Here is a 217,950-nt window from a genome sequence, read left to right as displayed (position 1 = left end):
TTGTCCAAATGAAGACTTTGAAAATGAGAGTATGAAAAAAACGTTGAAAAGAAGGAAGAACTGAAGAAAGCACAAGTGATTTATTCCTTAGACAGCTGCTACCAAAATCCATTCCTCTGTCATTAATACATTGCAATACTTCGCTTCTTTCCCTCCTGTGCTAATAGTTTCTATCCATCAAAGTTTTTCTATAGTATCCTGGAGAAATCTTCCAACCTGATAACATTTGTAGCAAAAATAAGAAAACCCAGAGGAGATCTCTGTTCTCTTCTTCTTTTCTATGGCCTGTGTATATGGCACTGATTTGGCCCTACATTACCAGAACTTATGTTGTATAGAACGTGCATGACAGATTTCAAAACTATTGATTCTTGGAGAGTTATATTAGATAAAACACTTTACTTGTAATTAAGTTCCTTCTCCCTGATCTCCCTCTCAAAATAATGAAGTTAGGCCTGAATGTGATCTAAATTTACCCTGCATTGAGGGAGGTTTGCCCAGGTGACCTCTAGAGGTCCCTCCCGACTTACCTTATTCTGTTACAGTCTTACTATTTCAAAAGACTATCAAAAGCAGTCTCAATGACTCCTAGATTATATCCAAGAAAAGTTCCATGTCCTAATTGCATTTTTCTCCCAGAATTCCACCTTACCTCATTTGTTTCACAGCTCATGAAGACAGGTCTTCTAGCACATAAGTTGTCTGTGAATCTAAAGAGATGCTGCTGCTAATGCAACAGTATTAATATTGCTAATGCTGCATTAGCATTGACCTTCAGGCTCTTACTTATTTTCAACCTGGTCATCATTACTTAGTCAGTTTTAAATACATTAAATTAAAACCGACTGAAAAACTAGTATGAGAAGCACCAAGACTAGTCTGTAACATATATAAAATTAAGTACTGCTACAGATGAATTAATACAGTCTGCTGGATATTAAATTATAACCTTGTGAGGGTGGCAGTTTTTTAAGTCGCTGTGGTAATCTGTAACAAACCTCTATCAGCCACCTTCTGGTATATTCAGACACACTTGCTTGATAAAAAATTCTATTTACAGTGAACCAACATTTTCATTTATATAGGGTTTTTTTCTCCCCCTGTATTTCAATTTAAAGACAAGTATTTGCATCACTCCATGTGTAGCTTTTGAGGCTTGGCACACCCCTGGCAACATACTTACCTCAGAGAAACATGTAAATAGGCTTTTCTTCCCGTTTGGGTCATTTGGGACAAGCTGCTGTGTGAGCATCAGCAAGTATCTCTCTCAGGGAAGGACCTGGCCCGGGGTTTCATATGGACATCTAATTAGCTGGGCCTGGATGTTTCAAAGGCAAAAAAGTTATACTGAAGCTTTCTCTTTTCAGGAAAAAAACCCCTATGCTCTGCAGAGTACATTAATTGGATTCAGCATGTCTACATTCTGCCTCTATTTATATACCCATCAGCCTAGATAAAAGCCTTGGCCGTGGCAGTTCAGACACTTTATTTCCTACGGTGGTCTACTAATCTTGTATATGTTTTCAGGAACTGGACTTGCAATGATCCTAGGTGTGTGTGACTTGTTATTTTCAGCCCTGGGCCAAAGGCAAAAGAGCTCTTGCAGGCTGAAAAAAACAGTTCAATCTTGACATTTTTAAGGTCAGACAGCTCAAGACCCATGAGAGACAGAACTGAATGCTTTTTACAATCTGAAACCTTGGGATTACAGCTTTCTTATGTCAAAAAGCATTAATCTCAGACTCTAGTGGTGTGTGGATTACCTGTTGCTAGAAGAGAGGCTGTTTCAGATGTTCTTGTTAGTGCTGAATTAGGTGGGTTTCAGAAATAGAAATGTTTTCAAATTCTGATACTGGATCACTGAACTAATGGAAGGCAGTTTTATGAATTAAATCTTCCAGACTCAACCATCTTATCAAATTAGAGGACTGGGCAATCACCAACCACAGGAAGTTCAACAAGAGAAAGTGTTGATTCTGCACCTGAGATGGGGCAACCCCAGATGTACCTACAGGTGGGGAATGAGATGCTGGAAAGCAGTGCTGGGAAAGAGATCTGGGGGTCCTGCTCAGCGGCAAGTTGAATATGAGTCAGCAGTGCCCTGGCAGCGAGGAGGACCAACCTATCCTGGTGGACATCAGGCAAAGCTTTGGCTGAGGGAGATGATTGTCCCACTCCGCTCTTCACTGGGGCAGCCTCATCTTGAATATTGTGTGCAGTTTTGGGTGCCACAGTATAAGAAAGATTCTAAGTTCTTAGAGAATGTCCAAAGGAGAGCAATGAAGATGGTGAAGGGCCTTGAGGGGAAGCCTTATGAGGAGTGGCTGAGGTCACTTGGTGTGTTCATCCTGGAGGAGACTGAGGGGAGATCTCATTGCAGTCCACAAGTTCCTTGTGAGGGGAAGAGGAGGGGCAGGACCTGATCTCCTTTCTGTGGTGACCAGAACCTGAGGGAATGGCCTGAAGCTGTGTCAGGGGAGGTCTAGGTTGGACTTTTAAGGTTTTTCACCCAGAGGATGGTTGGGCAGTGGAACAGGTTTCCCAGAGAAGTGACCACAGCACCAAGACTGACAGAGTTCAAGAATCATTTGGACAATACCCTCAGGCACATGGTGTGACTCTTGGGAATGGTCCTGTGCAGGGCTGGGAGTTGGACTCGATGACCCTTGTGGGTTCCTTTCAATTTGTCATATTCTGTGATCCTGTGATTCTTCTTTACTAGCTTGGTCTGAAACAGCTAAGTCAGAAGCATGGAGTCAGATCTATGTTTTTCAAGTGCAAAAGTCACCACTTTTGTCAACCATTCTGACTTCCCATATAATAAACATATAAAATTTCACTGTGCCTGCATCCAATCTTATGACACACAAGCAAGATAGTCTGTAATGAATTGAAATCCAACACCAATTAAAGTCTTCTTGTACTATTTCAAACATCAGTCATTGCTCCCAGAAAGTTTAATGGAGAGTTCTGCAAATCTTTTTTGATGATTCCCATCACTTCATTGCCAAATTTTGGAGCAGGTATCCCTTAGAATAGAAATCTTCACTTCTGTTGGGTTGCAATTATTGCATCCTGACCACCTACAGCCTGTAAAAACAGATTGTCCCTTTTCTAATCTGAGGGGACAGTGTATCATTAGTTCTGCCTTGAAGTATTTATTTGTTGGAAGGACCGTGTACCAAATATTCAACAAATCCTGATTCATCTTCATAGGGGGAACACCTTAAAAGAGACATACTGGACTGTGTGATTTTGCTTCATCTGCAGTTCATCTTTCCATTATAGAGCAGTTTCAGAGCTGTCTCAGACAGAACGATGTAAGCAAGTTTAAAGCCTGATTTGGAGATGGCAACAGTGGCATGTGGTTTGGAAGACTGAAAGAAGCATAGGACTTGGCAAGGTTAGTGCCTGTTCCATCTGTTGGTGAGGTAGGTAATGCCCCTTGTCAAAGATGCTTGCGGGGAGCAGGGACACTAGGGACTGTAGCTTGCTCTACAGAACGTGAAAAAAACCAAGTAACTCTGTAATTAATGAAGTGACTAGATTTTTTTTCAGAAGGGGATTTTTTGTCATTTCAGCAACAAGCCAAATGGTGCCCTCACTGGTGAGCTTGTTCCTGGAGTCAGGTACTTCTGGAACTGCATGCAGTGCCATAGAAATCAGTCATGGCATCAGACCAACTGCTTGGCAAAACCAAGCTAGAATTAGGCTCAGGTCCAGTTTTTTAATCTATAGTGTTGTGGTTTAGGAATGGTATTCCCCAATTTAGTGTTCCCACTGAAACACTCCAAACTATGCACAGGTCGCTCACTCCATCTCCCCCTCTCCCTGCAGGTGGCTGGAGTGGAGAACTGGAGGCACAAAAAATCACAGGTTGAAATACAATTTACTGGAAACAGCAATGAAACAAATAATAACAGCAACACTATTAATAACAGACTGTGCAAGAGAGGTGAGCGATTCACAAGTGAGTGCTCCCCAGGCCAAACACAACATAGACCCCGGCCCCTCACTTCCTGCCACCCAACTGGAAGGGACCCTTTCCTCCTGCCCCCTGCTTATAGCATGAGGTAGTATAGGATAACCCCTGGGTCCTGGTCATGCCCCTCCTGGCTACTGCAAAAATCAACTCTGTCATGGCCAGAACCAGGACACAGAGCCTCCTGCCTGTAATTTCAGGTTTTAAATTAATGACTTGGAACTACAGTCCATCATGGTTTTGGATTTCAGCAAGTGGAAAGAACCTCAGCTGGGGCACTTCCACTGTTAACCCCAAAGAGTCCATGACAGAGCAAAAGGAGATATTTCCAGTGAAGGATCCTCACAACTACACGCTCCCTCCTGCTAGCAATCTACTGAATCCAGCAGATCACTTGTACATGGGGATTTTCAGAATGTGCTGCAATTTTTTTTTCCAGGCCAAGCTTGTGACAGATATCAAAGTGTGGTCTTTTACTATTTGTTCTTTGAAGCACTTAGATGTCACATGGGTAGCTATCCCATGCAAAAAATGTATCATATTATATCACACCTGCTGTTTGAGCACATTCCAACTCTTTAGACCTTGAGCCTCACCACAGTGCCTGGTAAGACTGGAAGTGCTCCTTTAAACACTGGTTAAAAGAGAAGTACCAGTCCGTGCAGAGGAGACAGTGTCTGCATGATGCACCTTTGGAGAGGTTATACTTGCAACCAGTTCTGCTCTAGAATTGCCCGAATTAGTCTATAAACAGATCATCACAACAAGTGATCGCATTGATTCTTCTCAGAGGAACAGTGGCATTAATGCCCTGGGCATGCTCTCCCACTGAAAATGTAAAGTAAAATCTGCTAGTGCCTTCTCTGCGGACTTCAAAAGAACATATGAAACAGTTGTGGAAAAAGAATCAAAGTGTCCCATCAGGAAATCTCAACATCTCGATCCTGCAGTTGCTGAGCTTCAACAGATCTGGTAAATTAGTGACTGGAGGCTGTGTTTGATTTGCTTGATTTGTGCCAAAACCAAACTTGATAATACAGGGGTGTTTTTCTTATTGCTCAGCAGTGTCTGCACAGCACCAAGGCCTTTTCTGCTTCCTGTACTGCCACACTGGTGAGGGGGCTGAGGGAATGTCCTGGTTTCAGCTGGGATACAGTTTATTTCTTCTCAGTAGCTCGTGCAGTGCTGTGCTCTGGATTCAGAATGAGAATACTGTTGATAGCATTTTTTTGTGCCTCATGCTCTGTCACTGAGAAGGTACAGAAAAAAAAATGGGAAGAGCATAGCCAGGACAGTTGATCCAAACTGGCCACTAGGATATTCCACACCACAGAACGTCATGCCCACTATATAAACTGGAGAAGTTACCTGGAAGGGGGGCTGATCTGGGTTCAGGAAAGGGAGTCTGGCATCAGTCAACAGGTGGTGAGCAGTTGAACTGAGTATCACTTATTTGGGATTTTTTCCTTTCCATTGTTATCATCACTTATTATTTACCACTATTGTTTTAACTTGTTTTCAACTATTAAACTTCATTAATTATTATCAAACATCTATTATTGAACTTGTCAATTAAACTTATTATTAAACCCATTATTAAACTTATTATTAAAATAAAATATCAAATCCTATGTATGAAATATCAATATTGAAATCCCATTCATTCTAATATGAAGTAAAGAGACTGTGCATTCCCTGAGGACAGAGATGCCAGCCACAGCAAGGTTGATCAGTGTTGATTATCAAAACACTAACTATTGAATGATGGCACTCTGAAGATTAACAGCTAGAAGGCCAAAGAGCTGTTTCCTTTCCCTTTCACATTACCTTTGGTCATTAATCATCTGCTTTAGTAAAATTAACAAGCCCTTTCACAACACATGCCATGACTTGAACTCTTCAAAATGAAAGTCACAGAAGTCAGGTGTTAAATACAAAAGCACAGATAAAATCCCGTCCTTCTGCAGATTCATTAAAATGAAAAAACAATCACTCCTGTTTTGTGCCACAGCATACTGCTTAGCATATTAACTGTATGTTAATGTTAATTTATGTATCATTTGCAAGCATAGTTGTCTTCTTGGCCTGAATGGGGATATATCCTTATTCTTCCTATCAAATCTTTGGCACTAAAGAAAACAAACAAACAAACAAATCATCACATTCACTGATTCAGAAAATAAAAAAATGGAGATAAAAAGAAGTATGATAATATCTTGCAAACCAGGTACCATACAGGGAGACGTAGGAAGAGACAACTTTACTGACGTAGCCGGACTCCCAAAAGCATAAAGCAGCTTTTAGCCCTTACAAAAGGGACATATCAGGCTTGATAAAGGCTGACAAGCAGGCCCATCTGCCCGTTCCATGCAGTGGTGAAGCAGGTCTCCTGTGCCGTGTGATTACTCTCCTTTGGGGTGGTGAGTCAATCTTACTTTCTGTGTACATTCAGTAGGCTTCTCTTCACCCCCTCCTCTGCCCTCCAGATTTAAAGAAAAATATGCTTTATATGTCTGCTTCTCTTATGGAAACCTCTAATCAGAGAGAGATGGAGATACACACCTTATCCTCTTTCCTTAATGTCCAGAGCCATCAAACAGGTTATTACAGTGCTACTTCCTACAGACAATCTGATAGTTTAACCCCCAAGCTGTGAAGTTTGCAGTGGTTAGTTCTGCTAGCAGGGACAGCAAAGAACTGACATTTTCCCAGGTCATTTTCATGTTCCTAAATATGACTCAGTGCAGTCAGCTTTGAGCTGCTGTGTATCAATACGCACTTAAGTCTGCATCCCTATTTTTAACCCAGTGGCACTCACTTCATTAATATGTTCATTAGTATGTTCTCTTCCTCAGTTGCAGACCTATTGCCGATGGAGAAAACCCGAAACCTTTCAAGACAGGAAGGGAATTTATCTATTTATATTTCATGTTGTTCGCTTTCCATTCTCATTCTAGTCCACAAGAAACTACTTCTAACCTCTGCCACCCACTCGCCTCTCTGATTCCTCAATTCAAGCAGTAGTTTCAGTTTTCCCTTTGTTTTTGCAGTTGCCCTATCTTACAGGGAAAACTGCAACTACTGTTCAAATCTCACGAGCAGCTGGAATCGAGTTTTAATTTCTGTATTAATTCAAGTCAAGCACTACCAAACTGAATAGGCTGTGTTTCATGGGACTGTAGGAACCAATAAATCTATTAATTTTAAGACTTTTTGAAAGCTTTTACATTTCCAGTGAAAGTTAAAAGGCTTCAGAAGTGAAAGAATAAAGCTGACATGGGATAAAAAAAACTACAGTGAAGCAAGGTTTTCAGCCTTCCTGAAAGCAGGCAAACCAGTTTGTGCAAGGGTATGTAACAGGAGAGAGTCTCTGCTCTCTTACGGGTATCTGGTATTCCAATACCAAGAGGTGTAACAAGTAAAGGGGAAGGCACAAACAAGAGCACACTTAGACATAAACCCAACAGATGAACTAACAGAGGCAAAGGCAAAAACTAGAACTCATCAGCCACACTAATGAATGGGTTATTAAGAAACCACAGGCAAACTGGAAAGTTGCAACTGATGAGGATGCAAACCTGAGGGTCCAGGATGTACAAGGGGGCCAGTGCAGCTGTGCAGACTGGTGAAGGATGTGCAGGAGTGGGGATGGGGAGGTAGTGATAGACAGTGGTAAGACAGCAGGGGGTACAAAAGGGGCCAGTCCCTCACAAAACACAGACAGTACCTTGTAAAGATACCAGTTATGCATGGAGTGGAAGATTCCCATTTCTCTTTTTGTCAGAAAAAGCCGTATTGTCCTTCAGTAGTGAAGCGACTACTTCAGTAGTGAAGACACGTTGGGTACTAAATTTTCATGGTTCCACTGACGTTTGCAGTGCTGCTAAATCTCCCTGGGTAAAAACAGTTGTCTCCCATACAGCTAAACATGCATACACAGACATGCTAACCTGAAGTGACACTATAGAACTGGGATACCTTATAATTTGACTTTGCTTCACGCCTGCATGTGTTTGAATCTGTAAGCTTTTAGCTAAAAGTCTTTGTTATCCCCTTTATCTTTTCAGCATTAAGACACCAGGAAGGGGTGCTTTGGCAAAAAAACCAAACCAAACAAACAAAAAAACCAAAAAAACCCACTACCAAACAAAAAAAACCCCACCCACCAAAAAACCCCAAACCCCTGATACTACAAGGTATGTCAGCTGAGAATATATTAAAGATAAAAAACCCCAAACTGTCTCACATTAAACAGAAAACTTCCCACTTCTGAACACTCCACTTCAAAATTCGAAAAACGCTTGCTCTCCAAAGACTGCCATCTTCCCCTAGAAACTGCTTTCCTAGTTTGTCAACATGTCCGCATGTCAGACATAGCTCATGCAGCTGGAAGTAGGAAGACTCAGCCAAACAAACTGCTTCTGTTGTGCTTTTTTTTCCATGAACTTACCTCTCCGTACCGATATTTCTTGACATAACATTTCAAATTTTCTTATTTTACATCTTTACCAGATACTGCAGAAAAGAAGTTCTCAAAGGCGCTTCAAGCATTGTTACAAAAGAAGTAGTGAGTTCATAGCTAGCTTTTCAGACGCACAGCAACCTCAAGCAGACTGCAGAGTTAACAACCAGATACTCCAGGCTTCTGGAAAACCAGACAATACCACCAATGCCTTCTGGCAGCCAGCAAAGAAGTTCTAGATGTTCATTTGCTTATTAGTAGCTGGGGAAGATTTAGATTTATTGGAACTAGAGAACTTGTAGGACTATATCAGACAGCAAATAATTATTACATAGTGCAAGTAGAAGATAATGACCACGCAGAGATATTTTTCACTTCTTTGCATGTATATCTGAACAAGATACCAAGATGACAAGACAAGAAACACTTTAAGTGAACTTGAGAACTATGGGACCTACAACTCTAGTCACATTCTGTAAAAGATATAAAATAGAAAACTCTCTAACTTAACTTAAAGAGTTTTTACATATGATGTTATGCTAAAATATCCCAATATACCAAAATATCCCACTGCTTAAATAATAAAAATCCAACCCCAATCACACACTCTGATAGTTCAATATTCTATTAATATTTATTAACTTAATACATTATTTAAATGAATCTCAGAATTATTTGGATAACAGCCTGGAATGAAAGCTCTTTATAGAGCTACTGATTGCCCTGATATACAAGGACTGGAAGCAAATTTACTGCAGCATTAACTCAAGTCCATAAAAGAGATCTTAATGTGTAAGTCAGTTTTGACAAAAAATTAACAACTTTTCATAAAATCATAGAACTATACATAAAGTAGTATACTACTTCAGAAGCTTAACTGCAGATCTAAAATATCAATGCTATGGATCCAGTTGTTAATGCATAAGTATTTGCATAATTAGGAAGCTTACAAAAATAATGAGCATACCTCAAGTATCTTTTCATCCAGTTCTGATTTTGGTTTACCTGAGGATTCTTCTTCAGGTAGTCTCACAAAATTTATACAGCAAAATTTATGTTCTAAAGGCAGTCAACTGGAATCAAAGTACTGTGCTTCCATACTACATCTATCTTTAATATGATCAAACAAAATACATTTTTTTAACAAAAGAGGGCAATTACCAGCTTTTAAGATCTGTGAAATGTCTTCCCTTCAATTATGTATGCACGAAACTTGTATGGAATTTGGAAAAACTGGAATAAGCTACTCCACTTGATTCCAGATTTTAAAAAAGGCAAAACACAGAATTTCATGCTGAACCTTAAAAAAGTTACAGAAACATAAGCATCAACCATCTGTCCAAGTTCTGTGACTCTGTCCAGTGCCAACCAGAAACTTCTTATCCAGAAGAGCTGCTGTTCACCTCAATCCTTTTAGAAGCTAAGCTTGAACAAAGAGCTAAAAAAACATTTTAAAAAGGCTTAACTGTTGATGTTCAAAAGAACCATAGTAAGTCTGTTGTCATCATCTAATTCACAAAAGAAGGTGCAGTTCAAGCTAAAGGCAGCTTATCACTGAAAAGTGATTAACAATAATTACGAAGGATATCAGTTGGAAAACAAAGAAACTGGAGTCAAATATGTTGTCAGAAAACAAGGTTTTTAGGAGATGACAAGTTTATTTATAAACTGCCAACATTTAACAAAAACAATCTTACACTATTTTCCATTTTCTACAGAAATACAATAACTTACAGCGGTGCTTAGTCCATTTTGTCACTAATACATATAAAAACAAGTCTGCCAATAAATAAGTGAAAAAATCTATTTACTAACCACCACCACTAAAATTGTACCTGTAAATTCTGGAAGACATCTGCATAGAATAGCTAGAACTGTAAGGGTGCCTCTTATTATTTTGTAATTAATTTTGTACTACTAGGATATGAAAAAACTTAATTAACATGCAATACAAAATATTTGAGATAAACAATGTAAAACTCAGTGTGCACAACAGGAAAGTAGTGCTAGGATGCCCTTCTATGTTTCTTAATAAACATCAGGAAAATGCATGTTTTATATGGTGGAATTTCAACTTCCCTTCACAGCAAAACTAGATTTATAACCATTTATACTTGGCTAGGTTCCACTGAAGATGGACTAAAGGTGTGGTGAGAATTATCTAGTACTAGATAACAACGAATAATTGTAGAACATCTCAAATCAACATTATGTAGATATATTTTAAAAGGTAAATTTGCTGTTACCTAGTTATAAGCATTTGTGAGATGAAAGGGTGACAAATGTGCAGTTTACTGTTGATTATAAATGTAGACAGCATGCCTGGAGAACAGCAATGCTTAGGCCATCACTATTTATTAAGACTTTCCCCCTTCAATATTGCATCAATTATCACATGCCACTTAAAAGATTACCAGTCATCCCTAAATATCTTGCATAAACCTCGGGCATCTATCTGTATGCTATTGATATGCAATATTTCCAAAACTAAAGTGTTACCTTGGTTTGCACACAGGCATATTGTATGAAACCTTCTATCACTAGAAAAGATTTAAAAAAGCACAAGGGGCAGGGGAGAGAAGAGGGGGAATGGCTGGGGGGGGCAGAGGTGGGAGAGAAGGGAGATAAAAATAGAGGGGGGAAAAAAAAAAGAGAGAGGACAAGGAAGCTTTCTCAGCTACTGATACCCTGTAGTACCCTTCATTTTTCTCTAGCTGCCCTTTTAAAACTAAAACATTCCACAGCCTTAACAGCTTCTTTTTCACAGTGCTGATGAGCATACACTACCCTAACTGTTCTTTTCTTCACCGAAGCCATTAATATGACAATTCTTTAAAGACAAAGAAGTCGCTTAAAATTGATCACATTAAATATGTCCTGGCTATCAGACAGTGGCTAATACCCCCTCCGTAGCATGGCCTGATCCTATGTCAATGAAGTCAGTGAGAGTTTCATCACTCACACTAACAGACATAAAAATAAAGCATCCAGATTAAAAACAAATTTATAACCAGATCCTGTAAAATAAACTGGAGGGTTTATTACTTCCTTTAAGCTTTCTGATTTAATGAACATCCAAATTAAGTAAAAGATTGTCCTTATCGATTCAGGGCTTCCTTACATACTCCCTCTACCTAGCAGCTAGTAAGAGGAAAAAAAAAGTGTATAAGTAAAACATGTCCTTGCATTTTTACACTTTGCATTTAGGATGACAAGCAATACCTTCAGTAGTGCTCTATGATTTTAGGTGCTCATTTTAGAATGAATCACATTGTCTAGGAGGAGAAGGAAAGGTGCTAGCATTTTCCAATAAAATCGATCCCTTTAAGGAAAGCTCTCAAATCCAGTAATTCGAAATCAGAAGGCATTCAAAATGAAGAGTAATTCCAAAAATATTTTTGATGTGATTTATTTTTATAAAAAGAACATGCAAAAATATTGAAAATTAAGTACCAAAAAGACTAGTTGTTGTTTGTATTCAAATACCAATTCAAGTTGCTAGTTTGTGTCTGACATACTTTTCTCAGCCTCCTGTGATGCTAAAGCACTTCATCCAAAACATGCCTATTCATTTCCTTTCTGGAGGACTCCTGGAAGGTATCCCCCCAGGCAGGTCATTGGCTGAGCGCTGCCCAGTCGTCCTAGCTTGCAAGACCTTACAAACTCTTTCACAGTCTCAAACACTTCCTACACCACCAATAATGATTTGTTTGGTGTGTGCACACATTTGCCCAAGTATCATGAAAATTAGGTGGAGTAAGACAGAGAGGGGAAGCAAGAGATCTCATTGCTTTCAGCAAACAGCCTGGCACTGGCACTGATCCTGCTAGATTCAGACTTAGATCCTTCATGGAAGAGTCTGGTTGCAGATCACCAGTGCTATATAAAAATAGCCAAATGTGGGAGATTTTTGCAGTTTTCACAGGACATAAATACAGTTCCGCCATCCATTCATTCACACATACATGCACACTTACTGTGGGAGACTAAATATAGATAATTTATTCACAAATAAGCTCTTTACTGATTACAAAAGAAAGAAAACAATCCCCATCTGATAGGAATTCATCCTATGACAAAGTAAGACCAGTGAAAAACAAACTTAATGCTTTACATTCACTATCCTGTAGAACACCGGTCATTTAGCAGATTACTTTCCAGTGTCTGACAGTCCTGTCATAATTTTATTCTTTCTGCTACAAAATTTACCAATTCTCTAATTTATCTTGGAAACCTACATAAGATTTACAATGGTCACAACTGTGCATCTGAGAATTTTTCATAGAAAATATATTGCAAAATATTATGTTTAAAACTAGCTGTATATCCCCTTAATAAGAAAGCTGTGAGAGTTAAATATTTTTTGCACATATCTTGATAAAATAAGCACTTCCCTAAATAGAATAGTAATTCAATGAACGTGACAGTATTACAAAATTAGTGTTTAATGGCTCACTTGAACACTGTAGTGCTGTCACTACCTTGGATCTTAATACTACTTACAACTACTTAAGACATCTATTATTTCGATTATATGAAAGTAAAGAGGACATTCCCAAGAGCACTTTTCAAGATGACTACCCAGTTTTAAATGCATCCATTTCAAAAAAGAAAAACTGCTACAAAAGGGAATAAACACAGTAGGTATAAATATATTTTGCCTTCTAAAACCAAAATCTGGTACCTTGTATCGTTTACATTACTTTTTTAAATAACAGGTAATAAATACCCTGTTAAGAAAAAAGCCCAGTCCCTTTATCTACCCATTATACGCAGCATTCAGAAAATCTTAATGTATTAATGATGTACCAATTTCATAACTTTATTCACAATGAACATAAAGGTGTACCTCATCCAAGAAAAGCTTTTTGTTTCATCATAATTATATTCTGTTCAGAAAATGTCCTGTGAACAAAACAGGCACCTCACTGTGGGGTCTTCCCACCTCTGTTTATACAATAGGATTTACAGCATGTTCCAGATGGTGCAGATAAAGATGTTTAATAAACTGGACTTCAGTTAAGAGTTCTGCTTGTCAGAATAACTCTGCTGTACATAAGAGTCTGGCAGCTATTAAAAAAGCTTTTGCAGTTCTAGCATTCATAGTCCTAACAAAAGATTTAAAAATATTAAATCTAAGATGTATGGTGAATCAACACAGATACTGTTAAACACTTCTCCACCATTACAACATACCCCTTTGAGATACTGACTATTCTACTGAATAGTACTAGGGAACTCAGAGAGGACATTCTGCAGCTGACAGGAGCTTCCTGCAAGCCTGCAACAGCAATTTAAGATAGAGAATAACAAAATGGTAAGCTCTACTGCAAATCACTGGGTAGATATAAAATACTATGCTAGACAAAAAAAAAATAAAAATAAAAGGCAGTTATTACATGTTTAGCTGTCTTTTTTTTTTTAAATCAATAATTATAAATAGTAAAAATGTACTCTAATTCACTACAGTAGACTATGCCCTGAGAAGTAACATTACACACTAAGTAAAAGCCACTAGGAAGTGTCAGGTCTGTAATTTGAAAGAGTAATACAATGAATTCCCTGGAAGCACATATTTCCTCCATTTTTTAGCAATATTTTGCTTCTTCAGAGGAAAAGACTAATGAAAAGTTATGCTAATTCTAGGTTTTCCAACTTTAAGTATATGATCTTTTTATCTTTTCTCCTTCAAACTCACCCTGGGAAACTAGATGGCTTCAAAAAGCTCTTGCTTTTCACATCTGAAAGAGAATATAGGCCTAGCATGAGGTTCTGAAAAACATGAGCCTGATGAACTCCACTTAAGGACATCAGTCAAAGTACTTCTTGGGAGGTAGTCAGAGTTATATAAACACAAAATTAGGCCACCTCACCAACGCTTTGCTACATTCTTCTTTGCTGCTTGGAAGAACAGAGAAGAAGGTGAGAAGAAAACATACCTCTGAGCATATGGGGAAAAATAGAAGGAAAATTATCTTAGACAGGGACACTGAACTTCCTTTGAAACTACTTTGAATGCTAAGTGCATTTGAGAATAGGTGAGTTACACCCTTTCCTCTGTATCTGACACTGATAAAACAGTAAGATCTAATTGTAAATACGCCACCAAATGAGTATAAGAGAAAGATGCATTTAGAAGTCACATCTATGTTTCACTTCACTGCTTTTCCCAAAACTGCCCTACAAGATACAATTCAGCAGTTGTGGGCGTTTTCCCCCACACTGTAAGTGCAATGGTTCATGTCCTACTAGATTGAAAAAAAAAAAAAACAAAACAGCATTCTTTCCTCACAGAAGGTAAAATACAGCTAAGCAAAAAACCTTGTCCAAAAATTAAATCATTAAATCTCTGAAGACTCACAACTTAAATTATTCTCTGGTAGTCACATTTTGTTCATTGTATTATATGTTATTCTGAAAGAGTATGCTTGTTGAGTCTGGCTATGCAGACAAACCCTTCCAAAACTCTTTGTTTCTATCCATCAATATTATACAGTACTGTTTTAAAAATTCATTAATTATCTATTTAGGAAAAAAACCTCACTCCCATCCATAAAGTCTAGCTATACATTCTAATTAAGCAGCACTAACACAAAATTGGAAATGCCAGAAATTTTGATTGTAAGACAAAAATCTAAGTTTTCTATCTATATTACACTTTGCTAATTTGTCCTAAAGCAAAGTACATATAAGGTAATTAATCAAATAGTATAAACTGACAATTTAGCTTATCCCCTATTTGAATGACACATGAACTTTGTTGTATAAATATATAAGAAGTCAATAAAACACAAATATGCAGACATGAATAGATTAACAAATATTAATCAGTGCAGCTATAGCAATGCGTTCCAATAAAGTCATACAGGTTTGTTATTGTAGCTATCTTTAATGCTGCACGTTTCTCCAGTGACTGTAACACACAAGACAAACCAAATGTCATTGAAATAACAGTCAATGTATTTAGCAGCTCAGAATTCAATCCCTTAAGAATGCAACTCCTTCTATTCCAATCTCTGTAGTTTTAAATTACATTTGTTCCTCAAACCCCTTTGTTTCTAGTACAAATTTCTACAAAGACTAATCCAGTGAGCAAAAACAGCCCACATCAATTCAAATGACACATACTACAGCATATGACAAAATCAGGAAAGATGCTGAACATTACATGAAGATGTTTACAGATGTGCAAAGTTTGGTTTTATATTTGAGAGAACTTCAGAGAGTAAAAGTCTTGTATTCTGCAGCTTCTGTTGGACATTTTCTCCCCAAGAATGTTCACTGACTACATTTTTAGTTTCTGATCTCCAAAACACAAAACAGCTGATACACCTCACTTAAAGAAAGCGTATTCAGTAACCTTTATATGTGTTAACTACCAATGGACTGAAGCTACTTCTCTTTTTTTTCAAGCAGCGCCCAATGGGACTCTGCAATACTGCCAAATGGCCAGATAGGTATGTGGCAAAGATCAGTTCTGAGCTTAATGCAACTTGTTACAAGTACCTCTTCAATCATTTAATGTATGAGGCTTCAGGACATTGACAGCTTGAAGAATTTAGATATTATTTTCTTCTTTCATATAATTTATATTGCTACCATAAAAAAATTAAAGCTTGAATTTAACAGCTTATTGTTTGCATTTCTTTCAAAGCAAAAAAACATGATTTGTTTCAATTTCACTGTTACTGTTCAGTTTTCTGTGTGGCAGAGCCTGGTCTGCAAACATTTCTAAACGTAACTATTCTTACTGGATTTAAAAAAAAGAAAGTGTGGGGGAGTATTTCCATCAGGTGTAGACTTTGAAAATCCACTCTTAAGAGCTATACTACAGCCATCAGTGTTTTGCAAAAGTAATAAAAATATCAGCACCATCTCTAATCAGAGTATTCAGAACATTTTCCAAGTGTTAAAATTCAATGCAACTCTGTTCAGTTACATAGGACCAAGTCTTGTCTTCCTATGAGTATGCACCACTTACACATGTATTACGAGAGCATCTGTTTAAATGTTTATGGTGGAAAGATTGTCAAATTCAGTAGCATAGAACTTCCACAGTACAGCTCTAATAAAGCTAACTAAGACTGCAGATTACAGTATGGAAGAAGTATATAATAGGTTTCAAGTCAGATTCTAATATTATTTTCCTCTAAAAGCCTCAATCTCAATCATTCCAGTGCAAGAAGAGAGCATCTCTTCCTTTCCATAGTTCAAGAAATATTTCTTATCATGTTCCCACTTCTGAGGCTGCTCCTATCACTAATATTTTTCTCACAAATTTTTGCCAAGGCAAACAACACACAACTACATTACTAAGTAGCCCAGGACCAAGAATGTGATCCTTAATACTTGATTTCACACTTTCCGGGTTCGCACTAGTCATTAATGGGATACTGTTAATTAATGGGATATTGTTAATCAAGCTGACATATGCTACCATACATAATATATCATCCATACTCAAGGAATATCAGGTCCTCTGAGATAGGTAAAAGTTGTTGCTCAAGTTAAGTTCTTTAAGTTCAGACTCCATTTGTACCTGAACCTACCCATTTATTAGTGATCACAGAGGCAACATCTTATGACAATATTATCCTCTCAAGCCATTCCCACACCTCCTTCAGAGAACAACTATGTTCTTCTGCAACTACAACCATCAACCAAGACAGCATCCCAGAGCACTTCAAAACAAATGACCAAACATCCCTAGCTACAGAGAGGCAGCTGTGGATGCCCTCTGAGACAAAACTTCAACATGGAGATGCTCAAGCCTAGATCAATCTTATCTAGGTACTGTAAACAGAACAGTAACAGTGTATACATATAGAAATGTCTTTGTTAGCTATTCTGCACCTGAAATGCGTCACAAACATACTCTCCAAGACTACAGATGGTCTGTTTTCATTCTGAAATGCAAGAGTAAACCCCATTCATCAAACTATTTAGAAGTGCTGAAATTCCATATTTCAAGTGCCTTTTTTTTCATTTGAAATGATACCTTTTGAGCAGGCTACCTGTGTTTTTCCTCCCTCATTGTTTCTCTCTCTGTGCAACAGAAACAGCATCTTGAAACTTCATCATGGTCAAGAGGCATTTTGGCCAGGAGATATATACAACAATTCTGATGAGGACACTAACTTGAAAATTGAATCCCCTCAGTGAATAGACTGATTTTAAAAGAGGCCATGCTGTCATCGAACAGACTTCTACACCTGGTCTCTAGATCAGTACAATTCTACTAGTGTAAAAAATCCCTTATGCATACAAGTTCTAAGGAAATGACAGAATACACAACTATATTTAATTTCAAATTCCCTTCAAATTTACAGTTATGTTAACAGAGACGTATGGTTGGAGAAGAGCTCTTAAGGAAGAGTAAAGAAGATAAAAAAAACCCCAAAGACTGAAGCTCAAAGAACAAAAGGGAAGAGATGGCTCCCTCCTGCCGTCACTTTCTTTTTTTTTAACTGTATAGTCTCAACAACCAGTCAGAAGATTTAGTTTTTACTCCATCAAATATTGGCCTTGTAGAGTCTTGGTTAAGTACAATCAGCAAAGTGTGACTGAGGTGGCTGAGATTCTGTAGTGAACATAATACATTCAGAAATGTTATCGAGTTTGATTAATTCTGGATTGTTGAGATAAAATAAATAAACACCAAGTAAGGAAAGAAGGTAGTCTATTTTAAGAAAAGTATTTCCAAATATAGCTCTAAGTGTGTGAAGATGTGTTTGAACTATTTTCTGTCACGTTTTCTTGTGTCAGGATTTCAACTTCATAGACTTCCCTATCAAGCTAACATGACAACTAACAAGCAAACAAAACCCCAGTTAAAACAGTAAAAGGCATGATGGCTCCAATATTGTTACTGGAGCCTTGAGAAAGAAACACTTCAGTCTGGTGTTCTACCAAAGGTTGCTAATACAAAAATAATAGCACTCACCGAATACCGTTTGGATCCAATAAGGTGTTAGCATGACACCACATAGTAAAGACGAACACCCTGGAAACAGGTTTAGCTGTTACTGACAGATTCTCCCATCCTTTTTTCAAACACTGTTTCACAAGCATTTCAGACTTTTCTTCTTTTACCTCTATTGTTTTTTTAAAAAAGTCTAATGATTCAGAGCTAACACAGAAAAAAAAGTAAAAAAATGTCGTGGTAGGAAGCTGACATAGTGATTTCTTAAAAAGATTAAGGAACAAACTGCATTTGGTAAATAAAAAGGTATGCCAGTTTCTAATAAAGTGACAGACTTCTACTCTGAATTTGAACTTTAGGACTGACCATCAAAAGAGAGAGAAACACAGGGTTGGCTAACACTTGCAACCAAGACATGCATTTGTGTCTGAAAAGAGAATATTGCACTAAGAAAAGAACCCTGAAAGCTTTAAACACTTCCTTCACTGACTTAAAAATTTAACTAACCATTTCCTATAAGCAGTAGCAAACCTGGCTTGGTCCACATCCCTACAAGTTGATAATACTTTATCAATGAACTGGTATTCCATTTCTGGACCAAGAGAGTCCTGCATAGGAGCACGCTTCAGGCGTTTTGTTTCTTGTGTATAACCTTGTTTGCTGCTGGATTCATTCAAACCATCAACATCCATAGCTTGAGCCATGTGACTTGTTGCAGGACTGTGGTGGGAATTATTCAGAGTCTCATCACTGCTGTCCGCAGATGATACCACTGCACTCAGAAGAGGAAATTTGTTGCTTAGGTGCTGTTGAAGGTAGAACACACACCTTCTTCAAAGGAAAAGGAAAGAAGAAAGAAGAAAGGAAAAAAGTTATGCACTGAAAATAACCTGCTGTTTCTGCTGAATTGATTCAATTCATTTGCCATCCCACCAGATTCCCCCACAGACAAAATCTGCTGTCACTGCTCATGAAAAGGGTTCAATGTCACTTAGGCAAATCTGCTCTTACCTAGTCAGGAACCTGCACCCACCTAGTAAAGCATAGGTTTTCTGCAGCCACTCTATCTTCTGTCTACCTTTTGCTCATCTTTTGTCCTTTAAACATTTAAAGTGTGAGGATGCTCCTAACAATATCTTGTGTCTCTTGCACAAAATACAGGGACAAGCAGAACTTAAATCAGCAAGATACTTAAGCCTAATCAATTTTTCCATGCAATAGTTCTGATTATGCTCTTGAATATTTTCCAAAGGCTTAAGACATGGTAGCTTAAAAATTTTTGTTGAGTGGTACTTTTAAAAATCAGAACAACAATTTGTTTGGAAATATCAAGCAAAGAACAATCCACAAATCAGAAGGAAACTCTTTTGACCAAGTCCTCTTACCTATGACACCACAAGGTTTCATGCCCTGGGTAATTATCAATCAGTTCAGTGCAGAGCTCCATCTCTTCCTCTAAACGGCGGGGGAGATCCACGCTTTGCTCCTCTGCACAAGCAGCTTCTGTCCCTGCACTCTCCTCCTCCTTCTGAAGGTTAGGGTTTTGTTCATTTACCAGTACGTTACTGTCAGTCACAGTTCTGCCTATCAAGGAATTGAGTAAGAACTGGCGATAATGAAATCCACTATGGTCCGAGACATGCATGGATACCCAATATTTAGTGGATGAAAGTTCATCAAGGAGAACCTGAAACAAAAAGCAAGGACATTTACAACCAGTATAAAGAAGGAACTTGCCACCAATGCTTCTGCATCCCTGCAGAAAAGAAATCGATACTTCTTTCAAACTCCGAAAAGATAGGTTTCTCAGAAACCTAACCACAGGCTGATGTGGAAAAAACCTCAAACTACTTAAAATAAGAAATAAGCAGTGGTTTAACAATTTCAGAATGGTTAGGAATAAATAGAGAAGGCAGAGGTGGTACACCAAACTACTGATACTAGTAATAAATAACTGATATTAGTTAAAAAAATTTTACTTTTTGCCTAGGGCATTGTGGATGTCAGAGGATGGGTGAGTTACTTAAAAAGAAAAAAAAAAAAACTTAAATTAATTTACGCCTTCATTTTCCAGGAAAGAATGTCAATCAATAACATTATGTTTCAAGTCCTAGAGGCTGTGGAATACAAAACTATTTGTCCATAATCAGGTTGCTTGACTTGGTAATTGATGAACCCCTAAAAAGGGTTTCACAATAACTCTGGTAAACAATACTGCTGATTGTAGCTCTGTTTGTAACACTCCTGGAATAAAGAATTTTCCCTTAAGTCTGAATGCTTTTAAACCTTCAAAATTAATTTCTGGAGAGACAGGCAAGTTGGCTACCAGACAAAGCTTCTTTTACTTTATTTTCTCTATTAGAGCTGGTGGTTTCATTTCGTTACAGGGCTTAACTTCTTTCCTCACATTGCTCCTCCTACGAAGTTTAAACTCTCCAAAGACATCAAAATTACCCTTTTCATTTACTTTTAAAGACTCTGAATAGAATCTACTGGTATACTCTTGCTTTTCATCTTTTCTCCTAAGCTACCTATATCACTTAACAGGACCAGCTGATGCAAAGCAACTTTCATAGGGAGAAGTCTTTCTTTTTTCTCCTGCAGCACAAAAGACAGAGCCTCCCACAAAGAAAACCACGGAAACACACAAGGTTAGTTATACACCTTTTTGTGGTGCATGTTCTAAAAGAAATCAGAGCAAATACAAACAGTGTAAACAGTGCCTTCTACCTGAGATACTCAAGGTGTTTTCTTATATCTTGACAAGAGATATCAGCATCGCCTTCCTTTGACAGATCAGCAAACTAAAGTGCAGTATTAAATAACAGCCCACACATGCAATTCTTAAGGGGACTAAACCTCTCCATCTCCAGTTCTGCACTTTAAACCATAAGATTTTGTTCTCCATTTTCAGCAGAATTAAGCTTACTGTTTTAAACTTCTGAACTTTGAAATCGTCGAAGAATAACATGAGGCTCAGAAAAATCAGACCAGCCTTTATTCAGCAGGAATTGATACTATGCACATCATGTCCAACCTAGATCTTGGAATAATCCAATTCAATTATCTGACATATATATAAGCTGCAAAGTTACAGGGGAACATCTTAATTACTAAATTGCATTTTAACTCCCTGAACAAAGGGAACAAAATGATTCAAGGATCACTCCTTACCTGAACTAGAAAACCTCTTTAAAAAAAGCAACACAGAAGATTGCCATTAAAACCTCTTTAGATCTACAGAAAACCAAAGCCTCTCATGTAGGAACCTCACAGTAACAGTGGAAGATGCTTCAAACACTGGAAGTAAACAAAAAAGCAAGCTAATGTCTGAATTCCAACAGAGGTTCTTTCGTACCCAGCCAGTTTTCTCCATTTCCACACTGAATAGCACAAGCCATTTGTCACTGTTCTGAGAAGCAAACTGTATGAAAACACCTCCCTCTCCACTCTTGATAGCCTCTCACAAAGGGCTGTCTTCTACCTTCTGAGGTGAGCTGAGTACCATGGAACTGGCATCCTCCTCCAGAATAGGACATATGTGCTCAGTGACCTCTGTCGTAACCTCTGGGTCTGCACTCCCTCCTACACCCTCCCTGACCCTATGCTTGCTTGTTTTAAAGTGCTTATCCAACCATAAACTGCAGCTCCAAACTTCCTCCCTGGTCTGGGGCACTGGGGAAATGAAAAGGAACTGCATCTGGGGAAGAAAGATTTTAAGGATAACCAGATAAATATGGCAGTGTCCACTTGCACAAAAGACAAGTACCTTTGGAGGCCCAGTCATCTAAAAAACAGCCAAGGCCTTACTGGGGATGTCTACAAGAAAAATTACTTTGTGTCTTATTAACATATTTCTATCTTCTGCTTAGCAAAACTGTTGGGGTTTTTTTTGACAAGAAAATTCAAGACTTTATTCACTATTGTGTTATACCTTGACAGTCAGCTTTGCCAAATGCTGTAGAACCCAGATGCGATGGGACCAGGCATTGTAGTTGCTTGGATATCTCCCAGCAGCTTCAGAGCAGACATTCATTTCCTCCTGCACCAGTCGGTGAATTCTCTCCACAGGTGCTGCTCCCAGGTTTCCTTTAGTCGCGAGACTTGGCAAGGAGTTTTCCTGAATTAGTTGTTGCAGCACCCATCGTCTGGTTAAATGATGTAAAGTGTTAAAGGTGAGAGAGCAATTTTAAGAGGAAAAAAAAGGTTTTTCATTTATATAAATCAAATCTTCCAATACCTCAATTATCTGAACTACACTCTAGCCAGATAAGAATAAGCAGTAAACACAACCATCTGAATGCTTCCCATACTGAAACCTATGACATTATGATCACACCCCAACATAATTTAACTCCAGCTGTATCAGTTTGTTCACTCTTAAGTTGTCATGGCTACTTACAGCATACAGAAAAAAAACAGAAGGAAACGGCAAATTTACAAAAAAATGCACACTGTGCACATGGGATTTCTCACGAGCTCCTCTTTCAAAGTCTTGCATAGCACTAACATGAAGTATCCATCAAGAGATAGAAAAAAGTCACTCAACAAAAAATTAACTCTGCTTTGTCAATATTTTTTACATCTGACAGTACTGCACGCAGCAAGTCAAATTAGTTTCTGTACACCACCAGAAGTAACAAAATGCAAAATGCTTACAGTTTGAAGGGCTATAGGTATAAGCAAAACAAATTTTTTTATTGATGAATTACACATATTTGATTTCATGTGACTAAGCACAGAAGTCTAGATTTATTTTTTTTAATTTACTCTAGACTGACTTTTAGTAGTATTTTAGTAGTATTTTTACAGGCAACCTCAATGCTGCATAAGCCATGCCTCTGCAGCCCCTACACAAAAGGGTCCTACAAAACCAGATCACAGACGTGTAAATTTCCACAGAACAGCACATGCCAACAGAATTCCAATGGCCCCAAGTGGAATGCTCTGGAAAGCCAGACATCCTGTTGTCTGCTACACAGAGGTATTTCTGTTTTGTACTGGCTAACAGCAGTTCCAAGATCAATTAATAGCAACTTACAGAAAATTGTCACTCCTGGTTAAAAAAAATCAATAACTAGAATAAAATTAATAAATTCATTTTTTTAAACAGAGAATTCTATTTTGCCAGTCATACACAAAATTGTGTTTGTATATATATATATATATATATATATATATATATATATATAAAGTAGACAAGTCAATTTTTTATTTAAAAAAATAAAACTGGTAATCCATATGCTTTCTTTCTCATTTGAAGACATTTATAAAATACTTGTTAGCTGTTTTTTTTTTTATTTACACTGTATCTTTTTCTCCTGATTATTAAAAAAAAAAGACTTAAAATACTGGAAGACAATATTAAACATAATTTATAAGAATACATTTTTAAACTGTTTGTCAGCAGAAATCAAAAGCAGTGTATGAACACTTTTTTCCTATATAACATTTGTTTTAACTAAAGATGTACAGCCAAACAAACCCATCCCCTTTGACTGTTGTATAAGTGTATTTTATGAAATGTAGTAACTTTGAAGACTTAACTTTTGATTTTTAAAAGCATCTTTGATCCAAACATCACCTTTAGGATTTTTTCACTTCAATCCACAGATTTGCAAGAAATGGAAACTGGAATATTGACTAGGCATAAAAACTAAATGAACAGAGAGTCATTCCTTGGCATAAAAACTAAATGAGCGGAATCATTCCTTTAACAAAAAATGTGTATCATTTCATTAACATTGACTTCTGAGTAAAACAATAAAAAGACAAATTATTTCAAGCCTATGATTATTTCAGTTTCTTAAAATGAGGATGCTTTATAAGATAAGGAATTCTGATAAATTATATATACAGGAGAGAGTGAAAAAATACAGACTTTATGGTCTCTGTGGCTGCAACCTTAAAAAAATATATAATGAAATTTGAGCTACTTGCTAGACAAGGCAATCACAACTTCAGAAGATTTAAAATGCATTTTTGCAAACTGCTGAATATCATGGTATTATTTTTAAAGTTTTTAAGAGAAATTGCCACTAATTAATTTGGAGTCACTGTCACTTTTGCATGTTCCTATTACTATTATGGTTCCTGGAATTATCACAAATGAATGAAGGATTGTTAAGTGACTGATGCACAATCAATAGATATACTGACTGTATATGTACAAGATCTATCTGAACACCTGAAAATATATAGCAGAAGGTCATCTGGCAAAATGAACAAATGGTATTTTTATGTGTTTAGTGAGTGTACTTGCAGTGTATAAGAAAAAACAATTTCAATATGTGTTACTGAACTTTATTAATAGCCCCATTCTATTTTTTTGCACTTCTGTCTTGAGATTTGGTACCATGGGGGAACAGAAAACCCAAGAATAATCATTATGCTGATGCAGAAAAAAAAATTTTTGCACATCTTATTTTCCAACATGTATCAATCATGGCCAGTATATCCAAATTCAAGCTAAGTATTTGTACAATCATACTCGAATATACTTTTCTGATGTAGGTACATAAAAGAAAGAGCAACAAATTATGACAATATTAAAATATTCATAATTCAAGATTGCATGGAAGTTATAGACAGAATTTTTTACTATTTCTAAGAGGTAAATAAATATAAAGAACCTAACATTCTGACTAATTTCATAAAAACTTATTGTTCTTCATAAAGTTATGAATGACACCAGGTTCAGAACTATTTAAATGCAAAAAATGCATATTTTTCCAGTGTTAGCTACCATGTATAAAAGGTTAAACTATGACAAACTGCAAGTTTTTTTCCCATAATAACTACATATTTTTGCTTCACAGCCATCAAGCAGCATGAGTCAGTAGCATGAAGATGATGAAGAGTAGTTGAATGACAAAATTAAAAATCAGTGCCACAGAAATTGATTGTTGTTGCTGCTATATCAATATTACTAAGAAAGAAACACCCAGGAACATTCCATGTGTTACATTCTAATTAACTTCAAGAATTTTAAGCTCATGCACTCACAAAGAAGAGCTAACCAACAAATTCCCCTTCCAAAAATTCTCATGTAGTCAGTAAGATGGAAGTTTTATTTAGGGTTTTTATACAGTATGAATCCCCTAATGTGGTATCAACTTCACAGTTGTCCTAATACTGGACATGTTAAACACCCACATTGCAAACTGCTTCCTAACATGCTACCTTCAGTTCTCTTTAAGATGTCTATAAAAGGATGAGTTATCCTTTTATTGGCAGAATGAATAAAGATCACACATATATGAAGATTTATTTTGTTTTTAAACAAAGTTGAGCGGTGGATCTGTGCTTCACTTGGCTATGCTACAGGCATTTTATGAATGCTAAGTCATGAACTGAGATAATTAGCTTTGTGCATTTGTGTAATTCTGGTGCTATGTTTTCCAAACGTGTGATCTATTATTATAATATTTAGTAGTGGTGACTTAATGACCTTGCTTACATTAGAAATGATACAAATAAATTCAACAAACCAAAAAGACCGGTACTGAAATGGGAAAGAAGTCAGCTTTGGTTATAAAGATTAGCTTTTACAGATTCTTCTCTTTCTGGAATGCCTGTAGACCATGATATAGTAGTAAGGTGGAGGGAAAGAGGGAGAAACCTACAGTGCTCAAATACTTACTATTGATGGCATCGGAATTTTCAGGCTGAGAATTTTAGGTGCTGCAAGACATGACAAACCTTTAGGAAAACCTATCCCACCCCTCAAGTTTATTAAAAAAGTATGCAGCAAAAAGGTGTATATGATTCCTGTTCTAAGAGTAAAATATAGGCAGGCAGCTTCAAAAGCCAAAGCATAGTATTCCACAATGACTGTATCAAAGATTCTGCTATATTGTTAATTGTCTTCCTTCACCTATGGCTCTTCTTAACCCAAGAACAGGAAATGAAAAAACCCTAGGAAAAATGGTTTTAAGGAGTCAATAAAAGGCAGGGGAAACAAACCTATGAATCCATGTTTCTGGACTCTTTGGAAACTTGGTTAACGCCAGTTTTCCAAGATGCAAATCTTTAAGTGGATTTAAAGTGCCAGACAGTATTAATTCTTTCCTACAAAAGATAAAATAAATCTGTATGAATAAAAGTAGTAACCTGGAAACATAACACAAATTCCAGTAACAAATTGCAAGGCATTCCCTTTGTATCAGAACTGAACTTCACTGTCAAACTACAAGAGTTTAAAAACCCTTTGGTGGATTCACCCATTCCACTGTGCTATACATACATGCACACTATTCATCAGGCCCAATAAAATAAATCCAGATCAAAGAACCTTATCTTAATCTGAATATACACAACGCATTGGTTCTCAAATCTACTCAGAAATCACTGAGTCAACAGCCAATAGGGTTACATATATGAATAAACATTCCCTCTTGAAATTAAGCCCTAAGATCATTATGTACATCTAAAAATACCATTACACACAGCACTCTCCAATACTTACTTTCAGTTTATAAATACTGCCCAAGATGCAGTATCAAGGTTCCCTAAATTTAAAAAGAAGGGGAAACTATTCTTTGTGTGCAGAATGTTTTTCAAACTTATAAAAAAGGCTGAAATTACTACGTTTACTTCAGCGTAAAACAACTTTTGGTTTAAGGAAAAAAAAAAAAGAAAATAATTTGCCCTGACAAAACTTAATGTTGATCCAACACAACCCTTCCCAGAGCACCTCCATCACAGACAGAGCAAAATGAAAGCCCATACTTGGCCTTCTCACAGAATCCTTCTTCTTTGCACAGAATTCCCTGCCCCTCACCCTCTTCCTTCTAGCTTTACAACTCTTACTGCCTGTCCTGACCATGTTTGTAGGCATCACCCCATCACTGGTTCCTCCAAGGACAATAGTCTTCATATCCTATTCTCCAACCTAGTGGGCAGCAGCTTTGAAGTAAAGATACAATAAGTTACAAAGTTATCATCTGCAGAAAGAAAGCATACATTTCCCCAAACCTACAGAAGTCAGAATTATAACTCTGAGAGTGAAAGAAGCAGAAGTAATTTTGGCATGGGCTTGCGTTGCGGTTTGGTTTTATTTTAAAATTTATGATTCATCATAACATTAAGCACAACACCAGGTTCAGCAAGAGGAGCATTAGTAAGTAAGGAGCAGATGATAACTCTCTGACCAAAAAAACCCAGGGGAACAGAAAATATCTGCTAACAAGTAAGAAGGTAAAACTTCTCTGCAGTCTGACACAGAATATATAATGTGGTCCTAAAGTTATGGCCTGAGTCTCACAAACAAGTTGACATATTTCTTTCCTGTGAGTACTTATGTCCTTTTCTGCCTGTTTTGGTAGTTTTCAGTAAGAAACTGACTCCATCTGGTACTTTGGCTTTGTGTTGCTTTAATTGAACCGTATACCCAGGGTCAGAAGCTAATGGTTGCAACTCTAGCAGTGAGCAAATATTATTTACAATTGAAGAAAAGTGGTGAAATGTATAAATCCTTAACTAAGTTTTGCTTCTGATGGCTAGTGAAGTCAGTAGAGAACTGCCTGCAGAGATCAGAAATATAGCTAATGGGACAGTCATTTTTATCTAAACCAAGTTCCAGCATGTTTTAGATTGGATGCTCTTAGCTGGCTTTCCAGGTATACCAGCCAGAAGTGGCAGACTGACCACACTGTTCCATGCCAGTGCCACTGACTTTTGGAAAGCAGGCAAGAGAAAGATTCATGGAATGTCAACACTGGAGCAGGTGGAACGATTGCCCCACTATTGCATTGCAAAAGGTGACATTTTGGTAAAAATCACCACACAGACAATGAAAATGCAGCTTAGATTGGTCTGACACTTAAATGCATGTGCATATTTAACACAGATTTAGATTACCAGGCCACCTACCTTCCCAAACCGAAACTCTCAGTGAAGAAATTGCTCTTCCTATTTTAAAGCATTAACTGTAAATAAATAAGCTCACACTTACGTACTTTTAAGGTAAATTTTCTCTTTTGCAAAGTTGAGGAACAGTACAGACAAGATTCACTTTCACTGCTGTGGTAGAAAAGCTGGTTTTAGCTTCAAAGATTTTCATATGAGAGATTCTCCCATTCACAAGGACTGCAATCACAAGCATCATACACTCCTACATATCCCCTCTTCAGGGCTTTTTCAGCTAACATCCAACTTGGGGTATGTAATTTCGAGCTCATTTTCTTGCCACATGCATCACAGATAATTTTTCAGTGTTACGGACTGTAGCTTCCATAAAAGATATTCTGAAATTTTAAATTGCCTTATGCTACACCTTTGAAGCTATTGATATCTAATAGTAAAACACTGACTTCTCAGAGCATCTTGTTACCTAATATCTTTTGACTTTGAACAATTGTACATGCCAGGAAGTATAACAGCAAGAACAAAAGCACTTATGACAATTCCTTTACAATCACTCACATAAAAATTTTGGTCATTTTAACTTGCAAGATTTTTCAACTTCTAAAAACACAAAATAACTGAAACTATGATTAAAAACTGGAGATATCTTGTAGCCCATCCAGTATAAAAGGGGTTTTCCTCTCAGCTCTAAGAAGTGACACGCTCCTATTCTTTATCATGTTTTCCTACACCATACAACTAGCCTTGCTCAGTTCTCATAGTTTAGGTTAAGTCTCTACTTGCCTTTCTGCAGCTTCCCACTTACTTCTAATTAAAATAAATAAATAAAACACAAGCCTATGTTGTACATAGTAGACACAATTGTTTAGAATAGCTTTAAAGTTAAAGTAGACAATCTATTCCTTCCTAGCAGGTAGCATGTTTAAAGTTCTACGTTCTCCTGTGCTTCATTAACCAGATACAACTTTCTGTGATTGCCAGCTGAGCTGCAATGCTCATTTGCCCTCTACAATGCCACTTCAGTCTTCTGACTTGGCTGAATGAATTTGATAGGACAAACATCCCCTGAGCAAGATGAAACCAATCATCCCACAACAGATCCATCACGTTCTGCAAGCAGAGTGCAAATTTGACACAATCAGTTCTCAGCTCATACTAGATCAGGATAAGGATTTATCTCCAGCATCCGTGCAGAACAGAGTCTGTCCACTCTGTGATTGCATATGTTACACATCTGGCTAGCTTGACTTGTAATTTGCTGAAGCAGGAATTTCACAGAGAAGCTGAAATGGTATGTCCACATAACAAAAGTGCCTACCCTTCAAAAGAGCAAACTCCCAGCACCAGTCTGAAACAATGCAGGGTCAGATTCAGCAAAGCAGTTCCTTGGCTAGAGCAGGCTCACTGATAACTCCACAGATACTGCCTGGCTTATATAACAGCCTCTCCCTGGATGCTAAACAGACCTTGAAGCACAGAGTGTCAGCTAGGTCAGTGGTCCAGAGTTTGGGGAGCAATGTCACCTTCTGTAGTAATTTATTTTAGTAAACTGTAAACATCATAAAGGAGAAAACAACCCATTAACATTTTTAATTCCATTTACTACTTTTAATTACATACACAACTTTGAACTACTCCTCTCATGCACCTAAAAGCTAATTCTTTCAGCTGTCAGGCAGAACAAAAGCCAGACTGATAAGGATGAATGCACATGCAATTAAAAAAAATTTCCACAAAACCTAAACCAAAAACTTGAACTCAGTTATAAGTACCATAAGATTACATTACTGTAGTAGCTCTAGTACTTATACATGCTCCTAATACCATTTTATCACTTGAAAGCTACTCAAGCTATACATCATCATGACAGAAAGCCCTTTGCTATCACATTCACCCCTCTTTCTTAGACCTGAGAGGCTAGAAAGATACAGATCACAGCAGAATCCTTCAGAACTACATCAACAGTGAAAGAAGAAAGAAGAAAGGAAAAAGAAAAAGTTCAATTCACCATAGCTGGGGCTGACAGCTAAATGCAGCCATTATCTTTCTAGGTCATTTTGTTAATGCACCTACTACAGTAATGCACCTTAAGTACAGAAGTCCTATATTTCTGAGAGCCCTCCTAGAGACTATCATATCTGTCAGTCCTTCTATAGTTCTGAAACTATACCTTTAAGACTGTCTCCAGTCTTACCTAGGTAGCAGAAAGAGAAAATTCCTCCAACTCTGAGATTTACAGAAAAATCATAAAATTACAGGGTTGTAAAGAACTGCTGTTTCTGCACATCCTGAAGAGCAAGGAGGTAAATTCCTGCTTCTTCTCTATAATGACTCCTGGATAAGTTCTGCAGCATGACCTAGGGTGAAGCTATACTAAACCCAGCAGGTACAAGAAAGGAGCGGGAAGCAGGGGAAATGTGTCTGAAATAGAGGGCAGATACCTGCTCCCCTTCTCTTGCAGCGTATCTACTGAGCTCTATTCAGCTCTGACAGACTGCACTGGTAATGGCACCAAACTGAACCAGAATCTCAAAAGGACTCAGGACAGGAGTAAAATAAAAACAATGACGACACACAACAGACATCAGTTGGGCACTGTGTGATTCAGCAAAAAGGATATGCCCATCTAAAGGTTAGAAATGTCTCTCATTAACTGATAGAACGAAAGAAGAGTGGAAGTTCAAGGGGACTTACACACCCTGAAAATGTGGGGCAAACATGTGACATGTGTCTTCACACGTAGCAGTGTAATCTCTGGTCTGCACTACCAAAAAAAAAAAAAAAAAAAGCAGTCCCAAACTATCTGCAACATACAGGACAGAAGAAACTCTTAACATTCCTTCAGAACACTTTAGCAGACAAGCTCTTGCTGTGTCACTAATTACCACTTAAAACAAAGCTTACAGATGACTCACTCAGGTAAGGCCCAGGTCTTTCTGATGTCAGTCCCTGAGCGCAACATACCTCACATTCCAGGCAGTGGTGAAGTCGGGGTTCAGCAGCAGCAAGGTACACGTGATATCTATCAGCTCTAAAAAGATAGAACAAGAGGCACCACGATTAGCAATGATTCACACACAGCAGTGTTCCCTCTGCACTTCCTTTAATCCCTGTCATTCCTCTAAGACTCTCTGCCACGGGCTGCTGTACCTACGTATGACCATCTCTGTAAAATATTGCTGGCTCATTCCAGAAGAAATGATTGCTTAATTTAAGAGGGAGCAAAACCTGCCATATCCTCCCTTTTTATTATTTAAAATAATGAACTGAGTATGCCCTCAGCAAGGGAAAAAAACATTATACAGAATCCTTGTGTATTCAGCAATTTAAATTGCACACAAACTGTATATATCAGAAAAAGAGAATTCTTCACAGAAAATCCAAAGAATTTAAATATGATAGTACAACTAAAAATATACCTTACTATTTCAGTACAGGTCTGAGCTGCAGATGACTGCCATATACCACACTGTTACAAAAAATATACACACTATAAAAAATCTGCAGCTAGAAAAATTAAACACCATAACCATGAATCAGGATTACAAAATTACTCTACTATTAAACTGCACAGAAAAAGTTTGAAACTTCAAAGAAAAACTTTAAATACATTATGAAGTGCTTCAGACTGAGGTTTTAAGACTAATCCACTAAAAAAATCCAAACAAAAAATAAACCATGTTTTCCGTCCTGCATTTAAGCACTGGCTACTGTAGATTTATATATTACACTTATTTTTAACAATGTCATAAAAAAAAGACTGAGGTATACAGTTGTTTAGGACGAAAAAATAATTTCATTGTAACCTAGTCCTTCCTTTCCCTTTGCACTCCACTGCACCATTCCAGCAGTTTTGAGTCCCATCAGGGAATCAGTGGGGATTCATGAGGCATCTCCACTTAAGCTTGAGATACCAAGGACTGTCATTAACCTCTACTCTCTGAAGGCACAGCATCACATCAGTCAACCTGTCCTGAAATCACAAGTCTTACATTTACACAGTAATTCTGCAACTGACCAAGAAGTTCTAAACTGAATGTGACTATCCAAGCTTTTACTGTCCATAACGTTTGGCTACATTCTCTCCTAATCAATCTGCATTTAACATACTAAATTCACTGTACTTCAGGTGACTTCCAGCAAATAAGAGGCACTTCATTACTTGAAGGAAAAAAAAAATGGTATCTCATGGAACCAGGTCTCTGGTTAACGCAGTTAATGTGACTGTAAAATGAAATGTGAAAAAGTCAGTGATGAAATGCAACAGTAATGGAACATACATTAATGCAAAACAAAGAGGGACATGGCTTCATGTATCTTTGAAACAAAAGTTAATACTGAAGAGAGTCAAAAAGTGGAATAACTTTGTATATAACTGTATGACTGATTGATCATTTATGTCTGACAAAGTAATTTTGTGTTTCCCATGGTGTTCTTCCTTACAAGGAACATGCTAAACCATCATATAATGAAGGGGGTTGATGTGGGGTGTGGTGTAGATTTCTTTAGCATATTGTTGATTTTGCACTAAGCTGTGGTATTTTGAAAATTGTCTCAAGGAACTAACTTAACTTTTATCTTCATGGGTTTTAGTTAAGATTATTTTTTTCCTTTAATGAAAGATTTCCTTTTATACCCCTCTTTGTTGGTAAGGAGTGAATTTCTTATACGCACAAAGCTTCTTCCTCATTTGCTGCCTGAAGTACAAATATTTTCCTTTGATTTACCCAATCCCTGAACCAGCAAAGTATTTCAACACTTATTTAATTTCATGCAGCTGAATATCCCAAGTCAAATAGCCAGGATTCCTCACATATGTAAAATTAAACATCTACCATGTGTTTTGCTGACTGCTATTTCAGTTTTACCTTCAACTTAAACAGAAGCTGTCTACTATTTTATCCATTGTTCCATTACAGAGGTTCGCTGAACATTATCAAAGAAAAGATGCAGACAAAAGGAAAATCTCAAAGTAATACTCAGTACTTTCATGCCAATGTTCTTTGATGCTTTCTGTAAACAGTAACAAATAAAGATTTATGAAGTGTGAATTCTGAGCCAGAGATGTCAAATGACACAATTTAGTAACTTCTGAGCCACTTTTCATTGAAAAGTCTTATGACAAACCTGGCACATAATGTCAGTAGTTGCCAGCTATTTCCCCCTGTGTTGGTAAAAAAAACCATCATCTTTTATTTACAATTTTAAAGTACTTTCCACTGGATATATTTTAGGCAAAGTACAGCATTGCAGGTGCTCACAATGAACATGTCCTTTTGTATATTAAAGTCTCCCCAGCTGAAAAAGGAGAAATAAAAAAATACGGCTTTTTAAAATATGTCTGTATCCAGGTTTTTAGATATTCTGGAAGTAGTTTGCAGTAATTTCAGAAGACTATCTTGAGATAATACAAATACTATGCCTGCATAAATTTTAAAAATATCAGAGAAAGGATAAAAACATATTGTAAAATTAGGTTCTCTACACTGAAACAGTAGTAAGAGAGCAGTCATGGTTGTGGATTCCAAGCATCCAAAAGAAACTGTAACTAAATTACACATCTCTGACAGTAACCTATCAGTGAATTACTATGAAGCACTTCCTTTTTCCAGGATCCGGCCAGAGAAAATATCAGACACCACATCTGAAAGCAGACACTCGAATCAGCACCCTGTTTTTATCCTCTGTTCTATTTTAAATGGCTTACAGTGATTTGAACAAAACAGAAGAGGTAACAAGAGACTACATTCACAATCACTGTTTATTACAAGCATCAACAGAATACACAACTGAGTTTTAAAGCAGTAACAAATAAATCTATCCCTTCACTAGATTCAAAAGAAAACAACTACCTGCCAAATTCCAAGCATGCACTTTTGTCTAAAAAAGGAAACTGGAGCAAAATTCCTGATACTTCAAACAGAGAAAAAAGTAACATCTCTTGATAGAGTATACCTGCTTATGACACTTCAGAGGTAATTCTCCAAGGCCACCTGGGAAAGAATTCCACCTTTTTCCCTTCACCACTGCAGTTCAGTTTCTGCTAAAACTTCCTACCAAACGTGAAACTCAATTATGGTAAAACATATTAAACTTCTTTACAAACATGTTATTAACATGAGGGCCTTGATCATGTTTTACATTGGTGACACAAAACCTCAGCAGACATGAAAATGCTGTGGATCACCTCACACATTTGAAACTGACTTTGGTAACAGAAGAGACAAAGGAGAATGGTGTTTCATTTTCAAAACAAACCCAAAAGTTGCAAAATACAGGCAGTAATCTAAAATTCATGCTACTGCAGTATTCATCCACACAGTTTTATGATCTGCATTTTGAGAGGAAGGGTTCTGCAAGGTTTCATCAGGGAGGGAAGCAGAGACACTCCTCAAGCAGTCGGTGCACCCACCATCCTGGCAGAACCAGCAGGTGCAACAGTGTCACGATAACACAGTGTCTGCACTGGTGTGACTGCAGCAGGGTGGCAACACACCAGCATCCAGCTGCCCTTTAGATAACAGCTATCAGGGGTCATCGGACACCCAAAAATGTGACAAATCTCAGCATGTGTAGTTTGGCTTGAAACAACAAGTTTCTGTCTGTGTGAAAACTTCAAAGGGTAGACTTTACCATAACAATTAATTGAGACCAAAAATGAAGTATCCCCGCAGGAGATCTGCAGCATGATCACAATACACATCACAAACTCCTGTCTCAGACCTGTAAAAAACACTGCAATGACAACATCCGGTGTTGCTAAAACTGGCTGTGCTAGTAGGTTCAACTCTTTAAATGCTCAAGCTGGCTATGTCCCAGACTCAACATTAATTATATTCCCTATATTAAAGCCCTTTTTATTAAATTTACAATACTTACATTATTAACCTTCTCTGCCATTTAATGTTACTCTTCAAAATGCTTGCATTATATATCCAGTTTGTAAGAAGGAACTAAAGTGTTTCATAAATCTAGACCCCCACCTTCAGGTAAAAAAAAGTAGGCAATATTCACTGCCTTTCATTCATTCATTCATTCATTCAAAGGTTCACTAAAGACCTCAATCTTCTCTCTCTGTATCATCCCCAAATGCAAAAGAAACTCAGGTGCACATTTATGTAAACTCAACTACACCATTTGACTGCCCCTTACACTACAGTTTAATGAGGATAAGTGCACAGCTGGCTTCATCCACTTAAAGTGAAACAGAGTACAGTAACAAAATACTAGAGAAAAGCAAATGCCAGTTATATCAAGAGAGGGATGTTACTGACCACACATTTTTTCTGATCTACACAGGCCTACTCTCAAAGCCTATCTGTTTGAGACAGTACAACGCATTACCTACATGATGACTAAATGCCAGTTTGCATCAAATATCTGCTACTATCCCACTACTTAAACATAAATTCTTTAACTCACTACTTCATAAAGCAACCTGGGAGATTGCCTTTGCTATAGCTGCAATCAATACAAGCCGGTGAATAGGGGCTGCTTCGTATGCTTCAACAGGGGAAGACAATCCCACGCATTTTAGCACACAGTGGACACAGCCAGTGCCTTATGGATAGATTAATTACATGCAAACAGAAAAAAAATAAAATACGATAACAGCCCCAAACTGAAACCCAGCTGCATGTTAAAGATCTGAACTTTTTAAGAGGTCACAGGGTGCCCTTCAACAGAACAGATACCCCTCTGAGAAACAAAAATGTGAAAAATACCATAGCAGGTAGAAGATATCAGAAAGAAGTCTTAAAAAGAATAAACATCAGAAATAAGACACTGAAATAAGTCTAGCATAAGAACATTCTTTATTCCAATTGCTATTTAAAAGAGACTGCAACAACAAACAAAAATTTCATTTCATAAACTAGTTACTCTTTTTCATTCTTACTCTAAACTGGACACTTACTAAGCAGTCAAATATTTCCTGTGTCACAGCTATTTATAAATCTTTATTTTGAATTTTTTAAACAACATATACTAAAGAATCTTTCATGCAAGTCATAATAAACTAAAAACCAAAACAAAACAAAGAGATGAGAAAGGAAATAAAACTTTACAATTATCAAGACATATGGACTAATGATTTCTGGTACCCCAATATCCGAAACACACTGCACTTGTTTCTTATTTCAGATACATGTATCGCCAGTCTTCCTTCTAAGCCAGGAAAGCAGGAGAAAATTCCTTCTGTATCAATTAACATCACTTCCATAAATAACTTACTGAAGTAAGTTGTCTCTCTCTTAACCTTTCCAGCTTGGGTAAGAGAGAAAGGATTTATATTTTCAACTCAACTTGTTCAAGTTGGCAAAATGCACTACCCAAAGCCTGCTCTTCTCCTCAGAAATAATCATTTCTTCCGTAACAGGTTGAACTGGAATTATGAAGGGTAAGTGACCTGGAAAAGGGAATTGAGTGCACTCTCAGTCTGTCCGCAGATTACACCAAGTTGAGTGGGACTGTTGATCTGCCGGAGGGTAAGGAGGCTCTGCAGAGGGATCTGGACAGGCTGGACATGGGCTGAGGGAAACTGTATGAGGTTGTAAGGGGTCCTGTCCCAGGGTCACTGTAACCCCATGCAATGCTATAGGCTTGGGAACAGTGGCTGGAAAGCTGCTTGGTGGAAAAGGACATGGGGGTGTTGGCTCGGAACTGGCTGAACACGAGCCAGCAGCATGACTGAGTGGCCAAGACGAACAATGGCATCCTGGCTTGGATCACAACAGTGTGTCCAACAGGACTACAGCAGTGACCGTCTCCTTGTACTCACTGACACACTGAGGTGCTGGAGCGAGTCCAGAGAAGGCAACTGGAGCTGGTGAAGGGTCTGTAGCCCAAGTCTTATAAAGAAGAGCTGAGGGAGCTGGAGGTGTTTAGCCTGAAGAAAAGGAGGCTCAGGGGAACCTTATCACTTCTATAAGACTACATAAAAGGATGTTGTAGCCAGGTAGGGGTCAGCCTCTTCTCCCAGGCAACTAGAGACAAGACAAGAGAAAATGGTCTCAGGCTGCACCAGGAGAGGTTTAGGTTGGATATGAGGAAAAATTTCTTCACTGAAAGTGTTGTCAAACACTGGAACAGGCTGGCTAAGGAAGTGGTAGAGTCATCATCCCAGGAGGTATTTTAGAAGATATGTAAACACTCACGAACATGGTTTAGTGGTGCACTTAGCAGTGTTAGGTTTATGGCCGGACTTGATAACCGTAAGGGTCTTTTCCAAATTACATGATTCTATGATACATAAAAAACACGCACTAAGAACCACATAATATACTATTCTCCAACTGGGTAACTTACCATCTTTGTTCAGCCACTGTTTTCTTTGTTTGTAGAGGAGAAGTTTATTGTGGACATATGGCAAAAGAAACTTGACACACCAGCTCTCCACACCAAGCTTGTTTTCTACCAGGACAATAGGGCTCCGGTTATACCTGGCTTCAGGGCAGGGTATCAATCCAATTTCATCTCTTAAAAAACAGAAAGAAACATAATTAAACTTATTTCCAGTAGATAACAATTCTTTTTCTCAATGGAGCATGCTGGCAATGCTTCCCACCCAATCAGTCCGTCATCTTTTCTTCACACAGAAGAAAATCACATAGACAGTCACATGCTCGCTTCCTCACGTCCCATTTTTCATTGTCCTATGCGAGGCAGCATGATCAACAGGGGGAAGATTTGAGACACAGAGGCTAGTCTGAGTAAAACAGCAACTCTGTATGAGGGACCTCAGCCTTTAAAAAAACAGTGACAAACACAGAACTTGTGCCAGCAAACAGAGCAGAAGAGACTCAGCTGTTTAGTTTCAATGCGCCATACCATACTTTACTTTTTCCTCAGGTTTCTCTAGCACGTAACAATATTGGAATAGCAGTTTTAACAGTTTCTTAAAAAAACCCACAGGTTGTCAAGCATTCACACTTGTTTGGACAGAAAGCAACATTATTTTATATTTTGCATTATGCATAATTTCTCCACCAACTGCTGTTCAGTGGAAAAATTTGTTGCTAGAGAGGGAAATCCTCAGATCTCAGGCAGGACAAAGAAGATTTCTTGTGATCTCAGATAAAAAGTGAATTCCCCACCTCAAGTCTTCTCAATAAAAGATCTATAGATACACTTCGAGTGTCAATCCCTCAACCTCAACTCAATTATCTTAAATGAATTTTGTCACTGGGCACTTTGAGTGTACAGATTTAGTTCTGTGTCCTTACTGGATTACTAATAAAGTAATCACAGTGACACAATGTGCTCATTTAAGAATGTATTTGCTTATTCGGAAAACAGATTTAATCTTCCATACATCACAACATCAGAAGCCATAAAGAACACAAGTAAGGTGAACTTGAGGTAAGACACTTGCAAATCATGTGGTTCTGTTTCCAAACACACACTCAGGTCCCTTAGCCTTCCCTGGCCATCTGAGGACAGAGGGAAGAAAAAAAAAAATCATTCTCCTACCCCATCACCAACAAGCAGTGGGTATCAAACCAATATCCTAATCTGTGCTACTCCATTTAACACAAGTTAAGCTCTTCATGAAGCTAGTCAGATTAAACCTAAAATGACATTCCAATCTACTTATTTCAACACAGTATCTCAATAACCTGAAATTTGTACTTACTACTGGGTTTTTTCTTTTATGAATGTTAAACCCAGCCAGCCAAACTACCTGGCCTTGCATATAAGGACCCAAAAGTACCCAAATAAAATGAAGATACAGTCACCCACAGCTTTGTTCATTAACTCTGTGAATTACCTTAAGAATTTACCAGCTGTAACTTACAAACAGAACACCAAAGCAGGAGAGAAAAACAGTAAACAGTAAGGAGAGAAAAAATGCCAAAGAATACATTCACACCTTCACTCTCTGCCAAATACAAAAAGTCTGACTCAGGTGAGCTGTTTCACAACACTGCTTTGAACATGCCAAAATGTCTGACAGGTACAGTCTGCACAAAGCTGACAAGTCAGCCGGGAACACCCCAACTCCAGAGTGCACTCAGGCAGTCAAAACCACAAGAGGACTTGTCCACTGCATAGCGAAATTCACTAAGACACAGTGCAATACAAACAACGGTTTATCTGGTAACTACTCAGTTTTTGCTAGGATGCAAACCAGGATCTCTCATTTGGTAGGAATCTTATCTCCAACACTGTGTTATTGTTTCTGATGATCATGTGGTTCAGAATCACAGAATATGCCAAATTGGAAGGAACCCACAAGGATCATTGAGTCCAACCCTTAGCCCTGCACAGGACCATTCCCAAGAGTCACACCATGTGCCTGAGAGTGTTGTCCAAACACCTCTTGAGCTCTGTCAGGTTTGGTGCTGTGACCACTTCTCCAGGGAGTCTGTTCCACTGCCCAACCATCCTCTGGGTGAAGAACCTTTTCCTAATATCCAACCTAAACCCTCCCTGACACAACTCCAGGCCATTCCCTCAGGTCCTGTCACTGGTCATCATACAGAAGAGATCAGGGCCTGCCCCTCCTCTTCCCCTCACGAGGAAGTTGTAGACTGCAATGAGGTCTCCCCTCAGTCTCCTCTTCTCCAGGCTGAACACACCAAGTGACCTCAGGCGCTCCTTGTAAGGCTTCCCCTCAAGGCCTTTCACCACCTTCGCTGGCCTGCTCTGGATGCTCATTAATAGCTTAATATCTTTCCTCACATTGCATTTAGTTCCTGAGAAGCAAAAGAATTCACAAGGCAAAATAGGAGTAAAATGTATTTATATAAGGTGGAGTGCCTATCTCACACACAAAACAATTCATTCAAGCCACCATCTATTTATGCTCCTGAAGGTCCCTCAGGTGTGTGGAAGGACTAAGTCACAGGGCAGGTCTGCCAGGAAACCCTATTCAAAAATACCTGCAGCCTCTGCTCCAATCATGTACCCGAGGAAAGATTCTGCAATAGGACTCACATGCAGACATTGCTGAATTAGTGCTTGCAAAATGAAGCCACTGACCACGTAAGCTGCCCCTGGCCACATGACAGAAGTTGTGCCTGTTCCTATGACAGGACCACCCAAACTCTTTGCAGGATAGAGGATGCATGCATTTAGATGAAGTGACAGGTGCAATCTGTTCACAATACTGAAGATGACACCAGCTGAGGGCTGCTGTTCATTGGTATTTGTACTGTCAGACATCATCTAAAATAAGGTTCAATTTCTCTCCCTAGATTTCCCAGTTTTCTGATATTATTTCTTGAAGTTTAGGAGTTACTCGGTGCTTTCACATTTATTTTCCTCAAAGCAAGGACCACAGTCTCGTTCCAAAAATTTCATGCATTATCTCAAGATACACATAAGAGCACATTCCTAAAATACACTGTGGAAGCAGTCAGAACTTAGTGGAAGATTTTAGGTGAGCTGCCATGAAGTCTGCAGCCACTACAGTGCTTCTTAAACCTTAGCTAAGATCAGAGATGTGCAAAATGACATCTGTAGTGGCACAATCCAGACCTTAGACATGGCACAACAGTACTGACAAACCATTGCAGGACCTGTTTCAATAGTCCCTGTCTGTTGACTCAGTCATTCAGTGGCCCTCCCCAAAAGAAACCCTAGCCAACCTACTTTCAACTTTTAAAGCCATGATGATACAAAAAGCTTCCCCCTTTCACAAAACTATAATACCACAGTACCACTAGGGAAGGAGGTATTTCGTGTGATGATACCATGATGGGTGTTCAGCTTTAGAGACCCCATGTGAAGCGACTTTCTCTAATTTCTTTTCTGGAAGATCATCTTTAAAATAACACAACCTCTCACCACAGAGTTAGACAAAGGGTGTTAAATAATGGCTGGGAGATCTAAATGAGGTACAATCAGTGGACATGATGCAACTGCAGTTCTACTGGCAATAAAGACCAGACTCAAGTAGTTGAATATTTCTGCAATTATAAGAACTTTAATACTGGAAGACAATCCAGAGTATGGGCACAGATGTATATTTTCACATTAAAATAAGACTCATGAAATTTCTATGTGGATAATGAGTTTACAGCATCACAGAGGTAGGGAAGAGGGGACCTAAATCTAAGAGTTGAAACTTCTTCTCTTTATTGTGCAGTGTATCATATACACTTGATTCTCTTTTACAATTTCAAATAATAGACTAACTTGCATGTTATGATTAGTGATTATTTTCATGGCACTATCAAAATCTTTCATAAAGAAAAGAACAGTAATACATTACTGAAATCCAAACTACTTCTAGCCCATATTTACTTCTAAAGAAGCTATAAATATGACACTTTTACTGTTTAGGAATTTCCTTTTGTTTGCTCTCACATTAATCTCCACTTGATTGGAAACTTCTGCGGCAGTAACAAAGTTCTGCACTGATAACCCCTCTCACCAAGTACTATAAGCAAATTATTTTTACTTATTATGGTATATTTGGAAGTATCAGTGCTGCACAAAAGTATCAAATAATGAAAATTACATTGGCGAGACAAATGTCATACTCCACCACATACAGACTTCACAGAGTATGTTATTTTCTGAATCCCCTGCAGAGAAATTTGTAATCCCATCAAGAGGATTCTTGACTCAGAGCCTTCAAACTTAACAGAATGAAGTGTGGTATTTTTAGAACATTTATAATGACAAGAATTGAGACAGAAAAAAATATTTGATCTACAGTGACATAAACAATTCTTGGTAAAGCATAAATAGTATCCTCAGATTTTGTACACAAATGCTGGGCTACCATCTAACAGTTCAGCTTTCCAGTTATGTCCAACAAATCCATGAACTTTTTTGACAAGCACATCTATTTCTGCTTCACTTTACATGTAAAAGAACAGCAAAGTTCAAAGAAAAAGTATGTATTGATCTGTTCACTGCTAGTGATCTGTTCAGTTCCAGTGGAATAGCTCACATACAAGACTTTGCCAAGACCTGTGGTTGGAAGACTGGGTAAAAATACCTCACAGTAAATTCGAAAGACGCCTTAGAATATTGAAAACTAGCATGCTGACACAGTTATCTAACTAAGGAAAATGGAGTTATCAGAAAGAAAAGGCAAAAAGAATTTTGCGCTGTATATTTACTTAGAAGTAAGCTCATCTTAAAAAGATATACAGTCTTGCTGCAAATTTCATTTAAAGCAAAAAAAAAAAAAAAAAAAGAGAGAAACATAAATCCTAAATTCTACTTAGTCTAAAACTGTATTTTCAGAACTCTTCAGTGCTGATCCTATTTTAAAGCTTACAAAACTACGAACCTGCCAAAACAACACACCCATTCTGAGAGACGTGAAGTGGGAAGGTGCACAAACAGTCAAAAACAAGGGTAAATAAATACAGGAAAAGAGGTGAGTAGGGGACAAAAGTATGACAAGTGAATAGGAACATTATGCCTGTGGCAGATTCCTTATTTTCAGTGAAGCCAGGCAGATCCCACAAAAACGAATTCAAGTCTGGATCTGTGACATGCTGAATTCAAGAGGATACCTTCTTTTAGGGTCTGCAGCTGATTACAACTGCATTGGCCACCAGCAGGAGGACAAGGTGCAGATACATGAAAACATCCAGATAGCAGAGCTGCACCTTAGATTAGCTCAGCTGGTTAGAGCATGGTGCTAATAACACCAAGGTTGTGCGTTTGATCCCTGTATGGGCCATTCACTTCAGAGCTGGACTCGATGATCCCTCTGAGTCCCTTTCAACTCTGACTATTCTGTGAACTATGTGAACCTTGGTGCTCCAGAGGCAGAGAGGCAGCATAGCAAAGGGCCCACAGCCTACACTGGCCTGCATGGTCCCACTTCAAGTAGTGTCAACCAGTCAAGAAATCTAGCAGACAGAATTGCCACTTTTTCTGCTTTGGGGGATAAACTTGCAGTAGCTTGTGCTTTCTCACCTGAAGCATGACACAGTGCATCATTCTCACTGCACACAACTCCTGCAGTGTGCTTTCATCTCTGAGATTATATTTATGACAGAAAACTGCAACAGCAGCATATCCTTCAAAAACTCAGTTTGCTACCAATAAACAATTCTGGTGAAGGAGTGGGAACTTAGAAGAATCAGAACATTCATTCATAAATATCGACTGTTTACAGCACATTATGCCTCACATGCTAAAAATGAAGCTGAAGGCAAAACACAGTCTTTTTTTAAACAGCATCCATATGCTGCATTTTAAAACCTGAACACCCACCCAAGTTGCTTACTACATTTACAGAAACATGAGGGTATTTATTCTAATTCTCTCTTTTAAGCAAAGGGATAAATTAAGTGCCATAAAATTTCCTACATAATTGCTTAGCCTACCATTTTCTGGAACAGATTAATAGGCCACCACCTCAGAGACTGCAGTGTTCCCAACCGACACAAATACACCTCACTTAAGTTATGAAGGTGTTATTCATTATGTGGTACTTCATTTGCCATAACCAACATGAAGCTTGCATAAATAGATAGAAAGATCCTTCCCTAAACCACTGGTATCTTAAAACAATGGCTGTGAAGGAAAAAGAAATAAGGGAGGTATTTCAAACAGGGTGTCTAAGCTGGTCAGCAGTGAAACCGAAAATATAACACAGACCATCTGCCCCACAGATTGTTGGATAAATCTGATTCTCACAAGAAGAGAATCAGAGGCAGCCATAACTGCAGTTTGTATTTTCACGGTCATTCTGTCTCCTTCAAAACAACACACTGGCATCTCTATCAACAGACACAGATTTGAGGGTGGTATTCACACACTGCGCTGTTTGTGTAAGGGTGCAATTCAGTGGGCTTCAACCCCGAGCTTTGTTCCACCGGCGCCGATGCTCTACCACGCACACACAGACCTCGGTGCGTCCTGCGGGGCTTGGCAGGGCTGACCCACCCGCCCGCAAAGCTCCGCCCCACCCCGGCGCTGCGATGAATTTAACACCAACAAAAGTCAAGCGCGAGGAAAGTTCACTTCAGAACTTTTCTTCGAAAATATACTCATCGCTTCCAGATTCCGGAGGCCCCGCTGGTGTCCGTGACTCGACATCGGTTCTCGCCGCCAGGCTGTGGATCCCCAGCGGCCGCGGCGCTCAGGGGCCCGGGCTCCCGGGGCAGGTCCGCGGCGCTACCGGGGGAAGCTGAGGCGGCTGCAGCGCACCGGACACGCGGGGGCACCGCGCCCTGCCCCGACAGGCACAGGTGCCACGGCAGCTCGGAGAAAACCCAGCTGGTCCCCGCGGCCACTCACGGTGTGACCTTGGGCCCGGCAACCGGCCCTGGCCCCAGCACCCGGCCCCGGCGGGACCCGCACCCCGCCCGCCCGCCTGCCCGCCTGCCCGCGGTCGCGGGGCGAGCGCGGGGCGGAGGGCGGGCAGCGCTCCCTCCCTTCCTCCCGCCCGGCCCGGCCCCGGCCGCACTCACATGTGCGGGTTGCGCTGGAATGCGTTGCGAATGTCCTTCACGACCCGCTGCACCAGCACCGCCACCTCCTCCGGCGACTCGGCCATGTTCCCGCAGGCCCCGGCGGCCGGCGAACGCTTCCGGGGCAGCGCGAACTGCGGGGAGCGCCGGGCGGGACGCGGGCAGGGGCGGGGGCCGGCGATGTGCGCGTCACTTTGCCGGCTTGGGCTGCTCTTATTTTAACAGTCGCGCTAGGCGCTAAACTGCGTATCTTTAAACGATGAGCAGGTGTGTATAGCCTTCCTTGACTCCGAAGAGAGATGGGAGCGCTTATCTTCAAGGCTGAATGCGGAGAGGCGATTGTAGTTCTGCATCCTAACTCTTGCGTTTGATTGTCGTTTAGAAATTAATACATTATTCCGAAACAAGTTGTTTCACAAGGCATTAACTGTGCATGACTGAATTGTCTCTTATTTGAAGGCTTGCAGTGTCATCATCATCATCATCATCATCATCATCATCATCATCATCATCATCATCATCATCATCATCATCATCATCATCATCATCATCATCATCATCTGCTTCCTTGTTACCTCCAACCCCCCTCCCCCGAGAAGGCCTGGTGGACCCTTCTGTATGTTTTCCTTCAGGAAAAAAAAAAAAAAAGAAAGACTGGAGAAAAGCGTTCAGTCATATGTCATCATAAGTATAAAAAACCAGAAAGGTGGATGTCCCTTAGAGAAACACTGAATGTGTTCTTACCTGCTGAAGTTTGCAGGTTTTTGCTGGATTTGTAAGTAAACCAGCCTTAAAGCTGAGATGTGTTTCATGTTGCCTCTTGCATTTCTGTTAGTTACATTTTGTTATATTTCAGTGACTGTTGAAAGGTTATAGTGCTTTCTTAGGTTGTTTTCTGCATGCATGTTCCCTGAGAAAATAATTTTAGGTGTTTATGAATGCCCTTTTAACCTGTAAATTGCTATATTTTTCTACATACATGCCTTATTCTTGTTTTCACAAAGTGCTTTGTTTTTGTTCTGTTTAGGCTCATATTCCTCTGGTTGAAAGTTATGTAGAGCACATACCCTGGAATTAGGAGCCAGGATTTCCTGCTTTCCCAATTCCCGTGATTTTCTTTTTTTTTTTTCATTATTCTGGACTGGAGATTTTGTTACAACACTAATTTCTGTAGATAATCTGAGGATCTCTTGGTGCTCCCACATGTCAAACCATGTAATTGCAGAATTCTGAACTATGCTGGCTAAGCAAAGCTCTTTACTCATAGAATATAGTATGGAGAGAAAGAAAATGCAGTTATGGCAAAGAAGAGTATTCACATAGGAATCTTTCTCCAAGAAACTGTAGTTGACTGGGCTGCAGATTTGAAGACAATAGCATCCTGAGACTCTCTCTGGTTTTTTTTCTTCTGAGTTACCTTGTGGATCTCCTAAGATGAGTAAATTAAGGGTCAAACGCTGGTACAGTTCTATTAGACACCTTTTTAATAATGAAACTGTAGCTGCGGGAAATGCTTGGACGTGAAGACAGGGACGATTACAGGATCGCCACTGGTACGGATTCCAGAGCCTGCCCCAGGACAGTAGGGGGCGAAGTAGCACCTTATCCCTCGTGCTTTTAGGGACGTGACCCACCTTGGATTGCAACTCCGGCTGCAGATGGATAGATGGATTCCCTCTCTGTGGCTGTGCCAAGAAAATGCCATGGCTGACTCCTCTTGATGAGAATGCTGTCTAGAATACTGCCTGTGAATTTACAGTACGGATTGATGTTTGAATTCTACTCCTAAAAAAACCACGGAGACATAAAAGCATACTGCTCAGGGCCTTTCCTAATATTAAAATCACTTATTGCATATTTTTTTGCACCAACTAGCTTTGATTGTAGGCTTGTTTACTAATGGATTGTTATAGTTTCATACTACTATTTTTTTTTGGTGAATTTTCCACACCAACAGTCTTTGCTAGGATAAGATAAGCGTCAGGTTTGATTGTTTGTCTAGCTCGGGCCTTGATGACTGTCCTATTGAAACACACACCCGCTGGAATGATTAAGGGAAACCCCATCTCCCTGTAGCCACGATGGAGAGGTCGGCCCACGTGGGGGGTGGGGTGGGGAGCATGAGGCAATGAGCCTTTTAGACTGGAGCGGTGGGGGGGGCGTGGAATTTATTCCACTTCTGCCCTGCTTCTTTTGTGGGGTGAAGGGAGACCACAGTTTTCCACCGTTTCCATCCTCTGCTGGTTCCATTGCCTTCGGCACTCAGTGATTGCTTTGTTGAGACTCCCAGAAGCTTGGGAGGGGTCCTGGCTCACCCCCCAACCACACGTGCCCTGTGGACTGCCACTGATGTGAACTGTATGTTTGTTTGGGAATAATTAGTTAGCGGTGATGGATCCCATACTGAGTGGGCCTGAGTCCACCCCTGTTCCCTGGTGGTCTTTACTTGAGGTAACAATTGAATTTGGTGCATATTATTGAGCTGAGTCGTTAGGAAGGAAAAGGACCCTGTGTAAAAAAGCCACACGTGGTTGTGGAGGGTTGACCCAGAAACAGTGAGCTCACAGCAGCCACACTAATGTGAGACGGTGAGAAAGGTGCAAGGAATGACAAAGGGATGGGCTGTGGTATGCATTTTAGGGCTGTTGTGGTACTGCTGCACATTGTAGAACCATCCAGTGGGGAAAAAAATCCCTGCAAGTGCTCATTCACCCTCATAGTGAAAACGTGTCACCTGATGTTTCTGGGGAATTGCCTGTGTTTCAGTTTGTGCCCATCGCCTCTGGCCTTGTCACTGGGCACATCTGTAAAGAGTCTGGCTCCATCTGCTGTGTGCCTTCCCTTCAGGTGTTTGTACACATTAATAAGATCTGAGGCTTTGCTTCTCCGGGGTGAACAGTCATAGCTCTCTCAGACTCTCCTCAGAGGAGAAATGCACTGGTTCCCTCATCATCTCTGCATCCCTTTCGTGGGCTCTCTCTGGTATGTCCATGTTTCCTGTGTACTGGGGAGCCCAGAACTGGACTCAGCACTCCAGTGTGGCCTCAGCCGTGCAGAGCAGGAGCAGGATCACATCCCTCCACCTGCTGGCAACTTTCCTCCTAATGCAGCCCAGGATGTGCTGGCACCTTTTGTTTTGCCACAAGGGCACACTAGTAGCATAATGAGCATTTATCTCTATGTGTGTCACAGAACTCTGAACTGGACCTCTGAAATGATAATTTCTTGCAGAAATTATGAATGCATGATGAACTGAAAGAGCTGCTTCAATAAAATGTCTGAAGGACTTCATATTTAGAATTTTCCCATGATCAACCCAGGCCTTTAACCAATGACATAAAGACATACTTATGGAGGGGACCTGATGTGGATGAGAATGGTATACGGCCTGAAAATATGTATGACACTTTATGATACAAATACAATTAAAATTTAATCTATTTTAAGCTAAAAGTTTTCTGTATATATCAGTTGGGAAGAGGGATTGCTGAAAAACAAATAAATATTTAAATTGTAAGTGAGATAATGCATGCTGAATATGGCACTTCTTAATTTATTTTGCTGATTTTTGTACCCTTTTTGGCTGTGGAAGGCAGGAGAAGCAATATTTTGTGACAGATACATATTATTAAGACTTCAGCAACAACCTTCCCTGAATGTAGGAAATAATGTCAACCTCTAACAAATTCCTGTAAAACGGTTTAATTCATATCAGTTTTCGGTCATTAATTGTGTACTATTTAAACATTTGTTCATACCAGATGGAATGCAGTAAATCTAGAATCTCAGACTAATAGTGATTGATTTTCAGGAAACTGACAGAATGTGTTTTAGACTCCGAGCCATTTTCTCAGGCTGTCATCCAGATCACTTTAAAATATTCATTATTTTAATTTTTATTATGTCAGTTAAAGAACACTACACATCTGTATGGTGTAAGATATCCATAGCAGAAGAAAAAGTTTGGGAAGATTGTAACAAACTTCAGCCAATGTAGGTCAGAACTGCTTTTTATTCTGTGCTTGGTTGTTAGTAGGTTAAGTTTCCCTTCCAGGACTGGGAAAAAAGCAGTAAAAAGATGTTGACTTCCAAACTTAGATACTTATGCTCGAAAAGCACAGATAAAATGAAGAAAGGCTGTTTAAATGAAAAGTCATATGCTAGAGGACGTAATGTAGCTTGCAGAGGGAGAGCCTTTGTATGTATTTTACTCCTTTTTTCTGTCCTTCTTTGATCTTTTGGTGCAGATATAGCTGACCTTACCCAAACTTCACAACTGGATGTCAGCAATCAGATGTTCTGGTGCAACTCTTGGCAGAGACGACTTAGTAGTACTCTCTATTGCATTTTAGAAATAGAGGTGTGGTTTATTTTTTTTCTTTGCCTTGAAACCATTGTCATTTAGGTGAAGACCTGTCAGCATGCTATTTACAAATATATTGATTGCACAGTATAATATTAAGTATGACTCTATACACATAGTGGCAAAATCTTCTGCTAGTCTAGATGTAAAAGAACATGTAATATATACTACTGTGACAGTATAAAAATATATCTATAATAAAAATAATATATAGCCATAAGAAAAATAAATGTTACTGTCTGTAAGCCTGCTAGCACTATAATGACTTTGAAATAAAGAACACTAAATGATGAAGACTGTTTAACTCCTGGTAGGAAACCAAGGATTTCTAACCTATTTTGGGACATTTTACATGCTGGATCCTTTTAACTTTTGATGGAAAATATGCATGTATCTAAACTCCTGAGAAGTAATTAGTTATACTTTAGGATTATTTCTGGTGTTTTGTTCTACTCCCCAAATCCAGAAATACCATTTTAAGCATTGTACCATAATGGGGTATAGCCTGCTCTGCAGTGCAGAGGCACTGTTTGTATCAGTGCTATTCACCCACAAGACTGATTTTAAGCAGATCTGTAGCTTTGTGGTATCACTGATGTAGGTAATGTATGGTTTAAGGTACCACTGTAAGGTACTGGCCTTTTATTTAATAAGTATACATCTCTTGCCAAATGAGTCATTTAGATGGTTCTCACTCTAAAACACATACGTCAACTTACTCAGTTTTGGTAGGATTTTGTGTTGAACTCTGTTTTTGCATAAATCAGGTGCCTACACTGAACAATTATGCCTGATGCCATATTGGTGTCTTACCTGTCACATTTTACTTTGTTCTTACTCTTTCTGTCCTTCCCACCCCTGTGTCACCCCTGAGTAATACATACTTAAAGAAATCTAGACAAAAATATCTAGTTAGTATAATTGCTTAAATTTATCTTGACATTGCATCCAAATATGATTTCTCTTCCAAAGAACACTATATTTGGTTTCTAAAAATGCACACCACCTTCCAAGAGATTGTCCTGCTAATTTGCCTGTGATAAATTAGGATATACAGACTACTCTCAAAAAATAAATTCATAGTTTATCACCATCCTAATATGAGTTAGAGGGGAGATTTTGTTGTAGTACAAAGTGTGTGTCCCAAAAGTCTATAGACAGTGAAACAGACTCATCACCACCTTCTTTCCCACAAGCATAGAAATCTTAGCTTAATTCTGTTGAATCAATTATGTGTAGTGATTGATTTCCAAGTAAGTAGGAGTGGATAATAAATCTGACATTGAGCTATAGAAAAAGAGCAGCATAGGACCCACAGTCCCTTAGGACTTTAACTGAGTGTTTGTGGTAAATTTTGCATGGACAGCCTGTTTCCACACAGCTCATCAACTACGTTGTCTTTTTGACTGGGAAACAGAAATTAAAATCAGGCCTACTATGTACAAGTATTGTTCAGAGATACTTTATGTAGGGAAGCACATGCTGTAATGAGTGTGATTACATTGTTCCTGTGTGAATGAAGACATGAGTGACCAGTGGATCCCTGGGCAGCTGAAACCTTGAGTGAATTAAGAACTGTGTCCTGTTTGTCCTCCGGTTTGAGCATTTTTCAGAAGACGAACTGTTGGAGAACAGTTTTCGGGCATCTTTTGGAAAAACACTTAAAATACAGGACTTAAAAAAGGGCTAATAGGGCTGAAAACATGCAGGCTGTTGCATACTATTGGATAAAGCAGTTTGTTCTGATTAAATGGAGAGTGGTAAATATGTGTTAGAAGTAAAGAGATTAACAAAGGTAGGTTTAAGATTCCTTTGACAACTATATTTAGACCATCAAGTTAAATCTGAGGAATATATATCTGATGACAGTATTGACAACTATGTCTTAAAACTATTAGGACTTATTGATATGGTAGAGTGTCTTCAAATGCCTTGCAAGTAAATTCATTGAGGCCAGCAGAGATATAATGATTTATATTTATATAATGATCTGCAAACATAAAATTTGTTCTTATTTGACTGCTGTCAAAGTTTCAGGTTCATTTTGATGAGAAGGTGGTCAAACTTGTCATGATCATTAAAAAACTTCAGAAAACTGTAAAAAATACAAAACTTGTCACTGTTACCTAAATGGACCACTACCTAAATGCATACCCCTGAGTCTGGAGTATACATTACCCCATCCAGCTGTAAAAGCTGGCAAGAACATGTCTTGTTATGTTTTTCCAGCTCCAGACAGCCACAATTCTTGGCTTATTAGGAAAGAATTTTCAAAATGCATTTTTTTGGAAATTACGTAGTCTTCTTGCTTTTGCTTCTTTTAATCTCTCAGTGTTTGCTTTGGTTTTTTACTTCTTTCTTTTTTTTTTTTTTTTTTTTTGCTTTAGAGCTGTAGTCAGTATAACATTGTGGAACCAGCTGTGTTACCAAAGCCAGATAATTTTGCCTTTTTTTTTTTTTTTTTTCCACTGTCTCATCTCAGAACTAAATGGAGATTCCTAAGTGTTGAGTCAAGGCGATAAACAGTAAAATCTTTTTTGTCTTGCAACCAGCAAATAGAATCTTTTCAGGACATTTTAGGAGGGTATTTTCTCAGTGCTTTTAGTTTTTAATATGCAGATGGCTTAAGCTCAATTCTATGGAACTAAAGTAACTAAAGCCCCCATTCCTAAAACTGACCACTCTTGAGTTACAAATTGTAGGTTTTATTGGGGGATTTTCGTATAAATATTTTTATATATTTTTTTTCATATAAACCTTATTTGATTTCTTTCCCTGTATTTGAAACCTGAAGGAAGGTAAATGATTCTGCCGTTGAATAAGGTAGAACCTAACCTTATTATTTTTATATCTGAAGATGTAAAAGCAGTCTGAGTGTTCTTTTCTTCTTTTTCTTTCAGTACTTTGCAGTACTTTGTATATGAAGCCACCATGCAACAATGCACTTAAGTGAGAACTTTAAATATGATTGTGCCAAACCACTGGAGCTGTTCCGAACACGAAACCTTAATTGGATTAAGTTTCCACAAAAGCAGCATAACACTTCAAGTGAAAGACTTTTAGTCTTTCCTCCTCTTGTATTTTGTCTGTCCAGTTACCATCAAAAATACTCCATGTATTACTTATTTTCTTCCATTGCTTATGAACCTAGAAAAAACCAGAGTAACATTTAATTTTAAACACCTTATTTGTATTAATTTGTTTGGTATTTCTTATAGTTGAATTAGTCACAGCAGTAGTCATATTTAGTAAATCTGTGCATGGCATATATCTTTCACATGGTATTTACTGTGTCTTAGAGCTAGCTCTGTTACTAAAACAGTTTGTTACTGAGGAAAAAGAACCAACAACCCACATAATAATAGATGGAACACCCTTCACTGCATCCTTACTTACTTGCATACTTCTTTTGCTGTTTCTGTAAATGAGCAAAACTGATAGTGTTTGAACTATCCAGTAATTTTCATATATCAACAAGAGGTGTGTAAATAGCTTCTGTTGACAAATACCTGGAGTCTAAATAAAGCGTTTACAAGAAGTTTGCAACTATTGCTCTACAGTAGTTGCAGAATAATAGTTCCCTCTAGTTGTGGAAGAAACTAAGTCTTGGTAAGTTAACATGGAGGGATATTGAACTGTTGTATACCTCTAGGTGCTTCTTAAGATGAAATTACCATCTCAGGAAACCAAAGAATGTTGACTGTCATGTATTTGCTATGGGCATACCTGGAAAATAAACTGTTGCCTACAGGTAAGAATTATGTTCCTTTTTTCCTTTTTATTTGAAGGTGGATCCAGAAATTGGAGAAAACAGAAAACAAGAGTTGTGTTGGGCATGGAAGCAAAGTTACATCTGGACTCAGATTTTAGATTTTGCAGAGGCTGTTTTGGAGGCTGATGTAATAAGCCTTTCTTATTTTCATAAATGGCTCTTCTTGTGTTACATTTGCATTAGACTCACTTGGTAAAGACTATATTTTCAGGGCTTTATCCTGTTTTCCAATAATTTTGTCAGGTTTTAAGCTGGTCTCAGTCTGCTTTGCAAACAGTATAAAAAAAGATAAAGTGTTTTAGGTGTAAGAGTGAGTCTACATCATGCCTATTGTGTATGTCAAGTTCATGACAGGCACTTAAGATACTCCTAATCCTATTGGAGCATCCTAGTACCAGAACTACCATTCACTGTGACAAAACAAACACACCAGGAGAGACAACTGATGGTTCTGTTCTTGCAAAATATTCTCTTATAGAAAGATGAATGAGAGACAGATCTTACATATTTTTTGCTCAGCAGCAATGTAGAGCAGCAGGAGAAAAAGAATGTAACTAACCAGGTAGACCTGAAAGTTACTACCTGCCTAACTCTTGCCTAGGCATTCAATTTCAATAGGAGTTAGGTCAAAAGACCAAGGTATCTGGAGGGTTTTAGTTCTGGCATTGTATTTCTTCCCTTAAAATCAACAGCTTTCCAATGAATCATAGAATTATAGAAGATGCTGAGTTGGAAGGAACCCCTCAGGATCATAGCATCCAACTCCCAGCCCTGCATAGGACATCCCAAGAATTACACCATGTGCCTGAGATCATTGTCCAAACACTTCTTGAACTCTGTCAGGCTTCATGCTGTGACCGCTTCTCTGGGGAACTTGTTCCAGTGCTCAACCACTCTCTGGATGAAAAACCCTTTCCTGATATCCAACCTAAACCTCCCCTGACACACCTTCAGGCCATTCCCTCAGGTCCTGTCACTGGTCACCAAAGAGAAAGATCAGTGCCTGTCCCTCCTCTTCCCCTCATGAGGAAGTTGTAGACTGCAATGAGGTCTCCCCTCAGTCTCCTCTTCCCCAGGCTGAACACACCAAGTGACCTCAGCTGTTCCTCATACAGCTTCTTCTCAAGTCCCTTCACCATCTTCATTGCCCTCCTTTGGACACTATGATAGCTTTATATCTCTTGTATATTCCAGTGCCCAAAACTGCACACAATATTCAAGGGGAGACTGCCCCAGTGCAGAGCAGAGCCGGACAATTCCCTCCCTTGATTGGCTGATAATGCTTTGCCTGATGCCCCGCAGGTCATGATTGGCCTTCCTGGCTGCCAAGGCACTGCTGACTCATACACAATTTGCCATTGACTGGGAATCCCAAGTCCCTTTCCACAGCACTTCTCTCCAGCCTCTCATTTCCCAGTGTAAACACAGAACCAGAGTTGCCCTGTCCCAGACTAAACCCTAAGTCTTCAACAGGATCAGTTTTAAGTCATGAAAAGTACTTTTAAAAATCTTTGATATTAATTTCAGGAACTCGTAGCTGAAGAGTGTCATAACTGCAAAAATAGTATATTTAAGAGACGGATTGCTCTTTTAATGATAATATTGTTTTTAGCTGTGGTGATGTAGGGACAGATAGGAGAAAAGGTATACTAGTTAGACCAGGTAATTTAGCAGAAAAAATACACAAACTTTTCAACATGTGAGTACTTTCTTGAGATAATTTTACTGATAGGAGATTTAGAAGAGTAGAAGTTAACTTGTAGAGGATTACTTAATATATTAGGGTGTCAAAAAAAAGTTTTCAGACCCATGAAATCTAATAAAGAAGTAACAAATTTAAAATAATTTAAAATGGTACTTGGGATGTGCTTTCAGCATCTGTTTAGACCTGTTGATGATTGTGCTACTTCTGGGATAGGCATTCCTTCTTTATGTGACTGTAGGTTTAGATGGTGAAACTAGGTTGCTAATTGTATTCATCAGCTAAACAGATTTCACTGAAAAAGATTAAACACAAAGAAAATTTCTGAAACATGGAGTGTCATGAGGGAGAGAACTGAAGACTGTTATTCCTCTAGGAGCAAAAGAAACTCAGCATCTGTGAAACAGGAAAATCAGCAGAAGTTTGGGAAAGACTGTAAAAGATCATAAAGTAAATGTGTCTTCACTGATTTGGTATGTTTAGTTTCAGCAGAAGTGTGAATTTTGTTTAACAGGCTCATCTTTTTTGTATGTCTTCGTTGAAAATCAGATTGAGAGGTAAAAATAGAGTGCAACTTTTGAGGGAATATTGCATAGGATTAGGATATAATTATTTTAGTCTTCCTCTAGATTGTCAGTAAAGAGCCAGTTGCTAAAGGTACTGTAGTTGCAGATTTCCTGCCATTGTTACATCGTAGGTTTAATTGCTGTTTCATGTGTTTAGAGCTAAATCACTTCTGTGTATTCTTGCCAGAATATTACTTTATTGATCTTTCAGTTTTATTAACGGCAATAAATCACTTATGGTAAAAACTAGTATAATAACTTAGCATATAATAGGTATGAAAATTAAGCGATGTTAAAGCTGATAAATTATAGTAACTATTAGTTAAAGAGGTTGATTGTCATTGAATTTCCTGAAATATTTCATAGTTTAATCTGGTGGAAACAGTACATTATTGTGATACCAAAGAACCTAGAAAACCCATGTCTTACAGTTTCTTTAGTGTTTGCTGTCTACCTACAGCATCCTAGCCTAAAAGGGGTAGAGCTGAAGAGGGGCTGAAGAGCAGAGGTCAAAGGGTTGAGTGAACAGGGCTACATGTGGGTGGTGCCAGGTCACCAGTGCTGTTCCTCAGGGTTCAGCTCTAGAGCCAGTTCTGTTCAATGTATTTATCAACAATCTGAATGTAGGAGTGGAAGGCATTAGCAAATTTGCTGATGATACCAAACTGGGAGGTGCTGTTGACTCTTTTGAAGGCCAAGAGGCATCTGGATAGATTGGAGCATTGAGCTGTGATTAACGGGATGAAATTTAACGAATTAAAATGCCAAATCCTGCACCAAGGAGTGTCTGCATCAGGCCCTGCCTGATCCTGTACCTATCTTTGTCCCTACTCTTGTGTGAGAAAACCTTATTTTTTAGTTGAGGGGGGGACAGAATAGGGTGGCAAAGAAGACTGTTGGTGATGAATGGAGAATGCAAAGCTGGTAACAGGATAGTTATGAGTGTGAGAGAGACCCACATATGCATGTTCAGATCCATGTCTTCTATTCTACTCTGCCTGTCTAGAAGTCAAAGTCTATGGAGCAAAATTAGAAGAATCAGAATTACTAGACTTCTGTGTCGGGCAGCAGATGCCACGTGAATTTGATGGCTAAAACCAAGGACACAGCAGGACATTCTTACATTAGGCCTCCTGCTTCACTGGAGGAGCCTAAGAACATATATTCCTAAGGAACAGACAGTGTAATTTTTTGCAGTTGTTCATGCCAGTACAACTCAAATTTGGGGTTTTTTTAGTGTGTTGCAATACATGCTGTTCTATTCTACCTTGGACATAAAAAAAACAAGCATCTGGTGATAACCATGTTAAGCGTCCCATAATATAAAAAACACCTCCAAAACCAAACCAAACCAAACCAACCAACCAAAAAAACCCAAAAAACCAACCAACCAACCAAAAAAAACCCGAAAACCCTTTCATATTGTGATATTTATAGGGGAGGTGTGCTGTACCAAATAAATCAGTGCTTGCAGGGGTTGTCTCTTGTATACATCTACACTAGTGTGCTCCTCACACACATTGAGGCATTTCATGCTAAGTACATGTAGTGGGTTTCTGTGGCTGGGTTTTGGTAGTGATGGGGGTCTACAGGAGTGGCTTCTGTTAGAAGCTGCTAGAAGCTTCCCCTGTCCTGTGGAGCCAATTCCAACCAGCTCCAGGATGGACTTCCTGCCGCTGGCCAAGGCCAAGGCCAAGGCCAAGTCAATTAGGAGTAACAGTAACACCTCTGTGATAACATATTTAAGAACAGAAGGTTGTGGCACAGAAAGAATTCCAGCCAGGGAAGAGTGGTGAGAGAACACAGGAACAATAACGTAGATACCAAAGTCAGTGCAGAAGGAGGGGCAGGAGGTGCTCCAGGCACCAGAGCTGAGGCCCCTGCAGCCCGTGGTGCAGACCATGGTGGAGCAGCTGTGCCCCTGCAGCCCATGGAGGACCATCGGGGTGCAGAGACCCCCCTGCAGCCCATGGAGGAGCCCATGCTGGAGCAGGTGGATGCATGAAAGAAGCTGTGACTCCGTGGGAGGCCCAGGATGGAGTGGGGTCCTGCCCAGGACCTGCAGCCCATGGAGAGGGAAGCCCACGCTGGAGCAGGTTTTTCCCGGGTAGGACTTGTGGCCCCTGTGGGGGACCCACATTGGTACAGCTCATTCATGAAGGACTGCACCCCATGGAGGAGTGACGCACGGAACAGCAATTTGGGAAGAACTGTTGCCTGAGGGATGGACTCACACTGGACCCATCCATCAAGGACTATCTCCCATGGGAGGGACCCCACGGGAGCAGGGGAAGGACTCCTCTCCCTGAGCAGCAGCAGAAACAACAACTGACAGTAACCCCGTTCCCCATCCCCCTACACTACTTGGGGGGAGGAGGAAGAATGTGGAAGGAGGGAGTGGGGGAAGGTGTTTTTAAGATTGTTTTATTTCTCACTCTTTGACTCTTATCCTGTTAGTAATAAATTTAAGTACTATCCCCACTTTGAGCCTGTTTTGCCTGTGAAGGTAATCAGTATCTGACCTGTCCCAGCTGTTATCTCAACTCATGAATCCTTAGCTGTTTTTTTTCTCTCCTCTGTCCAGTTGCAGAGGGAGAGTGAGAGAGTGGCTTTAGTGGGTACCTGGCATCCGGCCAGGGTCAACCCACTACAGTACACATTGTTCTCATGATGTTTGTTTCTTTCTCCAAGATATTGCTTTCCCATGCACCTCAGAATAGAGTGATGGTGTTGATTTTGGCTATTGCTGTGAGAAAAATAATGATTGTGACTTGATTTTTTATTTTGATGATGGAGAAATTGCAAAAGGAAAATTAATTTCAACTATCATTTGGACACTCAAAAAAAAAAAAAAAACATAAAATTTACTACTGTCACTATTTTAAATTTTCAGTACTTCTGCTGACCTTGCTCACTCTTTTTGCTTTCCTCCTTCTTCCCCTGCACCAAACTTGCAGAGATTTAAAAGCAAAAACATGAGAGAAAGCTTACCATTGTCTGTAATTTTTCAGTGACTCCAGAATGAAATCAAAGAATTTTTGTGCTTCAGCTCAGAAAAATTCCAAAGAGCATAGTTATTGAAGTTGGAGGTGTTTAACAGAGGAGGAGAACTTTTAAAAGAGACCAAGTAAATGCAAAAAGGAAGTGGATTGCTAAAATTGGAAGCATTAACTAAAATTTAACTCTCTCTTCCTATACACAAGTGATGAAAACTGTTGAGAAATGACTATTTTATCCAATTTATTCTCATGTGAAGGAAAAGTTTGATTTAAGAAGCAGGGTCAAATTCTCATTTTAGGCCTATATGTTATGTATTTTACTATTTTTTTTTTCAAGTTAGAAGAGTGGAAAAAAATGTTACAAGTAAATACTCATAGAATTAATCATAGAAGATTCTTGAGTTAGAAGGAACCCACTAGGATCATCGAATCCAACTCATGGCCCTGCACAGGACAGCCCCAAGAATAACACCATGTGACTGAGAGCCTTTTCCACAACATCCTAGCTGTAGTTCTCACTACACCCCCCCCCCCCCGAAAATATGACAGGTTACTTATTTAAACTGTAGGAACAAGTACTCCTAATCTGTCTTGATATTTATTTTGCTCTCTTATGCTAATGAACATGAGCAGATGGAACAATTGCTATTAAACTAGGAGATAGTAATAGCATTTTAACCAATCTAAATATAGCTAAGATAACATGAAACATGTTTCAGAATGTTATTCTGTCTTGTACTCTGTTCCTTACTCTTTGCAACAGCAGAGAGGGACTTTTATCCCTGTACATTCCTGAGCCTTGGTTACGCTGACAGCCCATGCAGAAGCAGCTCTTCCAGAAGATATGTAGACAGAGAGAAGGCCTCAAAGCCATCTCTGTGACCATTCTCCCCACTCTGTTCTGTTCCACTGGACTGTAGATAGTGGAACAGCTAAGTAGATAGCAAAACATGTTTTCTTTGTGAAGAGAGTTTTTGCAATGGGAATCTTGGGTATAGCAAATCCCTATCCTCTTAGTTTTTACTCTAGAAAGAATTGTGCTTTAAAATAGGAAGCCCATTCTCTCAAAGGGATATACTGGAGTTATCAAGTCACATTTCTGTTACACGGTACTAAAAGTGCAGACCAAATCATATCAGTAGTGAAAGATCTTTTGTTTCCTCATTTCTATTCCCCCTAGTTCAAGAGGAGTTGGAGGAAAGTGGTTGTTACTTCAATGACCTCTTTCTAAAACAACTGAAGAATAGTTTTTAGCTTGCTGGGGAAACTGGAACAAAGTAGGAAGCCTTAAACATATTTCTTCAGCCTGAAGTGTGATATGTCTATAAAGGCCTTTTCATTGTTTTGATGGTTTACTGGGTCATGCGTGACCTTTTCAAGGTCTTGTAGATATGGTCTTTTTAGATGGAGCTTCAAGTAATTAGAAACATATAAACACTTCCTAAGTGTACGAATTATCTGCTAATAGGACTAATCTGTAGTCCTAGACCACAGGAATGTGAACTTAGAACTTTTTACATGGGTCACCATAACCTTGCTGCAGGCATCTCAGATACTGCTCGCATCTAGGTTAATAATTCCTTTGACATCTGGCAATAATGACAAATAAAACTTTCAAAATATGGATATCTGATATGCTAAACAGCTGTGTCAATTAGTGTAGTAGGGCTGGAATCTCTCTCCTAGTGAGTACCAAGACTGCTGGCTCAGCTGGACCCTGATGGGTCTCTCGAGATGCTGGCTTAGGCGACACCATTTTCTGCTGTTCCATGCACAGAGAGCTTTGCAGGCTTTTGTGTGGGCACAGGCTGGGCTGCAGTGCAGCAGCATGGGCTGCAGGAAGGCATACTGCAGTTACACTGGCATTGTACCCTTAGTGGCATGTAAAACAGAGCAGAGCCAATGAGATCTGCACCTAAGTAGAAAAAAAAGAAGTAGTGTAGCCTGGCTGCCTTTTACATGGTTGAGGTGTTCTTACAGCCAAAGGCTCTTCAGCGTGGACCTGTTTTTTTGTGCATGTTGATAATTCAGGTTTTGTTTAGGAAACTCAGCAGGAGGAACTCCTCTGTCTCCTGGGCCATGGGCCCACAGAATGTCCCCCTTCCCAGCTGATGCTGGCCACTGTCAGCTCCACTCTCTCAGCACTTGATGGTCACATGGGGCTGTTTCACAGGGAAGGCTGTGTGGCTCCAGCAAAGCAGTGTTTGATGAAGCTGCATCTTCTGGTATGGGCTGTAGGAGCCTGCATTTCCATTTGTTGCACAGATAAAACTTCGTGTATGAAAAAGCTAGGGTTTGCTCTCTTTTCCTTCTTTGGTTCATCTATGTACTTCTTTTGCCTAATGTTAAGTGTTAGCTTCAAATGGTACAGAATATTTTTGCAGAAATTGCCCTAGTTTCTCGTGGCCTAGTAGTAACTTTATAATGATATATTTGGCCTATGTTGTGACCTACTATATGCAGGAAGAATTATTTCCAATAAATCCTGTCTGCTAAATCTTCTCCTATTTATTAAGAGAACTTTTCTTCTGTTTGGGACACAGGAATCTGAATTGTCTCAATTACTATCCAAAAAGGCAGAGTAAACCATAAGAAGTGGCTGTTCTTTTTAAGAAATAAATCCATGATTGATCCTGATTATAGTATCCTACTGTGGAAGCCACCCAAGAAGAAAGACACATGGCTCCCAGCCTTGAAGATAACAGCCTAGTGGCCACAAATTTTACGTTTTGCACGGAAACTTGAGCATCAAGAAAAAAAAAAGCCACTTGGGGACCTAGTTACAGAGTGGGCTAGTATGGGAGAAACAAAAACACATAGATGAACTTGTTTGACATAATTTCCTTTACCATTGGAGAGTATGTGGGAGTAAGTAGACAGTTTATTGTAATGCCTGCCTTGCTGAAGGACCTTTTCCTATGGTTCACCACTCAGGATGCACATGTATGTACTTCATACATGGTGTACTCTGAGATGGGGCAAGGGAAACTTGGGCAGATCTGGCTGGGTGTTTCAATACATGGATGTTAACAAAGAGGCAGCACAAACACACGTTGCACCATGTGTGATTTCTCTCACCATGCACAGTGCCAGGAGGTTGGTGCATGCCCTCATGCCCTGTGCTAGGAGAGGCAAAATGCATCAGTAGCACAATGTTACAGTGATACTGCATGCCAGGGTGCACACTACGCCTTTGGGTTTTGTGCACAATTTTCCACTAAAAAGTCTCTGGAACAGGATGAGATCTCCACCTATCCCCACGTGCCCTGGCTGTCTGGGAGATGAACCTGATGGTGCTGACAGATCACCTAAGGAATACAAAGAGACTAAGTGTTTGAACAGTTAATTGAAGAAATATTATGAACTTTCTCAATTTGTTTGTTGATACTGCTGTTAAGAAAAAAGAAAATCACAAATCTGGATGTCTTTTCAGTTAGTATTAACCATCTGTCTAGTTTAGTCTACTCCTTTTCTGGCAGAACTTTTGTGGTTCTGTTCTTTCTGATTATGAAGCAATTCCCAATGGCATGTCAGAAATCACCATTACAAATGCTGATAATTGTTCTGGGGTTAGCTTCCAGGGCTTTTAACACACGAAAAGTTAAATCTGTGTCTGAAGCTGTGTAGTCATTGGTTCCAAATGCAAATTGCCCTCAGTTGTGAACACCCTGTAACTTCTTTTAACACAGGAATGCTTGTCAAATGCAAATCAGAACTTAGTCTCTGGGACATCACTTCTAAGGGGAAGGGAAGTTTGCCAAGGAACCAGCTGAATACGGTGGAGTGGCTGGAAGTCCACAGTTGGAAATGGTGAAGGTGGAAGAGGGCAGGGATTCTTCGTACCAACAAAACTTTGCCCAGAAGATAAGCAGTGGCAGAAATGATAAATAGATGTCACAGCTGTATACAAACCAGTTGAAAGGCAAAATAAAAAGTGTGCAAGGCTGTTTTGCAGGCAGATTAGTGCTCCTGCCTAAAAGACCAGTCTTCTCTTGTGTGTTATTCTGCCTGCCTTGATTTCATGTGAGTTTGCTGACTTTTATATCTGATTGGATGAGACTAGGAATTGACCCATTGCCTGTTATGTGCACCTTTAAGTCACAGAGAAAACTTAAATGGTGTGTATAGGGACAAGAAGTGGGTTTAAGTTTGCATCCCAGTGAACTAGTAGCTGTCTTGCCTACAAATGAGGTGATATTCTGAATATGAATCTACATTCTGTTCCAAGAGAAAGGGGAATTTCTGATCTAGTGTTATGGAGGGTTTTAAAATATATTTGAAAATTTGAATCTCATATTTAGGAAGAAAAGCACAGTAAGGCAAAGAAAATAACCTATTCATTCAGTAATTAATTTTAAAAAGTACTGGTTTGTTTCTGTTCTGAAAGCAGAAATCTTGATCCTCTGCTGTGATGTGCCAGATGAGCTGAGGCAAGATGCCTTTCATGACCATCATGGATTTATTCCCTAATTGTCCTTCGGATCTTTCTTGGAGACAATTCCTAACCATATTGCTCAGAGGATTCTTAAAATTACATGTTCCTATATTAGGACCTCTGTTGTTCTTTAGAATCATATGAATCATAAATCATAAAATCATTTAGGTTGGAAAACACCTTTTAGGATGGGCCTTAAGTCCAACTGTAAACCTAGCACTGCCAACTCTACCACTAAACTGTGTCTCCAACTGCTATGTCTGCACATCTTTTAAATACCTCCAAGGACAGTGATTCCACTACTTCCCTGGGCAGCCTGTTCCAGTGCTTGGCGACCCTATTGCTGAAGAATTTTTTTTGTAATATCTAATCCAAACCTTCCCTGGTACAACTTGAGGCCATTTGCTCTCTTCCTATTGCTTATTACCTCAGAAAAGAGACTGACACCCACTTTGCTTCCAGCACTTTCGAGGTAGTTCTGGAGAGTAATAAGGTTTCCCTGAGCCTCCTTTTCTCCAGGCTAAACAACCCCAGCTCCCTCAGCCTCTCCTCATAAGACTTATGCTCCAGACCTTTTAGCAGCTCTGTTGCCCTTCTCTGGACACACCGCAGTGACTCAATGTCTTTCTTGTGGTTAGGGGCCCAGAACTGGACACAGGACTCAAGATGTGGCCTCACCAGTACCAAGTATGGGAGGATGGTCACTGCCCTGGCTCTGTTGGCCTCACTATTGCTGTATGAGACAGGATACCCTTGGCCTTCTTAGCCACCTGGGCACACTGCCAATATCCATCTGGCTCTCAGCTGGCACCCCCAGGTCTTTTCGTGCTGGGCAGCTTTCCAGCCACTCTTTCCCCATCCTGTAGCACTGCATGGGGTCATGACCCAAGTTCTTAATATTACCTCCACTGGATGCCAGAGGAAAAAATTGTTATCTTTATTACATGTTTGGGTGTTCTAGTGGCTGACTAAAGCTCTTTGCTGCTATTGAGACTACCTTTCTATTTCTAGCACCAAATAACAGTGGAGAAAATAAAATAAAATAAATGTTCTCATTATATCCAAAATAGTCTTCAAGGATAGATATCTTTTCAGGTTGCAGCATCTGTAGGTGACTGAAGACCCTCACTTATTGCCATTAATATAAAGAGAAAGTCTTTTTCTTCCTTTAGTGAGAAGGGTCTTTACAGGTGAGTCATTAAATGCAGTTTCTTGAAAGCAGTGTCTGATCCTAGTTTTTTTCTCTTTTTACTTTTTCCTCCATATGTCTATTATAGAAATTAATAGAGTATTAATATTGTATTATTTTCTAGCCTTTTACTACCCTCTTTTCGAAATTAAATTTGTTGTTTTGGCACACAGGAACTATCAGTGGGAAGACTTAGTTGATAATATTTAGAGAATATGACAAAAAAACCAGGGAAACACATCACGATGAGGCAGGCTGAACTAAGCGGAATATTTAATTTTGCCTGTGCCAACATTTTCAGAAGTACTTTTTTTCCAGCATTGATGTTTTTCTTTTCTATTTTCATCAAGACATTTTGAATCTTTGTTGAACATGAATTACTAATTCTGTGTCTGAAAGCAAGACGTTGCGTAAAATGTTAGTACTGAACAGAGTGTGTGACCATAGCAAAGTCAAATGTGATTTAACTTTCTAGTGCTTGACAGTGTAATAGGGTTTCTGTTATTTACACATGCCAAAATTCAGCTTCCAGCCCTAACAAACTGATGTCGTTCTAGTTCTGCTTTGAATTAGCAAAAATCAGAGCTTTCCTTTCTGCTCTCATTTTGTAATAACACTTGCAATTAAGAAATAAAACACTAGCCACAAACAAAGAAGCTATTCCTGCCTTAATGAGTTTGTGGTCTGATTTCAACAGGCCTGATGGTCACCAGCTGTTTAACAGCATCAAACTTGTATTTTCATCTTAAATTGGACCTCCTCAAGAAATGTAGCTCCACTGGCTTGGGAAGGCTTTCTCCTGGTTTTCGTGAATATAGTGGAGATCAGAATTAGGATCTATATGTGATTTACATTTATAAAAACACTTGAAAACTCATTTACTGTATGAGTAAATCTTTAAAACCAGATGCTTTCAGTACTTCTGCTTACAGAATTCTCTGCTTCTGTGGTATTTGGGAATTTCTCTTTTTAAGGAAAACCAGCACAGGTAGTTCTTAAGCACAAATGATTTCAATGAAGAATTTTGCAATGTTGTCTGAATTACGTCTTTCATACAAAAACGTTATGACTTTCTGATGGGTACCATGTTTCCCTACATGTCTGCAGAAAGGAATAGCTTCTGCTTTCACACTCATGTTTTCTGTGAAGCTGCCTGGAGCAATTATGAAAACCTCCTGGCAGGACAGAATCAGGAGATTCCAAGTAGGAAGACTTTGTTGATCATGGCGTACCTTTCTGGCATAGATATTCACATGTCTTTTCCATCAAATTTCTGGCTTCTTCAAAATGAGACAGATTGTGTCAGTAGAAATACACTCACTGTGCATATGCACTGTAGCTTTTAATAATGATTTTACTTTATTACTGCCACATCCATGCCAGGTACTAAGTTGGCTGTGATCTTTTTAGCTGAGCTCAGACTTGTCAGCATCTTTATATGGCATTATACCTTTAACCATGGTTCCTTTTTATTTTAACTTACTCCTTACTTTGGGATACTGAGATTTTATCTCAATTTCTACAGATTCTGCACATATTATGACCGAAACTTTTTACAATGCCTACTGCTGTGGTGAATAATCACCACTGTCTCTCCTTACTCATATGAGCATAATAGGAAATCAGAATGCATGATCAGGCCATGAATGGAACATGTCTCATTTTTGGAAAGGAAAATGCAGTGTCTTCAGAACTTGATACAAAAACAGGCCATGTGTCAAATTTTTTATTCTTATATTCACAGCAGGAGTGTGCTGTATGATTCCCATCTGGTTGAATGGGTAACCTTTAGCAGGGAGATAACAGTGTGAAAGTACTCTGACTGCCTTGGGAGGTCTTCTGAACAGGAATTAACAAAATATATTTTGTCTCGTGGTGTATTTTGTGGTGTTTAGCCTCATGAAGTTCAACAAGCAGAAGTTCAACATCATCAGAGGAGGAACAGACCCAGACACCACCTGTACAATCTGGAGGCTACACAGCTGGAAAGCAGCTTCACAGAAAGGGCTTGGGGATCCTAGCAGACACCAAGTTCACCATGAGCCAGCAGTGTGCCTTTGTGGCAAAAAAAAGCACCAACAGCATCCTGGACTGCATTAGGAGGAGCACTGCCAGCATGTGATGTGATCCTGCTCCTGCTCTGCACTGCTGAGGCCACACTGGAGTGCTGCATCCAGTTCTGGGCTCCCCAGCACACAGGAAACATGGACATACCAGAGAGAGCCCACGAAAGGGATGCAGAGATGATGAAGGAACCAGTGCATTTCTCCTCTGAGGAGAGTCTGAGAGAGCTATGACTGTTCACCCTGGAGAAGCAAAGGCTTATTAATGTGTACAAATACCTGAAGGGAAGGCACACAGCAGATGGAGCCAGACTCTTTACAGATGTGCCCAGTGACAAGGCCAGAGGCGATGGGCACAAATTGAAACACAGGCAATTCCCCAGAAACATCAGGAGACACTTTTTCACTATGAGGGTGAATGAGCATTAGCACAGGTTGCCCAGAGAGGCTCTGGAATCTCCAACCCTGAAGATATTAAAAAGTCCTGGGTAACTGGCTCTAGGTGGCCCTGGCTGAGAAGACAGTTGGACTAACTGACTTACAGAAGTCCCTTTCAGCCTCAGTCAGCCTATGACTCTCATTCTGTGTATACCTCTTTCCTAGGGTCTTCAAGTAACCTCATGGCTAGGCTTCGTGAACGAAGATTTGGGAAGGGCTCTGCCCACGTTTGTTACAAGCGCGTTGGTGGCTAAAAAGGCCAATACGAGATAGGCATGTCTGGTTGCAAAAGGCACAGCAGAAAGACTCCTTAGGTGGTATATTCTGCAAGGTACAATTCTTTCTGCGCTGTCTTTTCTCCTCAAGAGTGATCCTGCGTGCGTTCTCAAAGGCATCAGCAGCGTTATAGATGGTGTGTCTCCAGACCTCCCGATTGGAGGCCAGAGTAGACCAGTTATGATGATCAATATGGCCAAGGCTGAGATGTTGTTTGTGGCAGTAAATCTGCATTATATGAGAAACCATGGTTTAAACATGTTTCAAAATGGCTTTTTGTATTTCTGCAAAGTCACTGCTCCTTCTTCCCGACACCCTCTGTGGAGGACTCATCTCCCATGCAAAAGTGTCCTGAGAAGATATCAAGAAGTCTTCTCATGGGACCTTGTTAACCCCTTCCTGCAATTGATGTTCCTGTAAGCCCTTTGAGACTTGTAATTGGTTACCCTGTGAATGCTCCTAAACCTATATATGTAACCAACCCATCAATAAACTCTCTCTCTTGCCTCCTCTCCACGTCCTGTGTGCTGTCTCTGTGGCTGCCATGGGACCTCGTGGGTGGGGGGAGGGGAGAGCACCTCTCCCCTCCAGGCTCAGGACCTGAAGAAACCCCTGGTGCTGGAGTTTCCCCCTCCCTATCCACCCTCAACCGTAGGAAATGGCCCCTCAGATGGAAATGGAACCAGAACTGGTACCCCAGGGAGGAGAACCAGAGTTGTTTCAGGGAGTCCTTGTATCTTCTCTTCGGGGCTCCTCTCTTGCAGCAGCCAGTGGCAAGTTCACCATAAAGCAAGATCTTAGGGAGGCGGTGGTCCTTCATCCTGGAGACGTGCCCTGCCCAACACAGCTGTGTTCTCATCAACATGGCCTCAATACTTGTGACTGCTGCCTGTTCTAGAACAGATGTATTGGTCACATAATCTGACCAGTGGATGTTTAGGATTGTTCGGAGGCAGCGTTGATGGAAGCGTTCTAGGAGACGCAGGTGGTGGCGGTAGATGACCCATGATTTAGGCTGATGAGGGTCTTCAAGTAAACAGAGCTCAAATCACTCACATTTTGTTTTATAGATTGAATTTTACGTTACATAGGTATCTTTAACTATCATTTAAAAATTTGATGTGGCATTATGAAATATATAAGACATGTTTTCAAGTGAAAAGCATAGAGGTACAAAATTTAAAACTAACAGCGTAGCAGAAAAGGAAACAGTGCAACACAGTAGCAAATAAAAAGAATTTTCAGGTGAGTTGATTGCAAATCTTGCATGGATTAAGCAGTTGTAAACATCAAGTTATTGAACTACAAAAATAACCAAGGTCTGTTATTTTTAAAACTTGGCACTGTTAAATGGCCTCTCTCGTCATTTAAGAATGTTTAACTTTCGTTGGTTGTATGAAGGAAAAATGCTATCCAGGATTATTATCCATCTGCTTTTATTCACAGTTCCTACTGTTGTGGCACAAATTTCTCTTGCAAGCTGCAAATTTTCCATCACAGCAGAAATATCTTGATTTTCATATTTATTCAAAAGCCAGTCTCTTCTTGCAAACATCACAATGAGCCCATTGGTATAAAAAGGGAAAATGAGGCTGCTACCTGTGATTCTACCTAATGAAAATTAAAGGCAGTACATGCTCAGATTTCTTTGCTCTTGCAACCATTCTCACCTTCTTCTTCTGGCCCCTTTGCTGTCCTGGGCAGGTTAGACCTCTGTGCCCATCCTCCTACTTTATATTCCTCCATTTTTGTAAAAGTTTTCCTTCACTCTGGCTGTTCCTTGCAATCTTATGACATCATTGACCAATATATGGTTAAACCACACAGGTGTTCAAAACGCCTCATAAAAATGCCTGATGGACACAAATGTTTGCAGTTTCCTCGACCTCCCAAGAGCAACACACCATATCCCTTTACCCTAAGTGACTAACTCTCTACTCCACATGGGAAAGGGTCTGTGACACAACCCAGTGTCAGTGTCTGTATCTCACCATCCCTTTGGGGCACCTCAGCTTGCTGTATTTGGATAAGTTCTTCAGGTCCTGCAGTTCTCCCTGGGCTTACAGCAGTCTCATAAACAAGCGTGGAGTTTCCTTTCTACTTGCTTTTTCTGACTGGCACCAAAATAGAAGTCAGACATAATGTATTCTTTTAAGGTAACTTAAAACTGAAATGAAATGATTTCCACAAAAGGAATTATTAGGCAAAATTAAGGAAATAATTGACTGTAGTGCTCAATTATTCCCTTCTATTCTTTGTTGTTTCCGTCTAATGCCTCGTGCTTCCACAGGCTTTTGGATTAAGCTGGAAGAAAAATCACAACTCCCTGTTTCTTTGTTATGGTATTTTTATTCCTAAGGGACTGTAAACAAGAGGATGAAATAGAGGTTAAAATGAGATTTTTTTCACCCTCTCTTTTGGAATTCATAATTTAAGTTGCAAGCACCAATTATCATTTAATTATCTATTGCAGAATGGAGCACAAACAGGAGGAATTAGAGATCCCTATGCATTTGCAGGGTTACAGTCTCACTGTACTCACAGTGATGAACTGGAATAGCTCACATGGCTGGAGTGCTGTGGTGGATGGAAACAGGGTCATTAGGAAGGACAGACTGGCAAAGTGAGGAGATGGAACTCCCCTTCGTACAAGAGAGCAGCAGGAGTGCGTGGAGCACTACTTTGTGATGGTAGACACAAATGAGTGGTGTTGAGAAAGATGTCTTATAAAGAACACATGCTCAGGAAAAAGAAGCAGATAAGGTTGCCTTCAGACAGCTGGAAGAAACTTTGCTTTCACATCCCTGGGGTCTTTAGCCACCCTGGAATCTACTGCAGAGTTAATGCAGTAGAGCACAAGTAATTCAGGAGTTTTCTGGACTGCTCTGATGATGATTTCCTAACATGGGTGACTGAGAAGCCAAAGAACCTCTGTTGTTCCTGATGCTTCCACAGAAAATCTTGTTGGGAATGTGAATGTTGGGAGCAGCTACAGCTGCAGTGACCATGAGACAGTGGAGTTCAATGTGTACAAATACCCGCTGAGGGGAATAAAGAAGATGAAGCCAGACTCTTCTAATGGTGCCCAGTGACAGGACAAGGGCAGCAAGCACAAACTGAAACATGTTGGGCCCAGTTCTGTTTAATATCTTTATTGATGATTTAGATGAGGGGATTGAGTCCACCATAAGGAAATTTGCAGTAGACACCGAGCTGGGGGAGAGTGTCGATCAGCTGGAAGGCAGGAGGGCTCTGCAGAGGGACCTGGACAGACCGGGCTGATTCCAATGGAATGAGGTTCAGCAAGGCCAAGTGCTGGGTCCTGCACTTTGGTCACAACAACCCCCTGCAGCACTACAAGGTGGGCACAGAGTGGCTGGAGAGCAGCCAGACAGAAAGGGACATGGGAATTTGGATTGACAGGAAGCTGATCATGAGCCAGCAGTGTGCCCAGGTGGCCAAGAAGGCCAATGGCATCCTGGCCTGGATTAGGAACAGTGTGGCCAGTAGGACCAGGGAAGTGATCCTTCCCCTGTCCTCAGCACTGGTGAGGCCACACCTGGAGTACTGTGTCCAGTTCTGGGCCCCTCAGTTCAGGAAGGATATTGAGGTGCTGGAGCAGTTCCAGAGAAGAGAAACAAGGCTGGTGAAGGGACTTGAGCACAAATCAGAAGAGGAGAGGCTGAGGGAGCTGGAGGTGTTCAGCCTGGAGGAGGCTCAGGGGAGACCTCATCACTCTCTACAACTCCCTGACAGGAGGTTGTAGCCAGGTGGGGGTTGGTCTCTTCTCCCAGTAAGACAAGAGGACGTGGTCTTAAGCTCTGTCAGGGCAAGTTTAGGTTAGATATTAGGAAGAAATTCTTTACAGAGAGAGTAATCAGGCATTGGAATGGGCTGCCCAGGGTGGTGGTGGATTCTCCGTCCTTGGAGGTTTTTAAGATGAGAGTCGATGTGGCACTTAGTGCCATGGTCTAGTAACCACGGTGGTACTGGATCAAGGGTTGGACTTGATGATCTCAGAGGTCCTTTCCAACCTGGCTGATTCTATGATTCTGTGAGAAATTCCGCTTAAACAGAAGAAAAAACATTTTAATGTTTGGACAGTTAGACAGTGAAGCAAGTTTCTTAGGCAGAAGTTGGAGTCTCAGTTCTTGGAGATATTAAAAATCCAGCTGGAGAACCATCCTAGTAAACTTGCTGTAGCTGACACTGCTTGAGCGGGAGTTTGGACTAGGTGATTTTCAGAGCTGCCTGCCAACCTCTGTGATGTGCATTTGTGATAAAAATACATTCCAAAGCAAGCTTCATGATAAGATTTAGAAAAGCTTACTGTCCTAGTTATAGGAACTGGGACCAGATTATCACTATGTGGGTATAACCCGAAACTGTGTATTCTACATCCTCTGTGTCATTTCTGATGGACTGTTAATAATGGATCATTTGTAGCAGCTGCCCAGGGCACACCTGACACCTCAGGCTACAACCTGGGTGTTAAAGCCACCTCAGCTGTGATAATTCCCCTCTGGGGAGGCATTGCACCTTCACATCCAGCCTGAGGGGTCATATCTGCTAGTGGGTCATACTGGACTGGCATAATAGGCAGCTGCAATGACCTAGACTCTCAAAGATTTCAAAAATATCCCATGACTCACAGAGTTAAATCACCCCTTGTGAAACTCCGCTCCCTGAGGGAGATACTGGACATTCCCACCTGAACCTGAGCATATATAATCTTCAGGTTTTGGGACTTCTGGTCCCACTCATGGGATCCAGAAGAGGCCCAGAACTCCAACGGGACTGCCACTGCCTCTCTTGACAAGACTGCAATCATTACTTCAACAGAACTGTGAACATCATCCAGAACAACAGTTTTCCTTTCCTTTTACTTTGGACCACTTGGTGCTCAGCACAGGGACCAATGAACACTGTTCTGTTTGTGTCCCAGGGTGCTGGGTTATGCATCTGTCTTTGGGGGTTAAAACCAGTTTTCTCTGTATCACTGCATTTATTGTAATATTTTCAGTAAATTTTAACTCATGATTTGTAATCTCTCTTGAGTTGGATTAATTTCTTCCGTGGATTTACTTTTAAACCAGCATACTTAACAGATAGAGAAATTACAGAGAGGAACTCCAGCTGACAAACAAATTCGAAAGGGTGCTTTATTTAATATTATAGCAGCATCAGCTTTCTTTTTTCTGTTGCGCACAGTGCCATACAAATAGCAGCAGTACATGCTCCTGTTTACTCTCCCATGCACTTCCATGACCCTTTCAGCCCACAGCTTCACTGCTCTGCAAAGGGTGAGCCAAGTGACAAAGTAAGGTTCATGTATCTTGGACTGATGGACACCAACAATTAATATTATTATTTACAACTTGTCAGTTGATGGGAGGATGTGTGTGTAATGATTTCCAGACTGTCAGCCAAGTGTAAAGGAGATCAGTAGGAAGTTAATTAGGAGATGAAGGTTGCTGTGTTGACAGAGCCCAACTCTCCCTTTTCATAAGTCTAGGTCTGGACAAAGAAGTAAGCGCCCCTGGGGAAAGATGGACCACTGATGAGCAGTAGGTGGCTCAGAGTCGGTCTGAGGAAGCTGATGAAGTTGTTGCTATGTCATGGTGGCAGTTGTAAGATCTGTGTGACAGGCCCACTCTGGAGTTCTGCAGAAAACCAGTTCTTGTTGACCCACCCATAACTGAGTACCTCAACCCTTATTCTGTTTTGTTCCCAAGCTGGCTACAGAAATTGGCACAACATAACCATAAATCTGTCTATGAGCTTTTGCCTTGGGCAAACAACGGAAAGAGGTTGTTAAGGTGCTCTTGTGACTGCTGGATGAGGCATGAAGTGTAGCGAGACTCACAGTATGTCTCAGAAGAATAATTAACAATCAATGTCTAGAAACTGATAGAAATAGAGGATCTGCACCTTCCTAGTTACTGAACCCATCCTCTCATAATGCTAGAGCAAAAAACTGAATACTTCTACCAGATAAGAACACTACTAAAGAGATACACATGTATTGTGTAAGTCAGTCCATGACAGCACATTGTTGTGACAACCTCGTACCCAGTGTCATTAATTACTAGCCTTTTCCACCCTTGGGCCTTGCCACATAATGTAATCCTCATTCACTGCTTTTGTCTGTATATGGTTGCAAGAAAGCCACAGATATGTCATTTTTGTTGGCAACTGAAATTTGTTTCTTTACCATAATGTGCAGCTTTTGGTGCAAAGACCACTATTTGCACATCTGACAGTTTTGGCCTGGTGTGAGATGCCCAGGGTGCATACACACATTGCAGGCACTGATCAAACCAGCTGACAGGGCAAAAACACAGCCATGAGAAGGGATGTAATTTTGGCTTTTCTTTTTTTGTCTAAGTGAAAAACTTTAGAAGAAATAGCCTCATCTGTTTGCTAGCTTTAAAAACAGGAAGAACCTCTAAAGTTTCTACATTTACTTTTTTTTGTGGACTGTCATTTCTTGTTTAGAGATGATCAGTGTGAGTCAGTCATTCCTTCTTCCAAGCAGAAAGTATTCATTTTGTCCAACAGTTGTCCCTAATAATTCCTAAGGAACAAATATTTTTTTTGTCCTTGCAGATTTTCAAACTGACAAAGCTTTTTGGTTAGAAAGCAAATTGGGAATAAAAAAGTGATACCATCTCTTCAGTGAAAATTGGCTTCTGAAAAACAGAATATGCAGGGATTTTTCCGTACATCCCAGGTTTGAGATACTTATGTCCATTATTTGGGTCCTATACTCCCTTAACTTGGGGTAAATAATGTTTCAGTTTGGGAAGCCTCACTCTTCTCATGTCAACCACAGGGTAAACCAGAGATTATAAAATTGGGATCAGAAGTGCCGATTGGGAGAGGTTTAAACAGCACTGAATATATAAACATCTGAGCTTATTAGCATGCTTTCTTCTTGCTGAGGGATGAAATGTATGATTCTAAACAACAAACAAGCACCACATTTATCTCTTTCCTTTCTTCTCCCAGTGATTTCCTTTCTCATATCATTGCAATAAATGCTGCATTAAAGATTTTCAACAACTGCTTGAGTGTCACAAAATTCACAGATAAAAACAAATCGACGTAACATGGAAACAAAAGGCCAGTTTTCCCCATGAAACAAGGTGGAAGTCAGGATCAATTGGCTATGCAGGAGCACTGTGGAGTTGCCATTCAGGTTTTTCATCAGGTAGGTAACAAGTTACGACCTGTAATCAAAGTAAGTGATATATTACAGAGATCTTTCTTTGTTGCATGCAATCTCTTGAAATGCTGGCATGAACAGGCTGGGGGGAACCCTGTGTCAACACCTGGGTTGTTGACAGCTTTAAAAATATATTTATCTCATTACCCATATATTTATGCTATGTGTTAAACTGAAAAACAAGGAGCAGCTGGAGCTGCCTCTTTGGAGGATTATAAAAGTGAAGCTGTACTTTTTGTGGTACTCAGCAATCTGTGGTTGAGTAGTTGAGTGAGTGTCCTGATTTCCTTTGCAGTTGTGGTGAGATAAAGAGTGTTCTTCACTTTGTTATGAATTTGTAAAACTTCGGCCATAGCCTCTTCAGGCCAAAGTGCTGTATGTATGTCAGCTCTCTTGTTTTTGTGGTGGTGGGTTCTTTGCAGTTTGTTTGTTGTTTTTTGGTTTTTTTAAATTTTATACACTTACTGTTTGACGTTGCAACTGGAACTGCTGCTGACACAGCTGAACCAGGCTTGTGACATGGGGCCTCTCTTCAAGAGGGCAAACCTCCTCTGCACTTTTTGGGCAGAAATTTTGCCCCTGCCAGTGGGATTAATTATGCTATTTCCAGTCTAATGAAGAAGTACCCAGAAAGCTACTTTACTGCAAGATAAGGCACATGCAGGTCCACTTTACTCAGTTCTAAAAAATAGACACTAATAGTTTTAAACAGAACTGAACAAATCTTCCTTTTCTTGTCTCACTTCCCTTTTTCCCCCATTTTCCATCTCTGCACATCTTGTCATATTTGCCTTTTTCCTCTGTTTTCTTCCAAGTTCTGCAAAAATAATGTCATCTGAGGAAGAAATTGTCTCAGGGCATTTATTTGTACACAAAAAATATTTTACCATGGCAACCCTAATTTTTTTCATTATGCAGTCCTCTGGATGATGAAATGCTTTTGAACAGCTGGACATTCCCTTGCTTCTTCTGCAGCTGGTATCTCAAAGAAATCTTAAAAATAGTTAGATATAGACACAAAACCAATAAGAAAAAGGGCACCATCTGTAGAAAAAGTGTTTTGTAATTGTCAATAGCTTTTGTTCATGAGAGGAAATGGTACTTATTTTAAAATGATCAGTGATGTTATTTTGCTCCTAATAAGCCTAATTATATTTACTTTTATAACTATACTGTAGCATCTGGTACTAATTACTGTCCACAGCATTTTATTCTTTCTGGATTATTGCAAATGCTTTTACAAATTCTTCTCTTACCTGGTTCATTCTGTAATGACCAAAGAGGATAATGGCATTTGATGGATAATTGTTCAAGCATAAGAAAACTGGTTTTAGAGCTAAAATTTATAGCAGAATACAGGTAGCCTATATTGGAAAGAACAGTTTCCTTTTATCAATTACCCAGTGCTCCAATGTGGCACTCAGATAACTAACCCAGACCTTAACTTTACAACTCAGATATCCTTGCAAAGGATAAGACAGTTTTGTAATTCCAGATATGCAGTGAGTTACAGCTTTGCCCCAACACAGCTGCCATCCCAGGTCTTTGGGCTGAGCAATCTCAGCTCTGAGGTCTTTGATTTCCCTAGCCCTAAACCAAATCTTAACTCTAGCCTTCTGCAGAATAGATGACAAACCTCTCCAGTTCAAAATGTATGATAACCTTCTACTCCATCCTGAGCCCACTTTCTTCTGCCTCACTGGGTAGAGCAGGATTTTAGTGTTACTCCTACCCTGAGGATCCTTGCTTCCCAGTCTCTAACCTTAATATTATGCTTCACTAGCGTGGATATCAAACCCACGCAGTTGGTAATGGGTGAAATGAATGTATTTATTTGAACTTCTATCTTCGTGTACAATAGAAAGTGTTGTTTTTTTCGTCTAGATATAACTAACCTTCAGTAACTGAACACTCACAATAATTGAAGCATTTATTATTGTTCTCACCTGAGTAGCAGAAATATTCAGTAAAATGCATGCACCTTAAAGAAATTCTATGTTTTTGTCCAGGAATCAAAACCTCTTTGAATACTAATCCCCAAAGGCCAAAGTATGGAATGTTAATATTTCCTTCTTCTTCTTTGAGTTCATTTCATACCTAGCACAGCATGTGTGGAGCTTACTTTTTGCCACAAGGTTGACCAGCCTGTGGCGTGAGGATGGAGAAGGGATTCTTGTAGAACTGCATTTCCTAGTCTAGATCAAGCATGGGTATCCTCTTCAGACTCTTCCACCTGATCATTTACACCAACTATGAAATCATAGTGTCTCATCCTCTCTTTCTCTTAACTGGAAAAGATGGAGTTTGCAGCTAAAATATCTAGTGGCCTTCAGAGCCAGCATAGCTTGCCAGCAAGCCCATACTCAGCCTGGTAGCCAAAATTTAGGTACCTTACAGTCCAATCACAGAATCACAGAATCATTTAGGTTGGAAAAGACCTTTATTCAACTATTAGCTTGACACTTCCAGGTCCTTGACTAAAACCACATCCGTAAGAGCCACATCTATATGTCTTTTAAATTTCTCAAGGGATGGTGACACAACCATTTCCAGTAATCTGCTAACTGTCTGTTTTTTAAAAAGTTACAGAAACCAGACCTGATAGCTGTTATAAAACATTCATAAGCTGTAAAACAGAGCATTTTGTCCTAGTTATTTTTCTGGCACCTGAACTTTTTTTTTAAAGAAGAAGTTGCAGTTTGCTGGTGCCAACAGAGTTTTTACAAACAAAGCAGCAGATCACTGAGATTTAACTTGTTTAGTAACTTTACATGTAAGAGTAATTCTTTACTATTTCTTTTACTCTTCTTCATGAAATAATGATATGCAGCAAGACCCCTCTTCCTTCAAGCAGCTGGCTTTCCTTTAAAGGGAATTAAACAAGGCCTGAAAAACTTACCATAGAATTGTAATAAAAAGTATCCTCATCCTTCTAATGTAAGAGAGGTATCCTGGAGTCTTTTTGTTGCCACTATCAGAGTCAGCTTTACTGAGACATGACTTCATGCCCAGCATTAACTTTTCTGAGATTGGCCTCTTGGTCTTTTCCCTACGAGTTGCCTGCATATTGCAGAATTGTTAATTTTTTTTTTTTTAAAGATTGCTCAGTTCATCCACTAACTAAATTCTTATCTGGAAGTACAGCAGTACTGAATTTCACATATAAAACAGGTCTGCTGTCGTGGCTCTGTATGACAACCCTCAGCAACAACTGATCTTACCAAGCTCGGGCACAGCATGGGTCCCTTTGCTGAATCTCAGCATGTGAATCAGCACTAGACTGACTGCAATTTCCATTAATAAAATCAGGTGCCCCTTAAAATCAATCATCAACTCTCAGTAAATGGGAAGTAGTTGAGAGCTTCATGATCTCCACCTATGGTTTTTAGACTATCAATCACCTGATGCAACTTCACTGAACAGAGGAGTAAATATACTGAATCAAGACGCAGTCTGCGGGGACACCATGACAAACACATGCACTTTGTTAGGACTAAACCATGTCAGGCTGTTCAGAGCAGGACACTCCAAAACATTATACAGAATCATTTCAGCAGATTATGAAAAAATTTCCTCTCTAACCCATCCCAAGAAGTACACAGATGTACCTGCTGTGCTGATGTACACTTGTGGTTCATGCCATAGACAGCAGTGGTAGGAGCTTTCCCCACTGCTTCAGCTGGCAGTTGCAGTTTGCTGCTACAGTGCAATGTGATAGCAACCAGAAAGCTGAAATAAAACTGCCAGGACTTTTTGCTTCTCATCCTTTAGGTGCATTTCTTCTCTCATCCCACCCCCAAATGGCACATAAGCCATATGGTAGCAGAAATGTCCAGCACAGCCACTGGCTGCTAGTACCTTCTGCCTTACTCTGTGAGGAGTGCAGTTAAAGCATGATGTACTTCCAGAGAATGGAGAAGACAGCAGCTGCTGAAACTGGCTCATAGGAAAGATCAGAATAACTTGTTTTTGTGAAGCACAGGAGACAACGTGCAAAGGACATAAGAACTACACCAACACAAAGTTAATCTGATTAGATGGCCTCAGTTCAATTTTTTTGTATTTTATGTATCGAAGATAAATATAAAAAGAAACAGATGCCAGGATTTCTGCCTAAATAGACTTGTGAAGTGCCATGCATGATTATAGTGCCATTAAAGCATATAACGCATAAAACAATAATGTTAACACATGTATACGAGGAGACTGAAATGTACTGCAAGACTTCTTTTCCTTTTCCAGCCCCAATATCTTTTTCCAACTGAGAACAGTACCGGTGTCCAATGTCTGAGAACAAGTGGAAAATTTGGATGTGCCTGGGCATGCAAAAAGATCTTTTTACAGAGTGTATTTTCCAGGTTTTCAAAACAAACATTGGAGAGGACAGTATCTCTAGCTGTGCATACAATTTGGAAAAGCTCAGACTTTAATTACTGCTTGTTTGTTTCTCTGGTGTGGCAGGTAATCTGCAAGTACAAAAGGAGTCAAGTTAATGTGAGGCAAATGGCAGCCTGTGGATTAACTTTATACTTAAAGCAAACTCACCTAGTAATAACATTCAAAAAGAGGCTTTTGACAATTGGCCTGCTGTTTTATCCTAAATCTCTGCATGTCCTGCCTTAAAAGACAACAAAGACAAATGTGGCCTAACCATTTCCTCACTGGTCAGGAGCAAAGCGGGGAAGTACGTATGAAATTAAACTCTACCATTTGTAGCCCTAAATTATTCATATATAACAATTTTGAACCCCTCAGATATTAATATATAATGATTAATGATGCTGCTAATGTTTATTTTCCTTTGTGAGGTAGCCTGGTTAGTATATGCTTGGTTATGTTACTCCCTTATATTAAGAGGACAACATAATAAAATCAGCAGCAGGAAAGGACAGACAGAGATTTCAGGAAATGTGAATTAGTCAGGTGCAAAATCCTTTTACAAATTCATTACTAAGGAAAATGTTCTGTCTTCTACACATTTCTGGGAAGAGAATGTGGCGGGCCACTCTGAGATTTTACATTAGTTTCAGGAATTTTTATGTCATCTCATTCACACACACCTCTGCCATTACACACCTCTCCTGCTACTTCCTTGGCTTCTGAGATATTACAGCAAGTGAGAGTTGCCAGTTTAAAAAACAGTTTAACATATGGAGCTGTAAACTTTGGTGGCTGAGGAGCTGGCGCATGTGCAGCTAAGCCATTCCTGTTAAGAGATGCAATATCTTGAGGATCAGTAAGGAAAAAACTGAGGGCATTAGCCACTTCAGCTGGTCTTAGTGTTCTTGTATTGATGAGTCATCAGTATCAGCTGGCCATTTGGGCCTTCAGCTCTTCAAAAGTGGTGTATACTGTATAATGCACTATTCTCAATTCTGTATGTATATATTGTGTAAAAATGACCATTTTTCAAAGCTGCTGGAGAAATTTAGCTGATCAACTGCCTTACTATTGAAATTAATTCATGGCAGGTGTGCATATCTGGGTTCAGGTTTGGCTAATAGACCTGCCAAGAGATTGTTGCTCTTTGAAACAGGAATAAATCCATTTATTCTAAGATTAAGTAGAGATGTTTCAGCTGATTCAGCCAGCTGTCAAAAATGTTTCATAGCAGATACGTCCTGAAATGAGATCATTCAAATCTCTGAGGTTTTTCTAGACTGTAAGAGACACCTAAATCATAAGTGTGTATGGCTTTGGCTAGACAAGTCTTAGGTAAAGTCTTCTTACTGAGGGAGCAACAAAATGGTATTAAAATTAAACTCTGTATTTTAAATATTATTTTATGCCACAAGTCAGATCTGGCAAATATGCTATGTCTGCAGCCTAGATACACAAATAATGCAGAATTTCAGTATTTGCAATGTGATAAATTATCTTGATCTCTTTGTTAGACCTTATTTTTTTGTTACCATAGCAATTAGGAACCAAAGTACCTATATTAAGCTGGGCCCTATACAAAAGTAGAAATAAAAGTAACCCTTGCCTCTCCCAAAGATTTTTGCCTATGAAAAGGCAGCAGACAAAAAGCCAGCCAGCCAGAAAGTACAATTAAACAATCCTGCATGATTGTTTAATCATCCAGTTTCCATGCTGTTGTCAATCTTTTACAGGTCCCGTGGGAAAAGAAAAAAAGCAATGAAAAAAACACAAAGAAACCACCCTTTAAGGAGGGACCACATGGAAGATTATGGAGAGCTTCTTGTGAGTGATAGGATTAAAGGGGTAGAAACTGATGTCAACGCTGAGGAAGAATCAGTCAGGGAGATGGAAATCATGAAAGGCTTTGAAAGTGAAAGAGAGCAGCTTTTGCTATATAGGACACAAAAGGAGAGCTAACAGAGGGATGGGGAGAGAGGTGTGTGATGGTCAAAGCTAGGGAACTGATCTTCTCTTGCGCTCAGAGTAGCTGTGACTGAGAGATATATTTATTCTTGAATGACCAATTAAAGGAAATTTGCAACAACAGTTTTGGAACAAAGGAAGAAGAAATTGAAATAGTTTTAGGAGAAAGCAAGTTATTTCCTTTTGATTCTTTCACTTTAAGTCATCACTCAGAGCTATTTTGAATCTGTCATATATCTGCATTATAATGAAAGATAATGGCATGCAGTTTGTCAGGCTTCATTCATTTCTTCTTCAGCCATAAGAGTCTGCTTTGGTCATCACAAGAGAAATATGATTGTTAAACAAGTAGTAAACAAGTGGCAGTCATAACAAAGAGTAAAACTCAAGAAAGACTAAAGTAACATGATACTTCCATCAAAAAGAGACAAAGTCTTTTGCTGACAGTTTTTTTTTTCTGATTATCAATATTTTTGAGAGGTACCATTGTGCTGCAGTCCAACAGGCTTGACTCTGAAGCATATTCTGATGTGAACCTGCCTAGTTTTGCTAGCCACCTGCAAAAGGTTGCAATGCACATTTTTCTTGGTTTTGTTTTTTTTTTTAATCTTTGACTCTAAGTTTGTGTAATTGTGGGGGCTTTGTCCACACTGCAACAGAGATGGAAAGGCAGACTAGACAAAGGCACAGTTATAAAATTGGGTAAAGATGTTACACAGGCACCATTTCAACTTTTTGGGAGGTTAGTTACTGCACAAGCTGGCAGCTTCTGGTTTATCTCTCTCTGGACTCCTTTTTCAGACACCGAATCTAATTCACAGAAGGCTGAAGACATGAGACATCCTACTTCTAAAATAACAGGAATAAAATAAACTAAAAAGTAGAAATAGGACCATGTAGAAGCCACAGGAAAGAGGACACTCCCAGAAAACCCAGACAAGTGTGCTTAACTGTACATGCATGAGAAACACAGCCATTCAAAAAAAAACTGATCTCATTTCTAAAGAAGCTGGTTCTGAAGCACTGAATGTTTCTAACCAACTGTAGTATTCTGCATACCATAAAAAATGAATTACAGGATTCTATCTTTTTTTAGCAGAGAATGCAAAAGAAGATATAACAGCCATAAAGTTTATGACACACCTGTGGCTAGAGAGCCAGTTTTGCATTTGGGGATGAGTCAAATCCCTGAGAAAGGACTAGCTTGTGACTGATGTCTGATGCAGGACACTCTGCAAGAAACTACCCAAGGAGTCTATGATGTAAAAAAACAAAGCTGAAATATAAAACTTCTAGTCAAATCAGGGCATAAACTGAGTTAAAAATGAACCAAGTTCTGGATCTCATCAGGGCAGAACATTCCTTGTAGAAGAAGATGGAATGGACCACCCACACAGTAGAGGAAGATTTTGAGAACTTTGTCAAGGCAATAACGCAGCTTTCAACAGACTTCAGAGCAGAGTTGAGGGAGCCCCTGCTTCTGGGATGCTTGCTCTTGTCCACTTTCTCTGGAAGTGAAACTCAAAGAAGGGGTTGGCAGGCTTCTTGTTCTGGAAGCCACAAGTCAAACTGGAAAAAAAATCCCACACAAAATGAAGGTACCCATGCTGATCACAACCACTAGTTTCATTAAAGACCCATATGAATTGAAAGAGTTTCTAAAAGGGAAAGATTTTCCACTATCTGAGAGTAAATGATCTCACAGATATTTTTGTCACTTCTTTTCTTTGCCTGATGTATCCAGAGAAGCCTGGCATCTGTCCTTTGGAAAAGCAGAGAATATGTTCATGGACATTCAGAAAGTTTTTCTGAGCACACTAGATCCACAGGCTACATGATAGGGAAGTGATTCACTGGAAAATACACTAACTTCCTGGTTTTACTGTGTGTGGTAAGATTTGTGTACATGCTGTTTTCAACCAGCTAGATGCTTCTAGAGGAGTATGATCGAAGGTTAAAAAAGCACTTGACACTGTCCCACGTGAGATCCTGGTCTCTAAATTGGAAAGACAGGTTTGATAGGCCACACAGTAGGTAAGGAATTGGTCACACTCAAAGAATTGAGGTCAACGTCCCAGTGTCCTGCTGGAGACCAGTGGCATGTGGCATTCATCAGGGGTCAGTGTTGGGACTGGTGCTCTTTAATGTCTTTGTTAGTGACATGGACATGGTGGGATTAAGTGCACCCTTGACAAGTTGCATGGTGCAGTCGACATGCTGGAGGGAAGGGATGCCATCCAGAGGAACTTGGACAGGTCTGAGAGGGGAGCCTGTGCCAACTTCATGAAGTTCAACAAGGAGAAGTGCAAGGTCCTGCATGTGAGTTGGGGTAATCCAAAGCACAAATATAGGCTGGGCAGAGAATGGATAGAGAACAGCCCTAGGGAGAAGGACTTGGGGGTGTTTGTGGATGAGAGACTGGACACGAGTGAGCAATGTGCATTCATAGCCCAGAAAATCAACCCCATCCTGAGCTGCATCAAAAGCATTGTGGCCAGCAGGTCAAGGGAGGTGATTCTGACCCTTTACTCTGCTCTTGTGAGACCCCACCTGCAGTACTGAGTCCATTTCTGGGACCCCCAGCATAAGAAGAACAATGGACCTGCTAGAGTGAGTGCATCATCATCATCATCACGGCTAGGCTTCGCGAACGAAGATTTGGGAAGGCTCTATCCACATTTGCTACAGGCACGCTGGTGGCTTATGAGGCCAATACGTGACAGACATGTCCGATTGCAAAAGGCACAGCAGAAAGACTCCTTAGATGGTGTATTCTGCAATACACGGTTCTTTCTGCGTTGCCTTTTTTCCTCGAGGGTGATCCTGCGTGTGTTCTCAAAGGAGACAGCTGCGTTATAGATGGTGTGTCTCCAGAGTGCAGAGGAGGGATAAAAAGATAATCACTTCTTCTGTGAGGACAGGCTGAAAGAGTTGAGGCTGTTCAGCCTGGAGAAGAAAAGCCTCCAGGGAGACCTTAGAGCATGTTCCAGTACCTAAAGGGGCCTCAAGAAAGCTGGTGAGGAACTTTCTGCTTTTAAGGACACATAGTGATAGGAGAAGGGGGAATGGTCTTAAGCTGAAGGAGGGCAGGTTTAGAATAGATATTAGGAAGAAATGCTTCACTAAGAGGGTGGTGATACACTGGCACAGGTTGTCCAGAGAAGCTGTGGATGCCCCATCCCTGGAAGTGTTCAAGGCCAGGTTAGATGGAGCTCTGAGCAACCTAGTTTAATAGAAGATGTCCCTGCCCCTGACAGAGGGCTTGGAACTACTTGGTGTTTGAAGGTCCCTTCCAACCCAAGTCATTATATGCTTCTATAATTTTTGACTCTTAGGTGAAAGATAAACAAAGAGCTGCAAATTCAGTATGCTGTATATGTATTCTGTACAAATTCTGAATACAGCAAAGGGTACAGCTGAACGACAGAGCCAGGTACAAGGCACTTCATTGTATATATTATTCCTGTGGGAAAGGGAAGGGAACAAAGAGTTTTGGAAAGTGAACTACGGCAGCAGATTTTGTGTCATCTGATTATCTGAGCAAGAAACCTGAGAATGTGACTGTGCAAATCCATGAATAAGGGATGCAAATATTTCTATGTTTCGTGGGAAACTAAAGGAATTTCCAATTAAAAATTAAATTGCCAGTAGGTATCTCCAAGGTAGATGCTACTCTAGTCCTACAATGGAGTGACTGAAATTAAGGACCTATTACTTATGCACAAGGAATATACACACCAAAAAAAAACCCCCAAACAAACAAACAAACAAACAAGCAAACCCTGAATAATTTCATGCAGATGACAGGATATTCCATGAACCATTCTCTGTTGTTCCTCAAAGCTAGCAAGCATCACCTCCCCATGAGAACACAGAGTCTGTTCTTCTATGTACAAAACTAATGCCTTCCAAATCAAACACATTTGGGAGTCATTACTGCAGAGGCAGATCATGTACATGGTTAATCTGATATTATAAGCTACCTCCTCCCAAAGCACAATAAAATCTGTCAGCCAAAACTTATCACTGGCAAAACCTGAACTGGGTAACTGGGTGCGGGCTGGAGCAATCATACAAGGTATTACGAACACTGTGAGCACAGCTGACTAGATGCAGTGCCTACATCAATTCATGGGGAAAAGTTCTAGACGCTACATGGGATTCAGGAATAGTAATACACAAAGTATATTAAGAGGTTACATCATGGTCATTTGAGAATTAGAAGACTCAGAGAGTGTCACAGTGACTTTGGAAACCTGTTAAGACTTTTGATGCATGCCAAAATTTGCTAAAATTATGAAAAAATAAGGCCAAATAACTGAAACATGTGTGGGCTCTCATACAAAGAGCACATTTGCTCATAATGGCTGAAGAAATAGTCTATGTAGCTGTTCTGTACTAATCTGTTCTTAGTATTTCCCTGAAACGGCCTTACAAAATGATCTAATATTAATGCCAGTGATTGTACTTAGACCACACGTTTCCATGAGAAGCAAATTTTAATTCCAAGAAAATTGAGAAATAAGATTACATGTTATAATTAAGAAGAGTTTAGCTGGCATAAATTAAAGTGGTTTTTGTTTAAATGCAGGTCTCTATGAATTGATGCTCTTCCCCGTTTTCCTGGAGCTCATGAATCACTAGAAAGTGGTTATCAGAGTAGTCCACCAAAAAGGTTCTGACATCCTGCATCCTCTTGGTTACTTTTGTAACTTTGAAGGACATTTTCAGGAAGTGAGCTGTTCAAATTTCTCACTCTACCATCACTCAGTTTAGATGATTACTCAAAAGCATGGTTGAAGTGAGTTTACCTTGGGTTGCTCTGAGGAATCCTCTGGACAGCTGGGTTTTCCCAATGGGAAACTGTGTTGCACAGTTGCTGAAGCCAGCAAGACAAAATGAATGCAAAACCATTGAACAGGGAGGATAAGGGCTTTAGACTATGTTACATGGGCTTAGCTGCTAGATCTGACCTGGAGGTGGGAACAGAGGACAAACATGTCAAGTTTCCAGACGACACCAGATGTGGGGACCAGCAGATATGTTGGTGGCAGGACTGCTATTAAGGGGCATTATGAACAAAGGCCAACAAGGAACTCATTAAATTCAATACAGACAATTGTTGAGCCCAGCAACTGGAAGGCAGGGCCCAGCAGAGATACAGGCTGGGGCTGGTAGTGCTGGAGAGCAGCTGTGAGGGATGGTCCTGGGCACTGGTGGGCACTGAACTGAACTGGAGCAGATCGTGTGCCTGGGCAGACAAGAGGGGTAGTGGTGCCTGGGGTGGTGTCAGCAAGGCACAGCCCCACAAGCCAGAGGAGTGCAGGGACCATCTCCTGCTTGGCCCCGGCCAGCCCCTGTCTGGTACTGCCTCCAGGTTGGGTGCCCAACACAAGAATGACTCTGACAAACTGGTGGGATGTGAAGGGATGCCACGGAGACAGTGGGGCTGGAGACGCTGTCCTGTGAGGAGAAGCTTCAGAACCAGGTCTGGTTCAGCTGGGAAGAGAGAAGACATTGCAGTCTTGGCATGGACAGGAGGGAGACAGAGAAAACACAGCTGTCAGAGTAGTGCATTAGTGGAGAGTGGGAGGTAGTAGCACAGCTGAAACAGTGGAAATTCATAGCACTCGTAAGGAAGAAATGTTTTCCCCACAAGGACAGCCCAGCACTGGAGCCAGGGCCCTGAGAGGCTTCGCCGTCAGGAGCCTTGGAGGTTATTAAACCCCAACTGGATAAAGCCCTGAGCAGCCCTGAGCAACCTTGTCTGAGCTCAAAGTTGGCTGTATTTTAGGCAGGGTTTGGGCTGGAGACCTCCTATGGTCCCTTCCTAACTGAGTTATCCTGGAACCTATGAACTACAGCCTCAGCAGCTCCTGCCGGGTACCCTACCATGGTTCTCCAGTAGGGCAGGTTTTGTAGCTGGGAAGGACGGCAGGGCAAGTTGTGGTAGCACAATAGCCTTGGTGGGGTGGGAGCCCCTTTGTCCTCGGCAGATGGGTTTGAGTGGGCATCTTACTACTGCGTACCAGCACCCGACGGGGAGTACATCATACAGAGCCAGGCTCTTCGGCAGCGTCCAGTGACGGGAGCAAAGCATTGGGCACAAGCGGAAACACGGGAAAATCCACTTAAAAGTAAGAAAAGCATATTTTCACTGCGAGGGGGCTGATGCACTTCAATGGGTTGCCCGCAGGGGCGGCGGCCTCCCCACCTTGGAGGGCATTCCAGCCCCAGCCACGCCGGCCTCGGGCGACCGGCCGGGCCCGACCCGCTCCGGGACGGGGGTGGGACGGGCCGCCCACCCGCGGAGCCCCGGGCCCTCCCCGCCCCTGTCCTGCCTCCCGCGGCCGCGGCTGCTCTCGCTGCGCCCCGCCGGGGCCGCCCAGCCCCGCGCACACCCCGACCCGGGGCGGCCGCCTCAGCCCCGCTCCCGCCGCCGGCCCCGCTCCTCCGGCGCGAAAGATGCTGCGGCTCTGCCTCCTCGCCGCGCACGGTAAGAGCCCCCGGGGGCCGCGCCTCGGCGCCGCCCGCCCGCCCGGGAGCGGTGGGAGCGCTCCGGGGCTGCTTCGGGGTGGGCGGCGGCCCCGGGGCCGGGCGCGCCGTGACTGGGGCTCGCTTTGTTCTTGCAGCTCTGCGGCTCGCCGGGGCGGCCTTGCTCTCCCCCGGGTCGTGCGCCTTCGAGGACAGCGCCTGCGGATACCAGTGGGACTACGCGCATCTGCCCTGGACGCTGCACGGGGAAGGTGAGAGCGCTGCCGCCCCCGGCCGTGCAGCTCCCCCCGCATCTACATTTCATTTCCACGCGGGGGAAATGAAGGAGCTGCCGCCGCCCCCCGGGTGGAATCACCCCGGCATCCCGTGGTGCCGCTGCTGCCGGGCGTGCCGCGCTGCTCGAGTTTCCTAGGGAATTGAATCCCTCTCATGTGCTGTTTCGGTCTGTGGGTGTCAGTCCCCTGACAGCTGGTGATGGGCGGGCGCTGCGGGGAGCGTCTGCACCCCCGGCACGAGTCTCTTCAGGATGCCTTCAGAAGTTTCATTTCTTCCTTTGTCCTACACTTTCTGTTGGGAAAAGGTGTCTTTTAGCAAATCCTCTTTCTGAAAAAAACCCTCACATCTGTCACATTCCTCTTAAGCTGCGTTATTTTTTTTTTTTCTAAATATATTTTGTGTTTCTACACCAACAGCAGAGGCATTTTCAGGGTAGGAGACAATTTTTGGCAAGAATATCTTTGCAACATGTTCAATTAAGACTTTTCTCTGTTTTATGGTACCCACAGTTCAGCAGGAAAAAGTTAAGTGTTGGTCTGTCAGTAAGTTGTATTAGAGTTTATAAGACTTACTGCCATTGAAAGAGAGAACAAAATCCAGTCACTGCACAGAATTTCCATGCACCTGTAACTCCTACTTGTTAACTTTTTAGTGTAGACTCCAATTTTTGACAGCATCTACGTGAACATACCAAAAGACTAAACAAAAATAAATACAGCATCGTTATAACTGGGTGACAAAATAATTTAGCTTTGGTTATATTTTCATCACAATGTCGTTCATGAAGTGAAAGTTGTGCTCACACAGTAAAAGGGAGTGTGCATTTTTAAAGTTTTTAAGTTCTGAAACAAGTGTCAAGAATAATGAAGACATGAGTACAGATACAAAGAGATAGTCACGTCCTCAGTATCCCTCATCAGTGCTCCATTCAAAAGTGGCTGGTTGTAGTTTTTCATTCCACCTGTCACTCAGTTTATAAAAAAACCGCTTTTTTGTACCCAGTTCTAACATATGCAAAATAAGTAATCTTAATTGTTAATTTTTAGATTGATCATTAGACTTTAAGAATATACAAAGAGTGCTCAGAAAAGCCTTCAAGGATGTCATAACTGAAATACTTGCTTTTTATCTTATTTATTTATTTGTTTGATATGTATTTCACAGTTTATTTATTTATTTAAATATACATAGATTTTCCTGTATTTTTGAAGATACTAGTGGCAATTTAGTAACCATCTTTACTATCCCAGCTATGCCTCTTAACATCATGCCCTCTTAACCCACTGATCTGTGAAGCAACACTTACTTCCTTGGGATTGACAGGGAGCCATATGGTAGTGGTATTGATTCAGCTCCGAGGGACTGTGAGATGCTGGAAGAAATACCTACTGATATGGATGTGCATCATGTTGTGCACATCCATGCTACAGTGCTTCAAGAACCAAGGAAGTTTTATCTGAGGTTTGGATCAGCAGCCTGCTTTTTTAGGTCAACAGAACACAATTTTGGTTGTTGTAGTTTGACTTTTCTGTGCAACCATAAGCATACCAGTGGCTGCATAGCTTCCATCATTGCTCATCTTATTTTCAGGGATATATAACTGGACTGTCATACTCTGGGAAGATATGTGATATACCAGGTCTCTTAATAGGCATAGTTCTGTCAGCATTTCCCTTATAAACAGTTTCCCACAGTCTGTAATTTAATCATAGCAAGTAATTCCATGCAAATATTTGGCACAGAAAGTCTCTTCAGAAATACATTCACATAGTCATAACTAAATCTAGTTGAAAATAGTTCATCCAATTCTACACAGCAGGTGTTAAAAAACTAGTCTTCCTTAGGTGCTTTTTCATTCGTCTCATAAAACCGTGCTCCTTTTGCCAGCGCGGAGTCCTGGCATTTGCTGGTCAGTGTATGTACATGTGGTAATTTACTGGGACAAGTTAAGGATGGGAGAGGCAGCTTAGCTTTGAATTGTTGCACCTTTTCCTTGCATTGCTTCAAAGTTGCTTTATTATTTTAAAATATTATTTGTAATATTCATATTCCTAGTAATATTCAGCAGATCTCTTGTAGGGATTATCTGACTTGCAGTGTAAGTTCTTTCTTCTTATAAATCTCTCAATAGTGTTGTCTTGTGCCAAACTGTCAAGGTGATGTAAATATAACCAAAACCGTGCCCAGAAATTTCCACTCCATACTTGAAAGTTTTTTGCCCAGTTGCCAAGGACGCCAGTAATTTCTGATGAGCTAGGGACAGAAAGGAAGTGTGAGACTTAAGTTTCACCTCTGTTTATAGCTACATATTCCCACTTAAATGAACAGGTTTCTAAGGTTCAGCTGCTTTTTGAAATGTTTCTGGCTTCTCTTTAGTGTTCTGGTAGTCCTAGGATACAAGATTTTAGGATTTTTATAATTGAAAATGTTTTTATTTTTTAGCTGAAGTGGGCATTTCAGGGCCCATTTTAGTCAAGTACAAAAGAAAAACCCTAAGAAAATATTAAATGCTAAAATAATTAGCTGTTTCACTCTATACTGCTTTACTCAAGAGTGGCAAATCAAGCCCTAATGAAGTGGATGGTTCTAGGATACCAGCTGCATAAGAAACAATTCAGGTACCTGTGCAATGCTGCCATAAACTTCTGCTTCACTGAAATCCTGTGTAAGCCTCAAGCTCCGTCACATGAGTCTGACTTAAGGAATAGGGCCTTCAAGTATAAACACCAAGGTGCTCTTTTTAACTGTGAGCTTTTTGAGTCTCTCACCTGCTAGGCCAGTGTTTGCATTTTTGGAATTATAATGACAAAAACCGTGCAAAGAAAAATGTAAAATATAGAAACAACTGAGGATATAAATTTCTTGTGAGCTTACCTATGACTGAGAGGCACACCTAGCTGAGGTTACGGTGCAGGCTGGGTAAATACAGCACCATGCTTGAGGCAGCATGTTTCCTAATGCGCCAGTTCTGTTTTCAATGTAAGCTGGGGAATTCTATGCAAACGTGTTGTGCTTCATGAAGTGCGTGTTTGTAGGATACTAGCTACACAAGAAACACAGTAATGTTGTTACTCAGGAAAAGAACATAGTCAAGTAATCCTGGTTCTGAAATCTGATGAGGAGTAGATGAGTTTGCGTGCGACCGGTGATAAGATCTGAAAGTTTTAAGTGACTTGCTAGTGCACATAGATGAATCTGTCAGAGGTCCATTTTAACTTCAGAGATGTAGGCATGCTCCCACAAATATTCTTGCATTCATGATGCCTCTGAACAGATAATTTATTTTTAAAAATCCAGCTCAGGATATAAGACAAAGATCAAACTCCTTGGGCCCAACTAATGGATAGGAAATTTAGAAACTGTATCTATATTCATCACTACTGTGATAATTAGAGGTAGTTTAGAAGCTTGAATACCATGTTGCTTCTATTAACACCTGCAGGTATATTTAGCATGAGTTCATGTCCAGTTATTTTGGGGCATAAAGCTTTGTGTTATGGCAGATTTCCACAGGAATTTACTTCTGTGTGGGCAGCATATGTGTGGCAAGGGAGATACCTAGTTAATTTTAATACATGCTGTCAGGCTTTGTAGGATAAGGTTTCATCAAATAATCTTGAGATTTTCTTCAACGAAATTGCACATTTATTTCAGAGGTCACACAGGTCATATAGGTTTCATATAGGTTTCATTTTGTAAACGCAAAATGATCTTTGAAACAAAGGAAGATACTGTATGTAATAATAGGCAGTAATCCTAAATAGAGGGATAAATAAAGCCATGCAGACCCACTTGAAACGGCAGTAGGACACACATCCTTATGTCAATTGCAGCCATTCTGAACTGTTGGATTCAGGCATTTTTTGCTTTTCTCCTAGCCCTGCCCAGCACAGAGCTGGCCATAACCTGGCTGTAAGAACATCTCACTCACAGCACTACTATAGATAAATTTCATTAAACAAAATAACTATGACATGTCTTTTCTGTGACTCTGGACAATGTTTACATTCTTGCCTAGAATAGCTGTACAGCATTTTGTGTGAACTGTGTCTATGGGTATGTTTTGTTTTACATTGCCCTTCATTCTAACAGGGCCCAGTTTAACAGAGCTAAAAATAATGTGCACTTGGGCTATCAGCTCAAGTCTGCCCTAATGGAGTTTGCTATGCTGCAGCTGCTTGCCTGGATTTAAACTCTAGATAAGAAATTTGTCTATTACCACAGCACACTGTAGGAAAGAGAGATTATTTATATTAGCAGTGTGCTCCAAAAAAACAAGTGATCCTTGTTAAATATGCCCATGCACTGCTTAATGAGTTTTGTGCCATCGAAACACTGAGGTTATAACTGGTAGTTGATACAGCTGTGTGCACCTATCATCCTTGAAAAGAAATAGGTTTCATTCAGATGAGTGATGTAATAGATCACATTGTATGCAAACATAGTGCTATTTTTTTATCCTTAAAGTTTGCCTAGTTTTTGCCACATTAGTCCAAAACACTGTTCCTGTGATACACTCCAAACAGGCATCCATCAGGTAACAGATTATGGTAAGCAGGTAAGCAAGCAACATCACTAACAACAGTTTCAGGAAGCTTCAGTTTGTCTTTTGGGACATACTTATCACATAGCTACACTTCAAAATGCATGGAAAATACTTTCAAGAGACAGGACAGCTAATGCAGGCCATCGGATAATTCAGGCATGAGGGCAGCAGCATAAGGAATCTCAAATCTAAACACTGCTTGCATACCATTAAAATAGCTTGTATTTACAGCTGTGCCATATGACTTAAAACTGACCTCTTTTGACCTAAGCTCTTTCATCTTGAATGTCACATCATTTGATTGTAATACACAGAGTCATGAAGCAGGTAATAATTGGTGATCCTAGATTTTGTGTCACAGCAAGCACAGTTCATGTCTGATGTATGCTCTGTCATGCTCAGATACAAACCTACAGGCAAATAAATTATCGCATTTGAAGTGTTAATTTTCTTTCCATCTGTCTGCAGCACTTTCCCGTACACAGCGAAGTACACAGTTTGAAAATGTAAAAAAGGGCGTAACATTATTGACTTTGTACAACTCATAAGATGAGACAAGTGGTCTCACATGTTCGTGGTAACTGTGCACTTGGGAGTCAAGGAGACCTGCACCAGCTCATACCTAGCTGCAGCAGAACCAGGCTGGCATACCACAGTGCTTGTTTGCAGCCCAGGTTTCAGCTGAAAAATTCACCTTGACATGGGAGCTTATGGGTTTGGGTCTTCCAAATCTGTAGCCTGAACTTCTCTACACTGAATGCTATCTAAGGGAGGGTAAAAGCCCTTAGAGCTGGCACAGAGTTCTGTTTTGCCTTGACCTGATGATTAAAATGTTGGTCTTCCTGGCCAAACTAATTGAATTTGGAGTGACAATTGTCCTTCCTAGTCACTCCCAAGGAGAGGGGAAGGAAAGGCTCACTCGCACGCTTCTGGTACACTTAGGTTATCATGTTCTTATTTTCCTTCACTTCTAGTGCCATTTCTCCTGTACACTCTGCTTTGACTAGTCAACCACTACTCTTGTGTTAGCAATTCATTTCTTCTTGCTGTTTTCCTGTTTAGTCTGTCAGCAGATTAGTAGTTTTACCATTTGTGAGTAGCTTTCCAACCTGCTCCAGCCTATCCCTTGTCTTGCTGATCCCAGTACGAAATCTGACATTTTGCGTGCCCTCATATAAGTTTCATCCTAGGTTTCTGGGCAATAGTGGTTTTTTTGAACTATGCCCAAATTACAGTTATTAACATATTTTTTCCTCAACTTCAGAGTCAGGTCTTGTGCAAAAAAAAGATAGCCAAGAGCACTTTATGTCCATGGAGGGCTTCATCAGCAGCTGCCCATACATGATGACACTTTTGATAAGTCTGGGCTTTCCATTTGCAGCAGGGGAACAAAGAAAGACTAAATTCTTATCAGTGAGTCACTGCATAAGAGATGAGTTTCAAAGCATTCCTTCCCTCCACAGGATAGGAACATTCCCATAAGTGTATTTTCACATACAGCTGTTAGTGATTCAGTGCTTAGAGAGTCAGCAACTACTGTAGTGCATTTTACACTGAGCCATGGAGTTTAGTCACAAGAGAGGGAGGACGGCTTCATGTTTACTGAATATACCTGCCACTTTTGACAATAGGCTGGACTTTGTTTTGCATGAAAAAAAACCTGAAAATAGATTTACCATGAGAATTTGAAAAAAAAAAGATGAAAAAACTGTAGAAGGGCAAAAGAGTGTTTAGGAGTAGTGACAGAGGCCAAGTCACCTCAGTCAAACAACTAACTTGCATGTCACCCCTGGCCTTGCAAATGTTGTTGAAGTTTAATAAAATTCAAGTACAGACATGCAAATCACTAGCTGAAAACTGCTAGAAATATTTTCAGCTTTCTGAAAAAGAATGAAAGATGCAAATGAACTGAAGTTTCTTTTAGGAATTTCAGGATGCATGCATAGCATGAATTTTTATATAAGTAAAAGTGCTATCAGGCAGTACTTTGTGGTCATTGCACTTATTACACTACATGTGTAATCATCTCGAAAATGAAGAGGAAAGCCAATCATTTGCCAGTTCATTTTTGAAGGGAGGGGAAGGTATTTTCAGCACTGCCAGTTTTCAGTATAAATTTTGGTCAAGACCTAATATGACTCAAGATCTGTAGTGAGGAAAAGTAAGCTTGCACTTCTGCTGAAAAAGTGACCACAGACACTTCAGGAGTATTTCTGTTAGTAAATAGACTTGTTCACCTTGCACATGCTACTGATTTTAATAGAATTAGCCTGCAGATGTCCTAATAGTCTTATTATATAGGATGCTATCAAGTAGAAATATTGGAAAGCTTGAAAAAGCCTCAACCAGTTACAATTAGTTGTTCTGTGTTCCCTTTTTTTGGATTTCTCCCCTTATATTACGTTCTGAGATGTCTAATCCCCAGCCATTGTGTGCAAGAATAGTACAAGCAATGCTATAATTACTTGACTGATTGAACGTACAAATGGAGTCAAGTCTATGGTTACATCTCAAGAAAATATGCTATTAAAAAAAAAAGATAGAGATGCTTTCCTTTAATCTTTCTTTTTTTACTGTCTTAATATTACTTTGTAGCAGTAATGCTACAAAAGGCCAGATAAAAGGCCAACACAGTGATTCATGTAACTTTAAACAATGCTTTGATTGCTTAGAATCCTTCAATTGAACAATTGTATTGCTTCCATTTAAAAGAGTAAGGATCTTGTGCACCATCCTTCCTTGTGGTTCTAGGCAGCCGAAGATTCAAGTATCATTATTACAGTTCTTCTCCATGTGAGAATCAAGTCAAAGATTCCTACAATTTTACATGACAATGTAGTGTTCTTTCATTAACAGAGTGTGTCTTCTATATGATATAGCTTTTCCTCCAACACATTTTCTTTTGCCAAATGTGGCTCAAGATCAGTATATTGACAACCCTAGTGGTATGAATAGTATGAGTAATTAATTTAGTGTTCTTTGAATGCTGTTTTAAATAGATAAATTCTCCAATAAAATATGAACTACATGTTCAACACACTTTGCTGTGTTCTGAAACTTTATGAGTCCTACTGTGAAAATATCCATGAGTCATGGTAATGAGATTTCCATTTGAAACATCAGCCAAAGTCTTTTAGGAAACAGAGTCTTCACAGTTTTCAATTAGCAAACCACTAAAATACTTTAGGAGGCTCTGTTGTGACTTGACAAGTTTCTTCAAATTAGCTGGGCCACAAACTGTATTTCATATAAAAATGCATAAAGAGCTACAGAAATGGAAGGGCAGATTACAGCTGTTGTATACAAAACCGTACAAAGTTATCAAAGGAAGTAATTCTCCACCTTTCAGATTCTCTTATTTTTTTGATGTTCCATCATCATCATCATGGTTAGGCTTTGCGAACAAAGATTTGGGAAGGGCTCTACTCACATTTGCTACAAGCATGCTGATGGCTAAAGAGGCCAATGCGAGATAGAGAAGTCTGGTTGCAAAAGACACAGGGGAAAGACTCCTTGGATGGTATCAGCAAGACACGATTCTTTCTGCGTTATTTTTTTGATGTTACATCACTAACATCCATACTGTGAGTCTGTTGCTTTGGCTGTCACTCATGGTTCAGAAAGGTGTCAGCAGGCTTTTGCGTGACAGCGGTGTCTAGATAAATGCTATTGCAAATGCATTTTTGGCAAAACGTTATGCCTGGAGGGTAAGGTAAGCTCTGTGAATACGCAGAAGACTTCCCTGTTTTCTGATAGTAATAGTAAAGACCGTGTGTTAATCTACTCCGTCTATACAAAGTTTAGATTTCCTCCGTAAACACTTCAATAAATATCCACAAAGCACTTACCACTTGCATTAGAAATCCTCAGCAGATTCTCTCCCTTGCCTTGCTTACCTACCTCTCTGAGTCCTTACCTTGCAATGCCTACCTCTCCCTTGCCTTGTATTGCCTTGCATACCCATCCCCTGCCTTGACTTGCCTATACCTTTCTTTCTGGGCCTTGCCTGGCCTTACCTACAATTTCCTGGCCTTCCCTTGCCTCCCTTGCATTTCTTTGTCTTGCCTACCCAGCCTTGCATTTCTTTTCTGTGGCCCTCCATTCCTTGCCTTGCCTTGCCTACCACTCCCCTGTCTGGCCTTGAGTTGCCTACACCTCCCTTGCCTTGCCTTGCATTTCATTGCCTACATTAAAAAAGTCCTACTGCAGGTCTTTCAGAGACATCTCCAATCACAATGAAGAACATGAGAATTTCTGGTACTTTTTAAAGCAAGAATGAAACAGAATAGTCACATGTATATGTACATGCCTGAGTGCCTGAGTTCATTTATGTGTATGTATGTATGAAATCTCTGCACCTTCATTTAAGAGAAGAAATGACAGTTTGTTGCAGGTCTGCTGTTGGATGAATGATCTCTTAATTGTTGTTAGCAGGATATGGAGAACCTGCAACTTAATGGTACCTTTGGGGCTTGATTATCATGGAGCTAATTTTTTCTAATGCTCATGCTGAAGAATTTCACGGGAAGCAGATATGGTAAAATGTACTCTGATGCATTTTGTGACATGATCTATTATTTGTCATTTCTTACTTTTTTAGTAATTTCTATTTGAAAACTTGTCTTTGGTGTGTACTGTTTTACACATGGTTGTTATCCTGGGGAAGCTTTAGCAAAATAATTGTGCTCCATCTAATGACTCTTGGCAGATCATTCTGTAAATGAATCTCCGTGACTGAGAGCACAGTCTGGCAGCTGTGTGGCCAAAGTGAGTTGAGTTCATTTTAGGCCATACAAGGGAGTTGACAGTAATTGGCATTGTTGTTTATTGGTGCCAGCAGGGAGGCAGATGAATGAACGGATATTGACTCTGAGTTGCTCTCAGCTCATAGGAATAGTTTCAGGCAAGTGATGAAACAGATGTAGATGTCCGTGCTGTCTCTTTTGCATCTGGTTGGGAAATAGAGTCCTTAATTCTCCCAAGCCATGTACTCTCAAGCTGACATGCAGTTCATTGTCAGTATTTATTGCTGTTGCCTGCTCTTAGCAAATCTCTTCTTCTCCCCTTCCCCCATGTGCCAGGTGCCTGGTGTACAGTGAAGTATTCCACGCCGTAGACATGTAAACACTTGTGGCAATCAATCACAATAATTTACAAGCTGTAAGTAGGAGCTGGAACCAGCAGACCAGAGACCTGGTGACACATTTCTTCATGCTTCACAATCTTACCAAAACATTTATTATCCCAGGGAAATCATATCTGAGTACCGAAGTGTCAGGTGATAGCTAATTTTGTTCTGTATGATTATGGTAGAACAACAGTGAAAATCTGTAGCAGGGTTGGAATAATGCCATTGTTTTTATATTTTACCTCCGCAGTAAATAATTTTTCATTATAGTGCCAAAAATTTGATGTCATCCTTAGCAGTTCTATTCAGAAAATTTACTCAATACAGACAGCAAGAAAATTGAAGAGCTTTTACACTGCTCTGGCTTTGAGCTATAGCTTAAGCAGCAGTTTACTCCCATAGCTGTGAACAAATGTGAGACCTTTCCAGTAATTAGAAGATCAGTGGTTTAGGGTTTTCCGTAGCATAAACTAACTTGTGCCTGTGTAAATTCCGACGTTCTTATAAAGGGAAGTAAAAACTGCCTTGAGTGCTAGAGTACACATGCAAATGCAAACTGTAAATGCAAGTATGCTGGTACCTGGGTTTTAAAAGTGTACCAAATATAGCAACAATAATTTTATTTAATAAAACTGGATTTACTTGATCATTTCTTCCTGTATAGATATGTCTTAGAGACATGGTAATGTCCTGGACACAAACAATGGTAGAATCTGTCAGTGTGCAGAATAAAGTCTGTGTCAACATACTGGTTTGCTTAGTATCTGCATCTGCGGTTGCATATTGAGCTTCACAGCTTCACAGCTTTACCATCAGCAAGCCACTTATTAACATCTTCATATATATCCTTGAAAACCTACATGCAGCTAGATGAATGCTTCATTTTAAGATGTTGCTTATGGAATTTCAAGTAGGGGTTTTTTGCACATTTTAAAAGTGCACCCATATAGCTAGGCAATGCTAATCTAAGCTGTGCTTTTTAGAAGATCAGTTGAGGTTCACTAACAAGCAGAAGGAGTTCAAACAAATGAATCTTTGCTGGTTCCTATACAGTCATTGGTTTGCATTTTAATTCTTACAAGACCTTTGCAGAGGGCTTTCTTTCCTGGCCAAGGATATTCTTGTGTGCTTGAGTGGAAACATGAGAGGCTTTATACCAATACAAGATTGTTCTCTAAATATAGCCATTTCCAGTGGTTATTTTAAACTAAGTGTCAAACTGGAGAGTTATTAGGGCAAGAACTGTAGTTTGTTTGAAAAAGAAGAGAGAACTTTGCGCAGTGAAATTGTCTTATATGGAAATAAGATGACTGGTATGTGTAGTTTGGACTACCACGTGTAGCTAAAAAGAAAGCTGTAATCAGTTTTTGTTTTAATATGAATTTGGAGTAGACTTCACAGCTGGTGGGTGTTGAAGCCAAAAATAGTTACATGATCAATCACACCTGACTAACAGGGGACTCTGATAATCTTTTCATGTGCTGGGTCAGCTAGACATTTTTCTGTTAGTTAACCTTTCCATAGTTGCTTAGCTTTTGTGCTGTTTCTTTTTGATAGACCATTTTGTGTTTTCTGTTAGTTATGTATCTAGAAGGAAGTTTCACTGTTATGCCTTTAGCCGATCTGCAGGTTAGTCCACTGTTTTTAAGACAGATAAACTAACCACTAACTGCAGCATTGCATATGGAATCCATCATCTTTGATACTTCTGTTTGATTAGAGGGAGAGAGAGAGAGTGAGAGGGTTGGAGAGAGAGAGAGAAAGAGAGAGAGAGGGAGAAGGAGAGAGAGGGAGAGGGAGAGAGAGGAAGAAGTCCAAAGCAGTAAGAAATCTCAGCAGAAGTTCACATTCTGAAAATATTCAGACAACTCTGTGAAAAGAGAAAAAAAATGCTTTATCTTTGAAACTTGCTGGACAATTTAATTGTTGCCTGCTGGACACATGCATGAGCTGAACCACTCTCATGAGTGGCATCTTTTCTAATTCAGTGATTGTGCCATCCTTTTGTACAGTGTGTGTATGACCTGTATTGTACTGCAGTCAATGCCCTGAGAGAGAAGGGGGGCAAACTGAAGGGTCCTCATAGCAACATAGTAACATGTTGCTCTAGTCTCACAGAAGAAGATCTTTTGGAGAGAGATGTGTAATGAGCAAATGAGTAAAGGAGGTAATGAGCCCAATCCGAGACACTGGTGCAGGCCACACCAGCATGAGCCAGCCTATGCACTGTGTTCTCCAGATGAGTGCATGATGGGGCATATCTTCATCAGTTTTAAGCACTAAAATTAGTCAGTACGTAATGCGCATGTCTGCCATGCAATCCCGCAGGCCATGATTAGACAAATTTCTTGATATCATTTTCTTTCCACTTTTATATTTGTTGCAGAATTAAAGTCCTCATATACTACTGAATTATTTCTTGTAGAAGCCTAGGAGATAAGGGGCTAATGTGTATGTCTCAAACACTGATAGCTGGATAGCCGTGAAGCCAACCAAGGATTGTTGGTAATAATAGCCAAGGATTGTCAGTAATAACACACTGTGATCAAGAACAGGATGTGGCTGGAGAAAAGGGTGATACAGAGGTAAGGCAGCACTTTTCTGGGACAAACATCCTTATTCTGGCTCATGGAGACAAGCACAACATAGTAGAGTGCAGGCACAGGAACGAGATCAAGAAGCAGGCATGGACTGTAGTGGGGGGATCAAGACCACCAAAGACCCCCGAAGTCCTCTGACCCATTTCCAGAAAGGCTTAGAAGAAGAGACTGCACATGGTAACTGATTTGCATAGAAAGTGACAAACTTACCTGCAGGGCAGGGAAAAATTACCTATAAGAAGGTAACTCCATGATGCTCTGCTGAAGGGGCACTTCCAGATCCATGGATACCCCATCAGCTGGATCAATGCTGGAGCCAGGACTGGTGACATCTTTTTTTTTTTTCTTCTTCCTCTCTCTCTCTCTCCCTGTTTAATTCATCTCTCTCTCTCTGCCCTTTCACCTTACCTCTTTATCCAAAACCCACTCTTGTGTGCTTGTATAGGAGGTCAGGGACTAACATATGAATGTCCTTGCAAAGTGTGTGATTTACTAATAAAACTTTGCAAGCTTTTGTAGACCCTCTGACTTCTGTCATTCCTTTTTACCACAAGCATCTGTAAGCTTTGCATGCTCCCTTCCCCTTAAGGGTGGGATGCCACACTTACAGAGGGAGATACAAAGAAGTAACTACAGGTTTATTCTCTCAATAAATATTTCATCAGAGGTGAGCTACCAAGTTAGATCTGTTTTCAGTAAAGCTCCATGGGTTTCATTTTCTCTGACTGCCATTCATGTGGCATGGAGATGTAGAGGAAAAAAGCAGTTTTAAAATTTCTTGTATGCCTCCCCTGCTGGAATCAGTCTATATTCTCCTGAAACAGATTGGTTCAGAGGTCTGAGAACAGCTGGGAAGCAGAGATATTTTCCTCCACAGAGCATTGCAAGGACAACCATGAGCATTTCTTGAGGCCAGTTTCCTGACTGTTAATACTCCTACACTTTGCTTCAAGAGTTGGAAACATGGCAAAGAACCAATTCTTTATTTGCAAAAGCTAGAAGATACAGAATACTTTGATTTCTTCTTTAAAGCAAATTTTTTAAAAAAAACAACATGGAAGAAAAAAAATCCCAAACCAAAAAACCATCTTCTGTGGAAAAGAAAATAAAATAGAGCAGTTTTAAAGGCAAGGAAATAACCAAATATATGAATATTTTTGCTTTGTTGCTTTCTTTGTATTGCATGCTGTATCCCTTGCTTCCTAAATCATTGTGGTTTTTGCTTCTAAAAATTTACAGAAAATTTACTTGCCTATTTGCATGATGTATTTTATTGATTCTCCCTCATTAAAATTTTTATTTTTTAAATGCAGTCAGCTTGCAACATTACATTTTCCTAAATTCTGAATGTGAAAATTTTTGGCTTTAGGTGATTGTTGTACACTAGGGCAGTTTGGATCAGCTTCTTGGTAGCATTAGAGACCAGGCTTTTGAAGACTGGTGTGTGAGCCTTGTAATTTCTTTTCTCCATAGGAGCACTGCAGTTACAGAAATGCTGGCTCGGTACTTCGGGTTATTTCAGTATCATGCATTGAAAAGTTGTCTTTTTGTTTTTTTTTCCAAGTTCCCAATGGTCATAAATATTCCACTTGTTTTCCAAGATAAAACTTGGCAGGCATCCTCTCCTGTGGCCTAGTTTACTCTCAGCTTCTGAGGTGTGGAGGAGCAGCAGCTCTGTGAGTTTCACCCTCTCTGTTCTCTGGAAGTGGGTCTTTCTCCTGCTCCACATTAGAGGGAGAGGCTGGGGACCATATCAGAAAATTGCACTGATACTGTATGGCAAATGTCTCTTGTGTGAGTTGTGAAGCAGCTGTTGATGCTATTTGAGTTTTTAGCTTGCAACAGAGGCAGGAAAAGACAGTCCTACACCTTCACTTCTAAGCGTTGAGTAGCATATGTGTTAAATTTGAACCCAAAATAACAGTTGTGGAGCTAGTATAATCACTCATTAACATTTAATAAGGATCTAATTGTCTCTGTATTCCCAAAGATGTCCATTGATACTTCTTGGATGAGCACAACTTCAAATTTCTTCAGTATATAATAAGCTTTCTTTGCAAGCAGCCAAAGTTTCTGACTCCTGAGTGCAACAGGCAAAACTGGTGGGCTCAGCTGCTGGGGCAGACTTGAAAATCTGTTTCTTGAATTATTTCACTAGAAACAAAGTGATGAGTCATTGCCAGTGACTTGTGCTGGCACCGTCAAGTTTGGAGAGCAGCAAATGGGAGTCCTCAGATGCGCTCAGTGCAAGCTCCTGGCACCAATTTCTTCCCAAGGGATGCACATTTGCAGAAAATACTTTTTCAGCAGAGAATTCACTAGTCACTGTTCCTGTGGAAGCTGTAAACACACAGAAAATGTGTTGAGACCGGTGCTGAATGTGTTTGTTGATGCTGTGTGAACTTTGGTAACACCTTCAAGCATTCCAGCATTTGCCTTGTCTCAATTCTGAGCTATACTTTATGGCAAATGTAACATTAAAAGGCATTCTCAGAAAAACTGGAATAAGGACTTTTTTTAGAAAGACCACTCAAAGCTTGGCAGATAGAGCAAAGTTATATCTGCGGGCTTTATTTTCTGCATAGTTTCTTTTTATTTCGAAAAATGCGAGGCACATGCTGCTTAGTTGAGCTCATGTGTTGATACAGTCAGTGTCACAAACAGCACAGGCAGTCCTTCACACTGCAAAATGGCAACAAGAACTGGGAGGCAACAGGGAGTAGTATTGCAGTGCACTTCTTTTACGGTTAATTCATACCTAAGCATCCCTCTGTGACCACTCTTGAGGATGCAAGTTAGATCTGTGACCACTCTTGAGGATGCAAGTTAGATCTGCTGCTGCCTTTTTGGGTTCCTTGACTGCATTGTAAGCAATAAACTGGGGGACAAATTTGCAAGAGAACCACTCCCTGGAGGCAGTGTTAAGTGCCTGGTGAGATTTGGCAGCCCTAGTGTACTATGGTAAGTTAATTCAAATGGTGTTTTATGGATTTACCTAAACTTCATTAATGTCTGTGTGATCACCCTAGGATATTTAGGATATAAAGTAAGTAGAATAAGACCTAGTAGCCTTAGTAATCCTTTAGGGGAAAAAATAATAATAGTTAGAAAAAATCTAATGAAAGGCCATAAACTCTATTACTTTGGAAAGTTTTGACAAGCTTTTGCTTATTTTGACCATGAAAGAGTAGTCAATTAGGACATCCTGAAGGAAACAGGGTCATGAACTGTCAGGGCCAGATTGATAGATTTCTTCAATGACTCATTTATATCTGAGGTTCTAGTCCAATCTTAATAAATGTGTCTTACAGTTTAAATGGGGTATGCTAAATACCTTTGTGAGCAATTGCCCAGGGATAATACTGGATACTCACTGGAATGATATTTAAATAAGTGCTAAAATTCACCAAAATTCTCAATAGCTTTTCACTTAAAACGTAATCTAGAAAAAAATAGAAATATTTGGGGCTTGTGTTAAGAATAAAGTCTTAGCATCTGTGATGACAAGTGTTTCAGGGCAGCTGGGGAGCGTTTGAAGGGGATGCCTGAAGGAATTCCTTTGTTACCATTGCCTAGTGAGGGGAAGCAGAGAGGCCACCAGGACATGACAGATGTGAAGAGTGGACTTGGCCAGACAGATGGCGGAGCCCTGCGCCTATTCTGGGTGACATCAATGGCCAGAAATGAATCCAGATGTATTAGGTTGTTCACTGACTTAGACTCAGTTACAAAGAAGAATTTGACTGGCTATATTAGTTAAAAGTCCTGTTGCTTGTAATCAGCAATTAGATACCTTGTACAAAGCAAAATACTGCTTCCTGAATCTCCTAGATGCCTAAACATTCATGATGTTGATTGGCATCCATCTCTTTCTCTTCCCTTAGATTGGAGTATGCATAAGAAGGTATCTTTTGCTTTTGATACCAAGTGATCCTCACTAATTCTGGGTAGTTCATATCTTGCTCGGTGCAGAAGCTCCACAACTGAATCTCCTTCCAGTGGTACTAGAGACTCCTGAGGCACAAGGGAGGGAGCTCTAGGGCATCAGCCCCATCCCTCAATTGCCCACAGCATCCTGTAAAATACTTTGTGAATCTTCTGGATGTTCAGACCATCACTGTGCAATTTGCTGTAATCCCTGTAAAAACTGAAAAGTCATTCTGGGGTTAATAACTATGTGCAAGTTGCAGGTCAAAAAAACCAAAAACCAAACCAAACCAACCAACCAAAAAACAACAACAACAAAAAAAAAAGTATCAAGCTTTCATTCCTGCCTTTTGATTTATAGGATTTTGTATTTTTTAAATTAGCTACTCAGCTAATAGGCATAGAAAGTAATGATTGAAGAACAAAGAACAACAAAACTCAGAGTACCCTTGGTAGGTTGAATTGCTGATTTCTTGGACTGTGAAATTAACTTCCTTTTTAATTTTGCCATTTTTAACAATTTCTATTTAAGGGTACTTGGTCAGAAGTCATATTTGTTGAAAGTAGCTCCCTTGTAGGATTAGGGTTATGACCAGAGTCCCTGTGCTCAGCTTGCAAAGGATGTACGCTACCATGGAGTGTGGATATGTATCATTTAAAGTGTACTTTCTGCTCAAAGGGAAGAGATAGGATACTGGATGCATTATACTTGAATCAAAATTCTGTTGGCAAGCATCTCTGGACACAGGGTAACCAATATCTAATAAATGTGACGGTACAACAGGTTATATTTAAATCTCCAATAACAAAGATGGATTTCAGGTTTAAATGTACAACTACTTTCCATTCCCTTAAAATGTGTGTGAGATGTTCTAGAGATTACAGTCACATAACCTGGGGCTTCAAAAAAACTCCATTCTCCAAAATTGTGGGTTTTGGCTCAGTCTATCAGTACACCTGACAAACTTCCTCAGTTGCTACCAGCCTCCTGCCAGGCAGGAATGATGTAGAGGACTGAAAGCCTAAAAGCATCCCTAATAAACTGAAGCTAGTCTTTGAAGTGGTTAATTGATGGACGTTGTATAGAACTTCAGGAAATACTTGCCATGGTCCTTACAGTTGTGATGTTCAACGTCAAGAGTGTGTTTCTTGGCTGCAGGTTTTGAGGTTGTGGATGCTGAATCTTCACCATTGCATATTCCCAGTCCAGGATGAACCTGTCGGGTCAGATGAGTCACTGCAGCTGCTTTCTTGTTTAAGGTGGGTTACTTGAGAGTAGCCATTGAGTAAATAGAGCAGGAGCCAAGAGGCTGCCCCAACAGCAGCCTTGTTAGGGCAGAGTGACCTCCAACAGTTTTTGGAAACTGATGGTGCAGTTAGGCTAGTTCCCTCAGGTGACCTTTGACCGGGTTACTGTCAGCACCTGTGAGAATCCGATTAGCTCACTTGTAAGCTCTTTCTGTAGCCAGCTATTTCAGCTCATGTATGTGCCTTGTCTGTTTGCAGTTCTGTTTGTATTTTGTGATGTGAGATCACTGATCAGCCCACCATGAACCTGCCAGTCATCCTAATGATTCTGGTATAAAAAGAGTATAAAACCACCAAGCTTATGGAAAACAGGAAAGTGAACTCATTGGAATTCAACTTCTGAAGTCAATGAAAACAAATAAATATTTAGATTTTTTTCTTTCCATCTGTGTAGAACCTGGGGCCCAGCTGAGTATCAGAATAAATGTAATTTCCACAAGCCAAGCACATTTATAACTTTCTTCAGAGGGACAAAGCTTGTGGACAAAGGTTACATTTTAGTTGATCTGATGTAGCTGGGAGAGACAGACAAGTGTTTAGGGAGATGAGTGTTTTTCAGGGTAATGCAGTAAGGCCAAGTGATTTGGCAGATGCCAAGAGAGCAGATCCATGCGGTAGAGAAGTTTGGTTTTATAATCTTTCAGTTAGTGCATCCCTGTAGTTTGCAGATGCACTCCAGAAGGCCACCAGTTGAGGTTTTTTTCTTTTCTCAAGAGAAAGCCTGGCCCAGGACCCCCCATGAATGCTGTGACCCTATTCCCTCATGCACCTAAGTCGAGTCATGATGACTTTTGTTCCCTGCTCACCTGAACTCCAAAGCTTGCTTGTCCTCTTCTCCCAGGACTGCTGCTTGCTGTGACCAGAGTCTTCCTGCTTCCTGACTGAGTCCAGGTTTGCTTCAGAGCTTGCCTTAGATGGTGAGCACCACAGGCTTTTAGTTTAGCCTCTTTGAAGCATACCAAGGAAGTAATTGCTTCAACCAAGAAGTCATTGCTTTTGAAGTACAAAATCTTCCAGATTAGTGGAAATCCAGAAATGTGGCAGCCAAATCAGGGTTGATCGAGTTGGAGCATCTCTTCTTTCTCTTTATCAAACTCTTAGTCTGAGGAGAAGCGTGGCCCCAGAAATGCCCCTTTGTAAAATGCAAGAGTCCCTTTTTTCATGGTCTGGCTTGCTAAATTCCTTATGTTGGCTCCCCTGTGGGGTGCTGGTCAATAGTTTGCCACGGGTTGCAGATCTGATGGATTTTTCTTCAAAGAAGTGCCACCAAAGCTGTGGGGTTTGCCTTGGCCAAGCTGAGATGTGCTCAGCACATAACACAGAGTTACAGGCATTCTCCATCACATTATATCATGTGCACCTATGTAAACAAAGAAGAGGTGTGATGAGTGAAGTAAATAGACAACATAATGCAAGGGAATACCGTAGTTGTGAAATTTTGTATTCTTCTGCTGAATGAAGGCAGCCTTGTGATGCATTCCACCAGGTCAGGCAGCTGTGCTGCAAGAGCTGTCACAGTGCCTTCCCCTGTGTGATTGATCCTGGTGGAAACATGATTTAGCAAAGAGATAGAGGTAGTAATGAAAGAGATGAGCACAGAGAACAAGTAGATGCCTGATGATTTCTACTTTATCTGTTTTTTTTCTTAAACATTCTGTGTGCATTGCGGACAATGAAAACTGATGTAGGATGACAAAGAATAAAGAAAAAGCTTTTCTCAGTTTTATTTTCCATTCAGAAATTCACAGCAGAGAATCATTTGTCTCCAAATATTACCTGTGTTCTGCTCAAATATACCAGCTAACAGAAGTTGTGGAAATGGCTTTTTGAAAGATCTGTTTGAAGGAAACTCAGAGATACCAGAGCAGAACCTGGCAGGCTTTGTGTTAGCAGATAAAAAGTTGTCAAAATTATGTAATGAACAGCACGAAAAGCAGAACTGAGTGGTGTGAACAGCAGATCGCTGGGACTGATGGATTGGCTGGAACAAGCAGAAACAAAATTTAAGTGTATAAAAATGAGTGAGGTCATTGTGAAAGGAAACAAACCCACATGTGCTTAGAACAAACAGGAGATCTGGTGTAATTAGTGCATGATGTAAGGGCCTTGGGACTTGAAAGAGAGCAAGAAGAGGAAGCGTCCCCAGTGCAGTGGAACAACTCCTCTAAATCAGAAGCAGAAAACAGCAGCTCAGGCTGGGCCCTTGCCAGCCGTTCACAGGCATGCTGACGGATGGAGGCTGGAAGGCTTTTCCAGACTGGTAGTAGCTGCAACCAGATGCTGCAGTCATGGAGTGTTTCAGGGCTAATTGTATTACTTTTATGGTTTTTGACAGGCATGCTAACAGCTGTATTTCTGAGCTTTCTGGGGAAGCAAAGGACAAGGCAGGAGGTGGAGCTGGTAGTTAATCCATAAAGCCATCCTCTGAGAAAGGAGCCTTGAAAGATTTATCCCCCAGGGCTGGCAAACAGGAGCTCTCTGGCCAGGTCTGGTGGATTTGGCAAAAAAAAGGTCAAATGACTAATCTCAGTCCATATATGGAGACTCAATTTGTAAAGCAAGGTGAGCTGGAGAGAAAACTCCTGGAGGGACTTCTGTTGTCATGTTTGTTCATTCAGCCAGAGAAAGATGAGTGGCTGCCTGCATGAACTGTCTTGTGTTCATCACCCTATGATGTTCTTTTCTACAAAATGCTTTTGTTTTTAATAAGTATTACTCAGCTTTGTGAGAATTACCTGGAAATCCCATTGACTACCTCAAGAAGACAACTATCACAGGGACAGATTTGGTGGGGTACTGAGGTTCCCTCCCTGCCTAGAGAGTGAGGGGGGCTTGGGCAGCCAGCACTGGTCAGGTGGGACCATGGACTTTTTTTGCAAAGAGGTGTCAGCTTTATGCTTGAGGTGCCCCGTAGACACACAAGAGGAGGAAAAGCCTTGACAGTAGCAATGAATGTTAGTCAATGCAGGCAATAAACACGGACCGCCCATCTTGTGCTTCTCCATCCCTCAGCTGCTTTTAACTGTGGAGGAGACAAGGAGGCTTAATGAACAGAAAGAGTGTATCATTTACTTCCGGTGTGAATCTAACAGCTTATCAGAAATAAAGTCATCTGTGGCTTGATAGGAATGAGAACACCAGTTATGGCCTGCAGCATCAAGTAGCCTTAATCATTGCACCACCCTGAATGTTTTGGGACTGAGTCTCTATGTTCATTAATGTGGGTCAGGCTTTTCCACTCAGCCCTATGTGTGTTGTGCATACATCCATCTGTCCACTGGAGAAGCTGCTGCTGCAAGTCTCCTTGGGACCAAAGGAATGGGATTAAACACCAACTCTCGCAAAAGTGGACCACTGCTGCTGCACTTCCCTGTCTACAGGATCAGGCTGAGGAGGGGGGTGTAGGGCAGACCCCCCAGGGACTCAGGTGGTGGGCAGACCTCTTTCTGGGGTCAGGCAGAGGTGACAAGAGGTGATGCTTTCTCCAGCTGCCTGAGATGCGCTGCTGCTGGTGAGAGACCTTGATCACACTGGATGTCTTGGTGGCTCTTGATGTGCATTAGTTTTGGTGACATTGTGGCTGAGGCTGCCTAGAGGGGTCTGCTGTGTTGTGGGCAGACCAGGCAGCAAGGAGAAGCCCGCAGCCAGCTGGGAGTTGGCACCAACACCCTGTCAGAGCCGCTCCACAGCAACAGGCATGGGGACCTGGGGTGAGGGCTCGGTTCCCTGTAGCCCAATGCTGCCTAGCTTTTAGGGCTGCATAGACTGAAACTTGCTGCAAAGACCTCCATCTCCAACAACTCTGTACTTGTAGATTGAAAGATATTAAAATGTTTCAAACTGCATTTGATTTCTCATAAACAATCATTACTATAGTTGCAGTTCAAGATGATTTGCTAATCCCAGCACAATATTGTGGGCCCAGCTGAAATATTTGTGCAGGCATTTGTGTTTGATCAGTATGGAGGTTTCTTTTACTTTCTTCATGAAGTTGTAGGACAAACCCTTCCCCTCCAATTGAAAAGTCACTTGCTCATACAATTCTTCACTTTCCCAAGACACTGCCTAAAAAATTAGGGCAAAACCCACCTCATCCTCCAACTCTTCCTCTTCCCTGCAAAAAGCCTCACCAAAACGCATGGTGGCTGTTCCTGATTAGAGGAAGAGTTTTCTGCAGAAAACCTTAACTTTACATAGATAGGATATATTTAACTTTGATTTACACAGTTCTATTTTTGAAGACAAATTGTCAGCAAAAATGTTGACTTTTGTTGAAAAGTTTTCTTTCTACTGAAAAGAAAATGAATGAAGTGGAGTGTTGAGCCTGAAGCTTTCCTGGTCTGGTGCCACAAGCTTTCTCCTAGGTTCACCCAAAATCCCACATGAAGTAACGGTAGAATTTCTTTGTTGTTAACTCAAAGTCTGAACCTTCATCTAAACTCATCTGTACCCAGGGATGGCCTCCATGTGCAAACTTCATTTGCAAAATTTTGTGTCTCTGGCTCTATTGTTAATATTTTTAACTAACTTTTTTCAGGGATGTAAGAAGGCTTAATAGGTCGTAAATATGAACTGCTTTGCTACTTTTTAAAATTTTTTTTAATTTCTTTTTTTTTTTTTGGCATAGAAGGCATCAGTAGATCAACTGGTAATATTCTTTCCTGTTTCTGTAGGGAAATACAGACAAAATCGTAACAGGACTTACAAATTTAAGACATTTGTTTCAGATTGTCTGTGTAAATGAGTACCTAATCAAATGTAAATTCCTAAATTTTTTCTACTTCTTATTTCCTTAATACTGTTTCTCTTGGAGCTCGCTGCTTATATTCAGTTTTTCTTGTAAAGCTTTACTGTGGCTGAACCAAGTGAACAGCTGTGTCAGACATAAACCCCATGAAGGGCCAGAACACATCTGTGGTTATCCTTCCAAATTTTTACAGAGGAAATATATAATTGAAAAGCTAACTGGTAATTTTATTTATCCCAACGGGGGGGGGGGGGGAGGAGGATGGAGTGGTTTCCATTTTTTTCCTCAATGCAGTTTGGTTGAGTTTACAGCATCTGGAATTTTGTCTTCTTGTGTTATTTACAGAGAAAGTAGCCAGTGTAGTTTCTGATTTCCAAAAAGATTTTTGGAAAAAGTAACATGCCTGGTCTCAGTGGCCCTTATCTTAAGCCATTGATATAATCACTGCTGACTGATCTATTGATGCCCATTTAGTAAGTAAATGGAAATATATTTTATGTATATTTTTGGAAAACTTGGGTGAATGACTCATGAAGTTAATGTAGCACCAACTGTAATTGAGAGAGACTCTGTAGAGAACTGCTTATTAGAACAGCAAGATGACAGACGTGCATACAGAAGGATTTTAAAGGTCTCATTTTGTAAGTCTTACCACTGCAGTGCATAGTTGCATTGAGGAGGGATAGATTTGAAACACAGTGTCCTAATCCTTCCTTGTCTCAATATTTTGCTTGGACATGGAGAAATGTAAAACGAACACATGCTTGGTCCTGTAAGTTTGAATCAGCTGTCAAGCAGAAGACAGTCAAGGTAAAAAGTCATTACAGGAATGTGGGTAAAATGTGCATTACTTGCTAGCCTGAGCAGTGAGACTGGTGAGGGAAATACATCTGCTATCCTTTCTCCTGGCAGTAGGTGTTTGCCTTCACCAGGGAACCGCTAGCAGTTAGCAGTAAAAGGTAATTAGTCCCTGGCTTTTGTCATCTGTGCAGAAGCTTGTCTTTGCTCTGAGTCTTTGCTCAGGAGCTAGCAGGGCTCATTGATGGAGTTTTAAACTAGACATGACAGGGGAAGGAGACAATATAAGGCTTGCTGTTGTCAAGGTGTGGAGTGACACGCCAAGGTTAGAGGGACAGAGTGCAGGCAAGGGCCCTCAGCCAGTGGATCCTGTGGTGTTCTAGCCACACTGGAGCACAGCTGAAATCTTATGCAGACAACCGAGAGGCTTCTGAGGTACCAGAAGCCAACAGGGGAACCCTAGTGAAATATCTCAGTGAAATTAAGGGGCATTTCTCTAAGAAGGCAACATGGCTGACACACAGCTGAGATGCCTTTACACCAATGCACAAAGTGTGGGCAACAAACAGGACGAGTTGGAAGCCACTGCACTGCTAGAAATCCATGACCTCATTGCCATTACTGAAACTTGGTGGGACAAATCTCATGACTGAAGTGTGACTGTTGATGGCTACAGGCTGTTCAGAAGGGGCGGGGGAGGAAGGAGAGATGAAGGGCTTGCCCTCTACATCAAGAGGTGGATCAAATGTGAAGAGCTGTTTCTGAAGAATAGCTGTGGGTAAGAGAGACCAAGACAATAAAGGGAACCACATGGGTGGAATTTACTACAGGTCACTCGATCAAGGGCAGCCTATTGACAAAGGCTTCTTGCTCCAGCCACAGGAGGCATCGCACTTGCAGGCTCTCGTCCTGCTGGAAGACTTCAACCACCCTGCCTTCTGCTGGGAAAGTAGTACAGTGAGCTGTAGGCAATCCAGTAGACTCCTGAAGTGCATTGAGAATAATTTTTCAGGCCAGGTAATAGACAGGGCCACCAGAGGGGATGTGATAGTAGACCTGCTGGTCACCAGCACAAGTGATCAGGGCCATCAAGACTGGAGGCAGCCTGGGCTGCAGTGATTGCACACTGGTGAATTTCACAGTCCTGAGGGGTATGGGCCAGGAGAAGAGTCAAGTCAGAACCATGAATTTTAGGAAAGCAAACTTCCAGGTTGTCAAGGAGTTAGTCAATAGAACCCCTTTGTAAGCTGCTCTGAGGGACAAGAGAGCAGAAGAGATCTGGCAGATCTTTAAGGATGCTTTCTGTAGAGCACAAGAACTAGTGTCCCCCAGCAGCAAAAGTTCAGGCAAGGAAGAGACCAGCATGGCTGAGTCAGGACCTGCTGATCAAACTAATGGGCAAGAAAGAAATCCACAGGCAGTGGAAGCAGGGACAGGTGTCCTGAGAAGAGTGTAGGGATGCAACCCAGTTGTGTAAGGATGGGATGACGAAGGCCAAGGGAAAGCTGCAGCTGAACTTGAGAAGGGTCACAAAGAGTAACAAGAATGGCTTCTACAGGAGCATCAGCCAAAAAAAGAATGTCAAAGAAAGTGTTTACCCCCTCGATAAGCAAGGCTGGCAAACTGGTAACAAGGACGAGCAGGCTGAGGTACTCAACTTTTTTTTGTCTCAGCTTTTACTTTCAACCTCTCTTCCTACACCTCTTGAGTGGATAGACTGTAAAACGGGGCTGGGGGAGGCAGGCCTCTCCCACTATAAAGACAATCAGCTTTGCGACCACGTGAGGAATCTGAGCATATGTGATGAAATGCATCCCAGAGTCCTGAGGGAATTAGCTGATGTCGTTGCCAAGCAGCTCTCCATGATATTCAAAAAATCATGGCAATTACAAAATGGAAAAGAAAGTGCAGCCTTCCTGTATTTGCACAGCCCCTTACACTGCTTAGGGCTGCATCTACTCCCTGAGCAAGTAATTGCCAAAAATTGCATGCTTGTGTTTCTGTATCTTCTGTGTTTTCATAGAGTTTTGTGATTACCTCTGATTTTCAAAAATCTCCTGTGATTTTGAAGAGTAACCCTCTCTTGATAACTCCTGAATGACTGCTATAAATTAAGTGCCAGAGGGATTTTCAGGAGGACTGTGGCATGCTGCAAAATGGAGCTGCACGTTGTATTTTTAATGAGATTTCAGGCTAGAGCACTGTGCATTCATCAAATTCTTCATAGACTGGTAAATAACCTTCTGTTACTCCCAAAAACAAGTGTGGAAAGTTGTCTGCTTCTTTACTCCAAGGAGCCCTCTCTTGGCATTGATTTGCTCTCACAATTGCTGTGTGTCAGTCCATGTGGTCTGCATTGTGAGACCTTCCTTTCTGCAGCTAATGCACGTCGTTGCTATTGCTGAAATACAGTTTAGGGTAAAGGTCATTTAGTCAATGTCGGCATTCATTCGGAAGAAGTTTAATGTTAGCATTTTCTGTGCTTGGTGCTGCCAAGTGCCAGGCTCCCTGATCCTGATTAGCAAAGCATTTAAACTTACCCATGAAGCTCTCCATCAGTCCTCACATTGATTTCAGTGGAGCCAATTACACACTTAAACTTTCAAAAGATGCTAAAATGATTAGGTTGGGGGTGAGAGCACATCAATTAAAGAGAGAGTTCTTTGTTCTCATATCTGTGGGGAATCAGACAAAATGAGAGCAAGTGTATAGCACACAGAGAACACAGAGTCAAGTTTACAGTAACATAATCATCACTACTGGAAATTGTAAGAGGTTTTCTTTTAAACCACTATTTTTGTGGAAGAACCTTAGTCTACTTATAATTAAGTCTTAAAACCAGGGAGCCATCTAAGCTTCATAGCTGGCAATTTGAGGTCTTCCTGTGAATATATTTTCCTATATCAACACTAATTTATTCTGGGGGGGAAAAAAAGTTTACTATTATAAGAAAGATCTGTTTCCTATGGGGTTTCTCTTGAAGTGCAGACAAAAATAGGGCTTAAATCTAAACTGAAATTGCCAGTATGGATTCTGAATTGTAGGTTTCTTTTTAAAATGATCCAAATTCAGACTAGTCAAAAAATGTAAATTCTTCTTCTGAACGGGATATTGCCACTTACATCGATTTAAAATAATGTGCAAGAAGCATTCAACTTCTGATGGAGCCTTGGTGAATTTCCTCTATCTTCCTGTGCAAAAACATGCATACCTTTGGCTGGCACAAGCCAGCAAATAAATGCTGTGAGTGCTAACTTTTGTGAACTAACTGGATATCTGCATGCAAGCAGATGTTTTATGGACTCACATTTATGTAGTGGCAGATTAAGTATTTGGCATGGACATTAGGGACCTATTTTTAAGTATTCCTGTGTTTATTTTTCTTTCAAATGCTGCTGCAGTAACAAGTTACTTGCACTTAACCAGTGATTTTGTATCTTTCCCCAACAGACTAAAACCAGAGAGTAGATATAAAGAGAAATTATGAGAGGCAAAAAAAACTTCCATTCCCTAAAAAGGGAAGGGAAACAAATTGCACATTTCTCTGTTTGCATGGCCTCTTATACTGGTTAGAGCTGCAGCTACCTCCTAGCAATCATTTATCTTACATGTGTTAAACAAAGTGTACAGTACAAATGGGTTACTGTGCACTCTGTCTGCAGGTGAGAGAGAGAGCAGATGCAGGGTGGATGCTGTAACATGCACTGCCCAAAGAATCAGGTGTTGACAGAGTGGCTGTCTTGCTCCTGGCATCTTCCCAGGAGTGTATGGGAGAGGACTTTGGGAACCTCATAGAGCAGATCTGTACCTGCTCTTTGCCTTGAGGGGGTGGTGACTGTTCATGAGGATGATTTTTTTTTCCCATCAAAGAGAATACTTTTGAAAAGGCAACAGGGGAGCTCCTGGGAAGCAACCTCAGGGTGGCTTGGGCTTGGAGGGTTGAGTCAGGGTTTGGGAGGGCAGAGTATGTCTCAAAGACAAGCAATGCATTTAACATCAGCGCAACTGCTGAAGTTTCCAAGTTACACAGGTATTTGCATACACATATAAACTGAGACAAGCTCCTTGGTCAAGTAAGATGAGATTAAAGAAAAGGAAATATATTCCCTGGGCATTTTAAAGTGTCTGTGTCAAAGGCTGACTTGGCACAGTCCCTGACAGCACTTATGACTCGTGCTTGCAAGCTTGGCTGTTGAGAATTAGTATCAGAAATGGGATTTGTCTAATACACATTGACACTAGGCGAGAAGGATCATTTTCCTGATTGTGTATGGGATAGTGTCTCAGACACGGGTGTCCTATCTTGTTTTTGTTTTTGTTTTGTGGTGTTTGGGATTTTTAATTTATTTTTATTTTACAATTTTCTTTCTCCTTGTTTCACTTGTTTCTGGCAATACATTTCAGGTTTCTGTGACTTCTGTATTCAATTTTACTCTTCTAATCTTGGTTTTGATGTCTTAGTAAAGCCTCCAGGACCAGGCTTCTGTTTTCCTGTAATTTATTTACTGTTGCCTTCTTTTTCTACATGTTGTTTCTTTTGCACTTTTTAGGCCTCCTTGTGCATTTTTAGCTTGGAGTTGGACTTGATGATCCTTATCCCTTCCAACTCATAAAATTCTGTGGTTCTGTGATTTCTTTCTTTTTTGTAGAGAAGGTTGTGTTTTAGGCCAAGCTCCAGAGAGTAATTTTGAAATAATCTGATTGGGAATGCTGATATATTTAAACGTTGCTTTACATTTAGCTCTTCCTTAAATCAGCAGCCTTGTACACATTAATATTACTACATAAAAGTGTCTTTCTAATTTTAATGTTTGAAACCAAAAGTGCTTTGGAAGTTTTTAGCTGCAATGTCTTGTTTTATGTATTGTTTTAAAATTTAAATTAAATTAAAAATCTTTGATCCATAAAACAACTAAATATTCCCTCAAAATATTTCTGCATGTGTAAATTATCTATCAACAGCTATCAGATCTATCAACAGCTATCTGCTTTATGCTGATACAACATCTTCCTGTTAAGATTTCCGATAGTTTAAAAATTGTGATTAAAACCACTCTGAGACATAGGAAGTCATGTTTGTGTGAGTACAGTAGGATATCAAGAGGTTAAATGACTTATCAGATGAGTGGCAGTCTCAGTCTCCTGACCTAGCCCCAGAACTGCCATTCCTTTCTATATAAGAACTTTTTCCAGGGATGCAAAAGCAAAGCCTTTGGCATTTATTATTCTGATGTGTGTGTGTTCTCAGGACATTACATTTCTGTGGATACATCTTACGAGGGTGAGAAAGCAGTGCTGTACAGCCCAGATCTGTACTCTGAGGAGTGGACCTGTGTCAGACTGATTTATCAGATAGCAACGACTTTAGAGACTTCACCTGATCCCACCAGGCTCAACCTGTACCTGAGGCAGGAAGGAGAAAGTTTTGATCGTTTGCTGTGGTCAGCCAAGGAGCCCTCAGACAGCTGGCTTATAGCTAGCTTAGATTTAATGAACAGCACAAAGAAGTATAAGGTAAGCCCAATTTTAGTAGATGCCACAGACTTTCTGGTGCATATGTTGGAGTGTGCAGACTTCTTTTTTGACCTATTCAAACTCTTTTGAGCCCTGTTCTTCTCTTTCATCTCTAAGGCTGGCAGCACATCAGTCAGTTGACCCCTCTGTCCCCAGCACTCATGAGCAGGGCTGGCATGAGGCTGTGTTCTGACCAGCAAAGGTGTGGAGCAGCTCCCGGGGATGCACAGCTGGCTGAGCCCTACAGTGAGGATGCTTCACCTCCTGGCATCCCTGTGGAGTGACTGGTGCCATGTAGCAGATATGAAACCTCCCCAGTTCTGGACCTGCAGCTGCACTCACTCATTCCTGTCCACTGTGCCTTTCAGGAAAGAGTCAATTGCTGACAGGAGAGTATTTCTACCCAAAAATCATCACATCGCATCACTCACAATAACATCTTGCATAACCACAGCTGAGGAATATGGAATTCGTTACTCTTAAATGAAGTGTGGGAATTTTTTGCCTTGTTTCATTGTCCTTCAGTGTGTCTTCTGTGCACAAGTAAGAGCATTTGCTCTGTCTTTAATGCATTCTGCCAAGCTCTTTCAGCAAAAGCACCTCTCCTGACTGTAAGGATGATGAGCCCCCCATATGTATTTAATTCATTCTCCTGTTTATCCTGTTTAAATATTCAGGGTAATGAAACCCTAAAATTTACAGCTTGATTTATATTTTACAGCTTGTACTGGAAGGTGAAATGGGACAAGATAAATCTGCCAGTATAGCAATTTTTGAAATCAAAATAACTCCTGGATATTGTATGGGTAAGTACTCTCTGCTCAACCCCTATATTCTCTGCATAAAAAGAAAAAAGCCTTGTTGGCAGTTATAAAGCTGGATTAAAGGTCTGGGTTTAGAGAAAAGGCAATGGCTTTTTCCTTATTGACTGCCATGTTCAATATAGATGATTTTTAAGGTAAGGTTACACACACTAATTTTTTCACCTGTCTCTTTGATATACATAGATATATCACATAAAATAATTCCAAAGTTATTTATTGTCCAAGCAGGAATAAGGGTTATTTTTTTAAAAAAACTTTGCACTGCTGCAAATACTAGATGTAACAGTTGCAATATTATTTCTGCTCTCTGCCTGCTCATGCTTCCTTACAGTGGCATCTTGCAGGCTGCAGAGCCAAAACTGTTGATATTTACAGTTTCTGCTATTTCCTCAGGACATTTGCCAAAAACTGCTAATGAAGTTCAAAAATTTCAGTGTCTAGGAAGCTGAGAGACCTTTGCATTTCTGGGGAGGTCTGGCAAATTGTCACAATTCTTTGGCTCTGTGAAGGAAACAAAGCAGTTGCATTACTGTTATGAAATACTAATCCTGTGTTGTTTCTAGCTATCCCTGATTTACTAGTGAAAGTTCTGCTCTAAGCATTTAATACCATGAAGTGGTATATTTTAAATCTGCTTTATTTGGTTCTAAATTACAACAGTCCTATATTGAAAAATAATGGAAAAGCAGATTAGTCCAAAGACGATGGAAATGGAAATTTTTTTTAAAAATGATCTAAAATGGGGGCTAAGTTTGCTTCTGTTTATTATGAGCTCATAAGTGCTGTGTCCGGTTTTATAAATATAGGCATTATCTGCACTGCCGTATATGAAGTGAGGGCAGTGCTTAGCAATTTGCTCTTGCCATTTCTGTAATGAAAATGTGTGCACTCAGCTGATGGTGTCTGCAATTGCAGAATGTGACTTTGAAGAAAATCATCTTTGTGGTTTCGTGAACCGCTGGAATCCCAACGTCAACTGGTTTGTTGGTGGAGGAAACATTCGCAATTCTCAGTCTATCCTGCCCAAAGACCACACACTTAACAGTGCACTGGGTAAGCAACAAATGTAGAGCAAAAATATAGTGGAAAAATCTGAGTCTGTGATTCATGTATGACTCTCATTCTGGGAGTTATTATTATGTGAGTTCTTTCTTGTCTCCCAGCATTGCAGGGGGTGGGGTGGTAAGAATGATTCTGGAGATAAAAAATGGATTAGAAAAAGTTTGGGGTATTTGCAGGTGTTCACACAAAATTTCATGTAAGTTTTATAATAAGGTTGTTTTGCTCTTTGCTAGGATCCAAAGGTACTCAAAGGAAGAATAAAATTTTGAATGAAGAGGGGGAATATTCACCCTTCTGTGTATTTTAAAAGTATGGGCCACACTAAGTTTTAGATTCTTGTACATCTGGCAGGGGTTTTCTTTCCCATGGCTATTGAGAAAGTTGAGTAGGAAAACTTAGGAATTGAAACATGCTTGGAAACTCTCTGATTAAATTGCATGGTTTAGGACTTTTGTTTCTTTCAGTCTAGTGTGATGCTGTTAGTACAGCCCCTCAGAGGCAGAATGCTCTAAAGACTTACAGGAATTTTGGCACTTGCCTTGTATGAAATCCTTGTCCTGGACACATCACTGAGAGGAGAGCTTTTTACATAGCCATGGAGAAGGATGTACCACAGCAGGTGATGGTCAGAACACCTGGCTGCTGCAACACACTGTGTGTCTCAGACAGTGTGATGCTTGTGACTGCGCAAGGAATGGCATCATGAAAAGCAGGGTTGCTCCTCCTTCCTTAACTCATGCCACTGTGCCTTTTTATTTATTTCACAATTGTGTGAGTTGAGTACAGAGTGTAATTCCGTCCCTGCATCATGTCACAGCACCTAAATGCTGGTAAAATTTTGATGGAAGTTTAACTTACCATGACTTCAACAACAGACAGTGGGTCAACCTATTAAATGTGTACTGTGACAGGAAATGCTGCCAACTGGGAGGGATCTCTTTTCTTGTAGCCACAGCATTTCTATTTCACACCAAACCCTCACTGCTGACCATTGACTGAGAAGGCCACAGGAAGCCTAAAGTCAAGAAAGAGCCTTCTTTTTTGCAAGAATTGGACTATGGAGGTGCATCAGCCAGGGAGATAATAGCTAAGCTATGAAATGTGCTAAAACTGTAGAGTAAAAGTGAAGCTGAGAACTTCTCAGGCAAGTCTCACTTAAGTCACCTCTCCCCTGGCAGTGGGCAAGCTAGAGGAGACCCACAGCCAAGAAAGCCCTTTCACCTCCTTTCACCAGAGTGAAGTGAGAAGTGACATTTACAGCTTTGAGAACACTATGAGCTAATTATCTTAGTGATCCCCATACAAACCTAACGGCACAGTCTGCAGTGTCCATGCTGAAGTACTCTGCCAATTTGACACTTCATTCTCTTCTGAGTTTTCTTCTTGTGAAGAACCATTTTTTGATTAATCATATACTGTTTGGTGCTGTGTTTCTGGGAGTGTAGAAGAAGAAAAACTAGAGATGCACAGCATATTTGTGAGCATGAATGTGGCCTGTTTAAATTGAGATTGCTCTTCCAAAATCAAAGTCTTAGAAGCTGTACCCTTTGAAAATCCTGCAGGTCATATTGGCTGTTGAGAGGGAGGGAGTGTGTACTCATGGGTAATGCACTTTTCTGTTTATTAATGTCTCCCAAAAGTCTTCTTTAAGGTTTTACAAAAAACCTCCAGTCTATTCAGTAAAGATATATAAACCAAATCCTAGATAGACCAAGCAGAATTATACAAGCAGTGAAGTGTGCAGATTAAAGGTTATTTGCCAATTAATTAGATATATTAAAAGAACTGCTGTGTAAAATGTGAGAAAACACAATTTATAATCTTGATCATTTACTTCAGTTGCTTCAGTAAAGGTTGCACTTTTCAGTGTCTTTTTTCAGAAAAAAGGCTAAATACTATACTGAGGTGTTGGTAGGCAGACAATTTACACAATTGTTACACAGTTTTTCATTTATGGATGGCTCCCAAAATTTAGAGTTATTACTTTTCAGATATAAATATAAATATTTATTTATAATAATAACAAATATTTAAGAAAGAGCTGAGACTGACTATTTTGCCAGTGGTACCTTAACCAAACAACTTTGGCTTGTACGTAGGAGGAAAGGAGAAAAAAAAAAATCTTTTAGAATTACTAAAACTTACTAGAAAGCAATCATTGTTGCCAGGACATGGTCTAAGGCATATGTTTAGTCCCTGTTCATCTCCTGATACTGTGAGATACTATGAGATACTGTGACTTATACCAAGTTTCTTTCCTACTCATAGGTCATTACATGTACGTGGACTCTGTTTATGTCAAACATTTTCAGGAAGTGGCCCAGCTAATCTCACCAAAGACAACAGCCCCAATGTCTGGATGCTTATCTTTTTATTATCAACTTAAGCAGGAGAGCAGCATTGTTTTTACTGTTTACTTGAGAGATGTGAGTGGCTTTTACGAAGAGATCTGGAAAACAGACACTGCTCTGAGTACAGACTGGGCACTGGCAGAAGTTGACTTCAATGCACCGTACCCCATGGAGGTAAAGCAATCCTGCCTGTACGGGCCAGCTATGACTTCCAGGTTGCCTCAGATATGAGTGCCAACTCAGGCTAAGCCAGGAACATGGCAGTGACCATCCAGTATCTGAAAAATGGTTATAAAGATGCTGGTGATCTGTGGTTTTCTTTGCCCTTTGCTTAAGTGTCAAGGAGGGATCACTTTCCATACTTGTGCTTGATTTTGAAGTCAGGTATTGTGGTGCTTGATCAGAATACCTTGGGAGGTTGTAGAGTCCTACTAATGTGAGATTTCTCAGTTGTGACTGAATAATTCTCTCAGTCCCGTATTTCTGTGACTCCATGGTCCATTTTTGAGGATGCTGAGTATCATAAAATAATGCCCTGAAGAAGACAATTTTTACAATATATGTGAGGTCTATTCTCTACCTTAATATGACTCTGCAATTCATGAGATAAAGTTCAGACTTGGGTCCTAATAGCACAGTAGTCCTTAGATGTAAAAGACAACCCTTGATGGTTATTATAATGACTTTCAAGAATATCAGAAAGAAATTGGATTCTTTATTCCCTAGTGTTTACTAAGAAATACCTCAAACTTAGAAGATTGAAATAAAGTGTGTATATATTATATACATATATATATACTTAGGATGTATATTTTATACATATATATGTAATTTACGTATTTATATAGGCATACATAAATAGTCTTTCTCTATATATATATATTTGTAATACTATGATTACAAATAAATTCTGTCTACTTACTTTAATTCCACCTAAGTTATTTGCTAATTCACCATAAGCCTGCAGATTTTCAGAAATTATGAGGGGTAGAGCTAATTTTCATGAGATGTTACGTAGCCCTTTTATACTCTAAAACATCAGTGATCAAGTCATCCATTTCAACTGTCAGACTTCAAGGGAAAAGAGAGTAGCCCTGATAAAGTCTCGTAATATTGAATGGTAAGTGAATTACTGGTTCAATACGTACAAAGGAAGAAGACAAAACCAGTCCTAGGACTATCAATGGAAATTAATTAATAATCACTTAGAGCTTGGCATTACTGTGGTTAGTTTTGTGAAAATACCCTCTGATTTCTTAGTGGTATTCAAAAAAACATCCAGAATTTTGGAAACTGTCTACACTGGAATAAACCATAAAACAGAGGAAGTTATACCTCTGGATGAATGCACAGGGTACCCTTGTGATAAGTAGAGTATGCAACTTGAGCCCTCTCAATTAAAAAAGAATATCTTAAAAGTACAAGAGGGAGAGATGCGGATAATCAAAAGTATGGAGAAGTTACATTAATGAAATAGCAGTTTTCAGCCCTTAAAAGAAAGTTTGAAGTAGAATATGGTAGAGGTTCTTAAAAGTCATGAATAACACAGAAAATATAACTGTGCCCTTTTTCTCATAATTTACACTGCTGTTCCAAATTCTTAGCTACCAGGTAACAGTTTTAAACTGAATATTTTTTCTTATATGACATATCTGTAGAACTCACTTCCACAGCATGCTATGCATGCCATTATTTGGATCAGTTAAAAAACTAATTAGAAAAATTAATGGGAAAGAACGAATCCATCAGGGAAGAAGAACTGAAAGCCTGCCATTGTCTTCAATTCTCTCTGTAGATGCTCTCTGTTGGAAAAAGGATATGGGCCTTTAATCTGCCCAATGAATTTTTATGTAATCCAGCACAGTAAATATTTTAAAGATTATTTTATAGAAATAAGATTAAAGCTTGGATGTAATTTCTTCAGTTGCTTCAAGAGGGTCTTCCTCTTTGTTTCATCTGGCTAAAGGAGATTGCTCAGGGTTCTTTCACAGCTCTCCTAGTTTGGCTCCCATCCATAGGCAAGACATCACAGGCATTGCTTTCACTGAACAGGATCTTGCTCTGAAAGCATTTATCCTCATATCCTTGTTTTGTCCCTGGGGTTGCCTTGGGATTCAGGCGTCTTCTCAAAGTTTTTCTGTAACTCAGACCTTTGATACTTAAGAGAAATTTTAAGACACTTCCTCAAGAGTTATAGACTGTCCTCCACTTACTTGAGGAAATCATGTCCTTTGGGAATGAATAAGTACAAATATTGTTTGATCTTTGTGGTAAACAAAGCACAGCAATAGCTTTTCTGGTTCTTAAATAAATTTTGTAAAGGAAATCTTCCCTGCCAGCTGATGCAAAGTCATGGGTTTCAGTGTCTGAGGATGTTTACAGAAACCAGTAAAACTTAATATTTTAATAGGAGAGTAATGAACACGGGGTTTTTAGCTCTTGATCCAGATAGATTTTAGATACAGTAATAATCAGACAGCTTTGGAGTTCTAGTCTGTACAGACTGAAGATTGTGAATACTGTCTTTGTATAATACGGCAGAAGCCTTACTGCATCTTTAAAACTGATGCTTCATAAAGCAGCAGAAGAGCTATGTCCCCTTTGTTTTTTCCTTGGCCCTGAGTGGACAAAGATCTGGTGTCGAGGTCAGACTCTGATTTATATCCCTAATAAGTGATATGATATAATTTAATGTATCCTAACATTTACAGTGCTAGAGTCTGTCTGGAACATCCGATCAGAATTCTTTATTTCAAAAATATGTACCAAAATTATTGCTGAGTATATGGCAGATGAATAACAACTTATTATAATTTCTAGGTAGTATTTGAAGTTGCTTTCAACAGTGCCAAGGGAGGTTACGTTGCCCTTGATGACATTTCTTTCTCTCCAGTTTACTGCAGCAATCAGACAGGTATGATGAGCTCTTGTTGCTATTTACTGTCCTTGTTTTCCCCCTTTGCTTTGCCTCTCTGAACTGTCAGTATTTGCAATATTTAGTGCTACCTTCTCAACTGACCAGTCCCATTGGGCTGCTTTTCCTTCTGGTGACATAACAGCAGATAACACTGGTGCCATTCATTTGACCTAGAAACTAGTCCTTAATGCTTCCTTTCCAAAGACCTCGCCTCGGGGTTTTGCAACTGGAGTGCCAGACTGAATGCTGTATTTGCATCACTCCAGGTTTTGAGAAATTACCACTTGCAGGCCTGGCACAGAAAGAGAGGGCAGATTTACCAGGTGTGATGGTATAAGGAAGAAAATGTCCTGGGCTTTTCATTAATGCCATTCTTCTTCATTCCATATGCCCTGAGATGTTCTTCAGAGCCAAAACATGAGCCTTGCCTTCCTGTCTTCACTCTTCCAGGATGTGTTACTCATCTCAGACAGTGGCGTGGCTCTCAGGTTTTTATTAGGTTTTCACAGCAGCAGACATCAGCTGAATCCATGTGACCTTTGCTGTAGAGGCAGTTGGGGCAAAGGATTTTGTCATTTGTGAATTCAGCCTCTTATGTAGCTATGTACTGGTTGCTGGCATTTTACTGGGGCATTTAACACTAGTCAAAAGTAGATTAGTGGTTTCCTACCTACTCCTTTGTTCATAAGTTTGAATTTTTTGGCTAATGCTTTGAAGTGATCAAGGAAAAAGATGGTTTTTTGCCCTGTTTTTACTTGCTTGGAGTATCTGCTAGCTCTGCCTCCACTGCTGAAGTATCACTCCCAAAGGAGGTAGATTCCAGATATGTTAGTAATCCACACAACTCCTGGCTGAGTAAATCTGGTTTATTATCTCCTCAATATCTCTTTCAGTTTTGCTTTGTTTTGCAACAAAAATCCCATGTTGTGTTTGTGGTATTCCAGAGATGGGAGCTGTGTGCTCATCTGTGTTTCCTGTTTTAATTTTCAGACAGTTTATATGTGTTGAGGTATAGGATAAATTTTACAGCATTTTCTGCCCCAATGGTTGAAGTTCAGATTTAATCTGAATGGCTCATAATCTATTCTGAATATGACAGGTTCAGCTACTAACTCTGATTTTGAAGGTTGATTTGGTTGTTGGGTTTTTTTTCTGTTTGAGAAATGAATGCAAATAATCTGTTTTATATCTTGCTGGAGTACAGCATATACTGCTTGATCCTTCAGACATCTCATATTTTCATCTTCAATTTTTTCTGTGTAGAGATTGTAAAAAACAAGAGATCTTGTATTCAGCCATAACAGTGTATATAACAGCATTATGTTTTTTCCTTATTTCTTCTGGAAGTTTTGTTCAAAAGGTACCAGAGTGTTAAAGAATGAATCAGAATATGGGTTTAATGCTGCATGGATCTGGTAGTGCTACAGCTGCATTTTCTTTAACTAGGAAAGTAGAGATGGGAGGCCTTGGCCACAGGCAGAGTAAGACACAAAGTGCTTAGATTTGGCCTATCTGAGGCTGCAAAGACCACAGACATCCCTCCAAAGCCAAAATTTTGCTTCTCCTGAAGCTAACTGCCTGTTTCCCTGCCCCTGCGGGAAATCTCTCTTAGTCCCCATGAAGAAGGGTCACATGTGCTGCTGCAGAGTTATGTACACAGTGTCCTGGATCTGGACTCCTGATGTAGCCAAATTTGCATGATGGCTTTGGATTGTGCCTCTCCTTTCCCCAGCATCTGGTATAAGAGACTGATGAAGCTTTTAAAGTAAAAGTGCTTTACTTAAAAGCACCCCTTCACCATGGGGACTTTTTTTCAGACTAAAGCAAATCCTGATCCATTAATTCGGTATTGCAGGTCAAGAGGGAGGCATCTGCAGGGCTGGGGGACTTAGCTTTGCTTTTAATTGTTCAGCTTTCCTCACTGCTAAAGTGCTGAAATATGTGAGGCAAGCTCCAGAGGTCAGTAGCCATGAGGTGGTACATGAATTAAAAAGTGTTTTACATACATATTTACAGCATGCATTTGCATGCACATTATGCATGATTACAAAAGGATTTTTAAAAACTGCTCTTTAAAAAAATATTGAATGTTGATGTCCAAAAGTTATCCCTTTGGAAATTAAAATGAAAATATGATATCCATGCACACACAGGCAGACACTCACACTCATTTTGTCCTAATATCTTTTGCATGAAGGAGCAGGATGAAAACAAAATAGTCTGAATGTCTTTGTGCATTATGTCCTGAAAGAAGAATCTTCTCTTAATATCTGTAGCTCATTTATATTTTGAAGGGGCTATGAAGGAGCTTTCCTCTTGGCTCCAGAAAAATATAAGAATATAAGACCAATTTGCAATAGAAAATTGATAGTTTGATTTCATTGTGACTTTGTACTATATATGTGTAACATCTCTGCACATGCTTGTCTTCTGTAAAGTAAAGAAAGGTGAACCAGAGCATGATTTGGCATCATTCTGCTTCAGATATCTATGCTTATTACACTGTGCTCTTCCTAACAGAACATATACATCTATCTTTTAGGAACTCTTTTTGATCCTGCCAATGCAGGCTGCAATTTTGAGGAAGATCTGTGTAATTTTTACCAAGATCAGAAAGATGGCCCAGGATGGAGCAGAGTGAAAGTGAAGCGCAATGTTTATAGAGCAGGAGATCACACTACTGGGTTTGGTAAATCGAAACTGTTTTTCTTTAGAAGAGTCAAACATGTATAAAGGGTATATAAAAGGTTATACAAAGGGTATATAAAAGGTTATATAAAGGTTAATCTGTTGTATCATTGCTCACTCTGTTAAGTAATGTCACTTGGCACACTGGTTAATTTGCCTCACTGCAACTCTGCCAGTAAAAATCAGTGTACACAACTCGGTCCTATCTGGAACCCTAGCTGTGATTCCCCATATGTGAAGTGGGAAGGTAATGAATAGTCATGTGGGCCCATAAATCAGAGTATCTTCACTGTACTGCTCCATAGTCACTGGAGGGATGATTCCACAAAAATATGCAAGTAAATGTAATAATAGCTTAATGCATTGTTTTTACTGTAGTGGAAAGGTGGGCTCTTCTGAGCTTAGGATAGTTGGCATTGCTAAGGGAAAACTGAAATACTGTGTAGTGAAGCCACATAGTGAAAGGACTACTAACAAGTTCTGAAACTCAGACATCTATTTATGTAGAATATTTATGGTTATTAATCACATGTGGTAAAGTCTCACCTCTTTATACTTGGTGCAGGGAATAATAGGCCTTGTGCCTTACCTTCCATTCTTTGATCTTGCTAGCTTGAAACAGCTAGTTTTCCAGTGAGGCCAGCAGGACAGGGAATTTTTCAGGGTAAATTTGAAAAAGGCTTATTTCTGGTAACTTAGCAATATGCCATTTGAGCTAGAAGTAGACAGGATGCTTTTAAAAAAAAATTGTTATTTCCTGTCAGAGTGTGATAATCTATTTCTTGCCAGATGAAATTGTTTCTTGTAGCCAAAGTCTGATGCAATAACAGAAGCTGCTTTAATAGCAAATCAGCTGTGCTGATAGCATATTAGAAATAATAATTGTGCTGTCTTGCAGGTTATTACTTGTTGGCGAACACAAAGTATACATCACAGCCTGGGTACATTGGACGTCTATATGGCCCTACCCTGCCAGGAAACTTGCAATTTTGTCTGAGTTTTTATTATGCCTTATATGGGTTTTTCAAAATGAGTGGCACTCTTGCAGTTTATATCTTCGAGGAGAATCATGTTGTTCAAGACAAAATCTGGTCTGTCTTGGATTCTCCAAAGGGAGTTTGGACTAAAGCTGAAATCTCCTTCAAAAAGCCTATGCCTTGCAAGGTAAGAGCCAACTCTTCAAATCTGCTAAATCCTGGATGGGGATTTTCCTTGTCTTCTCTTCTCATGGTTCTTTGTTATCTGGGGATTAATCCTAAGTGAGCTATACCTGCAAAGTCAAATAGTATTCCTCAGGCAGTAAGTACCATGGGGACTAGAATGCTTCTTCACAGCCTGGCTCCCACAGGAGCCCCGATACAGGGGCTTCGCACCAGGAATGGGGCAGTGCTTCCTGGTGTCCTCAACTGTAGTCACAATATTGCTGGAGATTTTGCCAGAGGAGCTCTAACAACAGCCAGTTGTGTTTTGGTTTCTCAGCATGCTCCACATTCCATCATTTTGTTTGTGTGTTTCCTATGTGAGTCACATAATTTTCATACTCAATTACAGATTTTAATTAATCTAAAAAATCGCTACTTCTAAGTTCTGATTGAAACAGGGAGCTCATCCTACTTCCCTAAACTCAACTGCTTTATTAGAATACGAAACCAGAATTCAGTGCAATGGACTTCAAGAATTTGCAGTGTCGTGTTGGAGAGGTCACTATGTTATCTCAGCAAGTTAATAAGGCAGTATTTGACATCACCTCCTGAGTAAGTCCTTAAGCTCTTGTTATTCCTCATCTTCACTCTTCTTACAAAGACTGACTTTTACAGAGATTTCTGTAGGCACATCTTCTGTGGTTATCCTGAATTCTGTAATGCATTTTCACTATCTGTGAGTCATCTAAGGAGGACCAGATAGATCACTACCTGCTGACATTTAGATTAGTCCAGCTTTTTTTTCCATGTGATAGTACAATGAACATACGAATGAAAGCTTGTCTTGCAACGCAGGCACTTCTAAATCAAAGACAAACGTCTTCAGCATTTTGTCCACTACAAATTAGTTTCTGAAATGGCAGTAGTTACTGAATTTAAATTTTCTTGGAGAAGGAAAAAAAAGGTGTTTATCCTTTGAAGTAAATACACTTAAAAAGTTCACCAAAAACCAGTTGCCTGACTGTATCAATAAGCAAATTTATGCTAAAAATTTCAGTCCTAATTGTTGGCTAGTGTTTTTTTTTCAGATACCTTAAAAATTTGATGGGATTTTATGTATTTATGCATAAAACATAACAGAATTTCTAATTCTCTTTATTTTATAGAACAAAAAAAATTCATTACTGCACAGCAAGTGCATGATAGATAAGTTTCTCATAGTGTCATTCCAGGATATTTGCATAAAAGTATTTTTCTCTTTTTTTTTTTCTTTTTAATTATGAAAAGTATTGGTTAAGAAGGCGAGCCATTTACTTTTACCATCTACAGTTTACATATTTCTTTATTGCTTCTGAAAAGGTCCAGTAGCATAATAAACTGCATGAGTAATGATGACGTGAGCAATTCTGTTAAAAATGGTTTATAGCCATTGGAGGCAGCTGGGTTTTTTTTAGCTTCAGACATTTACATAGAAAAATCTTTTACAATATGAATTTGCGAAGTACAATTTTTATGTTTTCCTAGAAGTCAGTATATCAAAAACAGTTGTAAAGAAGTTCACCTGCAATGGAAATCTTTTCATGAATTAGAGTTTTCATGTCTGTAGTTACCATTCTCTCTGTGCTCAGTAACTGATGGGGAGAAAAGCACAGAAGAGAACAAAGAAGTCAAGGGAATGTCCTTGCTGCTTCTGAGCCTGAAGGTCTGCAGGAGGGGAGAATTGCCATGCTCTGCAGCAGGAGGGTTTATTGGCCTCTGGCAGTTCTGAAAAACCTGCACTAGGTGCTTCAGGTCTTCCGAAAGAAACCCTTCTTTCCCATGGAAACAAGTTGCAAAATGTTTCTGTTGAGGAGGCATTCCTCAAATATCATGAAATGGGAGATGTATTGGGCTTTAGAGAAGTCAGCATGTATTCAGCCTATCACAATTCAGGTACCCCTTAGCCAAATAACTATCTATTTTGCAGGCGATTCAGTTTATGAAGTTTTCCTTTAGATAAATAGTACATGGAAGAAAATGGGTAAAGTTCTGAAATATGTTAATATGGAAAAGTACACCAAGATATGTTTAGAGATCAGAAGGTAGCATATAAAAGACAAATATTGCTAAAGTTTGAGCGTGTGTCTGCCTGCCATAAGGCAAGGGTTAAAACCTAATGTAGTTACAGGTCGTCTGCTCGTAATATTCACATGCAGGGTTGAATGAAGTTGCACAGTGAACCTGATTTTGGCTTTTCCTTGCAACCTCATGCCCAGTTTTTCAACCTTAATGCTTTAAAGGTCTTTTCATGCTTTATTTTTTTGTTTCTTCTTTTCCGCGCCAACAGAAGGAAATAAAAGAACTCTATGTGGCATTGTATAAACACTTAGATTAGTTATCTGTGAAGATGTGCCTGCCTAGCACCTAGTGAAATATCTGGCAAAAAACACTTATTTCAATGAAGGGTAAGAGTGGAGGTGTATCGGAGCATGTTTTGCTTGACAGCAAGGAGTGGTGGGAACCAGCAAGTTGGGGATTACACTTCAGGCTCTGGAGGAAGAGACAGCATTGAGAAACACAAGAGAAGCCTGACCTCTTTTGTCCTGCCTCCTCCAACCTTGCTTGTGTCTCTTTCTTCCTCACTGAGGCATCTTTATGTTATCTAACCTACCCCATAGGCAACGAACCACTCCCACCCCACTCCCCATGCCAGTGTTCATCTTAATTCTGGCTTCTGGCTCTGGACAGTCCAATTTTCCCCCCTCTAATCTTGTTCGTGTCCCACTCTGTTTGCCCTGCTTGTCCCAGTTCTTACAAATTCTAGTTTTTCAAAAACTAACAACTTGACAGAAAGCACAGTCCTGGCACAAAGACCAAAGTATGACACTTTCCTGCTCCCGCTCCAAAGCCTAGGAGTGCTCAAGCTTTTCACATATATATTTTTTTTAATAGGGGCAAAATAAACCCTTTTTTTTCTTAGCCTTGTTCTTGGAAATGATGGAACTTTTTTGGATTAAATCTTCCAAAGCAAGCCTGAAGTAAGGACCCAGCATGGAAAGTCTGAGATGAAATAATTGTGTCTTGGCAATGTTATAAGCAAGTGAAAAATAGTCTTCTAGTGGAGAGATGTGGTCTCAAAATAAGATAGGGCTGCCACTTTTGCTCTTACAGATGTAGAGGCCAGTGTGCCTATCGTATTGTTTTCTGAGATGCATCATGTCTAGACATGAATTATAAGTTGTAGGCATGCACAGTAGTTTGGCTGAGCAGCTTCTTGGTTACCAGGTGTGACTTGTAGATTGGGTCAGCGGCTGTGGAAACAGTAAACAGTCTCCTGGCAGTTCCTTAATGGCAGTCATATGTCCTGAAGGTCATAATGGTTTTTCAGCCAGAAAGTGGTTCTACTAAAATACCTGATTACCCACGTCCTTTATCCTTCTCCTACTACGAATACTACTCGCAAAGTTTTGGAAACAATATAAAATCTGTCTGATATGTTTTAATTTTGTTAGCATGTTTGTTTACATTGGGACAATAAAAAGATTCAGATTTTCATCTCCTGGTTTGTGTAATGTTTTTTGCAAGTTCTTTTTGAATTAGCTAACTGCAGTCTGGCACAAGTTCACGGCTTGAATTCTGTGGGCAGGAATTGTGAAGCTGGCCAATTGGCTTTAATATGACACTTTGAAAATACGATGTTGTAAAGATTAAGTGGGTATAAGCCAGCTAAGCAAGTCATAAATGTTTATATATATATATGTGTGGATGGATGTGTATATGTGTACATATGTACTGCAAATACATATGCTATATAATGCTAATGAGAAGGAAGGAAATTTGAAGTCCTGATTTCTCAATTTGTACTTCAGGCATTGTCTCAGTTGGTTTAAGTACCTCTTACACATACAATTTTTTTTATACTGTGCCCAGGGAATAAACGTGAAAAGGAAGAAATGGAAAAAAAAATTCTGTTATTTTTTAAAATAAATTAAACTGTTCATGGTTTGTTGCCTCTTGAAGGGCAGCATAAAAACCTAAGCCTGAAATATGTAGATTTCTTTTGATTTGATTGTACTGAAACTGATCTTCCAGGCCAACACATGGCAGAAAAATGTAAGAGCTAATTGAAAGAAAATTTCACATGTTAAATGAGACCTAGAGAAGCTCACACACAATGTGGAGCAAGAATCTGCATTTTAACTGTGTGTGTGTGTGTGTGTGTGTTTGTGGGTATACACCACCATGGGAGGTATTTCTTCACAACAAAGTCCAAATGCCTAGATTAAAATGAAGGTTTGATTTCACCTGGGTCTGCTTATACCAGTTCTGCTCACTTCTGCTAGATTTGGTTCACCATTCTGAAGCTCAAGTTTTCAAAAGCAAACATCTTGTATTGTTTATCCATTTATGCAATTTTTGGCAATGTTACCTAACGATATAGTGCTTGAATACCTCTCACAGATTTCAAAATCAAATCTTCAGAAAGGTAAATGGCATCATAATAGTCCATTCTACTTTCATCAGAATAGCTGTGGCAGCATTTCTTGGTTTTCAAACTCTCAGTATATGTTCTCACTCTTTGATGTTTTATTCTCAATCTCTTTTGAGTTCATCTGTTTGTTTTCACTCATTCTCCATAACTAATTTTACTTGCAGTTGTGTGACAGCAAAATCAAGTGACTGAGTGTTGCACTTCAATATTTACACGGTTTAAAACAAACAAAAGGGATTAGACAAATTCATGGAAAATAGACCTCACAGTGATTGTAAACACAGTGGTTTAACTGTGACCTCCAGTTCAGTCAATCCTTCAGCTTTCTGGGGATTGGACATAATATAACAGCTTTAGGGCTGATTTGTTTCTTGTACTTTTTTCCCTAAACATCTATTATTACCCTGCCACCTTTCTAGGACTTGATCTGAGGTTCTTTGGACCTCTGTTCTCACATCATAACTGTGATGATGCTCAATATTAAATTATTTTAGCACTTCTCTTTGCTAATGAGAAATTTGTGTCTCCTGCTTCTCTGCCAAAATCATAGGTAAATGACTAAAGCAATTTTTGATATATGATGAAGTTCTAGATCCCTGTGACTGAGTCACTGGTATGAACGACACACTTCTCTAATTGGGCACCAAGTGGAGGAGGGCAAACATTCTCATCTCTTCCTCCTCCTCTTCCTCCTCTGAAAAACCCTCACTTGTGTCAAATAAAAGAGCTTTTTCGTACTGTTCTGACAAAACTCTTGATTAGTCTTCACACAATAATGTGTGCACCCTAAAGAGTTTGGAATGAGCTGTGGTTTTATAGTATAGCCCTTCTGTCCTTCCTTCTCTTACCTCTAAAGTAAGAAACTGCTTGAAGAACAGTCACCAGAAATGTATGTTTAAAATAAGAGTGGTAGGGTTTGTAAATAGTAGGATAGCGCTTGCAAAGTGTGCAACCTCACTGACTGTGGTGCTTGACATATGGTTGTGGAAACAACATACTGGAAACTGAGAAAGTTATTCAGGTTAGGAAGCAATACTTAAGTGGCCTGCATCTTCACAGTAGCTAAGTAAGGTAATATGTTGCATGAAATACTACATACTGCTTTTTGGTGTCTGTGATACTTAACTGACACTTTATTTTTTTGCTCAGTTTTTGTTCTGGGTCCTCAGTATTATGATACTATAGTGCTACCTCCTCTGAAAAGACTCCTTGATCTAAAGGCAAGAATCTCTATAAAAAGAGCAAAGGAAACTGTTACATTGAAATGAGGATAGAGTCCGATCAGCAGAATTGTAGAAATCTAGGAAGGTGCTGGAGGACAAATGGGAACATAAGTGTCCTGTATACATTTGTGTGCAGCCACTGCGCTCTACTAGGCAGTGCAATCCAGTGGGAAGAGACGTATCATAAGCAGTCTGTGGTGCTAGGTTATTCTGTCAGACTTTATGTTTCTCTTTCATTGTTTGTTTCTGCCTTTGGACAGGAAAGATTTTCAAAAATATTGGTTCAACTGTCACAAGCTTATTACCAATGTTATCCAATTATTTATATAGAAGCTTTCATAATCCGTTCTTTTTCCCCTGCAGAAGCTCGTTGTATTTACATGGCAAAAAATTGAACTTGCCTGGCAAGTGCCATTTTAAATCAATTTATTTCAAATGACAGAAGCTTGCAGACATTCTAATTTTGGCTTAATAGCTTACTTGTGTTCTTGATAAATGAGTTTCTGAATATTTAAGCCAAAGAAATCTAGTTTAATAAAGCTAATTGGAAGTAATTTGATCTACAGGCATTTGGACTTTGTTGTTAAGAAATACCTCCCATGGTGGTGTATACCTGCAAACACACACACACACACACACACAAACACACACACACACTCTGTTGAAATGCAGATTCTTGCTCCACAGTGTGTGCAAGCTTCTCCAGCTGTAGACAGTCAGAATGGTTCTCTGTGCCAGTGGTGGTCCCTGGCTTGCATGCTTATACAGCTGTTTGCTTGCATAACTGACTGAAAAGTCAGGTTCCCTGTCTTGTGAAAATGTCTTGACTGCTTCTTTGTGCCATGTCTCACCTTTGTTTCTGGTGTTTGAATTATTTTTTATTTCATAATACTGAGATTTGTATCACTGTGTGAACTTACAACAGTAGCTTCTCACAAAACCCTACTTCAGACTCCACTATAACTGCCTTTCTCCTCTAAAAAATCGAACCTAAATGTGTCTAAGTGACAGGCCAATTTTTGTGTCTACACTGATGTACAGTGTGTAGTTTGAATCTAGGAATATTCACTAGGATGGAAGCAGGTAAATTACTTTGCGGCAGAGGCATAGCTTGCTTTTAATTCACCAGATTGGGCTGTTTTCACAGTTTTTCTTTTTTTTGGCTGGTCTGGCTCTCTAATTGAGCAAGAGCTACACTTCCTGGGATAAACAAGGAGAAAAGGAAATACACAGAAAATATAGGGATCCAGAGGAATCTCTCCTTTTCTCCTGTTCTGAGTCCAGATGCCTCCAAACCTCCTTTTATAAGCTTCCTCATTAGTTCTTCCTTACACTGCAGGTACCTTCTGTATGTCCTACTATTTCTTCTCCAAAAGCAGGTTAACTTCATATGCATGTGTTTTAATTCACATCTGCTTGTAGAGATGCAGAGTGCCAAGGAAAAGTCCCTTCCACCTCACCCAGTGTCTGCAGCACAACCCAATGAGATGTCTTGGCAGAAGCTTGCTCTAACAGCTGTTCTCATCTGGCATTGCCCATACCTGATATAATCCAGGATAAATGCTAAGAACTGATTACTGATACTTTAGGTTGAAGACCAGGAGCATTGATTAAGTACTGCAAAATAAACAAACCAGCTTCCATAAACTAGAGTAATAGTTTGGAAGGAAACTGATGCCCTAGCTGTGTCCTGTTATTGGAACAAAAAGAAACATGAGAAATATGTTTTATTTTTCAGTAACACAGGCAACAACTGCCTGCACTGGATAATGTTTTTAGTTTAGCCTCCAAGATAGCATGCAAGTCCAAGAATATTTGTTACCTAGCTGGAAACAATTAGTACATTGTTCATCTGCCATGCTTTATGAAGAAAGTGCAAGCTGAGCACAAAGAATCCCCTATTCTCTTCTGCAAGAAGAGAAGAATTTTAGAAGAATTGACCTAGCAAATATTTTATTCAAAACAAGAACAAATGCAAATATCATGAGATTGCTTCTATCGAGACTGTAGGAAGGGTTCAGAGATCTGACACAGGGGGAAAATGAGCAGTTGAATAAATCCAAATTGATACAATTTTGGCAGGTAAAGTTTAAATAGTCAAATATTTCCCTTTATGACAGAAAAGGATATTTAAAACAAAAGAAGAGTAAATAAATGTGACCTGTGAATGAAAATCTTCTAGTCCATTGCCTAAAACTAAATCAAGAATACCACAAAATACACTGAGGGAACTATAAGCAATTTCAGTACATTTGCTAATACTGGAAGCTCCCCATTCCCAAGTACAAGTTCCTCCACCCCATCCCTGTGCAATTACAAAGTCTGCTCATGGCAGTGTGTCACTTAACACCACAAAAGTCAAGTGGAGAATTAGTGAAGCTTAAGCTACAGATGGCAAAGCTGAACAAGTGTCACTGAATCAGATGAATCTTTTTGTTGTACAAAGGCTACTGGTTCAATGGCTTTTGAGAGGCCACAGTTATTGTTGCAATGCCTTTGAAATGGAGTGCCTTCTGCGGTATCCAGAGTGTAATTACATACCTTGTATGGAACAAATTACTGCAATCTAAGAATAAAGAACTTGATCCTGCTCCCGGTGATGTCATTAGGAAAGCATCACTTAAAACAATTCCATGGTGTGGAAATGTTGTTTCACAAATGAGGACTGACCTCACCCTTACCTATGTGGTTGTCAGAAGATTCGTGGGTTTAGGACCATAATATGTTTTTAGTGTCTTACAAGTGTTCACCAGAATGCATTTATTAAAATTCTGGTGACTGATGTCCACCCAACATCAGTATCTTATTTTATGCTTTATTCCAGGAGGTGCTACCATTTTTAATAGATTGCACCTGTTTCCTGAGAATGAACTTAAAAGTAGGAAACACCTTTTGTCCTGTTAAATCTTAAGGCTAAGACAGCAGTGATGATGAATCCCATGAGGCCCCATAAATCTGTAGGGATCCAGCTGGAGCAGCAGATCCTGCACAATTTCAGGATCTACTGGGAGCTGATCATTCTCGCAGTCATGGTCCTCCAGCTCAGAGCACTGAGACCCCCTCAGCATTTAACCTCAAATATGTAACAGAGATGTTCACAGTTGTTCCAGAATATTAAACTGGTAGAAGTGACACTCATTCCATCTCCAGTCACTAGCACAGACCTCATCACAAAGGAATTGTTTTGAAAAGCTCCTCCCAAATTATGGTCATAACCCCAATGGTCAGACAGATGGTTTGGAGTAGATAGGCCAAGAAAACCGCCAACAGTATTTTCACAAAATAAATCTTAATGTGTCTTCTGTAATTCAAACAGATATGTGTCGGCCTTTGGAGAAGGGCAACTGGAGTCTTACAGTTTCTTTACGTTTTATTTTGTTATCTCATGAGTGACTTGTATTTTTCATGGCAGAATTAATGTGTAGTCAAATAAAACATCTTGGATGTTTTTATTTAATCTTCACAAACTCAGATGAACACTGTGTATTATGCATAGCATTTCCAGTCTCATGCTCTATGATACTATGGCCTTGCATCATTTATGAATAATCTCATTTTATGCAGTACTTTCATTTCACCTCTACTGTTATTTGCTTTTCGCCATGGCCATTTCTCTTGCCCGTCAGTCTGCATTACTCTTTAATTTTTTTTTACATGGATAAACTTCTTGGTTTTAAGGGTAAGCTATCTGTGGATATTTGCTGGGTTTTGTGGAGGAAAAAAACCACAACAATCTCAGTAAGTCATGTTTTCTCATATGCAAAAAAATAGTCTCCTAATAAAATGGAAATTACATACAGAGATACATAACTTGCCTATAAAAGTGAGAGAATACTTTGAATTGAAAACATACATCTAATCCCCACTGGAACCAAAATTTCAGTCATTGGCAGTATCAGTATGTGTCAAGACAAAGTGGATCATTATTTCTGTTCTGTAGATTTCAACATTTTTTGCACATTTAGAAAAAACCCTAAAATTTCAGACTTTTAACATTGCCAGGTTTTGTTAGATAACTGAAATTCCTTTATGTATTGCAGGTTGTCTTTGTCAGCTTGTGTAAAAGCTTTTGGGATTGTGGACTTGTGGCACTGGATGATGTATCATTGAGCCTGGGAAGCTGCCAGGCTGCTGGTAAGACCATTTGTATTTGTCATCCAGCTGCTGGTATCCTTTTTAGTAAGAGTTCATCACATACCTTCATTTTCCAAGCCTATCCTACAGCTGCCTTCATCCCACTGTGGTTTCTTGTATTTTCTTTTTTTCCAATGAGCATTGCATAAATCCTATTTTTGCAAAGTAGCATACGTACCAGTATTTGTTCACAGGGGTACCAACTAACTCCTAATAAACTTCGCTGACTCCAGTGAAGCTGTATACAGGTGAGTGGTCCTTTTAGGGCGTTACAATTTAAAATAAACCAAAAGTCCAACTGAGGGAAAAGTAGTTTTCAAAATGGATTTTGACAAACCAGGATTGGACCCAAAAGCAATATTTTCAAAAGACAATATTATTCTTTTTTAGTCCAGAAGTACACTTGTGCAAGGCAAAGACACAGTCTCTTACTTGAGCTGCAGTTCTCTAGTGAAGACAGATAAGATCAGTCCAACTCTCTCTCCTGTAGCGGGAGGAACTGACTGTTTTTCAGCAAGACTTTACCCTCTGACATGTGCAGGCTAACCTCTCTGAACTCACCAGACTCCCTCTTCTGGGGCATTTTGAAGTTGACAGTACAACGATTGTATCCTAATTTAGAAACCATTCTCATGAGGCAGGCACAGTCTATAATCCCATTCTTCTTCAGAATGAAGCCATATCTTTGCAATGGTCCTAATAGCTCTTTAATGACCTCTTTTGATTGGCTTTCATGCATTCAGGCAGCTAACCATTACAAAACAGAGAGAAGTCACATGTATAAAACAAGATGCCATTTTTCTAAAGCATTTCCAAGAGTTGTCTGTTTTGCCTTTCTGTAGTTCCTAAGTAACTGGAAAAGGAACCAAAGGTGCAGAACTGTTGGGTGTATAGTCATACTGAGGCTGTCTCTGATTGGAGCAAAACAAATGCCTGAAATATGCCCCAGAGATATCAAAGCTTCCTCCTTTTCAAAAAGTGAAAGCAGCTCAGTGTCTACTTCTGAACAACAAAACCAGGCTACAGCAGAAAAGCTGACAGAAGCTTCCTGGCAAGCACCTGAATTATCAACTTTCTCCCTTTTGCATCATCTAATAGAATTGAAGTGATGAAAATACTATAGTAATTACAGCTCTGTGGCCTGTTGTATGCTGTAGTAGAATCTGCTGCCAAGGGAATATAGGAGAGCTAAATGTAGCACTTGATTTTAGATCACAGAAACTCCAGTCTTTGACAAGACTCATTAAATATCCACATTATACATTCTAGAGCTCATTAATCTGCTTGGGGTGCCACAATAGTGAAGAAAATTACAGTGGTAGAGCCTGTTATGGAATCATAGAATTGCTAAGGATAGGAAAGACCTCTAAGATCATTGAGTCCAATCATTAAAACCAAAAGACCTCTAAGATCATCTAGTCCAAACCATTATTATTGATTAAGAGTAATAAACTGTATGAAATGTTTTCAAGAATCTTAGTACATGTTACTAAGCTAGACTAGAGCACAGATTACCTCAAAACAGTGAAGAAAATGAAATTACATTTCATTCAGTTTGAAGCATGCTTTTATAAGCTTGTGATTATTGTAAGCATTGCTAGGTAGATGTTGATTTCAGCAGGTGAGTAAATGCAATACATTTTCTGTGTTATCTCTCCAAATATAGGTCTAATATATTTGAAGTTTTAAACTATGTTCTCTCCTTACAGATTCATTTCTGCTCAGCCCTGGAGAGTGTACTTTTGAAAAAGATGAGTGTGTGTTTACCCAAAAGAAGAGAGGTCGTGGGAGCTGGCACAGGAGGAGGGGTCCAACTCCCACTTCTTACACTGGTCCGAAAGGAGACCACACTACTGGGGTAGGTGAGTTAAGCCCCACATTGAACTTTCAGAACAGAAGTTGATAGTTAATCAAAAATACTTTGAAATTATAACCTTGATGATAGAGAAAGTTTTTACGCTTCCGTTCAGAAGAGGTATTAATCCAATAAAGTAAACACATTTCGTAGGGACCCATGAATGGTTTTGAAAATGTGATGTTTAATCTGAAATATCTGCAGACTATGTGCATAGTTCTGTTGTCACATCCTAAAGTAGCCCTTTCCTTTGGGAGATAAAAGAACAGGATGGCTCCCCCAGAGTTCGCAGAAAAAGCTCCTTCCAAACTCCTAGCTTATGTGAATATTTCCTGAAACTGACTTTACACCTATTTTCGGTTTATATAGATCATTAAGTAGCTGATGGCTGAATAGGTTGACTTTAGAACTTTGACAGCCTTTTAAGCCTCACCTGTGACAATGTTGATTCCTTATCTCACACATCTCTTTGCAGTAAGTTGTGCAAGTGATTGGGATCTCTTCTGCATGAACATACTTTGGGTTCAAACTTAGAAGAAAACATGGCAAATAAAAGAACTCACACAGGCCCTTTGTCTTGAAAACCTGCTTCACAACCTCACTAGTGTAATTTAACGTATTTGGCCAAGTGGAGTCCCCATTAGTATAAGCAAGTGCACAGAGAGCTGCATCAGCACCAACCATTACCTAAATTGTACCCTCAGATGTACATGGAGCTGTCTCTGAATTCCAAGGAATCGATTGCCATCAGAGTGCATTCCTGGTTTAGGAGCAGCTATGGTATTTTCTTGCTTTGTATTCTTTTCTGTTGCTGTGTGTTTCATCAGACAGAACCAAGCTTTTAAGTGTTCAAGTCATTAATCGCTGGAAGGCAAATTTATTATACCCCCCAATCTATCATTCAGCTATTGCCCGTCGGAGCAAACTGAGGTGTATCAGAAGACTGAGGAGCATCCCCATGTCCCATATGCTGCATAAAGCAGCTGTTCCATGTTTTGAGATGTACACTCTGAGAGCAGACAGTGAACTCAGACATTGCAGCAACTCTGTGTAGTCCCACTGCTCCCTTTTTGTGGTGTTATCTGCCCTTCTGCCACCACAGGTCTGGGGGTGAGATTGCCTTCAGAGGGAGAGGGGATTCCCAAGGATGAGTGAGACAGAAGAAAAGGTGAGAGCAGCAGCAGCAGCCAGTGGATACTTGAGATGTCTGTCATGATACTCAGAGTCCTATTTTCTGCTCAACTCCCTACTGGAGACATCCCCTCTAAGCCAGATTGTAGTTTGGTAGTAAGCAGCAGTCAAGAGAAAGGATGAAAAGGAGTATTATCTACAGAGTAGGTCCATAAAGAAAAAATAATTTCATACAACGTGTTGGAGAATTTCCAAGATCATTTGTACCAAGCCTAGTGCAATCCATTGCAAAGACCTTGCTCTTCACTATGCTTAAAAGTTCATTGAATTAAACACCAAAGCCTACAGCTCATATTAAAGTATAATAAAGTAATTTGTCTTTAGTTTTAAGGCCTGAATCATATTAAAAACTTGTTAGAAAGACTGAATCAGCTCTTGGTTTTATGAATTCAAACCCACCATTATTACAGTCCACTGTTATTACAGTACCACAAACATTACAGTTCACAGACACTGCAGTCTACATCTTAAAAATCTTTATCAAAATATTTTGAGTCATATTTTTTTTAATATAATGAGCATGTTGAGCATAATGAACATGCCGAGTATTTTACTTCGCTAATATTTGCTTGTATATCTTTTTAAGGGTACTACATGTATATAGAGGCATCTGACATGGTCTATGGACAGAGAGCATACCTTTTTTCAAGATTACTAAGAGGAATATCTGGAAAACAGTGCTTGACATTTTTCTATCACATGTATGGAGCTGGGACTGGATTATTAAGTGTTTATCTAAAAAAGGAAGGGGATGATGAAGAGATTCCTTTGTGGAGGAGGACAGGGGAACAAAGCATCTCATGGCTAAGGGGACTGATAGAATATGAAAGTGATAGAAACTACCAGGTAAGAAAAACAAGCAAGAAGCAGTCAAATTGGAAAATTGAAATGAACTTATTAAAGACATGAATCGTTTGCAAGTATTAAAATAGTTATTAACTCAAAATAATTTTTTAAATTATTTAAATGTTGTTTCCCATAATTTCTTGTCAGTAGTGGTAGGGTTGTTTTAGATCCCTTGTGGAATTTCTTTTCCTTCAGCTGTTTGTAGCTCTGTATAGATTTGACAGAGCCACTGAGCTATGATAAAATGGCAGCTTCCTGTAGGGTGGTCTTTCTAAGGTGGCACCAAAGACAAGGGATGATGCAAATCCAGAGCTCTTTGGTTTCAACATGACTTCAGTATTGCCTTAGACAAAACCTGGTTCAGTTTCTCTGTGAAAGAGGAAGTTGAAATTGCTAATGACTAAAACAGCACTGGGCACAAAATTGCACTGATCACCATCCACAAATGTTATGGAATTTTTTAATCACTTTCCCTTAAGAGCTTGAAAATTACTAAGGAAAGGAAAGGAAAAAGGAGAGGGAGACCATAGTTGCTTCTTTCAGCATAGCACCCACTGAATTGCTCTGACTAAGCTAATCTGATGGAGGACAGAACTTTCTTTCCAAGAAGCAGGCTTTCAGGACACACTAGATCCTTGAATAGGTTGCATGCCTATCATTTTTCTGAGTCTGTCCACCTGTGGGATTCATGAAAAGCTGTGTCTTACCTTTACAGATTATTTTTGAGGTGATCCGCGGTGTGTCAATGAGAAGTGACACTGCTATTGATGATATTCTGTTCCAGGCAGGACCCTGTTTAGGTAAGTTTAAATATACATCATAAGAGACACCTGGCAATTCACAGTGCTTGTTTTAATTAGATGGATGATACTTCTTCCCTTGACTCCCCATTGAATGGGTTTGAATTTAGTATTTAGTAACTGCTGGGTCAGTGCAGAATTTTTGCTTTCTAATGCGATGTGAGATCATACTCAGACTCAACTAGTAAAGTGGCTGTAACATTTTTTAAAAACCATATTGCAGTCCCATTTAAATCCAGCATATTAATTGCATTCTGCTTCATGTGTTCTTATGTATGATTAAAATACCAATAATTATGGTCTTTCCTCCTATTTTGTATTCTAGAAGTGGAAGAAATTCAGTTCTCATCAGGCTATCCTGACAGCTTAAACGAAATTGAGTATTAAATACAGTCTGCTGAAAGAAAGTGCATAGAAGATTTGTATGTGAGAAACTGCACAAACTGCCTACTTTAAAATATGTTTTAAGTAAATACTGGATTGGTTTGAATATGCACCAATACATAGGAAGAACTCAGAGCACTCATGTTCCTCGCCTTTGCAATGAAATTTTTGACTCAGGGCTTCTTAGACCATAACTTTTTAAAATATTTTTTCCTCTTTTGCATGAGGTATCAGTTATTGCATAAAGGCTTCCCATTTTGCACAGATCATTCATTTAAATTTTTTTTAACCTTTCTGGTATATAAGTAAAAAGAGGAAAGTGAAGTTGCACAATTAAAGTGGAATATTGTGTTATGTTAAATCTGCATTCAGTGAATGTTTTGTGTTGGGGATAGAATGGATTTTTGTTATGAAAATTATAAATATTTTGAAATAAGAAAGAAAATAGTGCTAGCTACTAGTAACAGCCTTAAGGTTCAGTGCAATTATTCATGATGACAAATCTCTCTGGGAAACTTAATACTCTGCTGGCAATTCTTTGTGATACTGTATTATTTTACTATAACAAATATATTTGTCATCCTTGCCAATAACAAACTCAGTTTTAGTATTCGGTATAATCCATCATAAGCTGGAACTATATGAAATGAGACCCTTTGAAGCTACATGTTTTCTGGCATGCAAGTCTTTTTGTCTGGATTTTTTTATTCAATCAGTTTGTACACTCACAGAGAATGCACGTACCACACCACAGATGCGTGCATTTATATTAATAGGAAACTTAATTCACACATCTTTTTATTTTTTGGTTTTATGTATTTGTGTGTAAGGGATTTTTTTGAAATTATTAGAACTTCCTAATAAAATGTAACTTTGAATATCGCCTTATTGCTCTTTTCTAGACTTCATACTAATCAATATAAGGAGAAAGAATTCAACCTAATAAAATAGCCTGAAGTCATTATTTTGAACTTTAGAGAATGAGATTAATCCAAGAATCCTCAAAGAGTTGCTGATGTCATTGCAAAACATCTCTCAATGATTTTTGAGTGGTCTTGGGAATCTGGAGAGGTCCCAGCTGACTGGAAGCTGGTGAACATTGTGCCAATTTTCAAGAAGGAGGACCCTGGCAACTACAGGCCTGTCAGTCTCACTTTAGTGCCTGGTAAAGTTATGGAGAAGATTATTCTGGAAGGTATTGAAAGACAATGCAGTCACTGGTCACTGCCAGCACAGCTTCATGAGAGGAAAGTCTGGCTTATCAAACCTCATTTAGCCTTATGAGAAGGTAACCCACACAGCTGATCAAGGGAAGCCAGTTGATGTAATCATTTTGGATTTCAGTAAAGCTTTCAATACTGTCTCTCACAGGATCCTTCTGACTAAATACCTACTTGGATAAACACATCATGTGGTGGGTGAGCAATTGGCTCACAGGTAACAATTGGCTCACAGAGGGTAACAATGACTGAGGTAACATCAGACTGGTGACCTGTCACTAGTGAGGTTCTGCAGGGCTCCATCTTAGGCCTTGTGCTCTTCAACATCTTCATAAATTACTTGGATGCAGGACTGGAAGGGATACTAAGCAAGATTGCAGGTGACACAAAACTGGGAGGAGCTGTTGACTCTCGAAAGCAGGGAGGTCCTTCAGAGAGACCTTGACAAATCAGAGAACTGGACAATCACCAACCATGTGAAGTTCAACAAGGGAAAGTGCACCTGGGATGGGACAATCCTGGATGTTTGTACAGACTGGGGAATGAGATGCTGATAGGCAGTTCCATGAAAAGGGACCTGGGGATCAACAGCAAGTTGAATATGAGTCAGCAGTGCCCTGGCAGCCAGGAGGGCCAACTGTGTCCTGGGAAGAATCAGGCCAAGCATCCCCAGCTGGGCAAGGGAGGGGTTTGTCCTGCTCTGCTCTGCACTGGTGCTACCTCACCTTGAATATTGTGGCAGTTTTGGGCACCACAATATAAGAAATATATTAAGTTCTTAGAGAGTGTCCAAAGGAGGGCAATGAAGATGGTGAAAGGCCTTGAGGGGAAGCCATATGAGGAACAGATGAGGTCACTTGGTGTGTTCAGCCTGGAGAAGAGACTGAGGGGAGATCTCATTGCAGTCTGCAACTTCCTTGTGAGGGGAAGAGGAGGGGCAGGAACTGATCTTTCTCTTTGGTGACCACTGACAGAACCTGAGGGAATGGCCTGAAGTTGTGTCAGGGGAGTTTTAGGTTGGTTATTAGAAAGGGGTTCTTCACCCAGAGGGGTGTTGGGTGCTGGAATAGTCTCCTCAGAGAAGTGGTCACAGCACCAAGCCTGACAGAGTTCAAGAAGCATTTGGACAATACTCTCAGGCACATGGTGTGACTCTTGGGGTCCTGTGCAGGCCTAAGGGTTGGACTCGATGATCCTTGTGAGTCCCTTCCAACTCAGCATATTCTGTGATTCTGTGAAATGTGTGGGTCCCATTACTTAAGAAAGCTGAGAGTTTCTGAAGTGCTACAAGAAGCCCTGTACTGAGTGGTAGAAGTTAATCTTACAGTCACCACACTCTGCTCCTTTCAGAACTAAGTATATACTTTTCCTAACAGCCTGTAAGGATCAACACCACCTTTGATGATCTTGGTCCTTGCATCTTCAGTAAACTTTCATTTTGGTGCCAAAATCAATAGAAGACATTGTTCAGTTCAATACATTTAGTACCACACAGATTGAAGCAGTTTATTGTTTCCTAGAGACTGAGGAAGAGCCAAAAGAAATTGACATCTTAACTGCCTATCCTATCTATCTACAGTCTCCCTTGTAAGCTGCTTATGAACACATCAGTCTTGATATTATTCTGCAAATGAAAGCAAACAGAAACAATGGACTGTTTCCTATGAATCGTTTGTTCCATAAAGTGTATGCTTTGGTATCAACATTCAGCTCAAATTATCTAAGCAAAAAACAAATGAAAATGAAATGTTTAAAATAATCAGGCTTGGTGGCTCTCCATACTTCTGATGGGTCTTTTCTGTAAATGAAATGAAGCATGAAGTATAACTATTAGATTCCTGTCTCTGAAGATTTATGCAACTCTGCTTCACTCCATCAAAGTAATCAGATTTAGGCTACTAGATTAAAAACATAAGGAAAGTACTCTCACCTGCTCTCCACTGAGTGTTCCGTAGGGACCTCACTGCTACAACGATTTTAGCAGTACCAATGAGGGTAGCATTTATCCACAGGTGTGAGGTATTGTCCTGACTGCAAGGAAAAAAAAACCAAAAAAACCCTAAGTTCTTCCTTAAGTAGGGAACAACATTACCTTTCCACCATTTTTGCTGCAGGAAACAAAACAGAGGAAAAATTTGAAATGTGGCTTTCAATTACTTCAATGCCTGCTGAATATCAGTTTATAGAAGAGGAAATTCACAGACTAGGAAGAGAATGACTAGAAAACATTTGAATACTAGGGAAGGTGCACTGAGATTTCTCTACTGGCAAACTTCATTTTTTTTGTAAGAGAAAAATCACTCAATCAGCTCTGTCCAAATAGGAGACTCCCCATGCAATTAATTTCTGGATCCATTTTTTTTACTCTTTGTTCCTTTCTTCACTGCTGCAGTAGCTGTACAGGGACCACAGCAGGGCAAAGAACAGTTCTTCTGAGACTTGCCATACTAGGAAATGAAATAAAAAGTATTGGGATAAAAGATTTCTTAAAAAATGCAGATGAACAACCAGATGATGTGGAGCTTTTAATAAAATGTAGCTCTTGATCCAGAAATGGTGACATGATTTTGGTAGTAACCAAAAATAAGCTTTTGCTTTTTGATACTGAAACATGTGATTTGTTAACACAAGTCATCATCAGTCATTACAGTACAATCCAATACTCTGACTTTTGTCCTTATGATGAGTTAGTAGCAGTTGTTTTATCTCACTGTTCTGTTGAATTATGGAATAATAAATCTCTGTCAAAAGTGGCATATTGCAGGGGACACATGAGCTGGGTTCACTGTGTGACATTTTCACCAGATGGATCTTTAATACTGACATCATCTTATGACCAGACAAAATGCATCTGGGAGACAAAGAAGGTGCTCAAGTCTTCTCGTGCTATGCTGAAAAGTGAACTAGATGTTGTATTTCTCAATGGTGAAGTTTTAGCAATTTACAATCAGAACCAACTACACTTATCAATGGAAATACAGACAATGTTATTATGCAGACAGCAGCGCAAGAATCCCCCATTCCTTGCTGTTGCTTAAGTGAAGATCTTAAATACGGCTGTTTACTGTCTGAAAATTTCTTCAAAAGATACTGGAGAACTACAAATAATTGCTTTGATTCACAATTTTATCACAGTCTGTAAAACGCACATGAAAAAGAAACCTTGAAAAGCAACTGTAGCACCCTAAACACTAACAGGCTTGTATTTGGTTGCTCTAGATGTAGCTTTGTGGTGGAGTGGAACTCAACTTGTCTTGAGATCAATGGAAAGCCTCCTGTTTAATATTCTTTAAGTATTTTCCCATCAGTTGACATTTTATCATTATTCTTATAAGTTTTGAAGGCAAAAGCTGAACTCAGATCTCGGTTATGCCGATGGAAATCCAGAATAACAACATAAAATAATATTGTCAGTCTAGCTTTATGCTAAAGTAAATGAAACTATATTCTGACACATTGTTACATTTTTGGTGTCACACCAAAACCAAACTTCACACATAAACCAAACTTTACAGTCATGAAGATTCACTAACACAGCTCAAGCCAAGTACTAAAAGACCTGGCATTTTATCTACTCTGAACAGAGTTTATGAATGTGCCTGCCCTAATTCAGGAGATCCACTGCTCCAAAAGGACCACTGTGTAAAGTCAAAGGCTGAAGAGAGCACCCTCTGCCACATGACAGAGTCAAAATGTTCTACCCCTGACATTTTGAAAAAAAGAAAAATTGACTCTCATCTCACCTCAAAAAAACCCCCACTTGATGTCTGTGGTGGTGCATTCCCCTGCCCCTCTCCTCAGTCTGGGCCACTCAGGAATTTTCATTAGGCCTCAGCCTTGATTAATGGCTCCTGCGAGTTAAGCTCACCCTTGAGCTTAGTAGAAACAATGTCTGCTTCTGGGAACTTCTGCTGCTTCACCAACTCCTGTTGTCTGACAGGCAGCCTTGAAACATTATTTACTGAACCATTAGCCCAGATCACAGAATTATTAGGGTTGGAAGAGACCTCTGGAGGTCAGCTAGTCCAACCCCCATGCCATAACCTAGAGCAGGTTACACAATGCATCCAGGTGGGTTTTGAATGTCTCCAGAGAGGGAGACTCCATGTCCTCCCTGGGCAGCCTGTTCTAGTGCTCTCTTTCTCATGCTGAGGTGGAATGTCTTGTGTTTTAGCTCATGGCCAGTGCTCCCTGTCCTATCACTGGGCACCACTGAAAAGAGTCTGGCACCATCCTCTTGGCACAGACCTTTGACATGTTTATATGATACGCATTAATGAGATCCCCCCTCACTCTTCTCTGGACTGAAGAGGCCCAGCTCCCGCAGTGTCCGCATAATGTTTTAAATGGCTTACGCAGAAGTGATGGTGAACGGGAGGTTGGGTTTTGTGACAAGCCAAGCCGGTGCAATCCCGTTCAGGGGCTCTGCGGCCACCGTAGTAACAACTTTAACCGTTGTTGCAGGTTCCATAGCCAGGGTGAAAAACAACAGCATATATAGGCCACCAGGGGTCCCTAAAGACCCCAAAACCCACAGCAAGGTGCAAACAACCCCTTAAATGAAAGATGGTCGAACGTTCTGTAAAGTAAACCCTTCTCGAGGCTCAGCCCTCGCCTGCTGAGAGACGCCGGCCATCTGACAGGAGTATGTCACTCTTAGGAGCGTTTCTGAAGGGCGGCTATCCTCCCTGCAGGTTGTCTGGTCTCTGAATGAACACGTGTAAACAACGTTTTTCCTATTACTTTGCTGCAAATGTAACAAACACTACCCCGCTGAGCAGATGCCCCTCACAGACCGGCGGACTGCCGCCTCCTCGCGGGCAAGCACCGGCCCCGCGCGCCGCGCGGCCTCACCCGCCGCAACGTCCCGCCCCGGCGCGCACCCCGCACCCGCGCCCCTCCAGCCAATAGACGCCGGCACGACGCGCTTCCCGCCAATGAAGAGCTCCAGCGCAATTTAGTCCCGCCCTCCCGGGCCATAAGAGCACGGCGCGCGCGAGAGCCCGGTGTTAGGGCCGAAGGGGGGGGTGGGAGAGAGGGTGATGGAGGCCAAGATGGCGGCGGCCGAGGAGGAGCCCGCGCGGGAAGATGGCAGCGCAGACAGGAGGGCCGCGAAGGGCGGCAAACCACCTCAGCCTTTCGTCCTGGGCTCCGTCGTTCGGATCTTCATGAAGAACTTCCTGTGAGTGAGTGAATGAGTGAGGGGCGCTCTCCCCCACCTTGGGGGGCTGCGGCCTCCCTCCGCCCGTCCCTCCGGCGGGCCTGTAAGCAGCGAAGCGGGGTTACCGCGGGTGGCGGCGGCTGCAAGAGGGACTGCGTCAAGGGATACCTTCCTTGCCAGGCGGTACCCTGTTCGGAGTGTGGAGTGAACCTACCGTGTGGGTTAAACGAGTGGAATCTAGTGCGACTGTGGACAGCAGGCAGTTGGAGTTAAATATAATAGAATTGACTGAGCTCACTCAATTTTGTCTTTTTTTATTTTTTTAATACATAAAATAAAATTATACCTTAGTAAATTCAACATAAATTATCATTATGTTGGTGAATTTCGTTCTTTATAATCACTAATTTTGAAGGAAGTTCTTGTGAGTACTCTGGCTGGTGGGAATCTGTCTGTTTCACGGAGTTTTACTGAAATATTAATTTTCACTCTTGAGGTTTTACAAAATGGTGTTTGGGGATTGAGTTTAGATTAGGTAATGTTACATTGTATTCAATTAAATAATAAATTATTTTTAAGAAAGCATTCTTTTTTTCAAGGAAATGTGGTGTCTGTGAGATTCAAAAAATTACTATGTTTTCCAGAATATATGATAGCTGTGAAGTATATCCGGGGCCCAACCTCAACGTGGTTGTAGGTGCTAATGGAACAGGGAAGTCAAGCATTGTTTGTGCCATCTGCCTGGGACTGGCTGGGAAACCTTCTTTCATAGGGCGGGCCGATAAGGTAACTACGAGTTTTTGTAATTTCATGTTGAATCTGCGTTTGGTTAAGAGCATTGTCCAGTGGAGGAAGGGACGAAAGGCTCTTCCTTGATTTACTTTATTTTCATAAAAGGTAGGTGTCCAAATTGAAGAATTGCCTATTCCAAAGGCAAAGGGTTTTACAAAGGGATTTTTCTCTTTCTGAATTAATCGTTGTCTTGGATGAATTATGAAATGGAAACACCTGAATTACACTGCAACCTGGGTGGACTAGAGGTTATGTTTGAAGATGATTAAGCATCCATAGTGGGGCTAAAAAAAATGCCTAGATAACATTTGATCAGAAGTACCAACTAAAGGAGAAATAAACAAAATAGTGTAAATTAAATTTCTGAGTAGATAGTATCTGTAGAAATAACATATCCTTAGTGTGTCTGAGAATATCTCTAAAAGTATGCAGGCACTGATCTTAGGTTTAAGTGGAATTTGGATTGCTCTACTATATTTACTTTTTTTTTACTCCCAAGAGATCATGTGTTGACATTGTAGTAGGAAGTTTGTATTGTGTAATTTTCAAGTTTTGCAGTTACTATCATGGATATTCTCGTTTTATACAGTGTATTTTAGTAGATCTTTGAAGCAATGAATCTGGGTGCCTAAGTAATTGTATATATTCTCTTGTTGCAGCTGAGCCAGGAGCAAATGTAAATACAGAAATTGACTTCATGGCAGTAGTGTGTGTTGGTATTTTTATTGACTTTCCAGGGTTGTTTTTATACTATTAGAATTGGTAGTTCTGTTGGTACAGATATTTGGCAATATCTTTTCATTTGTATTGCCTTTGTTGTCCTGATTTGTGAGAACTTCCTCTCAGTGGATCTGCTGATGATAATTTGTTTGATTTTGGAGGTTGAAGTTAATCAGGAATGGTTAACTTGTGGAGGAAGTTCTAATGATGCTAGTTGATGTGCAACATAAGTGTGTTCCTGTATCTTTAGTTAATAGTTAAAAAAAAAATTTAATTATATGTTTTCAATAAAATATCCCAGTATGTTAACTGTATTATACAAATGCATGTTTTTGTAAAATATTAACTTTTAATACTGTGCTGTTATTTTGCAATAACAATTTCTAAATTAATTTTCTAGGTTGGTCTCTTTGTAAAGCAGGGATGCACTAAAGGTTTAGTGGAAATTGAACTGTAAGTACTAAAACTGTATTTCCTCATTCACTTTTAATTAGATCATTTCTCCCCTCAGTTATTCACAAAGCTGGGGGAAAAAAAATTGATATACAGAGGTCTGTCTTTAAGCTGGTGCTTTTTTCTCTTTTTATTCCTCCTCAGACTTAAAAATTTTAAGGTTAAATAACTACCACAGTAGAAATAAGCAGTGATGGCTGCTCTTGATCTCACTTTCTGGAACCTTTCACTTTGTCTTATGTAAAAAGAATGTATAGATAAAAATTGTTGTATATGGTATGTTTGGGTTTTGATGACATTTAAGGTTCAGATGGTTCAAATACAGTCAGCACTGCCATCATTATGTAGAGGTTGGAATTTTTTTGTTAAATTGAAAAAAGTCAAAGTCTAAATTTTGAAACAGATTGTTCTGCCTTCACTTTCTTATACTGATACTGGTAGTGTGAGGAGCTCTCCTACATTCATACCAAAAACATTACTTACTGACACAAAAAAACTAGAAGATCTGGCTCATTCTTGCTAATGCAGTCTTGTATGTAAGCTTTTGCAAAACAGACCAAATCAAAATCATTTGGACTTACTCTGTAAAATTTGTAACTTGTGATATAGGGCCATATTACATGCTTCCTTGCTTTTTTGTGGATGCAATGACACAGGTGATTTTAATAAGCCTTTACCTGGTCTGTTCGTGTGAACTAAATGAAAGATAGAGATAATCAACTAATTCATAACCTGTGTTAACAATTGGCCACCCTGATCAGATTGCATAAAAAGAAAATTATATTAAGGAAAAAAATACTGGAACAGGCCTCTGAACAAGACCTGTCCACTTTTGTTCTTGTGGAAGTGAATAAAGACGACATTCTTTGGAGACTGGCCAAGCAGTAGGTCAGGAGGTAGGATGTCTTTCAGGATAGATGGTGTTATTATTTCAGCATAAGTACATCCTGATGTTACTTGAAAGTCTGAAAAGAGTCTTGCAGTGTGAAGACTTAGCATTTTTATTCTAGTGGTTGCAATGCAGTTGAGCCCTTTATCTAATTGGTAGAAAATACTTAAATGCAACATTTAGATTGAAAGGCCAGTGATGCAGAAGATTGCATTTTGACAGGAATTGAAAAATTTGAGTTCTGTAGGCATATACTGTGCTGGTTGAATTTGGCCCTTGAATTATAATTAAAATCAGGTTATAGTAGTAAAAGTCTTTAATAAAAGAAAAGGAGTATGGCTTTCTATGTCTCTTGAAGGAAGTCTGATTAAAATAAGGTAATGGAGGAAAGAATCATCCAGTCTTCAAGAAGTAGACTCATATCCCTATGGCACTTAATCCGAAAGCTGGCAGCAGATGCATATTCACTTTACATTGATCTCTGTTCTTAAGTCTCCTGAGGTATGTGGCCACTAAACTTTTACAAGCCTGTGTTTTCCAGTTTTAACAATATGCTTAACAGGCACTAGACAATTTCTAAATCAAAATTATAACCAAAATTTGACTTACCTCATTGCTCATTTGTTATTGATGCATCTTAAACAGACTAAACTTCTGAAAATAAGTGTTGAGTTAGAGAACTAAATGGACAATTAATGTGTTTTTACTGGTTTTTAAAAGCAGAAAATGAAAATTAGTATTTTTATGCTTTATGATTTTGTTTTTATTCCCAGATGGAGTATGTATGCACAGCTTATTGGTATAGTTCTGTACACTAATGCTTTATTTTAAAGCCTTACAGCTGGTGTGTACCTCCTTAATGCCAATTTTTAAACTTACTAAATGTCAAACAAAAAATTACACTTTCATAGAAACTGTTAACATCTGCAACAACTTTTGAATGTTTCATACATTCAGCATGAGCATCTCATTTATGTCAATTACTTCCTCTGAGTTAAGATTTGCAGATGTTCTAGGATGCTTTCCATATGAGTTTAGTTCATCACTGAAGTACTGGATGTTTTCTGAATAATGAAATGAGAATCGGATGCTACTGTCCAGTTATTTATATTAAATATTTAGCTGTCTAAAAATTCTGATAATACTTTGACACTTGGTAAACTTTGTGTATTCTCAAAAGTGTAAGCACTTATTTTTATTAATCAGGTTTAAGCCACCAGGCAATATTATTATCACCCGTGAGATTCAAGTGATGAACAACACATCATCGTGGTGGATCAACAGAAAGCCAGCAACCCTGAAAGCAGTAGAAGAACACATTGCAGCTTTAAACATCCAGGTGGACAATCTGTGCCATTTTCTTCCTCAGGTATGGATGAATCAGACCAGCTGCTCTGAGACCTAATCAGCTGACCAGGGGTGGAGCCAAGCTCCTTGCCAGGAGGTTTAAACTGCTCCTGGAAGCACAAAGAACAGGAGTGGGCAGACAGGGGCGTGGCATTGCAGTTTGCACAGGCAGGGCGAGCAGGAAGGGCACAGGCACCCTCACAGCTCTTTCTGGTGAGTTGTGAGGTAGGTGTGCGGCTCTGGGTGTTTTTCTTTTTTTTTCCACAACTCGACCCAGCAATGGTTTCCAAACAAGTGAAAGCCACTGCTGCTGATATCAGGAGGAGTGTGCTAACCCAAACAGAACCCCTCAAGAAGGGCACAGCTGTTCGGGTCACTGGCTGTAGGGAATGTCTGAACCTGGCGTTAGTACCAGAGGACAGTGCAAGAGACACCTGCATATGATGCAAACGGGTGATTGATTTGCTATGCTTAGTGGCAGAGCTCAAGGAAGAAGTGGAGAGGCTAAGGAGTATTAGGGAAAGTGAAAGGGAAGTAGTCTGGTAGAGTCACACTCTTTCAACCCCCTGCCCCTCCTGCCATCAGGCAGATGGAGCAAACCAAGTAGTTGGGGGGGAATGGAAACAGGTCCCCAGTCACAGAGGTAAAAGAATCCCCTGCCGACCCCCATCACCTCCCCTGCTGCTGTTAAAGAACAGGTTTAAGGTTCTGGACCCAGAGAGTCTGGCAGAGGACAGTCAAGAAGAGGATCTCTCTGGAGGGTCTCCAGCTTGCACCCCGTCTAGTAGATGGGTTATAGCCACAGCCACAAAGAAAAAAAAAGGGTAACTGTAGAAGGCAAATCTCTTCTGAGGGGAACTGAAGGCCCTATATGCTGACCGGACCCATCCCACGGGGAAGTCTGCTGCCTTCCTGGGGCCTGGGTGAGGGATAGTAGTAGAAGACTCCCGGAGCTAATCTAGCCCTCTGATTATCCACTGCTGGTGTTCCAGGCTGGCAGTGATGACTGTACTGAAAGAGGTACCAGGCTAATTAAAAAGGACTTCAAAGTGCCGGCTCAATTAGGTAATGGGACAGCAGCACAGGTGGTGTTTGCCTCACTTCCTGCAGTAGCAGGGACAAATGAGGAGAGGAGTAGGAAAACCCATCTTATCAATAGGTGGCTAAAAGATTGGTACCACTGGCAGAATTTTAGTTTTTTGGACCATGGAGCAAATTGTATCATACCCAGCCTGTTAGAGTCAGATGGGCATCATCTATCTAGCAAGGGCAAAAGGACTCTTGCCCATAAGTTGTCGGGGGTGATCAGGAGGGCTTTAAAGTAAGTTTGAAGGGGAAAGGGGTTAAAACCAGGCTCTCCAGAGATGAGCCTCAGGGTGGAAAGCCAGGTTTAGAAGTGAAGTCAGCAGCCCAGCTGAAGTGTGTGTACACCAGTGCACCCAGCATGGACAACAGATGAGGAGCTGGAAGCCATCATGCAGCAGGAAAGCTGTAATGTAGTCACCATCACAGAAACGTGGTGGGATGACTCTCATGACTGGAATGCTGCCATGGATAGCTACAAGCTCTTCAGAAGGGTTGGGCAAGGTAGGAGAGGTGGAGGGGTGGCTCTAGATGTTAGAGAATCTCTTCTGAGTCTGTAGAACTTGAAATCAGTAATGATAAGGTTGAGTGCCTGGACCAGAATCAGGGAGAAAGCCAACAAGGCTGACATGCTGGTGGGAGTCTGTTATAGACCACCCAATTAGAATGAAGAGGACGATGAATTATTCTACAAGCAGCTGGTGGATGTCTCAGATCGCCAGTTTAGAGTAGGGCTTTCAGCATACTCTGCTAACATAACTTCGTATTGAAAACAACTTTTTCTCTTCAGTACATAAATGTCAGTTCAGTCGGTAATACTGTGTTGATAGGGTTTATTTGTTCTCTGCCACTGTATCGATGGCAAGCACACCTTTTGCTTCAGTCTTGGTTTTGAGCTATTCTTCTGCCCTTACACAGCAGCAATACTTCGTGGTAGCCTTGGCTGCCACCTTTAATATTCATTTCTACGTGGCTTAACTTGAGTTAGTCATAGCATTCCTGCTGCAAAGGTGTAGCTCGAGCAGCCTGAGAACAAATGTTTAGAAGAGCTGCATTGCTACTCTATGAGATGGTAATGAACTATGCTAGAGCTATCTGGCATAGAACTGTAAGTCAGGTGATGTTCATGAGAAGTAGGTTGCAGGATATAAATCCAGTATTACTGTATTGCACTGTTTTAGCTAATCCTTTATTTTTGTAACTTTTTTTTCATTTTGTAGGACAGAGTTGGAGAATTTGCAAAACTGAGTAAGATTGAATTGCTTGAAGCCACTGAAAAATCGATTGGTTCTCGAGAAATGTACCAGTTCCACTGCAAACTAAAAAGCTTCCGAGAAAGGGAAAGAGAGCTGGAGGTAAATATGCACTATGTAGAGACAGAGCAGTGACTGGAGGGAAATTATCATGATAAAACTTAACATGAGATCTTACAGAATTAGAAGGTGATATTTATTTCCCAAGTCTGTAAGTTGATTTTACCAAATAATGCTCATCTTCTCTCAGAATTCATTTCCTCTGACACTCACATGCTTGTAAATACAAGGATATGTGTGCAAGTGATCTGGACACAGAGAACAAGGGATGTCAAATACTTATCTCTTTGGAATTCTTGACTGGCAGCAACTTTTCTGGACAGATCCTTTTATGTCTTTTAGAAGTCATCAGCTATTACAGGATGGTCCTTTGCTTTAATCTTGCTGACTTAAACTTCCATAGAAAGGAACAGACAAAGAGGAAAAGGAACAGTGTTCTGGGAATAGTGTCTCTTAGCCGTACAGGCCATTCGTTTAATCCTTTCTTCTGCTGTGTCTTCTTGTGCTTACACTCGTGCATTTTCACTCGTACATGTTACACTCTCATACTAACCTTGCTGTTTCTGTTGCCTATTTCTATATGGTCTTATACAAGCATTTTTGCTAGTAGTATTTATCAAAACTAGTTGGATGTTTAGAAACATATAAGTTAATGAAGGTTTGAGCTTCAAAAATTAATTTCCTCAGCATATTTAAAAAAACCCAACATGAAATTTCTTCAGATTAGGATTTCTGTTTGAGTTAGCTTTTACAGAAAGTATGTGGTTGTCATGGTTTAGGAACAGTAGTCCTCATTTTAGTGGCCCCAGTGTGACTCTCCAAACCACACTGCTGCTCGCTTGTTCCCCTCTCCTCTTCCCCATGCAGGTGGGTGGAGAGAATTGGAGGCACAAGATCAGGGGTCGAGATGAGAAGAAGTTGCTGGAAACAGCAGGGAGATAAAATGAATAGTAACAGCACTGATAACAAAATTGTACACTAATAACAAAAGTGTACAAAAGAGAAAGTGATTCACATGCAAAAATGCTCACCATGGGGCTTGACCTGACCAGAGCCATGCCACTTCTGGCTCAGAACCAGCAACCACCCAGCTGCTCCTGCCAGCTCAGAGCCAGTGCTGGGCTTAGCTCCCCCAGGAGGAAGCCTTTCTCCCTCAGAAGAGAGACGGGACAACTATTCCGAGTTGGGTTGTACCCCTCTATTTACTGCTGTACTAAAATGTCCCCTCTAGTGTTAAATTTCTGCTTTAACATACAGGTGAGATGTGGACTGTTTCTGGGAAATGTTTTCACCAAATAAATAGATGCTTACATTGCAGCACTTGTGCAGAGAAAAAACTACCTCATTGGAGAAAATGAAACAGATGATTGAACGATACAAGCAAGATGTTGACAGATACCTAGAGCACAAGAGCCACATAGACTTGATAGAGATGCTTGAGAGGAAAAGGCCTTGGTTGGTAAGTTTTTTTTATTTTTATTTTCAGTGTTTTCCTTGCCTAACCCATTTTTTGTAATACCCCAAAATTGGAAATAGGCCAAAAGTTGCTTTAAAAGAAGTTTGACCAGAGCAGCTTGAATATCGCTATGATTGCTTAATGCAGGCAACAGGTCAGGTCTTGAAATGCTGTTCTTGGCCTAACTGTGATCAGATGTTTGCTTACATATCTAGCTGGACTGAAGAAGTTCCTTCAGAAATAATTCAAGCAGTTATTGCCCATTTAGGGAAGCCAACAATACAGGCCAGGAGCAGTAGTTTATTGTGTGCAGACACTACTGGTTTAATTTAAGTGCTAGGCAGTTGTACTACTTCCTGCTGTAACTTTTTTTTTTCCTTATTTTTGCTAGGGTTTTTGTCTTTACAGATTGCGTTCTCCCTTAATTTTTTAGTTGAGGTTTGGTGTACCTGACATACATACATGACAGTGAATTTAGGTTGCCAATCTCAAAAATATTAGTGTCTGGACAGATAGAAATTTTAAAATAAATTTGAAAGAGCCTAGAATGAAGAACAGGTTGTTTACACAAAACAAAGTCTTTCTGAACAGCACTTTGATAATTGTAGTTTAGTGTTGAATGGTTGGTTGGTCAGATTAAATTTTTCTGAAGAGTTTAAACTGATGTGGATTTCAGTTTACTGAAATGTTTGTCTCATTGGCAAGCTTTCTAGAGTTCATGAAATAGGGTTACAGAACTTGCGAGAAAACTTGCAGGTACTATTTGTGGAGAATGTGGAAAGCTTCCTAAGTTATTTTGTTGCAATTTTGCATGTAACAAAGCCTCACATGGCTATATATAGAAAACTTTACATCTTGAGCAACTGGGTTCAAGGGATGTACCATCACTGCCTTAATCTTTTTAGTAACAGCACAGAGGGGTAGTAGTTGAAATAGATGGATGGTGGTAGGTAGGAAGTAGGGTATACATTTTGTGATGTCAGCACTTGCTGAATGATGCGAGGTTTTCATACTGCAGATGCATTAGTTAACAATGAGTTAACTGGCTGAGTTAACAAGAGAATTATTTTATTAAGAGAGGTGTAGGTGTTGTGTAGTTAATGTAGATGGATACTGATTGTTCTCTAAGATATTTGTATATACAGGACTCTGAAGGCTGGTTGGAAACTGGCATGGGGAGAACTAAACTAAGAAATTTTATCTGCTGTCAGTTAAATTGCCTTCCATAAGTTTGAGAACATTACTGTTAGTTACCTATTTCTTCAACAAATTTAGTGAGACTCCTTCACACCTTACTGTCAGTGCTGTCTTCCAGACAGTTTGTGTTGCTCAGTATGTTAAATGCTTTTGGTGGGTGCATTTAGTTGAGATAAATTTAACTTTCTGGCCACTGAATCCATAGAAACAACAGTGTGTTTTGACACCTTTGTTAAGTTCTGATTTATAGTATGGGCTCAGTAGCGTATACTAGAATGTTTTAGTAGAAGTCACTTCCTTGTGCATAATCTACAGTTGAAATCAAAAGTCATCATCAACATAATTATTTTACTAGGTAGAGGATATTCGAGCTATGGGCAGCAACAAAATTTCACATTCTGTTGCCATTTTGTGGTTTGTCCAATTGTGGTAGAACTCTTGCTATTCTCCTATGTTGCAAAGTATCAAGCTCCCTCTAACAGAAGAAATGCATTGTCTTAAAAGTGCACGTTTCTTTGTTGTCTGACCTAGCACTGTGTAGTCCTAAGAATAAATGTTTTTGGTGTCTTCAAATTGGGTTTACCAAAGTTGAGGGTAGTATGGGAGTTAATTCTTCCTTGAGTGGATGTTTTCTCTCTTCCATCCTCTCCAAAAGGGAGGTTTCTACTTGAAGACGAAACACACCTAGCTGTTTAGATTTACCTCTGTAAGAAAACAGAAGCTGTAGGTGAGCCTTCAAATCTGGGGGAGGCAGATATATAAACTTTGCATATAGTTATGAAATAGGAAGACAGGCAACCTGAAAACATGTTAACTGAAATATGACATTAGACAATCTCTTGATCCTAATGGAAAAGGGGATATCTAGTGCTGAACTTCTTTAATGTTCTGACCACTCTCAAAGTGCATTTTTATTCTGAAAACTCTACTGCTCTTCACCTGAGCAACATGTTTCTAATCAAGCATTTTTCTCTAGACATCACCAACAGTTTCTCTTCTGAGAATTATGCACCATTTTTATGCATGTCTGCCTAATAAGCTTTTGAACATGTGCTTTAAATTGTACAGAATGGACCGTAGAAGTACCACATTAAAGGATTTAGGGGATGCTTTATGTTCTTGTGTGTACTTTAGTGGGGCTTGCATCAAGTGATGGTGTCATCTACAGTCAGTGCTGCAGGGGCTAGGGGGTTTTGTTTGACACAGATAATCCTTCTTTATTATAAAGTCTTACAGAAAAGGGGTTTCTTACCCCTCGAAGCTTAAAGTTAAGGTTGTGATGTACCATGAGGAATACTGGTTTAAGGTAGTTTAATGGCAGGAAATGCTGTTCTGCCTGCTGCTGTAAGTGTCCTGGAAACACATAATTTTGAAAGTGTGTTTTGACCAAGACCTGTCCATTCTTTTCCTCCTTTGACATTTACAATTAAGAAAAATACTGTTCTCTGATTAAGATGCAAATCTCTTGGGGGTGCTGAAGTGCTTTAGAAGTTCTGCAGATCTTTAACAGGGTACATAATTACATGGATCAAAGATATTTGCCTAAGGATTACTGAAATATAGAGGTCCTGTGAAAGTCAAGTTTTCTTAAGTGATAAAGGGATCAACTGTATAAAAGCGGTGTCATGACAACTTCTAGGAAGAAATGAAACATAATTGTATGTGTGTGTATTTGCTTTAACCTTGAAACTTAATAACTTCTTTAGAGCAGAGCTAAATTTTAAGCTTATTCTTTCAGCCTAGTGAAAGTATGATCGCTTTACCTCTGTAACTTTGTAACACTGGCTACTGATCATACTCCACATCAGTTACAGCAGCTTTCTTCAAATACTTTTTGGCTTTATGAAAAAGATGCTATGAAAAAAGACCTTGAATTTTATAATGTTGATGTATTTGTGATTAATCAGGGTAATTCAATAACTACGAAAACGCAGTAGCAGATAAAGCTGAGTTAGCTGTTAAAAATAGAGCTTCCAGGCTGTTTTTATCTATTATTATTTTAATGCTCCAAGGCTTGGAATAAGCTAGGCATATGCTCTAAATCAGAGGCTTTCTTTAGTGTATACAAAATCAAACAGCTCTCCCTTCCTCAGTCCCCCTGCATACATGAATCTACTCCTCCTGCCTCTGGTCCTCTGAGCACCTTTTTTACTTGTGAACCCTTAACAGTCCTGGAGCAGTAATGTTCTTTTGTTTCTTTGTTTGGGTTTTTTTTTTCCATGCTCTTTTTTTCCTCCGGAGAGCATAACACATAAAAAAAAAATCATTGACAATGACTCTCTCAGTTTTAACTGCTTTCTCCTCGAAATTCCTATGTTCTTGAAGTGGAAATTCTTGGTCACCATACTTCTTACCATCTCTTTCCTTTCAGGAATGTGTCTCCAGTTAAACTTCCTAGATAGTTACTTCTTTGCTATTTGTGATGTATGGTGGAGTTTTTGTTTGTTTTCTGAAGTTCTGTTCCACTCTGTCCTCTTGGTTTAGTTCAGCAGTTATGTGTGTTACTAGGTCTGATCTGTCCAGCTCCTTTCCTTTTCTTTCTCCTGAAGTTGTCTGTGGTTATTTACTCCTTAGCTTGAGGACTTGTGCTTAAGTAGTCTCAAATTATGGACAGAAGGGGTAAAGAATTACTTTTTCACACCGATCCCAGATGGACTTAGAGGCAAGGTAATTGCAGACAAATTGGTTGTTTCTTCTGCAACTTGAATTGCATAATTTTTAAGAACCAATTAATTTGTGTGCTTGTTCACTGGGGACTGAATAATCCTTACAACTCCTAGTCATTGTGACTAGTAACAGGAGGATTACTTAAGTAGTTGTTCTAATACTAGGTTCTGAAAGAGATCTTTCTCCTAAAACTCATAATAATGAAATAAAATGTTAGGGCAGTATAAAATAGTGGAGTAGAAGATGGAAGTCTTTAATTATTTTACTTTCAACTCCTCCAAGGAATATGAAAATGTTCGTATGCAGTATATGGAAGTGAAACAGCGCAGAAACAAAGCCAAGAAAACCCTGGAGATTCTGAAAGAAAGACAGTTCCCAACGGCAAAAAAAATCCAAGAAGCTGAAGAAAATTTGAACAGTTTGGATTTGAAAACAAGAGATAATGTAGGTATTGAAATTCTTGGTTAACGTGTTATATTTCAGATGTTCTTTGTTCAGCTTTGTGAAATGTCAAGTAATAACTGCTTACCTTCTCATGTGTCATAATGATGTGTTTCAGAAGAAATCTTTCTGAAGCACCTGTGCCATTGGTTCTTGCTGCCTTCGTATCTCTGTTCTAGGCATACATTCCTTAGTAAAAATTCAGAAGCAACTCTGTAAGTCTGCTCTTGGTTTTGTAGGAGCAAATTTTATAATTCTTTTCACGGGGATATAATGTTAACAGTTTCCCCAAGTTAGGTACTTCTGTTGAATTAGATACTTGTTTTCATCTATGGTTTGGATTTGTGGATGCTCTTATCTTCTTAAAATGTAGCCAGTTTGGGTAGTGAATTTAAGTTAAACTACAACTTTTCTGGCCTATTGCATTCCTTAAATATTGAATGTCATTCCATGAGGGCACAGTAATCCTCCATAGGTTGTGAATATTTTTATGCATAAGGGAATTTAATGGTAAACCTACCTATATGTGTTACAACCTAGTGACTGTTTTTTGGATAGCTGCTGTCAGGGTTTACGGAAAATTACTATTTCTGTATGAAAAATAGTACTGTAATTCTCTGCAGAGTTTTAACTACTATATACTATTGAGACTGCAGAAGTCATTGTTTGCATGAGCTGCACGAATTTTTAGTGGATAACTGAAGATAAATGATAACATGAGAATGCATGTGATAACATATCACTGCAGTGAGTTCTTTTTGAAGATAACTGATCAGATCAGAGGACTTGATATGGAGACATGTGACACCTGTAGAGAACTGCTACCTTGAAGCATCTTGTAGAATCAGGGTCTGAAACTTCAGTGGCATTTACCACTCTGAGCTACTGGACCATGCACGTGGTTGCTTTAAAAATAAAAAAGGCAAACACCCTTGCCCCAAACAAAAAACAGATCCAAAACCAAGCCAGAAAAAAAGACAAACAAAATCCACAGATTCTTGTTTACAGCGTTTCTGTTTTGTTGTGATACACACTGTACCAGAAAATATCATTTACACAAGTACCTCACTATTATTGTTATTATTAGGAAAGCCTTTTGCTAAATGTATTCTTTGGATTTTGTGTACCACATTACTACAAAAGTTTATTATATTGTGATTCAGAATACGTAAATGTTTAAAAATATTGCAGTTTTATTGAAGTGGACTTTTTTGCTGTAGTTAGGTTTTTTGTTTTGAAGGTTTTTGTTGTTGTTTAAAGTTTTGCTCTTCCTTAGAGGAAAGCTGGAAGCTTGAAATTAATTTTCATATGCAGTAAGAGCCTTCATGCTTGTGAATTGATAAGCTTTGCTTTCCCTGCTTGGTGTTATCCTGCTAGGTTTTACTCTTCTTTCAGTTTAATGAATGTTGTACTAATATGTTTTCTTCAAATAGGAAAGAGTTCTACTTAACCGTTGGTACCACTGTTCTTGGAAGTGTTGGGCTATAGTCATATAAAAGTTATCCTCTGTAGATCTTTTGTACTCTGTATGAGAAACCTAGGACAAAACAGGGATCGTTTTAGTTTTAACTTGCAGAGAACTTGCTTGGCATAGGCTGCTTTGTACAAAGTGGAAGAAAAACGGGGGAATGTACTGGCTGATTGATTTATACTCTTGAATCAGCGTATTTTTCTGCTCAATCTAGACTTGTGGAGTAAAGGTTTCACATACAAAATGTTCACAAGGTTAACTGTATGCTGAAGTGATGTTTAGTTTGGGCTCGGAAAATGGATTAGGTACATCTGTTTGCAATATTTCAGAAGCCAAAAGTGGAAAACAGTATTAGAATATTGCAGTAAGTGTTCTATAAATTATTTACATCAAATGTAATACTCTAATACTACTTTCCAGTGATTAGTTACCATTAGTTACTATTTTGTATTTAACTTATAGCTGATACTATGCTATATGTAATATTATAGTAAGACATTTCCAAATCTGAGTTTTATTCCGGTGTTAAATAGTGTGTCCAGGTCTAATTTGAATGATGATTATTCTATCTTGGATGCATACAGTCCAGAATCGTGGAAAAAGACTTAAGGGAATATATTATATACTTGGTTATGGCATGAACAATTTGTAAGATAGTAGGCCAGTGAAGATGATGTTAGAGTATTGCTACTTTGTGAATTTTTGTGACAGTAGCTTTTCTTTGGGTGCTGAAATCCATTTCCCTTCTACATAACCTTCCTGTTGAGCTGTTAGAATGCCTTCTATAAGGAGAGTCATTGCTGGTTGCACTGTCAGGAGTTTCACAAGAGTTTTACATACCATACCTTAAAATTGTTTAAGTTGCTACTTCTTCATTAGTGTGTCACTTTTTTGTAGACTGCTTGAATTTTTTGTAACTTGAAATTCCATCTTTGTAGGTGCAAGCATTTGGTGAACATTTCATAGATAATTCTTCTGTAACCAAACAGGAGTTGATTAATGAATGATTTTATTATAGAAAAAGTGTAACTATTCTGACTCAGAATAGTTACTTTTCAAGCTAAATGTCAAAAGCAGTTTAGTATTTTAAGTCTGCTCTATTTTGGGCACACAGACCTGTAGGGAATGGTCTTCAGACCCTTTGGTCAAGGTTTGTATCCATTATCAAGTAACTGTAATTCTGACTGCTGCTTGAGAGCTTGCTCTTGGCTTGAGGGTACATATGTGAGAGCAGAGATCAACCATCTCTTTGTCTTTGTTGGTAAAAAGCTGGGTGTGGAGTTAAAATTTTGCCTGGAAGGAGCTGAACTGAAAGTAAAGGTGGAGCCAAATCTGGGAAGAAATTAGTGTGTCAAGACATCACATGACTTTTGTTCCTGTCTCTTCCTGTGTTAAAATTCTTTTGATTATTGGGTTAGATTAAAAATTACTAGTCAGAATTGGTGCTTTGGGATCATTGGATGTGTAGATTGTGGGGAAAAAAGGAAGAGACCTGTTTTGTAGGAAGGAGTTGATAAAATTGTATAAGGGAAGTCTAGAACAGTTTCTGGTTCAGTCTCTTTAAAGGTATATGAAGACAGTTGACTCTGAAATGCAATTTTTTATCCATATTTAATAGTATAAAGCAGTCTGTTGTGGCTGTACCATGAAAATCATAAAGACAATTATAGTTATTTTTCTGTAGGGTAGGTGTATATATAAATATATAATAACTGAAAATATAATACTTGAAAAGTGGAATTTCAGTTCCTTAATAGTGTCCTGATTTTGAGAGCCTTCAGAATTGTTTTGTGAACATTGTGCATCAATTTCCTGGGAGAGAGCTTCCTCTTAGATGCTCTTTGGAGAGAGCATCACAGAATCCGTACCTTATAGCAGTCAACTGCAAGACCAAGATGGATTTGTTCCATGTTGCCTTCATGCAAACAGCTGTGCAAACAGCTGTGCAAACAGCTGTGCAAACAGCTGTGCAAACAGCTGTGCAAACAGCTGTGCAAACAGCTGTGCAAACAGCAAACAGCTGTTTGCATGAGTCTGCGTCTCAAGTTTTTGTGTATCTTTGAGATTGTGGAAGGGAGAAGATTCTGCATAGTTCTATTTTCTCCATTCTTGGTGCATCTTGGTATTTTCAGTATGACTCAGTTTGTAGGAAGACATGTCCTTTGGTGAGAGTGCTGCGTTTGTTTTCTTGTCTGCATTGGAATTTTCTTACAGTCCTTCCATCCTTCTGTAGTGTTCCAGTATTCTGTTTGCACTGTTTTCAACCTTGAGGATTCAGGAAAGGAGGAATTAAGTTTGCAGAGAAAGCATAGTACCCTCCGCTGCATTCAGAACTCAGGTGTGTAAGTGCCTGGACACTAATAAAACCTAGTCTGAGAAAGGAATTGGACTGGGAGCTACCAAAAAGTTCCTTCCAGTCTATGTTATTGTACACCTTTATAGAATCTGTGGATAGAGGAAGAGTAGAGACATGGATGCCTACACATGAGCCAACAAGTTGTCAAGCTCAGCTGTGTAGGGTATAGCTTCAGCACAGTCCACTTCAGAGGCAAGATGACTGTCAAATTCTGTTTGGCCAGCTTGTGTCTAGGAACTCACGCCTTGCTTGCTCTTAAGTATCAGCTTTCTTTGGTAAAGTTGGTTTGGAAAAAGGGGCAAGAACACTTTATAATTGTAAGGATCTGAAAATATAACATTTTTTGAAATCAAGGATGGAGTTACTTTAATTTCAGATTAGGTTAGGACACTTCCTCTATGTGTTATGCCTGAACTGGCAGATCTATAGCTGAATGGTTGTGAACAGTTTGCATGCCATTCTAAATTCTTCACAAATTGCTGAAATTACATGTTACAGATACAGTTAGGAATAATAAAAAACTGTAAGTTACTTCATCATTAGTAAAATATGGAGTAAATGCTTAGTTATGTTATATAGAATGTTGCTTAAAATATGACTGCTTATTACAAGTATAACTGAATTTATGACTATAATTTAAATACCTTTCTGTATGCAGACTGCTAAAATCATAGAGGTTTCCCAGAGAATTAAACAGAAGCAAGATGCTTTGGAGATGAAAGAAAAAAAGGTAAAAATCTTGATATTTGTGACTTTCTTTGGTGTTTCTCTGGGTTTTTTTGTCTGCTCTTCTGTTAGCAGAGTGGCACATTTCCATGAAGATGCTGCAAGTGCTTGCACGCTTCACTTCCTCCAGTACACAAGGAATCTTCAGAACTCCTGTTAGTCAAATAGGTATTACTAAGGGATGTGTGTATGCTACATAAAATGAGTTGCCTTGGTGCAACAAACTTAGGAAAAGACAATGTGTGTGTATAAATATGGATATATACACACACTATATATGACAGGCTTTCCTTGAAAAGCTACAGTCTCTGTAGTGATGCCTTCAGCATTATGAATGCCCTCAGACCCTCTGTGTGAGAGGTGAGGTAGTTGCTTCTGGTAAGTGTATATATCCAGCATCTCTTCAAAAGAAAATGCAAAGATGTTAACCAGTGCTAGAGCTTAATCTAAGCACTTGGTCAAGAAATGCGTTAAGTAAAATTTACAAGGGTGCAGAGTCAATTTCAAAGTTGTGTTTGTGCTAGAGGTTTTATTTAATCACAGACTAACTTTTTGATGTGTTAAGGAATATGGTAAGCTTTAGGCTTATGCTTTGGTGAAAATGAAGGAACTTCAATAATTGTTTTAAAAGCCTAATTGTATTTTTGCTTATGTACTTCAACTGTCATAGTGCTGTTGAAATTGTGACAGACTCTTAGGGGTTGAGTGCATGGTTATATCAGCATTTAATACCAGTTTTACAGGTATCCTAGGCATTTGTATATATATATTTACAGACTAGGCTCTATATACTAAACTCCTTTCTTATTGAAAATACTCAAAATTTTTAGATTGAAGAAATTAAGCAAGCACTGAGAATGAAAAAAGATGAAGAAATGGACAGACAGAAGAAAATACACACTACTCAGGAGATAATAGAGACGTGGAAGAATGAGCTGAACACAATGGCAGTATGTGAGAATCTTCAGCCACAAATTGATGCTATTAATAATGAGCTGAAAAAATTACAAGAAGAAAGGACAAATATTGATAGTGATATCAGTGATCTAAGAGCAGAGAAAAGGAATCAAGAGAGAGAAGAGAAAAGTAAGTTACTTGGATTTTTGTTTGTTGCTTTATTTTACTGTGTTAATGACTGTACAGAATCTACTTTTCTGGCTGTAGTGAAATAATTTCAGGTGTTTACCTCAAGCCTCATAGTTGGCATATATGTATAGCAGTCCTCTCTCCTGTTTTATTAAAAGTAGCAGATAAGACTTTCAAAATAGAATGAGAAGATTCAAAAGTAACAATTGACCTTAAAACTATTCTCCAAAAAATTAGTATTTCTGATCTCAGGTAAGGGGACTCCTTTTGGGGGTTTTTTTTGGTTACTAAAGGAAGGTGTGTAGTTAGTAGATGCAAAAATAAAAGCAGTTTTCTTTTAAGAGGCAATTTCTACAATTATCTCTGTAATAAATCATGGCTGGGCTTCACAAACAAAGATTTGGGAAAGGCTCTACCCATGTTTGTGTCAAGCGCACTGGTGGCTAAAAAGGCCAATACGAGATAGGCATGTCTGGTTGCAAAAGGCACAGCAGAAAGACTCCTTAGGTGGTATATTCTGCAAGGCACGATTCTTTCTGTGTTGTCTTTTCTCCTCAAGGGTGATCCTGCGTGCGTTCTCAAAGGCATCAGCAGCGTTATAGATGGTGTGTCTCCAGACCTCCCGACTGGAGACCAGAGTAGACCAATTATGTTGATCAATATGACCAAGGCTGAGATGTTGTTTCAGGGAGTCCTTGTATCTTCTCTTTGGGGCTCCTCTCTTGTGGCAGCCAGTGGCAAGTTCACCACAAAGCAAGATCTTAGGGAGGCGGTGGTCCTTCATCCTGGAGACGTGCCCTGCCCATCGCAGCTGGTGTTCTCAGCAACATGGCCTCTATACTTGTGACTGCTGCTTGTTCTAGAACAGACATATTGGTCACATAATCTGACCAGTGGATGTTTAGGATTGTACAGAGACAGTGTTGATGGAAGCGTTCTAGGAGACGCAGGTGGTGGCGGTAGATGACCCATGGTTCAGACCCATATAAAAGAGTAGACAGCACTATGGCTCTGTAAACACTGATCTTGGTACTTTTCTTTAAGTGTTTATTTTGCCATACTCTTTAATAAATAGAGATATATATTTATCTCTACATTAGCTACTGATGTAGCATTTGTCCTTTCTAGATGAACTTTAGGTAACCTTAATTACAGAAAGCTTCTTTAGCCTAGGATTTACAATTATTTCTTTCTGAGAAACAAAATTCAAAAACTAAAGCTTATCAGGTAGGAGATGTTGGATATATTCCTCAGTGAATTTACCTCATTTGCACATACCCATATGTCTGGCAGTTAACTTGTCATAGAATCCAAGAAGAAACTGAGGTACAGTGAGTCCAAGGGATCTCAGGAGGGAGACACTATGTATTTTCTCTTGAGCAGCACAGAAACTACTTGATCTGTTTCTGCTGACTAGCACACAGAGTCTACTGTCACACATTTTGTTTTTTTCAAGCATGAAATAACACACAGGTATTCATGTTACTAGTCCCACTGCTTCTTTTCTCTTGGGATGTTTTGTTGTATCATTGTATTTAAAAAACAAAGTCTTGAAGAAATATACTTTTAGGATGAAATGCCTGTACTTCTACTGTGCTACCACATTTTGTTTTTCTTAAAGTTTTAACTTTATTTTAGTCTTTAAGGCTTAATAGTTCTTAAGATTTCTTTAAGCAGCGTCTCAATTCTGGAAAGAGAAACTTAGTTCTTAGCATTTATTAACAACCTTCTTTTTGGAGTAGCACAGTCAATAAATACTGGAAAATGCTAGTTACAGTGTGTACTTGCTATGGGACTCTGTTGGGTACTTGCTATGGGACTCTGTTGGGTACTTGCTATGGGACTCTGTTGGGTACTTGCTATGGGACTCTGTTGGGTACTTGCTATGGGACTCTGTTGGGTACTTGCTATGGGACTCTGTTGGGTACTTGCTATGGGACTCTGTTGGGTACTTGCTATGGGACTCTGTTGGGTACTTGCTATGGGACTCTGTTGGGTACTTGCTATGGGACTCTGTTGGGTACTTGCTATGGGACTCTGTTTAAGAAACTATCTTACATTACAGGAATAATTGATCACCTTGGAAAACTTAATAATATAATGAAAATGAAGGAGGAGAACCTCAAAGGGAGATTCCTGGACACATACTCTGCTCTTACGTGGCTAAGAAAGAACAAAGACAAGTTTAAAAAAAAAGTTTATGAACCCATGATGCTTGAAGTAAGAAAATTTACTTGCATATCACTGACTAGTTAATGGTTAGATTATGTGTTGCAAGACTTGGAGAACAACTTTAAAAACTTTTAAGACACACCTTGGAATGTCCTGCCAAGTACATGCAGGATACATTAGCATGATGAACTATTTGGAATTATAATTCATAGGCAATACTGTGGTTCTCAACATTAAGATGGGATGGTTCCTTCCCTCCTCAAGAAAGTGTCTATTGCAGATTTCCTCTAAGGTGCATCCAGTTATTTAGACTTCAGTAGTTCTTACTTGATGCTTAGAAAAGCAGTGGTATTGGAATTGAATATCTCCACTTATAGCACAACCTGCTCAGCTATGGTTACATGTCTGTGATCCCCAGGTATCTTTTTGGTTTGCTTTACACAGCCAGCTACAGACAGAAACATGTGATCCATCCCTAGTTTTGGTTTGGTTTGACAGATGCTGTACTAGCTAGGAATAGCAGGAATGAATTTTCAAAGAGGATATAGATTTATTTATTTTTTTAGTGTATTACTCGATCACTATCCCAGCATCTTGCTATATATGCCCCATGTAGTGTGAAGAGGATGAGGGCACTTCTCATTAGAATTGCAAGCTTATTTAATAGTGTATTGCTGCAATTTAAATAAGTATATTAGAATATTTGTATATCAATTCTTACATTTTGTACATGCACTAGGACTATTCAATGTTACTTTTTTTTAGTATAGAATCCCAAGAATTTCAATTCTTCCTGGAAGACCACATCAAGTTAATTTTACAAATGCTTTGATGGGATGCCTTTGCTTTAGTAGTACTGGAGCAAGGGCATTAGACATCAGATGGGGGTGGTTGCAATTGTAAGGTTAGGGTGGAGCAGAAGAGGGAGTGGTGGTATGGAGAGAGGTGGTAGCTTTGGGTGTGCTGAAGAAGGATATGGATGGCTAAAAACTAAGCACAATGACCTATGACTTACAGTAGATTTCTTCCCAGGAGAATTGGTTGCAAAAAAGGCAGAGGATATGTTTTTAAAGACATTTTCTTTGTTTTCATTAAATGTAGGCATGCATATAATCTTGATTATTTAAAATGTTTTTTGGGGTAATAAGTCCAATTGTATTAAATCACTTTCTCATTATCTTTTTTTATTAGATCAATCCAAGAAACAGTAGACATGCTAAATATATTGAAAACCACATTTCAAGTGATGACATGAGGGCTTTTGTTTTTGAGAGTCAAGAAGATATGGAAGTGTTTCTTGTAGAGGCAAGTTGGCACCCATTTTAAAAATCGATTAAATACTGATGTACGAGCCTTAAACTTTGGAGTTTACAAAGTAAATATTAAGTTTCGATTGGAACAATAGCTAATGCAAAATGTTTAAAGGTTTTCTTCTGGATCAAGGTTTTCTTAATCAGTAAGACTTTTTTTAAATCTTAGAGTAACATTCCGTAGAGGAATGCAGAAATATTAAGAATATCTTTTTAGAAATACCTTCTTATCTTTTTTGACTAGGTGATAATTGCTAAATATAAAATACTGTGTACAAGAAAATGGGCCAGAGTGGGGATCTACAAATTGAGTACCAAGATTTTGCAGTGCCTTCTCACGAAAGAGACAAGAGCATCTGTGAGATGCAATGGTCCAAGTTACAAATCAGGCTTGTATCTTCTTAGTACTGCTCCTTCCTGAATCATAGAGGACATTGTTCCTTTTGAAAGCCAGGTAGATGATGCAGGAGGAAAAAGCCATAAGATATGGTGTTAAACTGTCATAATGCTTCCTATCTCCTGTCCACAGAATAGTGTGCTCAGTGACAAACTGTCCTGCAATTTTTGAAGACCTTCACAGGTCTGCCCTTCACAGAAGCTAGTAATTTTTATATACACGAACAATAGGGGTGATATCTGAGATTCTGAGGGCTTGTCTTGCCTGCAGGTTGTGGAACCCAGTGCAAGGCTGCTTTAACTAGCTAAACTGATGTTTCATTTATATCCACAGTCTTTTCTGTGCTGTTAGGGTTAGGTTTTTCAACATGTTTGCAGTCAGTGGTCTACCATTCTCTGTGCAAAATGGCTATACAGCTTGAGACCATGGGCTTCCTTATTGCATCCAGATTAACTGTTCAGATTGAGCATCTGGCTCTGGATTTGATTGCTTTTGTTTTCCTGTAGTGCATAATACTTAGAGACATTAACAGTTTGCTTTTAGAGAACTTGGTTATACCTGAGCCAGAGTGTATTTGTGTGGGTTCTTCCAGAGGTCATCAGTTTAAAAGAATTCTGATGCTGTAAATTGATAATAAATACTTTATTTTCGTGTGGTGAATTTTCCTGGTCTTCTTTACCAAATCTAATATAGATACGTGATCATCAGAAACTAAGAGTGAATGCTGTATGCGCACCTGCTGCATCATGTGCTGAAAGCCTCCCTTCAAGACCTATTGAGGAATTACAGTATGTATCAGATTGTATTTGGGGGGAATGGTTTTAAATGCAGTTGTTTTTTGCTATTGCTATATATTAGAATTTTCTATGCAAATCAGATTTTTGGACCAGTTCAGTTCTGGGTTAGTGGGACTTCTTTCTGACTTAGTAACTTCAGCTTGCTTACCTGCTAAATTTGATTTCTGATGGGTGCTTATTTTTCCTTTTCTTCAGCCAGTATGGATTTTTCTCATATTTACGAGAGTTATTTGATGCTCCTCGTCCTGTGATGAGTTATCTTTGTTACCAATATCATGTTCATGAAGTTCCTGTGGGAACAGAGAAGACCAGAGACATGATTGAAAGGGTAAAGTATCTGAAGTAGCACAAACACCTATAGTCTAGAGTTTTATTGTGGAAATTTTTTGTCAAGTTAATCTGGAGAAAGCAAAAAAATTGCTTTAGTGATTTTGTTTCTCCTTTTATTTGTCCTTTAGAAGTGGAAACAGTTCATTATTGACTAATATACTGCAAGACATTTTAACAAATTCAATTATCTTAATACAGTACTTCACAGGAAGTTAAATCTGTCTTTCACCTGTATGCTGTTCCAAGTCAGTGTCCTGGTTTGGGCCAAAGACAGAGTTAATTTTTTGCAGTAGACAAGAGGGGGATGCAGCTCAGTAATCAGTCTGCCAGGCCCCTTGTATTTATATTTCGACTGTCGCCCTCCCCTTACCACAGAGGCTTCACTCATTTGGCTGCTTCATTGCAGTGTTTCACGGTTGTGGATAACCTGGGAGACTGTCCATGGTTCAGTCCACCCCTCCATCACCAGTTCACCTGTATGTTGTATCTCTTCCCTAATGACTTAAGAGGTCATGGACCATGCCCCCTCAGCCATGCCCTTTCTTGGCTATGGCAGAAAATTAACCCTTTATTGACTGAAACAAGGATAGTTGTCAACCAGAGTCTGAGTGATAAATCAAAGTAAACACTCTTTACTGAACCAAATCAAGGGAATACAGCTGGTGCTGTGTATATAAACTGAACAAAATTTTTGGTCAGATTTATCTTATCCTGTGGAGGCTTTTTGCTGTTTTCTGGTTTACTGGACATTTTATGTCTTTATATCTTTTTGAAGTACTGTGTTACCTTGCATTATTAGAAATAACCAAAGATTTACCATATCCTTTTTGATATGAGTAATTTAAAAGTAGCAACTAGTATTTTTATACCTCCTTATTTCTCCAGAAGCATTTACTTGACTGAAGATAATGCATTACAGCTCACTTTATGGCTTCATCTTTTAGTTTCTTGAGTACTTTGTTTCTGTGTTACGCAGGCTACACCTATAACGTGTCAATGCATCTGCAGCCAGTACAATCCTTGTTCATGATACAATACAAATATTAACAGTTGCTTCTGGTATCTGTAATATAGTAATAGTCATAACCTGTTTAACTGCTGTATGACAGAGTAACAGTTAACAGTTCTTTGCTCGCCAGTCTGAATTACAAGTATAATGCTGCATTAAACATAGCATCATCTTTTTGCAAAGCTTGTTAGCAAGTTGGAGTCTTGCATAAACTGAAGTTTTTTACTGTGGATTTTAGTTTATTCGTTGTTCTGAAAAGCATTGCCTTAAGCAGTGCTTTTGTCAGATTAATATTTTTGTGTGTTTTTTAGGTCATACGAGAAACCAAATTTAGGCAAATATACACAGCGGAAGAAAGATATATTATTAAAGTATCTTCTTATACAAATCGAACCCTCTCTACTAACACATTCCTGAGGGCAGCACAGTTTCTCAGTGGTTCTGTGGATACAGATGAAAGAAGGCAGTTGGAAAGCCAGCAACAGGTAGGAATTTATTTCTGTGCTGTACATGTTGTGAACTACTACCCATTTTATTATACAATAAGAGGAGCATACTTGCATGTTGTTAGTATGGTATATCTGTAGTAAGAATGCTAGTAGTGGTGTGTGTTCTTTTATTTCAGGACATCAATAACATGTCGAAGTCATTGGATATGCGTTTGACTACGTTGTTTGAGAGACAGAAACATCTGGAACACAGAGACAATGAGCTCAGGCAACAGAAGAAGGACCTTTTAGAGAGAGGAAACAGAAGGAGACAATTGGAATCAAAAATGGCTTTGAAGTATGATAGGTAGGAAACAAGCCATATTATCTTATGCAAAATGAACATTTTAATAACAAAGTTATTTTTGCCACCTTCTTACTACAGTGTGCTTTTACAAAGTAACCAGTGGCTGAGCATCAGATAACAGGTGATAATCAAGACAAGTAAGGTGTTTAGAAGTTAAGATTTAAAACAGTATCTAAGACCAGGTAACAGTGTTCCAGATGGTTTCCTGTAATAAAATCATAGGATTCCAGTTTGAATAATTCCATGCAGTGACCCCTAATATTACCATATTCATCTATTTTAGCAGTACATATCTAGATAATACCATAATGTACATAAATGGTACTAAGTAAGTGTGTCAGGGTTTGAGTTGGACCTAGTTGTCCATAGCATTTTTCATAACATTCTTTTGTTTTGCGGGCCTCTGCAATCAGTTCTTCCGTTATGCTTTGTCTTAAGGCAGAATCTGGGCATGGCTGAGGAGGTATTTCATTTAAGCTCACACTCCCAAAAGCAGTAGACAACACTGACATCCAGTCTCAGTCTTTTCAGCTTTGGACCACTGTCATTCATTGACCATGTGTAGTACTGAACAGAGGAAAAAAATCATTCTCATCCTGCCTGTGCTTCCACTCACACAGCCAAGGACTGTATTTGCTGCCCAGGCACACTGCCCGCTCATGCGCAGCTCACTGTTCCACCAATACCCCAAGTCCTTCACTGTGAACTTTGCTGCAGTCAGTCTGTCCTGAGCCTGTATCACTGCCAGACCAGCCTGCTTCTCAATGCATTTGTCCTTGCTGAATCTCATGACCGTTTTGTTGATCCCTCTGAAGAGCAGCCCTACTCCTTCCCCCAGTTTAGTGTAATCAGAAAATGTGATGACAGGGGCCCTCTGTCTCCTTGTTGTGTCAGGAGTGTTTAACAGGACAGGCCCTAGAACATAGTCCTGTGGTACCCCACTTGATACTGGCCTCCAGGCAGGATACAACAAACTCAAGAGTGGCTATCTCTTTTTACCCATCTAGTCTTTCATTAATTCAGACTGTGGTCTTCAAAATTCAATACATCCGTAGTGTTGGAGACAGCATTGAAAAAGTTACAGAAATGAGTCTGGTTCAAGCAAACTGAGGGGAAGGTGGAGCTGATGCAGCTTAGTCCTCCCACTTGCATCCAATAGTGAGGCTAATCCTGACTTCCCACCAGATACACAGAACACATCTGAACAGCATGTAAGTATTTACACATGACCATACAGCACAGATAGACGCACAAAGCAATGGCGCAAATGCAGCACCAGTGGCTGCCTCATGTTTCTACTCTGAGCAGCATGGGGCTCCCCTAGAAAAGCTTCTATGCATACCTGTGAGCAGTGTGGATCCCATGAGCAGCTGGCTCCAGACACTGAATCTGCACAGTAACTGCCTCTGGACCTCAGTCTCTCCACTGTCTGGTACCTGGGAATGCAAGCCCCTGCGGCTGTAGCCCTGCTCCTGTTGCTTGGACAGATTGTCTCACCCATGTGTACATGCACACTGAACTGGCTGTGGCTCTAGTTTCCCAGTAGCCCTTTCTACGGTCCTTCCCTCAGAGACACCGAGGCAATACAAATGTATAGAGGTAGCTGGGACTCGCCCAGTCCCTGCCTCGTAGCCATTACCCCTGTCATCTTACCTCTGAAATACATGCACATGCCAGCAGGTCTCACCAGTAGAAGCAGCAGCCTGGCTGGACTCCCCTGGTCTCTCCAGTAGCCATTTCTTCCTGTGGTCTCACTCTTAGTGACACATATACCCAATCCCTTGGCTCCCAGGCCAGTTCCCATCTAGTATGGCTTGATCTTTGTTAGGGATCAAACACTCTTGCACACTTCCACTTGTACCAGGTGCTGGCACCATGTCCACCTCTGACCTATGGTGCCACTCTGGTGGCTGTCATTTAAGTCCTACTCACTCTTCTCCAGCCAGATGCAGCCATCACAGACAAGCAGATCTCTTCCTGTGACGTGTGATTTCACGATAATTGGGTGGGGAAGGAGGTGTGACTCTTCCTTTGCCAGGAGAACTGTCACCAAAGGTGGTGCCAACAGTTGAATTAGGGTTGGGGACTGCTGTTTAATCTTGCAGAGGGAGGCACAGAGAGGCATGTTCTCATTCATCCTTGGAGCCCCATGTGGTACCCCTGCAATCTTAAATGACAATAGCTTTTTCAAATATATTTTTGCATTTCAGAGCCTGAAATTAAATGAGGGCTGTATTTTACTGCCTTATCAGAGTGGCTTTTTTTTTATTTTGGTTGGTTTTTCGGTTTTGTAACATGACATGCAGATGTGGCTCTTAGAAACATGGCGTTGTTGAGGACTTGGCAGTGTTAGGGTAACGATTGAACTCAATGATCTTAAAGGTCTTTTCCAACCTAAACTGTTCTATGATTCAGTTCCACCTCAAGGAAGCAACACTCCCTTAATCCAGAGGGTGCTGTAGTATTGACTTATCTTGTTGGGTTTCACACCTGGACACTGGTGCTGAGGCTGTCCGGGGACAGGGTGTCCCTTCCTCTGAGTTCTGAATTTGGGTTCCTGTCTGCCAGGGTGCCCCTATGCTACTCTGGGCTTGTGGACATGGGAATTTCATGAACTGTTGGCTACTGTCACAGGCCTGTGAGTAGCTAAGGTGTAGGGTATTACTTGGGCTTCCCTCACCTGCTGTTGTCTCTCCTTTATATGTGTCCAGGTGAGCTTTTATCACTTGCTTTTATCACCAGAAAGCCTTGCTAAAATTGAGGTAAATGACAACCATTTGGTCTCCTGTCACCTTGTTCTTTTACAGTTGGATTCATCAGGTATGATGTACCCCTCGTAAATGCTTTCTGAATGTTCCTGATCACCATCTCTCTTATGCCTCTAGAATTATTTTCCAAGGGGCTTTGCTCTGGAGTTTTCTAGGGATCAAAGTAAAAATGATTAGTTTGTAATTTCCTGGATTGTCCTCTTGGCCTGTTTGGCAATTCCAAATGCTTTGCAGCTCAACTAAAATGTCACGATTATTTCATATGTGAACTTCTTACGTGTTTTGGAAGTTTAAGACAAGTGAAAATTCTGTTTTTTTTGCTAAGATGAGGACACAGTTGGGTTTTTTTGGTAGTAAATGTAACAAAAAATAAGCAAACTTCCTGAATTCTCCTATGCTGTATTGTTGTAAAGACGTAAAAGCAGAAGAAAAATGTCATTCCTTATACTGATTTTTTTCTTATTTGAAATTTACGGAAGTAAAGGACTCTGCTTGTGGAGGGATGCTGATGCTGTTAGTAGCCAAAATTGGAGTTTGTCTATTAATTTTCTTGTCTTTTTTATTTCTTCAGTTTAAAAACAGGAGATTGGGAATGCTGCTAATGTATTTGGAATGTTTAGATTTACAAATTCATATCCTTGCTAACTATTGGTTTATCATCAAGTTAAACAATTTTTGTATTTTTATTACAACTTATTTTTAATCATGATTAATCAAATATTGATTCCTCCCATAGTTTAAGACAGCTGGAACAAGATGCTATTGATGTAGAGAAGGAATCTCAACTGGCAAATCTAAAGATCAAAGAAATAAATAAGCAGAAAGCAGAACTCGTTACTGAGTTTATGTATCTCACAAAGGTATGTATTTGTATCTTGGTATGTGTTCCACTTTTATTCACAGAGTTCACAGAATATTCTGAGTTGGAAGGGACTTACAAGGATCAGTAAGTCCAACTCTTAGGTGAATGGTCCATCCAGGGATTGAAACTACAACCTTGCTTTATTAGCACCATGCTTTAATCAGCTGAGCTAATCTCACAATAATAGGAAAAGCCCAATTCTTCTAGTTTAAGTAGGAGACATGCAGCATTTGCATGCATTCCTGTAAATGTTTGAGCTAGTTTCCTTCAAGAGAAAGTTCTTTTGAAGGTTTTATGAACTTGAACTTGTTCGTCTGTCATTGATTTGTAGATCATTTGCTTGTGTTGATTGAGAGTCTGTGACTGAAGTCTTAACAATCCATGGTTTGATTCAGTAAATACAGGAATGAACTCTGTAACTATTTCATCCAATATGTTTTCTGAATACTTCCTAACTTTAAACTTTTTCTTCCACCCTAGTTCATCGTCTCCTTTTTTTTTTTTCTCTTCTTGATTTTACTGAGAAAAGAATATTCATTAGTTATGTGAAAAAGTGTCCTGAGTGTCTGTGACTGTGGAAAATGTCAAGGATAGCAAAGATACTCAGGTCTCAGGCTCCAATGTCATAAGGCTTTTCTTTAACTCAAGAAACAGTCTGGACTTAACTTGTTGCATTAACTTAAGCCTGCAAGTCCTAGTGATGGAAGATACTGTAAGGTGAATTTTCTTAGGTGATTTTTTTTTTTTGGAGGGGGGTGGGGGAGGATTGGTGGGGTTTGATTGGTTTGTTTTAGCAATTAGAAGACATTTAGTTCCAAGGGAATCTGCTTGTGCAGTCAGCAAGAAATGGTCCTGTTCTTGCAACCGCTTTGAGCATGTATGTTTTCCCTTTGCCATCACTTACTAACATCGAAACATGTTCTTGCTTACCCCTGAAAAGAGCTGAGTGTTACCTTTGAAGTGAGGATGATTTCTAAATACTTCAATTGCTGATGTTTATATAATACAGAAAAAAATACTCCAGATGGATGGGTTGTTTCTGTTTGTTGATAGGTGTGGACTTGGCAACAAGGCATTATTTCAGAGATCACCTTTGGGTCAGCCAGCCACAGTAGTTTGAAAATGCCAAAGAATGGCAGAAGACACCTGCCATGTTAAAAGTATTACTTAAACTGTAGATTGCTTCACAGAAATTACAGACCTTGTGAAGCTAGTAACAGTGCTGAAAAGTAACTTCTCAAAACTTATGCAATGTGCTGCTGTTGTAAAGTGCAGCTGAAGTTGTCTACTGAGCGCTGTATGACCTGCCTGAAGAATGTCTCTTAAATTCTTTTTCACCCAGTACAGGAAAACAGATCTGACACATACTGTGTATTTCTCAGAATACCAGGAGTGTAGGGGAGGATGGATGGTATTTGCCTGAAATAGTTATTGATTGCAAAAAGGATTTATTTCAGCTGTGTGTTAACTCAATTTTCACACTTGGTGTGCTGTAGCAAATACATGCTAGTACATACTGAAAAGAAGAAAATGATCTGGTACAAGGAAGATATTTCATTATATGTTTCATCACAATAGTTGAAATCCATACATATCAAGTTGTTCCCAAGCCAAACTTCATGTATGCTTCCAAATTTGAGTCTTTGTATTTTTTTTATTAGATTCTGTAGTTATACTAGCTGTAAGTTATTAAAGTGAGAAAAACTTCAGTAGTTGTATGTTTCAGACATACTCATTTCTGCCACAGAGGGAAATTTAAAATAGGCAGGATTTGTGTGTGTGCGTGAATGGTAATATGATCTCTTTTTTTAGAAGAGTTTGTGAGTCAACTGGAGAGACAGGCTGCATGTGTACTTACACAAACACACATGGCAGAGTGTACCTGGCACGTACCTAATAAATGTCAATACTTTACAGCCAGTTGACAGAAACAGCCATGTTCCATAGTTAGAGTCTGGCACTGCTTTTTAGATGTAGTTCTGTTTGTGCTGTTGTTACTGAATAATCTTAAGGTTTTCCATTTTTTTTTATCTCCCTTTTTAATTTTTTTTTTCAGTTTGCATTTCTGATAGTTGTTTTTAAGCTGTTTAAGAGAATTGGAAATAGACATTTTCCTGTGTCCAAGTTCACACTACAGAAATTCAGATATCAAACCTTGTCAGATCATGGCTCACCATTGTGGTCAGAAGCTAACACACTCAAATCTTCATCTTGTAGGTCCTCTATGTTGACAGCTGAAACCTTGTCCTCCCTTTCATTAAGGGAGAGGATTCTTTTGTATTTATAAGCCCATCATTAAAAAAAAAAAAAGAGATATCGTTCAAGCAGCCAAGAATCTGTTGCTGATTTTGAAGCCTCTAGATCATTCCTGAGGCTGACTTGTTTAAAGAAACAAGCATTTTAATGTCAACACTGTCAAATCAGGTTCTGGGAATCGCTAAAACCTGTTAAGAAGCTTCCCAAATAGAGCCTCCTTCTGTTGTCAGACACTTTTCCAGTTAAGAAACAAGACACTGGAGTCACTGTGCATCTCTCAATCACCTTGTGTTGTCATTAAGAGATGTATATATCTTTGTGTTTATTTTTTGACCTCTTTTCATCTCTGTGTGTGACGTATAGCGTCCACCAAAATCCACCATGACGTCCACCGAATTCTATCTCTGAGAAACAATTGAAGCTACCTTCGCTTCTCTTACATTTCACATATGGTGAAGGGAAAGAGAATATGGGGTTTTTTTGATGTAAAATTGTTTGGTTGAAAGTGATGTGATATTTAGAGATGAAAGTACTTGGTGACTATACATCTTGAAGAACTTGGGTCAGCAATAAGTCACCTTTTTTATTGAATTTGACAGCAGTGTTGATGAGCTAAACACAGTGTGAGATTGTGTGTTATGACTAAAAAAAACTGGATAATTTCTGAAGCCCGATAGTCATTATATTGGTTTTGAGTCTCTGGTGGAAAAAAAATTATCTGTTCTGTTTTCTTTGTAGGATATCATTCCACTGAGCATCCTCAAAGGGGTTTTGACTCTTCGAAGGAGTAAGGTGATTGCTGAGAAGGCCAGACTAGAATCAGAGTATAAACCAGGAACTGTACAGCTAAAAGCTGCAGAGGTAAAAACTTCTATGAATACTGGGATATCTACTACGACATCATCTTATGTGGAAGTTCAAAAGGATGCTTTTCTGTCTTTGCTTAGGAGTGGGTATTAGTACTGCTAAATATTTAGCCTTGATTTCTGTAGTTTGACTTCAAGACAGATAAGCTTCTGTGAAAATGTGCCCAAACAGTCATACCTTGGATCTTTTTGTTGAAATGCATAGTGTGTGTAAAAACGCTAGCTGTCACTTGGAAGTATTATTTTTCTTCTGAGTCTGTCCATGGACAAGTAGCTCTGACCCACGTGGGAAATACCAACTCAAGATGAACCAGAAGGAGCAGCAGCAGAACAGAACTATTTTACCTTTCTTTCATAGCTCATTGTCTTGTGCTGTAATTAAATGCCTTTTTTTGCGGACAGAAAGGAGGATGTACGGCCCTTGTATTGATCATATTAAGGAAGCTATGTTGTGTTCAGGTAAAAAGACAGTTTCTGAGGAATTAGTTCCACAGGCAGATATTCTTTTCGAAGAGTAGAGGATGCTGTGATGCTCATGGATTGCTGCATAGAGGTCAATTTTTGTATTTGTGTAGTGGTACAAGCTTTAAATGCTCTGGGGAGTAAACTATGAAAGCAAAGAGAGGTAAGTTTTCTGGGTTTTTTGCCTATAACCTACTGCTAATTCAATTTGAAGAACTGGAAAGTGGTTCAAAAGGTAAGTGATAGTTATTTTGCATGGATATGGATACATACTTCCAAAAAGAATGACCTTGGCATGTCTTCAGAAAACCACTTGAGGTTATGGTTTCCATCACTTGCAGGAAAACTGGGCAGAGGAGAACTTCCTAAGAGGAGCAAAAAGTGACTTGAAGACAGAGACAAGTCCAGCATGTTATTTGGAAAACTGGTGTTGCATCAGTTCTCACACATGATGCACCTTTTATTCAGAGTTTATCAAAATCCAATGCAAATGACTATTGCTAGAGCTCAATAAGGAGTAAGAATGTATTACAAAGCCATGTGAGCAGTGTGTATTTTCACTGGGAAATTTATTTAATGTTTTTAGTTGTCTCTGCCCACATCTTCATCATTTTAGAGAGAAGCTTGGGCTGATGCATAGTTAGATGTCTGGTCAGCTTAGTAGGCAGTACTTGTGAGGTAAATGTTCTGATAGTTTTTAAACAGAAATTGCCTCCTTCACTGGTGAAGAGGTGTTTGAGTCAGGGGGGATCCCATTACTTGTTGTTACTGGGTTACATTCAACCCCATCACTAGAAGAAATCATATTAGTGCTTTATTTTTGATGGTTGACTCAATGAACATTAAAACAAATAAAACCCTAAAATTAGTAATCACAGCGATTAGAATTTCTAGAAGTGCACCTGCTCTGGAGGAAAACTCCTCTGAGTGTTCAAGTGCATCTTAATTTTTCATGTACATGGAAATCCAAAGCTATACTTCCCCGTATGCTGTGTAAGTGTAGAAGACCCTTCTAGAAGATTTTACCATGAGGAGATTAGGGGTTTTTTGCTTGAGGTTTTATAGTACCTGAGTAAATATCTAACAGTGATTTGAACCAAACAGAAACCCCACTTTAGACATCTAAGTGGAAACCTTTTTTGAGGTCTCCGCAGTAGGACAATGTGGAGAGATAGGTTGTTTGTTGCTTCATTTTTTTAACAATTTAAGTGGAAAGGCTCAAAAAGGACATGTTTTTGAACAATCCAGTTAGCAACAACAGATTTCAGGTGTTTTTATTTTATCACTACAGTTCAAGTGGGATATAGTGATATCTTACCTTTGTATTTAATTTATTTTATGAGCCTGGAAAGTAAAACCTGTGTTTGTGACCCATACTGAACATTAAGGAGGATTGTTAGCCCCATTTGCTCATTAGGTAATTGCCATAGTTGCCTGCATGTTTGTTTATGATGGTTGTTTGAAAGTCTTGCTAATTGACTTGCTTTGTTCATTTACAGGCATGGGTTCAAACAAATTCATGAGAAGTTCAAACTGGGTTCAAACAAATTCACTACTGCTAGCTCTGTTTTCTTTAACCAGCTTCTTATTTTGCATAAAACCAATTGCAGTACTGATGAGTGCAACAGAATAGGAGTTACTTGTGCATACAGAATAGAATTGGTTTCTGCTCTTTGGTAGAATCCTTTATGGAAGCTGTAATTGCAGCTCTGTACTAGTGCAGAACTTTCCTGAAGTATGTGGATACAGCTATTTACAAACTGTTTCTTATGCTGTTGGCTGAAACAAATTTAAGGTTTTCTCTAGACTTACCATTTTTTATGGCAGCATCTCTGTTCAAAATGGCAATTCTTAGACCTGCTCTTTTTATCTACAATTGTTTTATTGAAGCACCTTCAAGAAATCAACAGGAACCTTACCATTCTATTTAGCATGTGGCCAAGACAGTAAACTGGCAAAGGTGAATGAAAATTGAAACTTAACCTGTTGTTGAACTATCAGTGCATTTATTCTGGTACATGCTTCATAATCACATCCAATGTCTATTTCTTTCCAGTCTTTCTGTTGAATACTGAAGTTTCCACTGCCAAACATGTATTTTCCTCTTCCCTGAAGAATTTTATTTGGCTTGGATCAAGCATATTCCATGTTGAATCTACTTGGCATTTGCAGTGCCTAGAGATCACCTTGAACTCTTATTCCATTCAGCTCTGCAGGGCTTCAAGTGGAAGCTTTAGGTACAATTGAGAGTTGAGATTACCCACTTCAAATGATTCAGAATTGACTTGAGCTCTGGAAATGGTCAAACACATAAGTATAAAATCAATGCTGCTTATATAAAAAAGTATGGGTGCTGCTGACTGTATCCTTTGCCTTCATGATCATGAAGTCAAACACATTTCACATTAAGCCTTTAAGGCTTTGAATTTCTGGGTCCCATTTTAATTTAGGACTTTGTAAAACATTCCTAAAATTTTTTTATTTAATGTATTATGTGACATATGCAGATATCCAATGGAACGTAAGTGTTGTGCTGTATAGGTTTGTTTATGCCAATTCAGTGTAATATAAGATCTTGGCTGTAAACAGAAAAAGCGACATCTTCCCTTTACTGTTTTATCTGTACAGCTCTAACGCCACTCCTTCTTCCCACCCCTGTGACATTACCCTCCTTCTCTGCAGTAGACTTCATGAAGTCTTCATAAAAGACCTTAAAAAGGTCTTTTTTGTTTTCCTCAACCTTTCTGAAAAACAGTGTAGAAAAATACAGTGTGTTTATGGAGACTGTAAAGTGCTTATCTCTAAAGCAAAATATAGTGCTTGGTGTGGAGAGAGGGGAAGAACAGGATTTTTGATTTGATACACGTTGAGAAGAGCAGCCCTAATTCTTGAGTTAAGTGTGAGAACTCCGTTGGATGATCACTCACAGTCACATCTACTACTACTACTTCTGTTGTATTTAATGAATAAGGATTCATTAAATTGCCAGAAAGTAATGAGAGTTGCTATCAATGTCTGTGTCCTGTATTTCAAAATAAGTGTTTCTCTAACTGCATAATCTCCAAAGGAAAGCTTTGAAATTTTTTCACCACTGGAGGGCTCCCATATTTAACTGAGGTACACAACAACAATAATTGGAAAGATAAAGCTCTCATAAATATAAGAATATAACTAAACTTTCCAAACTGCCAGAAGAAAACGCTGAAGGAAAATACTGTGCGTATGGATTTTTGAACTAGAATTTTGTGCCTCTGAAAAAATTGGAAATAATGTATTCCTGCAGTGTACTGGTCAATTGAAAAGATGGAATGTATGTGTAATCACTAAGCAAATGTATAGTAAATTAACACTGGTTAAGATCTACCAGTATGTTTGTATGTAGTCCTTTTCCCTTCTGAGCGTTGGCATCTCCCAGCTGTCTTGCAGTGGTGCTCACCTGAGCTGGTAGGCTGTAGTGAGCAATCACTCCCAAACACTGCAGACTCAGCAATTGGAAGCAGAAGCATTCCACATACAGAGAGATGAGTGAGTGCGATTGCTGGGGTCAGGTGGAGAGAGATACTGCAGACTTTCCAAATTCTTTTGCCTGAATACTGCTTATTTGACATAATCTTTAGCTTGGTGTTTTGTGAAGGTGCTGTATTTTATGTACTGTATTTTAACTGCTGTAAATGACTGTTGACATACCATTGCGTAGTAAGTCATGGGCTGAGTTAGCTGCTTACCTGTAGTAAGTTCCAAAGAGTTTAGCCTTGCGACCACTGTGAAACCAGAACCATACCTGCATTTCAAATACTTTTAAGCACTAGTTTAAAAATAGTGTGTGTTTCTTTTGTATTTTTCTAGCTCTATTACAGAGGTAGAATATGAAACAACAAATTAGGTACTTCTGATTGTGTAATGATGATGTTTACGTGGTAAAATGTCAGCTGAAATAATCACTCAGTGTACATCATGTCCACTGTGCTTTCCTAATGAGATAAATACATTTAAATGTGATCTAATATAACGCTCGCAACAGTTGTGTTTTGGCTTATAGGTAACTTCCTGTAAAATAGTCTATTTTGAGGCATCTAGTAAATAAATTTACCTGTGTTAGAAGAATTTGCTTTTGACAGTTTACCTTGGCATCTGTTGCCTTGGAGCAGAGAGGTATAATGAGTTCTGTTTGTTGAAACAAATTTTTTCAATATTCTAACATTCAGTCTGATTTCACTTCTACTTCATATGTGGTTTGTTGCCAGTGTGCTAGTGTCATCTCTAGAAATTCATAATAAAATTTAAAAATAAGGTGTATTTTTTAAAATATCTTTAACATTTCTGACAGCAATGGTTTCATGAACTGGATGATAAGAAGCGAGTTCTTTATGAGAACTGCAAGGAGCTGATGAAGCAAGCTCAACAGGTCTGCAAATTGAGTCCAGATCAAGATTTTCCAAGAGAATTGCAAATTGTATGTACAAAAACAAATCTCCACATCTGTCTTAAATGTATAACTTCTGCAAAGAGTATTCTTTACTTTATATTAGGGAGCTCCCAGTAAAGGATCATGTGTATTTCTTTTATTGTCACTTAACCTTTTAAAGAACCTTTAAATAGTGCTGGAATACCCTCTGACTATCACTTTGTTTTGTGCAAAGGGGAGAGAAAATTTGATCTGAGATTTTAATTAAAATCCATAGTATTTTGTTCACAGAAATAATTAGAGGCCGTATTTGTCTAGCTTCCTTCTCTGTCCAAAGTAGTTTGTAAAGGGAATTTTGCTGTGTTAAATTTTGAATATGCAACATCCTGGTTAAAAGTAATAGAATACTTTATGGTTTATTCAATTTCTTTTTAGAAAATGTGAGTCCTTCATTAGTATTGCTTTGTAACACTTGCATCCTTTCTCTTGTAGAGTTTTCAGGCTCTTCCAAACACATTGGAGGAAATTGATGCTCTTCTGAACGAAGAGAAGACCAGGGCCTCCTGTTTCACAGGCCTGAATGCTTCAGTATGTTCAGTACTTACCTTCCACTCACTCTTCCTCCCCCTCTACTTGCACTGTACTTGCTTTCCACTCTGTGCTACATCCCTTGGTATAGGTATAAAAAGCTAGACAGCAGGAACAATGTGCTGTAAATGCCAGATTCTGCATCTATTCAAATTTTAAGTAGGTTGTTCCAAGAGAACAGTGTGTTCTGTGCCTTTTAAAAAAAAAGTGAAAGAGGTAATGCTTTACAATTTCTTTGTTTTAAAGCTAGAAATGTTTAGTGTGCAATGCAATAGTGTATATAATTGTATTTGAACATTATCAGTGCAGTGTGATATTATTACAGTGAAGGTTAGAATTGGGAAACGTTGTGTTGATTACCTTTTTTTTTATTCTGGCAGGTTGTTGAAGAATACAATAAGCAAACACAAGAAATACAGCAGTTGACAAAATATCTAGAGGAAAAGAAAAATGAATTGAATAACTTTAGGCAAAGCATTTCAGAGGTAATAGCTCAAGTTATCACTTTGGTATCATTATAATCTTATTTCATTATACATTATAGAACAAATGTATGTACAGAAATAAAGGGTAACATTTCAAATTGTCGTGTGTAAACTGAGATGTGAGCTTCCCTAATCATGATGTTTCTTTAAATGCTATCTTTAAGGGAAAATTCAGTTTTTGAACTGGTTTTACATGGGTTTGTCTACTTTTAGGTCAAAGAAAGGTGGCTAAACCTCTTGAAAGGCATGATTGAACAAATTAATGCTAAGTTCAGTAAGTTCTTTAGTTCTATGCAGTGTGTTGGTGAAGTTGATCTTCATGTGGAAAATGAGGTAAGATTTATTTTTCATATGGAAGAATAACATTTTTTTGCATCACCTTTTGTCCATTTATTGCTAGAGAAAAGTAACAAGTGGTCATTTGGAGATGTTATTTTTAAAAAGTAATGAACTTTTACTGAACACTTTGTGTAGTGAACTTACTTACCAGTCTGATTTGAAGAAAATTGGGTCTTTATCCAGATAGATAGGACTTCACGTCTTGACTTGTGGAATAGGCTTGCAACTTACAGAGCTTGGTTAGAAGCTGTAACTCAGATTTATGAAATTAATGATTTTATTCTGCATTTTCAGCTGATTTGTGTTCCTCTGTTATCATCTATATCTACTATTATTAGGTGTTGATTTCATTCTACATGTAGTTTCTGCTGGAGTGTGCTGGCATTTTGTCTGTTCTGGAAGCAGCAGTCATTGGGCCCATCCTGTTATGCTCTCAGCAGGGTTTACCTCTGAAGAGTTTAAAGCATCAGTAGAATTTAGGGAGAAATAGTAACTACAGTGAACAGAAAAGAAGTTGGATATTTTGTTTTAAATTGATCTCTCTAGTGATGATTTCAAAACTTACATGTGTTAATGCATAGACTCCACAATAGTGAAAATTAAGACTTAAGTTTTTCTTTTTTTTGCTATTGTAAATTAACTCAAGCAGCTTTTTTAAAAATATTTGAAGTGGTAGCTATTACTCGGGGCAGAATAGTGTCCGACAAGGCTCTGTATATGAACTGCATAAAAAATGGAGACTAGTATGAAACAGTAGGACATTAAAACATGGACTTTTCTGGTCTTTTGATAGTTACCTGGAGAGTCAGATCTATTTTACACAAAACTATCTTTTAGATAAAAGTAAGTTGGCAGTGAGAACACAGAAGGAACATTAAAGCAGTTCAAAAGCAAAAGGAGTCTGGACTGTCTTTCTGAGTATCTTCTTTGGAAGGTCTTGCTTTTCTATAGCAAAGATGTCACAAGTAGTTTTAAGAGGTTAGCCAGTGGTATTGTGCCAGTGAGTAAAATTTCCTTCCTCAGGGGGATCAGTGGCAAAAATGCAGAAAGGTAGATAATCTGTTCCTGAGCTTGGATTCCTTACCCTTTGCTGCAGCAGGGTCTTTTGCCTGACCTGTAGATATAAAGAGAAACACTCTTGAGGTAGAATTATCTTTTCTTAGAAATATTTGTGTGACACTGAAGTTCAAACCTCTGTTAGCCTGCCTTGCAGGTAACTTGAGATCTGTTGATGTCCTTGGTGACAGTAATAGGAGGAATCTTGGACATTGGGAGAGATTTCACAGAAAGGGAGACTAGACATTGGAACTAACTGCCTAAGGAGGTGGTCTAGTTGACATGGTGGTGTTCAGTAATAAGTTGAACTCTATTATCTCAGAGGTCTTTTCCAACAAAATTGATTCTGTGATTCTGAATCTGTGATACTGTGTGGAACACTTCACTGGGTTCTTCCTAGCTGTCCTAGCACAAGCCTCAGTGAACATTTTGACTTTCCTTGACTAGCAGTGATAACCCTCACATTCCTTGATTTCCCCATGGGGAGTTTTGAGCATCGTTCTTGTCAGGTCTTGAACATCTTGTCAGTTGTAGAAACTGGCATTCCAAATAGTCTGGCAACAAAGGCCTGACTTTCTGACACTATCATGGCTGTGTTGGAGGGTAAATCTTTCTTACTCAAAGTTTTGCTAGCCTGTACCTTGTTCACTTTCCTGAACCTAGCTTCAGTCTGTGCAAATGGATCTAAAATTATAGTGGGTCTAGAGACCTTAGATCCTAGTTTTTATTTCTCCTTACATGAAGTTGTGATCAGAACAACTGAACACAACTTCAGAAATATTAATGAGTACTCTGGAGATTTCTGTTTTCTCTGAATTATGAATGTATTTCCTTGCATGATGCTTCTTTTGAATCACATCTGTTACCTGACACCTTTGCATTGACTCAGGCTGCTGACCAGTGTCACTTTACTGTTAAAGAAAAGCCAGGGTTGGAATCTTTGTGTGTGGTTTTCCTGTGTTAAGGATGAAAAGAAAATTGCTGTGGTGAATTTTGGACTGGTTGCACTTGAAAGAGGTTCAGATGGAATCTTAACCTACACACCACCATCACTCCTTTGTTCAATTTGGTAGTACCATGTACCCTAATGCCCTAATTTTTTTTCTGATTAATGGAATTTATAGGGACATTGTTTTCTTCTTTTTCTAGCCAAAATTTTTTTTCCTACTGATGTTCCGAATGTGTATGAAACCTTTCTTACCAGGGATTCAGAAATGAACAGATCATTGTCATGGGGAAGGAGTGTTGTTGAAGTATATGAGATTTAAGGAAAATAGATGAAACAGAATTAATATATTGATTTTAAGTTGAAACTGAGTAGTTTATAGACCCTTGTAGAATATTTGTCATAAATTTCTTCAATTTGCATGTAATTATAAAATAAGCTGTATTATGAAGAAAATGAGTCCGACAGGTACTGGCTTTTACAGGAGGAGTACGACAAGTATGGGATTCGCATTAGAGTCAAATTCCGCAGTGGCACTGAACTTCATGAATTGACTCCATATCATCAGAGTGGAGGTGAGAAGAGTGTTTCCACTATGTTGTACCTGATGGCTCTACAAGAACTCAACACATGTCCTTTCAGGATTGTTGATGAAATAAATCAGGTGAGGATCAATAGTGCAGTATTGAACTTATTACATACATGTGCTTGTGACATAGTGAAGAGAACAGTTTTGGTTTTTTTTTTTTTCCCTTTTAGGGAATGGATCCAGTGAATGAGAGAAGAGTTTTTCAAATGGTTGTCGAAACTGCTTGTAAAAAAAAGGCATCTCAGTACTTCCTCATTACACCAAAGGTGCGTGGCAGAAAATAAAATGAAAAATTTAGTGTAGATTTAAGATTTGTGTGATAATACCTCTATAAACACTGTATAACTTAGCTCTGTTTTACCTAAGGACTTTAATATATTAAAGGGTAACTGAGAGGATTTGTCCATTTTAAGGACAGTCCTGGCAAGAATTGAGGCAACTTAGACCAAGGCTCATGTCCTCAAAAACCCATTCAGTGGAAGTATCATATGTTAACCACCAGTGGCTAGGGTTACCATGGAACAAGGCCTCTAGCTAACACAATTCAAACTGTAGAAAAGACCAATTTCCAAACAAGTCAGATGACGATACTGGAGGAGGAGCAGGCTAGTGCTGCTGATGTCCCATATTAATATAGGAAAACTATTCAAGTAATAATCGGAGACACAGAAGCTGAGAAAAGGTGAGAGCAAGGCTCCAAGAGTGCTTAATTGTACTCTTCTGTTAAAATAAAAAAATTAAAAGATAATTGACTTACTAAGTGATGTGGTGATGTGATGCCAAGGCTTGAAAGGACTAAGGTAAGTACAGTTCACCCACACCTTTAACAGAAACTAATGGTATTGAACTAGTGAAGGTTATATGTGCACCAGGGAGACAAGCAGTCAGTAGTGGGCTGGTTTTTATTAAGATACTGGGTCTGCACCCTGTTACTCACTGTTTTAGAAAATCTGGCTGGTTTATGCTATTATTTTCTGTACATAACAGTTGAAGGGTCTGAGTAAAGCCACCTTAACAGCATTTACCTGACTGAAAGTGGGTGGAAGGTGGGTGCTGCTTGTTCCTTCTGATCTTGCTGTATACTTGCCTCCACACAGTTTCATGGTTTCCTGACCACATTACTTCTTTATTGTTCTCTGTGTTACCCACTCTCTTTTATCTTCTTGAGATTCCCTTCCTTATTGGATCAGCTTTTCTGTGCTCTCTCTTGCTTTGAGAAGGAACAGAATGATTTAGATGTTGAAAAAATAGAGATAGTTCAACTAACTATAATGCTTCCCAAATCTAGGAAACTGTAGAAAATGACTGTCTGGGGTTCAGAGTTGTGTTCTGTTCTAAAAGTTGTGCTCATTGTCAAATTACTAAGAATAGAGACGGGGAAATGGGAGTTGTGCAGAGCTAACCAGAAGGAAGAGAATAAAAATAAAACGGGTAAAAAAATCTCGGAAGCATTATTCAGCAACAAAAGACAGTGCTATGAAGAGGTGGCTGAAGGTATTACATCTTTCTGGCTACCCCTTCTTCCCACTCCCCACAAACAGGTGATGGCCACAGCAAAGTTGTAATGGCCTGTCACAAGAAACATCAGTGAGAGAGCATGTCATGTACAGATTTTAGCCCATAACAGTGTTTGAGTGGGCACATCAGAGAATCTTGAAAGGCTGCACAGGGCAGGCTGAGGAGAAAGCCAGACTGCTGTTGCAGTGCCTTACCTGCAGTTCCTGAGCCTGTGCTGTATGTTACCACTTCCTAGAAAGCAAGGATGTAATCACATACTAGGAAGTGTGACTAATTGCCATTCTAAGGTAAATTCTATGTATGTACCCAGTGGATACAGGGAAAACTGTGACTCTTTTTTTTGTTGACACCTTCCCCAGCTATATTTTTAAGCAAGCTATAGATGGGAAGGGGTATAAACTAGTATGCAGTAAAGTTGATTAGGAAAATTGTATTCTGTAATTAATGGTCAAATGAGTAGATGAACTGAGTGTGTTCCTTAGAAGTGGATTTGAAAATCAGTATTTTTAATAAGAATCTGTGCTGAAACAAATTACATTTGTTAAACATATGAATTATCACCATGTTGGGAGTTAATCCTTTTTTGACTGTAAAGCAAGATTAGAATTCTAAACAATCTTAGGTATCTTTTAATTGAAAACAGGATTCATTTCAGCACAGACAAGCATAAAATTTGGTACTTAACTGGGAAAAATCAACAACAGCATCTGGTCTAAGGCCTAAATGACTGGGGAGACAAGTTACTGTGGATAATAAGTTGAGCATCAGTTACAGGTAAATTGCTAAACATCATCCTGACCACTGCACATAACCCTACAGCTTGCATGACATCTGTCTCCTGGGCTTGTGCCTGCAAGATTTGGATTGTGGTAGGTGTCCAGCTTTGGCTGTGACCTTCAGAAAAGTAGTTGGGGGGGGCTGAGTTACTCCAGAAGACAGCAGAGCAACTTTTAAGTAGTTTTGATTGAGTTTCCGCTAATGAAAATTGCTTAGCTTAGAGGAGCACAAGGCTAAAGAGAGACATAATAATTGTACCCAAGTAAATCTACTTCCTATCCTGCCCTAGGAAAAAAAAAAGGAAAACCAACTGTTACTCTCTCCCCATTGTGCATACAGAAAAAAAGTACTGAAACGGTTTCTTCCAATAAGAATAGTGACACATGGAAATTGCCTGAAGAATGAGTGGAGTCTCTTTGAGGTGGTTTCTAGGAACAAATGTACATCATCTGTCAGAAAGGCTATAATTCTGCCATATTGACCTTTTGAGATCTAAGGTCTCATGTAGACTTCCCTTTTTAGAAAATGGGAAACATGTACCTATTTTGACTTTGGGGTTTGTGTTTTTCACTAGCTCCTGTGGAATCTCACTTACAGTGACAAGATGACTGTGCTGTTTGTCTACAGTGGACCTTTTATGGTGGAGTCAAAAAAATGGAACACAAAGTATTTCATGAAGCGACGACGTCGACTTTCAAGGATGGCTGAACAGTGTATAGCTACAGATATGTAGCTATATATATAAAATGTTTCTGTAGAAACATATATATAAAAATGTTTATATATATAAAATTTTTCTGTAGACCTTTTTTGAAACATTTGCCTTTCAAGACTCCAGAAGTTGTCAAAGAGGAGAACCTGCAAAGAATTGATAATTAAGAACATGAATCTTAAAATTTACACAAATGTATGACAGATTTGAAGTGCATGATTTCTTTTTGAAGCCTATCATAGTGGTCACTTTCTCTGAAGAACTTGCTTTTTCTCAATGATAGGTTTAAATAAAAAAGGAAATTTCTTGTATTTTTCTGTTTGGTTTTTTTTCAGTAATGCAGCATCAGAAGTACAGTTAATTTTTCTAGGTTATGCTGGACTAATTCTATTACCGTTGTTTTTTGGAGTCCGTTTTTTTTTTCCCCGAAAAAATGCAATTAGCTTTTGGTAAATAGTCTTCATTTACCACAGATATGGATGTTATCTAAAGTTCCCCTATTGAAATGTAACCTTTTTTAATTAGTTCAGATGATCTGTAGGAAGAGAAAGATTTGTAAGTAGCTGAGCACTGGTTTTTATTTTGTGAAAATACACCTGAACTTAATATAAAGAATACGGTTCTATGAATGTATTACTCTTGAGTATATACTTTATAATCATTATTTATCATTTTTGACATAATGTTTCATTTTGTAGTCCTCAAGGGATAAGGTCACAAAATCACAAATATTTGACAGAAGAGCTAAAAGAGTGTGGAAACTTGAGCTCTGGTCCAGGGTTTGGGTTGGTCAGCAGAGTTTCCTCAACATAATTAAAATTGCAGGTCTGTCTGTCTGTCCAGTGTATTGCAGGGTCTTTGTTTTATATGTGTTCTTTGATAGACAAAATACTTTGCTTCTTGTAACCCTGAACTTTAAGGTGGTTGTTTTGTTATGTTTTTCATTTTTATTTTTAGGGAGTTGTAAAAACAGACATTCTGTTTAGTTTCGGAGCATCACTGTATGAAAAGTGCAATTTGCTTTCAGTGTCTAAATAAGTGAAACTACTTACACGAACATGTGTTAAGACTTGGTTCTTCTGCGACTAGAGAGCACTATCTATTCTTAATGCTGTCATGTTAGAACTTCATGGGATTTCTTCTTTGATTTCAGTTCCTTTCTCATGTTTCAAACTGAGGTAGGAAATAGAAGTGACTTATTTCAAGAGGATGACACTTCAGATCCTGTCTCAAAAAATTACCTCTTGTGGATACGTGGCTGCCACACTGCACAAGTGAAGAGGTGTTTGCTTTTTCCTTGAAGCCATTGACCACAGGTGCTGATTTCATTGTATCTTACTGCAATCTTAATACAATACTGTCATTCATATTAACTTACCCTAGGCAGTGTAATGAGCTGCAAAACTACCACTGTCATGGTACTAACAAATAGATCTTCAGTGTCCAGCAGCTCTCCTACCTGAGGCCTCTGAGGGAGGTCTGTATATGGAAGCAGCCATTGCTGTTTGCAGTGGGCTGCACAACGTGGCTGTGGCCTCCTATACACTGGGTCCTGTTAGTCACCTGCTGATTTGTGTGAGAGGTGCATCCAGAGACCTTCTGGTGTAAAGGGGAGCCTTTTGAACTTGGTAGTGTATTCAAACTTGAAAATCCACATGGAGTTGCCAAATGTAGCTGCAGTGTCACAGAGCATTCTCTACCAGCTAACAGGGCCCTTCTGTGCTGCCAGCTTCCTCATGCTTTGCTACTGACATTCAGCTCTTGCTATAAAAACCCATGGAATTGATTTCAATGTAACTTCGAGGAGGGGAGAATGAGTGGGAGTTAAGGTTAAATATACATGTGATATCCAGCTTTCCCTGCTGACTAGACAGGAGGGACATCTCAAAAATGTAGAAGTGGAAAGACCCCAAATAGTCTTAACAGCTGATGTATAAATTGAGCTTTCTCAAAAAATAGGTGCTCTGTTGTTTAGACCAGCTGAAGACTAGGGCTAAGATCTTCTTCCACCAGCATCTGCAGTTCTAACAAGCATCTGTCTCTGCTTATGTATTGCAACAGAGAGAAAGAGCATGGAAATTGTGACTTACTGAGAAATAAAAAGATCTTGGGGGAAAAAAAAGGCATTTAATACAACATGTACTTGTGCAGGTACATTATTGTTATTTAGGAGAGATTGCTTAGTCAAAACAACAAACTACAATGAGGAGAGACCCTTGCACCACTACACTGCTTTTAACATGCTTAGATGAAGCTTAGTTTTGTACTGGAAATAAAATAAATGTGTCCTGACAAATTTGTTCCTGACTGGAAACATCTGTTCTCCAAGCTTTTAGAGTTAATGAGAGATGACAGAGCTGGGCTGGGCTGCAGGATGCTTACTGAGAAGTATGGTAGATGCTCTTTAGAGGCTGGGATAGGCACCTGCTCCAGGCCTCACAGCAAGTGGTACTTAGAGTTAACACTACTAGAGGCTTTTGTCTTTGGTTTATTCCAAGATGCCTTCTGTTCCTCTTGAAGTAAAATTCTCCAGTTGTCCAGTCTTTCTTCTGTTGATCTATTTGTTACCCCCACCAGGCCCGTGGGTTTTTTTGACAAGTGCACTGGTTTGGGCTGGGATAGAGTTAATTTTCTTCATAGTAGCTTGTATGGGGTTATGTTTTGGGTCTGTGACCAAGAACACTGTTGGTAATATAGGGATGTTTTGGCTATTGCTGAGCTGTGATTGCACTGCATTGAGTCCTTTCCTGGTTCTTGCACTACCCCACTAACACAAGAAGTTTATAAGAAGATGGGAGGGGACACAGGTAGGACAGCTGACCCCAGCTGACGAGAGGGCTATCTCGTGCTGTATGACATTGTCCTCAGCAGTGAAAGCCAGGGGACGAAGAAGGGACATTTGGAATTATGTCGTCTCAAGTAGCCACTGTGTGGGATGGAGCCCTGCTTTTCTGGAGGACTAGCTGAACACTTGTCTGTTGATGGGAAATAGTGAATGAATTCCCCATTTTGCTTTGCTTGTGCATGCAGCTTTTGCTGTAGTTATTAAACTGTCTTTATCTCAATCCACAAGTTTTCCCATTTTTATCCTGAGTCTCTGGCCCATCCCACTGGGGGAGGGTGAGCAAGTGGCTGCCTGGCACTGACCTGCTACCTAGGATTAACCCACAGTGTATATTGGTCTCAAAACATGACATTATGCCCTTCATTATTGCACCTGGAGCTACATAAAATGGTGGCAAATATCTTTGCTCATTGTGTACTCAGAAGAGCAAGTCACCTGCTCACAGGGAAGCATGGATATGAGAACATGGCAAGTTAGCTGGAAAGGAATGACAGAATTCACTTTGTTGGGGATAAGGAACCATGCACAGTGGCAGTCAGAGCTGATTTTGCAAGAAGAAAGAAGGGAACAGATGATAACTCAGGGTGGCAGAAGATATCAAGGAGCCTTGGAAAAGAACAAAGAGCAGAAGAGGGCACAGGCAATGTGCAACATGAATGGTTCAAAGCAAATCAGGATGATGTAATTTAAAAGGGAAAAGTCTCCAATTCCCCCTTCCCCAATTTGTAACCAAAGCTGTAGACTGTGAACAGTATGCAGCTTGATCTTAACTGCAGTCCATTAGCACTGGTTTGCCTCAGTTTGGGTCATGTAATAGCTTTTTCATGGAAAATAAAGGGTTTTTTGACTGTTTATTTTTGGTTTGTTGGGTTTTTTTGGTTGTTTTTGAGGGGGATGGATGTTGTTTTTTTGGTTGGTTTTTTTTGTTTGTTTGTGGGGTTTTTGTTTGGTTGGGTTTTTTTGCATAGGTATTTTGTTTGTTGGGTTTGTTGTTGGTTTTCCTGAAGAATTACAGCATAAATCCAAAGCAAATGATCGACAGAAGGAGTGCAAAGACACTCTCAGACACTGCTGACAGTATCAGCCTCACTTTGTGCTCCTGCAGTGATGCTTAAAGGTCTGTTCAGGTGAAAAGCCTGTGATGTTACAGTTTTCTGTGGGCTGTGGTGGTTGAGGAATCTGATTCCACTTTGTGTTTGCTTCTGAGCTGAACTGTACTGTCCATGAAGAACTTTTTTGGTCAGAAATTTTGTAGTATTTAAAATACACTTTGCTGTATAAAATATACTGGCTTGGTGCCAGTATAATTAAAGTGGTACAGTCTTCAGTGTGTATGTACTTCCTTAAGTGTCAGTATGTAAAAAATCAGTATGTTCATGAAAAATCATTGGAGTAAGTTATATTGGGAGAATCTCCTTTGTTTCAGTTTGGATAAATTTACAGTAAGGCTGTCCCCCTTGATATGTTTCAGTTTAAAAATGATAGCCCTAAGAAATGTGGTTCGTGAGGTATAAGAGCTGAATGTAGCTTAGTTTCTAGATTAGGCCTGGATTATCTTCTGCAGTTCAGAAGGGCAAAGGCAGTGATTTGCCACCAGCATTGCACAAGCTAGTAACACAATTGTGTTTTTCCCTGGCCATGTGTTTTCTGACAGACTTTTTCAGCTTGGAAACACTATTCAAGGCCAGCAAAGCACTCATTAACAGCAGAAGAGCCCAAACTTACATGTGGTGTCTGCAGGGAGCTCTAATGCAATTTACATCTATGTCTGCTGAAACTTCTACTGTTGTCTTTCTGGCCCCTGCCCATTAGCCAAAAGAGGAAAACAGCCATTGGGAAAAGCTCAAGACTTTTCTGTGTACCTTTTTAGCACAGTGTGCGGAGGGCTCTGATGTTGTCTCTCTTCTTTGGTTTCTTTTTCCATGTGTTCTGAATTCCAGTAGGGTTTTCTTGTATCTTGGCATGGTGAGCTGCCTCTGTCTACTCAGAGATTCTCCTTGTGCTGTGGTTTACACACTCCAGTTCCTTGGTACCTTGTGTTTCGTTGTGCAGACACCCAGGCATTATATGGCCTAAGAGGCAACAGACAACACTGAAATAGAGACTGATGGGTTTTGATATGAAAAGCGATAGGATGTTTATCCTTGTGAATTGGAGGCCACAAGCCAGTAAAAATAGAGTAACAGTTGCAGGAATTTCAAAAGTACAAATCAAAAGCAATAGGGATTCTTCTCTCTCTCACCCCAAAAGCCATGAGTTGGAAAAATACAGAAAGAAGCATCTGTTAAGGATCAGAACTGATGGCAGTCAAGACCTTCTCTTTTTGAAATGGGAAGATTTCCACAATACTTGTGGAAGTGTTTGAGGAGGTGTTTTAGGGGTCAGGGAGTTTCTCATTGAAGAGAGCATGACACTGAAAACATGGTAACTGCAAAATTCTTGCCATTGGGAAAGCTTCCCCTTCTTTAAGGCAGTCCCTTAAAGAGTAGCTGGGTAAGTACAGTTGTCTGGCAATTGTGAGTTCACAATTAAATTACTGTTGATGAAATTTGTCAGATGTGGCTAGGAAGTGCAAGGAGCTCAACCTGGAACAGATTGTTTCCAAAGCAAAAGCCATTGAGAAAGTAGTGGTTGTTGCAGAGCTCTGATGCAGAAAGGAAACCTCGCTGACTCCTTAGCTCTGGAAGAGGGAGTGCTGAACAATATTGTTCTAGACTCCTATGGAGATCAAAGTCATCCAGGTCACCCAGCAGGCAGATTCAGAAAGCCACCCTTCCTCATATGCAGCTTTCTGAACCACTCTGCAGGCATTGAACCGAACTTATAAGACATTTTATGGCACATTTCCCTTCTTCTGTTCTTGGCAGAGAGGAAGAAGGAAAATACAAGAGACCCTCACAACCTTGTAGACATTGTGCTCTCAGAGTCAGCTGGTCTGTGTTCAGGGTCACTCTTCCCTGTACCACTGTTCAAGTCTGCCAGCACCACTGTGGTGCACCCAAGTCTTCACATGACATACAAAGTCCAGTCAAAATTTACACCGCTCCTGGCAAGACTGCTCTTGTAGAGTGTACTAGATCTCAGTGGTTGGAAACATCCTCCTAAGGCTAAAGCCTTCTGTGCATTAGGAAGATTTTTGTAGCTGTTCCAATTACAGCACTAAAGACAAATACTAGGGGTTCAAGGTGAAGAATGGTAAATTTGTAGAAAGTCTTTAATGATGGGCTTGCAAGGGAATGAGGCCAATGCCACAGCCCTGTGTCCCTTATTCCTAAAATCAATGACAAGCTAAAAGAAGAAAACCTTATGCTGAATTTGTTTTATCTATCCTTTGGCCATCCAACCCAAGAAGAGGAAACTCCAACTCAGCATCAAGTCAAATCTGGAGGCTACTTAGAAGTTTAGTTCCAGGTGCAGATGGCATGCTTCCACCTGACTGTCTCTGCCTGCATTGCTGGAAGGTTATGTGTTCCCTTGGGTCCAGGGCTTATCCTGCAGTCATACCCTAGCACTGTTCCCATGTACCAGGTTAAGTTAGTTCATCTAAGTAGTTGCTTTTAGCAACTGCAATGTCAGTGACTGTAAATGTCAGTGAGCTTTTTGGCACAGGGCTCCTTGACCTTCTCTCCTTCAGAGGCTAAGCAAATGGTTTTTTATCCTATACACCAGCAACCCTCCAACACCACGGAAAGCTCAAGGCAGCAGTGTGGCTGCACAGGCTAAAGCATCATTAGTTCAAGGAGCAGCTGTATGAAGCAGAGCACCAGTCTGAGCTCAAAAACCGTGGAGCAATGGGAGACAGACTTCTTAGGAGCTGGAGCATGCAGGTGATGCGACATTTTTCCCCCACTACAAGTTGTGTCTCTCTCTCCCTGTTGTACTGGCAGAAGGAATACCTGGGAAACAAGTCCCAAGCCAAATAATGACTAGCAACACTAAACCCTTCAAAGCTGGTTCATACAGTACTCAAGCCATGGATTTCATCATGTGCAGCAGGATTTTTTTGTAATCATTGATTACAAATCAATGACCACTGCTTGACTCCAATCATTCAAGATAAAGTTGGGGTTTTTTACTCCTTTTTTCTTTATTTGGACAATATATATACACATATGTACAAAAACATCTATGCCTACTTTTTTTTTCTTTTCCTTTTTTTACAATTTCATGTGATTTACAAAACAGGACAGCAAAATAACTTATAAAGAATACGAATACTGTACAAAAATAAAACTGATTAAACTGTTGGAAGTTGGTATTTTACAGTGTTACAGATCACTAGTTTGTAAAACAGCACTTTGAAGTATGTGTCCAGTCTGGGCTAAGTCCTTCTGTAAGCTGAAAACAGATCTGTAATACAGGCAATGAAAAACTGTTCAAAAAGAAGAATGTTACGTATCTATACCTTTAAAGCCATGACTTCTCTATACTAATGGACTTTCTTAACCAAGGAGAAGAGCTGTCCTAACTTCAGCACTATTAAGTACTTCCAAAATAGTACAAGTACATACGGTATTAGAGAACCTGATTTTTCATTTCTTTTCCAACATTTGCAACACTCTTCGAAACTTAACTTCAAGATGCAAAGAACTAACCTGCAGTTTGTTTTATGTGTTAAAGCCATTATTTGCTTTTACTAAAAAAAAAAAAAAAAGAAAGAAAAAACCCAAATTAACAAAACAGTAATATGAAATCCCCAAACCTGATTATTCCCAGCATATTGTGTTAGTGGTTAATGAATCGCATTAATCCTGTCTGCCTAATGCTGAAATACAGCATACATTACCATTTTTTCAGCAACAGGATCTTTTCACCAGCAATGGTGACACATGTCTTGTATGTCCCATTGTCCTATGGACTGAAGTATTTCCCTCCTTTTGACTCTTTCAGACTTTGCAGGAAAAACAATGTTTCTTTAAATATGCATTCTACCCCAAAAAAGCAAGGTGGAAACCATAAATCTGGCCCTTTACTTCCATGTATTGGTTAAACCCGGTAGCTAAGTGACCAAAATATCTACATACTGATTTAGGAGCTGCTTATCAGTGGCTTCCCATTGTGGTTGACAGAATGTGAGGTTCTCTTGTATTTCACAGGATCAGGCTTTAATTTTCCAAGTGCTGCATTTATCCCACAAAATGGTAACAATCCAGACTGCAGGATGGACTGGAAATCTTGCTTGATCTTCAGAGAGAAGAAGGAAGATGAACGTGCATGCACCTTTGAATTTCACTGGGCTACTCGTGGCTACTTGAGGCTCTGACCCCACTCAAGGCAGCATGAATAGTACTGGTAAGCAGAACACTTTCTGTATTTCTAGATCAATAGAAATACCAATGCTACCAGTTTTTATTGTGAAGAACCTATACCCCTATGACTCATTTTGAATACAAGAAATTAAAGTTTGGTTTCTAAAATAAATGTTTCAAAAAGGTGAAACGGAGGTAGAAAGTGTGCTTGGTTTCCTGATGTCTTCACTGAAGAAAACACATCCCTTTTTTATTCCACAGACTGTTCAATATCCCCAATGCTTTAAAAGCAGTTCTCTTCATATAGACGGAATTTATCACGAACTACACAGGTAAAAACACAGTATGCAAACTGATTTCTAATGCTGAAAGCCATATTCAACTGTAGAGGAAAACACTCTACTTTCCGAGTTCATTTTTTATGGTTTTTTTTTCTAGGAAGCAAGCTTTTTATCAGATAAAACAATAAGATACTGTAATTGCAGGTGTACTAACAAGATTTTTTATGTACAGAATTTTACAAGATGACCTAAATTCGTCTGCAGTGGAAACACTTCAGGTTTCAGTGTGATTACTCACAAGATGAATTTGGCCCTAAGTCTCTGTAGTAGGGGTGAAAAACCAAACAGAAGAATGTTTCTGGAAAAAAATAATGTGTAAACAGAATTCTCCCGCCTTTATGCAGCTGGGGAGGGAAAAAATATATCACTGATAACCCCTTAAATTTCATGCTTTTAACATAAAAAAAGATTGAAATATTCAGCTAATCACCATGACTGAAAGTTTTCATTCTGTGATTTTTTGCTCCTTGTAAAGAGCAAAAAACAGCTTTCAAATAAAAGTAATACTGCCTTTATCAGCATTTGACGTGCCATGCATGAAACAGGTGCAAAGCAAGGTACCAAGAGAAGCTTGTGTCGTAAGGAGTATTGCAACACACCTTCCATATTTCAAATTAGCTCTTGGTTTTCCCCGTACTCTAGAGAATTAGCAATCAAGAAACAAAGGAGCCCTTCTGAAGTGCTCTTTACAATAGTTTCAGGTGTTTCCATTAGCAGAGTACTCTTAAGGAAAGATCTACTCTCTCCATAAGCATACACAACTCCTGGAGGGCTCAAAGGGAGTTAGGCCATGGTATGAAGAGAATAAATCTTTAAGGCAAGTGTAGGAAGAGAAGAAGCCTTTAAAAAAGCAGCAGTTTGTAAGGATGGTAGCTGCTATTATGCACCCATTCAAACAAAACACAGCAGAATAAAGCACTGTTAGTGGCATTTCTACAGTACAGTACTGTATTATTGACAAGTAAAGTACAGGATCACATGAGAGACATATGCTCAGCTCCCACATGCCCACCACATTATCTAAGCAGACTTGTATTTTTCCAGGTAAGTGAATAACAGAGCTAAATACACATATGATCAGAAAATGACTGAGCTGTTGTGGGGTTTTTTTTGCTTTAAGTATCTTCTTGGATTATACATGTTTTTACTGGAAAAGTCCAGCTTATATTCAAAAGTATAGTTAATGCAAAGAAAAATTAAAAAGACCCATTTATTTAATGGGGCTTCTTGAGTATAAATTCACCTATCTCAGTATTAGTAACATATGTAATGTTCTCTTAACAGTCTCTTTAAGTGCAGGATCACTCTGACACAGAAGTAAACCCACTTCTACAATGTGCTATGGAGTTTTTATCTGAGAGTTATTTATGTGACTCGGAAAGTGTTTTTACTCAACAAACTCTAAATACAAGCAGCATTACACTGTTCAACAAAACATGTTCATGACACAGCAATCACAAAGACTTTGGGGTCACGCTACTATGGTGGCACAGGCCAGACCACCCTGTCATATGTATGTACACCAGTATCAATGCTTTATGTTTGAGGAGGTGGTCACCTCCTCTGCTGGCTGTCCCTTCCCTCCTCTCACCCTACAGTCTGCTTGCTCCAGACTCTTGTTCTCAGAGCAGAGCACGGGAGGTGGAGGACAGGGACGGAGGTGCTGAGTACTTTTGTTTTTTTAACATCGGCTACATGTGCTTTTGGACAGTGAGGGTGACCGGCACCATAGCGGATGCTCGTGCTCTGGCACCGTTGCCTGCATCCCTGCCCCAGCTTGCCTCTCCCCCACTCCCCTCCCAGGGCCAGCCCTGCCTTCACAAGGAGCTGCTGGAGCTGGACTTCTTGGATCGCTTGATCATGCTGGGGTGGAACTCGGTGTGGCGGCGGGCGTGCTTGGTCAGGTGGTCACTGCGCATGAACCGCTTCTCGCAGAGGGGGCATCGAAACTGCTTCTCGCCAGTGTGGGTTCGGTAGTGCCGGGTGAGCTCATCGGAGCGGGAGAACTTTTTAAGGCAGTCAGGCCATGTGCAGGGGAATGGTCGCTCACCTGCAGGGAGGAAAGGATGACAAGAGATTTAGGGAGGCAGGGGTAATGCAGGTTGGCACATACCAGCTTTGCTGAGGAGCCAGAGAACATGCTGCTGAGGGGAAAAAGCTGCTTTTGTTTCCTCCTATGGTGCCAGTGGAGTCTGTGGACTTGTCGATGACTTGCTTCATCAGGTTTCAGCAGAAGCCAAAAACCTCTCCAACCACATGAAAATCACATTCTGGTGCAGAACCTTACATGACCTGAAGACTCTAAGCAACAGATGAGCACTGCCTGTTCCTGTATGCTTTTCATGTTGAGCTCACTAGAGTGGTTTGGGAAATGAGAGCCAGAAGTACTCTCTGACACTTACATTCTACTGAACAAAAGTATTTGTAATTGGTTAGAAAATAAGCAAAAAAAAATCCTTCACCCATGACAAGTCATTCCAGCCCACGGACAACTGAGTGGGAAGCCATCAAGGAGAGCACTGAAGTCTTGGGGCTGCAAATATGTAGAGCAAAACCACCGTAGCCGCAGAGAGCAGTCCCATGCTCCCCTACATGGTATAGCTACGCCACAGGCCCTGAAAGCCCTAGTAAGCCTCTTTTAATACCGCAGCTGCTGTCACCATTGAGGCTCCTGATGATTTGGTGCTCCCTAACAGGGGCTGCCCCATTCCAGACCAACCAGTGTGCTGCAGAGCTGCACCTGGACGAGTAGGACCGCATAAATTACAGCAGCTTAGCGGCTGCATGCCCTGAGCTTGCCTCCCTTGCCTCATGGCCATGCTAGTCCTCAGTCAGGGGAAAAGGATGGAGCAGAGGAAGCCAAGTCAGCTGAGTGCCTGAGCCTGGTGGAGGCACAGCTGCCAGCCATCCTGAGCTGGGACTTTGGGTTTTTTTGTTATACATGCATTTCTTGGCTCTCTGCTGTATGCTTTTGGATAAGGTTGAAAGACTTTCTGAACAACCACTACCTGTATAAAACAAATTAATTAAAACTGGACGTAGGCTCACGCGTGCATGAAGGTCACAACTGCAGTTACACAGCGGAGCAGGACCGGGAGCTGTACAAAGGCCTCACAACACTGCTCTGCCCCAGCTTTGCCTTGTCCAGCGCCTGCCCTCAGCATCTGAGGCAAGTGTTTCACTTGTACTGCTCTTTTGCTATCTATCTCATGGTTTCTGTCTCAGCTCCTGGAAGCAGGTGGTAGTGGGAGGTGCATAACAGCTTTCTAGCTCCCCTCAGGAGTGTGGGAAGAGTGCTATACATCCTGCATGTGTGGAGCCACCTAGTATATGGCTCTGGGGTGTGTCAGGCACTTATACCCCAGAGCAGCAGGAGCAGCTGAGGTGTCCTGTGCCATGTGAGAGACTGAAGTGGTTAATGGTCAAACATTTATTTAGATCACCAAAGGACTTTGCCCACTATATCAAACTGTGCAAAAAAGCAACTGCTCATCTTCAACCACCAAGACCATCCCCTGAATATGCCTCCCAAGTGGAATTGGGACTGTGAGTTAAGCCACCTGACAGAAACTTGAGATAAGGTAACAGTGAGACTATTGTCCAATTATCTCAGGTGTAAGGAGAAGTACACAACGCTGGGGGAGGCCACAGCCCATAATCTCATTTGCTAAGGAAGGGTTTGCATACGCTTCTCCCCCAGCCAAGGGGGAGGAGGAGAGTTTTTGGGTGTGTGGTGGTGATCCACATAAGACAGAGGGGGTGAACACCCACCACTGGAGGCTTTTGAGGCTGATAAGAGGCAGATCCTTGGAGGTGGGATGGTGCTTTTTATCATGCCAACTGTCCTCCCTCATGAAATTCACTGTTGTAAAACTCCCCTCCCTCCCCCTGGGGAAAGTCTGCTGGGGCATTAACTGGCTCAACTGCATTGATGTGAGAGGCAGCTGTCATGTCTTAAAAGGGGTCATGCACCATCAAAGACCCCCAAAGCACCCCCAGACTCATTTCTGAGGCCTTCCACCAGAGGACTGAAACAACCCCTTCAGGGGAGGTACCTGGGTGTTCCCACCAAGCGCATATTAACCCCTTGGACTTTGTGTTTTGTGGGCTTTTTCCCTAACTCAGACAGATCAAGACTGTGACCATCACTTCAACCAATGGACATCAAAATTGCAACAATCAACTCTTGTCACGGAATCCACAGGTGGCAATATGTTTCTACTCTTTTCCTTCCTTCCTTCCTTCCATCCTTCCTTCCCTTGTACATTTTCTTAAGTGATATTTTTATGCTTTCCTATTGCGATATTACTATAGTAATAATAAAAACTAAAATGGCTACATATCTGTCTTCCATTGCAACCAAATTGTTCTAAAATAAACCCTAAATATATATATATCTGTACAAACACCAATCATTCAGTGCCATTTCACTCTAATCCGCCTCATGGGATCTGTTAACAAGAACCTGGGTTACCCTTGCCTTCTGAAGTGGATCGTAACACCCCATCTCCAGAAAGCACGTTTCCACCCACCTCAGGACAGCTCTTCAGCTCTGCATAAGTGCCCAACTGTACAGCAGGGAGATGAGGTGCCTAGGCAGGATAACAAGCATCATAGTCTCTGGGGTGCAGCACCTACATTTTAGGCATGGTAGTATCCAACCTGAGTGCCTAAAAGCAGTGTTTAAAATCTGGCCCCAAGCAGCCCTCAAGACACTGAGCTCCTCCTCTATGCTCCCCGGGAATTGTACACGGCAAAAGAAGAAGGCGGCCTGCTTCTGGAATTCCCTGTGAAACATGATGGGAGCAGCATGACCTCCACCATGGCTACCCCACACACCCATTTCATATGATAGGGGAAAGCACTCTAAAATTATGCAGCACAACACAAAGCTTTAGGGAAAGGCAAGGTTTGTTCAGTATCCCTTGTGTATATTTGGCACTGCAGTCCCCTGGGAACCAACCCAGGGCTTGGCTGGGGGAGCACACCAAGGCTGCAGAAGACTGCTGTGGTGGAGGCATGCCTTGCTACCCACAGGAGAGCTAGCTTGTAGGGATGCAGGACAGGGAATGCAGCAGAGATCACGGATAGGAACGAGCAGCTGTGCTCCTTCAATTCACCAGAGCTGCCACAGGCACCCACCACCCACTGAGCTCCCAAGTACAGTGGCTGAGAATGGCTTCACCACCTTGGCAACACAAACCCACGGAAGCTGTCACAGCCACTTGGGAAGTGCCTGTACGAAAGTAGGCCAGGCATAATCCCTGGCACCTAAATGCATTAAACTCCAGACTTCTTATAGCAGAGACACAAGGGGGAGGGAGGCTTTTCCAGGCCCTCAGGGGCTGTCTCCAAGATCACAGGATCCACCACTCCCCTCGCTCACAAAGCTGTAAGGGATGACACCAGCCCAAAAGGGTGATGTCAGTGGCAGACTCAATAGGTGCAAAGCAGGGGTGGAGTTTTCCTCCAGGAGGCTTTTAATGCAACGCACATGATAACTGTCCACCTAGCAATGCTGGTAGCTGTATTTGCTATTTCGTAAAGCAGCAGAGATGTTTGTGGAAGAGTCCTCTGAGAAAACAGGTCTTGCAGCACATATGCTTGCTGGGCAGGCAGTGGCCCACAGAGCTGCAGTGTAAGCTAATGCTGCCTCCATCTGGAGATACAGATTTCTTGCCATGTTTCATGCATGAAATATCTTTTCTGTATGATTTTTCTCCTTTAGTTTTGGGGGTAGTAATACTAAAGCTTGAAACAGCAGAATGAACCATCAAAACAGAGTGCTGTTATACACTGATTCTGTTGCTGGCTGTATGTTACTAACATTTTAAGATATGCCTTAGATGGGATTTCTATGAAGAGATGAAGGAATGGCCAATGGTATATCATGGTAGTTTAAAACCATGTGTGATAGGACCCTAACACAGCAGACACAAGAGGTAAATATTTTTCTTTAAAAACCAAAAAATTAAAAAAACTTATCAAGGGCAACTTGCAGAAGTAAGAAGTGAAATAGAAACTGATTCACAGGTGCATCTGCAGACTCCCACTCTTTGTGCTCTGTGTTGCCAGGAATGTAGTGAGAGACATGGTTTACTGTGACCACAAGCTAATGGTGGTGATTCACAAGTCTTCTCTGCAGTCTGAAGAACTCCTGCTCCTGCAACCCTGTCTTGTTTTAAATACCATATGGATATAAAGGCCATTGCAGATCCTTTCAATGTTTGCCATCTTGATTCACCTGCCCTTTTCTACCTTTTCCTTCTCCCTACCCGCTACTTCAATGTTTAGTTTCTTCTTTCTGTGCAAGTTTAAACTTGCAAGCTACTTTGCATGACCCAGGGCAGGCCCACTAGTATTCTATTCCATTTCCATTTTATTCTGAATAGATGATAAATAATTTAGCTTTTTTGCCCTACCCCAGGAATTTCAGATTTTCCCCACTCTGGTCTTTTGCAGGAAGAGTTTATGAAAAAGAATACAGAGTAGGCATTAGCAGACTCATTAAATGTAAGTACAGGTGGTAGTGATATCCCGATCTGTCACTGGCCTTCTCACCACAAAATGCTGCTTTATGCAGGGATGACTGAAGTTAGGAGCTGCAGTTCATGGTGTCTTTAACAAAAACAGGTTTGTTTGGTCAAAAAAGGGACAGAGAAGTCTTTAGTGACTTTTTTTTTTTTTTTTTTCTGGAAGGGAGGGAGGCTGTGCTTGAGAAAGCTGATGACAGTTTATGATCACCCACTTGGGCAACTCTCTTGGTGTGTAACAGGACATACACTAAGACTAGAGTACACTGAACTTCTGCAGTGAATGAAATACTAATTTTATGTGAATTACTAAAATTGCTTGAGCACTGGCTTCATGGAAGACATTCAGACATTGCTGTCGGTGTGGACAGAAGTCTGGCCAAGATGAACTGTTTTAGTAGGCTCAAACTGTCTTCCTTGCTGACAGAAGAGAGGTTGGACACAGCCATGAGTCTAGAGCCTGGCACCAGCACTAGCTAATGCAGGACAGTTTGCTATCCAGTAGTATTAATGATGCTGCTTCACACATGAATTAGAAGCCAAATAGCTATGGCTGCATGAATGGATGGACATCCAATTAGACCAATTACAAGAGATTTAAAACCTTCACTGGCCTGTGTTATTGAAAACGAAACCACTGAGTACAAGGAAGGGTTGTGCTGCCCAGTAATGCAGCCACTGTTTTAAGTGTAAAAAACTGAGGAATGGTTCAGAGTTTGACCTCATGGCTCTGGCTCAGCCACTGTCATGACACAGCCAACCAGTACCTCCCGCTGCAGGGATGCCCACCCTGCCTGCAGCACCTGCCCTGAGGCCCAGTCTGACTGAACAGCAGCAAGGCTGGCCTCCTGCCAGAAAACTGAAGCAACTGAAGGAGAAGAGGGAAAAGGGAAAGCAAGCAAATACAGAAACCCCAAATTGCAAAATTTGCCATCAGCAAAAGCAAAATAGTTCTGGCAGAATTAGCTCTGCATGGTTCAAATGACAGGCTCTAATCCCCTCTTTCTTCTTCCAAGATCCTCCTGTACCTCTGGCTGCTGGTGCTTGACATTTTCAAAGAATCTTGGTACCCTAGTAATAACTGAGACCAAAACCCCAATCTTTAACTTAAAGATGTCACTGATAAGCAATTCTTTACTTTTTTTCCTGTCATCCCACTCAGCCACCACTCTTGTGTGTCTCAGTGCCTACTGAAGTATGACAGGTTCTGTAGGTGGATGTCAAGAACATGGTCCAGTTCATTGCAAGAGGGGAAAAACAAAATATGAGGCTATCTTCCTTATCCCAGAATCCCTGCTATCTCAGGTCTCTCCCATTTTTCTCCCCAGTGTGTTGCTTGCCCCACACATCCTGAACGAGCAATTTCCTGTGGGACACTGGACTTTTACTGAGTGTCCACATGCAAGATACGCTGGTGAAGATGGATCTTCAGGGCAGACAGATTGGAGACCTTTCAAGCAGGCTTTTTCTTCTTCAGAGATATTCCAAAATCAGATCACTAAAACGCACGGCAACAAGGTACAGGTACTGGTGCAGAGCGAGATCAGCGATGAGGATGCTATATACTGTGTAAACCAACGCTTTCTGGAACACCTGAACTGTGGCCATCCAACCCGGCAACAGATCAGACAGACACTGCCTATGGGATAGGTGACAGATGGATGGGTTCCAGCAAGGGGTTTATTCTGCCAGTATTTAGGATTAAACACCACAGGTTGATTCAAGTTCTGCTTTCAGCAAGAATGTTTTTAGAATGTTCTGACATCAGACCCTCACTCAGCAACTCCTTCAAAAGTCCAGACGCAAAACCACCTGCTAGAACCTGCTGCTGCTGAGACTCTGAATTCCAGGGAAACTCTGTACTGCTCTTACCCTGCTGTGACAGAGCATCAGATGCAAAGAATAGCCTTACAACTTCTCTGTCAGAGCAGAACCACCTTGCCTGACTTACAAAAGGCTTTCTCCATATACATGTATATGTATATATAAAAAATAAGTATCAGTCAGGGAAGCTACTTGGGAGAGGAGAGACCTTTCCAAACCTCACAAGAGAGAGTAAAATCTACACTGTCATAGCTGAGATCAGTGCTCTCATCAGTGCTTTTAGGTACATGGGACAAGTACTTCTCCTTTCTTGACTTCTCTCTGTGTGAACTTCCTCCATTTTGCAGTAATACTTAAATATTAACTGAGTACTGGAGAGAGACTAAGTGCTTAGGGCACTTAACTGGGATCAAAGAACATTGGATTTAAGCTCCTGTCCTATCTGAATAATCAAATGCTCACTAAGAGGAGACAGCTTGGACAGAGAAAGGAAGAATGCACTTCTATGTGCATTCAGAAAGATAATGTAACTTTTGTTATTTCACTCTGAATTTATTAGCCAGTGTTTCAACTGACTTTTCCATCAAGTCTGAGGTACTTATAATGTGCTCTCAGGCTATTCACATTCATCATAAACAGATGGTGAACTGTACTACCACAAGTTAACGGTATCTGAAGTGTGCTTCACCTTCACTCCCTCAGATCCTCTTTGTTTAATCTTAGATTGGCTCTTCCCTGCTCTTCCAGCTGCAGGTAGGTAGCTGTGCAAGGCCAGAAGCACAGGAGCAGCAGTCTAGTGCACAAAATCACAGCAGTCAACAAAGGGGAGCGATTGTTCCTGCATGGATCCTGACAGCTGGGGCTGCAAGACACGCAGTGACATCCACCACATGGTCTTTAGTGCCTCAGTAGAACAGTATGCAGGAACTCCATAAAGCTGCAATTTCAATACATCCATCTGGAAGCAGGAGTTGTGCTCTTACGGGTGATGCCTGCTCACTGCTTATGTCCTACATGTGCACTTCTTCACGTTGACTCAATTGATAAACAAACCTTTCTGGAGTGCTTTCCCACTGCGACACATAGACCTGCTTAATTTTTTCTTTTTTTAGCAGAAAACAAAAGAAAACAACTGGGAATTAGGCTGCATTGAACTTAATCTTGAGGATTTTTGCGTATCTTAATCAGCTGGCAAAACTTCCAGTCAGAATGATCATGTTTCTCCAAGACTTGGAAATACGCCCATTAGAACTCCAGCAATTTGTATATTTTCATTAACCCTTGAGAATGGGTGTTCCAGATGGCATTCTGAATTTAGCAAAAAATGTCCTGCTGGCTCCACTTTTTGCTCTTTGGTCCTATTCTAAGGGATCTGGCAAAGTGACATTGCATGAGTTGGATAAGAGGGGCTTAAAATGCTAAATTTCAGATTATGCTCAAACAAAATCCCCCAAAAAGCTCTCAGTGAGCAGAGGACTGTCAGCATACCAGCATCTGGACAGTCTGTTGAGCCAGTGCTAATCTAGAACACAAATAATAAAGCAGCAGAGTAAAATGCAAACTGATACAGGGGCTGGTCTGACACCATGATATCTAGATAGCAGCTGCAACACTTGTTCTTCCTCTCTACTGGAAATGCTCCTCAGCTTCACTGTGCAGATCACCAAGCTATGGGTCCACATCTTTGCCTAAGCCCTGCTACCAAATGTTGGTGAGAGCCAAATGCCTAGAGCACTCAAGGGTGCATCAGCTGTCTGGTGTAGCAAAACTATTGGCATTGTTTGGATCTACTTTACATGATAATGCAGAACTTTTCCCACATTTGGGTTTGTGCATCTAAGCTTTTAATTAAGGGCACCTGAGGAATATGTGAACTACCCATCGGTCCTCAGCCTCTCCAGACAAGTAAATTCCTACAAGTCCTGTAGTAGGAGGCATCTCACAAACTAGTTTTATGGTACCTTCTCTGTCCCTCTTTCCTGACCACGAGGATCTGGTCTCAGTGGCCATATGCCCTTTAGCTAGATTACATTCACACCATCATAACAAACATAAATTCCATAGAGCTTGTTTCCCCTTCCAGTTTCTCTCCTTGCCCTTTGCTCTGCACTCCCTGGCCAGGACTTCTAAGATTGCTTGTTTACTCTCATATGCCTTCTTTTTCCCTGGAAACCCTCCGGCCTGCAATTCCCTCTTTGTTATGATGCTCCCCCCACCTTTGTCTTTGAGGCTAGTAATAAAACTACACAACACTTGACATAATCAAACCTCTAAAACCACCTATTTAGACAAGTCTGTGCATTTTCAAGGTAACTCCCTTGTATATCTGCTGTTGCTTGTCATTTTCTGGTTCAGATGAGTCCTTCACCCTTTCCTGACCTCTGTACTGCTTCCAGGGCTCGGGGCTCACCTGGGCCTTTTTTCTGTGCTCTGAAGGGCAATTTTGCAGGACTGGATCATGACAATTCAATGCTCAAGACTCCTACGCAGACACACCACTCATAATCCCTCCTGCCACCACCAAACTCCAGCTGAGTTTACATGTCCTATAGTCCCTTAAGGGATGGGCAAGCTTAAGGCATGGTTATGTTGTATGAGCTATCTCTCCACCTGCCTTCCTGAAGAATAGTTTTTAGCTTGCAAGCCATCGGGCATAATATCACCTTTTCCCTCCTACACCAAACCCTGTGAGCCTCAGAGATTCCGCTGGACACAGCTCATGGCAAAGAACAATCTTACCTGCGCTGCTCTTCCTGCCCAAGACACCAGAACTAAATTCACAAATTCTAAGTTACTTTTGGATGGTAGTAAAGGGAGAGGAGAGGCAATATCTCAGTTTCCATTATGTGCTTGTCCTTGTATCGCTGTGCCTTTGCAAACTGCTACATTTTGAATGTGGGTACACATACATGGGAGAAACCCTTAAGGCCATACAGCAGGTGAAAACTGGCAAGGCAGCTGGAGTTGATGGAATCCCACCTGAAGTCTGGAAACATGGGGGCCAAGCACTCCTTGCTAAATTTCACGAGTTTGTGGTGAGCTGTTGGGAACTAGGCAAACTACCATCAGAGTTGCAGTCATCATCACCTTGTATAAGAAGAAAGGAATTAAATCAGACTGTTCAAATTACCGTGGTATTACTCTCCTCTCCATTGCTGGTGAAATCCTGGCAAGAATACTCTTGAACAGACTAATACCCACCATAGCAGAAGGAATTCTACCTGAAAGCCAATGTGGTTTCAGAGCCAACAGGAGTACCACAGACATGGTATTTGTTCTCAGACAACTGCAAGAGAAGTGTAGGGAACAGAACAAAGGTCTCTATGTAACCTTTGTTGATATCACCAAGGCTTTTGATACTGTGAGCAGAAAAGGTCTATGGGTCATTTTGGAACATTTAGGTTGTCCCCCCCAAGTTCCTTAAAATGATCATCTCACTTCACGAGGATCAACATGGCCAAGTCAGATACGGCGATGCACTTTCTGAGCCCTTTCTAATAACTAATGGTGTGAAACAAGGCTACATTCTTGCATCAACCCTATTCACAGTCCTTTTCAGCATGATGCTCCAAAGGGCCACGGCAGACCTCGAGGATCAGGATGGGATCTACATTCAATACCGTACTGATGGAAGCCTTTTCAACCTAAGGCGACTGAAGGTCCACACCAAGACCTTAAACCATCTTGTCTGGGAGCTGCTTTATGCCGATGCCCTCATCGCCCACACAGAAGTAGCTCTGCAGCGTTTAACATCCTGCTTTGCTGAGGCTGCTGAGCTTTTTGGGCTGGAAGTCAGCTCAAAGAAGACAGAAGTTTTCTATCAATCTGCACCTCAGGAAGTCTTCCGTCATCCCCATATCACTGTTGGTGAATCAGAGCTCAAATCAGTCCAGCAGTTTAATTACCTAGGTAGCCTCATCTCCTCGGATGGTAAGATTGACGGAGAGATAGACAACAGGTTAGCAAAGGCATATAGTGCTTTTGCAAAACTCCATAAAAGAGTTTGGCAAAATAAACACCTGAAGAAAAGTACAAAGATCAGTGTTTACAAAGCCATAGTGCTGTCTACTCTCTTATATGGGTCTGAATCATGGGTCATCTACCGCCACCACCTGCGACTCTTAGAACACTTCCATCAATGCTGTCTCCGTACAATCCTAAACATCCACTGGTCAGATTATGTGACCAATACATCTGTTCTAGAACAAGCAGCAGTCACAAGTATAGAGGCCATGTTGCTGAGAACACAGCTGCGCTGGGCAGGGCACATCTCCAGGATGAAGGACCACCGCCTCCCTAAGATCTTGCTTTGTGGTGAACTTGCCACCGGCTGCCGCATGAGAGGAGCCCTGAAGAGGACATATGAGGACTCCCTGAAACAACATCTCAGCCTCGGCTATATTGATCAACATAACTGGTCTACTCTGGCCTCCAGTCAGGAGGTCTGGAGACACACCATCTACAACGCTGCTGATGCCTTTGAGAACACACACAGGATCACTCTCGAGGAGAAAAGACAACGCAGAAAGAATCGTGTCTTGTTGATACCATCCAAGGAGTTTTTCTGCTGTGCCTTTTGCAACCAGATTTGTCTATCTTGCATTGGCCTCTTTAGCCACCAGTGCGCTTGTAGCAAATGTGGGTAGAGCCCTTCCCAAATCTTTGTTCGTGAAGCCTAGCCATGAATGAATGAACACATACATGACAGAACAAAGAAGTGCCTGATTGTATTGCAAAAATGCCAGAGGTCTAGTGAGGGATGAAAGGGGCAGACTTCCTTGGCTTCCTCATACAAATCCTGCTCTTCCAAGTCAGGCTGAGTTCAGTGGGACAAGCAAGGGGACTGTTTGTGCAAGTAGGATGTGCAGTGCTGCTGTCCACTGATCTTTTTCTGTTAAGATCAACTCAGAAGACAATTTCTGATGGATGGCTAATTTGGGCCTTTTGCAAAGGCCCAAATTTCAAGGAAACAGTTATACAGACATTTTTAGTATCTGAAATATGGAACCTTTGAACCGACAAGTTTAAAGAATCATTAATAAGATAGAGACCTCTAATCTCTGAGCATCAAATCTTTGGCCTTCTAGTCTTCTACCTTGATTTGGTATTTCCTTTCTTGCTTTGCATTAGCTTGCCAAAGATGGTCTGGTGGGTTTTTATATCCCCAGCCACTACACGGCACAGAGCAGGATCCAGAGCTTCCCAACTTGCTTGGTTAGGATCCAAGAATAAAGAGAACTGTGGCTACAAGCAAGCTCATGGGTGTGAACAGAATTCCTGAAGCCATTTTCCAAGGTAAAGACTGGGATTAAAAATTAAAAATTTAAGACCAGGAAGATTCTGTTGGTGCTTGCAACCCTAGTCCCAGTAAAGGCCACACAGCAGTAAGAAACCTAGTAGGTGGCCTGATGAAAAATGGCAGGTAAATGAAAGAGAATATATTTTCAAAGAAGATAAAAATACAGTACTAAGGAAGGAGCATTAATGCTCTGCAATATACAGTTATGAATAACTCCAGAGGTCCCATTGAATCCCACTGTTGCTAAGGAATTGTTCTGTCATCTATAAAAATAATTAACATTAGCAGTATCGTTTAGCATTTCAGTTAGCTACAATTAACTTCACATTAGGAAGCTCTGAAAGTTCATTACTGCTGGATGTCTGCAGTGGTTTTAATCACACAGAACTATCATGATGGTACATGAGCGTGTCTGAGTCAAACACCTTATACTTGGAGCTAAGGCCACCCACTTGTGAGCAGCACATGCTAAACCTCATGCCACTTCAGGAGTACTTATTATAACAGTATTGCTTACAGCAAGCTGTGTGGGTTGTACAGTACATTAATTTACATGTCATCACACAGAATGCTATCTCAGTCAACATCTATTTTGGTTCCCTTATTGAGGTGCATATCTGAGCATGGGGTAGTAAATGGAAATGATGCTAACACATTTTCTTTGTCACTTATGAGACAAGACTTTGCAAGGCACCAGTTATATTCAGCCTCCAAAAGAGCATCAGAGCTGCAGTCTGAGCTGGTAACACAGCAGTTCTTGGCATTGGTCATGAGGTCAGTACAGGGTCACCACTGACCATCCTCTTTCCCAGCTCACACAGTCTTACTGCAGAGCTCATCACTGAGCCACAACCAGTAATCCTCCCCCCCTTCCATCCAGTCAAGCTAAGCACCCAGCAGATCTGCCAGCAGGGCACCAGCAGGCAACAGCACCGGGTCTCTTCTTCTGCAGTGCACGTACACCTAAGCACTGGAGCTACGGAAGCTTAGCTGGAGATGTGGTCATACCCTACCCAGGCTGTGTTAAATTCTACAGCTATGCCTCACAGTATGCTCCTTGGATGATAAACTCATTTTGTACTTCACCAATAATCATCTCCACCAACAGACAAAACCCAGAAAAGCACTATCATTGACAGAATTGATGTGAAGCATATGAAATAAGCGTTGGCAGCGTTTGTCTCCTTTGATTCACTTTCTGTACTTCCTGCACGACCCTTTAATTTAGAGCATTTTTAAAGCAGCCATGTGTACTTCACTGTGACCCCAAATGCAATTCAGACACGTAAAGATTTTTATTCAGTCACTTGTACTGAAAACAAACAAAACCACCAAAACGAAAACCAACAGAGAAGTCTGCAGCTATTGCCCTCTCGGTGCCCAAGCAGTCGGGGGCGGTACGACACATCTGCCACAGATGTGTTTAATCTCCAGGTTTCCATGCTGCCACACCCTCCGAGGCGCCCAGACGAGGGCCGGGGATGGGAGCACGCAGCCTGATGAAGCCTTTGTGGAACCCGCCAAAGCTCGGGTCGCGATAACCGATAGCGCGGGGCGCTGCTGCCGGGAGGAACGGGGTCAGTCCCCTCCGGTGGCGCCTCCATCCCCCCAAATAGCTCCTCCATTCCCCCGGCCGGGCGCGGGGAGCAGCCCGGCACCCCGGCAGTGGTCTGTGACACCGGCTTCAGAGGGTGTGTTTCCAGAGTTCCCCCATCCAGCCTGCCGGAGCGGGGTGTGTCCGCAAGCTCCGGAGGTACCGCTCACCGGCGCTCAGGGAGACTCCACCGCCCCCTCCGGAGCCGAGCCGGCGGCCTCGCCCGCTCCTGCTCCGGCGCCATGGCCCGGGGCGAGCAGCCCCTGGAGCCGAGCGGAGCTCACCGGTAGCTCTCCGGGCCCCGACGGCGGGAGTAGCGAGGGGGGCGCGGGCGGGAGGCTGCGCTGCCCGCGGCTCCCTTGGGGAATACGCGCCGAACTCTGACCCGGTGCAGGCTCACCGCCTGCAGCCGCAGGAAACCCGAACCCCGCCGCTCGGCTGTTTCCCTCGCCGACGCCCCGAGCGGGGTTGGCGGCCCCCGCCGTCCTCCTGCCGCGCCGGACACGCGAAGTTCACTTCGCTCCCTGGCTCCGCTCCCGGCGGGCGCAGGTGGGCGGCGGGGAGGGCGCGGCGGGAGGCGCTGCCGCAGCCCCACCCGGAGCGGCCCCGCTCCTGCCAGTCCGGCACCGCGGCGGGAAAAGAAGCGAAGGGACGGGGCGGGGGAAAGCGGGGCGTGGGGGAAGGAGAGCGATGAACCATCCCCGAAGCCCGGGCGGATGGCGGGGCCGCGCGGGGATGCCGGGCGCGCCGCCGGCCGGGTTCACCCGAGGACAAGCGCTCGCTCCTGCGCCCCTCCCGCCGCCGCCGCCGCTGACCTGTGTGCACCCGGTAGTGCGCCTTGAGGTGGGAGGACTTGCCGTAGACCTTGCCGCAGCCGCTGTAGGGGCACTTGTGCCGCTTCTCGGTCGCCAGCTTCCCCTTGGGGGCGGCCCCGGCGGTGCGCAGGCGGGGGGGCGGCCCCGGCGGGGGGCTCCGGGGCGGGCTGGAGCCCTGCTCGGTGGCCGCGTCGCTGTCAGAGCCCGCGTCCTCGTCGGGGCTCTCCACGCTGTCACTGCAGACGGAGGGGGCGGGCAGCGGCCGGTACTTGTTCAGCTCCAGCAGGCTCTTGGCGATGGCCAGCAGGGCGCAGTAGTCCTTCCAGGCGTCGCGGGGGTCGCGCAGCTCCCGGGCCGCCTCCCCCTCGCCCGGCACCTTCAGCCGCGCCGCCTCGGGCACGGCGGAGCGGTTGGAGATGGAGACCAGACACTGAGCCGCCACGAAGTCCACGTAGGCGACGGCCGACATGGTGCGGCCGCGCCTCGACGACACGGCGGGGGGGCTCCGGGCGCCCTCAGAGCTCGTCCGCCGGTCCGGCCGCGCCGCCGCCGGCCATGGCCCGCCCGCGGCGCGGGGTCTCTGTGGCGCGGGGAAGAGCGGAGCGGAGGAGGAAGGGGGCGTGGGGGGCGAATAAATAGCGGGGCGCCGGGCAGGTCCCTCACCGCCGCCCCCCGGGGGCGGCGCGCAGCCGGCGAGGGGGGAGCGCCGCCCGCGCGGCCGGCCCGGGTCCGGCGCGGGGGCCGGGGGAGAGGACACCGCCCGTCGCGTCGCCGCCCGCCCTGCGCCCCGCGTGCTCCTGCCCGGGGGCGGCCGCGCCGGGGCCCATCACGTCAGGCGCCGAGCCCCTCCCGCCCCGGCCGGTCTGCGGGCAGGGCCGCCCGGCTCTGTTTACTTTCTCCCCCCGCCACTCACGGCGCCCCTTTTCTAGGGGGGGCGTGTCCGCCGCGCGGCCGCCCCGCCAATCGCCGCGCTCCCTCCCCAGGCCGCGTGCTACTCCGGGCGCCCTCTTAAAAGAGCGATGCCGGGGAGCTACCAGGGGGGCGGCGGCGGGGGCGTCGCGGCCCCGCTCCCCGACTCGGGGGCCGCACCGCCAGCCCTTCCACGCAACTCAGGAGCCGTCGGCGCCCCCCGGCCACGGGCCTGCGGAGAGGGCGGCGCGGGGCGGCGGCGCCGAGCGGGTTAAGTGGCTCCCCGTAAGTCCTACGGTCCCAGCAACGGGCCGACCAATGGGAAGTGAGCCGGCTGATGTCACTGGCAGAGCCCCGCCAATCAGCGCCGCGGCAAGAAGGGTGCGCAGCGCTTGGAAATCCGGGGAGCGGCGGGCGGGGAGCGGGGAACGAGGGGATAACCGGGAACGGCGAGCGGCGGGCACCGAGTCCCGGCCGCGGCCCCCAGCCGTGTCGCTGCCGGCAAAGGGCAGGTGTGGCGGCGGAGCGCCCCCGTCCCGCCCCATGCCGGAGATGCCCCTCTCGAGCGAGATGATGTCGGTGACCCGGGCGCGAACCCGAAACCACACCCCCTTCACTGGCTCCAGCGCCGGGACCCGTGAGATGGGGCTCCCGCACGGCCTCGAGACAGAGCGGGAGGCGGGAGCACGGACGCTGTGCGGGGAGCAGGACCCCATGAATCCCCTCGGAGAAACGCGGTGGTGTCACCACCGAGACACGCGGCTCCCTCAGGCGGGGCAGAGAGGGACCCTCCGTGTCCCCGCAGGTACCTCGGCGGAGTGACCCCCCGGGCGCGCACGTCCGGGGAAGACTTTTAGTGCCATTTTATAAGAAAGTTTCGCTGTTGGGTCGCCAGTGTTGGCAAAGATAGGTGTGGTTAGTTAAACACTTCATCCTGTCATTCGGTTAGTGTCGTCCAGATTAAAAGAATCCGAAAAACCTGACAACTCTGCCCAAATAACATGCCCGTATTTCCATCTGCTTCAGTGAATGTGCAGAGCTTATGGAGTGTTGTGAAAGTTTACTGACCTGAGCTCAGCTGGAAAAAAGGAAAACATCTTCCGGATCAAACATGATTTAAAAGAAGGGAAAGATGTTGTCATCATCCATAAACCAGTAGTATTGAGGTGTGAAGTATGTCAGTATGTTTTGCTGCTTTGCAAGTGTCAGGAGAGAGCATAACAGGGAAAGACTCTGTCTTCAAAACTGTACACAGGGGCCTCCATACAGAATTAACCAAAGTAAAACCAGGTGTCTCTGAAATCGTATCTACACTGAGAAGCAGTCCTGTCAGACCACAGAGCTTTTCTTTCCTTTTGTGAACTGCATCTCAGGGAGACTGAGCTGCTGCAGCCCTGAGTTCCTCACTGAACCTCACTGTCCTCAACTGCAGCCCACCCTTCCTTGCAAAAACAGGCAGGGCCTGAATGGTGAAGGGTTTTATGGATTGCTATTAATCTC

The 217,950-nt window shown here is 40.4% G+C and overlaps 4 protein-coding genes and 2 long non-coding RNA genes across 19 annotated transcripts; 3 read left to right on the top strand and 3 right to left on the bottom strand.

Annotated features, from left to right (window-relative positions):
• Nucleotides 1-10,064: 10,064 nt before the first annotated feature.
• PTAR1 (protein prenyltransferase alpha subunit repeat containing 1) lies at nt 10,065-44,750 on the bottom strand. 3 transcript variants are annotated; one of them, XM_064642151.1, is made up of 7 exons: nt 44,622-44,750; nt 37,540-37,709; nt 31,198-31,264; nt 26,332-26,436; nt 22,301-22,514; nt 19,752-20,053; nt 10,065-19,197 (listed from the first exon to the last, which is right to left on the bottom strand). In XM_064642151.1, the coding sequence occupies exons 1-7, from the start codon at nt 44,705-44,707 to the stop codon at nt 18,849-18,851; spliced, it is 1,293 nt and encodes a 430-aa protein (XP_064498221.1). In that variant the 5' UTR covers nt 44,708-44,750; the 3' UTR covers nt 10,065-18,848. The 3 variants fall into 3 exon arrangements, with proteins under 3 accessions (XP_064498221.1, XP_064498222.1, XP_064498223.1); XM_064642152.1 differs by having other exon boundaries at nt 10,065-19,194; XM_064642153.1 differs by lacking the exon at nt 26,332-26,436.
• LOC135407267 (uncharacterized) lies at nt 44,718-49,229 on the top strand. The gene is made up of 2 exons (XR_010426786.1): nt 44,718-45,396; nt 45,649-49,229. It is a non-coding gene; the product is annotated as an uncharacterized LOC135407267 (long non-coding RNA).
• Nucleotides 49,230-86,163: 36,934 nt separating this feature from the next.
• Nucleotides 86,164-142,102, top strand: MAMDC2 (MAM domain containing 2). Its single transcript, XM_064641084.1, is given in 15 exon segments — nt 86,164-86,328; nt 86,331-86,493; nt 86,630-86,743; nt 115,071-115,336; nt 116,058-116,142; nt 117,076-117,213; nt 119,491-119,747; nt 122,394-122,487; nt 125,033-125,179; nt 126,077-126,342; nt 136,055-136,148; nt 137,858-138,010; nt 139,781-140,040; nt 140,756-140,840; nt 141,166-142,102. Coding segments are annotated over 15 exon segments (2,334 nt in total). The 5' UTR covers nt 86,164-86,178; the 3' UTR covers nt 141,228-142,102.
• On the bottom strand, nt 116,359-147,303 carry LOC135406708 (uncharacterized). Of its 10 annotated transcripts, none has more exons than XR_010426441.1 (4): nt 147,241-147,303; nt 144,375-144,475; nt 140,748-140,832; nt 116,359-116,661 (listed from the first exon to the last, which is right to left on the bottom strand). It is a non-coding gene; the product is annotated as an uncharacterized LOC135406708 (long non-coding RNA). The 10 variants fall into 10 exon arrangements; XR_010426437.1 differs by having other exon boundaries at nt 147,214-147,299; XR_010426434.1 differs by lacking the exon at nt 147,241-147,303 and adding an exon at nt 146,800-147,204.
• Nucleotides 147,304-147,470: 167 nt separating this feature from the next.
• Nucleotides 147,471-194,738, top strand: SMC5 (structural maintenance of chromosomes 5). 3 transcript variants are annotated; one of them, XM_064641081.1, is made up of 24 exons: nt 147,471-147,626; nt 148,250-148,391; nt 149,518-149,570; nt 151,666-151,828; nt 154,110-154,244; nt 155,521-155,661; nt 159,805-159,966; nt 164,449-164,520; nt 165,347-165,602; nt 167,668-167,822; nt 168,966-169,079; nt 170,175-170,269; nt 170,474-170,606; nt 171,929-172,102; nt 172,243-172,412; nt 175,917-176,040; nt 179,037-179,159; nt 183,954-184,079; nt 184,524-184,619; nt 185,000-185,104; nt 185,318-185,437; nt 187,930-188,109; nt 188,205-188,300; nt 190,904-194,738. In XM_064641081.1, the coding sequence occupies exons 1-24, from the start codon at nt 147,487-147,489 to the stop codon at nt 191,060-191,062; spliced, it is 3,234 nt and encodes a 1,077-aa protein (XP_064497151.1). In that variant the 5' UTR covers nt 147,471-147,486; the 3' UTR covers nt 191,063-194,738. The 3 variants fall into 3 exon arrangements, with proteins under 3 accessions (XP_064497151.1, XP_064497153.1, XP_064497152.1); XM_064641083.1 differs by lacking the exon at nt 190,904-194,738 and adding an exon at nt 190,372-190,882; XM_064641082.1 differs by lacking the exon at nt 188,205-188,300.
• A 3,210-nt stretch (nt 194,739-197,948) lies between these two features.
• Nucleotides 197,949-216,266, bottom strand: KLF9 (KLF transcription factor 9). The gene is made up of 2 exons (XM_064641085.1): nt 215,542-216,266; nt 197,949-201,526 (listed from the first exon to the last, which is right to left on the bottom strand). The coding sequence occupies exons 1-2, from the start codon at nt 216,008-216,010 to the stop codon at nt 201,294-201,296; spliced, it is 702 nt and encodes a 233-aa protein (XP_064497155.1). The 5' UTR covers nt 216,011-216,266; the 3' UTR covers nt 197,949-201,293.
• Between the last annotated feature and the right edge of the window lie 1,684 nt (nt 216,267-217,950).

Source organism: Pseudopipra pipra, chromosome Z (genome assembly GCF_036250125.1).
Source record: "Pseudopipra pipra isolate bDixPip1 chromosome Z, bDixPip1.hap1, whole genome shotgun sequence".
Taxonomy (NCBI): Eukaryota; Metazoa; Chordata; class Aves; order Passeriformes; family Pipridae; genus Pseudopipra; species Pseudopipra pipra.
This window is presented reverse-complemented; position numbering and strand designations above follow the sequence as displayed.

What these genes read in the sequence shown, in the direction of transcription:
- PTAR1 (XM_064642151.1), bottom strand. Translation starts at nt 44,707, where the DNA reads ATGGCCGAGTCGCCGGAGGAGGTGGCGGTGCTGGTGCAGCGGGTCGTG. An exon ending in TTCCAGCGCAACCCGCACAT is followed by an intron (nt 37,710 to 44,621) that starts GTGAGTGCGGCC and finishes CTGTTTTTTAAG; the next exon opens with AGATGAAATTGGATTGATAC. An exon ending in GAAACCTTGTGGTGTCATAG is followed by an intron (nt 19,198 to 19,751) that starts GTAAGAGGACTT and finishes TTTCCTTTGAAG; the next exon opens with AAGGTGTGTGTTCTACCTTC.
- SMC5 (XM_064641081.1), top strand. Translation starts at nt 147,487, where the DNA reads ATGGAGGCCAAGATGGCGGCGGCCGAGGAGGAGCCCGCGCGGGAAGAT. An exon ending in ATTTGAAAACAAGAGATAAT is followed by an intron (nt 159,967 to 164,448) that starts GTAGGTATTGAA and finishes TTCTGTATGCAG; the next exon opens with ACTGCTAAAATCATAGAGGT. An exon ending in AGTTTATGTATCTCACAAAG is followed by an intron (nt 176,041 to 179,036) that starts GTATGTATTTGT and finishes TTTTCTTTGTAG; the next exon opens with GATATCATTCCACTGAGCAT.
- KLF9 (XM_064641085.1), bottom strand. Translation starts at nt 216,010, where the DNA reads ATGTCGGCCGTCGCCTACGTGGACTTCGTGGCGGCTCAGTGTCTGGTC. An exon ending in GCACTACCGGGTGCACACAG is followed by an intron (nt 201,527 to 215,541) that starts GTCAGCGGCGGC and finishes TCCTCCCTGCAG; the next exon opens with GTGAGCGACCATTCCCCTGC.